The sequence below is a fragment of the Ahaetulla prasina genome, chromosome 3, assembly GCF_028640845.1.
Source record: "Ahaetulla prasina isolate Xishuangbanna chromosome 3, ASM2864084v1, whole genome shotgun sequence".
In the NCBI taxonomy this organism is placed as follows: Eukaryota; Metazoa; Chordata; class Lepidosauria; order Squamata; family Colubridae; genus Ahaetulla; species Ahaetulla prasina.
Genome location: NC_080541.1, coordinates 45,036,493 through 45,324,850, shown reverse-complemented (window position 1 = coordinate 45,324,850; position 288,358 = coordinate 45,036,493). Strand labels below are relative to the sequence as shown.

The window sequence follows — 288,358 nt, the reverse complement described above, 5'->3', positions numbered from 1 at the left end:
AACTTCATTTGGAAAACTGGTGAGGGGTAGGGTTTTAAGGAACCCGAAATAGCTGGTAGTCTGTCCAGACAACACGGCAACATGGCTTGGACCTTATGTTGACCCACTGGTACAGGTGTTCATGTAACACATTGTTAATTATCATTGGTTGATTGATTGAATGATTGATTGATTGATTGATTGATTGATTATATGCTATCAAGTCAGAAAGGATTCTTAGGAACTGCAATGGTTTAGAGAGAATAATTTTCTCTAAATAATTCTCCTGGTCATGGGGTTGAACACAGGTGTCAAACTTGCCCTGTCACGTTGCCATCACATGATGTATTGCAATGTTTTTTTCCCTTCATGCAGCTGAGGTGGGCATGGCCTGCACTTGACACATCCAGCCCATGGGCCACCAGTTTGACACCCCTGGGGTAGAGTTTGGTTATTAACAGCATTACCATATTTTCATAACTGAAACATATTCTTGGAATAATCCCAGCATCCCATATCCCCAGTTGCAAAGGAACATATAAACAACTTGCTGAGTAATGGGGGAAAAATTTAATTCACTCTTTCCCTGCCTTTCATAGTCATGCACATATATTTGATTTCACAAATCTGAAGACAGACAGAATTGAAATTGTTATTTCTGCTCGACTTCAGTGTCTAAAACTAGAGCAAGGTAAGTAGTCTGCATATTAATTGGGGATCAGGCTAAATTAACAAATGTTGGTCTCTAATTCTCACTTGCACAGAAGAGGTATGACAAATTTTGCTGTTTTGACATGAGACTCATCACTTCAGGCCTTTTCACTCTGACCTTGATCCCCTACTGTTCCCTTGGCTTTTTTTCCTGAGCTGGCCCCGGAGGCTGCTCTTGATACAGGTACTGGGAAACATTTGAAGCATTTCTCTGCTCACAGGTGGGGTATGTGCAAAACACATTTCCCTACTGTAAAAAGACTAGGAATGCTCAGCTAAATTAAATCTGGCATGGAAATAAAGCACTATCTACAAAAGACTAATGTCTTTCTATCTTCTATCTCATAAACATACACACATCCATATATACATATATGCATTTACATATACATGTATATTATATAGTCTTTCTAGCTACCTATGTAGCTATCTTTATCTCTGTCTGTCTCTCTGTATCCATCCTTCCATCCATCCCTTTCCACTGAGTTATAGTATTGTTTATTACAGGAATTCTGAATATTTTCCACACTTTTTCCATTTGCATTTCTCTCTCTTCCTCCCTCCCTCTCTCCACCCACCCCCTCTCTCCAGCAATTCAGTTCAGCAACTAAAAAGAGATATTTGACAGCCTCTCTGTGTGTGACTGCATATGCACATACAGGCATATACCTATATAACCTGACTTGCCAAAATAATCTGAGGTCAAACGCAAAACTGGATCAGTGTTAAAGCATCTGCAAAACACCGAGGACTGTATTTCATGCCTCCCTTCCTCTTCCCAGGTAAGAAATGCTTTTCCCAGCTGAGAGAAGAGAAAGCTGAACAATTCAAAGGGAGGAAAAAAAATATCCTCCATGAATGAAAAGGTAGAATACAAATGAAAGTAATATGACTTCTGGAAAAAAAAAATAGGAATAAATTAAAGAGAAACAAGCGACTCCATGCAAATAAGACTTGCTCTTATAATTTATTGATGAGGATATTTCTGTTTTCTAATTGTAAATTAGAGAGACAATATCCAACAGGATCTGATTTTCATGTTTTTCAGTGAAACAGTGCTTCTAGTTTTGAAACACTCACTAGTTTGGAATTTCAAAACAGAATTAGAATATTAGGAACTATCTCAATACATCTGAAACCCCTGAAGGGCATATCTGAACATCTGCAGACTACACGTCATTTAATGCTAGCTAGTGCAGCCTATTGACTTGCCTTTGGAATTGGTAGTGAAGGTTCTGAAGTGTTGAAGGTTGACCATAATCTGAATTTAGTGGTGAGAAAAATTTACAGGCAATAATGATGTCAGACATAGTATCCAGGTTCCATTGCAGAGATTTTGCCAAGCGCCAGTATCAAATATGACAGCTTTTAGCCACAAACATTAGGTAATCACTCATTTAAAAAAAAAATCAATGATCCAGACTGTTGAGTTCACAAGACTGGGCTCACTGTTACTCTTGTTTTAATTACATACATAGACACTCAAAAAGAAAAATGCCCTGATGATGTGGCATCATGGTGGAATTCTGATGGAAGTCCTGGTAATCCAGCTAATATCAAAGAAATGCAAGAGGGATTTCAATTTAGCATTGCTGGTTCAAGGGCTTGCTGGGGCTAAAGATGCCCCCTGCTGGTGCCAGTCTGACATATAGCCCTAGTGCCTCTTGCCCCTCTTTCTGCCAACACTAAAGGTACTTTGCTCACAATTTCCTATTGTTTGCTCTCACTTTTGGAATAAGTGGGAGTCCTGCTTTATTTCTCAATGTATTTTTCTAACTGTTGAAGGCCTAACTGCTATAACTTTCCGCTTTGTTTTCCACCTCTTTTAAATAAAGGCTAGAACCAATGTGCCCTTCTTTTCTATTTCTAGTAAACTGTCCTGTATGAGACATCAATGATTGGAGGGGAGGAAGGGACATTATTTTTAAATTAAGTTAATTCAAAATGAAATGCTTGATGCAAAAAGCTAGTGCGAATGTTATAAAAGAGCATTAATAACATAAGTATCTCTGAAATGGCTCCCACTGAAATTTCAAGTCCTGATGGGTGTTTAAAGGAAAATAATAAACCTACTTAGAAAATTTAGCTGGTTAATCAAATAAGTTTTGCTGCGCACTTTCCCTACTGAACTAAAAGGATTTACATTTAAGTAGGCCTACATAGAACAGTTCTTTTGGTTAATTAATAGACTGATTGGCTTCATTTACATGTGAATAAAATAGTTTTGAAGAAGAAAAGGCATGCTGTGTTTTATACAATGAAAAAAGTGGAGCACAGCAGGAAACATCTTAAGAAAAAAAATATGACCACCTATATGATAAAGAAGGAGAAACCTTTAAGATGGTGTCTGTCCCATCCTGGTTTTGATAGGAAAAGAACTGTAGCTCAATGCAAGGATATAAGTCCTTGGTATCTGTAGCTGAAAAGATCGGATAATAAGGGATGGGAAGACCTTTTGTCAGAGTCTCTAAAAAGCCCCTGTCAATCAGAATAGACAACATGGAGCTAAGATGGATAAATACTCTAAATATAGCCAGGAATCATATGCACTTTGGGGTGGAATGTAAAAATGAAGGGAGTGTGTAAGGAGGTTGCATATATGGTGCACTTACTACATTTACCTGAAAAGAAAAAAATACTAAACGTAAGATCATTCTTTCTTCCCCCTCCTCCTTCCCTCCATTCTCCAAAAGGAAGATTAGGAAGGGGGGAGGAATCCTCACCCTCCACCATGCTCTCAGTAGATCAAAGACAATGCTCCTATTTTAAAGGGGAATTATCAGGTGGGGGAAGGCTTGTCTTCCAGATAAATATTGGCAGAATTGGGAAAGGATGAGTCTTCAATGGGTAGGGTGATGTGAAAAGTGGATGGGGCTATGTCTCATGCACATAGGCTAGCTGTGATTTTCTTTCACCCTGCCCCCATTGATGGAAATGTTTAGAAGATTTTCTTTCCATTTTAGCAATGCAGTTTTTTGTGCATTTCCAGCAGAAATAATAGAAACCCGTGCTTCTGATTTACAGGAATTGTGCATTAGAATTCCACAGGAGTGCTGGAAAGTAAATGGAGACAACACTCTGTCTGTGTGTATGAGTGTGTGTGTCTGTGCGCGCACACACACACACACACACACACACACACACACACACACTCTTATGCGCATGTGGGATACGTTGATTTTCACAAATATATCCTATATAATACAGCTACTGTTTCCTGAAAATATGTTCTTGAGTGATATGGAATCATCTAGAACCACATGGGTTACTATGCCCAGGGAATGGAAATAATAAGCTGGTTTCCACTGAATAAATTACTTTCTACTACCACAAAACTACTATTGGATACAATGCAACATTTTACAAATCTATTGCCTGGGAAGCTGAAGAATCCAGTAAAGGATTTTTAAATGTCTGATTTAACCAACCGCTATCACCAGAAAATTCCTCCACCAAGATGCATAAGAAAGAAAGACAGAAGGAAGAAAGAGCAAATAAAGAGGACCCATATCTAAATTTCAGCATTTTGAACATGTTCGGTACAATCTACTTATGAATTTGTGCACATCTTCATTTCAATATTACTTGATTAATGACATCTTCCATGAATAAGAAATTGGTAATTTATGACACTAGAGAATTGTGAAGGGTATTGTAATATATGAAAAATCTTTCTTCCTTCATTCTACAAAAGTCCTACTGTGCATCCCTATGGAACAAGTGTAGCCATTCCTTCCAGCATCAAGAATCTGTTCTTTGAGTTGATGAGGCCACTAATAGAAAATGGTACTTAGAGCATGAGAAAATGCGGTAGAATCTGACCTTATAAAATGGCATATTAATACAAGTAAAAAAAGGAATGATCTTACTAATTTAGAATAATATATGAATGTTATTCAAATATAACATTCTGCAAAACCTAACCTTGACATTTCCCTTTTCTCTGTTAGCAAACCTGGGGAAAGTTGCCCATTATCTAAGATAATATTAGCTCTAAATGATATGTCAAAGAGATTCTCATTCTAGTACTGTGCATTAAATTCACACCAGGATACACTCCATTTGAATACATTGCAATCTGTTCTCTTACTACAACATTTGAAAATGAATAGCAAATCAGGTAGAGTACAATTCATTGATAAGGCAACATGTTTTTGCTAAAGGAAAGTCCCAGTTAAATAAACACATATTCAAATCACAAACCAAAGCCATATGCTGATATAAAGAGTGACATTTATCAACATTAACTGAGAAGGTTAAATGTTGTGATTAACTGTCACAGTTATTCCATGGTATGTATGAGAAAAAAAGTCAGTGGGAGTTGGGAAGACAAGGGAAACAGGTTGAAAGCTTTCAAATGCGGAGATTAACAGTGAAAATATGAAGATTTACTGAATTAATGTCCATTCTGCATAGCAAACCAAACAGGGTTTCAAAAGAACAAGTTTGCAATATTTTTAACAAATACCCATGAAAGCAACTAATCTTTTAACGGAATGTCATTACAGGTGCCACAATGGCATGTATAACAGATTTGGGTTGTATTTTGAATGGTTTTATTAATTCCTTTGGAGCATAATTTGCAAAAGAATTATTCATCCTCCCAATGCATGAATTCCAGAAACAATTCACAGCACATCTGAAAAATATTTTCAAAGAGTACACTAAGGGGGAAGACTACAACAAAATTGTTCCTCCAGACTACATTTGAAAGCTTGTCAGCATGCAGCATTAAGGGCTTTAATCCCAGGCTCTAAATAATTTAGATAACATTTGATTACTTCTTTGCTAAAATGTCAACTTCTGTAAAATCTGAGGAACACGGTCTTGAGAGGACAAGAAAGAAAGGGGGGAGAGAGAGAGAAGAAATGGGAGGGGGGGGATATCCAGAAAGCATTTTTGCCCACTGCAATCACTGAAAGAAATGCTTTTTAAATGGTATGCATCTTGAGCTTCCAATGGGAACTATGAAAATCCTGCAGGAGCGTCACTGGGGTTATTCTTGTCTTCATCTGCAAGACCTGATGAGTAGGACTTCTACAGTTCAGAAAATTTTAACCTGAATACCCAAAGGAATCATATGGAACAACGGGAAGACTCTTTACAATCTTGTTTCTTTTTATACTTGATTTATATAGTTGTCCATATTGTGTAATATAACCCTGGGCAGGTAACAAACAGCCATAAAACATTAAAAAACAAAACAATCACAGGGGCTTCCAATGTCCCCCCCCAAAAAAACAACAACCCATCATCACCTCCTACATATCAATAAACCACTTGACCAGGCTCCAAAAATAAATAAACACAAGTTCTCTCTATATACTTTGGGGGGTTACTGTTGATGTTAATATCTGTGGGGGAGGGAGAGAAAGAGAGAAACAGAATAATAACCAAGAGTTCAGTATTTGCAATAATAAACAAATACATTACTTCATGGACAGTTTATGCCTTTGCACTTTTAACATGAGCTGTACATTTTGAAACTAATTCTCGATAAATACATAAGCCAAACCAACTAGCCAACAATAAAAAGCTTGATTCTAATCAAATGAAACAGGCAGTGGTATTCTATGCATGTTTATTTGGATGTAAATTACTCTGAGCTTAGTGTAACTCACACCTAAGCATATCTAAGAATGCAGCCATTCAACCCCATATATATATACATACATACTGCATTTTGTTAAATGGAGTTTACACTCAAGTAAATACATGATAACTGATTTACTCACTTCTTTTGAACAAAATTCAGTAAAAATTTGTTTGTAGGGAACTGCATTTAAAAAAAGAAAAGCAATACTGCATTTGTAGTCTTTTAAAGGGGAAAGACAGTTTCTCAGGAGTGTACATACAAAAATATCAACAGATTGTTTCACATACACAGCACCAGTAATACAAAGCCATAATAGACCAATATATTCCTAACTCTTTGGGAAAATCAGTAGCTCTTTTACCCTAAATTAGAGCTGAAATCAAGAAAACCACACACAGAAAAAACTAATTATTTAGCTCTAAAGCTTCACTCAAATCATTTGCTTATAATTTCATCATATTTCTCCCAACACAATCTTTTTCACCCTTCAACCTAGGGTTGGTCATGGAAGGTAGGAAGTACACTAGTTAAAACTTTGTCAAGAAACTTCCGTTTCTTCCAGTTGATATATTCAACAACCTTCCATTCCACTTGGAAAGGAAAAAATCCTCAGATAATTTCAGGAGTCAGATCTCATCCATCAACTCAAAAGCTCACAGCTCCAAGTCTGAATTTCCTTCTACTCCCAGGACAGTGGGCGCCCTGCAGCCTCTCTTAAGTTGAGAGTCAGAAGCCAGTATGTGCTTCCAATACCCATTTCAGTTTCCCCGCCAGGCTCAGCATTGGAACAAAAGCTGTCCTTACTTTCAAGAAAGTTTCCATCATCTTCAGAGCCAAGGAAAGGAGAGAAGGCCTGAGACAGGGGGAGCAGAGTCCAGTGGTCCTGTGGTCTGATTTGGAAGTTTTGGAGGGATAAATAGGGGGAGGGCAATGGGAAACTTGGGCCCAAAGTGCCAATGGCTGAGCTTGCTTTCAAGAAGGCTTGTTCAGGGTTCTCCCTCTTTCTCTGTATGAATATGTGCCCCCCCTTCTTTTCTTTTCTTTTCTCATTTCCAAAGGGGGCCTCTGGTCAGTGCTGATTAATAAGCATCCCCCCCCCACCTTGTGAGATGCTGAATAATAGAAGATGGCCAGTGACCCAGCAAAGCCTTAAACCCCATGCTACTTTATTGTGGCAAGCTGAGAAATAGGGCTTTAGGACAGAGACCCCAAGCACTGACCCACAGGCATCCTGCAGATTGCCTATTCATTCCTTCAGCTTCCCAGTCGCCCATTGTTTGCCAAACAACAACAGAGATTTCACACAGAATAGGAAAAGCCCCCTTTCACATCCCAGCCTGCAAAAGGAACTTTGGCCACAGCAATCCTTAATGTGGTTCCTTCCCCCACTCCTTTTCCACTTTTCTTAATGGCTGTTAGCCTGGATTTTCTAGAAATGCATTCAAATTTAGAAAATCCCCATCCACTGACATCTCTCAGACTTTCTGAATTAAACCAAAGCGCACCCGCATTGTTGTGCCTTTCCAGATCAAAACTGTGTTGCTGCATCTGCTGATACCCTCACAAAAGAGTTTTGAAGGCCAGGATCTACACTGACAGATAGTGGAGGACACACAATATCTTAGTTCTTCTCTCCAACCAGACCATTTCCTAAAACCAGCAGTAGTTCTGATGAGCAAGTGCTGTTTAAAAAAATGCTAAAAATGTTTCACTTTATACTTCTTCTGCTTTAGCTAAACTTGACTTTTTCCCTTTCCTACAAAAGGATAGGATAGGATAGGATAGGATAGGATAGGATAGGATAGGATAGGATAGGATAGGATAGGACAGCAATATTGCTACATATCGAGCTACTATCATTTACTTTAAGTTGCACTAATTTCAACATTATTTAATGAAAAATAAATCAGAGCTCGGACTTTGTAATATTCATTTATTCTATGGATCTGAACTTCAGTGCCTATGATGGTGCTGGCCTTTATATTAAGCCTGAGAATTAGGCCTTTGTATTAAGCCTGAGAAGGACAGTGTTAAGCTCCAGTGTTTAATCAGAGAAGAAACACATTTTCATTAAGACGGGATGAAGATTTACAGCTAACTTGATGCTGTGAGTCTAAAACAGCAAAATTATCCTTTTTCAGTTGTGGGACCTCCTAATGGGTTGGGCTACTACTCCTAGCCATTATAGACAATGTTCTGGGATGTGTAGTACAGTACATCAGAACTAGAGGAAGATGCTTCCCATAATTATTCAGAAACTAGGAATGAATCCAAGAGAAGTCAGTAAGCTAGATTTGCCAGAAGCCGTGCACCATTGCTGGTTTTTCCAACCTAGCATTCTTGGAATGTATTAGTCTACAAGTCTCATCTTTTACATTAAGAGCACTGAGATCAAATTAACATGGAAGCCACCAATTAGGTAATCAGTATCTTCTGTTAATTTAAACACCTGTACTATAGGCATTGGCTGGCCTTCTTCTTCACATTAGACAATGGTGATCATATTTAATTCTGTTCATTCTGATGCCTACCTGAGTAACCTGGGGCTCATCTGAACACAGACAGAATTGATGATGTAAGACAGGGTAGGGTATACAATATAATTTGAATATACATTTTTCCCCCCATGAAAATTTCTTCTGCTGAGCACTTCTTCCTTTTCCCAGAACAGCTTTTAAAATTTCCCCTTCAATTATTTATATGAATCCTTTTGGCACATATCTGAAGTCTGTGACACACAGCCGAAAATGTGGCATGGGAAAGAGGACCCTGTGATTCAGATGATGATCAGGAAGGGAATGGGGAGCGTGGAGCCACTTGAGAATGCAAAAAAGAATCCTGTGAAAATAAAATGCCAGCAGTAGAAACAGTGTTGAGCTCAATGGGGATGCAGCCTCAAGCACAAACTAAGCATTGTAAAGGCCAGAAGATTGGCAGAAATGTTCATGGCAATCATAATTTTCTTGATGAAGTTAAGCATTGGTTTTCTTAGAAAACCCTGGGTTTTGGCCCCTACAGGCTACCATAATATTATTACTGCTACTATTGCTCCTTGTCATTGGATTAGAAGGAGGCAGTCTCAAATGAATTTATTTTAGGAATGATTCTTAGACATTGTTTTACTGTCCCTATCATAAAGGCATCTTCCAAGCAAATGCAGTACCTCAATGATACTTTTATGTTTCAGTTACAGGGAACAAAGTTGCTTTGAATATCATCACAGTCAGGTTTCAGACCACAAAGTTGCTTTGGCGGCAACCAGATACAGACTGGACGATAGCTAGCTTCTGGCAAAATTTGTGAGCAGAGTTAGATGGAACCAAGGGATAAAAGAATGGAGTTCAAGCCTCCTTTCTACCATGACATTCCTGTCTAGCCTGGCAATCGGATCGAAGCGGAATGGCAGGAGATCCAGCACAAAGCCAAGAACTCTCTCCGAAGATATGAGGAGCGCTACATTGTCTTCAAATGAAACAAGGGAGGGGAGCGGGAGGGGAAGAAGCCCAGTACTTGTCGTTCCCCTCCTCACTTGATATGCTAATGTCCCTTGTGACGACACAACAAAGAACACCTTGGGCTCCTAAAGCCCTAAAAAGCCCTTTCCCACCCTCTCTTACTCACTTCTTTCTGACCATCGAAAATGCAGCCTTGGCTAATCGTTGCAATAGGCTGGGCTACATTTTCAAAACTGCCTGAGCGATCAGGCTGGATCAGAGTTTCAAAAACGAGTGAGAACTGCAGCAGGTCAAGCCTATTGCTTGGTCCATCCGAAAAATGAGCTGGCAAGCGTTCTTGCCGGAATTATGAGGTTATGAGACAGTTGGCAGGGGCAGTTGGCAGACCTCTTGCCTAAGGATTGGTTAGACTTCTATTATTCCCTTTAGCAGTCCCAGTGCTATTCCAGTTTACGAAAACAGACCCAGGTCAGGGATCTTGAGAATCCACTAAAAATTGGATCGCAGTTAATTTTCCTAGCCTCGCTTACACAGTCAGGTGTCATGGCTAACACCTGTGGAAGTGGATGAATAGAATGGGAGAGACACAGTAGACAACTGTGCTACTGGGCTCAAAACCATGATGTTAAAAGGGCTTCAAGCTGTAGAATTTTAACATTACATGGCAACCTTGCCCTGTCTTAAAGCAAGACTGCTGGCATTATTCCGCCTCTCGAGGCCTGCTTCTACCATTTGGAGGGAGAAAGGCAACGAATGGCATTGGCTAGCGCTGGGTGTATTATTGACAATTGTCAGGGAGTGGAAGAAGGGCAACCTCATCCGTTCCTGCCTCAGGAAGCTGTGGTTGAGCCGTACTTAGAAGGATCGGCAGGAAGTGCAAATATTCCGGAAAAGTCATTTCTCCACTGAAACAAGAATATTTCAATACGCCAGTGAAGTTCAGTTGAATTATAGATTGGATTCCACCTCTCAAAATCTACTGTTCGGTATCTGAGACAGCCATCAGTATGTCCGAACAATATGTCCACTGGGGATAATGGGAGATGTAGTCCAGCGTATCTGAGGGCTCTGATATGCGGGGATGTGGGGGGAGGCGCTAGTTCAGATGGCAGAGAAATGCGGGCGCCTCGCTTGCTTCGTATCTCCAGGGGAAAACCATCTTCAAGATTCCCCGCAATGCTCTTGCCCCCAGTCAGGTGTTGGGCAGTAGTGAATTGAGATTTCTATTTCCTCCGGCCACTTCTTTGTCCCAGCGCAATTCCAAGGCGGAGGTCAAGGATCTTAAGGCGACTTGTCCTTTCTTAGCCCAAGACGCCGTTCTCTTTCGGGAGTAAAAGAGGCGCCTTAGAGTGCTATTCCATCTTGGTGGGGCTCTCGGCCTTGTAAGGATTTCGGGTCATTTCAAATTTTTTTCCCAAAGGTAACGTGAGAAAGGCTAGAACTGGACAATACGTGCCGGAGGGAGGAGGCAAGAACGATGCGGATTAGATACCTTTATTTCCTTTGGGGTAATCCTGACTGCAGCTATGTCGGTCTCTTTAATCTCCTTCAGAGTCGGATTAGAACCCACTTAAACCAATCCCGTTGGAATCGGGAAGCTGATGGGGGCACCAAAGAAGCCCAAAGGGGAAATTTAAGGTAATCGAGACTTTTGAATCGTCCCTGTTCCGGGGGGACCTCTGTGCTTCCCTTACGTCTGCAAAGAGCCCGCGGCGCTCCTAAATCCTCGGGAAAGACGCTGCAGTCTCGGCTGAAGACACCTCTTAGAAATTAGGCGTACGTGGGGGAGGCGTAGGGGAGGCGTAGGGAAGGAGTTTGAGCATGAAAACAAGGGGCTCTAAGCGCGGCTAGTCCCCCTTCTCGCCGTTCCCCAGGCAGGCACTACCCGTCGCTCCGATTTAGGAGGCTTGGCGGCCACAGGAGCTGAGGCGTTTTAGCATCTCGCTGCCTTCCCTGACAAGCGCTCCCAGCCCCAGAGACCGCAACCTCGCACTAAGCAAGACGGGCGGGCAAGATTAGGGCGACGGGCGGGGGGAAGGGGGGGGGAGACGCAACCCAGCTCGCCATCCCTCATCTGGCCCGGAGGAAGAGCCGCGCAATTCTGAAGGGCGGGCGGGAGACAAGCTGTGCAGCCAGGCGTTGGTAACTTTGGCTTTCTCTGGGTCGCGGGGGTTCGTGTGCGTGTGCAAGAAGGGGGAAGGCGGTGGGCGGGCGCGCGCGGGCGCTCCTGTGCCTCCTTGCAACCTCGTTCCTTCAATCGCCGTTTTCCAGATACCTGCCTGAAACGCTCTTTTCCCTAAACTCCTGCGATTTGTGATGAATAGCAAAGATAAACGCGAAGAACTGTATAGCTGCACGCTTTTCTAATGCAGTCTACAATATATATTTTTTAAAGTCATTGACTTTTCATTTGTGTTCTTCCTTGAATACAGTAAAACATGTTTGGAAGTTGTTGTTGTTGTTTTTAAAGAAGAAAACGCAAAGCAAAACTGGACTTCCTCGGTTAAAATATAACAAGCCGGTACAGGTTGGTTTGTGACCCGGTGGATTCTAATCAATATAATTCCTTAAACTCCCGCATCTGGTTCAACCTTGTTCGCAAACACAAACGGCCTAAACCTCGATTCTTGAAAGTTTGCAATCCCTTGAGAGCGACGCTGTTGCTTTTCGGACACAAGCAGGAGGATAATCGCGGATTTTTCTCTGGGATGACCTTTGTGGGACTCGGTGGGGCCAGCGGAGGAGACGGAACTGAGCGCGCGCAGAAGGGGCAGGAGGGCTGCCGGTGCGCCTCCTCCTCCTCCTCCTCCTCCCAGAGAATAATTTTTCCAACGCGGAAACTTGACGTGATACTTAAAGGGGGAGGGGCAGGGAGTTCAGCCTGCCAAATAAATAAATAAATATCCTTTTAAAAATCAAGACGTTGCCCCTCCCGCATTAAGGACAGGTCACAACCATGCAAATAGTTGGGAGGCAGACAAAGCAGGGGGAGCGAGAAAGAGAAGGTGAGAGAGAGAAGGGCGGGGGAGGGGAAGAGGGGGGGAGGGAGAGAGAAAGAGAAAGAAAGAGAGAGAGATGCTCTTTTGTGCTGCGGCCGTGGGCTTGCAAAGAGGTACCCAGATGCCTACGGAAAGGGACGGAATGTTTCGCTCTGATTAGGATGCAGGCGGCGACCTGCCCCCTATTGGAAGAGAAGAGCAATGAGGGACGCCGAGCCGAAGCACAGGAGTGGAGGAAGGGAATGAGCAAGCGGGAGGCGGCGGCGGCGGCGGCGGCAGAAGTGCAGCTCCTGCTACAGCGCTCCCGGGAGCAGGCGACCAGGCTCGCACCGCCGTTTTTCGGCTGGATGTCAAGCAGCAAATCCCAGGGAGGGTTCTCCGTCAGCGCCAGCAGCCCGGCCAGAGCAAATCTTCAGCGCCGCCTGTAAGTACCACAGCTGTCGCCTCCCAACTTGCTAGCGCTGGCTTCCACGCGGGGAAGGGAAGGGAAGGGAAGGGAAGGGAAGGGAAGGGAAGGAAGGAAGGAAGGAAGGAAGGAAGGAAGGAAGGAAGGAAGGAAGGAAGGAAGGAAGGAAGGAAGGAAGGAAGGAAGGAAGGAGCCACCTGGTGCTCTGAGCTTAGCCGGAGGGGCGGATACAAGAAGAGCAAGAGCGTCCCAAACAGAGATCGCCCGGATGGGAAGGTCAAGGTGTCTTGAAGGTTCCGGATCTAGAGAACTGGCGGAGCAGGAGAGGGCGGGACGAAGCGAGTAGCGGTCTCTGGGCGGTTTCGAGCGAGACTTTTCTTGGGCCGGGGGTGCAACGAGGCGGCCGGAGAGGCGATCCGGGCGAGGGGCAGCGGGAGGAGCGCGGCTTAAAGGAATGCAGCCCGGCGGGTTGCGGGGAGGATGCCGGAGACTGCCTGAGTGCTGGGATTCTCTCCCTCGCCTCTCCCGACTCTGTCGCGATTGATCCGGGTTGAAGGGGTTCCTCGCTGCTGTACGCGGTTCCGGACCGGTCTCTCCATCCCGGGGGATCCGATCCATGGGGGCAAAGGCCAGCCAAAAGCCGTTCAGCTGGGAAAGGGCGACGGGGAGCATTCCGACGGGCTTCTCTTTGTTGTGGTGCTGAAGCTATGCGGGGCGGCGGCGCTTTGGTGCCTGCCAGACCGGGGGAAAATGGCGAGGGTCTTTGTGCCGAGGCCGGCGTCTTCCGGGAGACAGGAGGCAGGGAAGGCCGCCTCAAACCCAGGGACCCTTTGAGAAGAGCCTCCTCCGCCTCTTGCCCGGCCTGGTGGAGACCGAGGCGCCCTCACCCCTCTTCCGAGTTGGAGGGCTCCGCAGCGGCCAGTCCGCCTTCCCCGATGAGCTACTTCGGGTCTTTAAGGGGGAGGAAGGCAAATGGCAAGGGGGCTCTCGGTCTTGTTGGGCTCCGAGTTGCCCCACCGCCACCAACGCATCGCCGCCTTCTTCCCAAACGGAACCTCGCAGACCCAGGAAAGGATGGAAGACCTTTGTCCCTGCAATGGAAACCTCCTTTTCTGATAGGGAAAGAAGAGAAGAAAGGCAGGGAAAGGAAAGACCGGGCAAGAGAAAGAAAGAAAGAAAGATTGTCCTTTAAAAACAACCGGGCGCCGATTTGATTCTATTCCTTGTGGGAAGGAAGAGATTTGATCAAGCGCTCTCTGATTAAATGTACCACTGTGTATTTTTAACCTCCAAACGAGACCCAAAGGTTCGCACAAGCAACGTGATTCCGAAGACAAAAGGCAAAAGAGGATGTTACTGATACCGCCTGCAATTGCTGGTCTAAAGATGTTGCGCAATAAGAGACATTCCAGCTGGGTAGAAATAATGGCTATCAGTTAAATTATTCCTCTGCATGCATAAAGTTTTCAAAATCATGGCGGAAATTAATGTTTTGCTCGCCGTTTAAAAAGCATTTGTTGTATAATTCAAAACAGTATTTGAAGGGCTTCAAATTGAATAATGCAGTAATAGTTTTCTTTTAAGCAACTAATTTTTCGTCCAATACACCATGCCACATTTATTTCTCTTTATATTCATGTTGAAAAGGTGACTATCAAATGTGAAATAGAAACATTATGTTCAACTGCAACTCCATTATTTTGTGGACACATTTCATTACATACTCTTTTCTGAAAACTACTTTGTGATTTACAGTGTGTTTTGCATAACAACACATATATTCTAACTTTCTTATAATGTTCACATATATTCTAAAAGGTGTGTGTATCTCTATGAGAACTTCCCAAGATAAATATAGATTTTAATGTGAAATTACTTCTACATTTTTACAAACCATTAAACCAAATAATCAAAATGGTGAAAAGGACACCAGTTCTCTTCATTCAACTATCTTGGGAATCAAAACCATGGACAGCGAACGGATATTAAACTTGGATTATCTCTCTAGAATAATAATATCACTATTATTGTTGCAGATTCTGTCATTCCACACCACAGGAGAATCCATGCACGCTTGGTGGGGGCTGCCTGTTTGGAAACTGAATTTTACAAGGACAGGCACAAATAGTCCATATAGAGCTATCATATGTCAAAGCATGCATACCCTTTGCAATTGCCCCCTATAAACTAGCCTAGTATGCTAGGTTTACAGGACATTAGTAGTTATAATACCACACACATTTTGTCACCTGTCAAAGAAAAATGTGAGCGTGTGTGCATGTGTGCGTGTTCAGAAAGACAAAAGAAAAGCTACAGTTCAGTTCTTCCATTAGCTGAGTGACACCAGTATAAATTAAATAGATGCTATCAGTGTCCCACTTCCCAAATGGAAAAAATGAAATGCCAGGCTGACAGACAAAGATAATACACAGCCGATCTCAGTAAGGCATGCAGGCCAGGCATATCACTCGCCTCTCTGTACTGGCGATCTATTCTTCTCTTGACAAGGGATGCCAGGATCTAGGGTTCCCTAGTGGTTGGAGCTGAATTATGACACTATTGTTTAGTTTGAAGGGACCAAGCTGATGAGTCATCTGTTTCGGAGCCAAGCAAAGCAACATCCTGACTTTAGAGCAACATTTGCCCCTTTGGATATCGCTCTTTGAATCTTGCTTCTCCCTTCCTGAAGAACCTTGATGTCATTGCCAAGCTTTTCGAATCCATCAGCAACACATCCCAAAGTTTTAATTCCCAGCTATTTCTTACGGGTATTAGGAGGACATAAGGGCCTCTTTCTATGGAGGCAGCAGAGAAGACCTGCCATTCTGATCTCTTCACAGTAGGGAACAGGGGAATTTGCTCCAGTTGGCACTTCTAAAAGCATGCATGGAAGGCTAAGAGATGCAGGAACTCTACCAGAGAGACTTTGCTTCTTGTTTGCTTGATGAAGCCAATGGTTTAATGTTTCTTTCTGACTTTTCTGGACTAAATTCAGCTGAAGACACTGCTGATACTGCAAATGTTAACCTGAAACCTTGTTGGTACTAAAGTACATCACCCGTCTTTTGGGGACACTTACAGACAACCATTGCTAATGAACAACCTTAGGGTTTGGGGCTGTCATACTGACACCAACTCATATCAGAAACATTTGATATCCTGATACTTCAGTGTTTTGTGCTTACAATTTACCACAACTGATGCAGATGTGAAGATAAGGTTTTCAGTAATACCTTGCTTTGTGGTTCCTACTTGTGGCTCCTACTCCTCAGAGCAAATGTAACGCATTACCTCTACATTCTGTCTCCCTTGTCACCTGTTTGTCCCACCAGTTTGGAAAGATGCAGCCCTTGGAGAAAGAAGGCTGGTAATTCTTTCACAGTAATGCAGCATCTACAGCAGTTGCATTAATTGTTGTACAAACTCTTCTGTCTCTCTGCTGCCCTCCATTGTGATGAGAAAGGACTCTGAATTTTATATAATGCAAGCTTAGCTGTGAATCTGTGATCAACCCTGCCTCCTCTTCCACCTCCCTGCCTTCTTTTCTTCCTCCCCCCCCCTTCCGCACCAGGAGTATTTAAAGCAAATCTGTTCTCATTTCATGGAAGGGGTGGGGGCAAGATGCTGGAGCAGCAGCCGCCTTCTGTTGCTGGTAAATGAGGCCACTCGATGGCAAGGGGAGGGGATATTGTGCTGGGCTTGCAGAAAGCCTTCTTCAGGTAGAGGCCAGATGAAGAAATCCAGCTACTTGGCTCGGCAAGGTATGGCCATCAGTACCAGTCTCACTGATGAGATCGGTCAAAGCTAGGCTGATAATGCTGGATTTTTGGGGGAAATCAGTCATCAGAAGCTCTGACCTTGAAAAATCTGGAATCTCTGATGAGCGTATTTTACATGAAGGCTTTTTCATGGCTTTGAGGCACGACAGTCCCCCATGGAAGGGGGCAGATCTACTGCTCCAACTGGGGCTTAGACCTGCTTCCGGGCGGGTGAGAGCGGCTTTCAAGGACACCGGGAGGCGAGCAGGACTTTGGAGCAAACATCTGCCTGCCCGATGACGTCAGCAGCCCCGTATAATCCTCTTGTACTGGAGGCAGATGCCTTATTTGTTTGGCTGGAGAGCCATTAATCCTAATGCTGAAGCAGCAAACGAGGGTGAACACACAGCAAGTCGGACAGCTCCGGACCTTTTCTCCTTCCTCCCACAGCCCAACCTCCGACCCAGGAGAAAGATAGACGGCTACCTCCAAAATTCAGAGAGATGTTTGACTTGCTCGAGGTCTGGAGGTGATCCTGGATTTTCCTCCCCCTTTTCTTGGGGGTCGGGGGTGCTTGTATCTGGGAGAGTGAAAGGAGTGGGGGGTGGGGGCTTCATATTCTCCTTTGCCTGCTTGCCTGCCTTTGAATGCATAGCTTTTGTTTCCAATGGTCTTTTGCACGGCCTCTGCACCTCTCTGAAAACTGAGAGGCTGCTTCAGTTTGGGCTCAGAAAGAACCCAACAAGCCTTGTGGTGACTGTGATGTAACTCCTGGGCCAGTTTTGGATTTTAATCCATGTGGAAAAGGGCACCCTTGATAAGAGAAAAGTGCAGCTTCTTCTTCTCAGATGGGACAGCCGGGGAAACTAAGATCCCCCACCTTTTGTGTTAGGTTTTCCTCTCCAGTTTATTTCAAATTCTCTTCTCTCTTCCCCTCTACACTCCCATCCCTCTTCATCCCGGTTCTGCTGCCTTTGTCACCTGCAGCCATTGAGCACTTTCATGCTGGTCCAGGCAGCAGGCGCCTTTTCTCTCATAATCTCTTTTGCTTTTCTTTCATAGGAGACCGAGGTATCATCCAGAAGACCTGCGGTGTATGAATTCACCCTCTGCTTCCTCTGGATAGCTCAAGCTCTGGTGTGCTGCTATTGCTGGGGTCTTTGGACAACTGGGTTCTTCGGGCATTTGTTGTTGTGGATTGGAACAGAGTGCCAGTGCAGTGGAGAAGCAGAAGCCAGACGCCACTGTCCAGTCGCTGCAGGAGTCAAGTCACTGATGACCAGATTCCAGTCCTGGTAAAGCAGTCCACCTGCCACAGGATCCACTCAGGATTTGATTCTGATTTAATTACTGCCAAGTTTAACGTGTGGTGGTGTTTCTGTTCTTACCCCGTTCTTCTTCCATTTCCTCCTCCTCCACCACCCCTCCTCCTCCTCCTCCTCCCACAAAGACACTGTCACCAAACTAAATGGGCTGTTCGAACCTCTTGGGAATGGGCAGCTGCTATTGCATTAATGTTTTTCGCTTTACCAAGCAAGTCAACATGCATTCTGCCTCTTTCATTTGTGCAGACTTCCCAGTCTGAGAAATATAAGCATGTGAATATCGCAGGCTCTTCCTATACACAGAAGAGTTGGAGATGCTTAAATGTCTTTCCCTGCAGTATCCAAATGGCTGAGGACAGCTCTGAAGAGGAAGGGAGGGGGGTAGAGCATGTCGGCAAAACAAATCCGGAGTCTTCAAGAGCAATCAGGGCAAAGCCTTATCATTCTGTAGTCTTAAGGAATGAGAGAGGGAGGAAAGAGAGAGAGAAAGACTGCCACATTAGAGCAGCTTAAGGAAGCGGCTTTAAATAGGCTCTTGCCCAGTGGATTTGACAGATGGGCTAGCAAGCAGCCTCAGCTTCAAATTGGGCCTGGGAGATAAAGGGCAGGGGGTGGATTTTCTCTTTAAAAGGTTGCTTGCTATTTTGGTTTGTGGAAGGAGCAAGTGAGCAAGAGAGAACAGTACAGTCTCCGTCTCTCCGTGTTCACAGCGGACCTTGATTTAATGTCATACAATTAAGGCACGCGGTGAATGCCAAGAGCGAGGCTTGAAGACATCCTGAACAGCTGGTTGAATAATCTGCCAAAGAAGAAGATTTGAACCAAATGCACATCCTTCTATAAATGTCCAAAAAAAAAAATGTAATTCCAACAGCTGAGCATAGATGCAGTCATGAAGTGATACCAGATGCTGATGTTCATCTAACCTAGTAGCCTTATCAATAAAGGCCATACAGGACATCATACAAGAACAGGTAGGTTTCATTTGATATTTACAGTTTGTTAACTAAACTGTGTAAAGACAATGGAAGGGAAATAAATACATTAAATAACGTGGTGGCATCCTTATGTTTATTGTTTATACATTCATCTCCTGCAATCTAGCCCAAACAACTGGCCCAGAAATAGAAAAGATATTGTGTCAATTATATATTGTTTTCTTAACATAACTAAGGATTGCATGAAGTTAAAATATTGTGATTGCATTAATAAAACTAGCATAAAATCTGTAGGGTGATCATAGTGCAAGTAGAGGTGGGAAGGCTGGGTGAGTCCTTAAATTATCCTTCATTATACAAGGATGTCTTTGTTAGCCTAGGCCTAAAATTGCACAAGAACAAAGGGGAGGGAGCAGAAACTATCTCTGATTGGAATCAGCCAAAACCCTGAGTGCTGTCCATGGTGCTGAAGCCAATGTTCCCAGTGAGGCCTCCTAGAGAAAATAATATGAAATAAAGTTGCATTATATTTATATACACCTGGATGTAGAAAATATTTTCATATGTAGCATTTTTAAAGAAAAGCATGGGCTGTGAATCCTGATCTATTAATGGTATATTTTTCCCTACATTTTTATTGGTATGCGAGTGAGATGGGTGTATTATTCCTAATACTGCTATATCTTGAATATTTTCAAGAACTATATTTTTCTAGAAAAATACAATTGTTAAAGGCACACTATGAAAAATGTGTGACTAGTGAAAGATTTAAAAGAATATATGTAAACATAATATCATAAAATTACTTAAATATACACAATCAGGGAAGGGCATTTCATAAAATAAAATTTACTTATAAACCTAGTTATGAACAGACCTATGAACGTTAGCAATCATGCCTACCTAAATGTTGGTAAATATAAACATAATTGATTTGGCTATAATCCTTGAAAAGCAGCTGCTTTATATCATGTGGCCTGTTACCTATCATTTAGTCTGTAAACTTAAATATTTTTAATAAACAGATTTTTCACCACTCAGCAAAGCAATACAGATGAGGGCTTACTGACTGCTTACCATCTTGTTAGAAACCTATACATATATGATTAAATGGATAGTTTCTAACAAGATGGTAAACAGTTACCTAGTTCTGTTTTTCTGTTGAGATTGGGACAGCTGCCGCTTTCAACCTTGTCATAAAGTTGGGCCTAACTGATACACATTGCAACAAATAACGATGCAACTCTCATTTGGTAATGGCAAGCCAGGTACCCTAGGAATTGATTTTCTTTAATCTGGATTTAAATGCAGATAAACAGATTATCATCTGGATACCTGAACTGAAACACCATTAGATACTAATTCAGTGAGAGCAACTCAGGGATGCTTGATGTCGAACAAGAGGAAAATGCTACGGAAGAAAAATCCATTCCAACAAGGCATCTTTTGCATTCCCGTGAAACTCTTTACAGCTAACTGTGCTGTAAACTGTGTTGTAGCCAAGCAGTTAATTCTCAACTCATTTTCTTGGGAGAAAGCCCAAATACCATTAAAGGCCCTTATGCCCTAGTCTTTTAAAGATTTGTGATGGGCTTCTGCTTTATCCATAGTTCATTTACTCCAAGGTAGATCAGTCTCATATAAAATGTAATTGGAGTTCAGAGGCCCATGGATCATAGTGACAACAATGCCTTTACCACTAATAAAAAGAATGTTCTCTGTTTTTCAACAGCTGAGTAATTTGAATTAGCACATCCACCTTGCTCATTAGAAGAACAGATCTCTACTCAGACATTGAAATGTTATCATACATGTGCAGGACCATTCTTTATTTGTCTTCCAGTGATTTCTCGTAAAATAAGACAAAGCTTTCCTGATCTACGATAACCTGGCGGAGGAAAATAAAATTCACTGTACTTTTTAAATCTTCCCATCATATTGGATGTTTCTTTCAAGGTTTTGCTTGATTTCAGGCCCTTGAACTACAGATTTTAATATGTATTCTTCCCCCTTCTGCTCTCCATACATCCTTTTTTTCTGAATCACAGTTTAAAATGGTGCAAAATGCATGCATGCACGGACGAGGGATAAATTGCCAAGAGATGATGGCAACATAGAAATTAGATACTGGGGATGATGCCATCTGCAGGGATGCATCAGTTATAATAGAAAGTTAATACAAAACACAACATAATACCAGACAAAACCTAATAATTGTCAAAATCGTGAAAATATTTCAGATATTTTTGATTTACTAATTTATAGGACGTGTGACAAAATATCATGTGAATTCATTGCAATTGAACACCTAGTAGGAGCCTACTGATGGACATTTGAGCCAAGTTCTTTGGCATACTATATAATAAAATGAATTGAAAATTCTTTGTGAAGCAAAAAGTAAGGAAATTTCAGGCAATGCCACTTTACATATATTTATATTCCACAATTTTTCTGAGAACTCAAAGTGGAAAACATCGGCATCTTTTCTGATTTTATTCCCAGAAGAATAACTCTGTGAGGCAGCCTGACTAAGAAGGAATAAAATGTCCCATTTTCATAGTTGCCCAATAAGCTTCCAGATGAACTTGAGTCTCCCCATCCAAATTCAACACCTTAACCGCTGTGTCATGCTGGCTGTTTAATCCCAATCTTCAACAAGGAAAAAGATTGTAATTTCTTCTTAACGATTTCCTCACTGATAATGAAACCTGCTTAAGTAACTTCATCTGGACACCAGACCTAGAACAGTATTTTTAAAAGCTGGAGAAAAAAAAACCAGACTCCTCATCTCTGTATTTTGCTGCTCAATTAGAAGACCTTCCCTTTGCAGGGTTGTTTTCAACATTCAGCATCTATTCTCTATGGGTCCCAACATAGGATGAAACGGTATTTTCACACACACACACACACACACACACAACCCCCCTCCTCCTCCTCCGCTGCAGCATAATTTTTTCTCTCATCTCAATCAAGGCTTCCCACTGAGAAGCAAGTAGGGAGATTTGCCTGCAAGGCCTTAGTAGCATTGCCACAAGCATTGAGATGATGACTTTCATAATGAAAGGGGAAAAAAAGAAAAGCCTTTTGGAATTGCTGAGGAGACAATCTCGCCCTTCAACTTCAACTGCTAAACTAAGCCCTTCCGTTTGGGAGAAGAAAAAGTGGGGAGCGAGCGATTCTTTTTTTTTTCTTTCTCGTTTGTTTTGCTTTCTACTTTCCGTTCCAATTCCGTAGAAGTCGGTTCAAGAAGAGCGCAAACGACCTACGAGGAGATGGCGCACTCTGCTGCCTAGAAAGAGCAATATTTCCCCCGCCCCCCAACGTCACGTAAATTTGGTATCTGGATGGCAACGAGGACCGCCGTGCAAGGCAAGCAGCAAAATAAAGAAGCAGAGGATTCCGCATAATGGTGGGCTGCTTGAATCCGCAGAATCCGCCGGGATGCGGTGTTTGGCTGCCTCGTTCTGACTTTGCCTGCCGGAGTGAGATTGTGACGTCACAAAATGTTGCCGCATTCTAGAATGCCGGGGCCGCAGTGGTGCAGGCAAGAACTAAAACGGGAAAGGCAGTTCTGTGCGCAACTCAGCTGAGACAGCAGTGTGGCAATTAATAAGGAACTGCGTGGAATACATGCATACGTATACACATAATTTATTATTTGCCTTACTAAGCCCGAGCAGAAGAAAAGGTTGGGGTTTTTTTTTAGCAAGTTCCCTGCTCAAAGCAGTTAGTGAATTGTTTTTCCATGGAATTTTTCTTTTCAAATTTCTATCAGCGCATAGCAATATTGATGTCTACCAACAAATGATGTAATAGGGTTGAGAGGAGAGGATAAATAAAGGTCAAGCTACTTCAAAAACATGCTGTAAGGGATTGATTTAAAGAGGTAGCCAAATAGAAATAGGAAAAGAATGGGATTTCCCCCCTCCTTACATAATATTCTGATATAATTTATGTACGATAGTTCAATTAAATGAAGAATGATTACATTTAGGGGGAAATGACAATTGTGTTCTATAGCTTATATTCAAAAATTAGATGGAAGTTCCATTGTTTTCAATTTATGAATGGATCATGGGATCAGTGTTTTTCAAACTTGGCAACTTTTAACAGGTGTAGACTTCAATTCCCAGAGTTCCCCAGCCTCTTGTACTAAAGATAGTATATCCTCCATGAACATATCTGAATTCCTTTCAAAGCCATCTGTGGTAGGAAACATTAGTGAATTCCACCAATGAAATCAGAAGTTTAAGAAGGGAATATATAATTCTGTGCACAAAGATATATATTTATAGTTATATTGTATCCTTTTGCTTTACTGATCTGCAGCAACAAATAGAAACTAATAAGACTAGAGCATAATCACAATGCTCATTATGAATGGTCACTGCTACATTTTGTGCTGTTTCTAATATGTGTGTTTAGGTGTGTAAGCATGTGAATGAGGAACTATTGTCAATTTTTTTAGCAGTGTGGCATGGATTGATATTTGTTGCACTTGATCAATAATCTTTAATCTAATTCATTTTGTGCAGTTCCTCCATTCAAACCCCCATGAACTGAAATCTTTGCAGTGTTAACATCTGCTTACTTCAAACATCTGGATGTTGGGTTTTATGGACATTTCATAGTTTCCTTCTATAGTACTTCTTGGGGCTTTCCATTTTTGAATAATAGATTCTGTCCTGTGCTATATCATGAACTGCATCAAGCAAAAAAAAAATCATAAAAAATAGCAATCTTGAGTTTTTCAGTAGCTATAGGAGAAAGCAACTTTCAAGAAAAACCTTCCTAAAGATATTTGGCCTCACAGCATTACAGCTCATAATGGGAAATCATTCCAGTATTGTCATTGAAGTAAACAAGTCAATTATGCTATTGCTCTACATTGATCTTAGAATTAAAGTTCTTGTTCTACTAGGCATCCATTTTATTTTATCTTTTTCTCTGAAGTAACCTGATATAGTCACAGCCATGTTTGTTGAAAAGGAAGATCTATAGAGCTCATTCTTAAAGTTCATAATATTGCACTCTTCGTTACAAATTTCTTTATCATGGCCTATGGCTTCCGCAGCATTTAATATTTACTATAGTGGGTCTCAATCAGAATTATGAAAAAATAAGTCAAATACTGCCACTTGCTGGTTCCTACATTGTGCTAAGTCAGATATAATTTGCTTGAATTAAGTTGAGCATGATTCATGAACTAAGCACCATTTTTTTGTTTGTTTATTTGCTTGATCTAACTGTCCATCTTATTTTTAAGTTACAAACTATGGTTCTAATTTGGATTAAAAATAATCTTCTTTTTCAGAATATGTTGTTACTGAAATGTTAGACTTTGCAGGCTCTTTGTTGAGTTTGGACTTGACAGGTTTTTTGCAAAGATGTCCTTCCCATACACCTCTCAGGTATAACACTGATTATTTTAGGCTCTGACCTTCCTTAGTTAGGAGGAAATATGTGACCTATTTGAGTTTTGTTTCCCATTAGCCATTAACACATCACTAGCTCGTAATGTGGAATATTTTTGTCACTAAGAAACATTGATCTTTAAAAATGAAAGAGAATCTTTTAGAAGCAATGGAGGCTGGATCCATACAGGCATCTGATATTATCAGAGGTTTTTTTAAAAACTTCGTCACCAAATTTGGGGACAGAGAAATTAGACAAGAATTAGGGGGAAAAGAATCTTTCCATCAAGTTATCAAGTATAGCATTATTATTTAGCGATAATAATAGCGCTTCTACTGCAAAATCAGATAAGAAGAATTTCTTTATGAAATGTGAAAAATTAGAGATGGTATGATCATCACTACCTTCACATTCATCCATAGTCCAGTTCATAACTAAATAATTACAAGAATATTCTACTTCATCCGTGACCATTCTTTACAATTCTAAAGCACATTCTCATTTATAAAATTAGATAGGAAGCAAAATAAATAGAAGAATAATTTTGCTTTCTCTGGTATGGCTTCTGCTTGCAAAAAAAAAAATAATGTACTGAAAGAAAAACTTGAAAACAATAGTTTCTCACATGCTTTTGGACAACTACATAGAATGCATTAAAGGATTCTACTGTTATCATTTTAGATTTAGAACACTCCCATAAGTCATTTATGCATCTGTTATGACATTTGGTCCATTAATTCACAGAACTTGCATTACTTTTTTCTAACTGCCATAGATCAAAATCAGAGCTGTTCACTGTGTCAGGAGGAAAGGGTGAGAGACTGAGTAAGTGAGTGAAGACCAGTTTTTGCTCACAGAGAATTTTATTTGAAAAATAAAGTTCAAAGCTGTACAACAAATTATTATTATTATTATTATTATTATTATTATTATTATTATTATTATTATTATTCTCTATTTTAAGTGCTATCTCTGGACATTGAGCTAAAGTAATTTTCTGTCATTTTAAAATATGTAATGCCTCTGAGACAAAAGGATTTGAGATAGTCTTATTTTACCATTTCTTCAACTCCTGCCAATTAAGTCATTTTTTAATGCTGCTTAATGTTGTGTTGTTTTGAATATTTTAAGGAAATAAGTACTTTTAACACAACATAAACGGTCAAAATGTGTGGGGATATGTATGTACATAAGGTAATGTAACGTAACGTAACATAGCATTTGTAACATAAATCAGCACTAAACAACCCAAATGCGTATACCTCAGATCTAAACTTCAGGGCATTTTTTTCAAATATTCATTCCCCAAGTTGATATCTTGAGTATTCATTAATGGTTCAGGTTTTGGCAGTCTTGGGCAGTGGTGAAATTCAATTTTTTTTACTACCGGTTCTGTGGGCATGGCTTGATGGGCATGGTGTGGCTTGGTGGATGTGGCTTGGTGGGCGTGGCTTGGTGGGCGTGGCAGGGGAAGGATACTGCAAAATCTCCATTCCCACCCCACTCCTGGGGGAAGGATATCACAAAATCTCCATTCCCACCCTACTCTGGAGCCAGCCAGAGGTGGTATTTGCCAGTTCTCCGAACTACTCAAAATTTCCACTACTGGTTTTCCAGAACCTGTCAGAATCTGCTGGATTTCACCCCTTGTCTTAGGACAACCTTTGATTGGCAGGAACACAGGATAAATCCCAGAGGTGAGGGTAACACAAGTATGGAAGAGGTGTTTAGCTTTTCTAACTCTCTCTGCCTTGGGCCCAGGAAAATATTCAGAGACTTTCCATTCCAATACTCAGATTGATTTTTTTTAAAAAAAGGCTATAGAAATGCTCTCATCTGTAAAAGAACTATTGGGGACTATAGGCAGCCTAGAGGCTGAAGGTTGCCCTCTCCAAGATAATATATGTAATAATTGTATTCATCATCATTTCTTCTGGTGGGCAGAACAGTTTCCCCTATTTAAAAGAGAAAAACAGATTTTTTCCCCCTTGCACTGCTATTTAAGATTAATTTTATTGTGTTTATGACAAAGTTAAAGCTTTTTAATATGGCATGAATATCTTTTAGGGAATTGTGCTCCACTCATATATTTTCTGAAAGCAATTTACCATTTGTAACATAAGGTGAGTGGGATGACGAACAGATGATGCCAGAGAGACTTGGGTGGTGAAGAACCTTTGGAATAGATCTAGCAGAGATTCAGTGAAAATTCCCAAGAAGGGAATACAACACTTGTCTTGCTACCAGAACAGAAGAGTGACTGCTGGCTCTGACATTCAAATGGAAATAAGATAAAAGAACATCATGAATGCCAATTTATAACAACGAAACAATTGCAAAAAGTGGCAATAGGTGTGTGTGGGTGTGCAGATGCACATGCGCACCTTTGAGTCAATATTGACTTCTGGATTAGCCCCTGCAGTTTTCTTGGCAAGATTTCACAAGTGGGTTACCGTTGTCTGCTTCCTAGGGCTGAAAAAGAGGGTCTGGCTCAAAAGTCCTTCAACTGGCTTTGTGACTAGGTGGAAGTAGAATTCACAGCCTTCCCGTTTCTAGCTGGATGCCTTAACCGCTACAACAAACAGACATTCTAATACTGAGATAATTGAAGGCAACAATAAAAATGGGAGGAGGAACGTAACTCATTTTCCCAATGATTTTTTTCCCCAGTGAAATGTTTATGTAATCTAAGTGCATAACTTTTTTCATTAAAGCAAAACAGAAGGTTAGCAAAGAAACTTTTCTTCCTTGCTATGAGTGTCTTTCCTGCCTTGGAACTATTAAATGTGTTCTAGAAATTAAATCCAAAACATTATTTACAGAATTGTTTTATTTTTCAGCTAGATGATTTGTAATCCCAAGAAGCATTCTAACCATACTCTGCAAAAATTTCCCCTGCTTATAAGAAGAATTCAAAACTATGTAGTTGAAATAAGTTGCAACTTCTGAAAAAGCTTATACTTAATGTCCCCTTTGAAAATGTGCTTGTATTAAGCACTTTATGTTCAGCAGAAAGTGGTTGAGTTTCCTGCATGAAAGAGAAAACCTCATGCTTAATACTGGTTGAAATCAATTTCCTTTGATGCTAGGAAGATGAATAGGTAGAATGATTGTGAGATGTCTTATACATTTTATGGGCCAAGTTGATACATATAAAGAAGGCAGGAATAAGAAAACACTTACAAGAGGATTCTGTACCAGTTTAAAGCAGTTCTGAACCATTCTGTTGCCACATCAGCAATACTGCAGAGGTGAGCTATTTTATTTCAGCTGTAGTGCAATTGATACCACCGCAAGGGACATTTTGCTTTTCCTTTTAAAATTTGAGTAAGATGAAATGGAGGCATTTTCCTATTGAATTCCTAGCTTACTTTTTTTCCTCTGAGTTGCTGAGATTTAGTAATGAAAGAGACATCTTATAAACTGTACACTTCTTTGCAGTCAAAACGAACAGTGCAGCATTTGACATTTTTTTTATCAATAGCCAATGCTCTGCAAGAGGGACACGGTGGCTCAGTGGCTAAGACCCTGAGCTTGTCAATCGAAAGGTCAGGAGTTCAGCGGTTCGAATCCCTAGTGCCACGTAATGGGGTAAGTTCCCATTACTTGTCCCAGGTTCTGCAAACCTAGCAGTTCCAAAGCATGTAAAAAGTGCAAATAGAAAAATAGGGACCACCTTTGGTGGGAAGGTAACAGCGTTCCGTGCGCCTTTGATGTTTAGTCATGCCGGCCACATGACCATGGAGACGTCTTCAGACAGTGCTGGCTCTTCGGCTTTGAAACAGAGATGAGCACCACCCCCGAAAACAATTGTAATGTGGAATTACCCAAAGGGAAATATTTCTAAAAAATAAAAGAACAACAGCAGTGGTACCCTCCTGTAATTTTTTTCTAAACAATTGACTTGGATTGCATCCTTAAATGACATAATTTAGGAACAGTGCTAATATCTTTTTATATGCTCAGTAGTCCATCATTTATTAAACGAACATAGCATTTTTTTTCCTCAGCAAGAACTGGGTCATCTGAAGTATGAATTGTAGGGGTTTTTTTCCTCTCCACAAAAATGTCCCAGTCAGATGAAAAAGCTATTCTTCTACTAATACTTCAAGTCTAGGCATGTTCTCTAATCAACCGGAAGTTTCAGAACTCAACACTGGTTATATTTAAGTTGTGGGATCATGAATTATGTAATGTAACTTCTGGACTGAATATACTTGTTCAACTATTTAGTTTCTGAAATAACATCTACATTGCTAAATAGGATAAGAATAGGTGGTACTTTCAGTATCAAACATATGTAGTGTAGCAAAGAGATAATCTCAATCAATTTTGTCAGCTCAATGGACAACGCTATGAAACTGAGGGTTTGGTTCTAGGGTACCTGGAACAATAGCCTAGAGCTATCATGAATTATTGTGAAATATACTGTAAGTGCAGAGTAATAATGAAGCAATCACTATAGTGGTCTGGGAGCAATGAGCAAAAATAAAATATTTTAGGCGTTCATCGATACTGAATTAGAGGAGTTTTCGGTTTAGCTGAATCTCAAATCTCCTAGATAGACTGCCAAAATGGATGAAAAGCCACATCAGTCCTGAATGAATACAATGGTTTTCCACAAACTGTGTGTATGGGGAGTTTTTAGTAAACAAAAAATAATGATTCTTCTTTCTAGGACAAAATGGATCTTGCTAGAAATTGAATCCCACCATTCTTTGAAGATGGAATCTATGCCCCTTCTGTCTCTACCATTTCTCTCTGGCTGCATGGCTAACTATAAATGCCATGGAGTAAGTTCTATCAAGAGCAATTTGACTACATTTAGGAACATGAGAATGATATGGTAATATTTGTCTCATCATTGGTTCTTTTAGTTCAGTATTATCTGTACTAACAGATAATCTCCAGGGATTTATTCAAAAGCCTTTCCTATCTCTCTTTGGACATGACTGATATTAAGAGAAGGATTTTTACAAGAAGACAGGCACTATTGTATTCAAGACATATAAATCTGAGCTCCAACCCTTAAATAAAAATGCTCCAAGAATCTATTGTCTTAAAATTCAGTGATAATGATAAAATGTATGATGTGCAATCAGTATTTCTTATGTTCACACGTTTATTTACGGACATTACATGTGCACACACAATCATTACTTTTAGAATGTGTCCTTGATTCATAGCATATTTTGAGATTCGTATACAATATCTACCATAGAGAGGAGGAAAAGGAAGAAATCTGTATAACAAAATGTATGAATGAAATATAAGCACCATGAAAGGAAAAGATTACTTCAGTGTTGCTTTCTAGTTGAATTTAATTTGAGCGTGTTTGTTTGTTTGTTTGTTTATTTATTTATTTATTTATTTATTTATTTTGTCACAGCAATATATGTAGGTATCATACAAAAAGATTATATAGTATATAAACACATATATGAGTAAATATAAGGAGGTATAAGCATATATATAGGAAGAAGAAAAGAAAAAAAACAATAGGACAGGAACGGTAGGCACGTTTGTGCGCTTATGCACGCCCCTTATGGTCCTCTTAGGAATGGGGTGAGGTCAATAGTAGAAAGTTTTTGGATAAAACTTTTAGGATTATGGGAAGAGACCACAGAGTCAGGTAAAGTATTCCAAGCACTGATGATTCTGTTACAGAAGTCATATTTTCTGCAGTCTAGATTAAAGCGGTTGACATTAAGTTTAAATCTATTAGTTGCTCTAGTATTATTGCAATTAAAACTGAAGTAGTCTTTAACAGGAAGGACATTACAATAGATGATTCTGTGAGTTAAGCTGTGCTACTTCATTTGTCAGTCCAATACAAGTTTGCATGGGGAATGCAAAATGAATTCAGAATGGAAGAAAGAAGGAAAACTGAGTATTTATTACTTTTAATCAAAATTATAATTTAAAATAACTGAATGCTTATCTCATGAAATAAACAAGGAAATGGTGGCTTCTCAGATGCAATATTTACAGATTAATAGAGTTGGAAGGGACCTTGTGGGACATCTAGCCAACCTCCCATCCAAGCAGGAGACCCTACATCATTTCTGACAAATGGCAGTCCAATCTCTTCTTGAAAGCCTCCAGTGATGAAGCTCCCACAACTTCCAAAAGCAAGCTCTTCCATTGGTTGATTGTTCTCACTGTCAGAAAATTTCTCCTTAGTTCTAGGTTGAATCTCTCCTTGATCAGTTTCTATCCATTATTCTGTGTCTGGCCTTCAGGTGCCTTGGAAAATAGCTTGACCCCTTCCCTTCTGTGGCAGCCTCTCAAATATTGGAACACTGCTATCATGTCTCCACTGGTCCTTCTCTTCACTAGACCTAGCCATGCCCAGTTCCTGTAACCGTTCTTCTTATGTCTCCAGGCCCCTAATCATCCTGGTTGCTCTTCTCTGCACTGTTCTCTTCTCTGCACTTTTTCTAAAGTCTCAACATCTTTTTTATAGTGTGCAATGTTAAGGTAACATTGTTTTTTATTTAACGTTGTCAAAATCTGTTTGATGCTTTGGGAAAGGAGCTGTGGAAGACTAATGAACATCACCACTAATGTTAAAGCATGGGTAAAATGCTCCCGGATCGGACCACATCGTGCAATCCAGTAGTGATTGTGGCTGGTAGTTCGGTGATCCGGTAGCAATGGCAGAGCAAAGCTCCGCCCACCCGCCTGGGGAATCATTATGTCCTGGTTTTAACCAGAAAGTAATATGTTTTTTACCTTCTGTGCATGCACAGAAGGTTTTGTTGATGCGCAGAAGGTCTGCGCATGCATGTGATGTGCACACACACATGAGCAAAGTGAGCACGAACGTGTGGCATGTGCACTTCCAAACTGGTAAGTAGATTTCATCCCTGTGTTAAAGTGAATATCTCAACAAATATCTAAAACAGTGAGTGCTAGAAATAAAACATTTAGAGGTGGATGCTTTCAATTTGGATTTTTTTCCCTGAAGTGGATTATAATCATTCAAAGTAGATGACAAACAGAGGCTGATAATCCAAGAACAATCGTAAATAAATTACTGTATTTTTTGGAGTATAAGATGCACTCCCCCCCACCAAAAAAAGTGGGTTGAAATGTCTGTGCGTCTTATAGAGCAAATGTTGCCGAAGCCCCGCCCACCCACCAGCCCCCACCTTTCAGCCGTTTTCGGCCTCTGCACGTCACATTTTCAGCCTCCGCATGCCCCGTTTTAGACCCATTCCAGGCTGCAGGGATCCCCACAGCATATTGCCACCAATCGCCGCCTACTTGCTTTGCATTTTTGGTCTCTGCATGCCTCATTTTTGGCCTCTGTGTGTCATGTTTTTGGCTTGATCCCCACAGCCTGGAATGGACCAAAAATGTGATGTGCAAAACATGGGCGTGTGGAGGCCGAAAACATGATACGTGGAGGTGGCGATCAACGGCAATGTGCTGTGGTGGTCCCAGAGGCCTGGAACTGCTGATTGGTGGTATTCAGTGAAGTTGATCAAACCGCCAATCAGATGCTCATGCTGAATCAGGCTGCGATAACATGCTGAAGCTGACCAGGCTGTTTGCTGCAAGGATGCTAGGCTGATGAATACCAATGGATGCTGGTAGGCAGAGGCAGAATTTTTTCCCCTTGTTTTTCTATCCAAAAACTAATGTGCATCTTATATTCTGGAGCCTCTTATACTCTGAAAAATACGATAATCACCTATGTGGCATGTTAAAAACTACCTGAGACGTAGGGGAGAATAGGATTCTCAATCAAGGTACAGGCATCTTCCATAGAGCTGGTCCTTGACTTCACACTGATTCATTTAGCAACTCTTTGAAGCAATGAAAAAAAGTGACTTATGACTTGTTCTCTTTTGCAACTTTTGCAGCAGCTCCAATAGTCACGTGATTCAAATGTGGCATATATTTATGACAGCTGCAGCATACTGGGGTCATGTGATTGCCATTTGTGATCTTTCCAGTCAGCTTACAACAAGCAAAGTCAATGATGGAAACTAGATTAATTGATTAATTAATCACCACATAGTTTACTAACAACTGCATTGATTTGCTGAACAATCATGGCAAAAAAAGGTTCTAAAATCAGGAATAACTTGTTTAACAGCCACTTTGTTTGGCAATAGAAATTCTGGTTCCAATTAAGATAATAAATCAAGGACTCCCTCTATTTAGCTACAACACCAATGGTAACCTCAATTTTATCTTATTTTCATCAGGGAGCCCTCTGTTATTTTGTAAACTGCTAAATTAATCCCCAGCTTTATGCTCTAAGAACTTCTCATGAATAAACATAAAAATATTTAGCTTGGGCTCTAATGTACATTCATCAGCCTGGTTGACCAGCCTCAGAAGCTATTCTAGAAGAAGCTAACACTGGGGAAAGTATTCAAATCCTACAAGGGGAGATGTGAAAAATGCCTTCCATACAGGGGTGAAATGCTCCCGGTTTGGACCGAATCGTCCTATCTGGTAGCGATGGTGGCGGGTGGTTCAGAGAATTGGTAGCAAAAATCCCTGCCCCCCCCCCGCCCCATTTTTTTGGCCGAAGAAAATGCTTTTAAAAGTTAAAAAAAAAAAAAACCTCTGATGATCGTGCAGCTCAGCTGGGATCGTCAGAACCCTTTAAAAGCTTTTTTCCTCTGGGGATCCCAGCTGAGTTGCCTGATTATCACAGGCTTTTAAACACATTTTTTTACAATGTCTTCAGCCAAAGAGGTTGTAAAAAAATCCTTTTAAGAGGTTTTGGCAATCAGGCAACTTCAGCTGGGATCGTCAGAACCCTTTAAAAGCTTTCTTTCCTCTGGCGATCCCAGCTGAGTTGCCTGATCATCACAGACTTTTAAAATCATTTTTTTACGACCTCTTACAACAGCTCCCACCCATGCCCACGCAATCGCCTGGTCCCCACTTACCTACTTGCTGCTTCTTTCGGTCTCGCTAAGCCTTGCTTTGGCTGCTGCAATCAATTGCATCAGCTAACAACTGAATCTGCCTGCCTGCAATCCATCTCATCAGTGAGCAACTTAATCTGCCTGCCTTCAATTGGGTAAGTAACTGGGGTGGGGGAGCTTTAAAAAATAGTTAATTGGGGGTTTTTTAAGAAGTTTTTTTTTAGACAGCAATTTAAAGTTAAAGAAGTTTTAAATTTAGCTGCTTTTATCTAAAAAATATAAATTAAATAAAATAATAAAATATTTGTGCAGCTTTCTGAGATTTGATGTGTTTCTGTAGTGTTTCACTCTAACTACACAAACACACAAAATCTCACAAAGCTGTATGTGGCATTTTGTGTGTGTATGTGTGAGTCAGTTGTGTTGTGTTGTGTGTGTGTAAAGTGTGAAAGTTGGGTTTTGGTACCTCTTATTGTTTTGTGTACTTTGTTTATTATTTTTATTATTTATTATTATTGGCCACGCCCACCCAGTCACCTGACCACCAAGCCACGCCCACCAATTAAGCCACACCCACAGAACCGGTAGGGAAAAATTTTAGATTTCACCCCTGCTTCCATAACCATTTTTTAAATAGCTATTTCACAATATATGGCGAAAGCTATTTATAATTCTTGATGTCACAAAGGTCACCAGATATTAAGCATTTTGTTACATTTTACATAGTTACCAAAGGGATACAGTGACTCAATAATTCTTATCAAAGAAAAAAGCTAGCCCTAGTTGATGATTATGGGGTATAATCACAAGTAAACAAAGAAGGAGATCTATTACACAAAAATGCATGCAACATTTGCATATTATATGCATTGACGATGTGGGAAAAACCTGGCCTTTACAGTGTGGAGTTCTGCTACGAATTTTCATACTCATTTGCAGAAAGTTGGATTTTTGTTCTAACCAATGGTTTCTTTTGAATGAAAATTAAAATAAAAAAGGAATTTGTGGGATCTGCTGTGACAAATGCTTTTCTTCACTGTTTATTGATCACTTACATATAGCCCCTTCCTCACAACACTCAATCAATTCTCTCATCTTCAGTTTTAGGTAGAAATATTGTCTCTCTAATATATGGTTCAGACCTCAGTGGAAAGAGTTTTTCATTTTGGAGGTGGGGGCTTCTGTAAATATTCTCCCCCAAGCTGGCTGATAGCATTCTCTTTTTAAAAAGAGGATGTTGTTTAGATTGCATAAGTATCCGCATTCATCTTTGAATTAATAGCAACAAGTATACATTTGGGATTGTTAAAAGCAGTTTGGTAAATGAAAGATCACTCATTTAGACAAAATGTATAATTAGTATTATTATATGCTTTATGTGGACTTCTTCATCACTATTAGTATAGTAAATTAGCAAAAATAATAATAATAATTCCATTTCAACTAGAAAAATTTGTTGAATTAGAGACCCAGAAGACACATCTGGTATATGTAAGTTTTGAGATGTGGAGGAGGGGAGACAAAATATTGCATAGGAGTTTCTACATTTAAAAAACAAAAATTGTTAAGCCACTGTAATTTCTATTCAAATTACAGATTAACAGAGTTGGAAGATACCTTGTAGGTCATCTAGTCTAATACCACCATTGCCGCCACCCAAACAGGAGACCCTACACCATTTCTAACAAATGGCAGACCAATCTCTTTTTGAAAGTCTCAAGTGATGAGACTTACCACTTCTTTATTCTTACCACTTCTTTACAAAGGATTTATTTAAATCAAGGATAAACATATATAAAAGACTGCACTGATAGTTCTGTCCCACCCACCCCACCCCGCCCCCGAGAACTCAAAAGAGCATTTTCCTTCTTCCATCTACTCCTCAAATTGATTGATTTTACATTGGAAATTCCTTCCAGCAGGACACAGTATGGCTTCCAAAGCTGACAGTTGCTGTGAGTTGTATCTAACCTTTAATGGTGTCCCAGGGACTACAAGAAAGGCCAAGGGAATGGAAGCAAAGTGAAAAATGAATGTGAATGTGTGTGCGCGCACATGTACACACACACACAACCATCACAATTTGTTTTTCATCATTGTGTAAAGCTTGAATCATAAAATACATAATAAATATCATGTTTTCCTGCTGTGAAACTTTATAACCTCACCATTTGCCATCCAATTTGATCAGCCTCAGAGCCAAAACTTAACAAGTGCGCTTGTTGGCGGTAAAGTGAAATATTTTGTTAGCTGAAAACTGAGTAGGAATTGTTTTAATAATGGATCAAGATAACATAGGCAATTTTATTCATATATACTGTTGCACCTAAAAACATAAGGAAACATTACAATATAAAAATACTGTATGTGATAATTCCCTTTGGATTTATTCTGTTTTATGACTCAAGAAGCAAGCATTACTGTACAGTCCAAATGTAATATTATGGTTTGGTGATCAAAATGCTGTCTAATGTACCAATTCCTTGACAGAAGTCATGAGACGATTATGGCCAGCATTGTACATTTATTTCAAGACTAGTTTTGGTACTGGTTTGCTTCAAAATATTGAATTCTAAATGATGGTATGCTAACAGTTGGTATCAAAACAGAAGATCAACTCTGACAACTCTACTTATAGCAGCACTGTAACAGGTGGATACAGTTAATATGATCATTCTCTTGCATTTAATAAATTACTCCTTCTGTTTTTTCCGAACATGAGAGTTGGCAGCAAGTTTAAAAAATGTCAACCTTGTGAAATAGTCCAGATGAGAAACAAATGCAGAAGTACTAGATCTACTTTATTGCAAGTTACATGAACAGAATATTGCAAGTCTAAAAGTACATCTATTCCCCCTTCCTCACTTTTATAGTTCAAGAAAGTAGGAAAATTCCTTTCTGAGATTTTGCCACATGGTCTGCCTCTCATCCAACCACTTGACCTGAGTGGTTAACGGGTATATTATTATTACAGTTTACAATCCAAACTACTAATTCTATAGAGGAATTATTGAGTCTGTCATCTGCACCTCTATAACTGTCTGGTTTGGTTCTGCAACCCAACAAGACAAATACAAACTTCAGAGGATAATTAGAACTGCAGAAAAAACAATTGCTACCAACCTGCCTTCCATTGAGGACCTGTATACTGCATGAGTCAAAAAGAGGGCTGTGAAAATATTTACAGACCCCTTGCATCCTGGACATAAACTGTTTCAACTCCTACCCTCAAAATGATGCTATAGAGCACTGCACACCAGAACAACTAGACACAAGAACATTTTTTCCCGAAGGCCATCATTCTGCTAAACAAATAATTCCCTCAACACTGTCAAACTATTTACTAAGTCTGCACTACTATTAACCTTCTCATCGTTTCTATCACCCATCTTCTTGCACTTATGACTATATGACTGTAACCTTGTTGCTTGCATCCTTACGATTTATATTGACTGTGTTTCCTAATATGATTTGATTGCTTATTTGTACCCTATGACTATCATTGAGTGTTGTATCTTATGATGTATCTTTTATGTACCCCGAGAGCATATGCACCAAGACAAATTCCTTGTGTGTGCAATCACACTTGGCCAATAAAGAATTCTGTTCTGTTCTGTTCTGTTCTATCTGAGAATTTTGACTCTGAAAGCTGAAATACCTGGGACTTGGCCATCTGAGGACCTGCCAGTCTCCCTATGAAACTGCTTAAATATCTAGATCAGCAGGCAAGGTCCCATTGAAGATGCCCTCGCTTGTCATATTCTGCTGGTCAGACCATCTCTGCTTTTGCTCCTGCTTTTAGGAAAGGAATCACAATCATGTTTTTAAATTAGGTCTTTTCAGTTTGAGCTAGGTTTAATAGCAATTGAAACTACTTTTATGAGGACTTTGTTCTTTTTTAAAATTGTTAGGCCTTTTGAATGCCCAGTAGGCAGAAGGGCAGGATAGCAGCTATAACATGAAATTGGAAACAGTACATTTTGTTCTTGGACAAGAAGAGAATGCTCATCAGCTTTTCAGTGGGTTGCAAAAACTGACTTGAAAAACTAATGGAATAGCTTGCTTTAAAAATTTAAAAAGATGAACTAAATAGCGTGTAAATGAATAAATGATAGGCAATCTAAATCTCAAATGCTCTCTCCTTCAAAGAAGGCTAACCTTGGAAAAACATAAAGCTGCCTTGAAAACTTCCCATTTATAGCAAAAAAATTAGAAGCATGAGAAACATTGGAGAAAAATTAGAAGCATGAGAAAAATGCCAGAGGACAGCTGTAAATTTCTGCGTCATGCCACCACGCAAGAAATCTTCAAATGAACTTGCTTTGTCAGGAAAGGATTTTTGGATGATTTGCACTTTTTTTTTTTTTTTTGGGTCAAAACAAATAATGTGTAGCTTATTTATAAAGGCCGGCTCTGGTTTGCTACTCTGGCTGAATGCTGCCATCTAGTGATCAAATTTTAAAAACAAATTTAAACTGCTAAATTTAAACCATGATTATAACCTTTACTACTTGGCTAATTCAAAGCAAGTTATTAATGGAAAACAAAACAAAGACAAGTTGTTTGATTGAACCTAATTCAATTTGATGAAGCTGTATGCTTGATGGTCCTTTTAATTCAGAGAGGTTCTACCGCCAACCTCTAATTTCATTAGATTACATTCTAATGAACCGCAGAAGTCAAAATTACAAAAGAAAAGGGTGAGTGATTAATACCTCTTCCACTTCAATATTACTGTTATGAAGGAATCAGGGCTTCCAGAGCTATAAAGTATTTCACTTAGCAGAACTGTAGAACTATAATGATAGTTTGTATAGGTTGCTGATATAATAATATTGTAAAATAAACACTGTAAGTCCTATACATTCTTGCCAGCCATTTATTTATTTGAACCACTTTTCTATCAATGGTAAAAGGTCATCCATTTTTCTCTTCACATGCACACAATACTTAATAGGATCTGAAGAGTACTGAGCCTAAACCACAGAGGGTAGTCTCAGTCTCTAAGGCTAATATTGCATATCATTCTAAGCCATGGTATGTTTAACCATAACTACTTCAGAAATGGAATAAGTTTATATAATATGCTGTGCTATAAAGTTGCTTTGTAAATAACAAAATTTAGATTTATACAGTCTACTGAGCAAAGGCAGACTAATTCTCCTGCATTTTTCCCTCCGCCAATCCTCATTAAATTTGATGGGGAAATTTGCTTTCTTTTTTTTAATAAAGGTAGTCCTTGACTTATGACCACAATTGAGCCCAAAATTTCTGATGCTAAGTGAGACATTTCTTAAGTGGATTTTGCCCCATTTTAAGACCTTTCTTGCCACAGTTGTTAAGTGAATCACTGCAGTTGTGAAGTTAGTAACATGATTGTTCAGTAAATCTGCCTCTGCCTCCCAGCAATTTACCTCCTTGCAGCAAGCAGCAAAGAGCAAACAGCCTGGTCAGCTTCAGCATAGCCTGATTTAGCACAAGCAGCTGATTGGCGGTTGGATCGGCCTCCTGGAATACCGCCTATCAGCTGTTCCCAACTTCAGGAAGCCACCACCTGGGTGCCACCACCCATTGCTGCTGTTGCCACACATTGCTGCTGCCATCTATCGCCACCTTCACGTGCCACATTTTTGGCCTCCGTGCATCCCGTTTTTAACCTGTTACAGGTGGTGGGGATAGGCGGCAGCAACAGCGATCTCCACTGCCTGGAATGAGCAAAAAATGGGATGCACAGAAGCTGAAAATGGGGTGCGTGGAGGCGGTGGTAGGCAGCAGCAGCAATGGATGGCGATGGCGGCAACAGGTGATTGCGATCCCCACAGTCTAGAACAGCTGATAGGTGGTATTCTGGGAGGTTGATCCAACTGCCAATCAGCTGCTCATGATAAATCAGGCTGCGCTGAAGCTAACCAGGCTGTTTGATGTTTGCTGCAAGGAGGTAAATTGCTGGGAGACAGAGGTAGATTTTTTTCCCCTTGTTTTCCTCCCCAAAAGCTAGGTGCGTCTTATACTTCGGGGTGTCTTATAGTCTGAAAAATACAGTACATTTTCTTGGGCTTTCCAAACTTCTTTTAAAACACAAGGCATTTCTTCAAAAAAATATTCCCAATGCACTTTTCCCTAGTAAAGGAAGCTTTAAGATAATACAAGTATTTATAACAGAAAACAACACCAGTAATATTTATTTATTTATTTATTATATTTGTATACCGCCCATCTCCCGAAGGACTCAGGGCGGTTCACAGCCAATAAAACAACAGAAAATATATAATACATATAAAACAGCAAAAAGAATAGAAAATTAATTCAATTGATGGCCTAAAACTTTTAAATACAAATTTAAAACCCTGTTTAAAACCCCTGATTTAAAACCCAATTTAAAACTACGTTCATGCTAGTCCTCCATTAGTCCTCCATATCATCCTCCATTAGTCCCAGCAATCACATAAGGCCCCAAACACCACCAGCAGAACTTAAAAAGAAATTCTCAAGTACTCTGAGGGAAAAAGGAAGGAAAAGAAAACTGTTGAGAAATTGAAAGACATACAATGTTTGAATCGGGATGAATTTATACAAGATTCCAACTTTAACAAATTTTCTAATTCTTTGTTTCTTGGGATTGAAATGTGCTGCTGTCTTTGTAACTATTTCTAGTGTCCCTGGGGTAATTTCCATGTTTTTTTAGAGCACAAAAATAGGCAAAGGTGACAACCATCCTTCTGTTCATTAGGATGGTACTCAACACTCAGACTACCAGAATTAAACATCTCATGTTCTAGAAATGTGAGATCGAGCTAAGACACATTTATTCCTCCTTCACTGAGAGAAAAGAAAGAGCAGGCAGCAACTGGGCCCTTAGCCTTGCTCACCAAAGGATTGACATAGGATCACCATTCCCATAAATCAGGGCTGGAACTTTTTTGGCTTGGCTTCCCTGCTTCATGTATGGAAAGTAAGGCCAGCAGCAATGCTCTGTTAGCTTTGCAGGAAGTTATAACAATGAAACACCCATAACCATTTTACTGTACATAGGTCTCAAACAATTGGAAGTAATTATCTATGAGTGACTAATATTGGGTTGTTTTTCTTGCCATGTCAGGCTACTAAGCAATCAAAAATTCTGCAAATAACTCCTGTTCCAGCATCTAAACTCCTGAAATATGAGATAGTGTTTTTGTAGTCAGTAAAATATAATAAAAGTTCACAAAACATGCTAAAAGGAACAAAAGTTTCATTTTGTTTCCTTCATGCTCCATGTATTATTATTTTACTTATTTATATCCTGCCTTTATTATTTGTATAAATAATAAATAATAAAGGCAGCAAACATACTAAATACTCTCTCCTCATATTTTCCCCACAACTATAATCCTGTGAGGTGGGTTGGGCTGAGAGAGAGTGATTGGACCAAAGTCATTCAACTTGTTTTCATGCCCAAGGCAGAACTAGAACTTACAGTCTCCTGGTTTTCAGCCGGTGCCTTAACCACTAGACCAAATTGGCTCTGTATTTGTAAATATATGTGTGCTTTCCCTTCTTTTACTGTACTGTATATCTTTTTCCTGTTCTTGTCCTTGTAACATGTTCCTCTTTCCCTGCTTCATGTAGATGTCACATTGCATATATACATATATGATCATGCAGGAACCTTGTCTGTACATTTTTATTATTTTCCTAAGCTGGGCAGCATACAAATAAGACAGCCAATCTTGAGTCATCATCTCAGAATAATAGGAAGAACTTCATATAAGCCTTAAATTATTTAAGGATCAATATAGCTAAATAAACTCTTTTTTTGTCATGGTTTGCATGATTAGCAGTTTCTGTTTCTACTAATCATTACTCCTTCTCAGAGCAAACACAAATAGCAATTACGGAGATAATTGGAGCCAAAATAGGCCGTAGAAAAAGATGCAGCAAATCCCAATATTTCCAGGAAGTGAAGGTTTGCAGAAAGATGAAAACGTATTTAAGGATGATCCTTCTCCCTGAAAATCAACCCAACAGAGACCACTCATACCTTGTAATCATAGAGTATATTACATTGGAAAAAATTCAACATACAGAATAAAAGATTAGAAAGGAATTGAGGGTGAAGATCAGTGTTTTAATCAAAAAAGCAAGGAAGGATTATGATTTTACTCTGCTTACTCTTAAGGGCCATAATTGTGGCCAACAATTCTGTCATTAAGTGAAGCTGTTGCTAAGTGACCAATCATGTGACTGTGATTGTGCCTTCCTGCTGTAAAGAGACAACACCAAAGGTGGTATTCAGCAGTTTCTGACCAGTTTTGGAGAACCGGTAGCATAAATTTTGAGTTGTTGGGAGAACCGGTAAAAACCACCTCTGACTGGCCCTGCCCCCATCTATTCTCTGCCTCCGGAGTCCCAGCTGATCGGGAGGTAATGGGGATTTTTCAGTAACCTTCCCCTGGAGTGAGGTGGGAATGGAGATGTTACAGTATCCTTCCCCTGCCATGCCCATCAAGCCACGCCCACCACACCATGCTACAGCCACCAAGCCACGCCCCACAGAAATTTTAGTGCAAATTTTTGAATCCCACCACTGGCACAACAATACTGTTTCACACCTTTTTTTTGTCTCCTGACCATTCCCCATCCTTTGGAATACTCAAGTGCCTGATTAGTGTTTTGGACACATCGAAAGCCATAGATCATGCACAGCCTTGAGCTGGGAGTTATGGGTGCCTATTCAAAGAGCTTCTAGTATTCTCTTGAAATCTCTTTCTCTCCAATCATCCATTCTGTGAGCAAGTGATTTCGGTAGGCAAGCTTTCCTTTGCCTGACTCTTTCTTACTGCTGTATTGCTTTTGATGTGTAAAAGAGCAAACAGCTTATTCTCCTGAAGTTTCTTTCTCTTCAATCTCTCCATTTCATGTGATGGTGGGAGACGGATACCTGTCCTGAATCTCTGTGAAGGGAGAAAACTAAGATTAAATCACCATAAAACAGAGTTACTATTTATCATTGATTGGCTTACTCCTAGTTCCAAGTTTTATTCCAAGTAGGGAATACAATACTCCCAAAAGAAAAGATCTGTGATTGGGGGGCGGTCAGGAAGTATGACTGGGGAAGAGGGTTTGCCCAGTTTTGGCTGAAGTGCCAGATGCAGATCTTTTTGAAATAGGAGCCTATGATAAAAATTACTGATAACCTTGTCATTTTGCAGATAGATTACTGCAGTGTCCTCTAGCTGTCAACTTTGGAAGGTAATTTTGGAATGTCAGCTAGTCTAAAATGCACCAACCTGCTTTCTAACAGGAGAAAGAAGATTTAGCAATGTTAGACCGAATGTTAAATTTCCTGGTTTACTTGTCTCTGCAGTTTTTAGAAGTGGTTGAGAATTTACTTTTTCTTGCTCAATGAAACCTTGGTGGTTTCGTTGACCTTATATGTCAGTGCTTGATGCCCCCCAAGCCCAAAGACAACACAGTGAAATCCAGTTGAGTTCAAACCTTTATTTGCTTACATCTGAGTCATGCCAGCTACATGACCACGGAGACGTCTTCAGACAGCGCTGGCTCTTCGGCTTTGAAACAGAGATGAGCACTGCCCCCTAGAGTCGGCAACGACTAGCACGTATGTGCGAGGGGAACCTTTACCTTTTCCTTTTAACGAACAGAATCTTGCTGCACTAAGCAATAACCTTCTAACCTAAGGGATATATCCTGAGAGATTCAAGGGTCTAATTACCTTGAATCTCTTCCTCCCTTCTCCATCCAGCTTGGGATGTCTCTTTGGAATGTACTTGTTCCTCTCTGGGAAACCAAGATGCTGCCAAGATGCTGTCAACCATTGCCTTCTCCAGATGCACATTCCATCACATTGCCTGCCTTACAGAAATCCTTCCGTCAAAGATATTCACATGGCCCCAACCCTGTTGACCTTCAGGAAAGCAGTGAAGACTAGGCTTTTACCCCAAGCACTGATATCAAGATGTCGATGGAGCCAGCATTTGTTTGTTTTGCTTCCCAGCATTGCTTCTGTGACAAATGGGCAGCCATATCAGTTTGCTTAATTATTCTAATTTTGCTGAATCTATCTTTCTTTAAAAATAATAATAATAATGGTGCTCAGAATTAGATATTTGAGATGTGGGCTCTTCAAAGTAGAATATAGCGATGAGTATTACTTCCTTCATTTTTGAAATGATACTTGTATTGATACAATCTAAAACTGCATCTGTCTCTCTTGCTGCCACATTACATTGCTAACTCATGCTCATTTTATGATTAACCATAATTCCAACAAATGTCATTCTGTTATTTTCAGATCATTACTCTAATCTCTCAAGATCACTTTAAAGGTTCTTAGGATTTTAGTTTTAAGTCATGTGAAAATTAGCTAAGTATTCTCTGTAACTCTTCATCCAAGCATTAATGAAGTTCAAAATGGAATGAAATATTCATGCAGATTTGTGAAAAATCAGAATAGAACATTAGAGACAGTTCAGAATACAAATAGATCTCAATGGTAGAAATACAAAAATATGTGCCTAGGAAGCTGCTGCCAATCAATATTAACTACAACTATACAACCTCTTTTAGACCAAAAATTTCAACAATTTAGTGGGATCAGGATGAAAGTTAAAGACAGCTGAAACGAAATTATAAACAGTTAAACTTATTTTTATGATATACACAGGATTTCACAATTTGGAGGGCATCAGCTTTTTAAAATTTGGCACTGCATGGTCTATCACATTCTTAACTAATCTTCACTTAGATAGTAGGCCAAGGAAACCTTCAAGCAGAGTTCTGGATGCTCAAACTAACATAGAGTCGTTTAAATGTTTCAAATGATTGGCCAAGAATTAAAGGTAATTTATAATAAGCATAATTAACTAACTGGCTTTTACTAGAGCTTTGCTAAATATTTAAACGGTATACATGTTTCTTGAAAAATCTTAAACCACACCGCGAACAGTTGCCAAATTGCAAATATTTAATCAATGTCCCTACACCTAGGTCTAAATCCACCTTGATTTCTCTCATTCTTTTTCAGATAGCAGTCAGTTGAGAAATATTTTTTCCATAAGTTTGTATGCAATACACCTGTATGCCTGCTACAAAAACATTTGTTTTTATTGTATAATAAATGTGATAATAGCCATTTCCCATTCTCTTGGCAAGGTTTCACTTTCCTATAAATTCCTTAATAAAATTTCAAGACTAGAAGTCTTGCAGTCTTATATATTTCTATTCCCAACTATTCCAATATTAGTGTCTTCCAGATCCTCAAACATCTTATGGTTTTTGGGATTTCATCCAGTCTTAGTCAGCCTTCTTGTATGGAGTATTTTGATTTTTTTATTTCTCAATTGTAGTTACTGGGAATAGTGCTAGCACATAGAGTTACTGGAGTTGGCTGCTTTAATTCCTTGAAATAGCCTAGCCTTTATTTCTTATTCCATTCAAGTATGCCATTTTCATCTGTGATCATACTGTTAACAGGTGCTGTATATTTTCTTGCCAATTCTTTCCTAAGTGGAAATTTCTTTGAAGTCGTCTTTTTCTCTTGCTCATTCTAACTCTGTAGCATTTTGGTTCCAGTATATTATCTCATCTTGCTCGCTTTTTTAATTCAAAGCCTTGAAGTATGTGTCAGTGCCTTACCGAAGGTTAAAAAAGGCTAAATGCAATCCCAGGGGCCGCGGTGTGGCTCAGGCTGTAAGAAGCCTGTTATTAAAACACAGCTGCCTGCAATTACTGCAGGTTCTAGTCCCACCAGGTCCAAGGTTGACTCAGCCTTCCATCCTTTATAAGGGAGGTAAAATGAGGACCCAGATTGTTGGGGGGGGGCAATAAATTGACTTTGTAAATATACAAATAGAATGAGACTATTGCCTTACACACTGTAAGCCGCCCATATATATATACTCCTGGTGTAAATAATCCTGGATTGTGTACTTTGAATTTATAGTGGAAGAAAAGCCTGAGTTTTCAGCAGTACCAACAAAGCTCTGACTATGTACTGGTATCAATGAAATGGATGTATTTTCAGGAAGAATTCTTTATTACACAGTATTTATTATACTTTGTTTTGATCACAAGAAAATGAAGAAAATATATATAGTTTCATGCTAATTAAAAATATTACCAGGATTACAGCATGGTATCTCTACTGAAAAGGCTCTCCATCTACTTATTGTATGTAGTGACTCAAATAACCCAATATTTTGATAGTCACTGATGATCCAAAGAATTTCTGTTGATTTGTAATATTAGTAACTATTTCTACGGTTTTATTTCAGAAGCAAATCACCTGACAAAGAAAAGACAGTTTTCAACTTGCTTTTTAAAGTTCAAAATGATCTCAGGACAAGAAGACAAAAAAATAAATAAATAAATTTTCTAAATTTACATAAAACAAGACTTTCACAGATGGGCAGCACATGGTTCCCATAAGTCCAGTGTGAAAATTACTCCATCACTTGTCATTGTACAAAGTCTTTTCACATTTCTGGCAACACATTATCTTAAACATAACAGGAATTGAGACAAGCAAAGCAGATGGTCTCACCTCCCTTCAAAAGGGGAGGGGGGAGAGTTGCAGAGATGCATTTCTTACAGTCTTCGTAGGACTTCAGAGTAGCTGTTTCAGGATTGAGATCATTTGCCTTGATCCTGATGTAGCTGTGTATCATAAAACAAGAATAATAATTGACACCTAAAATATAAAGGTAAAGGTCAGAGGTGGGTTTCAGCAGGTTCTGACTAGTTCTGGAGAACCGGTAGTGGAAATTTTGAGTAGTTCAGAAAACCGATAGTAAAAATTCTGACTGGCCCCACCCCCATCTATTCTCTGCCTCCCAAGACCCAAATGGGGATTTTGCAACAACCTTCCCCTGGATTGGAGAGGGAATGGAGATTTTACAGTATCTTTCCCCTGGAGTGGGGTGGGAATGGAGATTTTATAGCATACTTCCCCTGGATTGGGTTGGGAATGGAGATTTTACAGTATCCTTCCCCTGCCATGCCCAAGCCACACCGACCAAGCCACGCCACGCCCACCAAGCCACACCCACTGAACCGGTAGTAAAAAAAATTGAAACCCACCACTGGTAAAGGTGCTTTGAAAGAAAAAATAATTCATTTTTAGGCTACCTTTTATAGTTATTCTTTGTCTGTAAAGTCACTTCAATTATTTGCCAGTGAGAGACATGAAAAGCATGGAACTGAGCTGAGTAGGGCCAACGTAGGATGGGGTGGAAAAAATTAAAGTCCAATCACATATGAAGTATCTACCATTTGCAGTATCTAAATCAAAAGCATCCTGATGGACTTAGGAGCAAAATGGGTTTTCTAGGGCAATGTCAAACACATAGGGCTCTTTTCAGGAGTATCTTCAGGAAGGAATCTAAAAGTCAAGATGATTTCCATGACACCACAAGCTAAACCTCTTTTCATTCATAGAAGGGACTTAGATATCTGAGCAATAGGATCTACTCAAATGTACACTGAGGAGAACTGGGAAAATCAGAAGTATCTCAGTACGGGGGTGGGTGGGTAGTAGTATAAAAACTGAAGGTGATAGAAGCAGAACATAGGATTTTAAAAAACATGAATATGTCTTTTGGAAAAATGTATATATACAGTTTGTGTGGAATTCCTGTTTTCATCCAGTAGCTCATTCTGGCTTTGAGAAGTTGATTTCCCACCATAGTGGTTCTTAATCTTGACAAATATGTGTGTAGTTCAGCTCCCAGAATTCTCCAGCCAATAGGAAGTCTGCCCATCTCAAAGCTGCCACTCTCCTAGGAGATGCCCCACAGGAGGATCCCTCCAGTTTCAAGCCAGTTTACTTTGAACAAAACCCATTGCCAAACCTTTCACCAGCAGGGAGGCTCTGGGTCATCCCTCCCCCCTTTCCCTACAGGTTGATCACAGCTAATTAATTTCAATTATGATCAGAGCAGAACAGCTATTTGTGTTATATCGCTACACAAGTACAAGAATAAGCAACGAATCCCTCTGTCCTAAGATGCTTGCTTAGGGATAGCACCCTCCTTAAAAGCACAGTATATATTCAAGCGATTTAACTCTCCCTATTTTCTCAGATGTTCATAGCCACACTTATTGGTGCAAAAAAGCTTATGCAGTATAGCCATTTGTCTCACAGTCCTCTATTTCCCTAATTCTGATCTATCTGAATCATGCCTGCTCTTCTTCTCCTAGACTACAATCATGCCTTGAAAGGCACTTACTGGGCTCTTCCCACTGGTTATATTTCCTTGCCTCGAGTCTTATCCATATTGGCACCTTCCAAGCATCTCCTTCCCTTTATAGCTGCAGGGAAGCATGTCAGCAGGGCAGAAGGCCCCATGCTTTAAAAGTAGCCTTTCTGCCTATCTTGTATTAAAGCTTTGGTACTTATTCCTTTTACAGTAGTTCCTTAACTTTCTCCTTACTCTATGGCAGGCATGTCCAAAGTCCAGCCCGGGGGCCAATTGTGGCCCATGTTCAAATTTTGAGCGGCCCACAGCCTCTTTTCCCCGCTGGCTCAAACTCATCTCAGCCGGCTGGCATTTTTCCCTTCACTGCACAGTGGTTCCTACAGCTGTCCCTTGCTGCCTCCGCTCCACAGCCACCCCGCTCTGCAGAGCATCTCAGCCATATTTTTCACCAGAAGATGGCAGTAGACCTGAGTCAGCACTCTCGCCGCGTGACCCTTGTAAGCTTGTGTGCCCATTTCTAAAATGGCAACTGTAACTAAAAAAAGGAAAATTGACAGCTTCCAGGACAAGTGGAAATTGGAGTATTTTTTCACTGAAATATGAAACAACTGTGTTTGACTAATTTGCCAAGAAACTGTGGCTGTTTTCAAGGAATTCAATATCAAGAGACACTACCAGACAAAACATCCTAGTTCATTTGCATTTAATGTTAATGGTTCAAAGACTGTCAGGCTGAATGGTCAGCCCCCACACATTTTCATTTCACCAAATCTGGCCCTCTTTGCAAACAGTTTGCACACCCTGCTCTATGGTATTTCCTTTTCTTCCTCCTCTGCCTTTTAGCTTCTGTCCTCTTCTTTCTCTCTTTGTGTGTCCAACTGTATGTCTGACTCTAAAGCTTTTACTCCTTTTTGAAGGTTTTTCCTCAGGCTTGACTCCAAAGGGGTCTGTGAGGGAGGGAGGAGGGAGGAGGATAGAACAGAATCTCCACATTCTCAAAGTCAGTTAGATTCAGCTATTGAGTAAAGAAGTCGGAGCAGGGGTGCTATTCAGGAGGTTCTAACAGGTTCTGGAGAACCGATAGCAGAAATTTTGAGTAATTTGGAGAACCAGCAAATATCACCTCTGGCTGGCCCCAGAGTGGGGTGGGAATGGAGATTTTGCAATATCCTTCCCCCAGAGTGGGGAGGGAATGGGGATTTTGCAATATCCTTCTCTGCCACGCCCACCAAGCCACTCCCATAGAACCGGTAGTAAAAAAAAATTGAATTCCACCACTGAGCCAGAGTCTTGCATCCAAAATTATTTCTTTAAACAGGACGCTAAAAAATTGACATACAAGATTTAGAATTTTCTTTGAGAAAAATTCTCAAAGAGCCAGTCAAATTTGAGCCAGTATTTTAGGCAGCACATCCTCAGACATCTTTTAAGTTATTATTGACACTCCATCCTAAGTAAAGAAACCCAATGGAACACACTAAAGTGGGCCTTGGAAATTTTGATTAAGCAATTCAAAGGGACCCATATATTGGTTTTTATACACTTCTATTTTATAGGCCAGGATGTTCTAATCATTTGTCCTCTGTAATTTAACAGTTTAGGACATGCTTATTGTCATGGCAGCTTGCAAACTCTAAAAGGTATTTATGAGATTTGAACTTTTGCAGACACAGTTTTTAGCTATTCTTCCCGAGGAATAGCAGTGTAGGAAGAGAGCCAAAATATTTAAAGCATTTGACCTGATTAATATTGATACTGTCTTCAGTACTGTCCATGAATGATGACATATAACAGGAAGTATTTGGATAAATTTGGATAAATTTTCTATGCTCATAATATTCTGTTCAAATTAAGATCTCTAATTAAAACTAAATAGTAAGCCAACATACTATTGTCTGTATTTTACCAATTAGAAGGCACATGTGGTATTTCAACAATCACTAAGAATGCATAGCATTAATTATATCTGTTAAGACTTCATTTTCCAGTAATAGAAAATGAAAGCTTATGTATTAACAAAAAAACTAAATAAAGATAGTAATTGCACAACGAACAGAGTATCCTTCTATTAGTAATTACGTAGCCTTAGTATATTTTGCAGTCCTGAATATTGTCTGATCCAAAATGAACTGTGACAATAAAACAAAAAAATACTCTCCTTTGTTGGACTAACACAATGTGAAAGACAATAGCCAATAGCAATCAGAAGACTAGTCAAAGTCTGACATCTTGTGGCAAAAATAGTGATACTGCAGTTTTTATATAGCCACATCCATAATCCCAAATTCTGGGTATATATGTATGTGTGAATGAGTATGAGAAAGAGCTACATAGATTTTTTTAAAAATCATTGTAAAGCAACCAACAGATTTGCACTAAATATTATTAATAATGAAAAGGAAGTTTCCTAAATTAAAACAGTCTTGACCTGTTTAATAAAAACAATCTCTTCTACCTGTTAGATTTCTATTACACATCAAAAAATCAGATGACTATTAGATTTGGTCTGATTGTTTTTCCTTACAGGAATCTGAGTGCAAGCCATAAATCTCAGAGAGGGGGGAAATCAAGTCTTGCAGTAATCTCTCTAAATTATCAGACTCTGTGACATTATCTGGGATAACTGCAAGCACTAGCAAGCCTTCATTCCTGTTGGCAGTACAGTACTATATTAATATCAATTGACTACATCATAAAAGTGTAGCTAGACTCTCAGGAGCTAAAAGGTTATCTAGGAAAAAAATTGCTTAATATGAAACATGGATATATTTCAGAGAAGGCAATCATACATACTTAACTTCAAGTAATTCTCATTTAAATTGTAGCAAAATTTATTTTTTCAATCTTGCTATAAAATATAATAAAATGAGGGGAGGCAGCAACTGTCCAATTAAATATAGTTGAGTTTAGGCTGCACATCCTTATTCAAAGGTGAGTGACAAATGCTTCTAATTGCTTCAATTCACATAATAATTTAGTCTCCTTACCCCTATGGAAAAAAGTATATTTATTTTCTTTATTTACTATATTTATAGCCTACCACAATTCGATCACTGTCAGAAGCTTGCATACTGCATCAACAGCTTACAATATGCAAAAAGTTGGATTGTCATGAATTTTTGAGGTTGATACATCTTTTCCTATTTCAGGGATAATGTTGTTCATAGTCTGTGCTGCTATTTCGTTCTCTGAAACTAATTTAGATGTAGTGTCCCTATTTATAAAATGGAAATTTTGATACAGTAATATATATACAATGACTCAACCCTATTAAAGGGAACACTGTTGCAATGCTTGCTTGTGTTTACTCAGAAGTAAGTCCCATTAAATTGAATAATGGTCTCATTTAAATTTTATTTTTATTTTTTTTAATTATGTACTTCATTTATAGAACCAACCATCTCATGACCAAATGATTATCATTAACAAATATTAAAAACATTTTTAAAAAACTATAAAAACAGTTAAACCGGAATAATAGACAGGGGGATGTTAATAATAATGGAACTGGCTCACTAGTTCACCCATTCCTAGGGGATCTGCTGGCATAACCATGTCTTGAATGACATGATTGAAGGAATATAAGGTTGCAAGCTATGCTATTACTCCAACTGCAAACACACTCTGCTTTCTAAAAATTTATTGCCTTTTTTGGGGAAGATATTTTCTTTCCTGTTGGAATACATGTTAGAACGTCTTTTGTACTACAACCACTACAGAATTATTCAGCCAGTAGATGGCAGTTTGCATCTGTGGTTATAATCTATGATTCCTTTAGGTTCTGAGGAGAACTTTCTGTGACAGTTAAAACCTTTAAGCAGCAAGGCCCATAGTGGCTGTACACTTTATTTTGATCTGTATGGCTATGTAACCATCCTTTGCTACCAAGCTGTATGGCTATATATCCTCTGCTGCCATTTCTATATAATAAAACATAATTTTCTAATACTTTCACTCCTCATACTTCTCCTCTCTTCCTTCCTGATCAATATTTTTCCCCCAATACTGGTGTTTGGCTAAGTAATTTTTTTCCCATTGATGAATTTAAAGGTAGGATGGGCTGCAATAGATGGGGAGATTTTTACCTGGCAGGAAAGAGTTACAGTTTTTCTACTCTACTTGTTACTACCATTTAATAATCATCTGGATTTTTCCAGAACAGGTCATAGAGAAAAATAAAACTCCTTAAGGTCAGAGTCAACTCTTGGTGACTGCATAGACATGTCCATACACATTTTAGTGGAAACAGCATGGTAAGTGCTTTAACATTATCTTCTGATTTTCTTTTTTTAATTTTCCATTTTGAATACAGCTGTGTGATTTCTTGGTGCTTCTAAACTAACTGTTTCTGCTATTAGTCAAGGTCACCTCGAATCAGAATTTATAACCAAATAAAATATATATATTTACAAGCCTTTAATCCCTTTATTTGGGGTGGAGTCAGGGTGACTGAATGGAGCTGAGCATTTACTGGCCAGATGCCCTTCCTGACGCCTACACAAAGTTCTCAGAAGATATTTTCTCTTTGCACCTCGATAGAGAAACATCTGTCACTGCCTAGGATTGAAATCTCAACCTTCCTAATGGGAGGTGAGTGTCTTCCCTTCTAGGCCACCACACCACTCAAATATATAATATAAATATAAATATAGGGTTTGTTCTGACACAATTAATATAAGAAGTGGTGGGAACACCACCTCTGTGGCTCAGACTGGTAAGACAGTCTGTTATTAACACAGCTGCTTGCAATTACTGCAGGTTCTAGTCCCACTAGGCCCAAGGTTGACTCAGCCTTCCATCTTTATAAGGTAGGTAAGGTAGGTAAAATGAGGACCCAGATTGTTGGGGGCAATAAGATGACTTTGTATATAAATATACAAATAGGATGAAGACTATTGCTAACATAGTGTAAGCCGCCCTGAGTCTTTGGAGAAGGGCGGGATATAAATGCAAATTTTAAAAAAAGTGATTCTCTCAAAACCCAGATTAGATTGAGAAATAGACACCAATATTTATGAGCTTCATTGAGATTTGTGTAACGTAAGTCATAATGTCCCTTTATTTTGTTGCCAAGAGCAAGAATTAGAATGTCATACCTGCAATTTTTATTCTATTTATGCATTTATTTTCGTACATAATGAATGTATGTTTCTCCCGATACCATTGGTACTGATACCATTGGCACTATGTGGATAACAAAAATAACAATGTTTGTCAATCAAAAAGGTATGGAGATGATTTGCTATGCATTCATCAGCCTCTGATTGTCCCTGAAAATAATTGTGCAATCACATCACAATTAGAAGAAGTAGCATAATATTTTTTTCCTGATTCTCCCTTTTTTTTTTCATTTAACACTTTGTTCATTGGTTAATTTTACTTGTGTACATGCACTAATGCTATTGGACATTTATCATGTGCGTTCTGCTTCATGTTTGACTGAAAAACCCATATAAAATAGGTTACATACAGCTACCATATGACATTTTGCTGCTAAATTTCTCTTGAACAATTCGGAAGGGCTCCAGGGTTAGTGTTAGGGCTAGAGTTAATCTAGGAACTCCTTCAGTCCAAAGTGATTGATCATGAATGTGCATGCCTACCCTAGTTCAGAGTTTATTAAACATGCTAACAAGTGTCACTTATCCCCTGGACAAGCTAACATTTCCAGATAATAATGAATAATAGCAGCACTGCCAGCTCCAAGTCAGAATTTTTTAGGATCTGTGGAAATTGTGGAATCTTCTCAAACAATTATATAAAACCAAAATATTATAGAAGTCAATTCTTTTCTCATTGTATATACCTTGTACCTTATTATAGCAATCAAATCACATTATCCATTAACAGCACCTAGGAGCAGGGATTAACAATATTTTATATTTTATAGCCAACCAATTATATTCTCATAATCTTTGTTAATTTCTTTCTCATCTGCTTTCTGTTTATGTCCAACTTTTGCTAACTTTTTTAGAGTTGATGAGCTCAGATTTCCCTGGGGTTAAGCCTCGGGAATTATATTTGCTTGTCCAGGACTTATGTGTGAGGGGAGGGAGGACAGCTGGTGTCATTGGTTGCTTGCGGTCATTTTTACCTTCTTTAGAAATTTTAATATAATTACCTTTATTTTTTCCCCTTTTCCTAATCAGATTGACATTAGCTGTCATGTATTAAACTCAGCTGCTTCAGCACACTGCACTTGATTGACAGGTTCTCTGCCGTACATGTGTCACAATGGAATATTAATCCTCCCCAAAACCTGTGCTTCCAGATCAGAGGGCTATTATAAGCATTTCCCTCACCACAGCCACCAATATTCTCCTTAATAGCATTAGGCATGAGTGCAAGCTCAATTAATTATGTACTTGTCCAACCTCATGCAGTAATCACAGCAGAGAGGTTAAATTTGGCACTCAAAATTTTCCTGAATTCTGTAACCAGGAATACAAGTGAGAAACAGCATGATTTACTTTCTGTAACATTTATAGGGGGGAAAAAACAGACAAACAAAAACCTAAGCCCTCAACAGACAATGAAGGATTTTAGCGCAGACTTTTCCCTGACATTGTCAGTTTCATTTTGTATATACCATATTGATCTAAAAACAGATGATACCATAAAAAGGAGCCAGTATAAAACTCTAACTTGGATTCTGGTCATCACATCATTATTTAGTAAATGCTTAGATCAGGGCTGTCAAACTTGCAGCCCACGGGCTAGATGTGTCAAGCGCTGGCCACACCCATGCCCGGTTTAGTGAAGGGGAAAAACATCCCGATACGTCATGTGATGACACCATGACAACAAGAGTTGGACACCCCTGGCTTAGATAAACAATATTGACAAAATGGTAGATGCCAAACATGTGTTTCAGTGGCTGAATACTTCCTAGCTCAACACAACAGTCAACAGCTACAAGAATGGTAGACTAGAATAGGTATGAAGCATCCCTGCTCACCTTGATATCTAGGCATAGTACAATAATATCCCAAGACAAGGTTAGACCTTCTATAATTATACCTTTCAACTAATTACATACCTTGCTTCAGTCAAGTTTGGGCTATGTTAATCTTGTGTGATAGTCCAGACAAGAAATACAATCAGGTATACTAGCTCTATCTTTATTGTAAGGTGACATTAGCAGAACGTTGCAACTCTGGAAATATTTTCCCCCTCTTTTCCTTTTACTCTCTGAAAAACTAGAGGGGATCCTTTTTGAAATCTTCCCATGCCCTCCCTGTTTCTGTGGGCTGAGATGTCTTTGACAGGCTGGCCTATCCAGTCTGCAGCTCTCCTAAGGTCACAAGGTCATTACCATTGCAGGCTGGAGCCAATAAATAATTGAATAAACTGAGTAAAATAGTTCCTTAAGGAGCAATGGGAATGGTATCGCTGATGGAAGTGTTGTCACTTTCTCACTAATACTTTTTAGCACCTTATGTTATTATCCAATCATCATTAAGCTGACATATGAGTAAATAAGACTACCTTTTATAACTAAAAATGGCTGGATGGTGGGGGGGAGTGAAGAAGAGAGAAAAATTCAGCAACTGGTACAATAATCCAGTTATAATCTATTTCAGCTTTATCAGAAACAGAAAGCCAATGCATATCATGGCAGTATAAGGAGAGAAGCTGATTGCAGAGATTGTATCTTAGCAGTGATACAGTACTTAAATTACTTATTTCCTATTGCTAGACAATGTAATGTTGCTTCCCCAAAATTTTCAAATTTCCTTTCAAGGAGGGAAGGGGAGGGAAGGGAAGGGAAGGGAAGGGAAGGGAGGGAGAGAGGGAGGAAGGAAGGCTACTCTCCTCCTAAGAAGGGGTAGTGTATTAATTCTGGCTTTCTAAGCCTCTGAACTCATAGGACTGATATAGAGTAAATTTTAGAACAGGGATCTCCAACCTTGGCAACTTTAAGACTTGTGGATTTCAATTCCCAGAAATCCTCAGCCAGCAAAGCTACTGTATTTTGGAGCATAGCTGGCTGAGGAATTCTGGGAATTGAAGTCCACAAGTCTTAAAGTTGCCAAGGTTGGAGACCCCTGTTCTAGAAGATCCCAACTGTTTGCTTCCAGATATCATCTAAGTTTTATACACCCTGGTCCATTTCCCTTTCAAGTTGCAGTTGTTTACTAGAACCTTCTGCCGCTATATATCTTCCAGGTGGATGCCTGTACTTCTTTTAAATCTAATAGTGATTTACTGTTACTCTTACTGGTAAACACAAAAGAAAACCATAAAATACAATGAAATAAATTCTAGCCTTGCAACATAAGGTATGTAACTAGAGAAAATACCACCCCACATTCTATGGAGAGAGATTAATTGCATAAGCAGCAAATAAAATGATTTTACTTGAAAAGAAAACAACAAAGAAAATGGAAAAATGTCTTTAAGTACTGTTAGACACATGCAATGACAAAGGAGATTAAAAGAAATAGTCTTCTTCAAAACTTAGTCTCTGAAAACCTAGAAGACTATAAAGGGCACTGTGATATTATTAAAAGACATAATATAATGCATCTGCTACTATAACAGAGACATTTCTGATATTTAAAAAGTGCCAACTTGCATAAAAACATTCGATTTACTGACCATGTCCAGAGAACGTAAATAGCAGAGACAATAGAGAAGACAATAAATATACTTAACTGCACTTATCATAGAAATAAAAATTAATCTTCTGAAATTTAGCTAGCTAAACATTTCTATACATTTATTCTTCTTGAGGTAATTATTGCCTGAAACAGATTTTTCTGTATCTCATTTATTCCTGGATCCCTGCTTTAGATTATCCCTGAAGATTACAGTCAGATCATTCTGAAGCCATTTTTCCAACTTTGGTTATCCACTTCTCTTCTTTTAGAAAACACTAATTTATCCTATCTATAGCAGAAAGGCAAGAGGTGAGTAACCAGTGGTGGGATTCAAATCATTTAACAACCGGTTCTCTGCCCTAATGACCAGCTGGGTGTGCGTGGCCATGGTGGGTGTGGCCAGGGAATGTGAAAGGCAGCACTTGGTCTCCTGCACCCCCCTGGGAGCTAAAATGAGCACCCTTGCCCAGTTTTGGGCCTAGTAGGCCTTCCTGCAGCCTTCTTGGAGCAAAAACGGACAGAGGGGGTGCCGCGCCACACACACTCTGTGCCCCATTTTGGGCCTAGTAGGCCTGCCTGCAGCCTCCTGGGAGCAAAAACAGGCAGAGAGAGGTCTGTGCTGCACCCCTCCCCCTGCACCCCATTTTTATTATTATTATTTTTATTATTATTTATTAAATTTTTATACCGCCCTTCTCCCGAAGGACTCAGGGCGGTGTACAGCCAAAGATAAAACACATTACATATACAATTAAAACCAACAATTAAAACCTAGCAAATTACAAAAGGCTGATAATTAAAAGTTTAAATTTAAAATTATAAAAAATTTAAAAAACCCAATAAAAAACCCCAATTTAAGATTAAAACTATTAAAACCATTATGCCAGTCCCGCTTGAATAAATAAATATGTTTTTAGCTCACGACGGAAGGTCCGAAGATCAGGCACTTGACGTAGGCCAGGGGGAAGTTCGTTCCAGAACGTCGATGCTCCAACAGAGAAGGCCCTACTCCTGGGGGCCGCCAGCCGACACCGTTTGGCAGACGGCACCCTGAGGAGACCTTCTCTGTGAGAGCGTACGGGTCGGTGGGAGGCATAGGGTAACAGCAGGCAGTCTCGTAAGTACCCAGGTCCTAAGCCATTTTATTTATTTTATTTATTTATTTGATTTATTTGATTTTTATACCGGCCTTCTCCCGAAGGACTCAGGGCGGTGTACAGGCAAATAAAAACAGACAAGACAATATACAGTATAAAATGCAAAATTAAAAAACTTATTATAATTAGCCTAAAAATTTAAAATGTATAGAAAACTAAAACCCCATTTAAAATTAGTAATAAAAATTATAAAATCAATAGAATTTAAAATTTAAGCCAGCCCCGCGCGAATGAAAAGATGTGTCTTCAGTTCGCGGCGAAAGGTCCGAAGGTCAGGTATTTGACGTAAACCCGGGGGAAGTTCGTTCCAGAGTGTGGGAGCCCCCACAGAGAAGGACCTTTCCCTGGGGGCCGCCAGCCGACATTGCTTGGCGGATGGCACCCTGAGAAGTCCCTCTCTGTGAGAGCGTACGGGTCGGTGGGAGGCATGTGGTAACAGCAGGCGGTCCCGTAAGTACCCAGGCCCTAAGCCATGGAGCGCTTTAAATGTCATAACCAAAACCTTAAAGTGCACCCGAAAGGCCACAGGTAGCCAGTGCAGTCTGCGCAGGAGCGGTGTTACATGGGAGCTACGCGAAGCTCCCTCTATCACCCGCGCAGCTGCATTCTGGACTAACTGAAGCCTTCGAGTGCACCTCAAGGGGAGCCCCATGTAGAGAGCATTACAATAATCCAAGCGAGAGGTAACGAGTGCGTGAGTGACTGTGCACAAGGCATCCCGATCAAGGAAGGGGCGCAACTGCCGAACCAGGCGGACCTGGGGGAAGGCCCCCCTGGAGACGGCCATCAAATGGTCTTCAAATGACAGCCGCTCATCCAGGAGGACACCTAAGTTGCGCACCCTATCCTTTGGGGCCAATAACTCGCCTCCAACAGTCAGCTGCAGCTGCAGCTGACTGAATCGAGATGCCGGCATCCACAGCCACTCCGTCTTGGAGGGATTGAGCTTGAGCCTGTTTCTCCCCATCCAGACCCGTACGGCTTCCAAACACCGGGACAGCACTTCAACAACTTCATTGGGGTGACCTGGGGTGGAGAAGTACAGCTGAGTATCATCAGCGTACTGATGGTACTTCACCCCGAAGCCACTGATGATCTCACCCAACGGCTTCATGTAGATGTTGAACAGAAGGGGCTAGAGAATCGACCCCTGCGGCACCCCACAAGTGAGGCCCCTCGCGGCCGACCTCTGCCCCCCTGTCAACACCATCTGCGACCGGTCGGAGAGATAGGAGGAGAACCACCGATGAACAGTGCCTCCCACTCCCAATCCCCCCAGCCGGCGCAGCAAGATACCATGGTCGATGGTATCAAAAGCCGCTGAGAGGTCTAATAGGACCAGGGCAGAGGAATAACCCCTGTCCCTGGCCCTCCAGAGATCATCTACCAATGCAACCAAAGCTGTCTCCATGCTGTAACCGGGTCGGAAGCCGGACTGGAACGGGTCTAGATAGACGGATTCATCCAGGTATTGGGGTAGCTGTCGCGCCACAGCACTCTCTACAACCTTCGCAACAAAGCGAAGGTTGGAGACTGGCCGATAATTTCCCAAAATAGCCGGGTCCAAAGAGGGCTTCTTAAGGAGGGGTCTCACCACCGCCTCTTTCAAGGCGGCAGGGAAAACCCCTTCCAACAAAGAAGCATTTATAATCCTCTGGAGCCAGCCTCGTGTCACCTCCTGAGTGGCCAGCACCAGCCAGGAAGGACACGGATCCAGTAAACATGTAGTGGCGTGGAGCCTCCCCAACAACCTGTCCACGTCCTCGGGAGCCACAGGGTCAAATTCATCCCAAACAGACTCTCCCAGGTAAGTGCCTCCCTGCACTTACCTGGGAGCCAAAATAGGGTGCAGGGAGGGGAGAGGAGGGGCCAGCCAGCAATTTAACAACTTCTTCACCCGAAACGGCCAGAACTGGCTGAATCCCACCACTGTGAGTAACTCTTTCTATGTATATGAGACACAGCATGAATTGATCCATTTCAATTGAACTCAGATGTGTGATCATGGATTGTGAATGTCTTCTTTTTTGCATGGCATGTGGCCAAAATTCTAGAATATTGAGAAGGCAGATTGGCTTCACAGCAACTGCTCATCAAATTGTTTAGAAACTTCTCCCTAATCCCCTCATACCTTCACTTGGCCCAAGGCTTATTGCAACAGCAGTTGAAAGGGCATTTGTCCAATCTCTTCTAAAAACCCCAACAACCATTATACCTCAGTATTATCAAGCATAAACTAGCCATTAATTCTGCAACCAAGTTGTTGTATCAGCGTAGACAATCTAAGGCCCTATGGCTGACATGATTGCAGAATATCTTATTTAGATTACTAAATAAATAAAAATATTTCTAGCTGTCCAAAATTAAAAGATCTGCTCATTTGAGATGGGAAACACAATCGAGTAGGTGTTAAAATTGGTGTACTATAAGATTTTTGGGTTAAGGTTAGGATTAAAAAGGTTTCCCCTGTCCAAACATGTCCAACACTATGGGGCAGTGCTCATCTCTGTTTCTTAGCTGAGGGAGCCAGCATTGTTCGAAGACACTTCCATGATAATGTGTCCAGCATTAGTGTATGCTGAGGCACATGGAATGCTGTTGCTTCCCATTGAAGTGGTACCTATTTATCTACTCACATTGTCATGCTTTCGAACAGTTAGAACAACAGTGTTCTGCACAGAACAGTGCAGAAGCTTGGGCAAGTAACAGGAGCCTGGGTCTCAAAGCCAGGCTGTTCAGCTTTCCAGCTGACAAGCTCAGCATCTTCATCCACTGAGCCATCGCGCTCCCAAGTTAGATTAAGGTTAAATAATGTTTTAAAAAATAAGCACATCCCTTGACACTATGTTTGTCAAGTTTCTCATGCAAAAAAATGCAAAAAATGTTGTTGACCCCACCCACTTTATATCACAATCCTACAACTGCAGCCTTTACTCTTCCCCCAAAATGTTTTATGATACGGCCATCATCAATAAACCCATTCTTTATTTAGACCACATGGTTGTTGCCAAGACTTCCACTTTATTTCTCCTGCTTCCTATAATGCCATAAAGCTTTCAAGGTCAATGTTTTGCTTTGGTTCTGCATTTCTTACTACAGTGCCAAGATTTTATAGATTAAATGAGAATAGATTCCTTTGCTTTTGACTTGTTCTTACTACGTATTACTCAGTTCTTCACTAATTTAAGTTTCCTGAACCTCCTTTTACTCCTAGTGTTGTAGAAAACTTACGTCTTAAAGTGAGGAGACAAGACCACGAAGGATTTGAGAAACAAGAATTAATTTATTATTTGCGCAAATAGGACACAGACCCCCACTCGGGTGGAAAACAAAGGTCTGAGCATCGAGCATGGCTTAAACATAATATTTTATACTTTTTGGTTACAGACATTGCCATAAGAAAAAAGAAGAAATTATCCTAATTGGTTGAAATAAACAAAAGCCCATATATGGTCTACTCTTATCATACACCTTCTGGATACACGTGTTACTCTCGATGCCCCCTCCTCTTTGCCACATAGTTACAAAAACAGTTTGTAGAAATATTTCTGCACTTTCCCGAAAGCTTGCACCACCATATACCTGCCCAATGGTATACTTCTGCTTTCTAAGTGACACGTTGACTTTTATACAAGTTGGTAATATCTGATCTTGTTATAATCCTAACAAATAAACATAAAGCACTTGTATTATAAAGCATTGGGGTCTTGCTTCACTAGGATTGTTCTGCAAAAAGAGTGCACACGTTTTGTGATTCAATGACTATCCATGGCTTAAGTATCAAAAAAAAAAAAAGAGAGAGAGAATTATTTCAATTACATTTTGCTTAATTTTATTACAGACCACAAAGAGATTGCCAAGATCTGTGATATAACAATTCAAATGAAGAAATCACAGTTGATACAGTGACTATGCAATATTTCATGTAATAATTTTCCTTTTCTGGCATATTAAATACTTACATTTTGGAGGCTTCTGTGGACCCCCCTCCCTCTCAAGTTTTTACTGGCTTCAGGAATACTTTGACTCAGTGTTGTTCCCTTTTTCCCCAGGAAAAGTTTGCTTTGCATTTTATTTTGTTTTGTTTGAGGGATATCTTCCCCACCAGCAGGAGCTCAGCAATCTGAAGTCTCCAAGTGGGTTACTGTGATTAAAGGATGCTTGGAACCTGGGTCTCCAGGCCTACTGCAACACTTGAACTCCTTAATCACACGTTTGCATTTTAGCTATAGTCCAACATTATATTAAATACAATATCTTTATGTCCATTTAAGCAAATTATTTTTAATAGCTGCAGCCTATCCAATATCTTGAAGGTGTGTGGTTGGTTTTGTAATGTAATTCTGATTATGTTGTAAATATATCTCAGATATATATTCAGAACTCTCTTTGTGTGACTGTGCTCACACTTATATTCTTGCCAGGTTTAAAAGACAATTTCATCTAACCGTGCTATACATCATTAAGCTTGGGGGGGAAAAAAGTTTGCCCATTACTGCTGTTTTAACATCTTACCCCATCTTGTCTCATTAGCAGGAACTGATTGAGCATGAAGGTGTTCCCTGGCTGTCACTAGATAAAGTAGGTGTTCTTGGCTTTCATCTGTTCTGAGTTCTCCTTGTCTCATTATCTTTGCAAGGTCAGTTTCTTTGACACCGGGATTGCTTGCTTAGCACTCCATTCTGGCAATTATTTGTCTGGCAAGTTAAGTGGATTCTAGGTCTATCTCAGCTGTGAAAACATCTATATGTATAGGCCAAAATACATTTGACTAGCACTCCAGTCCTGACTAAATGGTGTAGCTCTGTATTGCTTGACATGCATTTGCTATTTTGAACATTGCAAATGATAGATTGGTGACTATCCCTGTTATTTGTGGAAAAATATCTATCATTTCTGCTAATAATATATAAAATACATACCCTAACTGTTGGGGAGAAAACGCTTAAGTTTCAGCCCTGTAAATGAATACTTACAGTCTGTATTAGGCATATGCATCAGATTTCCATTCTGCCATGGCATAACGAATGGGTCAGAATCTATTGCTGCCTAACTCTCCTTCTGCAAAGGTTTCTTTTCCATCTAATGTATTGTGCAGTGGATTGCAATTCAGCAGCTATAGAAGAAGAAATAGTTTTTATTAATGTATGAATACATGCTAAAGAAAGGAGAGAGAAAAGTATTAGTTAAATCAGGGTTCCCCAAACTTGGCAGCTTTAAGATTTGTGGACTTCTTACAACATTGGAAGATGGGATACTGTTTATTACAGAAGATTGGACCTTAAACTTAATGGACTTAGATGAAAAGGTAGAATTATTTATTTATTTTATTTATTTATTATTCGAATTTATATACCGCCCTATCTCCCAAAGGACTCAGGGCGGTTTACAGGCATATAAAACATCAATATCAATATACAAATTAAAATAATCCTTAAAAAACTTATTCTAGCGCCCGAATTATTAAAAATAGAAATATAAATATCAAATATAAATATTAAAATCAATTTAAAACCCCTCTAAATTTAAAAATCTAAGCCAGTCCTGCACAGATGAATAAATGTGTCTTGAGCTCGCGACGGAAGGTTCGAAGGTCAGGAAGTTGACGAAGTCCTGGGGGGAGTTCGTTCCAGAGGGTGGGAGCCCCCACAGAGAAGGCCCTTCCCCTGGGCGTCGCCAACCGACACTGCCTAGCTGACGGCACCCTGAGGAGTCCCTCTCTGTGAGAGCGTACGGGTCGGTGAGAGGTATCTGGTCGCAGTAGGCGGTCCCGTAGATAACCCGGCTATGCAATATTTCATGTAATAATTTTCCTTTTCTGGCATATTAAATACTTACATAAATATCAAATCATATCTAATTTAGTGTACTTCTGTGTTTCTTATTTAGTGTACAAAGTGCTTCTGATTTGTCTAGTTGTATCCAGGAGGAAAGAGTCTATCTTGGGATTCTGTGAAGTAAACAGTATGTAGCCCTTAAGGTCAAACAAGTACAAAGTCTCTGGAATAAATGATTAATAGTGATATACAGCATGTCAGAGTTGGTTCTTGAGATTTGCTAAAATACAGATAAATTGGAATCTGACAAAAACAAATGGTGTTTAATAACCCTTAAAAACGTGGTCTCTGAGGCATTTTGCAGCCCACCAGTTTCCCCTTGTCCAACTACTTTCATCTTAATTTATAGGAGGCGAAGATTAGTAAAACTAATGTTAGTGCTTTAAATAATAAGATCACTTATAAAATCACTCCCTTTACCACATATCAAATGCATCTTCTTCCTTCTTCCTTTTCTTCCACTAAAACTTTCTGGTTATATTATTCAGCAGTCACAATTTATCATCAGCTTAGAACGTATTCTATTGAAAGAAGAATAGTGCCATTCCTACTTAGAAGGAAAGTGCAATGTAATCTAAAAAGATATTGGATAAGATTGATAAAAAGTAAGTCCAAGAAATGGTCTCTGAAACATGGCCTGGAAATTGCATGAAAGTTGATATAAACCTACAGGCTCAAAATAAAAATCAGATTAGGACAGCCAGCAAGATAACTTAAGGATGCAAAGTACACGTAGCCACTAACTTTCTTTTGCAACTCTGAAGTCTCTTAGAGATATACGGAGTGGGGGGGGGACAATTTACCCTCAGTTGATTATTTATTTATTTAAATTTATTGGCTGCCCAACTCCAGTGGAAAATTTAGGAATAAAATGGGTATCTTAGACACTAATAATGTTTTACAGAGGTTTTGAGTCAGGAAAGGGTTCACCTTTAAATGTTAATTTAACCTATATGGATAGTCTAAACCAGTGGCCCCAGAGGTGGGTTTCAGCAGGTTCTGACCAGTTCTGGAGAACCGGTAGTGGAAATTTTGAGTAGTTCGGGAAACCGGTAGTAAAAATTCTGACTGGCCCTGCCCCCATCTATTCTCTGTCACCCAAGTCCCAGCTGATTGGGAGGAAATGGGGATTTTGCAGTAACCTTTCCCTGGAGTGGGGTGGGAATGGAGATTTTACAGTATCCTTCCCCTGCCACGCCCACCAAGCCACACCCACCAAGTCATGCCACACCCACCACAGAACTGGTAGTAAAAAAAATTGAAACCCACCACTGAGTGGCCCCCAAACTTTTGAGCATCAGGGACCAGTTCTGTGGACAGATGTTTTTCTGCAGAGTGGAGGGGATGTGGTTTCATGTGCTACCTGCATCCCGTTGATGGGGCTTTCCTTGTTGGCAGGGCCCTGTTTCTGGCAGGTTGCAGATCAGTGCTGGTCCACAGACCAGAGGTTGGGGGCCCCTGATCTAAGCAGTTGCATAACAATACGTAACAGCAATTTTCAGATGATGGGAATTAATGTGTGCTTCTATTAAATGCCACAGGTGCCTCTCCCATATTATCCCACCCCCCAAAAAAGCAGCTAAGCCATTATACAGAATTGGAGGGAGAGAGGGAGGGAGGAAAAAAGGAAGGAAGGAAGGAAGGAAGGAAGGAAGGAAGGAAGGAAGGAAGGAAGGAAGGAAGGAAGGATGGATGGATTAGTGTATTTGTGCAAGTGGAAAATGGGATTATTGTAAAGTCCTGTGTTCTGTGTGATTGTCTTGCTTATGATGAAAGAGAAAAGTTTATCAGACAATGCTTCTTCTAACAGTAAATTCAAATCTGAACCATTAAAAAAGTAAAATGGGAATTAAGCATCAAGCATTTGTTTTATTTTCTTTAATACAGATAAAGAATTTACTAATTGAAAGCAAAACAATACATATAAAAGCAGTAATTCACAGCTTTAGATATCAGCTCCAAATTAAAATAAGCACCATTTGCAGTCAGCAATGTTCATATGCCACATGTATGTATGTACAGCTGGTACAAAATTAAATCTGATCACTGTTTGCGTGGTATGCATACTGCATATAAAGTAGTTTGTCATTGCCCCAAAAAAGAATAAATCCTTAGAAAACTATGGATACAGAAATACAACCTGGGAAAAAAATAGAAAGATTAATGGTGTGCAATGAGGAAGAAAATAAAAATGACAGAACAGATACGAGCAACATCTCATTAGATGTTGAATTTTGTACATTTGAAATAAATTTTATCTTGTATGCCTTGTTTCTGATAACCTGTCTCTGAGTTATACATAAAACAATGGTTTCAAAGTTCTTGCTTACTATTTGGTAGACACAATTTTTGCATCTGTTTGTGCAAAATTAACTGTTGACTCCCACAGATTTTGTACTCTTTACAAATGGTGCCTTCTGCTTAATCATGCAATAAAGCAAACAGCACAGGAAGACTTTACGAGCCTTCTGGAAGTTGAGTCATGGCAACTGGACCTTTTTTCTTGTTGGTTCAGAATATTTTAGTTGCTTATCCAAGTAGCTTCTTCAATCTGATCAAGTTGCTTAGGAGGGCCCCATATAAATCATCCAGAGAAGTTTCGTTTCTCACCTAACCGGGATAGGATCATTAGATGAGTAGGCAAAGAGTTGTTGGGAAGTAAATTTTCCAACACCTAAATCCTTTATCCTTGGTGGATCCTTAAATGTGGCCTCTCTGGTGAACATGCGATGTGGTCTTAATCTTCCTGGGACTGATGAAAGAGCAACATAAAAAATGATAGATTTTGCCCTCCTCTTACTTTGGAATAAGAATCTGTTGGCATTTTCTAATGTGTGAAGAGACCTGTCTCCCCACTTGTATGCATGATTGTTGTGGTCGTCTTGCTGCTGTATATTTTAATTTTTGTGTTTGTATTTTTTTTTATTTGTTACATTATTTTGCCACCCAGAATCATTTGTGGAGATGAGTAGCTGTATAAATTGATTAAATAATAAATGTTCTGATTAATCCATACTAATACAGAGGGCTACATAAGAACATAATCTCTTTTATTGGAAACAACTCTCTCATTCTGGGTCCAAGTTTCCATTGTTCTTTGCACTAAGGCCTTTGATTCTGATGGAAGTCTCTGGTCCCCAAAACTTGGCCTGACCTGCAACAGGCAATGCTTGCACCTCTGCCTCTGCGTTTCTGCTGCTAATGCTTCATATATCAAGATGCGTCCTAGGGCTTTTTGGCTAATTATTCCCAGTTACTCTCAGAAAATTTATACTATAATACAACAACAATAACACTTTCTTTCTTTCTTTCTTTCTTTCTTTCTTTCTTTCTTTCTTTCTTTCTCTCTCTCTCTCTCTCTCTCTCTCTCTCTCTCTCTCTCTCTCTCTCTCTCTCTCTCTTTCTCTCTGGCAAAAGACATAGTGTTCCAGAGTAATAATAAGCTTAATGTTGGGCCAAAATGTCTGAGAAAGGACACCTTTCTATTGCACAGGAACTGTGGTGGCGCTGTGATTACAATGCAGTATTAGGAGTTCAATCCTGACTGGCTCAAGGTTGACTCAGACTTCCACTCTTCTGAAGTCAGTAAAATGAGTACTCAGCTTATTGGGGACAATATGCTGACTCTGTAAACTATTTAGAGAGTGCTGTAAAGCACTGTGAAGTGGTATCTAAGTCTAAGTGCTATTGCTAATGCGTTCTCTGAGTAGTTGAATTTTTCTTTCGGATTTCTCCTGTTGGCGTTTTTGACTTTCCAGACAAGATAACTGGCATTGTTTTCTGGTAGCCATCTTCCTCCCTGGTTACCTACTTTTCCTTATATGAAAAAGACAAATAGGATAATAGGATTTAATCAAAAGATAAGACATCAAGGAAGTTTCAGTCCATTGAAAAGATAATTATATAATTACCTATAACTTTAGCTGTCTTATGAACAAATAAGGCAAGAACACCATGTTTAAAGTGTAAGAATTTCTAAAAATATTTTCTTTGGAAAGAATTTTCAGAAGCACAAGACCTGGTAAGAAAGAAATGTTGGGGAAATTCTCTTCATAGCATTATGGCAAACTATTAATCCCACAAGAAGGAATGGCTGAGTAATAGAATAGGAAGTACAATGCTGCCCTGTGGTTTTAATTGCTAGCTGAGTCTAAATGGTACTAGCTGCATTCTCTCATCATCAAAGCTAATCCTGCCTTTCCATGATACTACTTGAAGTTCTGTATAAAATTTGTTATGAAAAGTTATACTGTTCAGTATGCCTTCCTAGTACAATGAGGGCAAGAGTTGCTCCGTCATCAACAGTACTGCCTAAGAAATACAAACCTATAATTATCAAGTCAGGCTAGGTCCCAGCTGGAGAAATGAGCATCATAGCAGAATATAGTTTAGGGGCCATCATTTGGGGAGGGTCAAAGCAATTGAAGCCTTGGTAAAAAAATCTGCAGGGCTGAATAATGAGCAAGCATCCAGGTTTTGGTTTTGTTTCATTTTTTGTAGATGTGGTGAAATTGATGGGACTTTATTTTCAGCTAATTTCAATGTTTACCCTATAGCCATGATGGCAAACCTATGACACGTGTGCCACGGGTGGCACGCAGAGCCCTCTCTGCACGCACGTGAGCCATTGCCCAGCTCAGCTCCACCCTGCATGCGCGTGCACCTCCCGCCGGCCAGCTAATTTTGGGGTCTCTGCTATGCATGCGCAGGGGTGGGGGGCGCATGCAGGAGATGTGCGCGCATGCCTGGGAAGGTGGGGGATTGTACACATATGCGGGGGGGTCACACATGCATTCATGGGGAGGGCGGGGGAGCAGGGGAGTCATGCATGCATGGGCAGGGGCGGGGCATGGGGAGTCGTATGAGCATTGCACTATGGGTGCCTGCACGCATGCATGCTGTCACACACGCATGCTTTCAGCACATAACAACAAAAAGGTTAGCCATCACTGCCCTATAGCTTTTGCATACAAATAGTCTTCAACTTAACCATAATTGAGCCTGGAAGTCATGCTGATTGTTAAGCAGGTCACCAGGTGGCTGCACCGAATCTTACAAACTTTTTATAGTGGTTGTTAAGTGAGCGTGGTGATTGTAAATTGAACGCCACATTGATTAAGCGAATCCATTTTCTGCAATAGACATTTTTTTTCAAAAAACTGGAAGTAAATACTAGTTTCCAGCAAAAAAAATATTGTAAATCACAGCCATGTCACTCCAAGAAACAGCTGTAAAACCAGGTTGGTTGCTCAGCACCCAAAATACAATCATATGATTGTGTCAGGTGGCTGTTGGAACTTCAAATCCAAGTCATAAGTATCTCTGAGATAGTGTGTTGTAACTTCGAACCACTATGTCACTATGCAGCCAGTCATAAATCAAGGACTATCTGTAATTTCCCACATTACAAAAAACGGGAAATCATGCTGCTTCAACCTTTGTACCTTTGAAATTCAGCATCTGCCTTGAATGATGGACTGGATTTATTCTGTTACTGTTAACATGAAATATTATGCATTTAAACAACAGCCTTTTCCAAGAAGGAAAGTGTTGGAGAAAAAGTTTGCTTTGAAATTGAAGAAACAGAATGATAAATCGGCATGAGAAATCTGAGCAATTTCTATGTAAGATGTCATTTTCAGAATTTATTTCAGAAGGGTGTCCAAGCAGACGGGCTTCCAGATGGATATAATGACCTCTTCATTTTTTCTGCCTTTAATTTCTAAGATCTGAGTACACCTTATGGTCTGCTGTGTAAATAAGAATTAAGTATCCGTGCATGAAAAATGTCCCTTTATTTTCGGAGAGTTTTTCACTTTGCCTCCCCTTGTTTTCAGATATTTGTGGAATATCTTCTTTTTTCCCAAACAATTCTATCTATACAGAGAAATGAATTTGAAAAAAAAATAGATATATTCAGATGCATACACAATATAGCAGTAGATATGTTGTCTAATCGTGGTAATTGTACACTGAAATATTTATCTCACTGACACTAATGGAAACATTCCTAGGTTCATAGGCGTTTTCATGTTTATACGGTTTTGACTTTTCCCTGATCTGTGAAATTGTGCAAGAGTTTGCGACTCTAATGCCCAGAGGTTTTTACTACAGATATTGTATTGTACTGAGTTGTTCCTGGTAATATGATGGGATCCTTGATAAAAGTCCACTCTTGTAGGGGTCCAAAGAATTCTAATACATTTGTCTGTGTGTATGAATATGCATGCACTATTTCCCTAACTCATCAGTACAATTGGTCCTCAAATTACAAACGTTCATTTAGGGACTGAAGTTACAATAGCACTGAAAAAAGTTACTTATGACCATTTTCACACTTATGACTGTGTCCAGCATCCCAATGGTCACGTGATCAAAATCCAGACACTTGGCAACTGACTCATATTTATGACGGTTGCAGTATCCCGAGTCATGTGATTCCTTTTTGCCATCTTCTGACAAGCAAAGTCAATGGGGAAACCAGGTTCACTTAAACAACCGTGTTACTAACTTGACAAATGCAGTGATTCAATTAAGAACTGTGGCAAGGAAGTTCATAAAATGGGGCAAAATTCAACAAATGTCTCACTTGGCAAAATAAATTTTGGACTCAGTTGTGTACATATCTTAATTATGTTTATCTTATTTTACCAAAAATTAGTACATTCCTTGTACCAGTATGCATGCAGTTAGATGAATGTCATTAAAGTTGCCCCTATCACAAATGTGTCCTGATTTTTCTCCAACTGTCTTTTTTATTGTAAAAATATTAATCTATAGCAGGTTTTCCAACCTACTGCTCTCTGGATATGTTGGACTTCAATCCCCAATTCCAAAATAGTGTATTAACTCAGAATTGTAGAAAGTGAAATACCACACGTTCAGAGGATCAACACTTGAAAAAATTTGCTCTAGATGTTTTATTTTTTTTTATCAAGTCTAAACACAGATATACATTTCAAATAGCATACATTTATTTTCAATTTAATTCTAGGTAAGGATTTCAATTAAGCTTCTGAGTATGTGTGACTAGCCAGATGCTCCACACTTTACCAGTAGTCAAGTGTGGAATTTTTTCCCCAAAATTAATTTAGTTTCATTTGCTGAAATTCTTACTGTATAGTATTATGAACTATACAATAAGATAATTTGTAGGAAAGAAAATTAAACGTCTATTACCGTGATGGCGAAACTATCACAGGTGTGCCAGAGGTGGCATGCAGAGCCCTCTCTGTGGGCTCACATGCTATCACCAGCTGGTCTTCTGGTTTGCGGACAGCTGGACTTCACAGGTGCCAGAGTTGTGCAGACATGCGCAGGTGCACACAGGCGTGGACATGCGCAAATGCATGCATGCATGAACATGGACATTGCATGTGTGGACATGCATGTTGCATGCATGGATCAGTGTGGGCGCATGCATGCGCAGATATGCATGGGTACGGACATGCGCGGTCATGCATGCACTAATATCTGCGGGCTCTTGCATAAGTGGACATGCACACATGCACAAAAGAGATCTGAGGACCAGCTGAGGCAGCAGGTGGGGCATCCCAACACCGGAAGTGCAGCAAGAGGTAAGATCTTTTTCTTTCGTGACCTTCTGTTTCGTCATTTGTGGGGAAACAGAAGCTAATGAAAGAAACACCACGGACATCTGACCTGGGGCAATGGCGCACATGCCAGCAGAGAGGGCTCTGGCATCACGGTCATAAGGTTTCCTGCCTGAGAAGGGGTTTGACTTGAAGACCTCCAAGGACCCTTCCAACTCTCTTATTCTGTTACTGCAACCAACCATTGCATCAGGACACAGACAACACAGAAAAAAGAAGTTTACAACCCTCCAGCCCAAATGTTCATCACAATTTCTTCTTATTTGTTGTGTTCTCTGAATTTTCTGTTTTAAAATATAATTTAAAAAAAGATATATTCTGTCTTTATGTCTTTCATTATGACTGAACCGGATTGAACCCATGATTGAAAGCATGGGAAGCTGGAGAGTTTGCAGACAAACTGCAGAAGCAGTCACCAGATAAAAAGTTGAACATCTATGTAACACTCCACACACATCTTTGCCTACATGCAACACATAAACTATTCGCCAATACTCTCTTATTCTAACAAAAACAATTTTTTTTTTCCACCTAAGATGGCGCCGACGAAGGCTGCCTCGGTGAAATGCTCTCTAATTGTTTCTCTTTTATGTACACTGAGAGCATATGCACCAAGACAAATTCCTTGTGTGTCCAATCACACTTGGCCAATAAAATTCTATTCTATTCTATTCTATTCTATTAAAATGGATTTCTTTTTTGTGAAATTGAATGAAGAAGACTTGAAAGTCCAGAAAAAAACAAGGAAAACACTACTGATGTCAACCAAATATGATGATATGTGTTAGGATGGAACTTTCTAATTTTTACTATGCTGGCTAGACATTATGTGAGTCAAGAAAGCATACTTGGAAAGAATGAAGTTGGGGAAGTTTGCTGTAAAATTAAGGCTCCCCCAACCCCGATTCTCCCTTACTTATGTCCTTCAGAGAAAAATATTCTCTTGCTTTCCAAGTATGTGCTATAAACTGCAAAATCTAATTCTGGAAAAAGGAATGAGACAGCGTTCACCACAGTTCATTGCCGTAAGTGGAAGTACATACATTTAAATCAAAAGTTAGTTGATTCAGACAAGGTTTAAGATTTTCAATAAATTATTTTTTACAATGACAATAAAAGTTACATAGGACCCAGAGCCTAACTAGATAGAAACATTTTACATTTCCTGAATTGCTGATAACATTTCTTGAAATGTAAAGCTGGTAATCAGATGTCTGGCAATATATATATATTTGATATAGTAAAATATTCTAATACATGTTTAGTAAAATAATCAGAGATTCTATACATTTATTTGCATTATTTAATAAGTCACCAGGAGGTGACATGAGAAAAAAAATACCTAATTTTATTTCCTAAAAATAGTAACATTTCCAATAAAATTCTATTTATATTTTGAAGATACTGAACAGTGATTCTGAGACAATTCTGTTTCTTTTATCACATTTTAAATTGAATGTTGTCAGCAAATTATTAAATATGTAAAATGATTTTATAGAGTTTACAACAATTCTAACTTGAAAGCCTAAGGATCTCTCTGATATTTCATGGAAGCATGGATCTCACTTGAGATTATTGTATATTTTATTCCCAAAGTCAAAGGTAGGTTCTGATCCCATGGTAAATAAAAAGCACCAGACACAAGTACACATACACACACATATGGGTTTGGAGGAGGATTGGAGGAGTTTAAAAGGCATGATTTCTAAAGAAAACCTCAAAGGATAATATATCACAATAAATAGCTTGTTCACCAGTCATGGAATGCTGATTGCCTAGGTTTGGGACATTATAACATTTATTGCTAGTGCTTCTTCAATAGGACTTTTTAAAAATGTAATTATTTTTAAATGTATATGTTTACAACATTAAAGTATACCATGATACTATTCCTGATTACACAGTTCATCCTCATTCGGATATGTCCCTGGGCTGATTGCTGGGACTAAACATGTCAACAATAACTCTCTGACCCTCTCTCTTATACTTGAGATTCATTTATGACATTTGCATCTTCTGGACCCATGGAAATGAATCTCTATTAGCATTACAAGGTAAGCGTCCACCTAGCACAAAGCATCAAATCTATCATCTACTGTTTTGACCCATTTGACAGAGATGTCAACTGACAGACTTAAACCATTCAGGAAACTGAACTACCAATCTTACAAGATCAATAGACTAATTAGTATAATTACATCAGTTCCCAGGGAAGAACTATTAAAAGAACAAACCACTGCAACAAAATAATATAACACCAATAGTTGTACATAAAGTTTACACCACTCTAAGACATTATTAATAATCTACACAGATACTGGGCAAGAACATTGTATTTTTTCAGGCATAGGGTATTGGATCCATATTTGCATACAAGCAGCCACGCAATATGAAATAGACTCTCACAAGAAACAAGAAATAACAGGACAATGAGGCCAACATAGGAAACAAGCCCCCATAACAAACCCAGATGTGTACTTTGCCCCAACTTGTATATTAGCAGCACCATCCCAATGAACACAAGCTTAAAGGTATCTTTTCATGGTCTTCCACTGAAGTGATACATGCCATCATTTGCTGGCAACTTATTTATTTTTTTAATTTATTAAATTTGGTTGTTGCCCATCTTGCTGCAAGGCAACTCTGGACAGCTTATAACATCAAAATAAACCTATAAATATATATATTAATATATTGCAAATAGTAACAGGTGCCTTAGGTACAATGACCTGTACCTGCATAACTGACCTTTTCCTCTTCCTTTATCCTGCCTACTTCTCCCCAACTTAAACCCTATCTCAGTCTAGCCATTCTATGCATATAGAATTAAGTGAACTGCAATTGACAAACGCTTGTGCCTTTTAATAAAATAACCGAGTTGGAAGGAACCTTGGAGGTCTTCTAGTCCAACCTCCTGGTCAAGCAGGAGATCCTATATCATTTCAGACAAATGGATGTCCAGTGTCTTCTTAAAAGCCTTCAGTGATGGAGCAGTCACAACTTCTGAAAGCAAGCTATTCCACTGGTTGATTGTTCTGACTCTCAGGAAAATTCTCCTTAGTTCTAGGTTGCTTCTCTCTCTTCAGTTTCTATCCATTGCTTATTGTCTTGTCTTCTGGTGCTTTAGAAAATAGGTAGACCCACTACATGATACAATTTGATAGAATAAAACGGAATTTGTTAATTGGAAAAGGTGCTCTGTAGATGCCTTCTGATTTCTTTTTCATTCCTAACTAGAAAACATTCCAGAGATATGATCTTCAACTTCCGGAATTCTCAAGTTTCATAGCCATAGCTGAGAATGTTGGGCATTGACATCTGTTGCAGAAGGCTCTTTTTAGGAAAATCAGGAGGTACAGCTTTGATGGATATAGTATTGTGGTGAGGTGCCATCCAACTGTCCTTGAAACTGCAGAAAATCATATTCAACTGGCATGAGAGTTGGTGTTCCTACTGCCAGTCTCTAACTAAGCCTCTGTTCTTCTATTGATAATAACTGCCAGCCAGTTGACTTCCATCCAAAGTAATAGGTGACAAAACCTAATAGGTTGTAGGCAACTTTTAGTTAACCTTGGTCACTGTTGAAATAAATGGCATTTGTATAAATCAGGACAACTTAACTTTTCTTAATTGCTTCTGTATACATAAAAAAAATACAAAACTCAGAAATAAAAATAAACAAAAGAAACAAGAACATATTTTAAAAGGTATTTTTTAAAAAACTCAGGTTTTTTTATCACGGTATTCATCTTTGATCATAAGGAATTAATACTGGCAGGTCTTTCTATTACAATAATGAATAGCCAATTCATAAGTAAAATAAGAATAATCCACAATTAAAAATTAGATGGATACTGTCTTCATATTATAAACATTTAAATTTAAAAATAAAATAAACATAAAATAAAAAGTATTATTTTTAATTGCTCATTTTAAAAATGTACATTTGGAAATACTGGAAAAATATTTCAATATTGTTAGCAATTCAAGAGTTTCAGATGCTGCCTTCACAAACCAAATCGTGAAGACAAATGATGTCACAGTTGCATATTGTGCTTTCTTACAATGATAAACAACTGATATTTTGTTTACATTTACATTTACATTTACATTTATAAGACTGTCTCTTACATTTACATTTACATTTATAAGATATGATATAAGACTGTCTCAACAATGTCTCATTCTTAGGCTGTAGATGAGATGTAGGCAAGATTGTAGGGCAATGGCAGGAAAAAAGTTACCAGTCTATGTTTGGGCACAATTTGGTGCAAGTGAGAAAAGTCTCTATGAGTTAAGAAATACAACATTCTCCATAGTCAGAATAATGTGTTTTAAAATGTGAAACAAAATGAAACTTAGTTAAGAAACAAACAAACAAAAAAACCAGTAAATGAACTTTATTAGAAACATCTTAGAATATACTGCCTTCTTTAAATGAAACTATTCTCTCATTTTTCCAGGAGATGGAGCTGTGGATTTTAAATTGTAGGCTGGAATTTATAAGAAGAGACACTAGGCACATCCTACACCCAAGTTTCTTTCTCACAGACATTTTAAAAAGAAAAATGCTACTGCATAATTTTAATGTCAGCTGAAAGGTGTCCATTTCTGCACTTAACAGTAGGGATGGTAGACTAAAAATAAGCAGATAATCTCTAAATATTTTAAAACAAAAGCATGTTATTTCCATTGTGTATTATCTTCGGGATGTTTGTGAGTCTGTGTGTGAATGAACTTGTGTGGAGAGAGAGAGAGAGAGAGAGAGAGAGTGGGGGGGGGGAAAGAGCGAGCATAGTTCAGTATATAAATGGAGAACGTTCACTCAGTACCTTCCTTTATGTTTACCAACACATGGCCAATGTATACCTTTCTCTGTAAATAGAAATAGAATAGAATAGAATAGAGCAGAATTGAATTGAATTGAATTGAATTTTTTATTGGCCATAAAAGGAATACAATACAAGGAATTTGTCTTGGTGCATATGCTCTCATTGTACATAAAATATACCTTAATCAAGATACAACACTTACACTTAATGATAGTCACAGGCTACAATTATATATTACAGAGAAGATGATGATAAATACAGAAGAGGAAAAGCTGTAGGAGAAAGTCCAAAAAAGGGAAAACATTTTGTGAGGCATCCCATTTATAAGCCCTTGTCAAACGTAGCCATCTGGGAACTTCACCTATTGTGAATTTCTACCTGAACTAGTGTATTTTGGTATATGAGTGATCTGCAGAATGCCCTTAAACTTGATCCTTGTATTGTCGTTGCTTTAAAGGAGGGGCAGAAGTTGTACATAAATACGTCTGATAATAGTTTGAAGATGAAAATATTTCGTCCTGTCTGTCGGTTCTGATTTTCCTGATCTCTGTCAGGTTGCCTCTATCGCTTTGTTCCGGTCATCCCGGGCACACAAAGGGAGCCATGAGACTTTTTCTCGGATCTGGAAGCCATCCGGAATCACACAGCTTCCGAAAGGAACATCAACCCAGTAAACTTTTCAGCGGATCTTGTTTCTGGATGACTTTATAGGCTTGCTTGTCTTTCTGGGCGTGGATTTGTGCTCGATGGGGGCGGGAAATGCGAATTAGCTTAAAGCCAGGGAGTCATTTTTGACTGCTGAAATGCTTTTACAAAAAAATCGTGTCCAGAATTTTAGTTTTCTATCTACTTGAGAATTGCTCTGCCGTCGAATCTCTTTCCCATGTTGACACCGTGATTTTGAAGCTTGAATAAGGGAAGGTTGGTTTTAACGGGCCGGGATCAGATCTTCAGGATCACATAGATGTAATCCATTTAGAGAGGCAAATAAAAAGGGAGTCCCTTAGCCACACAACTTTTGGGCTCTCCCTTTCCTGTGGTGACTTTCCTTGTGGGTCCTTTTGCAACTTCTCTTCTGCGTCCCCAAGACGCCGATGAGCAAAGGCCATTGGCTATGTATTTTATTTGAAACGTACATCAAAGTGACCGAAAGCAATCCGGACAAGGCAAAATGGGGGAAAGGGACAGCGGGAGAAAAGCGCGCCAGAACATTTATCTGGCGCTGTCAGTCATTTTCTCAGTGTCATACTCTGAATTCTCCGTGCTCTGCTGGGAAGATCTTTGATCCCTATTCTTGTATCCTCTTTCTCAGGACGGGGAAGAATGCTGATGATTTCTATCACCTTCCTCGTCAGCTTTCGCCCCAAGTAGCATTTGGCTACAGGCTCTACTGAAGACAGACAAAGTTGATAGGGATGGGTCCCAAAGGGCTCCAAAGTTGATGGGGAGAGCCCTAACGGATCCCAAAGTTGATGGGTGGGTGGGTTCATTGAAGGTTTCTCTTTCCTCCCTGCTGCTTTTCTGTCTCTGTGTAAACAGACAAAAGGACCGCTGTTTCTGGCCCCAATCCAATTCTAGACCTTATTGTAGTTTAAGCTGCCCAGAAATCAATTACTCTCGTGTCAATGCACTTGTTTCTTTGGCTTCTGTGAAAGGTGGATCCAGATCCTAAGGCAGTTGATTCAGATATGCAAAATTAATTCTTCCCAAGAAAATGGATAAAAGAGCTCAGTATTAATCCCAACTGACTTTGGGTCAGGTCAAAATGTGTCAGCTTTTGATCCCCAAGGTATTGTAGTTAGTATAATCTGCAGGAAGAAGGAGATTAAGTTGCGTCTGATTGAAAACTGAAATTAAATCTCAGTGTTTTACTTAAAGCCCAACTAAGTAAACTCACAGATTTAGATATCAAACACTCTAACCTTAAGTGTACTTGGAAATAAGACTGAAGATCTGGCTAGTTTTAGATATGCTAATTATCTTCAGATATCAGTTGTACTTCTGCAAGCAAATGTGATTAAACTAGGAATGCCACATTTCATTTAAGCTGTTGAAAAAGGAATGGAGATTCAGATAATTGCCAGATGAAATAAATTTCTCTTAGATTTGGCCTTTTCTCTTCTTTTTCTAGCATTTATTTTGTTAGTTGTGGATATGTCAAAGAAATTATGAATGTTTTTCAAATTATGTAGAGATCTTTGAATAGATCCTGTTGCTCTGAAGTACTTTAATCTTTATAAAATATGCTATGCTATTGTATTATGGCTACTCATATATTCATGGGAGATTGTATAGATGAGAAGGAGGAGTTCTAGACTATTGGTAATATGTGGTAATGTTTTAGTTTTATGTTATCATTAGATAAACTCAACTATCTGATACTATTGTGAAACTGTGAAGAGAACATTGTGATCTTAGTCTAAACCTGCAGCAGTTGAAACAATTTATTGAACTGTTATGAGGTGTTTCTAGATTATCACTTAACCTGCAGTAAATCTGGAGATCATAAGTTCTAGTCGCCCTTTAGGCATGAGGGCAAGTGGGAGACCTTGGGCCAGTCACCCTCTCTCTCAGCCCTATAAGGAAGAAAATGGCAAGCCACTATCTGATAATCTTACTAGCCCAAGCACCAGAAGTTAAGAAACTTCTTAACCAGAAGTTAAGAAAACTAGCCCAAGCACCAGAAGTTAAGATTGGCTCTAAGGTAACAAAATAAATAATATGTCTTGATTTCAAAAAATAAATTTCCTTCCTTCCTTCCTTCCTTCCTTCCTTCCTTCCTTCCTTCCTTCCTTCCTTCCTTCCTTCCTTCCTTCCTTCCTTCCTCCCCCTCCCTTCCCTCTCCCTCTCTTGCTAAGAATTACAGTAATTCAGGGTATGAACTTTTCATTGGAATAACCTACAGGTCTCTGATACACATATTGATATCAGAGATCAGATATCAGTACCAGTTGAGATTCCTGTCTTTCACTAATCAGATACTCTTTTAGTGACACACCATATAGGGGCCTGTTTATATTGAATTAGAGCCTAAATGCTGCCTGTAAATCTGTAAAGGTCAACCTTCCCCACACATCTCACGCCCAACCTCAGTGGCTTCCTTTTAGCCATGCCTAACGTCAGGGCAGACCAGAGAGTCTGGGGAGTGTCTAGGGAGATACTTTGCAAGTCTTGAGTTGAATTTCCTGCTTTTGTAAAGCTACATAATTCTCCCAGCCTCGCCTGCCCGCCACAGTTGCAAATTGAAGTACCGCCCCGCAGTCTAGGAAAGTTCACCGGCAGTTTACATTTCTTCGATGTAATGATCAAGTTGCTTGATTTGTTAGAGGCTTCCCTTGTTCGCCCTAAAGACTCAGTGGCTCTCAGTCGAGGTAATGAAAAAGTAGGCATTTGATTTCGGCAATGACGCGGGGCTGAGTTACATTAAGTCAGGTAACGAGACGTTGGGCAGATGTGTTTTCATTGCACCATAAGTGAAACGCAGTTTTAAAAGCCTGACAACTTCCCAGAAGCAATCAGCAAAAGTTTACGACTGCATAAACCACAAAGACCCTTCCTCGGGTATTTTTTATAAGCCCCGCATTTAAACCATCTATAAATTCTACCGACTTCCAAACTAAACTTGGTGGCGACTATTAAACAGTTTCATATATGATTGAATTGAGGACCATATAATGTTCCTGGGGAATGGGTTGAGCAGAGAAGTTTCCGAAAACTTGAAGGTTTGATGGGAGGCAGGACGAGCGGGTATTGCCAAACGGAGAGGCGGTTGTCGGGGTTGGGAAGGCAGAGTCGGACAGATAATTGAGGGAATGGAAGGTAGGAAGAGGGAATTCCGTGTGTTTGAGGAGGAAGTCCCTTAAGGGAAGGACCAATGGGGAGAAATCTGGGAGATATCTTCTCCCGCAAATCTCATTATTTAAGAGGTGTCCTTGCCTTCTCCATTTGAACAGATCCACCTGTCCAAACGGTGAACCAGCGTCAATCACTCATTTCCTTGTACTATTTCCTACACGGAAATTCATGAACCTCCCTTCCCTTTTCAGAGGTGGTTCCCCAGCAAAGTGCTCCTCTACCAAAATCAAGTCGCAAAAGCAACCACGATCCTTGTATGCGTGTTGGGGTGGTGTAGGGTGCAGGGAACAAAACCTCAGTTTTAGGATCCTAGTGAAAAGGGAGTGGTTTTCTAAGAAACCCCAATGGACGGAGACAGCCGAATAGGATTCGGGGCCATTGCGGGGCCATGGAAGTGCGGTTTACGCTACAAGAGAAGCAGAAAGCTTTTTGATAAGTTTATCCTGTTCCTTATTCAAGGTAAGGCTTCAATAGCGACTCTCATGTTCACGGGGTCTGAACTAGAGGAAAAGCTCTGTCCTCAGTTGCTGCAAGCGAGGGAGGTTTTATTGGTGCTTGGCTTCTTCTCCTCTTCCAGGTGAAAAATCCAGACAGAGTCGGCTGTCGCCTGCTCCTGTTCTTTGCTAAAACAAGACACCCAACTTTCTCATGCTGCCATTCAAAAGCGAGGTTCTGTGGCAAACCTCATTTGTGAATCTATTACAGAGATTAATAGATTATTTCTTCTTTTTCAACTAATTCTCAGTGGGGAAATTTAACCATATGGTAAGGGGAGAATTAGAATTTCATCACATTAGAGCAAAATGTAATGAAAAGAGTCCAACACCTGGGGCCAACTGAGAAAGACACAGTTAAAGGTTTTTTTTTTTTAATGAAACCAGAGAAACTGAACATCATAACCTTTGGTTATTTTATCACATAAGATCTGATAAAAGCATTAGAAATATTTTTCGGTGATGTCATAAAATGTGTGAGAAAAGAGCAAATCTTGCCACTGTCCTCCTTTAAAGAAAGAGCATAAAATAAAAACAAAAGTGGTTTGTGTTCCATGGAGGGGATCAGATGGGTACACGCTAAATATAAGAGTTGGCTCCAAGACTTTATTGTTCCACACCAGCCACTCAGAAAGAGTGCAGCGTCACAGAAGATAATAAAGATATAAATCTTAAAATAAAGTAAACATTTCATTTCGCACACAGGGTTCCAAAGAACATTTAGATGCAACTTTTTCCTAAAATGAAAGAAACCCCACCCTTTAAAAATAAGAGCTAGGTAGAAAGTCACCCTAATAATACACCTATAACTTCGGAGCTAGGTGACAGAATTGGTTCCACAGCCCTTAAAGCCTGAGGTTTGAAGGGTGAGAGAGTGTCTACTAAATTAGGATTTAAGAATAAATTTGGCTGCCCTCCAAGTTCTCGTTGGTTAGAAAGCGATTTGAAAGTTGTGGGCGGGAGGAGCTGGAGGGGATCCACTCCCCCATTAATTAAAAGCTTAACTATTAATTGTCCGCTCCGTATAGAAAAGAGAGAGAGAGAGTGCGATGATTTTGGGAGAGGGTGAAAAAAGTGTGTGTGGGGGGGGAAGAATTTTGAGGAAAAGATGGAAACGTCTTGCCCAAGAGGGAGCGAGAGAAACGCGCTTGAAGTGAACCTCAGCGAGATCAGTGGGTTGAGTTCAAGGTGAAGTCGGATGACAAGCAAGCAGGTCCTCCTCCTTTGCCAGAGAGCGGAGCGGGGCGTGAAGAAGGTTGGCGCGGCCGAACGTCAGTCTGGCGACGGCACAAAGTTCGCTGAAGTCCACTGGCAGCCAGTCTTCGTGGGTAGGTGGGCGGAGGGGGAAGTGTGCAGCAAGCTCTTCCCCCCACCCCCCGACCCCCCTCTTTTTTTCCCCTTCCTCCCTTTACCCCGCTATCGCCGCCCCGTAATTTGCTGAAGGAGGGAAAGAACATCCTCCTTCGCCCCGCACACGGGCTTTTAAGTGTGCTCATTGAGGAGTGAAAGTCGCCACACCTGTCAGGCTGTAAAGGCAGTTGTTGGCTTCCTAATAGGACCCAACGCCTTGCAAACATATGCGTTAAGCTGTGCCCACAGATGGCAGGGAGAATAATGGAGCAGGAGCCTTTTATAAAGCGCGAGCTGCCGCCTGTCTTCTTCTTCTACTCCTCCTCCTCCTCCTCCTCCTGCTCCAGACCGGTGTGAAATGCAAACTCTCCAGACTCAGGGCCAAGCCTAGCGCCTGGGCTCGTTTGTTACCGTTTTAATCCTATTAATTAAAACGTTAACCTGATTGGGTAGAAAGCTCTGTCCCAACAGGCGAGGCTTCTTCATAATAACCTTCTCCGCGAGATAATGAGGTAAAAGACTTCCCCCGTCTGTGGTGGCGGCAGTTAGCAGCAGCAGCGGTGGCGGCGGCAGCAACAGCAACAGCGGGAGTACTAGCAGTCGCCGCCGCCTTTAGCGAGCAAGAGAAGCGAGCGCTCCGGCTCTCTTTCTTCTTTCCCCCCCTTCTCTCTCACTTGATGGGTCCGGGAAATCTCCCGAAGGTGAATCCGAGCAAGAGAAAAGGTGCCGAGAGCCCGCCGGCAGCTCACAATGCCTTAGCCCCGCGCGGGCTGGTGGTGGGAGAGAAGCGCTGAGAGCAAGCGAGGCGGCGAGCGAGACAGACGCTCACCGAGGGGAAGAGAAAGAACGCGCGCCAAAGCGGCCTGCCTCCGAGACACTGGAAGAGCGGGGAGAAGAAGGTGACAGGGGCAGCAGAACGAGGAGCCGCGCTCCCGGGGAGAGGATCTCGACCCAGGCAAGCCCCCGACCCGGGGCGTTAAAGGACCAGAGCGGGGGAGGGGGCGCAGGAGAGGGAGGAGTTGGAGGAGGGGAACCCGCCGGTCGGGACTATGGAGAGGGCGCTAAACCTCCCTTCAGACGAAGACTTATTCCACAAGAGCTTCAGCGCCTCGGCCAAGAGAATGGAGTCTGCCTTCCGTTCACCCCCGGGGCTCGACCTGGCCGCCCACCAGCAACAGCCGCGCGACTCGCGGCAAGCGCCGTCCCCGCTGAGCTGCTACGAGCCGGCTGACTCCGAGGTGCTGCTGAGGGAAAGCGCGGCCGGGGCGCTGGTGGCCGGGGACCCGCTGGGCGGCTCGGTCTGCGTCAAGTATGGGCAGAGCACGACCAGCCGCAGCTCGGTAGCCGAGAGCAGCGGCGGCGAGCAAAGCCCGGACGACGACAGCGACGGGCGCTGCGAGTTGCTCCTGCGGGGCCCCGGCGGAGGTAGCGGCTCCGGAGTCGTCGTCAGCTCTGGGGGCGCCCTACTCAAGGCGCCGGAGGGCGGCGCCTGCTCCAATAGCCACCACGGCGGCGGCGGCGGCAAGAAGTCCAAGGAGCAGAAGGCGCTGCGGCTCAACATCAACGCCCGCGAGCGGAGGCGCATGCACGACCTGAACGACGCGCTGGACGAGCTGAGGGCCGTCATCCCTTATGCCCACAGCCCCTCGGTGCGGAAGCTCTCCAAGATCGCCACGCTTCTCCTGGCCAAGAACTATATCCTGATGCAAGCGCAGGCCCTCGATGAGATGCGCCGCCTCGTCGCTTATCTCAACCAGGGCCAGGCGATTTCGGCGGCCTCGCTGCCCTCTTCAGCGGCGGCCGCGGCGGCCGCAGCGGCTGCTTTGCACCCGGCTCTCGGGGCCTATGAGCAAGCGGCGGCAGGCTATCCTTTTAGTGCCGGCCTGCCGCCCGCCGCCTCTTGCCCGGAAAAATGTGCCATTTTCAACAGCGTCTCGTCCAGTCTCTGCAAACAGTGCACGGAGAAGCCTTAAAAGAGAGACGAACTTCTGTCCGATCCCTTCGTCGTCCGTTAAAGTACTTCCTTGGCCGGACTTTGCTGCAGCCGCCTTTAGGGGGGATGGTCATGGGGTTCATGTGGGGAGTTAAGCGCAACCGAGACCTCAGCGAAGTTTAACACCCACGGTCGCTTTTTTTTTTTGCTCGAGGAGGTGTATGGGGGGCGGGAGGGTGAAATGTGATCACGGAGAACTCGGAGATTGGGAGAAAATCTGTATGCCACATGTTTCTTTAAGACTTCCAACTTTGGGGAACTTTTGCTATCGGCAACCAAGGTTTGGAAGATTGCTCGGTTGGGCTTCAGCAAGGGAAACAGGTGGCAGAAAGCGAACTGGATTGTAAACTCAGACAAATCAAGAAGGGCACTTAAAAGGGTTTTTTTTTAATGTTACTTTATTTCATTGCTTCTGAGCCAGAGAACATGCAAACTTGAAATGTAGACTTCCTGAAATTAGATATGTGCAAAAATTGCTCTGAAATTCCTTGTTTTTATTTGTTCTGAACTTTTGAGCCTGTGAAAATGAGCAGAGTTTTGGCAGAGTGTTTACTTAAGATGTAAAAACTGTTCACATGGCTGAAGTGTTGCAAGTTGATTATTATTTTTGAAGATGTGCACCTTGTTTCTTTTCACTTTGCAATGCTATCTGTACCAGAACACATATTTATTTCAGTGATCTTTTCATGACAATATTCACCCTGTGTTCAAAGTTACGTGTGCTTTTGACTTTTCAAATGCTTCTTAAAAATCTCATTAACTTAAACTTTGTGCCAAGTGTTTAAAACATTTGATTTGCCAAGGATGTTTGAACCAGAAATCTTGATGTATCCAAACTGCTGAGGTTTATGAAAGGTCATCTGGATTTTTAAGTTGCATCATCCCTGTATTTATAAATTGAGCTTTAATAAATTGCTTCAGTCCAAAAATGAGGGGAGAAGTGTTTTCTTAATTGCTGAATGAACTGGACTGTGGTGACTAAACAAACTTTTTGCAACATGCAAAAAATGGTTTAATTACTTACTATCACCATAAGGCACCAGGCAATAGTTCTTGCCAAGGATATGCCAAAGAAAGCTTTTCCATGTGGCTGTGTTTGATTTTTCAGAATAAAACTAGGTGTTTGTTTTTTTAATGTAGAAGTTATTTTAGGTGAAAGTAGACATTTCAGTGTTTATAAGAAGGGTTACATATATTTTACCTTCAGAATGATAGAAATTGGAAAAGTAAAGGAGTGTTTACCTCAAAAATATATCTGAATATTAATACTATAGATTTGTTTTCTCATACAGTTCAAACCTATTGACACTGAAGTGCATGAATTTTAAACTGATTAATTCAGTTAAATGAAACCCAATGTTCCTCTTAATATATCCACATTTATTTGTAGGTGCTCCACTGATTCTAGTATCCCCCCCCCCCCTTTGGTTAAGCATGTTTGGCATTGTAGGATGAAAAATAACTGTGTCAACCAAACAGACTGATCAGTAACTAGGGTTTTATTTAAGCAATTTTGTTTCCAACTGTAAAAATTCCGATGAACTGGATGAAACGTTTAATTTAGACCTGGGCCTAAATCTAACTCTCTCTCTGTTTACATTTATAATATGATTTGTGGCTAGGACAAATAGTGGGATTTGAACAGTTGTTGGACAGAACTGGTTCATAAATACAGATCTTAATAAGAACAGTCTCCGAAAACCTTTATCATCTTTGCTTCAGCTCTGGAATCTTTGAAACTTGTTATTTCCAGCTACTTCCTATAATCCAAATTTGATCTGTCAGTTTTGGATAGGCAAAACGAATGCTGTGAAAGCTCCTTGGCAGGTCATGGACCTATAAAGAGTGATCTACATGAAAATAGGTCAGTAAGAGGACGGCAGTGATGTATGGTCCGTTGTATGTACATATCTATGTCAGAAAAATAGTTTTTATTAAAATATTTTGAACAAATCTTCATCCCACTTTCATTTGTAAGAGGAGTGGTGGAAAAAGGACAAGCCCCCCGCAATTCTTCGCCTGTTTGCTTTGTTCAGATAACCGCAAAAAAGGCCACAGACTCGTTAAGAAGAGCAAAGCGCCAAGCTACCTTTACTCTGCAACCTGTACTTAGAAGGTGAGGAAAGGCTGCGTGCTGGTGAGCCTTCACCCTGGCTTCCTGGACGAGAAAAGGTTGTGCTCTAACAAGGACTGCTGGAGGGAAACCTCCGTTTTGTCTATAGGACTGTGCTCCGGAAAAGTTCTGGACTCTCACGCTAAGGTGGACATACTTAGCAAAACTTTAGAAAGTACCGCAGGCCTGTGGCTTTCCGTGACCTATCGAATCCCAGGATCCGATCAGATCCACCTTTCCCCAGGGAAGCGTGCCAGCCCATTCGACTAGGAGGATGAACGTTTCTCACGTGCCCACGCGCCTGCGGTCCCAAGATGTTCTGGGGGAGCGGGCTCGTCTGCCACCGTCAGTGTCTACCTCGCCTGGGTCAGCATTCATACCTCCCTCCAGCCTTCTTCCTGCGAATGCCCTCAAAGGCTCCAGGGGATGGAGGGGGAGGAAGGAATACCAGATAAAGATTTTCTGCTCCACTTCTCATTTTAAAAAAAGATTAATTAATCAGAACCTGTAACTTTTCAGGAATAATAACTGTATAGTGGAGTGAAGGTAGCCAGACAAGGGTGAGCAACTCACCCTTAGGCGTCAGGAGAAACCGTCTCTCAATATTTACCAGACAAAGCCTGGGTGCGTCTGATTATGATTATTAAAACAATTTCCATGACGATGTCTAATATTATGTTAATTTGAAAACAACTGTGTATGAAAACTGTCGACTATAATACCTAAATTCATTTAATGAAACACGTCGTTAAGGCAATTAGACCTCCTGGATGTGATTAAGGGACATAATTACGACACTGTTCTGCGCCGTAATTGGGTGTCTTTAATCAAGGGGTAAAGTGATCAGCAGAACAGCCATTAGTTTGTATTGTTCTGGTCCTGCTGTCCATCATCCTGATTAGGAATCAAACGCAGCCGAAAGCCTGCTTGTACCTTCCACCACCAGACATACCCACACATGACAGACGTAGGCAGATTTAAAATCTTCTGGATTCCCCCCTGCAGGAAAAGCCTGCCGTCAAAGTCGAGCAGACCCCTCGATTCTAACTGGGGGGGAAATGTCGCGAAAGGCTAAAGAAAGGGCAAAACTGGGAAGAGGGGAGCGGGCAGGAAACATTTAGCAAATAGCATCTTGTTCAAGCCAAAAGATTCCGTAAAAGCTGCTTTTGCAGTTTCTCCTTACAGCTCTTTTTGGTACAGCTATTCTCTTTCGGAAGTTGCCTCACTTCAGAACCAAGGTTTGGGGGTTAGAAACGGGTGGTGTTATCAGTTTTAGGAAGCAACTTTCTTCTCTCACAATATGCGGGAACAAAAGTAACCGTAGCTGTACCGGACCACGAGCTTTCCTTAGATTACGGCTCCGCTGAGTTTAGATTGTGAGGACCAGAAGAGTCTCTTAAGGCTTGAGCCTTTCTTTTTTTTCCGGGATGCTGTGAAGAGAGCCGTAATTTTTGGGATAGGCCACATTTGTATTTTCCCTTCATTTCCCCTTTTTCTCGGTCCTTTCGGTTCAGGTCCGTTTTTTTGCAGCAGCAGGAAGCAAAAGTTCGAGAACTACTGGAACAAGAGGAGCGGGTTTTTCATCAGCTCAGCGAGGGTTCCTCGTTCCTTTGCTCCTTTCTTTTCCTCTCTCTTTTCCGCTAAGTACTCAATGGACTTGTCTGCTAGTTGTTTTTGCGACGGCGGAGCTCAGGGTGGTGACAATTATCAGCTGAGATAAGAAATATACCACCAACCACTTTAGTCCGATCGAAAGTTTCAGATGTGCTGGAAACTGGGTTGTTCCTTTTCAACTTTCACTTCCTCTTGAAAATTAGCGGGGAGAGGTTAAAACCTGCCTGCTTGGGTGTGGGAGGGGAGGGAAACCGGGAAGAAGAAAGTTTCTTATCTCTTTCCCAAAGCCTTGTTCCAGGCTCTTTCCCTTTTGCCTTTCCAGTAATTACTGGCGCTTTAACTCCCTATGTAGAATGTGAGACAGTGATAGCGACTTGGGTGTTTTAAATCCACCGCTCCTATTACAAAGCCTAACCATCAAGGACCCACCCGCAATCCCTGAGCTGGGCTCCAGACGTGAGAGGAGCAGCTGATCGTTCCCCCCCCCTCGCCCGCCGCCATGCGTGCCACCCCTTCCCCCTCCTCTGCCTTATTTGACGGATCACTTCATCAGAAATGAAGATTCCCCTTCAAGAGCCTCGGTTTTACTGAAGCCAACCCGCCAAACTAGGGACGCCCATCCCGTCCCGACATACCCCCCCTTCCTTTTTCACCTTGGCTGCCAAGGCGAGCTCGCTCCCTTTCTTGTCTGCTCTCCCCCCGTCTCTCCCTCGCCCCAGTTCTAATCCCGCGGTTGTCCCAGCGTGAGTGACATTGACTTTCCCAATGTAATGACTTATGAAAGATATAATCATGTGTTAAATTGAATCCTCCGTTTAACTGTTAATGGTGTGCTCTGGGCACATTTACGTATTAGATGCTATGGTAACTAATTACCAGTAGAAAAAGGATAATACACTTTGCAGACTTTGACAAATAATTATGAGTGTTCACATCCCTGCTAGCAGTCAGTTGCGGCGGATCTGCTGGAATGAGTAAGTGAATAAATGAAAGGATGGGTAAGTGAACTTGTGTGCACGGAAGGGATGAGATAATGACTAGCGGTCAAGTGATTTTTCTTATTAAAAATCTTTAATGAAAAAGTGATTTAGGATTGGGCGGGGAGGGGAGGGGAGGGGAAACAAGAGAAGAGAACGTGTAGAAACTGCCTCTAAATGTAATTAAAAGGAAGCAGTAAAAGCCAAAACGTATTTATTTTAATTTTAAAAAATTGTTAAAAGGAATTAGGCACGTGCTCAAAAGTTTGCAGAATTAGCAGAGTTGGATCTATGAAAGGAAAAGCGAAATGTGTAGGAGATGTAATACCCGAAGACCCAAGATTCTTAAAAAGAGTTCTTTTGCAATTGGGCCATTTTTATGGACATTACTTTACTTTAAATGACCTTCTAACCAAACAGCCGAGACAACTCGGCGACTTTTCTGTAAATAATTCAGTGTCTAGAGTTAAATGTCTTGTACGGTTGAACATAAGAGAGAACTGTTGGAGGCTATGCGGTGATTAAAAAAAATTTTTTTTAAAAATTTTCATTTCATGCTTTTCATGTTTCCGAGTTGGCCGCGTCCTCAGGATTTTGCAGGGAAGAGGAACCCGCCGGTTCTGCGTGTTCTCTTTGGGACGCAATTAGAGACGGGCGCCCTCGCCCTCCGTCTCCCGCGCCGCCGGCGCTGCTAATCGGCCAAAGAATCGAAGAGTCCCTTCGGTCTCGCCCCCCCTCCTTCCTTCCTTCCCTCCCTCCCTCCTCCAATGAGGCCGCCGTAAAGCGTCTCTTTCCCGCCCCTTGGAACGCAACTGGAGCCGCCCTTTCGGTCCTGCACTCGGGAGGTTCTTATTGTATCCGGGCGCCGTGACCCCGCCCCTTCTCCAGGGTTAAGCGAAGGACTCCAGCCAAGGAAGCCCGCTCAGAGGAGCCGAGGCGCTCCGTTTCGCCAAACTTCTTTCTTGCAAGCTTCGCTTCAACTTTGCTTCCCAAAGCCAAGAGATCGCCGAGACCTCCGAGGCTGTTTCTTTCTTTTCCTCTTCAAAGCGATCAAGCAAGGTGTCCTCTTTCTTTCGGGATGAGTGTAGGGAAGCCCCCCCCCCTCCCGGTCCCGATAGGTTTACCGCGGAGAAACGCCTCTCCCCGCAGGCGCCTGCATGTAGGTGGAGGGGAGGAGTACGGCTGGTTTCGAGAGAAGGAGCTCCTAAAGCCAACGGAACCGAGGCAGCCTCTTGGGCTCCCAGTCCTCCTCGCCCGGTTCGAAGGGATTGGCGGCCGCCTCTTAATTCTGTCAGGCTATGTTTGAAAACTTCCTTCTCCAAAGCTTCTCGCATCTTTTCGCCAGCGCTTCTGAACCCCGAGTCAAAAGCCGCCGCCTTCCCACTGCGTCGTATCCTAAGGATTCATGAGTTCCCGGGTTGGGGCCAAAATGGGTCGCGTTGAATTTAACTGTTAGTGCCTGTTTCCTGATCAAACGGAACTGTGGCAGATTGGTAGCGTTTACTAATGAATTTGAAAGCATTTCCTGGAGGGGGGGAACCCCCACCCGCCTCCCTTGCAGTCTGCTGGTAAGAGAAAGCGTTCCCTATTGGGCTGAGCTTTCATTTAGGAACGCCTTGACTCGAAAGGGGTTAACATCTCCCATCAGAAAGAGTTGACAACTGCCCTTGCCTGTTAAGCAGGACACAAGAGATTCATATATATATGAACACACACATATATATATATATATAAATGTGATATGAATGTGATGAATGTGATATATATCCTTTAAAGTTGTGGTGTGTTAGGAGCATTTTTATTCCTGTATTTTAAAATTCTCTCTCTCTCTCTCTCTCACACACACACACATACACACACACACATACACACGGAGGGGGGAGGCATAGGAACTTGGAAGGGTGAATAATTTGAAATGGTATTGGGAGAAAATAATGTAACTAAAAGGTAAGAGTGCTTTATGTAACTAATGAACATTTTTTTTTAAAAAAAGCTTTCTTTTTACATTCTGATCATTTACTTGGGAATGAGATTCCTTGAGACTAACTTAATTTTTGGAAAAAAAATAACAATGCCTGTAAACTAGCAAAAAAATTAAGATTTAAAAAAAATAAAATTTGTATTTGAAGAATTTAACAAGAAGGCATTACTGTTTGCATTGCTTTCCGCAAACATATCCTATTTTTAATGCCTTTCATTCACCCACTTTTCACTGATATGTTTATACATGCTCATTAAGTGACAGCATTTTGGCAGGCAACATTAGTTTTTCTACATTACTGTTTAAAAATGTCCTGCATCTAAAAATGACTGATCTATGGCCTTATCACTGCAGTCTAGCTTGGCATGAAGATCATAGGATTACTTGAAAGTCAAATCTTAAATAATTGGAATATGTGTATGAACTGCACTTTGAGATGTCCTATCACATAATACCAGAGGTTCCCAATCTTTTTCGCCCGCGGCTCCCCCGGAAATCCGACCTGCAACTGCGCATGAATCACTGCATAATACAATTTACTTATAGCCTGATTTATTAGTCAAAAGAACAGAGTAAATTATAAGCAATAATTTTCATCTGAATCAGTTCATCTATGAGGACCTGAAATCCTAAGAAACATTTTTGTAGGATATTATAAAAAACAGCCAGCCGACTTATAGTTCTACTTATTTATATAAATCACTTTGAGAAATTGGTTTGAACATGGGTAATGTTGAGTAAGTGCTAGAGTAGTCACAAGGCAAGAAATAACAGAAATATTGACTTCCTGCCTCCTCCAGATTAATACAATATATTCAAACAGCTGATAAGGGCAACTGGTGAACACATTCTTCAATGATAGTCATTTATTTACAAATCCATAACAGATAGCCTGCATTTTTACAAAGCATTTCAACAAGGCAAGTATATCTTATTTATAAAACAAACACACAAACTTGCCCATGAAATTTATTCTATTTCTAGCAATAGTTCTTTAATTTACAGGGATTTTAAATTATAATTCAACTTTATTATTATTATAATATACAAATTATACAGGTACAAATAGATCACGATTTAGAACACTGCATTAATATCTAAACATAATAGATTTCATTACTCTTGGTAATAAACTGATATAATTTAAAAAATTTAAAAATGGGTACCTAATTATGACATTTTCATTGTTTTAAATCTTATCTTTTCCCAAATTAATGAGTACCTTACCAGAAGTTTACGAAGAAAAAATACAAAAGCTTTGTACCCTATGATACATTTGATAAATAATCTGTTAAACCTCATAATTGCAGGGAAAATCTTTAACCAGGGTGTTTCCTATTCCCAATATGAATATTATATACCATGTGATTTTAGCAGACATTGAGATATTTGAAATATGTAGGCATATGATTATCTTGAAATGAAAGTTAAATGATCTTTACCTCCAGACATTTATTCAGACATGTATTGTTTTAGAGAAATATCAGTTTTTCCTATTATTAGATGTTACTAATGAGGATTTCTACCATATATGATTTAAGAGCAAATAAAACAGTTATTAAGAATTCACCACCAGTTGACTTTTTAATACAATATTAATGTTTGAGGTTAATAAAATAGTCAACGTTCGCTGGCTTTCAAAATATTGGTCGATGTGCCAATTGTTATAAAGTTATACAGTAGGTTTTTCCTTTGTCAACTAGCACACATCAGTTATAATAATATGGCTGCATGACTTCAAAGTGCTATGAAGAACAGTTTATTAGATTTGTACCTTTTCTTCATGGACCTTTAGCTGATACGTTTAGTATTCCTCTTCCAAAATTATTCCTGCAAAAATTATCCCTTGATGTAATTTAGGCTGAGACAGTGCCTGGCCCAAAGACACCAGGCCTAGAAGAAGCTGTTAATCAGCTGACCATGACTATATTTATAATTCCTGATGGGCCACTTCTATTTCAGTCATTGACTTTGTAATCCAAGGACTCCAGAGTGAGTTAGCTTGGGGATATCTTCATCAATATGTTTGTTGGTATTGTAAGTTATTATTGCTTAGTTGGAACTACAAGTTGTTGATTAATTTTGAAATTTCTTAAATATACTAACAGTATATCAGAAAGTCTTAAATAACAAGCACAATAGTTGTCCGATATGTAATCACTGGGAAACGCCATACAAGAGGCAATGTAGGCGATCTATCTGGTAGATTTTTAATCCCATATACTATTTTAATCCCATATACTATTCCCTAGCAATAGGTTTTTAAATACATTTTTTACAAGCAAGTATTTCCAAGTGGGTTTAGAATGATCAGTTAGTATTTTTATATGGGCACCTACCATAAATCCACACGCAAATTTAAAAGACATAAAATTGGAAAAGCAGAATAAAGCAAACAGGATAAAATGTGTCAAAAAGTACATAAAGACAAAATGTCAAGTTTTTTTAACTCAGCAACAAGTTGAACATCTATTTCAATGTTTCACTTGAATTTGAAGTGATAAGAGGAATAGAATAAGGAGTTATTTGCATATGGATGACATAGCCTAAAAGTTGTGTATTTCTTTCCGCAATTGAACACAGATATTCTATATATAGAACCATTTTTTCACCAGTAATGTCTGATTCTTGGAGACTATCTGGACAGGCCTTGTAGTTTTCTAAGGTTTTTCAAAAGTAATTTGCAATTGCCTCTTTCCTAGGACTGAAAAAGAGCAACTGGCCCAAGCTTACACAGCTGGCTTTGTACTTAAGGTTGGAAATAACTCATGATCTCAGTTTCTAGTTTGATGCTGTAACCACTACACCAAACTGTCTTGGTCTTGGTCTCTCTCTCTCCCTCCCTCCCTCCCTCCATATGTATGTATGTGTATATATATATATATATATATAAACATGCAAAGCCCTAAAAGAAAAATAACAAGAGCTACAGAATAGTCTTCCAGAATCATATTCTCGGAAGAAATGTACCATTGTATTGAATTCTTATTTTAGCCTATGCAGAATAACATGGCTGATAGGATTAAAAAATAGAGAGTTAATAAGTCAGTCTTCCTTCTTTCTCTTCATAACTAATCATTGTGACCAGAACGGTTATACACTTATCTGTTAAAGATTATAGCTAGAATGGGATCTTAATGGGAGGATCAAACTGGAATTTTCATTGTGCTCACCAAGCAGGTTTTTTTCACCATGCATTTTGTTTTAGAATTTCTGATATTTTTCTGAAATTGTGTACATTATTATTGTTATAGACAGCTAGTAAGAAGCAGCAGGTAATTAATTGGAATTAAGAAAAAATAAATAAAAAACCCTATTAGATTTGTAAATATATTTTAGGAAAAATATTTAATTGTATTATTTGGCATGATACAATTAAAAAAACCTGACCACCAGTTTAAAAACTAGAACAGGTATAAGTCAAGCACTCATTGCATAAAAGATAAAAGGTCCTATATTAAAGCAAAAATAGTAAATTAACAAAACAATTGCATTATTTGACCATTACAAATATATGATCCACTCATGCCAATCCATAAAGAATATCCCCACTGCCCCTGGTTTGGGTAAAAAAAAGGTAAAATGACAGGGCACAATCTAGCTCATGTAAAACCTAATAGGCCAGCTGTACAGCAATTCAAAATTAATGTAATTAATTCTCCTATTAAAACCTAACATATATGAATCTCACTGTTTTTTGAATTTTAAAAGGTTGCTTAACTTTCTGGAAACAATCCTGGAAACTTTTAAAAGAAAATAGGTCTACTGAAACTGATCAAATTTATTTCCTTTCCATTGCCAAACGAAATAGAACTTATTGGAAATGAATTGAATTTATTCCTTAGCAGATGACTGCTTCTTTTAATATTACCAATTAGTCTGGAACCACTAGTTAATCCTATTTCATTAAGGACAACAATTTCCAAGATTGGAACAAATATATTGTACTGTACAGTACATAAAACGTCTATAATTCTTCTGTTTTGGACTATTCCATTGTTATGATTCTTCATTTGATTTATGATTCTTTATTTGATTTCATTTTTTTGTGGAATGCTGACCAGTCCTCTTAAGAAACTAGAAAAGTCTTTTCTCATTACTAAACTGAAGTACTTTCTATCTGTGCTTGAGGTGGCATAAAACAATGCTGGCATAACATTTGCTCTCCTCACTGCCCTTCCAAGAGATCGTCAAACAATCTTGTAATGGTTTCTGAGTGTATGTTTGTCGGAGGGAAACTGATTTGTCTGAAGACATCCTAGTTCTGAATGAAAAAGTATACATAAATCAGGGCACTGCAGCAAAAGGAGCAGGCCTGGGCTTTCAGGTCACGGCCTTTTTTCTCTACGCTGGCTTCTAAATTTCTAGATCTCTTCCAGGTTTTAAAAATATGAAATAAAGAAATGTATGAAGAATGCCAGAGAGAAGGCAAGCAGGTCCTATGAGTGTGCAACTTGCCAGGTTCCACAAAGCAAAGTTTTTAAGCTCTGTTTGGCAGAGCCCTAGGATTCTGTGTGTACTTGCTAAGTCCCATTTTAGATTTAAGGCCAAAAACGTTCCCTTGAAAGAAGCCATTTTTCTGTTCTTGGAGCTTTCCTCTTCAGTCTCCCTCTTGACCAGAATTTAGTTTTAACTAATAGGTTGTATCTTTTAAATATTTGAATCCTGCTATAAATCAGAGTGAATGAAACTAACTGGTTGCTGAGCTACTAGGTTTCTTATTTCCATTTATGGATAGAAGAGGAAACAGGTGTTTGAAAATTACAAATATAAAGAAATTGCAAATAAACAGGTAAGCAAGCTAACACCAAATTCAATCTCACTCATTATTCTCTGGACACTACAATCAGGAAAAGCAGGATTGTAGCAAACTAAATAAAGGTCCATTTCAGAATACTGTTAGAACAGATGGTGGGGGGAGGAAACATGCCCCCTTTTCTTCTGTTTATAAAATAGTTGGGATCTGCTCTCCTAGTTTCCTTTTAGGAAGCCTGGAGAGAAGTCGATATCCAGAACATAAAAGTATGTTGATGAGCATGAAAGAAGTCAAGAAAGCCAAGTACTAATGGTGAGAACAATCAACCAAGGCAGATGTAGGCCAACAATCAGTGGGAAGAGAAGTTGGCTAACAACCAATGGGATGAGAGTGCACCAACTCTTCTCAACATACCCAAAGCACACCTATGATATACAATAGTTCAGCTGGCCACACTCCCTGATTCACATTATTTTATTTTATTCAAAATATTAAAATGCAAACTCCAAAAAAAGAGGAAAAAACAAAAAACAAAAAGTTAAACAAGACTACCTCAAAAAAGTGCATAAAAGAAAAAAAAAGACATAAAATAAATTGTTTTCCCTAGTTGATACTGATATAGTTCAAAAATAATAACTGTTCCTGCCTTGCAAAGAAGGCACACGATTTATAAATTTCTACAACGTTGTTTACCTAACCCACTTAGCTTGACTATAAGAAAACATAGTTAACAGGTAAAACCAATATTTATTTATTTATTTATTTATTTATTCAAATTTGTATACCGCCCTATCTCCCGAAGGACTCAGGGCGGTTCACAGGCACATAAAACATTTATATACAATTAAAATAACTATTAAAAAACTTATTCTAATGCCAAATATTAAAAATAGAAATATAAATCTTAAAACCAAATTTAAACCCTTGTAAATTTAAAAATCTATAAATTTAAAATCTAAATTTAAAATCTAAAATCTAAGCCAGTCCTGCACAGGTGAATAAATGCGTCTTAAGCTCGCGACGGAAGGTTCGGAGGTCCGGAAGTTGACGGAGTCCTGGGGGGAGTTCGTTCCAGAGGGTGGGGGCCCCACAGAGAAGGCCCTTCCCTGGGCGCCGCCAGACGACACTGTCTAGCTGACGGCACCCTGAGGAGTCCCTCTGTGAGAGCGCACAGGTCGGTGAGAGGTATTCGGTAGCAGTAGGCGGTCCCAGATAACCCGCCCTATGCCATGGAGCGCTTTAAAGGTGGTTACCAACACCTTGAAGCGCACCCGAAGGCCACAGGTAGCCAGTGCAGTCTGCGAGGATAGGTGTCATACGGGAGCCACGAGGGCTCCTCTATAACCCGCGCAGCCGCATTCTGAACTAACTGCAGCCTCCGGATGCCCTTCAAGGGAGCCCCATGTAGAGAGCATTGCAGTAATCCAGGCGAGACGTCACGAGGGCGTGAGTGACCGTGCATAGGGCATCCCGGTTCAGAAAGGCGCAACTGGCGCACCAGGCGAACCTGGTAAAAGCTCTCCTGGAGACGGCCGTCAAATGATCTTCCAAAGACAGCCGCTCATCCAGGAGGACGCCCAAGTTGCGCACCCTCTCCATCGGGGCCAATGACTGCTTCAACAGTCAGCCGAGGACTCAGCTGACTGTACCGGGATGCCGCATCCACAGCCACTCTGTCTTGGAGGGATTGAGCTTGAGCCTGTTTCTCCCCATCCAGACCAGACGGCCTCCAAGCACCGGGACAACACTTCGATAGCTTCGCTGGGGTGGCCCGTGTGAAAAGTACAGCTGGGTGTCATCAGCGACAGCTGGTACCTCACACGAAGCCACTGATGATCTCACCCAGCGGCTTCATATAGATGTTGAACAAAAGGCGAGAGGATCGACCCCGCGGCACCCCACAAGTGAGGCGCCGCGGGCCGACCTCTGCCCCCGTTAACACCGTCTGCGATCGATCGGAGAGATAGGAGGAGAACCACCGATAAATGGTGCCTCCCACTCCCAATCCCCCCAATCGGCGCAGCAGGATACCATGGTCGTTGGTATCAAAAGTCGCTGAGAGGTCTAACAGGAGCAGGGCAGAGGAACATCCTCATCCCTGGCCCTCCAGAGATCATCCACCAACGCGACCAAAGCCGTCTCAGTGCTGTAACCGGGCCGGAAACCGGACTGGAACGGGTCTAGATAGACAGTTTCATCCAGGTGTAGGGGAAACTGATATGCCACCATACTCTCTACAACCTTCGCTTCGCGGCAAAGGAGACCGGACGATAATTACCTAAAACAGCCGGGTCCAGGGAAGGCTTCTTGGGGAGGGGTCTCACCACCGCCTCCTTCAAGGCGGCCGGAAGACTCCTCCACCAAAGAAGCACTTGTAATTGCCTGAGCCAGCCTCGTGTCACCTCCTGAGTGGCCAGCACCAACCAGGAGGGGCACGGGTCCAGTAAACACATGGTGGCATTCAACCTACCCAACAACCTGTCCATGTCCTCGGGAGCCACAGGGTCAAACTCATCCCATAAAATGTCACCAAGACCGCCCTCAGCCGTCTCACCCGCGTCACTACAATTCTGGTCCAGACCATCCCGGTTGAACGATTTTATCGATAGATAACCGTTAAACTCCTCAGCACGCCCCTGCAACGGGTCATCCCGCCCCTGATGTAAAGGGAGCGAGTCACCAAACAGGGCGGCTGGGCGGTTATCTGCCGATGCAATGAGGGAGGAGGCGAGCTACGCCGCTTCCTCAATGCCACTAGGTAAGTCCTAGTATAGGACTTCACTAGTGTCCGATCAGCCTCGAACGGCTAGACCTCCAGGAACTCTCTAGGCGCCTTCTCTGGCGCTCATCCTCGCAGCTCCTCGGAGAACCAAGGAGCCGGTTGGGACCCGCGCCGGGTCAGAGGTCGCAAAGGCACGACTCGGTCTAAGGCCCCGCCGCGGCCTGTTCCCAGGCCGCAACAAGTTCCTCAGCCGAGCCGTGAGCCAGACCCTCAGGGAATGGCCCAAGCTCCGTCCGAACCCTCCGGGTCCATCAGGCGCCTGGGACGGAACCAACGCATCGGCTCCGTCTCCCTGCGGTGGGAGTAGCGGTCAGAAAGTCCAGGCGAAGAAGAGTGATCTGACCATGACAAAGGTTCAATGACTATTTCCTTCAAGTCCAGATCTCTCAACCACTGACCAGAGACAAAATCAAGTCCAGAGTGCCACCCCAATGTGAGTAGGGCCATCAACTACTTGGGTCAGGTCCAAGGCCGTCATGGAAGCCATGAACTCCCGAGCTGCTGTCGATGACAAGCCGGAAGATGGCAGTTAAAGTCCCCATGACTAAAAGTCTGGGGGTCTCAACTGCCACCCCGGCCAGCACCTCCAGGAGCTCGGGCAGGGCGACTGTCACGTAGCAAGGAGCCAGGTACGCGATCAGTAATCCCACCTGACACCTATGACCCCATCTCACAAAGAGGGATTCGCACCCAGCAATCTGAGGAACAGTGGTCTCCCTCGGCTCTAGGCTCTCTAATCACAACCGCCACCCCTCCACCCCTGCCCTGGGCCCTCGGCTGATGGAATGCACGGAAACCTGGCGGGCACATCCCAACAAGGGGGACACCCCCTTCCGTGCCCAGCCAGGTTTCCGTAACGCCTATAAGATCCGCAGCGCCCCCCTGAATAAGATCATGTATTAGGGGGGCCTTATTGACTACGGACCGTGCGTTGCATAACATCAGCCGAAGGCCCAGGCTCTGAGGGTCTCGACCATCCGGGGAACGGGAAAAGGACGGGGGATCGGGGCGCGCGATCGCCTGCAAACATCGACCGCGTCCCCCAAAACGATATGGTCCCCCTTCCGCCATATCTGCCCCTCCCACTTACCGTGCTAATCAGACCACCCTCACCAGCAGGAACGCAATCTCCCCCCCTAACCTCCGAACCCATTAAAAAACCGTCGCGAGCACGCGCAAGGACTGGCTCCCCACCCGACGGGCTACCCCCAACACCCGCCCTGCCCCTCCCACCCCTTAAAAAAGCCCTATCTAAAAACCCCCAAAGGCTCTTTTTTTTCGCATGCCACCTCTGTGGGTCCCAAGACCCGTCATTGGGGCCGGCCCTTGATAATGCGGCGGGCCATTCCTGAGGCGGGGCACTGCAGGCGCAAGAGTTCCAAAGCAGAATATCGCATAAATGTTCAAAAGCATAAGCAGGAGAAAGAAGACAGCGAGAGGTAGTAGTATAATGTCTGGGGTGGCAGGATGTAATGCCAAATCCTAATGGATACCCATCTGCCAGAATATCTTCGGATGGTGGCTGGCTTAACGCTGACACAAGATAGTACAATAAGCAGATGTAGTCTGATGGTAGAAAGTTATTACTACTCTGCACCAAGCTCAGTCCTAAAATCCATAATCTAATAGAGGTGGTATTCCTCTCTCCGTCGATGGCGTCTCAGCTATTTCCGAGGTAGATGGTTCCACAGTAGATGTTTCAAGATAAAGTCCCATTGCAACAGTCGGTCTCCAATCATCCTCCCGGGAAGTTCCAAAGATGGCCGAACCCAGAAAACTCCGGCCGGCCATACAAAGTGCAAGATGACAAATGCAGGTGACAATGTTACAGATGGCAATGTAACTTCCTAATCCGGGAAGAAGCAGGCCTAGCTGGGCCCAACCAGGCCAAACTAGGTCGGGACACCTCAGCAGGGGCCACCAGGGGATCCTTCACAGCCCTTCGCCCCATGGCCATCCACCAAATCCAAAACAGGACCAGGGGAACCAAGGAGAGCTGGTAAGCCCCAAATTATCCGAAATAGCCCGAGAACGCTGGATGTCAGGAGAGAAACCCAGCCGCGCTTCCCAGCAACTAAATACAAGCCGCGCCTCGTCCGTTGTCCAATGGCCGCCATTCGCCGCCGCCATCCTCGGTCTCATTCCCGACAGCCGGAGTCCAGAGAGGCCCACAGGCCTCTCCCGCTGCCCGAAAGATGGTATACCTGGCCGGGGGGCGAAAGCCGCTCGGCAAGCCATCTGGGTCCCGGCGTCCTTTCCTCCATTACCCAGTTGTTACTTTCTTCGGCTCCTGCCCGGCCAGGTGGTAAAATGGCCGCCGTTCGTAGCTCGCCCTTCCGCAGCCCTGGTCTCGCAGTCACAGGCCCAGGAGGTCCCAAGACCTCCCCCACGGCTGTCCAGAAGATGATACGGCTAACCGGGGGGCGCAAGCTGTTCGGCAGGCCGCCTGGGCGCCGCCATCCCCCTCCTCACATAATCCTCGTTGTCTCCGAACTTCGGCTAGGCTGCCATCTTGCGCATGCGCAGAGCCTTATCTAATAGTTAAATTCAACTTCAAAACCTTCTGTTAACAATCCATTTATTGTATTTCACTTGCAGAAAGTCGGCGATGGCTTCTGGTCTACCAAAATTCACCACAGATATTGTCTCTGATTTGTCTGGGATCAAATATCCTCAACTGATTCTTAATAATAAGGCTTTCCCTTAAGATATTAATTGGGATGTTTTCTAGCAGTTTTTATTCCCCAAAGTCAGAAGTCTCTGTTGTGTGTATCTCCATAGTATGTATTGTACAAAACAGTCTCCTGTAAATTGTAACATAACACCTCTTAACATTTCTTTTCTGACTGGGTATAATAAATCTGTTCCCCAATCTCCCTTAAAAAGTCGAGCTCATCACCGACCAATTTTGAGTCTTTATTATCCATACCTTTCTTGGAGTCCTCTAACCAACTTTCCTAAGTCCACCTCATCTTTCAGATCTGCCAGCATCAAATTACATTCTAATCCATCTAATTGTAAATCTCGTTTTAGCACTGTTATTTGCATTGGGCTACCAATTTCTAAAACCATTGTTATTTTATCAAGCTTTTTAGCCAAATTTTCAAGTTGAACTTGTAAGTTGAAAAGTATTCTTTCTGCCCAATTTATCCAATAAACTTTGTCTTGATATACTGCTTGCATTTTGACAATTTTGATGTAGTCCAAAATATTTAGCAGTTAAAATTTTACAGCTGAAACTTTTATAGCTAGTCATAAACAGCTCCTATCAAAGACAGGAAAAGCACCATAAGTTTTTAAAACAGCAGGAAGCTGGAAAGAAATAGATAAGAGACTCTGCCCTCTGACTCCTCCCACTGAGAATTGCTACCTTCTAGCTCCTCTTCTCAGGTAGTTCCATAGTCACCCAATGGTCATCTTGCTCATTCCTAGTAGCTCCTGTTCAAAGCGTGCTGCCAAAGAGCCAGCTTTGGCAACAAAACCAGCTGTCTGATTTTGGCAAAAAATAAAAATAACAAACCCTCTGCTGAGGATGCCATTTTAGGGAGATTCCAGCTGACCACAGTTCCAAAATAATGTAGTATATTGTTATACGATTATAATAAAGCATTATAAATTTTACAAACATTGGAGCTATGATAGAAGAACGTCACCTTAAAAGGGAAAATACTAGTTTTATTCCAGTGTATCTAAGTCTCACTTAGTTCCTGGGCATAGAGTAAGGGCAATTTCACAATGATATTATCAGGAATGGTTGTGTTGTGGTTAAGGGTGAGCGGGCCAGGCTTTAAAACTAGGAAGAAGAGTCCTCTTAATCATTTTCATTAATATTTTGTATTGTTTTACCCTGTCAATTCTAGAAGAATGATGCTAGTTGACCATGAGTAGCTTTGCTGAGGAAAACCCAAACCAGAGAATTATTTTACGGAAGTGTGGGGAGATGGGCTGCAAGAATTTGCACCAACTTATTAGTTCCAGTTGAAAAGAAAAACAACTGCTCCTCTCAAACATGACTTTGTTATAAACATTGCAGAAAAATCTGTTTGAAGATCCATCAAGTCTATAGTGTAGTGCAGGGTTTGGACATAGCCTCTTGGTTGCCTTTTTTTTTCTATATCCAGGGAAAGTTTGAGCATCAAGTAGCAGCCAACTGTACCCTTTCATAGATCTCAGTTGTACATTTACAAGTGTTGTCTGCTCTTGGTTCCCAGAGAGACACATCAGCTATAGAGCAGTGATTATTCTGGCGTGTGTGTTGCTGTCCTATTTAACAAAGCGCCATTACATTTTTATCATTCAACACACGATATTTACAATTTCAAAATATAAAATCATAACTTGAATCAAAATGCAAGCCATGTTTTAAACAAATAATCTGCATTTAATTCGCCCCACAGTTGATATCAAAAGGTTGCCAAAGGAGAATCCTTACAACTGTAGGGTATGTTTCACAGTTGACATTTCTGCAAGCATGTCTGTACAACATTGGAATAATGTTACTTTCGCTTATCATTCTGTTAAAAATATAACTAGATTTTGAGCTTCAACTGACTATGCAATGCATTTGTCCACAGAGTGTGCGCCATCACCTCCTAGAATAAATCTGACAGATTAATTTAAAAAAAGTTTATTTCTTCCCACATATGAGTACCAATAGCACAGGCAGGTAGTTTATCTAATTAGTCAATGCTTCATAAATTATGTTATATTACAGATAACCTATTAGAGCTGTATAAAATTTTGGACAAAATATTTCTATGAAATTGATTTGTAAGGCCACGCATCCCTGTTTTTAGGAAAGAAAATCTGTACATGTATAGGGACAGTTTGGTGTAGTGGTTAGAACAGAGGTCTCCAACTTTGGAACTTGAAGACTTGTGGATTCCAACTCTCAGAATTCCTCAGCCAGAATTGTGGGAGTTGAAGTCCACAAGTCTTCAAGTTCCCAAGGTTGGGTTAGGGCCTCAGGCTAGAAATCAGGAGATTGGGAGTTCTAACCCCAGCCTGGGCACAAAGTCAGCTGGATGACCTTCAGTCAGTCACTGCCTCTCAGCCCTCAGACTAAGACAATGGCAAATTATTTCTGAAAAAACTTTGCTAAGTAAACGGCAGGGACTTGTCCAGGGAGTCTCTCAGAATTTGGCAGGATTGAAGAGAAGGAAAAAAAATAGCATGATATGTGTAGAACCAATTCTGGTTATGGAACTGGTTGTCAAAGTGTTGAAGCATCATAAAGTGCATCAGTGAGAACTGTATTCCTTCTTTCCGTGATGAGCAGAATCTCTTCATCTCTGCAAAATGAAGTGCCTGGTTGAAATGAAGACAAATACCTTTCCTGTATTGGCCATATTTTTCAAGCTATCTTGCTTTATTGCAATATCCATATAAGGAGAGTCTTTTGAGCATTCCTAGTCTTCTTCATACCAAGGTAGTTATAGAGGATATATAAAAAGGATGGGGAAGGGGTTTGTCAGAGTTTATATTTTTAGCAAGTTTCCCAGCTTTTGCCAAATGATATCACCTAGTGAGAGACTCCCCAGTAGAAGGAAACTGTTGGCTACAAAACAGAAGTACCTTGGCACGGAAAAACATTTAGCTTTTTTGACATTTTGTTTTCTGTGTGAATGTAGGAATGAAAGATTAAATCCTTGTTATCATGCCACAGGTGGCAATAGAAGCAATACTTAATATTGTAATTTTTCCAGAATCAACAGGAAAAGTGACCCTTATTTATGTTTACTCTGAATTACGTGTCACCAGGATGAGTAGATTTTACCTTCCGAAAAAGATATTTAGGATTTTAGTTTTAGTATCAAATTCTCTTTAGAAGACCAATGGATGCATGGAGGAATCAGAATTACTTATGAGACCTTAGATCCCAGAACTCGTATCATAAAAATAATTTACATGGATTATATCTACCTCTCATTCTTTTTTTGCCCAAAAAAGCACAGTCTATGATAATATTTAAAACACTTGATAACAATGAAATTACGGTAAACTTGTAAAGACACCCATAAATCCAAATGCTACATTACATTTAATAAAAGACTGATTTGAGTAAGATAGTTATATAAGCAATAGAGGTTCTGTACTAAGACCGAATCTTATAACGAAACATAATGTCAGAATCTGGCAGTAAAATACCAAAGCCTATTCTATCCTTGCCAACTCCAAGTTGTTTGTCTTCCATTATATCCATATCAAAATAAACCAATGCTAAAATCATAAAGAGTTTAATTTCATTCATTGCAAAGAATCTGCCAGGACATATGCTGCTTCCAGAGCCAAACGGCATTAGGAAATATTTCAGCTTTTTTCCCTGTTTGAAGAAGGTTGTTTTCTTCTTGCCATTCTCCACATAGCGGTCAAATTTATATGTCTGGAAGAAAAATGAAAATTAAATGGTTACCCAGATGCTACATGGCCATAAGAACAGGAAAACGTCTTTGTTTTTGTTCCTAATACTTCTGGAAGGCAAGTAAGACCACACTTGTGCCTTAAGCCTTAAAATGTGGTCCTCTTGTCTCAAATTGGGCCCAACAGCTCTATATCCTATTTTATGGACAAGTTTTCTATGCTTTACACCTTTGGATCCCTTTCCTTTTGAGTTTCATTTCCTTTTGGGTTTCATTTAAAACAAATTGGATTATCTTCTATTCATCTGCTTACTGATTTTGAATTCCATGTGGATATACGTACCAGCGATGATACAGAAACATGAAGATCGTATATTAAGACAAAATACAAGAAACATAATAAAAGAAGCACTATATATTGGCATTTGCTTCTTCTAACTAAAATAAGGGGAGGTAAAATTAGTCACTTCCCTCAGGTTAGTGTGACTTCCTTTCTTCGCTTTTTCTTGTTCAGGGCTGCATGCCATCTCCCTTTTTCTAAATCTGAGCAATATATTTCTTAATCACCACCTTATCATTTTTGTCTGCTCCATTTTCTAGTTTCAGTTTCAATTCCCTGCTTGTTAAATTTGACATAATCCTCAGAAACCAGGCCCTGCTGAAGGTACTGCTCAAGGTGTGACCTTGGTATTTTGGGGAGAACCTGCAACAGCAAAGTAAACATGACAAGTACTGCTCTGTAGAAATGAGAACAACAAGAACATTGCTAATTACCACCACTACAACAAACCACAACAATAATGATCATTCTAAATAATTCCTTAAATGATTAAGAATTATTCCAGAACCAGGAATTCCTTGCTGGAAGGCCTTCTAACTTGTGAAGGCGAGTCTAAATGCATTAACATGCACTACTGAAGTAACCTTGCAATATGTTCATACAGAAAATCTGGGATGATTGGAATCAAAACTAGAAGGGCACATTGTCCTTGTTTATAGTTTTAGTAATTGATAAAGGGCCCATCTGTTTAAAGTATGTTGCAACCAGGAAATCATTAAAGAATACAGACTAGGGACTTCAGAGTGAATGCATTAAAGCACAACTTACAGATGGTCCTTCATACACACTTATGTGCACTCTCACCTCATCCCTACTGAAAGCCCATCTTTTAAATTCTGTACACTAGCAAATTCAACTGTGATTCAGCCAGGAAACCATGTTATGCAAATAAGAGAGCCAAGAATTTGGCTTTCATCTTTTTGTGGGCTGAAGGAGGAGGCAATTGGGAGATTTGTTTTAGATTGTGCGAAGCCTGAATCAGGCTTCCCACTGTAGTTTTTGTAAGCTTTCTATCTCAAATTGGCAGAAACTTGCACTATCATTTTTTTCCAACTCTGATTGGAAGCAGTTCCTTGGGAAGTAAAAATTCATGTCTACATTAAGTGGAACTGCTGAGCTGGAGCTGCCCTTGAAAATGATACAAAAACTTAAGCTAGTACAGAATGTGGCTACCACAATTACATCATGCACAGCCAGTAACAACTGTACCATGGATGTTTCTGAAGGGTATGTACTCATTGCTCATCTAAATTCAAGAGTTACTACATTCAGCTTTTATAATTATAATGGGTTACTAAAGCTCTTTAAGAGTCAAGTCCTCATTACCTTCAGACCATGTTATCCAGATAGGACCTGCCCATCTATTCTGTATGGTCATGGGTCCCCACCCGCCAGGGGACTGGGCTTCTTCATGGTAGCTCCTTGGTTTTGGAATAGAGAAGGTGGCTCCCTTCCCCATTTTTTTCAAAAATAATCAAGTCTACTTTTCTAGTTGGTGTTCAGTACAGAAGATGCAATATACAGTAGTTGTAAGTAACCAAGTAAGGGAGGAAATATGAAATTGAGGGTCACATGATTAATTTATTTTGCTGATCTTAAGTTTACATATTTTGTTAATGGTTGTTTATCTTTTTACTTTAATGTGACTTGCCTAGTTAGTGGTGTCTCCTCTTTAAACAACTGAGACACACTTTTGTATCTACAAGTGATTCTTTCACTGTGTCACTGCAACCATTGCAGAAACAGACTGACACCAGCTGTGGTATTGTGTGATACCAGTTCAAAATCTTTTGTTTTTCCAAACAGATTTTGTATGTTCCATTGTATTTCTCACCTTCTTTGTTGTCCTCATGAGAAATTGATTTTTTTACATGAATTGGATTCTTCCAAGTCACACTTGGGTTCTTTGATATTTGAGCAGGTGCTTAAACAATATGGATAAGACTACAAGTTATAAAAACTTGGCTGCGCACCAAATATTGAAGGAGTCAAGATAACCTAACTTGTAATTAAGGTTGTTATAATGATATCGCATGTGTATTTCATAAATTTTGCCTTCTATTGAAGGTTATGTCCAGATGAGGTAGTAACAACTACCCATCATTGGTAGGTCTCAGATATAGATGTCCTGTTAACCAAGTTTATCTTTTGAGTTCTTTCTTTTGTATATCAGCCTCCCAAAGTTAGGCAGATGACTAAATGCTACTCAAATTGTGATATTCTTATCCAACTTGCTAACTTGACTTTAAAGTACTAGATATAAGCCGTATTGTCACCTGTTTTTAATAGTACTAAAGACGCTTAATATTTTTAGCTATATTTTTATCAGATGTCTTGGTTTTGTGTTGTTATTTTAATAACTGTTGCTACATGACTGTTGCCTTGAGAAATTCATAATTGAAATGTGGGTTATAAATTTATACATTATACCTCCCTTCCCCACACATTAAAGCTAGGAACACATATACTGAGTAAGACCATTTGGTACAAGTAAGAGTATACGAGTTACAGAGAGTTGAATTACATGAATAATTTGCATGCTTTCTGCCCAACACAAACAAACAGTACAATTACAGCTTTGCATTACAAATATTTAAAATATGAAAGACAACACAAAGTGGTCTGCAAAGTACTACTACTGGAATCCTACACTAGGATAAACTGTTTTGACGTGGGCCAATTTATCATCATATTAATTCATTTATTTATACTATTTTTTTAAAATCCTGCTTTTACTATTTTTATAAATAAGGTGGTGAACCTAATAATACCTTTTCCTGCTGCTATTTTCTACAACAATCCTAGATTTCAGAGGCCCGGGTGATCTTAGAACATGTGGTTTAATTTTTAAACATTTTGATTTTTTAAACATAATCCAGTCTAATAATTTTTAATCTGATTCATGCATGCTTATATGCTTAATGGTGTTAGCATTATAGATACTTTTATCTATGTTTATACACTGTAAGCCGCCCTGAGTCTTCGGAGAAGGGCGGGGTATAAATGTAAACAAAAACAAAAAAATGTAAACTGCCAATTTTAAAAATACATGTAAATATGATTTGGTGATACCAAGCATAGAAAAGCGTATTTTATTTTTAGCATCATTTTCTGAAAAGGTAACTATAATTATTTTTTTATTACAATAGGCTGACTACAGAATGAACCATCTCTGGCTGGAAGTGTCCCTTCTGTCAGGAAGTGATTTTTGATTCAGCATAACTTCTCTGCTGGCAGAATGAAAAAGGTAGCAATTTTCATCAATTGTTTTATATATATATGTGTGTGTGTGTGTTTTGGGGTTTTTGCTCCTAGAACATTGCTCCTAGAAGCACGAAGCTGTAAACACCAGCCTGAAGATGATGAATGAGACTTTGTTGAAATGTCGAAACGTTGCCAAGACACTTCCAATTTTACGTGGGAGAAAACCCGAATAACCATATATGTGTGTGTGTGTGTGCTTGTGTGTGTGCGTGTGTGTGTGTGTGTTTTCGTAGATTTTCATGGGTATAAGTATGTAGGTCTTGGTATATTCAGATCTTTTCCCGTGTAAAGTTGAGAGAATCTGCAAGCACCCACTCCATCTACCAATCAAGATGCAACTACACAGCCAACTAACCCACTCACAGCAACCCTCCCCACCTCGACCAATCTGCAAACACCCACTCCATCTACCAATCAAGATGCAACCACACAGCCAACCAACCCGCTCACAGCAACACTCCTCACCTCCCCACCAGTATTTATAGAGAGACGGCAGCTCCGACCACGTTTTGCTCACACAAGATCGAAGCCGAAAGCACCAGCCTGAAGATGATGAGTGAGACCTTGTTGAAATGTCACCAAGATACTCTCAACTTTACACGAGAAAAGACCTGAATATACCAAGACCTACCTACCTACCTACCTACCTACCTACACACACACACACACACACACACACACACACACACACACACACACACGTTATGGTCAGTAAGGCATCCTGATCAGAATGTAAAGATCAGATAGGACTAGATGGAAGCAGGTGCTTCTTCAAATAACCTAATTCCAAAATAATTAGGCTCATAAATATCAAGGACCATATCCTGAAAATGTATCAGCAGCTTATTGTCAGTCAATGAAAGCATCCCTTATGTCTCCTTAGTCTATAAGGGAACTGGGTAGGGCTGGTGATTTGAGAAGAATAAGATGATTTGGACATTTCTCAAGACTTCTCCTTTGTCAGAGTGAAAATATAACCTTAATGACCCTTTCCAAAAGAATGCTTCTATCCCTCCTAGTCTTCATAAAATCTGTGAAGATTTGCTCTTTCACCAAGCTTTAAGGGTAGAGAGCTATGGCTGTCCCTCTAATGAGTAAACATTTTAAATTTTTTTTGGAAGGGCGGATTCCTACCGTATATGGTTGTTTTATAATATATTAGCTTGCTTTTTAATTTTTAATTATTGGAGATTTATTTAACCCAAATTATGGATTTGGGGAGTTAAATACTGCTCAGAATCACTTTACTGCAATACTGCAACGTATCGTGTTATCCCTGGACTCCATGGAATGCAGGAAAAAGCAGATTTTTTGTAAAACCTTGTGACTTGCATTTCTGTCTCTACAGCATCTCCAAGCCAGCCGCAAAATATTTGAGTAAAAACTGAGGGAACAGCCCTCCCATTTGCATGCAGGTGATGAACTTCTGGAGCTACATTAAGCTGAACTAGACAGGATTAATTTGCAGTCTTTGATATTCATTAACTTTAGCCTCAGAAAAGAGAAAATACATGGAGATGACACAATTACCCTCAAAGCTTCATTGCAGAGCAACAGCTTTACAATCCTGAGTTCACAACGCCACACTAATTGACCACGAAAAGACCAATCCCTATAAAGAAAGGTGAAAAACCATACGTCTTTAGAAGACACTGCTATTATAGGGGCTTTAGAGAATCAATGATGCTTTGGGGGCACTTAACTAAATAGCCCACATTATTTGCTCTTTAAGCTACCTTTCATTATTCTGCCTTCTTTGGGCATCCAATGATCCACTTCCAAACAAAGCCCACATTTAGCTTCAAGTTTATGGTAGTCACTGAACAATTGTCAGTTCATCTCAAAGGGGTCAGTTTCATTGCCATTATTTCTCCCTTTAGACCTTAAATCCTTTGACCTGCAGCAGGCATCTTGAAAAGAACTGAAAGCAGGAAGATTTGTTCCACAGGGTTTTTTTCCTATGCTCTTAAAAAATAAGCTGTATTATAAAGAGCCTGGTAGCAGAAATATGCCTGTGATCATGTGTGCAATAGCAGTCAACTCTTACTTGAGGATCTTCGTAGATTTCAGGGTCCATGTGCAGAATTGGAGGAAAAATTGCTAACAAATCTCCTTTTCTCAAACAGGCTTCACGGTTCTCTTCAAAGTTGAAAATAAAATTTTCTTTGACTTTACGGATATTCATTGATGAGGAACACATTCGCAAGCTCTCATTTATGGCACTTTCTGCATTTAAATAAAGAGAAAAACAGAACAAAACAAGATCTTAAAAACCATTAAAAATACTGAAGATGACTGGAACTTACAAGTTCCTATAACAGCCACTGAATTAATTTATTAGATGTGGCTATAAAAAAAAGGTGGAGGAAAAAATAGGAGGGGGGAGGGGGCAGAGGAGAACCAAAAACGGGACACAAATGCATTCCTGTAGGACTAATGAAGTATAATATAATTATTAACTGATAAGACTTGATGTATTCAGTTAAGCTGAAGACAATGTAGTAGATTTTGGGTGGAAAACCATTATTTGTACATGTCACTAAAATGGCACCCTTGGAGAGAGGAATATTTTTATGCATTTGTATACATTGCAAAGGTTGCAATACCAACTTCAGGATTCAGAGCTGTCCCCCAAAGGCCTTGTGCTGGGCTTCAATCATGCATTACAATATGAAGCACTCAAATAACTATACAGTGAACTGTGAAGTTAGGATGCTGGGAATTGCGGAACCCTTAGCAATATCATCATCACATCATAATTTCTACTGTTGGCTGAGCAAATTCAAATTATGCGTGGCACTTTGACAAGTTAATGGGGGAAAACCCATATCCTGTGTAATGCTTTGACACAAATCCCAAACCTTTTCCAGACGCCCACCATAACCTGGAAAGCTTGGGAAGGCAAATGTCCTTGCCATCCCAGTAGCCTTCACCTTTTGCTCCTAGCATGACAGATTTTATGGCTAATTTCCGGCAATTTATCCTGGCAGTTTGAGGAGAAATTCCTTTGGGAATAATATGCATAATTTGCATAAATCATTCTGATAGCATGCATACCAGCATGTACCTCCTGTCTGCGGCTGCATCTCTCACTTAGTAATCAAAACTGACTATTTCTCCACCAGCATGGCTGGGTCCTGTAGGAGACAGCATGACTCCTTTAAGCTAGCAGTGTGAAAACAAGCCTTAGCAATGCAAAAACCAGAGCACCCGTAGAATATAAGATCAAGCATAGATAGTTGCTTATATGCATTTTGGAATATCCACATTAAAATCCCCTCTTTGCCAGATCAGCTTTGGTGAGTCTCTAGAACCTAAAGGTTAATTTACAAGAAAGTGTAGCAACCTTAGCCTAGAAGCATTTGAAAGAGACAGTGACAAATGTTTTTCTTTCTTTAAAAAAAAAATTAAAAACAGTGCATGGCAAATAAAGCTGATTTGGATGCTTTTCTGCAAGAGTTTTTTTTTTCCTTAAGCGTGTATTTGTCTAAAGAAATGAGGCTGCGGTCAGTTCTGTGTGGCCAACACCGTGATTCAATGTGACGTACAGTGAGGCTGTGCATATTTTTTTTGGACTGCCTTCGTTACTATAATCAGGGAGAATCAAGTCGGCTTGTTGATGACGAAGCCAGAAAAAAACCTCTGATTCCAGAATATGGCCTCTATTGCGGATAGCCACAAGGCACAATAGATGTCAAATGGCTGCATTCTGGCAAGAAAAAACTTCCCCCAATGCAAAAGAAAGATCCAGGCTCCATTTCTTGGCTTTATGCAGCCTAGGCATAATGAAGCTGATTAGAGCATAGTAGGCTGCAGTATGGAAATGGTAACTGACATATGTAGGGCCACTAGACACCAAAGCAACCAAATCCTGGTCGGGGGCCGGTGAGGGGAAGGGAGTAAAGCACAAAACACACAGCAACGACAAGCGAAATCATCAGGCAAAGTGTCGCTGCTGCTGAAATAGCAGGTTTCCACTTGAGTAGCACAAGCCACAAAGTCATATCGGATTGGCTGACATTTTGAAAGGAAGCATGGCAGTCTGTTGACCACGGTGGTATCCCAAATGACAATCGGGCAAACTTCTCTTATAGAGAATTTAATCACAGTAATGGAGCTCAGAGCACGGCTTAGCGGTCAGATCATAAATGACAAATCTGTTTTACCTTCCAGTACCAGCTATGTGGGGAAAAAGGAGCCGCGGCTTTTGCTCTGAGCGATCTTGCTGATAATCCTTAGATGACAAAGGTAATGAGTCACATTATGATCAGCAAAGGAGGAGGGAGTTTGTGTGGGTTTGTGGCAGCCGACCATGAAAATAAACAAACAAAAAATGACACTCTTTCCTGGTCCCTCCTCCCCTCCTCAATAATCCTTATATGCTGGATTTAGACACTGAATGACAACTAGATGATAAAACAGCGGCCTGTACAGTACTTGCGGTTGTCATACTTCAGTAGGCATAAGCCAGCACTCCTGTAAGACCAGCTGGATAGCCTGGGAGGCCTCCCATTTTGCACCATGAGGTACCGTAAATGATCCAGCTCTAGAGAACAACATCTGTTTCTGTGCTAGTGCTGAACAAACAAGGCAATTTAAAGCAAAGCAAGAGATAACCAAGCAGCAAATGAACATGACCCTCATGTTTTCCCACTTCCTACACACATGAGATGCTGAAACTTCAACACATGAAGAGAGATTGTCAGTAAAGTTGACATATTTTCTAAGGAGGGAAAGAGAGAAAGGGAGGGAGGAAGAGGGGGCCTTCAGACTTCCCAGAGTATTATTTTTAGAGTCTTCCCACTCTCCTTTTCTCTTATATTCTCTGCTTCCAATTCATCCACAATCTTTTTTTAAAAGTCAAAGCCATTTCAATATACTTATAAATATTCAGTCTTTAAACCTAATTTGCTATACTTAGTTCACATGCCTTCAAGCATTTGTCTTCCAATTTCCACTGAATAAATGCGTACTAATGAGAAATGGAGCAAGCTGCTGAGGCAAAGCTGGCCGACTTGCGCCTGGCCCGCCACCAGCTTGTGATAGGCAGGCAAATTGAGTTAAAATGAAAAGTCTTGTCAGCTGAAATACAACACGGAGCCAAACAGCAAGCTGTCAATCATCCAGCCAAAACAAGGGACTGCAGGTAATAAAAGGTCATTGTGAATCATTAGTACATTTGGCTTTGGTAAGCAAGTTAATTTTAATTAAACATGATCTTGATCTGTTACTGTTTAATAAGAAAACCGCTGCAAATAATGGTTTTTTAAATTTTATATTAAGCAGGTAATAGGAACCCTGTAAGTGTCAAGGGTATAGGAAAGAAAAATAGTTGTTCAATATGCAAATATTTTGGATACATCTACTCTTTTCAGAGCACTATGTTTATATAAAAGAATTATGAAACACATCATACCTATAGTTTGCAGAATGACTGAACAGAATTAAATTAATCACAGGATACAAAGATAAAATATCTACTTTCTCCCACTTCATTCAGTTTTAAAACAGTGATGTTTAATGGTAGCATGCTTACTGTATCTTGCAAGGTAGTCTGTATCCTCGCACTGTTTAATTTTAGTTTTTCTATCTGCTAGTAAACAATGTCCCATACAATGTTATCTTTAGTGTAAATTACTGATATTCAGGACAGTTTAGCCACTCAGAATAAAATATTGTCTTGGGCATGATCTTCACCCCGCAGGCAACAACAACAACAACAACAACAACAACAACAAAAGTCTCTCAATGCTTTCTTCTGTGCCAGAGACAGAGAATCTGGGTCCTTTTGAAAAACAAAGCAGATGTCCAGGACAAAAAAAGCCAGAAGTTTATGACCAGGTAAGGTAAGGAAAGAGAGAAAGTTAAGAATTGCCTGATTATAGCTGGCAATTCAAGGAAGGAGGGTTTTCTAGATAACAAATTGGCACAGAGGTAGTTCCAAGAATTACTGACTAAAAAGAAAAAGAAAATGTTAGTTAAGACAGTGCCCTGTTTAATTTTTTAAAATTTATTTTTAAGACCACTTTATTGCATCTGGAACTTATTATCTTTCCACAAGTTCAATCCTTGTATGTTTTATGCAGAGTGGCATAAAACTATTTCAGTTGCTTCTCCATTAGTAGAATGGATCACTTTGGAATTTTGTTCATAACTTGTCACTGTCCTACATATTTTCCTATTAGATGTTTCCAATGCTGCTTGATTTTGAATACCTCTGTAATTGTATTTTCTTTGTTAATGAAGAGTTGTGTGACTAATTAAAGTTAAAAAGGAATTTGTACAGTTTCTTTTCCTATTTCCCTTTTAAATAAAAGTTGTTTTTTTTTTGTTTGACCTTTCTTTCTGCCAAAGAGAAAATGGTGCAGAGGCAGGAAGTGGCTCGAAATTTCCTTCCTAAGGAAAGGAGGAAGATTTAGGATGTAAATACCCAGTATATATACTATGTGTATGCATTATATGTATCAATGAATTTGCTTACTATATTACATTTAAGATACTGGAGGAGAGATGGATGGAATCTGTTGCATATGAAGATCTATGATAAACAGTTCTGTATGATATCTCTGGGAAAGTGTGCACAAGTATATTCTTTACCTAGCAGATAATGCTTCTTTCAACTTAGTCCAACTTAGTTAAGAAGGGCAACTTATATTTCATTGATATATAGGGCTATTAGATATATGAGCAGGCAAAAGGAGGACATGGATAATTGGAAAGGGGGACAAATGGGAGAGGGGGAAAGGAGAACACACTGTTTTACTTGGCATCTGCAAGAAAAAATACAATAAAACAGTGCAAAAGGAAATGTACTTAGACCTACATGTATGTATAAAAAATTACTTTCTCCAGCAACAGAAAAACTGTCTTTTTTCGATCGAATTTTTCCCAGCATATCTTTATTTTCAAGAACATATGCTACCAATGCACTTCTCAAATTTCATCAAAGAAATGTATGACTAGTATGACTAGTATTGTGATCTATGGATTTATAGATTTGAAGGGAGGGATTGAAGCTACGGTAATTGCTGGAATCAGGAAATAAATAATGTAAAACTAGGCTGTCAAGTTTGTATAGGAATATTAAGGAAAGAAAGAAGCAAACAACAAGGTCACAATACAAGAAAGTCTGAATGATTATTATTGTGAAAACAGTCAATTTTTTTTAAAAAAAATCAAGATATCAGTATTCAAAAGAGATACAAATGGTGCTGGTGCTGCCCTGTCGCAGTGCCTGGAGGCTGTGGAAGCTGGATGGGGGACAGCAGGTTTTGGTTGAACCCTGGCAAGACCACATGGCTTTGGGTGCATGGAACTTCAAGATACAGGATTTAAACTTAGTTCTGGATGGGGTTGCACTACCCCTGACAGATCTTGTCTGCAACTTGGAGTGTCTTCTGCACTCTGGATTTGAAGAGCAGGTTGCAGTCACACCAAGGACACCCTTTGCACAGTTGGGACTTTTCCTGGATCAGGAGTTTCTGAGCTCAGTCATTCAAGTTTTGGTCGCGCACATCTGGACTACTACAATGAACTCTACATGGGGCTAATCTTGGAGAATATTCAGAAACTTCAGCTGGCACAAAGTGCAATGGTGTGGGCAATTCTTTGGGCCCCCAAACTGACCCATTTTATGTCATTGCTCCACAAGCTGTACTGGTTGCTGGTTTGCTTCCAGGTGCTGGTTATTACCTTTAAACTCCTGCATAGCATGGCATGGCATGGCTCTGAAGACTAAACAAGAAATAATGGATGGAAACTGATCAAGAAGAGATTCAACCTAGAAATTTCTGACAGTGAGAACAATAGACCAATGGAACAGCTTGCCAGAAATTGTGGCTGCTTCCTCACTGGAAGCTTTCAATAAGAGACTAGACAGCCATCTTTCAGAAATGGTATAGGGTCTCCTGCTTAAGCAGGGAATTGGACTAGATAATCTGCAAGGTTCCTTCGAACTCTGTATTCTATTCTATTCTATTCTATTCTATTCTATTCTATTCTATTCTATTCTACTCTACTCTACTCTACTCTACTCTACTCTACTCTACTCTACTCTACTCTACTCTACTCTACTCTATTCTTTAAGGAACCATCCCATTCTAATGGGACTGGCCCACCCCACCCGCTTTGGCAGAGGAAACATGCTGCAGACCCCATCAGTCAAGGAATATAAGTTGTGTAGAGTCATTTTAACAAGTTGGGTAGCAAATAAATTAGAAAGAAAGAAAGAAAGAAAGAAAGAAGGAAGGAAGGAAGGAAGGAAGGAAAGAAAGGAAAGAAAGAGAGAGAGAGAGAGAGAGAAAGAAAGAAAGAAAGAAAGAAAGAAAGATTATTTGACAATTATTTGACTTTAAAGCTGTACCTGCCACACACAGGATATAAGGACAAGAAGGGGAACGTATCCTCCTTTGTCTGGTAATCTTTGAAACATGTAATTAATTTAGAACAAAATGTATTGTCTAAGATTATTAACAAAAGTGAGAATACTTTCACATCTCTCAACTGAGGTTCTTCTTTCACCATGTAAGATCTCTGATGATACAATAATTTATTTAAAGCAAGGAGCATCAGGGAAGTAGAGAGTATTTTGCATACACAAGTTTTCAATTTCAGTCTTTGAAACAGAAGAGTTGAAAAAGTAGTTGAAAATGAATAGGTAGAATATTTTGGGATTTCCAAATACAAATTGATAAATTATTGGCGCATAACAACCCAGATATAATTGTAGTTGAAAGGAAGAAAGTGTGAATAATAGATGGAGTATTATCAGCAAAATAGAAGGGAAAGAAAGGCAAAAGATCACAAAGTAATAAGATCTGAAAATTCAAACAAAAAGATTATGACATAAACCAGCCACGGTGGTCCCAGTGGTTATCAGCACATTCGGTGCCATACAAGAAACCGCACTCAGAAAATCTGCACATTGACAAAATTTCCATCTGTTAATTAAAAAAAGGCCACACTGCCTGGGTCTGCTCATATACTATGCCTATACATTACAACATCCTAGATATTTGAGAGGAATTTGATGCATAGGAAGGGCACTACTAGCTAAAGAACTGGCAGCTGTGATTTCATATTGTAGTGATCAGCTAATAATAATTCATTAAATTGATATGCCATACAACTCCCATTGACTATGGAAAGTTTATAAATTGTTTAAAACATTTTAAAACGTGAAACAACAGAAAAAACATAAAACAAGGAAACAAAGATGGCAGAGAAAACTATCTGATTAGGAACAAAGAAAAGGAGGAAAGGGATTGACAATCATCAATAATATTGGAAGTCCAAATCTGATCAGATTCTACCAGTATACTCACCTATCACTTGCCGTATAGTAATATTTAGAAATCTAAAGAATTCCAATCCCCATTGTAACTTAGATTCACTTCTTATTGAGGATTCCTTATCTGTGCATTTTTTGTGTGGTTTGGGTTTACATATAATGATTTCTGCTGTTGGTAAATCACATTGAATAATAATATCTTCCAGGAAAGCATTGCCCATCTTTTCTAAAGCAATCATTAACTACAAACAAGCCCAAAATTTCCTGAATCTAGTCTTTCACTACCATATTACATCCCCATCATATAAGATATACAGTCACCATATCTTTCCAAATCACCCTAAACTCCTTTTATTTTTTTCTTTCACACCAAAATATCTTTGTATAAAACAGTGGTTCTCAACCTTTGTTTGGCAATGCCCCAGCTAAGCATCTCTTAAATTCTGATGCCCCCCCACCATGACATATAATTCTTACTATTCAAAAAGTGAATAGTAGCAGAGGAAGTAGCTTCATGCAGAGGAAGCCTAAAAGGCCATTAACTTGCTTTAAAAAAGGTTCCAAAGAACATGGCATCCATGAAAGAGAAAAATAAAAGAACGAAAGACAGTAGAAGTACTGAGGAACTTAAAAAATAATAGTATGAAGGGATATGAAAAAACAGCAAATCAAGTTTCAAAACATATAATAGAGAACTGAATTATTTTAAATATAAAATAATTTTAATGAAAGCTTTTTCTGTAATACTTTGATCATATTAATTGCTATACATATTAATTAATTACTATACGTATTACCTAACAAATTCAAAATACAATTTGAGCTCACCACGGGCCGTGGTGGCTCAGGCTGTAAGAAGCCTGTTATTAAAACACAGCTGCCTGCAATTACAGGTTCAAGTCCCACCAGGTCCAAGGTTGACTCAGCCTTCCATCCTTTATAAGGTAGGTAAAATGAGGACCCACATTGTTGGGGGAGCAATAAGTTGACTTTGTAAATATACAAATAGAATGAGACTATTGCCTTACACACTGTAAGCCGCCCTGAGTCTTCGGAGAAGGGCGGTATATAAATGTAAACAAACAAACAAAAAAAAACACCTCAAGATCATATTTACAACACAATCCTATGTATGTTCACTCAGAAGTAAGTACCATTGTCTTCAATGGGGCTTACTCCCGGGAAAATGTTGTAGGATTGCAGCTTTAGTCTATTTAAGTTAATGAGATCCTTGTGCTGCAGAGAGATTTTAAATTAGGCTCCAATTTCATCATGGATAGCGGGTATGAAGCCAAGTTTTAAATATTCTTGTGAATACTGACGAGCTTTTTTCTTGCTTCCACTACTCATCTTTTGCATAGGGTTTGTGATTAAAAGAAATAAATGTGAGAAAAACTTAAGAAATGTTGCAAATTATTAGAAGAAATAACTATTAAAAGAAGATGGCGCAGAAAGAGGGAAATTTAAAAAACATTCTTAGCTTAATTTATGAATAATAAGATTGTCATGAATGAAAGGGGGATTGTAACCTATGATACCCCCCTTTCCTCGCCCACTCGGTTTGAACCTGCAGCTTAGTGGGGAAATGCTTTGGTAGTTCAGGTGGAGGTGAATCACACAGGCCTGGCAATACCTATGCATGCGTGGCCCAGCCCCAGATTGCTCTCAGAAGAAAAGTCTTGTAAAACACGGCCTGGGAAACACAGACTAAAAATAAGTGTAAATCTAACAATTTATTATTTAAACTTGGGTCCTGGTTCTGTATCCTCACTGCTGGGCTTCCTCCAGCAGCCATCCACTCTGCCTCCCCACAGAGCAGCTCTCCCTGCAACTACCCAGCAGCAAAGCCCACAGGAAAGAGAGAGAGAGAGAGACTCTGCCAGTCCCATGTTCCTCAGTGGGAACACATCTGATTGGTTGCTCCCTTCTCCCCCCAGCTGGGATATCCTTTTCAAAGCAGGCCCTAGGAAATTCACTGTAACAAAGACAACTATAGGTAAATGAAACACAGCTGTTTCATCACAAATATATAAGAACAATTAGCGGACTTTCAAAAATTCAGTTAATAGCTCATTTTCGAATTGCCCCCATTAAAAATCAAATTGCCCACCTGAGGGGCATGGGCCCCACATTGAGAATCACTGGTATAAAGGTTTTTCCTCACTTTTTTTTTCATTCTAATGCCTTCTTAATCTTACCTTTGTTCTCTTTATTCAGTCCAACCATAGCTTGCTCCTCTTCATATTCCATCCTGTTTGGTTACTTATATTCCATTTAAATCAAATCATTTCCAACAGACATTTCCCTTTGCTTCCCTTTGCTTCCCTTCTCTAGCAGATAGTACCAGTACTTCACCAAAGCAGGTGCTAGGCTCTACTGCTTATCATATTTATTAGTCTATGTGGACCCCCAAATTCTGGTGATTAGATGTCTATCTGTCCATCTCTCTAAACTCCATCTATCCACTCCACATACAATGTATATTAGAAGATGTTCACACACATGTGATATTCATAAAATCAAGTTGCCTGACCTACATTTGTTACCTTGTCAGGTCAAAAAGAATGAATAGTCTGAATAGTCTTTGAATGCCACCTTGGTGGACAGATTCAAAAAGTAATTAGAATCGAGGGAAATCAATAGGCGAGTCCATGACAAAAATTTATATTATATTGTATTAAAATTATTTAATATTGTGTTAAATATTGTATTAAAATTATTTTCCAAGAGCTTTCTTCTTCTGTCACACTAAAAATTACTATTCAATGACATCCTTTTAGAACTATAAATAAGCAAGTTAAGAATAAGGAAATGAAAGCTGTCCTATTTTATTGTGCCTTTAGCCTGACCTGACTATTGGCAGGTTACAAATTTTGCTACATAAATAAATCTTAATTAATGATGAGGCTAGTAAAAATGCATGGAATAGCATAACATTTCTGATGTACCATTATACTGTATTTTCTAGCTATCCCTCCTCCCAACATCCCAAGTTTTTCTTTACATAGAAAAGGTTTTAAATGCGTCTTCTAATGAGGAAGTTGGTATGTGTAATACCATACTATAAGTAATAGTAAAGAGTGTCTTTTTCATGTAATTAGAATAGCTGACTATGTATAATATGATGAAGTTTAGACCAAGTATATTTATAGTGGTGTTTAAAAGTTTGTGAAGTCTCAACTTTTCAATATTTTTGTATAAATACATCTAAAATAGAGCAGGTAATCACCTTCAAATTCCTGGGAGTGGTCATTCAGGCCAAGAAAAGCACATGGAAAATATGCAGCTGCCTTGGGCCAAAGATCAGTGAGCACCATTCTTAAATTTTTCTGTGCAGAGGGAGAATATTATGTCCCTGTTGAAATTAAGCTTTTTCTGGCCAAGTCACTAGTACAGCTTCTTTACAGGACCTTGCTCAGACTGTCAGCTTTATGTTTTACATCATTAGAAATAGTTCAATACAAATTCATTAGATAAATTCTCCAGATGCCATGTTGTGTCTCAAATGCACTTCTGCACCTGCAGAAAGGATTGACAAAAGTCGAAGCAAGATTCTGTATAGTGTCCTTAAATCTCTGGCTAAAACTTAACTTCTTTCCGCAAAGTCTTGCTCCATTAATCCTCCAAGACAAATTGTCAGGCAATTTGCACAAATTCTCTTCATCATGGATCAAGGCTTTTGAGTCCAACTTTGCCAAACTAGGCTTCTCCCCAGCTTTAATAGTCAAGATGGACTATGATCTAGCAAGACAAACCTTGCGACAAAGAATGGAGGACATCAAGAGGCAGGCGGACTTAGGAAAAGCTCCGCTGTTTCTGGCTCCAGATGCCATTAGTTGTGTGTTGCTCCTGCCAGCTATCTTAGTCAGTTGGACTCAGCAAACCATGGGAAAACATTTGCACTCGTACAGTGCCATGCTCTTCCATCGGCAGTGCTGTACGGAAAGTATAAAAGTATACCACTCACTGAAAGCCTCTGTCCCTGAGGCCCAAGATGTTGGAGACTTGTAGATCACATGCTCCTTAGATGTTCCTTTTATACGATTAGGAAAAAATATATTCTGCCAATAACTGAAGTGCGCTCGGAGGCTTCAGTTAGTCCAGAATGCAGCTGCGCGGGTTATAGAGGGAGCTACGCGTAGCTCCCATGTAACACCGCTCCTGCGCAGACTGCACTGGCTGCCTGTGGCCTTCCGGGTGCACTTTAAGGTGTTGGTTATGACCTTTAAATCACTCCATGGCTTAGGACCTGGGTACTTATGGGACCGCCTGCTGTTACCACACGCCTCCCACCGACCCGTATGCTCCCATAGAGAGGGACTTCTCAGGGTGCCGTCCGCCAAACAATGTCGGCTGGCGGCCCCCAGGGGAAGGGCCTTCTCTGTGGGGGCTCCCACACTCTGGAATGAGCTTCCCCCGGGTTTACGCCAAATACCCGACCTTCGGACATTTCGTCGCGAACTCAAGACTCATCTTTTTATCCGCGCAGGGCTGGCTTAAATTGGGATTTTAATGTTTAAATTTATTAATTTTAAACGGGGTTTTTTAGTATGGTAAATTTTAATCATTGGGCTAATTTAAATAAGTTTTTTAAATCGTATTTTAAACTTGTATATTGTATTGTCGGTTTTATTATGCCTGTACACCGCCCTGAGTCCTTCGGGAGAAGGGCGTTATAAAAATCAAATCAAATCAAATAAAATAATAAATAAACTGCTAGGTATCCTGGCTGTTCTGACACTACTTATCTTCAGTGGTTGCTTAAGGATGAACAGTCCACAACTACAGTGCAAGTGGCTAGATTCTGTGCAGCAGCACTGGGGATTCGTCACAAACATGTGTCTGCTCCACCATAGCAATGTCATTTTGTGAAACCTTTTGCACTGCTTAGTCATTTCCCTTTAAGTGTTGAATCTACAACCGGCCACACTCAGAAAGCTCAAACTGCCCAAGGAGCTGCTTATACAGTTCTACAAAGGAATTATTGAGTCTATCATCTGCATCTCAGTAACTGTCTGGTTTGGTTCTGCAACCCAACAAGACAAACACAGACTTCAGAGGATAATTAGAACTGCAGAAAAAACAATTGCTACCAACCTGCCTTCCATTGAGGACCTGTATACTGCACCAGTCAAAAAGAGGGTTGTGAAAATATTTACAGACCCCTCACATCCTGGACATAAACTGTTTCAACTCCTACCCTCAAAACGATGCTATAGAGCACTGCACACCAGAAAAACTAGACACAAGAACAGTTTTTTCCTGAAGGCCATCACTCTGCTAAACAAATAATTCCCTCAACACTGTCAAACTATTTACTAGGTCTGCACTACTATTAATCTTCTCATTGTTCCTATCACCCATCTTCTCCCACTTATGACTGTATGACTGTGACCTTGTTGCTGGTATCCTTAAGATTTATATTGACTGTTTCCCTATGACTATCATTAAGTGTTGTACCTTATGATTCTTGATGAATGTATCTTTTCTTTTATGTACTCTGAGAGCATATGCACCAAGACAAATTCCTTGTGTCTTCAATCACACTTGGCCAATAAAGAATTCTATTCTATTCTATTATTCTATTCTATTTTACAGTTAAGGGATTGCAACTATCGTATAGTCAGACCATGTATAATTGACACTGGATTTTATTATAGATTTTAGTTGTTATTTATTATTTTATACTAGAATTTTTATGTGTATATATACTGAGTGCTTTTATTTGTTCTGGTCTAAGACTGTAATAATAAATTGTTGTTGTTATAATATAAGTAATAGTAAAGAGTGTCTTTTTCATGTAATTATAATATCTGACTATGTATAATACGATGAGGTTTAGACCAAGTATATTTATAATGTGTTTAAAAGTTTATGATGTCTCAACTTTTCAATATTTCTGTATAAATACATCTAAAACTCGATCAAATGATTAAAAAACAATATGCCTGTTCATGTATTTACCGAAGAAAATTATCCAAAACTACATAAGGAAAACAAGTATTATATTAAGTCATATTTATACAGAAATATGGGTTCGCAAACTTTCAAACACCGTTGTAAACTGAAGTTAATTTCTCTGCCTGTGAATCCTTAGATATCCTGATTGATAACTAGTAGCATCATGTTGGTGTTGACTCTTAGCAACCACACAGATTTTCTCCACCATACTTCTATTAGTTTAGCTTTTTTCACAATTCATAAAATGCTTTTTCAAAAAAATAATAATATTTTTTTTAAAAAAGCAATAAGGTAAAGAAATAACTTTTTTAAAAGAGTAATTTTGCATGTGGATTTTAAAGTAGTGCAAATTCAAGCAAGATATGTAGGATAGATTGTTGCGGATATGACAATTGATTATCATTTCTAAGCCAAATGTTCACTCCTATTATGAAAAGCTATGACTGCTGCTACTGCTTCTACTATCGATACACTACACATAAATACATTCCACTAAACCTATTTTTCCTTGAAAATTGCTTAAAAGTGGGAAATTTGCCAACTACACCACATTCTACATATATCTCTTCTTTGAAAATATTTTTTGATTTTAAATATTTATATCTTACTGCAAAGCTAACAAGCTGCCAATGTGTAGAAAAATTAGACTATATCCTGTTTTATGTTTTAAAGGATGCTGTAGAGGCTAAAGATATTTAGAGAAGAAATCGATTGTTCCAAATATTTCCTTTCAATTCATGAGAAGGCCTTGCTCTGCCATCTTGTGAGCAATGCCCTTGAAATGTATTCTCCACTTCAGCAAATGTTTAGACTCAGACTTAATATGTGTACACATTGTGTAAATAACTGCAAAGCTTTGATTCAACCTTTTCCATACTTTGCTTAGTTAATTACCTGGGTTTTTATGTTTACATGCAGTTAGTGTATCTCTAGCTATAAAGTACATAATTTATAATTGATGTAAATGATTGTTATTATGTCAATTAAGCAGCTGGGTTCTCCACCTTCCCACTAAACAGAATGAGTGATAAACAGAGTTTTACATGGAGATGCCTACTTTTCTTCAGAAAGGATAAAATAAATTACCTAGGTAGACTAGGTTGTCCAATTGTTCTCTGCTGAGGTAGATGCTGTATCTAGGCCTCCTTTCTTGACCTGTTGACTTCAGCAAATGGTCAATTTCGTCACGCACCACTGTTAGGGTTACTGGCTGGCGACCGCCCAACGCCTGTGGCACTTTCGCCCGATTGACCCGATGGACTATCTTTTGGCTGCCTACTCCTACAAACTGCGCATCGACCAGGAAAAGAGTTGGGGCATGCGGACGATTAAGCAGATGCCCACTACCAGGGGCGATCGAGGACCCCACTCGGGGGCGCCCATACTGTTAATTGACTCTCTGACTCTGGCCCAGTCACGTCTAAGGAGGTGGCTCGGGCGTCATACCGGGACATTATTTTGAGAACTGTACTTGGTTGGGTACAAGAGGGTGGCCCTTCTGCGGCGTTTTAAAAGAGTTTGTAAAGAAACGTGGGGAACTTTCGGCTCAAGGGGGGTGCCTGCTATGGGGGGATCGAGTGGTGATCCCAGAGAAATTGAGGAAAAGGGTGTTGGATCTCCTCCACGAGGGTCACCCAGTGTTGTGACCCAGGTTCCTGGACCCGGACTCCTGGACTCGGATGATTCAGAAAGTGAGGGAGAAGACCTGGCCAGCCCTGCTTCTCTTGAGCCCTTTCCCTCCCTGGCACCCACTCAAAGGGAGGAGGAGGGGCCGGCACAGCCTGATTCCATGGAGCCTCCTGCTGATTTGGCAACGCCCCAAGAACAGTTTTGGAGTGATGCAAGATTACGTAGACGTGATCGCCGTGCGCAGCAGCGGAAGAGTTGGGACAAAGCCAAGTCATAATTGTCATGCAGTGACATCTGCAGAGACTATAAATAGGAGGCGGGACTTCCTGGTTTTTTGTCTTGGACAAAGTAATGAGTTGGCGCGAGCTAATGAATTGGCGCGAGCTAACTGTTTCAATGGAGGGAAGAATATATTCGTGAGTAATTCTGGCCTTATCTATAATTTCCTCGTTATCTCCAGAAACTTGGCAGGCCCGTGGGTAGACGTGGCCAGGACATGTATCTATGTAAATAAAAGGAAAAAAGGAAGGCCTCTGACGGACTCTTTGCTGGGAGTATTTGGGGAAGGGAAACAGAACACCCAGGGATCGTAAGGATGAAGGGTCTAGCGAGAAGCTATGTGTGGTGGCCCTTAATGGACTCGGAAATTGCTGAAAGGGTAGGGAAATGCCAGGCCTGCCAAGAGTCCAGACCGCTACCCCCAACGGCCCCGGTTCGGGAATGGGAGAGACCCCAAGGGCCCTGGTCTAGAATCCACATTGATTTTGCCGGCCCCTTCCACGGCCAAACCTTCGTGGTAGTAGTCGACGCCTACTCCAAATGGCTGGAAATCATTCTCATGAGATCCATGACAGCCGAGGCCGTGATCTCAGTCCTACGGCACCTATTTGTAACCCATGGGTTGCCCGACACGTTAGTTTCCGATAACGGCCCGCAATTCACGGCAACCCAGTTTGAGGAGTACTTGGCAGAAGAGGGCATCCGACATGCCCTCTCGGCGCCTTTCCACCCCGCGACGAATGGCCTTGCAGAGCGTTTCGTCCGGAGCGCGAAAGAGGCATTGTCCAGACTCAAGCCAGGCGACTGGCAAACAAAAATCGATGTTTTCCTGGCCGTCCAACACAGAACCCCCTGTGTCACAACCTGCAGAAGCCCAGCAGAATTATTAATGGGCCGAAAGCTCAGGTGCCCACTAGACCGTTTAAATCCAAACTATACACCGGAGGGTTACAAGAGGGGACTCGAAAAAACAAGAGGGATGGAAAGAGGCGACCGAGTGTGGGCACACAACTATGGTGAAGGCCCAATCTGGGTAGCAGGACAAATCCTGAACATAACAGGTCCAAAATCATACTTGGTGGAGTTAAAGGACGGCCGAGTATGGAGGCGCCACATAGACCAAATACGAAAACGCATAGCCGAACAATCCGAATTAGACGAAACAGGCCCTGACTATACAATGTTTGAATCCACAGCTGACTCAAACCCGGGAAAATCGCAGGACTTATCTGAGTTCCCGGAGGTCCAGCGACGCCAACAGGTTCCATTAGAAAACAGCAGGGACGACTCTGCAAATAATCCAGGGCCGGATGGCCTAGAGGAGGAGCTGAGAGGAGCAAACAGCCCCTCCGGTCAGCTCGACCCACTCCCAGGGAATGAACTGCGCAGGTCCGAAAGAGTCAGGAGACGCCCAGTCTATTTGCGTGATTACGTTGAAAAATAATATGTAAATATGGGTAAAGTGTTTTCTGGGAGGGAAGGAGTGTAATGTATCTTTAAATGTTTTGGCGGGAAACAAGCACGTTGCTGATTGGTTGAAGCCGCCGGTTAAACTGTATATAAGGAGAGGTTTTTCCCCAGCCCGGTTGCTGGGTTCACCATATATTAAAGAGCTGTTGTCACTACCCTGGTCTCCAGCCTCGTTACTTCCCGAACTTAACACTAGGCTTCTCCCCAGCTTTAATAGTCAAGATGGACTATGATCTAGCAAGACAAACCTTGCGACAAAGAATGGAGGACATCAAGAGGCAGGCGGACTTAGGAAAAGCTCCGCTGTTTCTGGCTCCAGATGCCATTAGATGTGTGTTGCTCCTGCCAGCTATCTTAGTCAGTTGGACTCAGCAAACCATGGGAAAACATTTGCACTCGTACAGTGCCATGCTCTTCCATCGGCAGTGCTGTACGGAAAGTATAAAAGTATACCACTCACTGAAAGCCTCTGTCCCTGAGGCCCAAGATGTTGGAGACTTGTAGATCACATGCTCCTTAGATGTTCCTTTTATACGATTAGGAAAAAATATATTCTGCCAATAACTGAAGTGCGCTCGGAGGCTTCAGTTAGTCCAGAATGCAGCTGCGCGGGTTATAGAGGGAGCTACGCGTAGCTCCCATGTAACACCGCTCCTGCGCAGACTGCACTGGCTGCCTGTGGCCTTCCGGGTGCACTTTAAGGTGTTGGTTATGACCTTTAAATCGCTCCATGGCTTAGGACCTGGGTACTTACGGGACCGCCTGCTGTTACCACACGCCTCCCACCGACCCGTATGCTCCCATAGAGAGGGACTTCTCAGGGTGCCGTCCGCCAAACAATGTCGGCTGGCGGCCCCCAGGGGAAGGGCCTTCCCTGTGGGGGCTCCCACACTCTGGAACGAGCTTCCCCCGGGTTTACGCCAAATACCCGACCTTCGGACATTTCGTCGCGAACTCAAGACTCATCTTTTTATCCGCGCGGGGCTGGCTTAAATTGGGATTTTAATGTTTAAATTTATTAATTTTAAACGGGGTTTTTTAGTATGGTAAATTTTAATCATTGGGCTAATTTAAATAAGTTTTTTAAATCGTATTTTAAACTTGTATATTGTATTGTCGGTTTTATTATGCCTGTACACCGCCCTGAGTCCTTCGGGAGAAGGGCGTTATAAAAATCAAATAAAATAAAATAAAATAATAAATAAACTGCTAGGTATCCTGGCTGTTCTGACACTACTTATCTTCAGTGGTTGCTTAAGGATGAACAGTCCACAACTACAGTGCAGGTGGCTAGATTCTGTGCAGCAGCACTGGGGATTCGTCACAAACATGTGTCTGCTCCACCATAGCAATGTCATTTTGTGAAACCTTTTGCACTGCTTAGTCATTTCCCTTTAAGTGTTGAATCTACAACCGGCCACACTCAGAAAGCTCAAACTGCCCAAGGAGCTGCTTATACAGTTCTACAAAGGAATTATTGAGTCTATCATCTGCATCTCAGTAACTGTCTGGTTTGGTTCTGCAACCCAACAAGACAAACACAGACTTCAGAGGATAATTAGAACTGCAGAAAAAACAATTGCTACCAACCTGCCTTCCATTGAGGACCTGTATACTGCACCAGTCAAAAAGAGGGTTGTGAAAATATTTACAGACCCCTCACATCCTGGACATAAACTGTTTCAACTCCTACCCTCAAAACGATGCTATAGAGCACTGCACACCAGAAAAACTAGACACAAGAACAGTTTTTTCCTGAAGGCCATCACTCTGCTAAACAAATAATTCCCTCAACACTGTCAAACTATTTACTAAGTCTGCACTACTATTAATCTTCTCATTGTTCCTATCACCCATCTTCTCCCACTTAAGACTGTATGACTGTGACCTTGTTGCTGGTATCCTTAAGATTTATATTGACTGTTTCCCTATGACTATCATTAAGTGTTGTACCTTATGATTCTTGATGAATGTATCTTTTCTTTTATGTACTCTGAGAGCATATGCACCAAGACAAATTCCTTGTGTCTTCAATCACACTTGGCCAATAAAGAATTCTATTCTATTATTCTATTCTATTTTACAGTTTAGGGATTGCAATTATCGTATAGTCAGACCATGTATAATTGACACTGGATTTTATTATAGATTTTAGTTGTTATTTATTATTTTATACTAGAATTTTTATGTGTATATATACTGAGTGCTTTTATTTGTTCTGGTCTAAGACTGTAATAATAAATTGTTGTTGTTATAATATAAGTAATAGTAAAGAGTGTCTTTTTCATGTAATTATAATATCTGACTATGTATAATACGATGAGGTTTAGACCAAGTATATTTATAATGTGTTTAAAAGTTTATGATGTCTCAACTTTTCAATATTTCTGTATAAATACATCTAAAACTCGATCAAATGATTAAAAAACAATATGCCTGTTCATGTATTTACTGAAGAAAATTATCCAAAACTACATAAGGAAAACAAGTATTATATTAAGTCATATTTATACAGAAATATGGGTTCGCAAACTTTCAAACACCGTTGTAAACTGAAGTTAATTTCTCTGCCTGTGAATCCTTAGATATCCTGATTGATAACTAGCACCATCATGTTGGTGTTGACTCTTAGCAACCACATAGATTTTCTCCACCATACTTCTATTAGTTTAGCTTTTTTCACAATTCATAAAATGCTTTTTCAAAAAAATAATAATATTTTTTTTTAAAAAAGCAATAAGGTAAAGAAATAACTTTTTTAAAAGAGTAATTTTGCATGTGGATTTTAAAGTAGTGCAAATTCAAGCAAGATATGTAGGATAGATTGTTGCGGATATGACAATTGATTATCATTTCTAAGCCAAATGTTCACTCCTATTATGAAAAGCTATGACTGCTGCTACTGCTTCTACTATCGATACACTACACATAAATACATTCCACTAAACCTATTTTTCCTTGAAAATTGCTTAAAAAGTGGGAAATTTGCCAACTACACCACATTCTACATATATCTCTTCTTTGAAAATATTTTTTTTGATTTTAAAATATTTATATCTTACTGCAAAGCTAACAAGCTGCCAATGTGTAGAAAAATTAGACTATATCCTGTTTTATGTTTTAAAGGATGCTGTAGAGGCTAAAGATATTTAGAGAAGAAATCGATTGTTCCAAATATTTCCTTTCAATTCATGAGAAGGCCTTGCTCTGCCATCTTGTGAGCAATGCCCTTGAAATGTATTCTCCACTTCAGCAAATGTTTAGACTCAGACTTAATATGTGTACACATTGTGTAAATAACTGCAAAGCTTTGATTCAACCTTTTCCATACTTTGCTTAGTTAATTACCTGGGTTTTTATGTTTACATGCAGTTAGTGTATCTCTAGCTATAAAGTACATAATTTATAATTGATGTAAATGATTGTTATTATGTCAATTAAGCAGCTGGGTTCTCCACCTTCCCACTAAACAGAATGAGTGATAAACAGAGTTTTACATGGAGATGCCTACTTTTCTTCAGAAAGGATAAAATAAATTACCTAGGTAGACTAGGTTGTCCAATTGTTCTCTGCTGAGGTAGATGCTGTATCTAGGCCTCCTTTCTTGACCTGTTGACTTCAGCAAATGGTCAATTTCGTCACGCACCACTGCAAAAGCTTCTGGGTGCCTCAACAGATAATATATCGTCCAGAATACAACAGGAATTGTGTTTGCCACCGAGGCCCACAGAAAGGCGAAATGATGTGCTGGGAGAAAATAAGTGAAAAGGAAGATTAATAGCGTTTATTACACTGATTAGATTTGCAGTGTGCTAATTAAAAGATGTTAGGACACAGACCCAGCCAAGGATCAGTGAATGCTAATGAGGACCAATAGGCTTCTGAAAGTCTAATTTTCTGCTTAATGAGAATAGTTTGAAATGTAATTTCAGGGTGGGGGTGGGGGTGAAAAAAAGGGAGGAAATCCAGCTCAGTTATAATCTCTCATTATCACCATTAAGTATCTTGTTTTACCACCTCAGACAAAAAAAGAGAGAGAAAGAAAGAATCAATTATCAGACAGGATTGTTTCAGAGTAAAACATTTTATCATTACCCAATTAGAGAAAAAACATAAAAATTTCAAGGTCGCAATTTTGCCATTTTATTTCAAAGGACTCTAGTAAATTATCTGATATCGACCCAAGCAATCATTCAAAAGTTTGCTACCTGCTTTGTCATAATCGCTAAGCACTGTATAGTTTTCCAATAGATCTTTTCTGTCTTGGACCACTTCAGAAACATCTAACCATTTCTCCATCTTTTTTGGATTTAAATAGTTTATGAATTCTCTCCGGATCTTCTTGGTTGCTCCCAGCAATGCAATTGGTATGTTTAGAGCCAAATAGGAAAAATTGGCATCAAACTTGAGAAATTTTTCTCCAATTTCATCGGTAACATTATAGCTATCATTATGAGGATCCCTTCCAAAAAATGTTTTAAAGCTGGCTTCAAATATTATAGAGAAGCAGAACTTGTGCATTTTTTCCATCTCCCAATCTACCATTTGTGAGAACTTTTTCTTAAATATAATTTGGAGGTTCCTCATCACATTATCGGAGAGTGTGTCCAATGATTTGCCAAGAAGGTATTGATAATTCCTGTGTACAGGTTCATTTAGGTCAGGGCATTTCCCATTTATAATCGGCGGATGGTCAAATGCTTGGCTTGATAACTGATCTGCAATTTCTGAAAATTCCAGATACTTGCTGTTCTTGGTCACAACAGGATATTGGAGGGGGTTTATTATAAATGTAATATATTTGCCTGAAAGGAAAAAAAAAGAAATTGATCAAAGCCCACATGATAATTTATGCCAACATTCTGCAACCTGTTGCCTTACAATAGTACTTCTCTATCTCAGCAACTTTAAGATGCTTGGACTTCAGCTCCCAGAATTCTCCAGCTAGACCTGGTTGGCTGGTGAATTTTAGGAATTGAAGTCCATTGAGAAATAATGCCTTAGAGGAATCATGTTCAATAGCTCCCATCATCTCCAACATAGACATATTATGGTGATAGTGATCTAGAAAACAATGTTTTCTATAGGAGTCTCGTTCAGTCATAATCATTTTCTGGTGCTTCTCTCCAAATTATAGTAAAATGTGGCAGTCACAGAATGAATACTATCCTCACAGCACCAGAAGTGTGATCTTTCAAAAATACTTCTGGTGCTGTGAGGATGGTATTCATTCTGTGACTGCCACATTTTACTATAGTTTTGAGGGAAGCACCAGAAAATGATTTTGACTAAACCAGACTCTTCTAGAAAATAGAGTGTGTGTGTGTGTGTGTGTGTGTGTGTGTAAAGATAAAGATAAAGGTTCCCCTCGCACATAGTGCTTGTAGTTCCTGACTCTAGGGGCTGGTGCTCATCTCCGTTTCTACGCTGAAGAGCCAGCGCTGTCTGATTACGATTCTGTAGTCATTTGGCTGGCATGACTAAATACCGAAGGTGCATGGAACACTGTTAGCTTCCCACCAAAGGTGGTCCCTCTTTTTCTACTTGCATTTTTACATGCTTTCGAACTGCTAGGTTGGCAGAAGCTGCAGCAAGTAACGTGAGCTCACTCCGTTACGTGGGGCTAGGGATTTGAACCGTCAAACTGCTGATCTTTCTGATCAACAAGCTAAGCATTTTAGCCACTTAACCACCGTGTATGTAATATATGTGTATATAAATATAGCATACATTTTATATGTACATTGCAAAAAAGGAAATTACAATAAGCTACTATATTGGGTTTTGAGATATGAAAAAAATAGCAAAATAATCCATGATAGCATTGACAATATGCTATGCAGTCAAAGGTTGCAATACGATTCCTCAAATTTCTTTCCTTTCCCCAATCACAAGAAATTCGTCATAACAGAATTAATACTTTGCTTTGAATGGATAAGTAGCATTATACTTTATTGCACCAATCTTTTTATATTTCTGGCCTTTTATTATATTTCTATTAATATTTGTGGATCACATAATATTTGTGATCCCAATAACAATGGGTACGAACATGCTATAAATTTTTGCATCCTGGTTCCAGTAACAAATTATTCATTTTTATTAGGTTGTCTCTTGAGGTAACAGTAAACAAAATTTAACAATATAGTCTGTGAATGTTTCTAAAATGTTTCCTATGCTTTATTCACTAATATCTAAAACATAATTTAAGTATTTCCACAATAAATCCATAGTTGAGAAAGTCCAAATTTTTGGTATGTTATTCATCAACAAGTCCACCTTTTAAAATCTTATTTCATATCTCATAGATTTAACAAAAATAGCGCACTTATTGAACAAATCTGAAGCTTTATAAGTCACAATTTTTTCACTTCTAAATACCAAAACTTGCTAAACTTCTTCTGAATTGGCCAATAAACACAAGAAAGAATATTTTGTGGAAGATTGCAGGATACAAATTTAACATTCTTTAAAGCACTGTTTCTGATTTGTTAAAACAAAACATTTTCATTTTTTCCCAGGTACCTTTCAGATTTTTCATATCTATTTTGAGCAGAATATAGAAGTTAAATAAAACTTTGGAAACCTCTGAAATTCATTTGAACAAAACAGTAATTTTAAAACTATAAACCATTTATAGAGTACCCAAAACACTGTAAAAAAGCAAAAATAAATTATTTTTCCTTAAAAAGTATAAAATAATAGGAAAAGCTATTTAGAGTCTAGAAGAGACATTCCCCAAATACTATAACAGTACAAAGATTCCTCCCCCAACACTAGCTATGAAATTCACCTTCAATTGAAAAGATGTAAATATAAACAAAGTGCTACAACCTTCTTCTTGTGATCCCAACTGAATACAATTGTCAACAGCTTTGAGACCTGATAGTGTGTTTATCTCAGAATTCACGGATAAACAACATAAACAAAAACAGATAAATAAAAGCTTCTGACTTGCTTTGCTGCTAGACAAAAGCCACATTATACTCTATAAAGAAAGCTCTTAGCTTTCTTTTCTAAAAATCCAGCTTGCCTTTACTTTGGATTGTAAATATCATGAGACAATCATAGATCTAAGAAGTTTAGCAAAAATATTAGTTTAGTGAAAGAAGAAATCTGAACAATACATGGTTTTAACTTCTAATTCATTGCATCTGTATCCAAAATGCTCATTTAGGAATTTTCACATAAACAACACCAAGGAGTGATCTTGCTCAGTGCCATAGGGAATTCCAGTAGAGAGAAGACGTTCCCTGAGGATGGACTCCAAAACGAGTTGGAAAGCTTGGAAGACTAAACCTCTGGTCCTGGTGACCAACCCAGATTGTGTTGTGACCCAGGCCCAAGTAGGTAGTAGGAAACTCAGTCAGTGAAAAAACAAACTTTATTCAAACAGCTGAGAATTACTTCATTCCCAGTGTAGTTCAACTAAATTAAAACAAATTCCTCCCAACACAAATTCCTCAGTCCTATCGCAAACCTTGGTCCAATTAGGCGAACTGCCAAAGGCCTTTCTTGGCAAATGTTCAGAAGTCACAAAAATAAATGGAAGATGTAGACGAAGCAGATGATGAAGCTACCAACATTGTTTTCTGGCAAAACCCAAATGTCGTTGCTGGTTTGTTTTAAGCCTTATGGGAGGGGCCAATCATCTGTTGGCCCTACTCCTGAGTTGTCCTTTTTGCTTGAGCTGCTCTTGCCTTCTGGCAGCTCTTCTCATGCGTTCATTAGGAACAGGCTCCTCCTGTTCCTCTGCCTCACTACTATCAGTATCTGGAGGCTCTGGAGTCTGCACCTCACTCCCTGATGGCCCTGGCCTCACCTCAGCCTCATCGCTGTTCGACTCTGTTGCCAGCTCCGCAGGCTGCTGGCGGACCACAACAGATTGGATCATACAACGTATATTTGCCGTCATTCATTATAGGGAATACTCAGAAATTATAGGTTATTTTTATATAACAGACTTGAATATAGGTGATTTCATTATGAAACTCATGCATTTTCAAATGGTTGCTTTTCTCTTGGGAGACAGCAACAGTCATTTTCAAGTCTGCCATATCTTATTAAGAGAATCTAGCTACATTGGATATTTTAAAGCTTCTATATAGTTTCTAATTACTGAAACTCTTAGTTTTATAGCTCTTTAAATAATGAGGCAGAAAATTAGAAGCAATTCAAAATTAGACACTTTCCCAATGTCTGGAATATCTGACAGGTCAGGAGTTAAAATCACTCCTTGCAATTCCTCTGAGATAGGAAGAATTTTTAATTACAGATTTTCTTCTTTTTTAAAAATGATGATTGGATTGTGGAGGTGATTGCTTTCTCTGGCATTTTGCTTTGGGCCCCATGATTGATTCACAAACAGATGTCACTTAAAAAGAAGAAATAAAGTCCAATTATGAAAAAGGTTATAAAGGAGTCCAAAATTCAGAAATAATTTCCAAAAATCAGTGGGACCAGGAACTGTAGATCCTGCAGTCACCTATTTGTTTATTAAATGTCATACCATCCATCTCTTTAAAAACTGCAAGCTCTAAATTCTATTCAATAATATTCAATATTAATAACTCTTTAGGTTGTGTTTTAGGGACTGCAATAGAACAATTTTGTGAATGTTTCCTTAGGAGACAATCTCAGAGGACAGTCAATAAATCTCTGTCAATAAATGTGTATAGAATTATCAAATGCATTATTGGAATTATTATTGTTATAAATCACATTTATTTTGCGAAATATATGGGCACAGAAATTGGTGGGTGCCATTCATTACTGCTATTAATTCTATTTTATGAGTACAGATTTGGAGCTATTACATAGATTTTTTTTTAAAAAAATTAAAATCTAAAAATTACAGGCTTGAATCTTTCATTGCATAAAAATAAATTCTCCTCCACACATTTTTCCATATTCATCTTTTTAAAGCCCACAAACATAAGTTATTTTCCAGTTATATAAAAAATAAGAGTTGTTTATTTCTTATTTCCAGAATATAAGAGAATAACAGAATAATAGGCTTCTAATCCAGCCCTCTGCTCAAGCAGGAAACCCTGAACCATTTCAGTCAAATGATTGTCCAATCACTTCTTAAAAACCTCCAGTGTTGCAGCACTCACAACTTCTGGAGACAAGTTGTTCCACTGAGTAATTGCTCTAATTGTCAGGAAATTTCTCCTTAGTTCTAGATTAGTTCTCTCCTTGATTAGTTTCCAACTGTTACTTCTGCTCCTGCCTTCATGTACTTTGACCCCATTAGATATTTGAACACTGATATCGTATCACCCCTAGTTCTTCTTTTCACTAAACTACATGTCCCAATTCTTGCAACCATTCTTCATATGTTTTAGCCTCCAGTCCAACTAATAATCTTTGTTGTTCTTTTCTGCACTTTTTCTACAGTCTCAATATCTTTTTTATATCATGGTGACCAAAACTGGATGCAATATTCCAAGTGTGGTCTTACCAAAGCATTATAAAATGGTATTAACACTTTGCATGATTTTGATTCTATCGCTCTGTTAATATAGCCTAAGACGGTGTTGGCTTTTTTTGGCAGCTGCATCACACTACTGGCTCATGTTTAAGCACTAGGACTCCAAGATTTCTCTCACAGGTACTACTATTGAGACAGGTACTACCTATTCCATGAGTCTTCAAATTACGGCCCACCGGCCGCATGGGGCCCGCCAAAGCCATTAATCTGGGCTGTGCAGGACAAGATTGCTCTGCCCACATCTCCCCGCCCACCCTTCAGCATAGTGCAGGACTTGCCTTCGGGAGCCCTGCGGGCTGGAACTGAAAGGTAAGCCCAACAATTTTGGCCTGCATAATGCTGCTGGAGGAGGGGGTGGGGCAGTGTGAAATGTTCCTGGTTTGGACCGGATTGCCCGATCTGGTAGTGATGGCTACCAGATGGTGGGTGGTTCAGAGAATCGGTAGCAAAATCCCTGCACCCCCCCATGCCCAGCTGAGCCATGCGATCATCAGAGGGTTTTTTTTTTTACTTTTAAAAGCATTTTTTCTTCAGCTGAAAAAAATGCTTTTAAAAGTAAAAAAAAATATGATAATCGCCCGGCTCAGCTGGGTGCTAGCCAAAAATGGGGGGGGGGAGTATGTTTTTTTTGGTTTAGCTAGCAAGGAAGCCTGCTGGGAGGAAAAATGGGGTATGGGGGGTTGTTTTTGAGAGGGAGAGAGAAAGAAAGGAGGGAGGGAGGCAAGGAAGGAAGGAAGGAAGGAAGGAAGGAAGGAAGGAGGAGAGGAAGGAAGGAGTACAAACCTGGCACTAGATGCAGCTTCAGAGGATAATCTAGGGCTGGAAGGGACCTGAAGGTCATCTAGTCCAACCCTGCTCCAGCAGGACATTGTTAGTGAGTTTCTGTCTTTTGATTCCCCAGTCATATGGTTACATAGCCACGCCCACCCAGTCGCATGACCCTCACCAAGCCACACCCACAGAACCGGTATTAAAAAAATTAGATTTTTTTCAACCTGGTGGGGTGAAAGAGGCCAAAAAAACAGGTGAAAATGACTGGTTTTTGGCCAAAAAAAAATGCCGATTTTGCCTTGTTTTAACCTGCAGAATGCTTCTGGAGGTGGGTGTGTGTGTGTGGAAGACGCCAAAAAATGGGTGAAAACGGCCCATTTGTGGCCAAAAACTAGCAGTTTTTTCCTGTTTTTGGCCTGCAGAATGTTTCTGGAGATGTGTGAAAAACAGGGTGCACAGATGCCCCAGGAACAGAGTGAAATTCAAAATTTTCCCTACCTGTTCTGTGGGTGTGGCTTGGTGGGTGTGATTGGGTCGGTGGGCATGGGCAACTCAATGTTACTCCCACCCAGTCACATGACACCCACACCTACACCCACCCGGTGTTTTCTGTCGGAAATGGGTCATGTGACTGTGTGGGTGTGGCCAACTCGATTGGTCTCACTCTTAGGAAATTTCTACTTAGTCCAACTCACAATAAAATAGCACAGTTCCAATATTTAGAGAGAGAGAGAGAAAGAAAGAGGGGGAGAGAGAGACAGAAAGAGAGAGAGGGAGGGAGAGAGAGAAAGAAAAAGAGAAAGAGAGAGAGAAAGAAAGGGAGAGAGAGAGAGAAAGAGAGGGAGAGAGAGAAAGAGAGGGGCAGAGAGACAGAGAGAGAAAGAGAGAGGGGGAGAAGGAAAGAGAAAGAAGGAAAGAGAGGGAGAGAGAAAAAAGAGAGAGGGGGGGTGAGAGAGAAAGAGAGAGAGAGGGAGGGAGAGAAAGAAAGAGAAAGAGAAAGGGAGAAAGAAAGAGAGAGAAAAAGAGAAGGGGAGAGAGAGAGGGATAGAGAGAAGGAAAGAGAGGTGGGGAGAGAGACAGAAAGAGAAAGGGAGAGAGAGAAAAAGAGAGAGAGATAGATTTCTCAAGCTCCTTGGGGCTGAGAAGAATTGCTGCAAAACTGAGTTTCCTGAAGTGGACCACTAGACTCCTAAACAACGGAAAAAACAATCTAGTAAAAAGAAAAGGCAACCAAAGGAGCATTGTGAAAACAAAAGCAAATAAAACACCCTCAGGAGCAAAACAAATTAAAGTTTAATTTGTGTGCAGTGTTCAATGGACTGTTAAATTGGCCACGCCTACCTAGTCACATGACCTAGCCACGTCCACCTAGTCACGTGATCACCTAGCCACGCTCACCCAGCTGATCCGGGGCCCCAACAGTCTGAGGGATCATTAATTGGCCCCCTGTTTAAAAAGTTTGAGGACCCCTGACCTATTTTATACCTGTGCATTTGTTTTTTCTTGTCTAAATGTTAGAACTTTACTTTTCTCACCACTGACATTCTGGGGGGGGGGGGCGTGTCTATATTTTAGAGATTTTGCTAATTCCCATGACTTCTAGGTAACATAATTGCATAGGGTTCTACAGTCTAAACTTTTGCCTCTGACCTAAAACAGCAGTTTCAGCTTGGTCACCACCTGATATTCTTGATGCACAGCTAGTATCGCTGCATTGTGTTTTCTGGATATTAGTTTGACATGGCATTAGAAAGTTTAATTCTAACCCTATATTGGCCCAAAAAAGATCAGCTATCTTGTGGTGAATGTTTACATTTGTATAAACTTAAGGATGCCTAACTACATCAGAAGTTCAAGGGTAACACCAGGAAATATAGTAATGTAGCCTGCAAAGATATAAGCAATCTCATATCTATTCATAAAAACATGCATACTTTAAAGATCTAACAAATGGTACAGAAAGCTCCAATTTGGAAATGCCTTCTATTCATTCACAATGACATCTCAGAGAAACTTAATTTTTCTTTTTGGGAAGACTTAAAGTCAAAGGTTTTGGCCAAATTATGGTCACCACGATCTTAATACTGGCTCATCTCTCATTTTCTAACTGAACACAGTTGAGATCCCCATCCCTTTCCAAACAAATATTAGACACACCTATTAGTTATGATGTGTGTGTGTGTGTGTGTGTGTGTGTGTGTGTGTGTGTGTGTGAGAGAGAGAGAGAGAGAGAGAGAGAGAGAGAGAGAGAGAGAGAGAGAGAGGAGAGGAGAACTATTAGAACTTGCTTGTAATACTTTTTTTTAAATTTGCATTTATATCCCGCCCTTCTCCGAAGACTCAGGACGGCTTACACTGTGTTAAGCAATAGTCTTCATCCATTTGTATATTATATACAAAGTCAACTTTTATTGCCCCCAACAATCTGGGTCCTCATTTTACCTACCTTACAAAGGATGGAAGGCCGAGTCAACCTTGGGCCTGGTGGGACTTGAACTTGCAGTAATTGCAAGCAACTGTGTTAATAACAGACAGACTTAGTCTGCTGAGCCACCAGAGGCCCCTTGTACTATCTACTTGATAAACAAAGTGGAATCCATTATCACTGTCCGATATTAAATAGAACCAGAGGCTTCTTGAGATGGGCGAGAGAGAATGTGGTCAGAGTGATGCCAGCAGCACCACAATACAAGTTTCTCCCCTTTTCTACATGCATTGCTGTATCACACATATGTCTCAAAGACGCAGAGCTTGTAGCATGATGCTGCATTTTATCATTCAGGTGAAAGGGGTAAATTCCTATGGACAACACTGAGTGATATCCACGTTAGAGAAACTGAATATGTTTTCATTGTCCAAGGTAGCAATGTTTCATCCTTGAAAAGTCAAATAAATCGATAAATTTATGCCTCACTGGAGATTTCTCTCCTGGATGCATGAAAAGTCACTGAAACTATAAAAATAATTTTAGTGCAGTGTTTGGTGTGAAATTTTTGAAACAACTGTTCCCAGTTTTATAGATTAAGGCTGAAAACTCATTACGGTTGTAATTTGACTTTTATGTATTTAGGAATAAGATTTCTATGGAACTTGAGATGATTTACTTTTGAAAATATAATGGATTTATAATGTTACACCACTGTGGAAAATTTTCTAATTGTTGATAGAAATCTTTCAGATAAAAGTTCACAAAGCACCTCTTAGTTTTGAACAGTTTGTAAACAAAGGTAAAAAATAATTACTGTCTTCATAGTATAGGCACAAACTGTTCAGAGATTTCACTATTTTTTTTCCTCTGGCTACAGTCCAATCTATCACAAAGAAATCATCCTGGGAGTCACATTTTATTATAAGCACCAGTGACCAAAAGACTGGAAATACTACACTCTGCTCTGATATGATTTAACAAGAAGATTTTGAATGCTATTAACCTGAAGATGTCAGCTAGCTTTCCAACTCTGAGCATTCAGGGTAAACAATTTAAGATTTCTTTAAAAATTAATTAATATTAATTTAAACCATCTGTCCACCATCTGCTATTTTCAGATGAAAAATATGAGCTGTTTTCTTTGTGATCTTGACTCCAACATTTTGCAAAACAATCCCCAATTCTTATATATTTAATTACTAATATAAAATTAATCAACTTTTAAGTATCGGGACAAAGTTCATCCATTGTCTGAACACAGTTGTTTGAAACACCGTCCTAATACATGCCCATGATCTATGGTCCCTTAGGAATCATCTGGATTTATTTCCAAATAAATTTGTTTATGACCTGTACAATTATATACTCTTATTCTGTGTAAGCCCACTGAAGTGTAACGCTGCATGCAATACACTTCTGACAAAGTGTCATGAAATCAACACCTCTATTTGTCCAATTAATTTCACGTCATGCCAAAAAGCAACACCCCATTTGTAAAATCACTTCTCAAGCAACAAAAGATTGGAAGGCGGGGGTGGGGGGGGGGAAGCAGAAAACAAAATATCCATAGAATTCAAATCCAGTACAAATTGAATGAAATAGCATTGACTTACAAAAGCAAGTCATAGTAAGTAATAGGATATTTATTAATAAAGTATACTTCAATATAATATATTAAATATTACCAATATTCATATCAATGAATATCATGAATATCATTATAATATAATGTATTCAATATATTGCCTCAACATCTGAAGCAGTAAAAGAGGAAGAGGAGGAGGAAGAGGAAGAGGAAGAGGAAGAGAAGAAGAAGAAGAAGAAGAAGAGGAGGAGGAGGAGGAGGAGGAGGAGGAGGAGGAAGAAGGAAGTTCAATATAATTAACTACTGCTAAATTTTTACTTTATATGTTGAGATGTGACTGAAGAGGGGGATTAATCCTACAAGACTTTGTAAACACTGTGATTTTTTTTCTGCACAAGTCCAGATATCTCACATATTCTTACTTGGGAGTTACTTCCTGGGATCATAGTAGAGATACAGAATCTCTTGTTTATAAAGTAGAGTGTTGTTCAGTAAAGGTTTTAATCAGAGTTACAACCATATACTTGTGTTTGCTGTCCCTCTATCATCCCCTTTATTACAGCTCAACATCTATAAATTCAGGACAAAGGGATGCAGCTCAAGAACTGTGCATTTAAACAATAGCATAGACTTTTGTCCCTGTACATTGTGAGGATTGTGGCTTTCCTGTTTAAGGCTAGACATCAGCTGATTAAAAACATTTTTTCATTTATTATTCATTTGACATTCATTAGTTTTTGATCTAACTGGAAATCCTCTATCCTTGTCTCATCTGATCAAGGGTACAACCCCCAATGAGAAACAGAGCACAGGGGTTTTTTTTATGTTAATATTCAGCAAGAAACTTTCCATAGTCTATTGATAACTTCATTGAGCAATAAAAGTAGTCCTTGACTTACGATCAAAACTGGAACTGGGATATTTCTGTCACTAAGTGATGCAGTCATTAAATAAGTCATCATGTGATTGGGTGATTTTACAATCTTTTTTGAAACCGTTGTTAAATGAATCACAAGGTTATTAAGCAAAACTGGCTTTTTCCATTGACCTTTCTTGTTGAAAGCCAACTGACAAAGTTGTTAATGGTGATCAAATGACTCTGGGGGTGCTGAACCATTGTAAATATATCCCAGTTGCCAAGGGCCCAAACTGCAATTATGTGACCATAAGGAAACTGCAACGTAAGTGTGAGGACTGATTTTAAAACACCTTTTTTAATGTTGTTGTAACTTTGAATAGTTCTAAACAAATGGTTGTACACTGTGTAAAGCCTGTATTATTAAAGTATACATCATAATATAGGTACATGTATATATGAAATATGAGCACCTGTTACTGAAACTGTTATGTAATATTTAACATGTTCATGGTACTGCTCCCAAGAATATCCAACATACTTCAGGCCTGCTCACTAAAAACATGTCACCTTATCACACCTTAGAGCAGGGGTATCAAACTCACGTCGTCACAGCGGCATCACGTGACATATCAGGACTTTGCCCCCCTTCACTAAACCAGGCATGGTATGGCAAAGCGTGTGACGCATCTGGCCTGTGGGCCAGGAGTTTGACAGCCCTCCTTAAAGGCATGCCTTCTTGTATATATTCCTGACCAAATTTATGTAACTTATCTAGTTAACTCATCTTCTTGGGTTTGTTTGAGAATCACAAAGCAGAGAATTTTGTTAATTTAACAATATTGCACATATACTATGAACATTCTAATTTTTGTTTACATAGGAATGCTTTGGATGTCTATTCGCTTCACAATGAATCTTTGTAAAAAGCAGAAATAATATAAAAATCATGAAGAAAATGTGAAAAACTTAGAGTCTGATGATCTCTGATCATTCAAGAAATGTATAGTATAAAACAGTTTATTTAATAAAACAAACTATACTAAATACATTGCTACACCGATACTTCATATAAACTATTGAAATATACTATGAAAGCATGGGATATACAATCCCAAAATGCTGTTATCTGTATGATAGTGAAATACATTACAAGTTGTCATTTAACAGACTTATTTATAATCAAGTTGGCCCAATATCAAATTTAATGGAATAAATTCTCTGGGACTGAAAAAAGTGCCTTTCATTCAAATGTTACTTCTTTACTGGCTGATAAAGTATATCTCCATTGAATATTTCTTTCCTTAGAACAGAATATACAATTTGCAATAGCTGTTGACAGCAGTGGTGAAATCCAATTTTTTTTTACTACTGGTTCTGTGGGCATGGCAGGGGAAAGATACTGCAAAATCCCCATTCCTTCCCCACTCCTGGGGGAAGGATATTGCAAAATCTCCATTCCCACCCCATTATGGGGCCAGCCAGAGGTGGTATTTGCTGGCTCTGCGAACTACAATTTTCTGCTGCCAGTTCTCTGAACTGCTCAAAATTTCTGCTACCAATTGTCCTGAACCTGTCAGAACCTGCTAGATTTCACCCCTATGTGACAGTATATTTTAGCTGGGTAGATATGAAAGATTAGATGTTCTGAAAAATTGTTCTGTTAAGTGGAATTAAGAGATTGAAGGCCACTTTCAAAGGCCTTGTGACGTCAGAGCAGATTATATAGGGATATGGACTGGGAGTGAGAGGCACCGTTTATCGGTGGTTCTCCTCCTATCTCTCCGACTGGTCGCAGACGGTGTTGACGGGGGGGGCAGAGGTCGACTCTGCGGCGCCTCACTTGTGGGGTGCCGCAGGGGTCGATTCTCTCGCCCCTTCTGTTCAACATCTATATGAAGCCGCTGGGTGAGATCATCAGTGGCTTCGGTGTGAGGTACCAGCTGTACGCTGATGACACCCAGCTGTACTTTTCCACACCGGGCCACCCCAATGAAGCTATCGAAGTGCTGTCCCGGTGTTTGGAAGCCGTACGGGTCTGGATGGGGAGAAACAGGCTCAAGCTCAATCCCTCCAAGACGGAGTGGCTGTGGATGCCGGCATCCCGGTACAGTCAGCTGAGTCCACGGCTGACTGTTGGGAGCGAGTCATTGGCCCCGATGGAGAGGGTGCGCAACTTGGGCGTTCTCCTGGATGAACGGCTGTCTTTTGAAGACCACCTGACGGCCGTCTCCAGGAGAGCTTTCCACCAGGTTCGCCTGGTGCGCCAGTTGCGCCCCTTTCTAGACCGGGATGCCTTATGCACAGTCACTCACGCCCTCGTGACGTCTCGTCTGGATTACTGCAATGCTGTCTACATGGGGCTCCCCTTGAGGGGCATCCGGAGGCTTCAGTTAGTCCAGAACGCGGCTGTGTGGGTGATAGAGGGAGCCCCTCGTGGCTCCCGCGTGACACCTATCCTGCGCAGACTGCACTGGCTACCTGTGGCCTTCTGGGTGCGCTTCAAGGTTCTGGTGAACGTCTTCAAAGCGCTCCATGGCATAGGGCCGGGCTATTTACGGGACCGCCTACTGCTACCGAATACCTCCCACCGACCCGTGCGCTCTCACAGAGAGGGACTCCTCAGGGTGCCGTCGGCGCGACAGTGTCGTCTGGCGACGCCCAGGGGAAGGGCCTTCTCTGTGGGGCTCCGCCTCTGAACGAACTCCCCCCGGGACTCCGTCAACTTCCGGACCTCCGAACCTTTCGTCGCGGCTTAAAACGCATTTATTCATCTGCGCAGGACTGGGTTAGTTTTTTAAATTTATGGGTTTTAATTGGGGGTTTTAAATGGGGTTTTAAATTGTATCTAAATTTTTAGGCCGTTATTGAATCAGTTTTTTTATATAGTTTTTAATTTGTATTCTATGTATTGTATTTTTTATTGGCTGTGAACCGCCCTGAGTCCTTCGGGAGAAGGGCGGTATACAAATATAATAAATAAATAAATAAAAATATATTTTCTGAGGTTTTCGCGGGTGTTTGTATGTAGATCTTTGGTTATTCGGGTTTTCTCCCGCGTAAAATTGGAAGTGTCTTGGCGGCGTTTCGACGAAGTCTCATTCGTCATCTTTAGGCTTCAGCTTCGTGCTTCTGGGAGCAATGTGTGATTGCAGCTGTTTCTTCCTTTTTAACTGCTAGTGGGGGTTTGAACTGATTGGGTGGGAGCTTGGCTGTGCTCTGATGCTCTGATATTTGTTTTCTGAGGTTTTTGCGGGTGTTTGTATGTAGGTCTTTGGTTATTCGGGTTTTCTCCCGCGTAAAATTTGAAGTGTCTTGGCGACGATCATACATTTCTCCTAGAAATAGGAAGCTGTAAGCACCTAGCCTGATGATGACGAATGGGATTTCGTCGAAACGTCGCCAAGACACTTCAAATTTTACGCGGGAGAAAACCCGAATAACCAAAGACATATATATATATATATATATATATATATATATATATATATATATATATATATATATATATATATATATATATATATATATATATATATTTACAGATAGTTCTTTTTTTAAAAAAAGAATTTGTACAAATATATACAGGTTCCGTATAACAATTATTTTCTACACCAACAATTATTTTTTATTTTAAATTTCCAGCAATAGCTTCCTGTTAGCTCAGATTCACTTTGAATTCTTCAAGGGGTGGAGGGGGCTGTGGGGAGAAACAACTGCAATTAATAATAGTGAGTGAGTGTGTGTGTGTGTGTAAGAGAACAAAAGCGTGAACGCAAGCAACATGTAGAAACAGGTTTTGTCGGGCATAAAAGGGAGAGATTGCTGATTCCATTTATGTAACACTGGTTTTTCTTATTAGGAAGATTTTGCTGAAAAGTTGACAATGATGTACAGCAGTGACTCACTGGAATGACGTTTAGGGAAAATGATTCTGCTGCACCACCACACAAAACCAATTAGAGAACTATTTTCCACGACAGGTCAGGAATTTCCATTGTTTCTTGTGGAGAATAATTTCTTTATTAAGGTGACATCCATGTCCATTATTGCTTTTCGGAATGACAATCATTTGCTTATCATACAGGAAACTACAATCAGTGAAATCACGTCACCAGTCTGAGGCAATGCCAGAAACTCAGAGCATCAGTCTGTGTTTTCCAAATGAACTAATCTGAGAATTAATAAGGAGAACATTATATATTGGCACTATTTTTGACAAGACTTTTAGTGGCACATCAAGAGGAAAAGATAAAGCTAGCGCAGAAATGCTCTAGATAGTTTGGCATTTCTGAATCCCTCTTATTTTGCCAGTTCTGAGAGACTCCCTGAAATATTGGTACCTGAAGTAACGAGGGCCTGCAATTCTTACGGTATCTCCATGACCTTCCAATAATTAATAAAAAAATACGGGAAATGTAAATGAACAAAACCCATAAACTATAATGTGTCTTTTTTTTTCTCTCTTTTATAAGTCAGAATACAATATGTTGAAGCAAAGATGTGTGATCTTTTTTGGCCTTCCCTTGCACTATATCTTCCTGCTCTGTTTGCAGGCTGTTGATGGCACTTTGTGATAGATTTTGAGGGAGAAGCCAAACAAAAAGACCCAACAACTTGAAAAAACAGGCCAGACAATTTTTGGTAGTCATCAGAATTGTTCACCCTTACTTCCCCCTAATTCCCCACCCCATTCACAGAACGTCAGAAATTTCTGCATTATCCACTCTGGTGACTACAGATGAGGTGTATCTTGCAATCCATCATAGGCTGTCCATTCTGGCTCAGATATTAAAAATTTGGATTTTTTTTCTTGTACAAACTTATATATTATTTGAAATCATTAGGTAGTATATTGTGGGGAAATATCCAACTAGGCTGGAGGGAAGTGTTAAGAGAGGGCTCAGCTTAGAAGCCTTGAATTGTAGGAAGCTGCACAGGAATGACCTCCTTCAGAATCCCTGAAGCCTCCTCTGACTATTCCAAAGGTGACAAGCTTTGCCATCTACCAAGTTCTCCAATCTTGCCAACATCATAAAGTAAGTCAATAAAGTAATATTCCAAACGGGAAAAATGAACAGTTTACAAATGTTAAAACAATAAAAATTATAAGTAAAACATAAAAAGAAGAAAATGCAATTACAAAAATACACCAAAACAATATTCTTATTGGCTTGGTTGAAACAATCACATTAATCATGTCAGTTAAGGCCTCTACCTGATTCCCTTCCAGATATGTTAGGACTATAAGTCCCCAAATCCCCAGCTAATTTGGAATTCTTGTGTTAGAGTTCCAAGATATTTGGAACAAAAACTTGAGATTTTATTACACAAATATTATGGTTCCCTACAATCTAATCCTCTACAAAAGTGATAGTGTTTGAACATTTCAGTTTAGAGGAAAGGGAAGGGAAGACATAGTAAAAGTATTAAAAGTGAGTCATGGTATGGAAAATGTAGGGGGGGAAAGGTTTTTATATTTTTCTCACAATGTTACTGCAGAATTGTATTTGTTAAACATAAATATGGGAGATTGACGATGAAATAAAATACCTATATTACTTTAATTATTCTTACTTATTAAATGCAAACTGCCCAGAGTCATCTAGACTAGGCAGTCTTTAAATTGAATGATGGATGGATGGAAGGATACATATATACAGGCATACATACAATCTATATTCCTTTATATTATTATTTAACCTTCCAAAATAACTCTAAGAAGTAAATAAAACAAAAATCTTGCTCACCAGCCATGTATACGGTAAAAATATCTCCATGTTTTTTATACAAACTTAATAAAAAACCAGTAGCATTTTTTCTAAAGTTTAGGGCCTCTCCCAAGAAAGGAATCCAACCATTTATTAAGGGAGGTTCTCCAGGGTGCCTGAAAAATAAAAAGAAAGCACTGTTAGTTGATACATAGCTTATATGATCAAAGTACATTATAGTGGCACAGTGGTTAGAGTGCAATACTGCAGGCTACTTCAGCTGACTGCTAGCTGCAGTTCAGCAGTTCGAACCTCACCAGGCTCAAGGTTGACTCAGCCTTCCATCCTTCCGAGCTGGATAAAATGAGAACCCAGATTGTTGGGGACAAAATGCTGACTCTGTAAACCGCTTAGAGAGGGATGTAAAAGTACATGAAGCGGTATATAAGTCTAAATACTATTGCTATTTGAAAATTTGAAAGCTTAGCAGTCACACCCTGAGATTTTTTTTTTTTATTCCTTAGGTGCCAAAGTTTCTACATCCATACATTTTGTCACTTATCTTCACTATATTACAAATCAATAAAATCGGTTTAAATGTTCAATTAAGGAACTGATTCATGGTAAAATGTATCTATAATCAGGTCACTATCCAAGTATCCGAACTAAAGCAATATATTTATAGTCAAATAGTCAGATTTAGTATTTTTAAAGTCTAAAACATCTTTCCACTTCAAATTATAAATAAAAAATCCAATTAAAAAAAAAACTAACTAAAAAACCCAAATGCGGGCATGTGCATCTACATGAATAATATGTTCTTAAAGACAATTACATTTCAAATCTCTGTATTTAATATTTCTGTCCAAAGGTAACCTTGTATACACGAAAGTAATTTAGGAAGGACATAGCAAATATAACTGAAGTATTCTTCTTCTCCAGAACATTTTTCAAAGCTCTGTATTGCACTAAGTTTTCAATTACACATTATTCTGCAACACCACTGATCCAATAAAATATGCATTTTTATATTCCAATCATTTATAACTAATATAGTAGTTAAAAACAAGATATCAATCAATTTCATAAGCTAGAATATATTTTATTTTCATGGTCAGTTTTCCAATGACTTGCTGAAATAAATACTTTTCTGAATGCCGTAATCCAATCCAACGAGACCGACTGATTAACTGAAATATACATGGATTTCTATGCCATTTACACTAGAAACTCTAGCTGCCTTGCATTTGAAATCCATTAACCCTATAAGAGCAAATCAAAGCCCAAAATATCATGCAAAGCAATCTGTCTATGGAGATTCTCAGTCATCCAGGTCATGGTTCTCCCAAAGGTGCTTTTTCAAGAGGCAACTGGACTTTCTGTTTTTTCTTTGAAGATGTCTCGCTTCTCATCCAAGAAACTTCTTCAAAGCTGAAGAAGCTTCTTGGATGAAAAGCAAAAATGCCTTCAAAGAAAAAACAGAAAGTCCTGTTGCCTCTTGAAAATGAATCTTTGAAGACACTGCAAAACAATCATTATTTTCTGAGCAGTTTTCTCTGATTAAATAACAATTTCCATACCCAAAACTTTATTTTATCAAGATTTATCAAGTTCAAATTCTAAGTCATCTTTCCAGAAATCTTCAAGAGAAGCTGTTGCTTAGGCATCCATTCTAATCATGCTGATGAAATGGTGAAATGCTTGTGAAATGCCAAGGCTAGTTCCACAGGTTTATATTTGTATTACAAAATCCCATTTAAGCATAGTATGCAAGAGACAAAGCTTTCATCATGGTGTACTTTTTACTGTTTGCCTTCCCCATCAACACTAATGAAGTATTCAATGCTTACTTAAAGAGTGTTAAATATCATTGATATGAGTCCTTAGATCAAGGGTGTTCAAACTTGGCAACTTTAAGACTTGTGGACTTCAACTCCCAAAATTCTGTGAGTTGAAGTCCACGAGTCTTAAAGTTGCCAGGTTTGGACACCCCTGCCTTAGATGTTGCCTGAAATACATGAACATCAATTACAAATAGTTGAGACTTTCATGAAGGAAGCCTTGAGCTATCTGAAAGCAAGTTCATATTTAAGATCACTTTTAAAAATCTGCTCTATAAAATTCATTTTCTCTTGCTTGTCTTCAATATATTTATTCTCATGTTAAAAAGAAAATGAGAGGAATGGCAGGAAATATTAGGAGCCAAAATTTGTTTTCACCTTTTAAAAACTTATTAGGGATTTGAAATGATAGAATATACCATATATAGTCAGAAGGAATAGTACCACATTAACCAATAGGGCATCCAATGCTAATCAAACCTCTATCTGAATTAATTCTATAAAACTATTTTACTTCCTAATTACATGGTCTTAATTGACTAGCACAAACATTTTTGAATGTTTAGTCCCATAATGCTTTTGCATATATTATGTATTTTGCCCATTAATTTTTTAAACCCTAGTTATGTAAAAATGAATTCTAAAATGAATTTTAAAAATTATTCCCTTATACCAAATTAAGCAGTACATCATAGAACTGAAAGTGTTTGAAACAAAAACATAATTTTATGAAGCTTTGCCTTTTTAAGTGTATTTTCCTACCAAACAATGATAATGCTACCATGACTTATTCCATTTTAATCTTGTATAGAAGAGAATCAATAAGTGCATTTTTAAATTGATGCCAACCTTTGTCATTCTTATTTCTCAATACTTAAATTCACCTAGACTAATATGAAACCTAGTAACTTTCTGAAGTTACTACTATGTTTCTTTATCAATGTTATTTAAAATAACAGAAGAGACATCAACATCAACTTCTCAGTAATTTATTTTGTTTAAATCAACACACAATTGGATTACATTTGGATGTTAAAAAACTTAAACATACCATTTTTAAAAATAGAATATGAGTATTTTTCTTGTATACTTTAAGACCAAATTCTTATTTTTCCCAAAGTGTGCTAACCTTCATAGAGGATTGTAAAAAATATGTTATGAATAGTCATCTTTGTTTTGTGCCCTAGTTTATTTGAAAAGTATGCTGGTATCATTGATAAAATAAATATATTTACAGTATGTCCACATTTTATTTCTAATAACTAGTTAAAGACTAAAGTTCCTTCCACGGTTTCATTTATTTTTTTGTATTTAGAAAACTTCTAATAAAGCACTTAGTCATGTTTTGATTATTTAATACTCTTCTAGTTACATTCCACAAAGTAACAGGTTACATTCCACAAAGTACAGGTTCTACGTGACTATTGGCTGGGTAAAATTCTAATTTTAAAAAGTCATAACTTAAAATCTCAGTCTCAATGTAAGATTTTTATTTAGTCAAGTAATTATGTGGAAACCATTAAGTGATAATTTCTGGTTCTTCCAGATATTTCCAAGTTCATATGACAAAGCAAGTCCATCATTTCCAAAATACTTGGGTACATTTACATTTATACTTGCTTCAGTCTAAATATTAAGGACCTAATTCTAGCCCACAGCTAAAACAACTTCTTTAAACAAAATGTTTAAGTTACTTAGAATATTCATAACAAAGAAATAAGAGGGAGAAACATGCTGTTTCTATGCCTTTTTACTGTACACTGTACTATGCACCAGTAATTTCAACTGAAATTACATAGAATTGAATTGAACATCTGATAGTAGAAGGTCACCAACGGTAGAAGGTCACCAGCAGTTGTTTCCTGAGAAATCTCAGGTACTATAATTTCTGCTGGGCCCTTTTGACCAGTGCTACAATGTTAGGTCCCAAGTTAGGTCCTCTTTTATGATAACACCCAGAAACTTAAAACTAGCCACTTGCTCCACTTGGTCTCCATTGATAAGCAAGGGCTGGATGTCTGATCTATTCCTTCTAAGGTTCACTATAAGCTCCTTGGTCTTACTGGTATTAAGGACCAAGTTATTGTCATCTCAATAGGCAGACTCATCCCCCCCTAGAGATGAGTCCCACCATTGTTGCATCGTCTGCAAATTTAGTAATAGTATTACTAGCATTAGTGGGAATGCAGTCATGCACATAAAGAATATAGAGTAAGGGACTCAATACGCAACCCTCTGGTGTACCAATGTTAAGAATAAGGGCTGAAGAGATATGATTACCTAATCTAACCCTCTGAGAGCAGTCAGACAGGAAATCCTTAATCCAAAAGCAGATTGAATAAGAAAGTCCAAGATCCATAAGTTTAGACACTAGTCTATGTGGAAGTATTATGTGGAAGTATTTAGCATTATTATGCTAAAACCTACAAAAAGCATCCTGACATAGCTCTGCCTCCCCCCCGTGCTGTTCCAAATGAGTCAGAGTAGTGTGAAGAGGTTTACCTCATTTACCTTATGAGATTATAATTTTAACAGAGCTGTAAAAATGAAATCTATAACTGTTACTATCTATAACTAATACAATGTTGGGAACCTTTTCGACACCGAGTGCTGAAATGGGAGCATGCACGTGCCGGAAACTGGAAGAGCAGCCGCCCAGAGCGCATGCACGTGCCGGGTGCCTGTTCTTCGGGTTTCCGGCATAGGCATGCGCACTGGCCAGCTGGTCTTCGTGCATGCACGTACTGGAAACCCGAAGAGCAGCTGCCCGGTGCACGCATGTGTGCAAGCACTCTGGGCGGCTACTCTTCCGGTTTCTGCCATGAACGCATAGTGCTGAAAAGGTTCACCAACACTGTATTAGGATTTCTAATCGTTATAGATTTCATTTTTACAGCTCTGTTAAAATTATAATCTAATGAAGTAAATCTTTTCACATTGCTCTGACTCATTTGGAACAGCGGAGGGGAGGCTATGTGAGGATGCTTTTTGTAGATTTTAGCTCTGCAGTTAATACAATATTTCCACATAGATAGTGTCTAAACTTATGCATCTTGGACTTTCTTATTCAATCTGCCTTTGGATGGTGAACCTATGGCAGGCGTGCCAGAAGTGGCACACAGAGCCATCTCTCCGGGCATGCAAGTCGTTGCCAATTGCTCTTCCGGATTCCAGCACGCTGCCAATCTAGTCTCCACATGCGCAGGAGCACCAGAAACTGGAACAGCAGCTTCCAGGGGCGCATGCGCATGCAGGGCAGCTGGTCTTCCAGTTATCAGCACGCACATGTGCACGGTCCACCTGGTTTTCTGGTTTCTGGAGCGTGCACAAAGACCAGCTAGCCAGTGTGCATTGGGCAGCTGCTCTTCTGGTTTCTAGTACATGTAGGAGCACTGGTCAGTTGGTTTTCACATGTGCATGCGTGACAGAAACTGGAAGAGCAGCTGCCTGGTGCGCACTGGTCAGTTGGTTTTCGTGCATGCTTGCTAGAAACTGGAAGGCCAAGTGGCCGGTGCGCATGCCCTTGCCAGAAACCGTAAGAGCAGCTCCCCAGCACACAAATGCGCACCGGGTGACTGCTCTTCTGGTTTTCGGCGCTCCACGCGTGTGAAGTCCAACTTTGTGGGCGCTCCAGAACCCAGAAGCGCAACGGGAGATGCCTTGCGTGCCGGAAACTGGAAGAGCAGCCGCCCAGAGCGCATGCACGTGCCGGGTGCCTGTTCTTCGGGTTTCCGGCATAGGCATGCGCACTGGCCAGCTGGTCTTCGTGCATGCACGTACTGGAAACCCGAAGAGCAGCTGCCCGGTGCACGCATGTGTGCAAGCACTCTGGGCGGCTACTCTTCCGGTTTCTGCCATGAACGCATAGCGCTGAAAAGGTTCACCAACACTGTATTAGGATTTCTAATTGTTATAGATTTCATTTTTACAGCTCTGTTAAAATTATAATCTAATGAAGTAAATCTTTTCACACTGCTCTGACTCATTTGGAACAGCGGAGGGGAGGCTATGTGAGGATGCTTTTTGTAGATTTTAGCTCTGCAGTTAATACAATATTTCCACATAGATAGTGTCTAAACTTATGCATCTTGGACTTTCTTATTCAATCTGCCTTTGGATGGTGAACCTATGGCAGGCGTGCCAGAAGTGGCACACAGAGCCATCTCTCCGGGCATGCAAGTCGTTGCCAATTGCTCTTCCGGATTCCAGCACGCTGCCAATCTAGTCTCCACATGCGCAGGAGCACCAGAAACTGGAACAGCAGCTTCCAGGGGCGCATGCGCATGCAGGGCAGCTGGTCTTCCAGTTATCAGCACGCACATGTGCACGGTCCACCTGGTTTTCTGGTTTCTGGAGCGCACGCGTGCACAAAGACCAGCTAGCCAGTGTGCATTGGGCAGCTGCTCTTCTGGTTTCTAGTACATGTAGGAGCACTGGTCAGTTGGTTTTCACATGTGCATGCGTGACAGAAACTGGAAGAGCAGCTGCCTGGTGCGCACTGGTCAGTTGGTTTTCGTGCATGCTTGCTAGAAACTGGAAGGCCAAGTGGCCGGTGCGCATGCCCTTGCCAGAAACCGTAAGAGCAGCTCCCCAGCACACAAATGCGCACCGGGTGACTGCTCTTCTGGTTTTCGGCGCTCCACGCATGTGAAGTCCAACTTTGTGGGCGCTCCAGAACCCAGAAGCGCAACGGGAGATGCCTTGCGTGCCGGGAAAGATGGCTCTACATACCACTTCCAGCACACGTGCCATAGGGTTGCCATCACGGTCATAATACATTATCAAGTTTTCAAATGGAAGGGATGCCTGCCTCTGTGGCATCCCATGCTTAACCTCCTCCAACTGATTTCATAAATACCAACAGAAGCAAAACAAATGGCTCTGATGCTAGAGTCCCTCAGGAAAAACATTTATGCAGTACAATTCATTTTGCACTAATCACAAGAGACTGACTAGTTTAATCAAAGATCAAGGCTTTATTTCTATCAAAGCCTTGCTGCTATCAAACAACAACAAAAAATTATGTAAGAAAATTACCCTATAACTCAGAAGGTTTTCAAGTATCAAAAGAAATTCTGCTATATTATTATTTTTAAGGTGGCACTATTAACATTAACATTAACAATATCTATAATTAGTGAAAAGTTGTTTAGCATTCATAAAGATTAGTATACAATTATAGGTGGTTATTAATATAGCATGAGTAAAAACACTGTAGAACATTTTAGTAATGCATTTTCATCTTCTCTTCTATTTTGTTCTTTCAACCAGTAATCACAAGCTAAACACTTATACTTTACACTGAATGCTGAAAATTGAAGGTTATTGTACTAGTATCTGTTTAAATAATATAATCTGTTATTTTATATTGCCCTCATTACCTTTTTTCCTAGAAACCATATTACAAATAGCTTTGCCTTGCTGTGTGATGTTTAGTATATAATGGAACAATTTCTGCTTAAATTCTATTTTTTCCATTACTGAATATTCTCCAATTTTCATATCACAACTTTATTTTACCAGCAAAGATTCTCTTTCCCCCCCTGTCAATATGTATTTTAGTACACTGTGTATTTTTCACTTATGACTTATGGAACTAAATTCATCCGAAATATTTGTGCTTTTAGTTCGTTTACTTTTTAGAATTTTCTGAATAATTTGGTATACTTCTTTCCAGCGGCATGGTGGCCTAGTGGTGCAGACGCTCACCCCCACTCAGAAGGTTGAGAGTTCAATGGTAGGTAGTGGCAGATGTTTCTCTCCTAGGCTGGAAAGAAAAAATATCTGCTGAGAACTGTGTGTGGTGTCAGGAAGGGCTTCTAGCCAGTAAATGCTCAGTTTCATCCAGTCGCTGTAAGGGACTACAGGCTCATAAAAAGAAAGCTTTATGGTATATTTATTTCCTGTACTTTTGTTTTACATAAACACAATATATGATAAAACATCTCTTCTTTGTTGTGGTATTCCCAACATTTATTCTTATATGATTTGTCTCTCTTGATAATTATTGACAGAGTTATACGACACCTGTAAGATATTGTACATCAATTTTCCCTAAATCGTAACTTGCAGTAAATTTTATTGAATTTTTCAGAAAAATTGTTACGTTCCCATTGTTATGCTTTATCATAAAGCTTCTGATTTGTTCCAACTGTGTGTCGTATTTCAATAACAATTTTTACATGCAGTCCATGCAAATAGGTGATCTTGCCTTTGCATAAATGTTTCAAATTGTCATCATTTTCAAGATCACTTCTTTCTTCTTGAAGTTACATAAGATAACTAGCATAGCATAGCATAGCATAGCATAGCATAGCATAGCATAGCATAGCATAGCATAGCATAGCATAGCATAGCATAGCATAACATAACATAACATAACATAACATAACATAACATAATGATATTTAAACTACATGTGAAATAACCCCAGCATTCAAGAACTACTTGAGTGTAATATAGGAAAACAAATGAAAGTAGTTCACTTATACTTATTCTATCTCTGAGACTTTCTGGAGAAGCCACATTTTAATGAACTTCCTAAAAACTAGCAAGTTGAGAAACAATATACATTTTGGAGAAATGCTGTTTAAGAAGGAAGGTTTAGATTGAGAAGACATGTTCTCCTGGCCCATGAAGATAACGTAATGTTAGGATAGAAGCCACTGGGAAAAGGTCCGGGTCTCAATCATTGTTTTTAAAGGACAATCAGAAAATTAATAAATAATGAGAAAACCTCAGGGCTCCCAAGGAACTTTTGGATGGTCTTCATGAACAGTTCCATAGAGAATGCATTTGTGTCAATAAGAGTTTAGCAAAGGACAAAAAAGTGCCAAATTCATCCCCATTTAATGTTTGATGAAATAGCCAAACAGATGAATTCTCTTAAAATATAGTATATTGTCAATGCACAACACCTGTAACTGCTTTTCACAAACATAAACCTTCTGTTTTAGAATATCTGTTTACAACCAGAAACAGACACATAGTAATCTCTTGTTTGGGATAAACATTAATCCAAATCTGTCTACAACACACACACACACACACACACACACACACATGCATCCACACACATCCAGAGATACATACAAAGAATTCATTACTTATGATAATCTCTATTGCAGCCTATTTATTCTTAACCTTTATCCTCTAGTCTCTTGTCCTAAATCTAGCAAATCCACTATCAGCATGTGATGACTAGCATCTTAGCATAATTTTGAATTCTATAGAATACTTCAAAAAGCCCTCCAGTGAAGACACCACTCTGCAATATATCAGCAATTCTCCTGAATAAATTAGAAAAGCCTGAAAGGATGACAGCTATTTATAGATCAGTCTTTCTTATTATAAAGCATCACAGTCAAACACATATTAAGAGCAACAAATAGACAACAACATACCTACAGTATTGGAATTCCAATTCAAAGATCATCTTATTAAATCTATCAAATTTTCATCTTATCAAACTTAAAACTGATAATATGAGTAATGTTGCTTTCTCTTAAAATAAATAAGTGAATAAAAAGTAGAGAGAGGCATTTGGACTGGTACTGAGGTATATCTGACGCTAATATGACTTTTAACATGATACATATTCCCAATGTATGACCGAACACTAGTTAGATCCTATTCTAGGACCTACCTAGTGGCAATGAGGGAGGCGAGGCGTTCCTATGCTTCCACCCTCATTGCGTCGGCAGATAACCGCCCGGCCGCCCTGTTTCGGGTGACCCGCTCCCTCCTTCATCAGGAGGTGCGGGATGACCCGTTGCAGGGCCGTGCCGAGGAGTTTAGTGGTTATCTATACGACAAAATCGTTCAGCTCCGGGACGGCTTGGACCGAAATTGGGATGATCCAGGTGGGAGGGCGGAGTCGCGTCTTGTGGAGGTTATTTGGGATGAGTTTGACCCTGTGACTCTCGAGGACGTGGACAGGTTGCTGGGGAGGCTGCATACTACGACATGTTTACTGGACCCGTGCCCTTCCTGGCTGGTGCTGGCCTCCCGGGAAGTGACACGAGGCTGGCTCCAGGGGATTACCAACGCTTCTTTGTTGGAGGGAGTTTTCCCTGCCGCCTTGAAGGAGGCAGTGGTGAGACCCCTCCTTAAGAAGCCTTCCCTGGACCCAGCTATTTTAGGTAATTACCGTCCGGTCTCCAACCTTCGCTTCACTGCGAAGGTTGTAGAGAGTGCTGTGGCACGGCAGCTACCCCAGTCCTTGGTTCTCCGAGGAGCTGAGGGGATGAAACGCCGGAGAAGACGCCTAGAGAGTTCCTGGAGGTCCAGCCGCTCAGAGGTTGATCGGACACTAGTTAGATCCTATACTAGGACCTACCTAGTGGCAATGAGGAGGCGAGGCGTTCCTATGCTTCCACCCTCATTGCGCCGGCAGATAACCGCCCGGCCGCCCTGTTTCAGGTGACCCGCTCCTCCTTCACCAGGGGAGCGGGATGACCCGCTGCAGGGCCGTGCTGAGGAGTTTAACGGTTATCTATACGATAAAATCGTTCAGCTGAAGGACGGTCTGGACCAAGATTGCAGCGATTCGGACGAGACGTCTGAGGGCGGTCTTGATGATGTTGTATGGGATGAGTTTGACCCTGTGACTCCCGAGGACATGGACAGGTTGCTGGGTAGATTGAATGCCACCACATGTTTACTGGACCCGTGCCCCTCCTGGCTGGTGCTGGCCACTCAGGAGGTGACACGAGGCTGGCTCCAGGGATTACCAACGCTTCTTTGTTGGAGGGAGTTTTCCTGCCGCCTTGAAAGAGGCGGTGGTGAGGCCCTCCTCAAGAAGCCTTCCTGACCCGCTGTTTTAGGTAATTATCGCCCAGTCTCCAACCTTCGCTTCACTGCGAAGGTTGTAGAGAGTATGGTGGCATATCAGTTCCCCTTCACCTGGAGGAAACTGTCTATCTGGACCTGCTCCAGTCCGGCTTCCGCCCGGTTACAGCACTGAGACGGCTTTGGTCGCAGGATGATCTCTGGAGGGCCAGAGACAGGGGTTATTCCTCTGCCCTGGTCCTATTAGACCTCTCAGCGGCTTTTGATACCATCGACCATGGTATCCTGCTGCGCCGGTTGGGGATTGGGAGTGGAGGCACCGCTTATCGGTGGTTCTCCTCCTATCTCTCCGACCGTCGCAGACGGTGTTGACGGGCAGAGGTCACCGCGAGACACCTCACTTGTGGGTGCCGCAGGGCCGATTCTCTCGCCTTCTGTTCAACATCTATATGAAGCCGCTGGGTGAGATCATCAGTGGCTTCGTGTGAGGTACCAGCTGTACGCTGATGACACCCAGCTGTACTTTTCCACACCGGCCACCCCAATGAAGCCGTCAAGTGCTGTCCCGGTGTTTGAGGCCGACGGGTCTGGATGGGGAGGAACAGGCTCAAGCTCAATCCTCCAAGACGGAGTGGCTGTGGATGCCGGCATCCCGGTACAGCCAGCTGAGTCCGCGGCTGAATGTCGGGAGCGAGTCATTGGCCCCGATGGAGAGGGTGCGCAATTTGGGCGTTCTCCTGGATGAACGGCTGTCTTTGAAGACCATTTGACGGCCGCTCCAGGAGAGCTTTCCACCAGGTTCGCTTGGTGCGCCAATTGCGCCTTTCTAGACCGGGATGCCTTGTGCACAGTCACCACGCCCTTGTGACGCCTCGCCTGACTACTGCAATGCTCTCTACATGGGGCTCCCTTGAGGGGCATCCGAGGCTACAGTTAGTCCAGAATGCAGCGGCGCTGGTGATTGAGGGAGCCCTCGTGGCTCCCGAGTGACACCTATCCTGCGCCGGCTGCACTGGCTACCTGTGGCCTTCCGGTGCGCTTCAAGGTGTTGGTGAATGTCTTTAAAGCGCCCATGGCATAGGGCCGATACTTACGGGACCGCCTGCTGCTACCGAATACCTCTCACCGACCAGGCGCCTCACAGAGAGGGGCTCTCAGGGTGCCATCGGCGCGACAGTGTCGCCTGGCGACACCCAGGAAGGGCCTTCTGTGGGGCTCCCGCCTCTGGAACGAACTCCCCCCAGGACTTCGTCAACTTCCGGACCTCCGAACCTTTCGCCGCGAGCTTAAAACCTATTTATTCATCTGCGCTGGACTGGGGTAGTGTTTTAATGGGTTTTAATGGGTTTTAATGGGTTTTTAGTTCCAAATTTTAATTCTGGCCAATTTTAATAAGTTTTTTTAATTGTATTTTTTAATCTGTATTTATAGTATTGTATTTTTATTTGGCTGTGAACCGCCCTGAGTCCTTCGGGAGAAGGGCGGTATACAAATGTAAATAATAATAATAATAATAATACTGAAACTCAGACTTTAATAAGTGTCCCGAAGAGATTAGAAAAAATCGCAGGGCAGAAGGTTTGCTTTATATATGAACAAAAGGCAACAATATCTAATCAGAAAGTCTTTAAATTTCTGAATGGTCATATCACCCACAAATGTTGAACTTCCCATATGAATACCATATAAATATTGTTTTTGTTCATGCCCACACCCTAATCAACTTTTGCTGATCTCAAAAACCAAAACAGAGTTGGACATGGATATGAGATCTTCTGGAAATACTAGGAAGGTTGCAGGTCAGTTTAGGATGTCAGAAAAATACCTCAGGAAAAGGCAAGGGCAACTCATTTTTATAGCATTCCCAAAATAATTTGTACACCAAGCTAGATTCTAGGGTTTTCAACTTCTTGTTGTTTGCTTATTGAAGTGAATCACGCAGTAAATGCAAATGTCTTTGCAGCTGAAGATAACAGAGTTTGGTATTTAGTTTAGATCTTGAATTAAGAAAAGCAACAATTGTCATTTCAAATATTTGTATGGGAAATGATACTATTGCCCTCATTACAATACAGTTTTCCTCCAATAAAATCCTAGGAGTAAGAAACATGGGCATTTGTCATTTTTTTGACAATAAGATGGAAATAAAGAAATAATATTACCGTATTTAGATATTAGCTTTCTGTCTTTTGATTGCTAATATTGCCTGTTTTTGAAGAAAGTTTTAATTATTGGTTTATTGTACGCCATTCACAGTGAAATTTATGAGAGGGCAACCATATAAATTTGGTCAATCAATCAATTTAACTTCATCTTTGGGAATTAGAAGTATTTGTAACTAGGGTACATCTTCTAAAATATCTTGGATATTAATATCTCTACTAAACCTTCTTTGGATCAGTTATTATCTGTTCATGGTATTCTTCAGCATATGAGGCATCAAAATAGACGTGCCTCAAATGCAAAATTATCCAGGAATACTGAATCCCAAACAGTAGCTCCAGTAACTGCTAGAGCTGATCTGACAGTCAATGCAATCAGATAATTGTGAGGACTTGGAGCCATCATACTTTTTAGAAAGACCAATCTAAGGGGAAATATAAAAGGTGAATCCTAATCATACACTTACAATTCCATGTTAGGTAAACAGTCTGGACAGTGTCTGGTTGGAGAAGATGGCAGGATGAGGACAACAGAAAATTTAATAGATCCTCAGTATTCAATATTTGGAAGGGTGGATTAAATAAAGAAGCAGTCTCTAATTAAATAAAGAAGCAGTCTCTAACATGGGAAATCAGTAAAACCACAGACACAAAAGATATTAATAATTAGATGTTAAATCACAGAAATTTTGAATAAATTGGCTGAAATAGCACAATCTTTAAACTGTGAAATTCTGTGAAAAGAAGTCTATGCTTACGTACTATAAGAAAAAGAATTCATGGCCATAAACATACATGGCTGTGTACCCAATTTCACTAACTGGAATCTTATGAAAGACATTGATCTCTCTATCCTGTTAACCTTTACTGCTCTACAATATCCAATTTCCCAAAGAAGCTTTCATAGGAGCTAATAAGTGGAAACCTTTATTTTTATGAATTTGTGTAAGTCAACAAATCTGGAACACTCTGAACACAAAATGAAAATATATCGTCTCAAGAACAAAAGCTAATTTTCTATTAAAGAGGAAGTCAAAAGACCTTAAAGAGCAGCTGAAAATTCCCTCAACACTATCAAACTATTTACTAAATCTGCACTATTATTAATCTTCTCATCGTTCCTATCACCCATCTCCTTCCACCTATGACTGTAATTTTGTTGCTTGTATCCTTATGATTTATACTGATATTGATTGTTTCCTGATTGCTTATTTGTAGTCTATGACTATCATTAAATGTTGTAAGTGTTGTACCTTGATGAAGGTATCTTTTATGTACACTGAGAGCACCAAGACAAATTCCTTGTGTGTCCAATCACGTTTGGCCAATAAAAAATTCTATCTCTTCTATTCTAAAAGTGAACCTACATCATACCAGTAACAACAGATGCAAAAAGCCAGAAAAAGCCATCTTATAGTTCTGCTTAATTGTTTCAATGACACCTAATAGGATACTAGGTTAGCCTTAAGCCTGAGGCAGGTGCTAAATAACCAGCTCTGGTACCATCATCTATTTTTTCCCAAACAGTGTCAAGTGAATGGAACATCTGTTGTAGACATTGCAATTTTATTCAAACACATGATCATGGAAATAATTCAATGCCAACTAGAATGACTGGGTAGTGTGCAGGTATGCTCCCAGGGCTGCCTCTGGCTTGCTAGAAACTATGTTAAGAAGAGGACTAAAGTCCTAATTGGGGTGGGGGGGTTTCCCCTCATTCATTTTTAGACTGGTTTGCAGTTACATCCAATTTCACTCAGAGCAATGTAGGCCATTGAAGTTTTTGGTTTAGCTTGATCATCAGGGACAGTTTAAATGCTAATGTTGTGCAGCTTGAGATTTAAGTGATTATGCCTGGATGAAACTAAATTTGAAAACAGGTGGCATGTTTGTTCTAATGCCTATTTGATCACATACTTGTTTGTTAATACACACTACATTGAATTTTATGAACTGCAGAACAGAGTTTAATTGAATTGACTGTTTCCACTGGACTAAAGAAACAAATGAAGCTGTAATACTATATAATATTCAGAAAGCATTTGAATCCTTTTAGATCTAAAATTCTAATTTAAATTGAAGACAAAAAGAATGCAAATGAAGTACAGGTAGTCCTCAACTTACGACCTCAACTGAGCCCAAAATCTCTGTTGCTAAGAAAGTTGTTAAGTTGCCGCATTTTACCTTGCTTGCCATAGTTGTTAAAGGAATCACTGCTGTTGTTCAGTTAGTAACATGGTTGTTAAGTGAATCTGGTTCCCCACTGACTTATCAGGAGGTCACAAAAGGTGATCCCATGACCCTGGAATACTGCAACCATCATAAATACATGCCAGTTGCCAAGCATCTGAATTTTGATCATAGAAACACAGGAATGCTGCAACAGTTATAAGTAACTTTTTTCAGGGCTGCTGTAACTCTGAACGATCACTAAAGGAATAGTTGTAAGTTGAGGACCACCTGTAACACATTTCCCCATCACAAGCACATTTTTCTATACCCTAGATCAGGGGTGTCCAAACTTGGTCCCTTTAAGACTTGTGGACTTCAACTCCCAGAGTTCCTCAGCCAGCTTTGCTGGCTGAGGGACTCTGGGAGTTGAAGTCCACAAGTCTTAAAGGGACCAAGTTTGGACACCCCTGATCTAGATAGTAGAGTTCTTTAGTCCTAAATCTCAATATCTTTTTTTCTCAAAAAAAAAAAAAAAAAGCATATATCGATGGCAGCTTTTCAAGATCAGACTAGGAAACCAATGCAATATAGGTCCATACTACTATTATTGGCCTGACTGAAGACCTGGTTCTGCCAGCGAGCCTGGGGAACGCAGAATAGGATGGAGCCCATTAAATGGCTCGTATGATGTATTGTCACCGGGGTGGAGAGTGGGGGGTTATTTTATTATATTATTTTATTAATTTATTACATGTGTTGTGTCTTGTCCGCTCTCACCGCAGCCGGGGTCTGCTTATCTGCTCCCGAACACGGAGGAATATATGCCTCCCGGCCCCAGTCCTGGCTCCATGCCCAGACAAGCTGCAGAGGAGGGGGCACCTCCCGGTCCCAGCCCTGGCTCCATGCCCAAGCAGGCTGCAGAGGAGGGAGCATCCCCCGGCCCCAGCCCTGGCTCCATGCCCAGGCAAACGGAGCAGCTAGACCCCTCCTCCTCCTCCACAGCATGTGAGCCTGAGGAAAGTTTACTTCCAACAGCTGATTGGAGTGACCCTTGCATCAGAAGATTGGATACGCGGAGGCAACAGAAGGAAGGGAGGGGCAGGCCTTAATGAGTGCTGAGTCATGGAGCCACACCCCATGGCCTATATAAAGGATCTGCTTTCTGGCAGTCTCTGAGTCAGGCAAAGTCGAACTTATCTTGCTGAAGTCACTTACTGGTCTCCTGCCTGCTCTGAGGACTTTGCTAGGACTTTGGGCAGAGCTGCAGAGGCAAGCCTGATTCGGATTTCCCTGACCCGGCCGTCAGCGGAGGAGTGGGACACGACAACATGATTCTCTCTTTTATTAGTTTTATTGTTTTTTATATGATGTTTTTATATTGTTGTAAGCCACCTTGAGTCACCATGTGCAAATAAGGGGCAATATAAATCTAAATAACTAAATGAATACATACATATATACATACATACATACATACATAAATGTAAAACTATAATAACAGAGTCTTATAAGTCTGTGTTTTTTCTCTTCCTCACTTTAACTTCATGTGAAGTACGGAGGAGCTTATCTTATTTATGGCATTATTTTCTTATTCCAAGATCAAGCCTTTTTTTATCTGACTATTGCATTGGCAGCAGACTCTTCCTCCTGTTTCTTAAGGCCACTCCCTCGGTCTTCTATATTTGGGTATCCCTCACTCTCATGCAGACGTTGCAAAACACTTTCTGATAGGGGTGAAATGCTCCCAGTTTGGACCGGATCACGTGATCCGGTAGTGATAGGGATGGGTAGTTCGAAGAACCGGTAGCAAAAATCCCTGGCACCCCCCACCTATGCCCACCCAATCACCCGTTCCCCACTTGCCTACTTGGCAGCTTCCTGCTTCTTTCGGTCTCGCTCACTATTCTGGCCTTGCTTCGGCTGCTGCAATCAATTGCATCAGCTAGCAACTGAATCTGCCTGCCTAAAATCTATCTCATCGGTGAGCAACTCAATCTGCCTGCCTTTTCCCTTGAATTAGGTAAGTAAGGGGGGGAGGCTTTAAAAAAATAGTTAACTGGGGGGTTTTTAGGACTTTTTTTTTAGCAATTTTTTTTTTTTAGCAATTTAAAGTTAAGGAAGTTTTAAAATTAAGGAAGTTTTAAAGTTAAGGAAGTTTTAAATTTAGCTGCTTTTATCTAAAAATATAAATAAAATAAAATATTTGTACAGCTTTCTGAGATTTGGTGTGTTTCTGTAGTGTTTCACTCTAACTACACAAACACACAAAATCTCACAAAGCTGTATGTGGCATTTTATGTGTGTGTGTGAGTCAGTTGTGTTGTGTTGTGTTGTGTATGTGTGAAGTGTGAAAGTTGGTTTTGGGGCTTTTTGTGGCTGTATTTTGGGTGAGGTGCAGCTGCTTTTACATTGTGTATGAGTCAGTTGTGTTGTGTTGTATGTGTGTAAAGTGTGAAAGTTGGTTTTTGGTGCTTCTTATTGTTTTGTTTACTTTGTTTATTATTTTTATTATTTAATGTTATTGGCCATGCCCACCCGGTCATCTGACCACCAAGCCACGCCCACCAATTAAGCCACGCCCACAGAACCAGTAGGGAAAATTTTTAGATTTGACCTCTGCTTTCTGATATACTTTTTTGTCATTTAGGGTATTGCGTAAACTCAGCAAATTTGGTTAGTTTATCTCTCAGTATATTATGGAAATTCAAAAAGTTGATAAATTCAGTAACCAAGTGAATTGTGTTGCTGAGCACAGACATACATAGTGCATAGGATACTTACCTGATTGAAATTCCAAGGAGAGAGATATCTGTATGTGGTGTTGTATTTCGTGCTTAACTTGCTTTTACTTTAAAGAAAAAACATAGTGACAAACCATCATTGGCAACACCTCCTTGTGCATGATGTATCAGAACTGCAAAGCAAGAATCTCAAAGGGTCTCAAAAGTCTCCTTAAGGACTCATGAATAAGCTCAAGAATATTCAAAATAATTTGCAGCATTAGACAACACTGTAAAATTATGTTTTAATACACTTAAGACTGTCCAAAATCATATTTGTATTTAAAACAGTTGATGTTCTCAATATTTTTTCTTAACATATCAAGGATGATAGAAGCTTCTTTTTGCTGTCAAAGTGATCAAAGAGATTGAGGGGGAAAAAATCTATAAACAGATGCTACCCAGTGACAAACTTTAAAGAACAAGATTGTGGGGCCAGATGTTTGAATGACCTTCGGACTACAGAACATGTTGGCATGGTGTTGATTTAGATAGCTGTTGGCAGCACTTTTGATCCAGCAGCTGAAGAAAATATCTAAATTATGGAAATCCTCCCCCTCCCCCTTTGCTTTCCCGGTCCAGTACAAAACCTAAAACTACTGCTAGCCAGTGGGACTGATGACTGTCAAGGAACTTGAATTCACCACACCACTCTGCCAGTAGTTATCACATCAAAAAGGAGTTAGCTGAATGAGCAGGAACCACTTAAGGCAGTGCCATTTACATTTTCCCCATAACTTTTAGCAGCTGTTTCTTGAGAGAATACAGATACAAAATAAGAACAAAAAAAATATACACTTTTTCAGAACTGAACCCTGTGCAAAAGAAAGGATGTGATCTAATGGCAATGTACAATGATGTAAACTAGTACAAAATGGCACAGGAAAACAACAATATCCTTTGCTTGATTATTTGGGTTCACTGGATCAAATCAAAGCGAAGCCATTCAAGGTTCCCCGATAAACAATTGAGACTGAATTAAATAATTTCCAAAGATTCAGCCTCTCCAAAAACAATTTTGATATCCAATCCAAAGCAGTACTAGAAGGCATATGGAAAACGGTATTTTGATAAGGTATACGTGAGTCTTTTTATAACAAATAATGTGATTGAAGAAGAACTCTTCTTACACTTCTGGACATTCTGCCATGTTACCTGGAGAAATATACCCTGCTTATTCTGAGTTGCCTCTGCTGTCCAGCACTTGTCAAAACCACTCTCTGTCAAGCATCTCACAAAGTGTTGCAAAATGACAGTTCAGGATTTCTGAATAGATGGAGCCCCAGGAAAAAAAACTGAACAGATAGAAGATTTATGACTCTAAACTACATCAAAGCGACTCCTGCCAACATCATGTCAAAAAACAAAACAAAAAAAAACCACCCAGAAAAGAAAAGGAGGAGGGTGCAGGGGGAAACGAACTGTTCATTTCAGACAGTTTTAAAAAATATTATATAAAACACTTTTTTTTCTAAGTATGAACTAAAGTGTAAAGAAAAAAAAATTAGCTGCACATACAGTATGATATCCAATATGTGACAAAAATACATTTATAATATTCTAGGAATAACAAAGTTCTACTAGTAAATACTGTCTGGCAGTTAAAATCACTGACATCCAAAGGGAGTATATGAAGTATCTATCAGTTTAAAATAGGATAAACCATCTGGCTCTAAAAAAAAAGAACAGGAAATACTTTAGCCTGCATGTTAGTTTGGAGTCTCAGAAGTCCTTCCATAGATTTATTGCTAGTGAATCAATTTCCCATGATAGACTTTAATGCTTTACCTCAAGAAAGGAACTGAGCAATCTTATCATTCAGGCTAGAATATTATATATCTTTTTAAAATTGGAACTTCAGTGCATTACTTTTGTTTCTTTTTAATTATTTCTTTATTATACAGGTAGTCCTTGACTTACAAAGGTTCATTTAATGATCATTCAAAGTTACAACAGTACTGAAAAAAAGTGACCAAAACCATTTTTCAGAGTTACAACCTTTGCAGCATCCCCATGGTCATGTGATCAAAATTCAGATGCTTGGGAACTGGTTCATATTTATGACTATTGCTGTGTCCCAAGATCATGTCCCAAGTTCACACACACACCCGTTTGTGATCTTCCAACAAGCAAAGTCAATGGGGAAGCCAGGTTCACTTAACAACCGGGTTACTAACTTATCAACTGCAGTAATTCACTTAACAACTGAGAAAAATCGTAAAATGGGACAAAACTCACTTAACAAACGTCTTACTTATAACAACAGAAATTTTGGCCTCAATTGTGGTCGTAAGTTGAGGTCTATCTGTACTAAGCCACTTAGTGTCGTGTCCCACTCCTCCGCTGACAGCCGGGTCAGGGAAATCCGAATCAGGCTTGCCTCTGCAGCTCTGCCCAAAGTCCTAGCAAAGTCCTCAGAGCAGGCAGGAGACCAAAAAGTGACTTCAGCAAGATAAGTTCGACTTTGCCTGACTCAGAGACTGCCAGAAAGCAGATCCTTTATATAGGCCATGGGGTGTGGCTCCATGACTCAGCACTCATTAAGCCTGCCCCTCCCTTCCTTCTGTTGCCTCCGCCTATCCAGTCTTCTGATGCGAGGGTCACTCCAATCAGCAGCTGTTGGAAATAAACTTTCCTCAGGCTCACATGCTGTGGAGGAGGGGGAGGGGTCTAGCTGCTCCGTTTGCCTGGGCATGGAGCCAGGGCTGGGGCCGGGAGATGCCCCCTCCTCAGCCTGTCTGGGCATGGAGCCAGGGCTGGGGCCGGGAGGACATTCTTCAGCGTTCGGAAGCAGATAAGCAGACCCCGGCTGCGGTGAGAGTGGGCAAGACACAACACTTAGCTTGACACTGATCTGTTTCATTTCAGAAGGATTGGTTTTAGTTTGTTCACATTTTAGAATACTGTGTTAAGGCAAAGATGGGCACAACAGTTCACAACCATCTTTTTGGGGGCAACAGAACTTTTTATTTACACTTCATTAAATTCAGTGGCAAAACATTCAGATACAGGATTTTCTGATAAATGCTGAAGGACAATAACACAAAATAAGTACACAATAATGTAGCCAAGGGCTTTCTTAGGCCAGCATTTTGTTTAGTACAGTGACTAACCAGATGCCTCACAGAGAGGCAACAACATATAACCCTCTCTCCCCACTTTTCCCCTGCAGCTGATAGAGACATGACTTCCAACCCTGAGATAAGATATAATTTTTTAAAGATAAAAAACCTCTGATATATCTGTTCTCTATTAATTTATCTAAGCTCCTTTATAGCCATCTAAATTAGTGGCCATCAATACTTTTGCAGCAATGAATTCCACTGTGATAAACAGAAAGGACAGCTGTAATAGGATTGGAAAAGTACAAAAACGTCCTAATCTGATATTCTGGAGAGAAGCTAAGCTTCTGGAAGTTACAGGTTCTCTGTGCGATAGATTTACAGTGGTTGTAAATGAACCAGGAATCTCTGAATGTTCTCCACCTAATTAAAATCAGAATCAGAATAGAGCTCGAAGGAACCTTGGAAGTCTTCTAGTCCAGCCCCCTGCTCAAGCAGGAGATCCTATACCACTTCAGACAAATGACAGTCCAGTCTCTTCTTAAAACCTCCAGTGACGAAGCACCCACAACTTCTGAAGGCAATGCTGTTGTCGTCACTGTTAGGAAGTTTCTCCTTAATTCCAGGTTGCTTGTCTCCTTGATTAGTTTCCATCCGTTGTTTCTTGTCCTGCCCTCTGGTGCACTGGAAAATAAATTGACCTGCCATCCACTCACTCAAATGGACCTATTTAGACAAGCACAAACATATTGTAGTAATCTGGAACATCATAAAGAAAGAAACAGATCTATACAACATCTTCCAACAAAATGGCTATCCATGTAACTTCATCAAAAAGTGCCTTATCATTCAACCCAACATAGCACAACCAACCTAAGCTGTAAAACGAATAACACTCCATACATCAAAAACATCTCGGAAGCCACTAAGAGACTATTAAAACCACATGAGATAAGAGTAGCATACAAATCAACCTCCTAAACATCCTAAGTAGATCAAAAGTAGACTCCTCTCCTGCAAGAGCTGCATTGGCTGCCAGATTTGCTTCCGGGTGCAATTCAAGGTGCTGGTTGTCACCTTTAAAGCCCTTCATGGCTTGGGACCAGGTTATCCGAGGGACCATCTCTTGCCGGTCACATCTACCCAACACATCTGAGCGGGGAGGCAGGGAATGCTGCGGGTCCCATCCCCAACAGAGATACACCTGGTGGGGCCCAGAAAAAGGGCCTTCTCTGTGGTGGCTCCCTCTCTCTGGAACATCATTCCCCCAGAGATTAGAACAGCCCCCACTCTAATACTCTTCTGGAAAGCGCTAAAGATCTGGTTCTGCCAGCGGGCCTGGGGAACTCAGAGCGGGATGAAGCCCCTTAAAAGGGCTTATGTGATCTGCTGTCGCTGGAGGTGGCATGATGAAAACTCTTAATTTCACAGCACATGGACAAACTTAACCATAGTTTCAACTGGGAAACTGACCATCCTAGACCAAGCCAAGAAATGCTACAGTACTCCTGGAAGCCTGGCATTCTGACAAATTGGCCATCAACAGGCACACAGACATAAACAGCATCTATGTATCATTTAAAAGAATCAATCAACAAGCCAAAAAGGGGAGAAAAAGAGCAAAACACCTCCCTACCAGCAATCAACACTCAGATGAGGAGAGATTAACAACAGACCAGCAATCAAGAAGTAAACAAAATCCAATCAAGAAACTAACAAGCTAACAGTTAATTGCCCAACCAAACAATCACCAAAACCACTCCCACCAACACTTGACAGGCAAGTCACTGTATATAAACAGAGAGCAAATCCCATCCTTACTAGCACTGGTGATGTTACCTAGTTTGAGTAATGAAACCTCTGCAAGAAAGCAACCAAGGTCAGAGAGCCCCAAGGACTCCTCACATATTAGTTGATTCTCATTCATTTCACTATGCCATAAACTATGGCTTACAAACAATTATAGTTGGGCCCAGTAGTGGGTTTCAAATCCCGTCACTACTGGTTTGCTCGTGGATGCGCGCTGCCGATCCAGAGTGAACTGGTAGCAACCCACCACTGGCCGGACCCTAATTAAACAAAAAAATGTATTGCTTAGCAACTTTGTGAACCAAGCTAGTTTTTTTTTCTATTCCTAAACTATATTTAAAAGATTGATGAGTTATGCTTTTTCTTCTCTCTCTATTCCATTTGCCTACCAATGAGAATTTTGATTATTGCAGTCTGGAGTGGAAGCAATTAATTCAAGGAATGAAAGTCTTACTTATGAGCCGCGGTGGTGCAGTGGTTAGAGTGTAGTACTACAGGCTACTTCTGCTGATTACCGGCTGCCAGCAGTTTGGCAGATCGAATCTCACCAGGCTCAAGGTTGACTCATCCTTCCATCCTTCCGAGGTGGGTAAAATGAGGAGATTGTTGGGGGCAATATGCTGACTCTGTAAACCGCTTAGAGAGGGCTGTAAAGCACTGTGAAATGATATATAAGTCTAAGTGCTATTGCTATTAGAAGGAAGGTAAGAGTTACAACGTAAGAATTCCAGTGAGTATACTATTTTCAAATGACACACTTATATATAAACAATTTTAGGGTGGTAACACTTTTTCCTACTTCCTCCCACTTTTTCTATGCAGAAAGCTGGATATTCCCCTCTTTTATGAAGGAGAGACAGTTCCATCTGTTCACTTTCTTGATAGATAATACCACTTTTACCAGTATGAGAAATAACTCTTGTAATCATTATGCATGTATTGAGCAGAAACTAACATAATTTTTCCTAAATTAAAGATTGAAATATGGTTAGAGAAAAATGTTTTAAAAATTCAGAATAAAATATGATTTCAAACTTGCTTATAACTCTGATTTCAAATTCTGGTTCTAATGGAAGAATGAGCTTATCCCTAAAAAGGAAAAAGAAAACTTTGAGAACGGTGACAACTTCTGGCAAGTGCATAGTAAGACTAACCATAAAGGTTACTCTCATCAAGGAGAGAAGCATCTTAGAACTAAGGAGAAATTTCCTGAGAGTTAGAACAATTAATCAGTGGAACAACTTGCCTCCAGAAGCTGTAAATGCTCCAACACTGGAACTTTTTAAGAAGAGATTAGATAAATAACCATTTGTCTGAAGTGATGTAGGGTTTCCTGCCTAAGCAGGGGGTTGGACTGGAAGACCTCAAATGTCCCTTCCAACTTCGTTAAATTAAAGAGCTAAACTAATCCTACTCACTTTTTGCTAGTCTCTAATGGAAAAATATGGTGGAGAGTTCACTGGAAATCTCTAGGAAGTATCACCCAACTGATTATTCATCCACAGAGAAAATTAGTGGCTATAGGCAAAGCCATTAGATAGCCGTAGTATCAAACTTGTGTCATCATGGTGGCATCACGTGACGTATCCGGACTTTCCCCCCCCCTTCACTAAACCGGGCATGGGTGTGGCCAGCACTGTATCTGTATCTGAAATATGCTCTTTTATGCTTCAAATATGCTTTTTTCAAAATTCAGGACAAAGCTGTTTAAAGTATGTCTTTGTTTGACCACCAGCAAAAGCTCAGTACCACTAAGAATTTTATTTATTTATTTAGCGCCCTGTAACTGTCCCCAATTTTGGGTGCCAGTTCTTTCTAGTCAAGTCATAGACTTTAGTAATCTTGTTTATTACTTCTGATCTCCCTTCTATGACTATTCTAGCATTTTCTACCCCATTTCCAACCAATAATCCCCCCCTTTTTAAAATCACATTGTTGCTTTGTTTGTGTGAAGAAATATACTTGCATTGCGCTCAAGAAAATTATCTTCTGCACAAAGCATAATACGTGGCTTCATGAATGCAATGAAGTGATCTGCTGGGTCTTTTGTTAATTATTTGGTATGCATGCTTGAAAAACATTATGGAAACTTAAGAACCAATGGCACAGACATATGGTAACAGTCAGCTGAAAAGTGGATATCTTAATCCTTGACTCGCAAGGTTTTATTGCATTTAAAGCATGGTGTAGTTTACATGGTGCCTTCTTTAGAAAAACAACAACAACCCAAAACAAAACAAAAACAAAAAGCTTTTCAGTGCCCTGTTTAATGTGTAATATACAGAGACATTACTAACTATTAATATTGAAGCAAGGCTGAAAGAATCAGTGTTTTACTGTACATAGACTTCAATATATCTTACTTCCTACTTATGAAAAGATGTTTATTACCTGTAACTGTCCAGAGGTGTGTGCTTCACAGCAGCAGAGATTGGTAATAAGCTTCCTTTTCTCATTTACATTGATAGGAAGCATTAGTGAAGATATATGCATTTCATTTCATGGTTCAGAAAGAACAAAGTATATGTATATGTGATAACGGTGGGTGGTTAATGAAATGGTCTGACAAACATAAGCTAATACATAATCATACCAGAATGTGGACAGGAACACCTGTTCTCACTTCCCAGTCTTATGTCTCTTTAAAAAAGTTAGTGTTTGCAAGAAGTGAAAACTGCTACTATTTAGACATCAATATGCTCCAAGGAAATTTTACTGGTTGGATTTTTTTTTTTTTTGCAAACACTAAAGAAATGAAAGAAGGGGGATTTTAATGATATCAAATCTCTTTTGCTTGTGTCCTAAGAGTAATGAAAACTTCACACATGCATGAAGCTCTAGTAATTATTTTAAACTGCCTTCTGTTGTCCCCCTGAGGAACACGGTGGTATTTGTTTGATGCAGTTTAATTAGTGTCAGGGTAATTAATGCTATGCTATCTACATGAGATCAAAACCCTTCCTTTGTAACGTTCTAGTAACTAAGAACCAAGGCAGGGCATAGATTACAAAATAGGAAAACTAGAGTACGAGAGATTCAAAAGAGCCAGTTGGTATCAAATGTTAAATATCTATAAAAGGTGCCCAGTGCCAAGTACTTTGTTGTTGTACAAGTACCATTCAGGTCCAAGGGGTTTCTTCTGGTCATCCACTCACACCACATTAAAAAAAAATAGGTGTGATTGTTGTCATTGAAACACATTCAGATTATCAAGATTTACTGCTTTCAATAAATGATAAATTATTTTCTGTTGCTATAATCAAATTAATCAACACTTCAATGTACCCTCATAGATCATAAAAGCTTCTGGTATTTAAATGTTATATTTTTTTCCCAAGCTAAGTCCTCAAAGCTATACAGAGCATGAGATACTACAATATAAAATCAACTTTTATTGTGATTTCATCTTACTATCTGTATGTCATGGTTGACTTGTATACACACCAACCTCTACCCATATGCTAGCACAATGAATAAAAATATCTATGCTCAGTCCAAAACTGCACGCCCAAGCAAAATATGATCTTCATAAATTCTCTAAAGCTTTCCTTCCCCTCTTGGTCATCACCAACTGCAATATAAATCTCACACCATATAAACTCAGGCTGATTACAGACCAAAAGAAATAGCTACAGCTATCTTGACTGGATAAATTATATCCTAAAGGTTGTTTCAGATTTTCTAATAAAGCTCTAGTTGGGGGAGGGGGAGAAAGAGTGAGGGCAAATGCAAAGGGAGGGCTGGAAAATGCTCAAGAATTTCACTCTCTTTTGTAACCATGAAATTACAAGCTTGACATAATGCCTTTGTGATTGCTTTGACGTCAAAAGAAGGGGGGAAGGTGTGGCATGTTTAAAGGAGAAAACCACTGATGTGGTACAAAATAAGATTATCCATGAGACATAATATACCATCATTAAAACAATGATCATGGATTCCTACAATATTAAATTGATTTTGCAAGTATATAAAAAGGATGGTTTCTACTGGTATTATGGAAATGTACTAGGATGCAGATTGATTTAGATGTTTGAATATGCACAAATGCCCACAAAACAATGATGCAATGATGGAAAGATCATATTTTCTCACCAACACAAGGATAAAGTTTAAATTTACTAGAAAATCCACTGAAGTTCCCATTGCAACATCCTTATTATGAAAAGCCACTGAAGTATGTCTCAGACAATAGAATATCTCCATTTCTCTGAGGCATTCATTACTTAGTGCTTGCTGAGATCAGCTGAGTAGCAAAATATGCTTTTTCACATCTTTAGTTCTGCTATCTGCAGCCCAGTTGCTTATCAATTAAAGTGATAAATATAAGTGACTTTGATAACACAAGCAACACATTATGGAGCAAAGTAATCCCTGAAAACCCTGGCAGAAGAACTATATGCAAAGTTCAACAACTGTGAAAGAACTATTAAAGAGGACACACAAACAAGTGACCTTGAATGACAAGCGCACTTCATTCCAGCAATAAACAGCGGCAGTGCTGATAAGTGCTCATTGGCGCATAGAGTAATTACCTATCTGTCAGCATTGCTGGTGTATGCGAAATAGTATAAATGAAACATACATAATGTACAGCAATAATATCAGGGCATGCAGAACCTAATGTATTATCATCATTCTCAGGGCCCAGGTTTATGTGGCTGCCACTATAGTACTGAGTAAATGCCTTCAAGCCATGATAATTTCATTCTAATCTCCGTTCCATATTATAATTTTTATAGCTAAAAGATACTGAGGAGCAATACGTTTCAATCAAGGCCTAAATAGAACACAACCTGTAACCAGCTATTTTATATATCTGTATCGTCTTTTTTTCTTCAGAAAAATTAGTCCCTTTATGAAGAGAGGAAAATAAACTGTAAATATATGGATAACACAGAGGCTCATCAATGTCATCAGGTCCAGAGACAAGCTCTACAGATCAGGCGTGACCAATGCTATTTCTGTTTTCTGGGACATTTAACTCTAACCATAGAAATATGGTCAAGCAAAGTTCCTTTACAACAATTCCCCTGTATCTAGGGGAAAGACAGTAGCTTACTGGTAGCAGTGCACATGTTTTGTGTACCAAAGAATCTCTATTTAATTCACAACATCTCCAGCTGAAATGATCTGATAGCAAGGACAGAAAATTATCTCCCCAAGGTTCTAGAGATTTATTTCATCTAGAAATGTCTTTCTGGCTGAGGAAATCAACAACTTAATATACAGCTGGATATGAAATTGTCCACCAAATATGTAGAAAGGGAAATCTGAAAGATGTTTTCACTTGATTTATCTAGCATATGAAAGAATTCTCCAAAAAAAACCCCCGTATAAGCAAGGCTTCCTACTAGGCGAGATAAAATTCCCAATGTGGGACTTGCTAACATGGCTTGTTTTCTTCAGCTTTAACTAAAACATGGGAAGTATGGAAGGCTGCAGGTCCCTGGAGATCTTAACTATTTTGTATTTTTTTAAAAAAAATCAAAGTCCATTACATTCTACCCATGAGAATTTCTGTGTTATTTCACTTCCTACAAAAGAAATACTGAAGCAAAAGCCTCCATCAAATTGCATGAGAACCGGTAGAAAAAAAGAGTAAGATTTCTCTGCCCAGCAATGACATGATTTAAATATGTATCCTTTCTGAGCTACGTTGTTTGGAAATTGCTTAATTTGAATGATGCTAATCATTGGACTAGCAAATGCTAGCCCAGCACTGAGCTAGGCTAGCATCTGCATCTATATCTGTTTTTCCCCGAAGGCCATCACTGTGCTAAACAAATAATTCCCTCAACACTGTCAAACTATTTACTAAATCTGCACTACTATTAATTTTCTCATTGTTCCCATCACCAATCTCTTTCCATTTATGACTGTATGATTGTATGACTGTAACTTTGTTGCTGGTAATCCTTATGATTTATTTTGATATATTGACCATCATTTGTGTTGTAAATGTTGTACCTTGATGAAGGTATCTTTTCTTTTATGCACCAAGACAAATTCCTTGTGTGTCCAATCACACTTGGCCAATAAAAAAATTCTATTCTATTCTATTCTATTCTATTCTATTCTATTCTATTCTATTCTATTCTATTCTATTCTATTCTATTCTATTCTATTCTACTATTCTATTCTATTCTATCTACATCATCTATATCTATACCTATATCTAGCCTAGCACTGAGCCAGGCTCAACCTTATGCAAGGTTTAAGCCTGGCTGGATGTCCCATCTTGATACATTTGTTTGCATTCTTAGTAAATTTCCATTCACAAAGGGAAAGGTGTTGGGTGTTGGGTGACTTATGTAAGAAAATAGCCAACTAAGACTCTTTTCTCCTTTTCTGACCTTTACAGCTCAATAGTAATGTTTCACTTTGAGCCGTCTAGCCACAGGGAGAAAGATCTTTCTACCTAAAAATATGAAGGAATCCATGCCAGCACAACACTACAGTTTAAGGTACACTGAACAGAAGATAAGAGAGATAAGGAAGCAATGAAGTGAGAAAGCAGTGAAGAACAAAATACAAATATATAACAAGTTTATATCAGACTGTAGCCCAACTAGATTTGTTTTTACTAATTTAAACTTTTCTGTTTCAAGAGATCTTCATTCGTAGTTACTTATTCTGCTACATCTTAATGAACTTAGAATCAGTTCAGTAAATTATGGAGAGCAAATGAAGAAGGTGATGACATATTGCCTGATTCTATGCCAATCCATTGAAGTGATATTGATTGGCAGCTATTCTTATACTTAATGGGCAACAGTACACATATGCAGTAAATAGAAGCTTAAAGAGTGACAAAGTTGTGGTGAAGTTTTTCTCTCAAACTGTCTTGAGTAGCTGAATAGTAATATTGGTTGAGATTAATTCGACAAAGTATTTTATAACCATGGTAGATAAACAAAGAACGGGTCCTTGAGTGGCTCAGACTGCTAAGACAGTCTGTTATTAACAGCAGCTGCTTGCAATTACTGCCGGTTCAAGCCCCACTAGGCCCAAGGTTGACTCAGCCTTCCATCCTTTATAAGGTAGGTAAAACGAGGACCCAGATTGTTGGGTGCAATAAGTTGACTTTGTATATAATATACAAATGGATGAAGACTATTGCTTGACATAGTGTAAGCCGCCCTGAGTCTTCGGACAAGGGCGGGATATAAATGCAAATAAAAAAAAAATAGCAGTCCTGACATTGTTATATAAAATAATAAAATATAAATAATAAATAATAAAATAAAAAGTGGGAGGGGCAGATATGGCAGAGGCAGGGGGCCGTATCGTTCTTTGGGAGCACGTGTTCGATGTTTAAAGGTGATCACGTGCTCCGGCCCCCCAGTCCTCACTCGTTCCCCGGATGGTCAAGATCCCCAGAGCTTGGGTCTTCGGCTGATGCTCTGCAATGCCCGGTCCGTGGTCAACAAGGCTCCCCTGATTTGTGACCTTATTCAGAGGGAGTCCGCGGACTTTATGGGCATTACGGAGACCTGGTTGGGCACAGAAGGGGGTGTACCCCTGGTTGAATTGTGCCCTCCGGGTTTCCGTGCATTCCATCAGCCGAGGGCCCAAGGTAGGGGTGGGGAGGTGGCGGTTGTGATTAGAGAAAGTCTGGAGCCGAGGGAGTCCACTGTTCCTCAGATAGCTGGCTGTGAATCCCTCCTTGTGAAGTGGGGCCATCGGAATCAGATGGGGCTGTTGATCACGTACCTGGCTCCTTGCTGCGTGACTACAGCCCTACCTGAACTACTAGAGGTGCTTGCTGGCATGGCAGTTGAGATTCCCAGATTTTTGGTCTTGGGGGATTTCAACTTGCCATCGGTCGGCCTGTCATCAACGGTGGTTCAGGAGTTCCAGGCCTCCATGACGGCCTTGGACCTGACTCAAGTAACTGATGGCCCTACACACATTGGGGGAGGTGCGCTAGACTTGATTTTTATCTCTGGTCAGTGGGTAAATGATCTGGATTTAGGAGATATAGTGAAAGAACCGGTGTCATGGTCAGATCATTTCCTTCTTCGCCTAGACTTTCGGACCGCCGCTCACCACCGCAGGGAGACGGAGCCAATGCGTTGGTTCCGTCCCAGGCGCCTGATGGACCCGGAGAGGTTCCTGATGGAGCTTGGGCCGTTTCCTGAGGATCTTACCCACGGCACGACTGAAGAACTGGTTGCGGCTTGGGAACGGGCCGCGGCTGGGGCTTTGGACCGTGTCGTGCCTTTGCGGCCTCTGACCCGGCGTAGATCTCAATTGGCTCCCTGGTTCTCCGAGGAGCTAAGAGAGATGAAACGCCGGAGAAGACGCCTAGAGAGTATCTGGAGGTCCAGCTGTTCCGAGGCTGATCGGACACTAGTGAGGTCTTTTACTAAGACCTACCTAGTGGCAATGAGGGAGGCGAAACGTTCTTACGTTTCCACCCTCATTGCATCAGCAGATAACTGCCCTGCTGCCCTGTTTCGGGTGACCCGTTCCCTCCTTCAACAGGAGGGACGGGATGACCCCCTACGGGGACGAGCTGAGGAGTTTAACGGTTATCTATACGATAAAATCGTTCAGCTTCGTGATAGCTTGGACCAAGATTGCGATGATCCAACCGAGATGGCGGAGACACGTCTTGTTGAGGTTATTTGGGATGAGTTTGATTCTGTGGCTCTCGAGGACGTGGACAGGTTGCTGGGGAGGTTGCACGCAACTACATGTTTACTGGACCCGTGTCCTTCCTGGCTAATGCTGGCTGCTCAGGAAGTGACACGAGGCTGGCTCCAGGGGATTATAAATGCTTCTTTGGCTGAAGGGGTTTTCCCCGCCGCCTTGAAAGAGGTGAGACCTCTCCTGAAGAAGCCTTCCCTGGACCCAGCTATTTTGGGAAATTACCGTCCAGTCTCCAACCTTCGCTTTGTGGCGAAGGTTGTAGAGAGTGTGGTTGCGTGGCAGCTCCCCCGGCACCTGGAGGAAGCTGTCTATCTAGACCCGTTCCAGTCTGGCTTCCGACCCGGTTACAGCACGGAGATGGCTTTGGTCGCGTTGGTGGATGACCTCTGGAGGGCCAGGGACAGGGGTTGTTCCTTTGCCTTGGTCCTATTAGATCTCTCAGCGGCTTTTGATACCATCGACCATGGTATCCTGCTGCGCTGGTTGGAGGGATTGGGAGTGGGAGGCACCGTTTATCGGTGGTTCTCCTCCTATCTCTTCGACCGGTCGCAGACGGTGTTGACAGGGGGGCAGAGGTCGTCCTCGAGGCACCTCACTTGTGGGGTACCTCAGGGGTCGATTCTCTCACCTACCCTGTTCAACATCTATATGAAGCCGCTGGGTGAGGTCATCAGTGGTTTCGGGGTGAGTTATCATCTGTACGCTGATGATACTCAGCTGTACTTTTCCATCCCAGACCACCCCAACGAAGTGGTCGAAGTGCTGTCCCGGTGCCTGGAAGCTGTACGGGTCTGGATGGGGAGAAACAGACTCAAGCTCAATCCCTCCAAGACGGAGTGGCTGTGGATGCCGGCACCCGGGTACAGTCAGCTGCACCCGCGTGGCTCCCACGTAACACCACTGCTCCGTAGTCTGCACTGGCTTCCTGTGGTCTTTCGGGTGCGCTTCAACATTTTGGTTACCACCTTTAAAGCGCTCCATGGCTTAGGACCCAGGTACTTACGAGACCGCCTGCTGTACCCTTTGCCTCCCACCGACCCGTACGCTCTCACAGAGAGGGTCTCCTCAGGGTGCCGTCCGCCAAACAGTGTTGGCTGGCGGCCCCCAGGAGTAGGGCCTTCTCTGTGGGAGCATCGACGCTCTGGAATGAACTCCCCCCTGGCCTACGTCAAGTGCCTGATCTTCGGACCTTCCGTCGTGAGCTAAAAACATATTTATTTATTCAAGCAGGACTGGCACAATAGTTTGATTTTAAATTGGGGTTTTATTAATGTTTTAAATTTTTAAATTTAATTTTAACTATCAGCCGTTTTTGTAATTTTGCTACATTTTAATTCGTTTTAACTGTATATATCTTGTATTTTATTTCTGGCTGTATTTTATTTCTGGCCTGAGTCCTTCGGGAGAAGGGCGGTATAAAAATTTAATAAAATAAATAAAAATAAATAAAATAAATAAATAAAAATAATTTAATAAATATAAAAGTAGAAGACAAAACAGATAGCTAGTTATAGCTTTAGGATATTCTTGAATTCATTACGGAACAAGACTGTAATGTAATAGAGATATCTAAATACAGCACAAAAAAATGTTGAATCAATCTGGTCTAAATTTGCAGTTACCAGATCCATTGGATGAATAATTTCCTTAATCCTCCAGAGAGCACAGCCTTTGGTTACATTGTCTGATGATGATGAAATTGAATACAACATATCTGGAGGAAAAGATTTATTATATTAACATGTATTTTGTAACAATATATGTTTAGGGACACAAAAACCTAATAATGATCACATTTAAAGAATAGTTGATTCCACAATAAATGTTCAAGAGGAAATATACCATATTCCTAACAAACAGGAAGCAGCAGGTGAAGCTAAGCAAGATCACATCAAATACCTGTACAATTAGCACAGGGGCCCCCCAAGGCTGTGTGCTCTCCCCACTTCTCTTCTCTCTGTATACCAATGACTGCATCTCCAATGATCCATCAGTTAAGCTACTGAAGTTCGCAGATGACACAACAGTGATTGGTCTCATTCGAGACAATGACGAATCCGCATATAGACGAGAGGTCAAACGACTAGCCTTGTGGTGCAACCAAAACAATCTGGAACTGAACACACTCAAAACCGTAGAAATGGTGGTAGACTTTAGGAAAAACCCTTCCATACTTCCACCTCTCACAATACTTGACAACACAGTATCAACAGTAGAAACCTTCAAATTTCTGGGTTCTATCATATCGCAAGATCTCAAATGGACAGCTAACATCAAAACATCATTAAAAAGGACAACAAAGAATGTTCTTTCTGCGCCAACTCAGTAAGCTCAAACTGCCCAAGGAGCTGCTGATCCAATTCTACAGAGGAATTATTGAGTCTGTCATTTGCACCTCTATAACTGTCTGGTTCGGTTCTGCAACCCAACAAGAAAAACACAGACTTCAGAGGATAATTAGAACTGCAGAAGAAATAATTGCTACCAACCTGCCTTCCATTGAGGACCTGTATACTGCACGAATCAAGAAGAGGGCCGTGAAAATATTTGCAGATCCCTCGCATCCTGGACATAAACTGTTTCAACTCCTACCCTCAAAACGACGCTATAGAGCACTGCACACCAGAACAACTAGACACAAGAACAGTTTTTTCCCGAAGGCCATCACTCTGCTAAACAAATAATTCCCTCAACACTGTCAGACTATTTACTGAATCTGCACTACTATTAATCGTTTCATAGTTCCCATCGCCAATCTCTTTCCACTTATGACTGTATGACTATAACTTGTTGCTGGCAATCCTTATGATTTATATTGATATATTGACCATCAATTGTGTTGTAAATGTTGTACCTTGATGAACGTATCTTTTCTTTTATGTACACTGAGAGCATATGCACCAAGACAAATTCCTTGTGTGTCCAATCACACTTGGCCAATAAAAAAAAATTAAAAAAAATATAAATTTCTCTGAAGAAAATGACAATCCAGTTATTAGAAGACAAGCTATTTTCTATATGAGAATATCAATTTCATTGTGTGAAATGTTATAGTTGTTACAACTAATATTCTATTAGTGATTAGAAGATACCAACTACTGAATATGTTGGTGCATAGTAGCGACCATGTCCTTATAAATTTGGCATATTTTTCTTCCATTTATCAATTCCCTAATAACTAGTAGAGCAAATTAACTCCAATATCATTTTCCTCTGTTCCTACTCATTTATTCAAGTTTTGAACAGAAAAAACCCCCCAAACAATTTGATTCTTTTTTCCCAGAAAAATAAATTATTGGATTTATTTTTGTAAACTTTTCACAGCAATGATAGAGCTTTTAATTTTGTCAAGAATTGCTGTTCCATGCCTAGATCAATGAATTATATCCTAAAGACAGTTATTTAATGAAGTATCTCCACATCCTAACCTGACTCCTGGCTGCAAGAAGCTTATAAAAATTTAGCAAAGTTTTTCTAAATCCACCAACAATCTTGATAAGCATTTCCTTCAAGAAGTGTTTAACAAGACAGAATTTGATATTTGGTAAAGCAAAAAGTCCGCCACTGATATGAACTTCCTGTGTATAAAATATGAGCTCCGTTCATTGGAAGTCTTTCTTAATTGGGAGGAAAAGTTATACTAACAAGATTGTGTAATCTTGTTAGATTACACAATTTAACATAGCAAAGCCAGAACAAAGGGGGAAATATATAACAATTGGGAAAGGAAAATATAGGGGTGAAGTCAGCAGAAATGATCATGTTTTTCTACCTTGTTGTAAGGTTCCACACATCTATATTGCAGCTAGTAATATTCTGTACACACAATAATTTTTAAATAATCTGTATAAATGTTTGCAATTTATGAGTTTTTTTCCCTTAAAGAAAGGGCTCCTAAAAACAGTGGCTAGTTAACTTTCCTGGAAAAATCATGCAGTTCGGAGTCAATTTAGATTTAGTATATTATACTATACAGTAGAACCTCTGGTCATAACCATAATTCGTTCCATAACTTTGGTCGCAAACCAATTTGGTCGTGACCCAAACCTAATTTTGGAAATTTGGTGCTTACAAAAAAAAATGGTGCAGGAGAAATTGGCTGTGGAAAAAAAAATTGTGAATTTTTGGGTCAGAACCCAATTTGGTCGTGGTCAGAAGCGTTCGTGACCAGAGGTTCTACTGTATTGAATACCAGTTATTTGGTTTTGCAAGAGAACAGTTTATTCTAGTATTTTATCTATTAAGATTTCCAAGTGTTTTGTACTTCATAGATCCAACTGTAGCAATGCTTTCTGTTTGAGTTCTTGACCCTCCCTCCTGCTTTGTTCTTGGTCATAAAGTTATTACTATATATTCTGGTTTATACCAGGCTGCTTTCAGAATATTCAACCCTGGGAAATTTATACAGGTGAATTGAGTCGAATTTCAGAGGTTTCACAATGTAAGGTTAACTTTAACGAATGCTTCAGAACATTCCATTTGACAGAAGAGAACAGTCTGTAAAACTGTACAAGATTCAAGAGGGAACATCAGTATTTCCTGGTACATAGAATTTCTTCTTCTTCTACAGGTAGTCTTTATTTATGACCACAACTGAGACTGGAACATCTATCACTAAGTGATGTGATCATTGAGTCTGCCTGATTTTATGACCTATGCCATAGTCATTAAGCAAATCACTGTAGTTATTAAGTGAATCTAACTTCCCCATTGATTTTGTTTGTCAATAGCCCCCTAAGAAGATCAGAAATGGCGATCACATGACCCAGGGATATGCAACTGTCATAAATAAATGTCAGTTGCAAGCTGGTTTGATCACCTTTTTCAGCACCATCTGAACCTGTTTACCATTGAACTGAAGTTAAACAAATGGTTGTATTGTAAGTCTACTCTACTCATATCCTTATTACTTACTAAAAACATTCAAATGACTTTGAATGTTTTTAGTAAGTAATAAGGATATGAGTAGAGTATGAAACTGTGATTTCAATGAGACATATTATGAGGCAAAAGGCTCCATGGTAGCAGTAATTCAAGGATTAATTGTGCTGATCCTTCTCCAATTTAATTCTTTGTATAAAAGAAAATTACTGAGACTAACCACTTTAGCCTTAAAGTTCATCATTAAGTTTTTATTTATTTGCAATTTATTAGCATACAAAATCATATTGCTAAATCACACATCTTGGGCTTTTTTATCATCTAGATTTTGGGGACTTTATGTAAGGTGACCAGACGTCCCGCTTTTGGCGGGACAGTCCCGCTTTTGAATAATTTGTCCCACATCCCGCGGCATTTCAAAAAAGTCCCGATTTTTTTTAAAAAATTTTTTTTAAAAAAATCCCACCTTCAGACGCAGACTCCATTCACTCCCATTCTGAAAATGGGAGGTGGCAACGCAAGAGGAGGAGAAGGAGGCGGAGGCGGGGAAGTGGGTGTTACAGACGTCAAGCAGCGTCTCTCCTCCACCCGCCTCCTCCTCCTCTTGCGTTGCCGCCTCCCATTTTCAGAATGGGAGTGAATGGAGTCTGCGTCTGAAGGTGGGAGGAGAGACGCCGCTTGACTTTGCCTGCCGGAGGCTGCCAGGAAGAGCCGAGAAGGTGCCTGGAAGAGCCGAGAGCCGAGCCTGCCTGGAAGAGCCGAGAAGCAGTGCAGCAGCCGCTCCTCCTCCTTCAGCCAGGTGGCGAGACCCAGCGCGCATGTGCAGCCCCCCCCCCCCCCATCAATGGTGTCCCGCTTTGCCATCGCTGAAATCTGGTCACTTTAACTTTATGCTTCAAAACACAGCATTGTGTTTAGATGGCAGCAGAGAGCCATTTCTTACAGCTGTTGCAATGAACATTTTCCTCAGTCTAATACCACTAGACATGATAGGGAATTCTGGGAGACAAAGTCCACTCAAAATTAGAAATCCAAATTAAGGAAGTAAACTTTGTTTTCATGGAATCCCAACGTGTGTCAGCTACAGAATGCATATCTCACGAAGACTGCCCTAGTGTCTAACCTGCAATTTTTCTTGGTACTAGAAAAACATGCTTTCATTCATCATAATTTTTAAATGTGTACATATTTTGAAATTCAGTAATTGATAGTTTATATTACATTTTGTTTGACTGCATATTATCATGAAATTATACACAAAATGAATGTTGGCATAAAACTGTTTTAAATAAAATTGAAATATGTAACAGTTTCATTAGCTAAATATAACAAAACACTTAACAGCTTTTTCCAACATGATGTAAGTCCTCTGGATGTTTGATCTACAACTCACAGGATTAGATTTGGCCAATTCTTATTAACGATTGGCCTTATGCCAACTATCACCTATCCAAAAAGATAGAGATAATGTTTTCTAAAAACAAAGTGCAGACTATCAAAGGCACATGAAATCATAGAGATGAGACTTTGGTTTATAGCCCAAAACTGTTAGGAGATCAATTCTGGTAGACAACCGTTTTCCAGGAAATGGCTGGTTTTTCCTGTTGTTAATTTTCTCCTTCAGTAGATGGAGGAAAAAATCAAGATGATCTGCCATGCATGACTTGCCTCAAACTAGCAGGAAAACTTAGTTGGGGAAATAGCAGAAACACTGAGGAAAACTATCTAAAACTGGAGATTTTCCCTCAAGATTTTAAGGGAAACTAAAGCTAAATATAATCATTCTGTGAGGTTGACATCAAAAAGGGCTTTTTGGAAAATTTAAAATTAAAAAAAAAGAAATTAACAAAAATCATTGCATCAGTTAATCAAAGAAGATGACTGAAGAAACTGCAGAGTTGTCTTCTCCATCTACGATAAAACAACAAATAGGTCTTCTTTCATAACAACAAAACTGTATTCCACCAGAAATTGTGAGGAGTTGGATGTGTTGTAATAGAGGTTAAACAGCCCTGTGCCTGTGATACTTTAGCTCTTTGAGCTTCTTTTATTGCAGATATTTCATTACTCAAACTAGGTAACATTATCAGTGCACTGATGATGTTACCTAGTATGGGTAATGAAATGTCTGCAATAAGACAACCGAACTCAAAGAGCATCAAGGACCAGGGGTGAAATGCTCCAGGTTCAGAACGGATCAGCTGATCCAGTAGAGATGGCAGCGGGTGGTTCAGAGAACTGGTAGCAAAAATCCCTGCCCCCACCCCTCACACATGCCCAGCTGAGCTGTGTGATTGTCAGAGCCTTTTCTTTTACTTTTAAAAGTAACATCTTCGGCTGAATAGGTTGTAAAAAAAATGCATTTAAAAAGTAAAAAAAAAAGGCTCCGATGATCACAGCTGAGCTGCGTGATCGTCAGAGGTTATTTTTTTACTTTTAAAAGCATTTTTTCTACAACCTCTTCGGCCAAACAGGTTGTAAAATTCTTCTAAAAGTAAAAAAAAGACTGTGCGCCACAGCTGATCACCCCCCCACACACACGCTGTTCTATTTACCCCATGCCTCCTTTTGGTGCGCACTGCACATGCGCGCACCTCACATTTGGTGCATGATGCGCACTGCACATGCAGTGCACATGCGCAGCCAGCAAACCAGTAGTAAACCGGTTCAGATTTCACCACTGTCAAGGACCCATCATTTCAATCCTAAACTACAAATATCCTTTATCGATACTTTATCTCTGAACAGGATTTGGGCTTCAGGATTTAAACAATCCCTTCCAACTCAGTGATTCCTCGATTCTGTATCTACAAAGGTAACTTATACATCTACATGAAAGTAATTTTGTTTCTCCATTTACTCGTATTTGATTAATTAGAATAACTTCTAAACCAATTGAATTTTTTCTTTATTAATATTCATTTGTATTGGAGAATCTGTACTCTTTATGTCCTGAGTCAGCATAGGATTTTAAGGAATTATAAAAGCCCTTCCAGAGAACAGATTTGCCAAATGTTAAAAAGATGTTAATATAGTTTCTGTTTTACAGGCAATTTTAAAAAGGCACACACTCGATAATGACAACTTCAGAATGCTCAAGTCTTCAATCCAAGTCTAATCCCCATTGGTGACCATCATTCTGCCTCTTCATTACTTCAGTCTTGTTTTTATGCAATTAGCTCACCTCTTAATGAGCTTCTCCCTAGTGTAGAGACAAATGCACATACTTTATCAGTTGGCAAAAGAGATAGAGAAATGGGAACAGGACTGAGTTTCTGATACTTTTTGCATTTGCTAAAAGAAAAATCCAACATATCCTAAGGCTCAAAATGATTTTCAAGGGTCATTTTAAAAACTCCAAGGTATCCTTGTCTCATGGACATGAATCCATCAGATTAACAAAATCATATTACAGACATAAAAATAAAAGTTTTATTTTTAAACCACCTAATACAAATTTTGCACATTTTCATGAAGAAGAATTTTATACATTATATATTTTTTTTCCTAACCATCTTACAGTAAGCTTTGTGGGTGAACTTGAGCAAACCATATGGAAACCAAAAATATGCTTGTGCTGGCAATAAACTTATCTTTTGAGGTCAAGGGCATTCTAAAGATTAGCTGCAAGCAAGATCAGAGATGCCAAACAACTGTATTGTGTCAAAGCAGAAAACAAATTGATATGTAAACATGCTCTCTATAACCACTCTACAATAGTTTCACAATGTTAAAAAACTATATCAATATCCAACCAAGCAAATTGAATAATCTGAAATATATAAAGCCTGAACTATATCAATATTGACCTGAATATTGGAATATTGGGAAATCCCTAGTGTTGGTTTGATTTTTTTAAAAACCAAATGACTGAACAAATATGCACACAAAGAATAAAATAAAAAGACAAAAATGTGAAATTATTGATAAATTAGGTCTATCATTAGGCCTAGGAATCAGGGGCCACTTTTCCCCAGTTATCAGAACAAAAAATAAGTAAAATGGGAATCAAAGCACAAACATTGTCCAAACCTTTTGTCCCTGATTCACCACACTAAGAGGCAAACCTTTTAAACAAATCTCAGAGGGCCAAGGATTTTGAGCCACTCTGCAAAGCTTTCAAATGAACTACCAGGCCTTTTCTCTTTGTCTTCAGGGTCTTGTGCATCTGCCAATCTGTAGTTTGCCTCTGGCTAGAAGAACATGATTTGAAGGGATATGAAGAAAACTGTACAGATCAACTTCTTTGTCTGTTTGCTTATTTGTTTGTTTAATATCAGAATCCTGTTAGCCCAATAGCAAAAGTACCTTAAAAGTTAGCCACCAGGACCTTGTCCTAATATAATATTTGTAATATTCAAATATTCAAATCTAAAAAGCTAATGACATGAAGTGACAGTGACAAATGAATTAACTATCATTCTGATTTCTCTAACGAGATTCCTGCTAAATATTGTCAGCAGTCCCAGCTAGCATATCAACAGTCTCAATGCATCTAGAAGGCAATAGGTTGAGTTACAATTCAGAATTAAGTACAGGAAGGTGTGTTTCATTCTAAGCAACAGAATGGTTAGAGAAAATGATATGGAAGTGTTGCAGATATACTCTGTTATGATCTAGAGCAGGGGTAGTCAACCTTTTTATACCTACCGCCTACTTTTGTATCTCTGTTAGTAGTAAAATTTTCTAACCGCCCACCGGTTCTACAGTAATGCACCGTGTACCATCGTCTGTGCATGCCTCTTGCACATCCTGGATTGGGTTGTGGTGGGGGGGCGCCGGCTACCAGCTCTGCTTCTCTGTTACAACTGGGTGGTGTGGGGGGAGATGCACGAGCTACTGTGGGATGAGGCTCTTTTGTTTGCGGTTGCACTATAGCGCCATTTAGTTTCACTTATGTAACATGAACTAAACTTATGTGCGAGTGATACAAATAGTATATTTTCAGAAATTTAAATTGTCACAGGGAATTTTATGAAAACCTAATGAAAATGTTTTTAAATAATGCTATGAAATTTTTTTTAAAAGTCGATTAAATTAAAAAAAAGGAAAGTGCTTCAGTATCGGACAAAACCCCTACCGCCTACCATGAAAGCTAGAACGCCCACTAGTGGGCGGTAGGGACCAGTTGATTACCACTGAACTAGAGCACGATTTCTCATTTGTTTTTTGCTGACACTAAAATTTCTAGAATAGAACAGAACAGAACAGAACAGAATTTTTTATTGGCCAAGTGTGATTGGACGCACAATTGGTGCATATGCCGTCAGTGTACATAAAAGAAAAGATATGTTCATCAAGATACGTTCTATGTAGGTTTCATAGATTCATAGGGCTGGTAGGAACTTTGGAGGTCTTCTAGTATAACTCTTGTCTAGGGCAAGAGTACTTATTCCCAGACAAATGGTTGTCCAATCTTTTCTTGAAAACCACCAGTGATAAAGCACCCACAACTTTGGGAAGCAAACTGTTCATTGACTAATTGTTCTCACTGTGAAGAAATTTCTCCTTAGTTCCAGTTAGTTAATTTCAATAACTGATAGTGGACTTCTGAGAGTTAGCAGAATTTTTGCTGATTCAGAAATCATAACATGAATGCAGTCTGTGCACTCTTCAAGATGATAAAATTAGCAGTATAAAAGAAAATATCTAATAATTTATATGCCATCAGTGATTTTTTAATATTCAAGAAAGATTAGCAGAAGTACCAACCCCCCACCACATAATATAATCAAAAACCAACAAAATCCTATTTAAAGGATTTCTGATATGATCACCCTTTACACAAGTAGCTCCACACCTGAAATGTGCTAATACATTAGTGAAAAAAATGATAACCTGACCCCACATTTATGCAACACTTGTTACAGCTATGTCAATGAAATATCTGCCAAATGAATTGAAACCATGTGAGATAAATGCCAAAAATGATTGCTTGTCTGATTCTAATCATTCCAACTGATAATTGTAAACTATTTTGAAAATGTTTGGTATTATTCCTATTTATTTCTGGCAGATTCATTTCTTGGTTATTTTTCTTATATCCCTCTTTTGCATATACTTTGCACCATAAGTCTCAAAATGGCATTGATTTACTAGGACGAATTAACAATATATTCCATTTACTTGCTTAACTCCTTTGATTGAAAACGTACAACAGACTACTGTATAAAACATAACATTTTATAACTTCTGCATATGACTTTATTATCTATCTTCAAGCTGGTAAGCTTATTTTTAAACCAGGAGTACTTATTTACTATAGGAGAAGAGAAACCTATGGTCTCCCAGCTGTCACTGAACTGTCAACTGAACAGCTACAAATGGTGAGGATTCCGAAGAGTTGGAGTTCAGCAAAATTTCCCTAATCCTCCTTCCCTAACACAAATTGCATATTATCATATTTAACTATTGCAATTGTATTGTTCATCCTAGGCCTTGCCAGGAAAATTGGAACACAGCGAGGAAAAGCCTTCTGTAGCTTGAAAATGGTAATAACCTGGACAAATGGTTTCCAAAAATCTGGAGCTTAAATATTCTCTCTGAAAAAAATGTTTCATGTAGAAAATTAATCCTGCAACAATGCATTTCTACCTAGATAATTACTAAGTCCATTCTATGACACGGTGACATTAAGTGGTAAGTGATGTAAGAAGTATGCATTGGAAAGGTTAAACATCAAGCAGGGGCAAATGCAAACAGGCAATTTTCAGTTTTACCTCTTTAAATCAACAAGAGAGAGTTGTAGCTGACACATACAGCTTCTGCTTGCCCTTTATCATGTATGTGTTTCACCTCAAAAACTGTCAGCGACTTGTCAGAATCAATCAGAAAATCTTATGCTGTTCTGCAGTGATGTACAAGGTTAGACAGCAGAACACCAAATTTCTGGTAGTATATGTCAAGAACCATATGAAAACAGATGTCCTCATTATTCCAATGCTTGGGCACAAAGGGACATTGACCCTACCTTTCTGACCCATATTTGGCAGCAATAAGAGTTGTATAAATAAATTAAGAAAAAATGATGCATTCATCAAAACAAAAGAAGGTCAATGTCATTATTTCACTTACAAAGAAATTACGTTCATCTTTCCACAGTGATCTTATCAGAAATCACAGTTTGCTATTATGTCTCTAAATATCCTTGAAAAAATTAGTAATTATACTTTGGGAGCAAAAAAAAAAAAATCAACATGGAAAATATCATCCTGGTGGATCTAAGAAGAAAAGTGAATGCTTTCTTTCTCTTACATTGTTTAAGAATAAATTCTTGGAACATTTGCTTTGAGAAATAGGGGAAAAGACTTTTTCTTCAAGCTGCTAGTGAAGAGCAAATTGGTTTTCCTATAAAGACTTTTCTATAATTGGCTTATCTATAAAGGGATGCAGTGGCTCAGTAGCTTAGACGCTGAGCTTGTTGATCGAAAGGTCAATTCAGTGATTCAAGTCCCTAGTGCTACGTAACAAGGTGAGCTCCTGTTACTTATCCCAGCTTCTGCCAAACTAGCAGTTCGAAAGCACGTAAAAAATGTAAGTAGAAAAATAGGGACCACCTTTGGTGGGAAGGTATTAGCCTTTGGCATTTAGTCATGCTGGCCACCTTTGGCATTTAGTCATGCTGGCCACATGACCACGGAAACGTCTTCGGACAGCGCTGGCTCTACAGCTTTGAAACGGAGATAAGCACTGCCCCTTAGAGCTGGGAATGACTAACACATATGTGCGAGGGGAACCTTTACCTTTATAAAGATTCAGCTATGCCTTCCCATCCTATTCTTTAGTTGAATGGATAAACTATCCACATAATTTTGATGAATGTGGTATATGCTGCAGATATCTCTGGGAAATGGATCAGATAAATAGTAATGACAGGATGTCATGTCCAAAAGCATAGCCTTTTTGGCCAGCAAATTTAGTTTATGATAAATGAAAATGGAAAAGTGTATCCAGGTGTTTGGGAACTACACATAGAAAGCCAAAGGAGGAGTGGCCCTTGTGGAGTGGTCCTGGACAATATTATATGTAGGAAATATGCCAGCACACACTGTTATACAATATGCCAAGTAGCCCATTTGACTGAATTCAGTCTCAACATAGGCCATTTCAACAAAGATATTCTACTTTGACTAGAAATAACATACAATCCAAAAGTATAAAAGTATAAAAATCAAGCAGGATTGAGCAAACAGGTACATACAAAATGCAACTACCCAAACTAAACATTAAAGAAGTATATTGATTGTCTGGAAAACTGAACACCTCAGAATTAAATTGCAATTCTGAAAGCTCATATAAAATATCTGCAACTGTGTACATCAGGAAATAGATTTCCCCCCAAGTTCTGATATGCCTGCTAGAGAAAAAAAAAAGGGGGGGGAGGACTTGCAGCTATTGGAGCTTTAGAAAAACAACCACAATAATTAGTTCTACTTTTAATATCTTTTATGCTATATTTAAAATATAAACATTCCAATATCCTCAACTAGAGTCTTAAACAAGCTAATCCATTATCTAATTTTGCTGCTTACTCCACTCCCAGCCATGGAAAATCTCTAAATAATTTTAGATCAGTCACCCTACCTCAGTGATGGTTAACCTTTTTGGTGCCAAGTGCCCAAAGTGCATGCGCGCGAATGCACGTGCACATGCCCGAACCCCCAAAATGCAATGCAAGCATCCCCTGTGCATGTGCCCTGGCCCCATGCATGCGTGTGTGTCCCCCGTGCATGCACCCTGGGCTCCCCACATCCCATTTTGGCTTTCAGGTTGGTGCAGGAGGCTTTCCAGGCCCAAAATGGGGCACGGGGCGCATCTATCTAACCAGCCACTTTCAACCATCTTAAAATCTGTATATAAAATTCTAAAGAAAAGCACAAGGAAGAAATAATGGTGCAAAATTACAGCCTGATGATTTTCACAGTAAGTCCCTTTGTATATCCAAACAGGAAATAGTTTTTGTTTTTATTCTGCTTTATGGACAAAGATATCCACAATCCTCCTTCAAATGATGTCAAAAAGTGATCATGAATATAAAAGATATATGAATGGATCTGATGTATGAATGACTTAGAGGTTATATGGCAACAGTCAGTGCCACATAAAATGCTTCATTTATTTTCAGCAAAGTAATATTCCACTGGCACCTGGGGTCTAGGCAGACACTTCCCTTGGCACTCATTAGTATCCCATTCTTCACTTAAGGTTCTTTTTTAATCCTTTTAATTAAAAATAAATAAATAGGAGGTTGAATACTGCAACTACTACTGATAGTTTCCTCTTACCACCACTCCACACAAAAGGTAAAACAGTAAAATAAGAATTAGTAAGCTGGCATGTTTATGCCAATCAGGAAGTGAACAGAAAGCAGAAATAGACAAAACAGTAGTCAATTTCCCTCCTATTCTTTTCTGCTGGATTACTGGCAGAAAGCTGCAAAGCCCCAGAGCTTTGCAAACTTTCCAGCATGTCCTTTCAGAACCTGAAGTTCAAGCGTTGGAAGAACTGGTAAAGCAAGAGTTACCAACAGAAGGTTAATGGAGAACCTCTAATGCCATCACTCCGAAACATGCCAACTTTTCAAGCACAACTATATCACTGCTGAGCTGGAAGTAAATTAGTTTTTTTCTATAAAACAGCTGAAGCCATCAGAATACAGAAGTCCAGTTCTGCTTTTAAAGTAGCTTACTGTTCTTGTGGAGAAGACCATTCTGTTTGCCTTCCTGTTCTACATAATTGATTCAATCCAAGAGACAAGCAAAGCTGACCAGCAGTAGCAGTGCCAGAACTACCATATCTACCACTGAAACAGTAGATTGCCCTTCAGGTTTCTTACGATGATAAGATCAGACTCAGTATCCTAATAGGGCCCTGTCTATGTCACTCTCTTTTTTTCCACTTGCTATGCTCATTGGTACCATCACTAAAGTGATTAGACTAATTCTGTCTAGAAATAACAGATTCTGGCAATGATTAAATGGTACATCCTCATATTTACATCATTAAGCTCTTACCAAAGGCAAAACAATTACACTTCTGTAAAACATCAAAACATGTCTTTGAGCAAAATCAATAATTCAACAGCCAGGCATTATGAAGTTAATAGTCTATCAAGACACTAATAGTGTTGACTCCTGAAGAGAAGTCGAGAATTTTAAAAGACAAAACAATGTTTATCAGATGGGACAGATTGCTGCTTGTCTGACCAACTTAGTTGTGTGACAGAGCTATGAGCTGCCTTTGGGTTCACAAGTCCTTCAAAACCAAAGATTCATGCTAATAGAAAGCTTTTTCAGTGGAAAGCTCCCAACAATCTGAGTTAAAGTTTTATTTATTGGCTTTGACCATCTACTTCTGTTATCAGCCATAAGGGCCCACACACTTCATCAACTCTCAACAATAGCCGCAAGCTTGGACAATCTGTCTTGTGTCTTCATTGGGGTAAAACTTCAATAGAGCAGCATCATTTAAAAAGCAACCCACGCATAAAATGGAAACTCATTAAAACAGACTTTTTCAAAAGGGGATACCCTCAGCTCCAATTGAATTGAACTGTTTTTATTTCAAAGATGAAAGGTCCATTACCCAGCTATACATTCATGTGATCTTAGCTTAAGTGCTTTTTATTTGACTTAAAACCTTGGTTCCTTCCCATGTCTTTCTGAGGCTCTGAAAACATAATAGGAATTCAGTCTTTACTGCAGACAGTAAGACCTTTTATGTTTTTCCTTTCAATGACATCTCTTTTATCTGGGTGACTGGAGAATGACGAGGGCTGCTTTCACATGTATTTGTACAGAATTTTTAAAGCCTTCTTTCACATTAAACAATTGTCCTCTAAGTAACAGAAGAGGCTGAACATAATACAGGTGTAGTCATTTGCATTATAGATGGAAGAGTGCATAACGAGTAAACGTCAAGCTATTCTAAAGGGTTATATGCAAACTGACTTGCAACTTACTCACCTTGAACTTATTATGAGGGTAATAATATAAAAAACCACACTGACTAATCTAAACTGCATGGAAACTACTTTTTAGCACACAGCATGCAAGCTATCGAGAACAATCAAGGTTAATATTATTCTAAATGTATGTTGATGATTGAACACTAAATGAAATGAACTATATTCTCAGTTTCTTATATTTATTGAATGTCAAGAAAAATTTGTTTAATATTGTGCAACTACACATAAATATTCCCTGACTCAGATACCAAACATTTTGAAAGTAGAGAAAAAAATTATACAAACATTCAGTATAGCATGTCTTTAAGGGGTTATAAATGCATAAATATAGGCATTCAAGACCTCAATGGAATAGCAGCAGAGTGGTTTATCACATTTATAGAAACAAGTCAGTAATACTGTTTTTAAGTAATTTAGAAACACAAAATGATAAATATATTATTATTGGATTATACTATAGTGCAAGTAATTACAATATTTATCAACCTAAATCTCACTTGCATATTATTACTCAATTAACAACTTAAAATGAAACTGTCACCAAATACCTATGAAAGGCAAAACATTATGCAATAAATCTCACTTTGGCCAATTGCCAGGGCAAAAACATCCATCTTTTATTATTATCAGATTTTTATCTGTCTTTTACGTGCACACACACGCACACTCACACACACACCAGCAACATCCAAGTATCACCAAAGGGTAAGATAGGATCTGAAAAACAAGTCTATTAGGAAGAAGAAGATCCACACTATCAACATGTCTGACTTGTCAGCCATTAGATAACCTGCCAGTATAATGAGCTGGTCAAAGGAGAACATGTAAGCTGCCAGAGTGAAGATCCAGAACCTCCTCACAACGTATATAGGTTTCCACCCCAGTCCAACAGCCAGAGACCAAATTCTAGCTGGAAAGAAGGCAGGTGGAGTTTGGTGAATGTCAAAGCCACTGTACAAAATCCAGAGCAACCATGAGCACATAATTAAGATGGCACCCAAAGATAAGATGCTGAGAGAATACCAGAAGCAGCAGCGGACATGGAAAGAAGATCAAGCAGAGGAAGTGCCATGGGAAGACAAGTGGTATATCCTGCATGGGATATACCACTGACATAGCTGACACTTAGCAATTAGCACTTAATAATTAGCAATATCAATAGCACTTCGACTTATATATAGCTTCACAGTGCTTTACAGCCCTCTCTATGTGGTTTACATAGTCAACATATTGCCCCCAACAATCTGGGTTCTCATTTTACTGACCTCTGAAGGATGGAAGGCTGAGAGAACCTTATACTAGTCAGGACTGATCTCCTGACAGTTGGCAGAGTTAGTCTGAAATACTGCATTCTAACCATTGCACCACAACTCCTACAGCATCTGGAAAGAGCTGGACTAAAAGACAGAGGCAGGAACAGCATACATGAATGGTACAACTGAGTAGGTGCCCTTGTACAAAAATATCTGCACAATGTATGTGCTAGATCCTCTCAATTCAGATGGGATTTCATAGAAGTTGTGGAAAGTAACAGGGCTAAGATCCTGATTCAGATGGATAAGCAGGTATTAGCCAATCAACCAGACATCACTGTATTAGACATGGATTAGAAAACAGAAGTGGTGATAAATATAGTGATGCCAATGACAGCAACATCAGGAAGAAAAAGTTAGAGAACCTGGACAAGTACCAGGGTATAAAGAAGTGGATGTGAAAAATAAAGGCCAAAGTGAGGAAGAAACATTTGAGACTGTGATTCCTAAGCTGAGAAAATAGCTCAAATATATCCAAGGAACAACATTAGAACATTTCATTCAGAAGAGTGTGGTGCTAGGAACAGCTACTGTCTTAGTACTGTAGTAGTACTAAGTACTGTCTACTAAGATACTGTGATACCAGAGGATACTGTCCTCTGGTAGAGGATCAGAGATTGAGGAAGGCACATATGTTCATAGGCACAAAAAGGAATTTAATGTATATACATACCCACGTACATTGTCATATACCTTAATATTATTGCCTTTCCACTCATTATAAATTTACTAAGTGAGTGATGGCTAATCTTTTTGCCATCACGTGCCAGGAAGGGGGGAAGGGTGGTGTCACGCATGTGCGTGCCCACACCCATAATTCTATGTGCCCACCCCTGCACATGCGACTCTTCCCCTCCCCCCACACGCGATGGCCCGGGAGGCCCGTTTTTCTCTCGTACGTGTCTCCTGAGCCTCTCTATGAGTCTGGGAGGGTGGAAAATGGCCTTCCCCATTTCCCTGGAGGCCCTCCGGAGGCCAGAAACAGCCCATTTACCAACTTCCGGTTGGACAGGAAGTGACTTTTTTGCTGTCTCCAGCCTCCAGCCTCCTAGAGAGGTTCAGGGGGGGGGCTGGGGACAGCAAAAAATGTCACTCACGCATGTGCACCAGAGCTGAGCTCGTGTGCCCATTGATATGGCTACGCATGCCACCTGTGGCACACGTACCATAGGTTCGCCATCACGGTACTAAGTCCATATGCCCACTAGTTATGTTCAAAAGGTTAGGAAATCTTCCAAAACAGTTTCAACGGGTACTCTGGAGTAAAGGAAGAAGCATTACAGAAACAAAAATCTTTCTAAGGAAACTCCGTCATATTATGCTTAAGACAATCTACAATATAAAGGAAAGGCTCTTTTCCAATTTGGTAAAAGTTCAGGAAATGCCCCTCCATGACTGAAACTCAGTTAACACACAGCTCTAGAAGAGAGATAAATTAAATTCAACAAGCTTCTTGGCAGAATCTTCTTTTCATACCTCTTTTGTTTCAAAGTGAAGAGATAAGGGCACGGATATCTCTGCAGGAATTCCTGTGTCTATGACTACTTCAGCTTCAACTGCAATAATACATGAGCACACAACAGATACACATTTAAGGTAAACCTCTCCAAATTCGATTGCAGAAAACATGACTTCAGCAACAGAGCGGTCAATGCCTGGAATGCACTACCTGACTCTGAGGTTACTTCCCCAATCCCCATAATTTTAACCTTATATTGTCTACTGTTGACTTCACCCCATTCCTAAGAGGTCTATAAGGGGTGTGCATAAGCGCACCAACGTGCCTACCATCCCTGTCCTAATGTCCCCATTTAGTCATATCCATTTCATGTATTCATAATCATGTTTATACTTATATCTGTATTCTTATATATGTTTGACAAAATACATACATACATACATACATACATACATACCTCATGACTAGCCTAGAAGGCTCTTAATTTCTTTTTGGTTTATCTTTATCCTAATTTTTCACCATGAAGCCAATGTTCTAAAGTCTACATTTGACAAATAGTTATGTTGGAAGTTGAAAAAAATATCTATCAGCATTCCAGAAAAAAACCCAACTCCAAGTAAAATCTCCAAAGCAAGCATCTTTCAATGTTCTATTTACTAGGATAGATAAACTGGCACATCTGGGAAAACCCGAATCTGAGAGGTCCGGGTTTTCCCTCAGTAAATCAAAAACCCCAAAACCATCCCCTGACTCCGCAGTCGATCACATGCACCAATCGCCAACCGTCCCATCTCGAGACAGCACTCTGACCACTCCTCCAGATGCAGGATGGGCCTGACCTTGACTGACAGGAAGAATACTATTATGTCTAAAGACAACCACTCTACTAAATCCCCCCCTCCTACTTTTCCACACATGAGAAAGTGGTAGCACGGAAGCTTCCAGCTTAATATGGCTTCTAAAGCTGACAGTATGTATTTTATAATTGCTTCTTTCTTCCAATTAAGAATGGTAACTCTGGGGCAGTTTTTCAACTTCACTCTTGCCCAAGGAGTTGGGGGATGACATGTGATTGTGCATTCTGGGCTTTCTATTCCACTAGTGCTATCTCATGTTAGGGATGACAAAAGTCCACAATTGGCCTTGAGTGGCATGCTTAGGATTACACCAATAATAAGCTAGACTCGTTATGAATAAAGATAACTGAAAGGAGGCAAATGAATAAAGAAACTGAATAAAGTTTTATGTAACTGAAATTCAACTCTTATTCAGTTTAATTAATACTGTCAAAATGAGTACAACTCATAATTTCTGTCCCTTCTGCTGCTTTAAGAAAGAGTCTAGTGACAATGCTTGCAAGTTTCAGGGCCATCCTTAAGGTTTCTGGAGTTTATATGAAAGCCATAGGACTTCAAGAGCTGAACCTCTGTCAGTGAACACAAGAAATAATTTTGGAGTGTTTTTTTTCTATTCATAATATTCTGTAGGAAAAAAACCTAAACTTGTTGTAGAAAGCATATCTAGAGAAGAGAAGAGAAGAGAAGAGAAGAGAAGAGAAGAGAAGAGAAGAGAAGAGAAGAGAAGAGAAGAGAAGATAATTTTTTATTGGCCAAGTGTGATTGGACACACAAGAAATTTGTCTTGGTGCATATGCTCTCAGTGTACATAAAAGAAAAGATACGTTCATCAAGGATTCTAAGGTACAACACTTAATGATAGTCATAGGGTACAAGTAAGCAATCAGGAAACAATCAATATAAATCGTAAGGATACAAGCAACAAAGTTACAGTCATAAGTGGAAGGAGATGAGTGATGGGAATGATGAGAAGATTAATAGTAGTGCAGATTTAGTAATAGTTTGACAGTGTTGAGGGAATTATTTGTTTAGCAAAGTGATGGCATTCAGGAAGAAACCATTCTTGTAAAAGAACAAGAATGTTTACCGTTCTTCTTTTACTTCTTTAAATGCTGCTTGCAATTTTCAAATGCATTCCATCTACTGTTTATCAACCACTTGAAAAGTTTTTAAGCAGAAGGCTAGGATGAGGTGGTGAATCTGGCATCTGTACTGAAGTATTCTTTGGAAAAACAAGTTTTCTGCTGCGAAATGACACGACATAGTGCAAGTTATATACACAGTTACTCCTGTTAATTGGTAGCTGTGCTACTGAAAAAGTGTGCTTGGAGACTATTTACAGTATAGTAAAAACATTTACTAGCAGTAGCTTAACCAAATTTAAGAACATCAGACAGATAGGGTGCTTTTTTAATTGTCTCATTTAGTTTTGAAACATAAGGCCCTGTTCACTTCATTTAAGTTTCACAATGAATGGAAACCTGATCAATCTGTCTTGTGTCTTCTTAGGGTGAGACTGCAATTGAGTGGAAACAACAGATGAACAAAGCCCACATTCAAATCTCTAGCTCATTAAAATATGTTAAAAACAGGGTTAAATCTCAATTGTAAGTGAACAGTACTTGGCTTTTTTCAACAACATACATTTGATTAATAAACCATTCATTCATTAGCTCTCAGCCAATGGAATAAATAGCCACGCTGTTTAAACCTTTAACAAGCTTGAAGAAATGCTTTGGAAGGTGTGTATGTGTATGTGTGTAACGTGCAAACTGTTATGAAGAATGACACCACTGGTAATCAACACATTTTTTCCCCTTCTCAGATATCAAGCAACAGATTAAGGCTGATTTTATTCTCCTAAACTAAAAGAATAAAAATATTTTCTTCGTTATTATCTCACTTTTCCTTGATGTGTTTAAGAGTGCAAATATTTCTGCCTTCAATGTCTGTCTCTGCCCCCAATAAAAAAAGTTGGTCTGAGTCAGCCCTTTATGGTGGTCCAGACAGGAAGCACCAACCAATGAGTACTAACACTACCTTTATTGTAAGGTTATAGTACTTAATCTTGCAGGTCTTAAAGTATCTATCCTCTACCTTGCTTTAACTCTCCCCAAAATGCGGAAGATCCCCTTCTAAGATGCTTTCTTGACCCCTATCCTTCCTATTGACTCAAATTTTGTTTATCAGACAGCTGTCTAGATCAGGGGTCTCCAACCTTGGTAACTTTATGACTTGTGGACTTCCTTAGCCAGCTTTGCTGGCTGAGGAATTCTGGGAGTTGAAGTCCACAAATCTTAAAGTTGCCAAGATTGGAGAGCCCTGGTCTAGACAGCAGCTCTTCCTCCTATCTCCCAAGGTAATTTCCCCAAACTATTTACACTTGGTCTAAAACATGGGTGTCAAACTCAAGGGCCATGGGCCAGATCTGGCCTGCGGGGTGCTTAGATCTGGCCTGTGGGGCTGCCATGGAAGCAGCAAAGGACCGGCCTCTGGTGCCTCCGCCAACAAAAATGGAGTTCGAGAGGGCTGGCAGAGAGTTGCAGGAGCCATTGCAAGTGAAAACAGAGCTCAGGAGCCCGATTTCACTGGCAGAGAACTCACTGGCAGAGTGAGAACTCACTGGCAGAGAACTCAGGCCACCACAGACAAACCCGACACAAGTGTGGTGGAGCTGGTCACAGACCCTGCCCACACATACCCGGCCCTCCAGAGGTCAAACACAACTCTGATGCAGCCTTCAATGAAATCGAGTTTGACACCCCAATCTAAAATCTTTTAAGTACACGTCCATGGCTGGGACTGAACTTGAATCTGGTCTTCCAAGTCCTAGTCAAATTTAATACTGGGAGATAAGAGGATACATGCCCTTGACTATGTTCTGTGCATACAATATATCTTTGTAACACAAAAGTAAATAAATATTTATGAATTGCACAAAATAGGACTATTCCAATCCTTCTTCAGTTCAGGAAACTACCAGTCTTAATATTGACCAATATTTTTGTTAACAACCTTTAGCTGTGTATCATTTGTAAGAAAAGAGGTTTTGGGGCACTGACTACAGTTGCTAAACAGCACAGAAGGGAAAATTTTCTCTCTCAAGATTTACCTTTCTTTAGGCTGGTATCCAATGGGTGATTATGTCATCCCCTTTAGATGAGCCCCTCTTTTTTTGAGACCCCCTTTTGTCCTGCTCTTTCTGCTTATTAACTAAAGGAAGGGGGCAAGTATCACTTCCCAAGGATTTTGGGACAGGTCAAGATACTCATTAAATTAGGTTGAAAGATCTGTTAACTTGCCACAGTTAAATCAATGACCTAAGTAGGATTGCCATATCTGTTTTGCAAACTTTTACTAATAAAATAAGTGTAAGAATAATTTTAAAAATATCCTATCTGGGCTATAAAAATTTGGATATAATACTCTTTCCTGCCATTTAATGAATGTCCAAATTTTGGCCTCCTAGATCTAATAATCCTAACATAATAACCAATATTTTTAATTATAAGAATTATATAACATCTCATATATAATTTGGTTACATTAAAAATGGTCCTAGATTAGAGGAAAGATCTATTCTTTTCATGTGTTCCGTGAAATAGATATAGAATTTAAATGATTACTTTAAACTAGCCGATTATCAAAATGAAACATAAACCACAGGATTCATCCGTTTCATTGAAAAGTGGGAAAATGACATGGCCCTACAAAAAAACCAGCAAAGCTGGCTGGGGTATTCTGGGAGTTGAAGTCCTCCAGGTTTAAAGTTGCCAAGGTTGGAGACCCTTGAACTAAAACACCAACAACTGAGACTAAAAGATTATCAGGGAAATCGCATCCCTGTAGAAGGCTACGGCATGTTCCAGGTCAAGTATGGCCAGCACAACAAAAATCTTCCCCTCACTGTAGTCAGCGGACATCTTCCAAATCTTTTAGGTTTAGACTGGTTCCGAGCTTTGGGACTGAAGGTCATCGGAATCACCCGAAGCAGCCTGATACACAAATTCCAGGACGTGTTCGACGACCGTCTTGGCAAGTATGTGGGGACCCCATCTCGTTCAATCTGGACCCTAATGTAGCTTGATTGTAGTATTAGATTGATGGCAAGGAGAGTGCCTTTCACACTAAAGCTAAAAATAGATCAGGAGCTAGACAAGCTCATACAACAAGGGATCTTAATTCTGGTGGACCATGCAAAATGGGAAACACCGATAGTCACCCCAATTAAATCAAATGGATCAGTGCACATATGTGCTGATTATAAAGCACCATTAAACAAGGCCCTTCAAAAGAGTGCTTATCTGGTCCCCATTGTGCAGCACCTTTTACACTCTCTGGGCCCTGGCAAGGTTTTTGCTAAACTCGATCTTGCACAGGTGTACCAGCAGCTGCCGGTAGATGGCGCTACTGCGGAAGCACAGACTATTGTAACCCATAGAGATGCCTTCAAGTACACCAGACTGCAGTTCGGGGTTAGCGTAGCCCCCGGTCTATTTCAAAGTGTAACGGATTGTCTGCTGCAAGGACTTCCAGGGGTAGTCCCCTATTTCGACGACGTCCTAGTCTCCGCAGCAGACGAAGAACAACTGGGGGACTGGTTCGAGGGGTACCTGGCAGAAATGGGAATCCGACATGCCCTATCAGCGACATTTCACCTGGCCAGTAATGGGTAGGCAGAGAGATTTGTGAGAACGGCCAAAGAGGCATTGGCTAGACTAGGGCCTGGGGATTGGCAGGCCAGAATTGACACCTTCTTAGCTGCCCAACATGGCACACCATGTACACCCACAGGGAAAAGCCCAGCTGAACTGTTAATGGGATGAAGGCTCCGCTGTGTTCTAGATCGGCTACATCCAAATTATTCCCCGGACAAGTAGAGGGAATCCGAAAAAACAATGAGAAGTTTCTCCATTGGGGCACCAGTGTTCACAAGAAACTATGCAAACAGTCCTCTATGGATAGTGGGGCAAATCACTGAAGTAACTGGTCCAAAATCTTATATAGTACAAATGGGTAATGAAAGGGTCTGGCACAGACATATAGATCAACTTAGAAAATGTGTTGAAACCGAGCCAGTCCCTGACTCACAAAACCTTTCCCCACAGCTAACTCAAACCCAAAGTGGCTGGAGGACTTATCTGCTGAGTTTGGTATCCAGCGCTGTCCTCTCGAGAAGCCAGCCCCAACCAAAGAAAACAACACCCATAGTAAAATCCAGCAGGTTCCATTGGCTGGGCTGGGAGAAACGAAAAGTCTCTCCAACCAGCTCAAACCTCCGCCTCAGACTGAATTGTGCAGGTCAACTAGAATCAGGGAACGCCCTAGTCACCTGTGTGATTATATATGTAAATAATTGTCTAAGTGTCTTCTGGGAAGGGAGGGGTGTTATGTATTTGGAGGGAAAATTGAGTGGAAAAAAGCTGAAAGATCATTGGCTGACACCCTGACCAAGAAACTATATAAAGAGAGCTGCACCACTATATATTTTGCTGTATTCTCACTGTACAATAAAGAGCTGTTGTTCACATAGACCTGGCTCCTCTCTTCAATCCCCCAATTTAACACTACCCTTTTTAATAAATATAATTTTAACAGATTTACTTCACTTTGGAGTGTAAGATGAACTGCCCCCCAATCATCTTCTGCACCCAAACCTTTCTGGTTTTTCTAATGTAATCTTCACCTCAAAAATTAAATGCAAGTGTATTAGTTACGTTGCTTATAAAAAGAGAACAATGTCAATATTTTGCGGCATTCTATAAAAGAAATTAATCAAATTTCAGAACTGAGATAGCAGAGGTGCCCTCCCTCAAGCTTCACTGTTTCATGAACAGGGTTGCAGATGCCATGCAACATGGTCAGAATTTGGCAGGGAGCCCTGCCTGCAAAATAGTCTTCTTTGAAAAAAGCAAGGTGAAGGAGAAAGGACCAGTGGCCAGCATGTTGGCAAACAAGAGAGATCAAAACACCAACCCTGGGAGCCTAAAAATCCATCTCAAGGCACACAGCTTCTATGGGCCAAGATCCCATTCTAGCAGTATTAAAATGTACAGATTTCCATCCATACGGAAAAACCATATGGGATTCTTTCTCTTACAAGAGGAAAAGCAGCTGGGGATGAATTTGGCAGAGAAAGGAGTCTTTGGGGAAAAGGTGAAGCCACATCTTTCTCTTATTCTCCTCCTCTGCTACCCCCCCCCCATTCTGATCAAACAGCATTGAAAAAGACGGCACAAAACAGATGCTGCCAAGATGCGTGGAAGAGAAAACAAGGGGAGAAAGAGTGCCTGAAAGAATATAGTTAAACTCTTCATGACCTGGTCTCTATTGACCCAAAAATCCAATATGCATTAAGATGGCTAAAATTTACTGGAAATAAAATTCCAGTGGAATATTGGGGAAAACTTTCTAAAACAGGGGCTGTAGAATCAATTCCCCCCAAAGGTGGTGGAATTTCCTTTGGTGCATGTGTTCAAGCAGAGGCTTAATGGCCATCTGTCATAGACGCTTTAATTTGGAAACCTGCACAGAACTGAGGGTTAGATTTGATGACCCTGATGCCTCCTCAACTCTATTATTCAACCTTTTTGTCACAGTCAAGGGAAATAAACTTACACCAACACTGTAAATTAAGATGGTGATCTGTACTGCTGACCTAGAGGAATCTGAGACACAAATATATTGTAGAAGTGACTTTTATTTTGATCAGATAAATAATTTGGGAGGCTTCCGCTGGCTGACAAAACCCCACTCATTTCTTGGGTAGAATGGACTCTATCATGCAAATGGATAGAGTGACTTTGTTATAGTATGAAAACAAATAAAAGTGAGCTTAATATCAAAGAATGAGAATGTGGTTTATTTATGACATACACTTCTAAGTCCTATGCACAGTAAAGAAAGGACAGGAAAAAGTAATCTAAGCATGAATATTTTCTGGAACAAAATGGCCAGAACTGCCAGATAAGCAATGCCTGTCTCAGAAAAGAACAAACTTCAGGCAATGGGTCCCACTGTCAAAGCCCATATGAGGTCTTGGGGACGAGAAACAGTATCTACTAAACCGATACCCTGTGCAGGTTACAAAGTTCTTATGAATTCAGTGGTCCACCACATTCAGCATGGATTGATAATCCAGAGGGGTTTTTTTCCCCTTTCTGGAGACAAATGTTATATTTTCTGCTCCAAAGAAATATAGTATCATTCTATAGAACAAGAATTACAGGAAGAAGCTTCTCATCTGGTAGAAAGAAATATCAAATCCCATCATGACTCAAGAAGGAAGTTCACTTTAACTGATGCTGGCAGTCTTGATGTTTACAATTCATCTGAAAAAACAGTGTTGGGAAAACAAAGAGTGTGGCCTGATCCTACTTAAGAAGACTTCTCAGACTTTATAACACCTCAACCTAGTGCTCCAAGTGAACTTGTAGCTATCTCACTGATTAGAAGAAAAGAAAAGAAAATCTCACTCACCAGGAGCAAAGATGTGACAGAGTAATCTTTTAAGGAGTCCTTGGACAGAACCAATGGCTAGAGCCATTTTGATGGATGCTGCATATATGTATCATTCTGAAGGGCTTTTAAAAATGATATTCCTAAAATGGAAAACGAGAACCAATTTAATTGAGTGGTTGAGATGCTGGACAAGCACTGGGGAAACCTTGGTTCTAGATCTGCCCTAGTCACAAAAGCCAGCTACATGACTTTGGGGCAGGCAATCTTTCTCAACCTTAAGAATAAGACAATGGAAAACTTATTGAAAGGTGAGCTTGATAACTGCAGGAACTTGTCTATATAGTTGCCAACAGCCAAGAGTGACTTCCCCCAAAACACCAGGCAGAATATGTGAGGTGACATCCCCTGCAATTTGTTAAATATATTAATAACTAGATTGAATTAATTTGTGGATGTGGCTAAAAAGCTGGAAGACAGACTTATGGAAATGTATGGGGGGAAAAGTTATCACCAAACCTAGCAAACTATTACTTTGCCAATTACTATTTGATATAAAATTCCATGCTGATTTAGTTATTAGTTTTTATTATTTAGTTGACAACAGCAAATACAGCTGTGCCAGATACACGTAGAAATCATCGCCAACAATTCAATAACGACATGAAATAAAACTATAAGAGTTAGTTCCCTTGTTAATTATGTTTGCATATTAATTATGTTTGCAAATCATAAATAAGATAACAATTCCTGCAATATAAACCACATAGCTTTTTCATATAAAAAGACAGATCGTATTTATAGTAGATTATAAGAAGCATTTGTAAAATTATTTTAAATGCCATGTTGCAAGTTAACTTTTTATTACTTTCTACCTTTTTTTATTACTCACAGCAAGAGTACTTTAAATTTTATTGCTGTATTTATTATGATTAGGTTTCAGCTTTTTATTGTAGCCAACCAGGCCAGGCTGCCTTTTCTTTCTGATGCCCTTCAACATGTCACACATTTATATACCTGCTTCTCATTTACCAGCCATACCATCACACCAAAAGTTTATACCATAGTTTTCCTCAGTGTGTAGATTAGCCTAGACCGGTCAAACTCCCGACCCGTGGCCTGGATGCATCATGCTCTGGCCACGCCCATACCCAGTTTAGCGAAGGGGAAAAATGTCGAGATACATCACGTGATGACGCAGGTTTGACATCCCTGGGCTAGACAGATATGAATAGGGCTTCTAAAGAACATCGGGAGGGGAGAATACCATACTTATCTAAAAGTGATTTTGTATGCCTGATTTATCAATGTATGAATTTCTTTTAATGGGTACTTTAAAATAAATTGACTTAAATGAACCCAGTATTTCTGAATAAGTTATTGTTGCATTGGTTGTACTCATCTCTTACGGCTTTGAGGCCATGTGTACTGTTAGAGGCAGCTAACTACAATTTAATTAATAAAACTAAATAGATTCCAGTGTTTTGCTCTTCAAAGCTCTGTTTTAAGCATGGTCTGTTGAACAAGCCATAGCAGCCTGCTTGACACATAACCAGGGAGATGCATTTTTCATGCTAAGGGCCACACATGGCCTTTGGGTAGCGTGCCATGCCGTGTGTGTGTGTGTGTGTGTGTGTGTGTGTGTGTGTGTTTGTTTGCCAAACTAAGCAAAAGCAAGATAAAGAAGTGGATGAAGTCAAAACAAAAACTAAATGTGATTTAACACAAATTTTGAATATTTCTCAGGTATTTTTCCTGTAATATGTTTAAAGCTACAAACTACAACTATAAGTTGGTGTCTATTTTGAGGGTTGAATTTAAAGTTTTGGGGGACCTCATGAAGTTATGGTTGCATTTAAGACTGAGTTTTTCAAATTTGGCAACTTCAGTATTTGTTTCAATATTCAAAGTTCAATATTTGGAAATTCTGGAAGTTAAAATCTACAACTTCTAGAAGTCTTAAAGCTGCCAAATTCGAGAAACACTGATATAATATTTTGAGGGAGGTCTTTGTGGAGTCCTTTATCACATAAATAATATCTCAACAATTATTTGTTTTTTGAATTGGATTTTCATTCAACAAGATAAAAGGTCTGATAGTAAAGAAGTAACAATATAAACCTATTGGAAGAAAGTCCAGGGGATACAAGACAGCTTACTATCTGGAAATTGAATATAATGATTGAAGGATATGCTATCATTTGGGGTTAGGACTATACATTAATTACATTTTATCCTTTTTAAAGTTAATTTAAAAATTATGTTGCTTCCAGTTAAAATTGTTGATCAACATAGTTTAATCTTTTAATTATTGCCATGTGAATTTGAACTGAAAATTTGGCTGATTGTATAAAAACTTGTTAAATATAAACACATATGCTTTTGTAGATTTTTAGAGAGATTTGTTAATTGCCTAATGAAAGATGTCTTCCAGATACTGCAGTCTTAAATTAGTTCAAGATATTCAATTTTATATTAAACAATATTCATATGTGTGCAATGAAATGACAAAGTGAACTGAAAAAGCTTAAAATGCTAATGGTTGAAGTGTGACTGAGTGCTAAACTAAAATCTATAACATTTATTTCAAGATAAAAGGTGATCTTTTAAGGAGATTATGTATATAAAAAGTCATATTTAATAGAGCAATTAACATCACAATATGTTTTGTTTCACTCATTCAACGCCTATCATAAATAAATGGTGAAATCTTTAAATTGTGCATGAAACTAGAATGAATGCTTTTTAATAAGCAACACAAATGTCATCTTTCTATGGTACCACCAAAATAAATAAAATAAACCCTCTTTGCTGACATTTAAAATCCACACAAATATATCTAGCAATTATCCTTCTTATGAACAATTCTAGGCTTCATTTAGCGAAACCAATCAGCTTTAATTGATTAATAAGTGGCAACACAGTAGTAATGTCAACCATTTTTGCAAAAGCAAATTGCTAGCAATGCCAAGCAGATCTTTGTCTTTATTTTTTTTGCTTTAAACAAGACCTTCGTCTGGCATGATCTTTTCTTTTTCCCCAGTAGGGAGCACAAGCCCTCTAGCTTCCCTGAATGTTTCCTGCTAAGGCTGTACCTTGGCCAGAATACAGCTGCTCTGAACCAGCCTTTGTATTGACAATGGGGTCATCCCACCATCTTCTTTTCAGATCAATATGATTGGTACAAACAATAGTTTGATTTTGATTGCTCTAGAGCACGCTTGGGTAGAATCTCTGAATGCAAGAGAATTGCTCCAAAACAATGGCCCATTTCACCATCCAAAGCATCCCTTTTTCAGACAGCTGCCTCTGCCACACTCCCCCTGACAAACGTCCAGAAAAACAGATGGTTACAGCATTCATGGGCAGTTTAGTGAAAACCCCAGAGTCAGCTATTCAAGATATCTTATCATCATGCTCATAAAAAGAACTATTTCCTAAAGCTAAAATCTAACAATGCCTTTAAAAATTGTTCCTTGATATCAGAGATATCAGAGAATATATGTAGACTTTTTTTTTACGCAAAGAATACAATTGACATATTTTGAGCCCTAAAATGCTGTTGTTGTTTTTTTATCAACTTAATGATATGATGGCATTGTGAAAATTATGGCGTGTGCCTAAAGCATACAACTACCAAACTCAACTACCAAATAGGCCTAAGGATGTCTCAAGGATCCTATCTCACTGTTTTTAACCTTTAAAATAACAGATAAAAATATCTGATGTGATATTTCACTGTACAGATTTTCATTTATTTATTTATTTATTTTATTTGATTTTTATACCGCCCTTCTCCCGAAGGACTCAGGGCGGTGTACAGGCATAATAAAAAAACGACAATACAATATACAGATTTAAAATACGATTTAAAAAACTTATTTAAATTAGCCCAGTGATTAAAATTTACAATACTAAAACCCCGTTTAAAATTAATAAATTTAAGATTAAAATCCCGATTTAAGCCAGCCCCGCGCGGATAAAAAGGTGAGTCTTGAGTTCGCGACGAAATGTCCGAAGGTCAGATATTTGGCGTAAACCCGGGGGAAGCTCGTTCCAGAGTGTGGGAGCCCCCACAGAGAAGGCCCTTCCCCTGGGGGCCGCCAGCCGACATTGTTTGGCGGACGGCACCCTGAGAAGTCCCTCTCTGTGGGAGCGTACGGGTCGGTGGGAGGCGTATGGTAACAGCAGGCAGTCCCTTTAACAGACTGGAGGAGCGTAAGTTCTTAGGAAAAAGTACTTTGGCTCAGTAGATGCATGTCTTCCAAACATGAATTCCACCATCCCAACACTTCGGAGATTCTTTTGAAATGACAGCAACTGCCTCTTCACTGAACCCACAGATGTAGGCCCTTCTTTGCCCTAATTTCTCTCAGACAGGCAAAAACTAAATAAGAATAGAGTAGAGTAGAGTAGAGTAGAATAGAGTAGAGAGGAATAGAATAGAACAGAATAGAATAGAATAATCTTCTAGTCCAGCCCGCTGTGGCAGGAGATCCTATACCAAACTTGCAGCCTCTGGGCTGCATGTGTCACATACTGGCCACACCCATGCCCTGTTTAGCGAAGGAGAAAAAAGTCAAGATACGTGACATGGTGATGCAGTGATGACACAAGTTTGACACTCTTGCCCTTTGATAGTGATGGCTAATCTTTTACGTCACCATATGCCAGCCTACATGCTGGAAATGCCACGTGAAATCATCTCACCTGGACCGTGCGGCCCCGCTGGTCTTCACGTGTGCGGGAGCACAGATATCAGGAGGAGTGGCAGTCCGGCATGGACAAGCGCCCAACAAACAGCTGGCCATTGCGCATGCACGTGCCATAAACCCAAAAGTTCGGGTGCCATCTTGCGCATGTGCAATGGAATGCCGCTCTTCCAGGTTTCACCACTTCCACGCATGTGATGGCCAGCTGACCAGCCTGCATGTGTGCACAGGAACACGGAAGAGGAGCCAGTGAGGCCTTGCATTTCTCACAGGATGGTTCTGTGTGCCGCTTCCAGCACGCGTTCCATAGGTTTGCTAACACGGCCCTGTACCATTTCAGACAAATGGCTGTCCAGTCTCTTCTTAAAAACCTCAAAGTTCTGATGGCCACACGCATACACACATGCTGGTATGACTGCATTTTTAGCTCTTGGCACCTGGTTCACATTTATGGCTGCTTGTAGCATTCCATGGTCATGTGACTGTAATAATTATAATTTTTTTGCCAGTTTCTGGCGTTTACTTCCAGTTTCTTGGGAAAAACTCCATTGGGTATAATAGAATAACAATGGTAGCATTTGTTTAACAAGCATGGTGTCCACTTAATGATGACACCAGAAGTTTGTAAAATTGGGCATGGTCACATGGTGACTCACTTAATGACTTATGACTATAATTCTGGGCTCAATTTCAGTCACAAGTTGAGGACTATCTGTACTGAAAACAGAGGCAGCACTATTTTATACATTTCGGAGGCTTTAAGACTCTAATGAATTAAATCTTACATTAAAAACTACAACCTTAAAAACATTGAACTATTATTGGGAGAATCATGGTTGAATTCCACAAAATTTGGATAGAGTCTCCAGATCAAATGGGTCTGTTTCTTGGGATTGGGAACAATTGCTGAGAACAGCTGAACAATCCCAGGAAAGACACAACTGTTTCAAGAAATTATGCTATGTGCTTCCAGATACTACTTTTCCCTTCAAATGTGAGATGCTGCACAGCCCCAATGAACAGTGCAAAATATATTAATGTAAGACTCATTGAGTTCATTGCATTTAACTCTAAGTAGAGATGTATTATATTCTTAACAACCCTGACACAAAACATTACTTTGAAATAATGCCTAGTGACATCAGGTTCAGGATCTGACCTTTTCTGGCCTTGTAAGACATTCAGGAGTGATGGATAATTTGTTGAAACTGAACCCAGAAGACCTATGTTCAAGTCCCCATTCCACCATACATCTTACTAGGTAATTTCGGCCTAGTCATTTTACCAATTTTCTTCATATAACTCCTTTGGTAGGAATAAAATCTGCTAGTGAGTCTACTTTCCCAAATGTGTACGCCTTGACTTCTCAGAGGAAAAAGATAACTGCTCCAAAGTGAATCTGCCAATCCTGCAAGATTTGAGAGAGGTCTCTTCAAGGTGGTGTCACTCCTGAGGAGCAGTGTGTCCTCCTATAGAAGAATGTCTTCTTATTTATTGAATTTCTGAAAGAGGAAAGTATTTAGAGAATATTTGGAGGATAATTAGGTTTCATTTTAGGATCTGCTTCTGTTGGTTTGTGCCATTGTTATTTATGATATATTACTTACTCAAGAAGTTTTTAACTCTTACTCTCTATTTTATACTGATTAAAGCCGCTTTGGGATAGAATGCAATAGGAATACAATAGTTTTATTGAGAGCACTCAAACCATAAGCATCCCTCATCCTTTCAACATTTTGAATGTTTTCTTTTATTATATTTTGCTTTTTATCTCCTTTACTTCATCCTATCTTGTATGCCTGAATGTCACACACCGCTCTTCCTATGGTTTGTAGTTCTGTCATACAACTAGCATGTAAAGTCATACCCAAGCCAACTACTCAGATGTCAATACATAGGACAGGTATAAGTGCCAATTAATATTGTTAGTTAAAAATCATTTAAAAATTCTATTTATCTTCATTGTTTATATCAAAGGCATTATTTTTTTAAAAAAAATATTCATTTTATTTAAATACAGTTCTAACACTATCAAAATAAGACTCTTGGAAGCTTACAATTTTACATAAAAATCTATGAAAATAGTTCTGATTTCACAGCAGTTTCAGGCTTTGTAAGCTGTACCACTTTTGAATGCTTTAACAAGAAAACAAGTAGTCCTCAATTTACAACCACAATTGGGATTGGAATTTCTTTCTTGTAAGTTATTGTGATTGTAAGTCGAGTCAGACTGAATGTTACAATTCTTACAGTGGTAATTATGCAAATCACTGCAGTCATTAAGTCAATCACACAGTCACTAATGCAATGAAATCATTAAGTGAATCCAATTTCCCCAATAGGGAAAAAATTGGCAAAAATGTAACAGATAATGATCACATGATTGTAGGATGCTGCAACCGGTCATAAATGCAAGCCAGTTACATTGTCTTCACTGAATTGTCTTCACTGTGATTCATACTATTTGTCTAGGCACCCGTGACTTTCTCTCTACTACTAAAACCACAACACAATAGCAAGCTAATATTCAGAAATAATTGTGCCTTTATACATAATTCCAGTGAATACTGCTCTTCCTCATAGTCCATCAAGCAGAACCAGGTTAGCAGGAATATAATGATGGAATATCATCCAACAAGAGTTAGTTATCACATGTCCTTTCGTGTATTTGTGTGCATGTGTACATGTGTGCACATGAGTGTATAAGTCAGATAAGACAGAATGAGGAGAGGATTTGTATGGCTATGGAGAGGGATGTTAGCACTGTCCAAATCTAGCATATGGAAATCCATCATACATAATTCAACATTACATGTTGCATTTAGGGACAAAAAAGATACCCATCTTATCTTATTGGAGTAAACCTAGAAATAAGAAAACTGCATAGGTCAGGGGTTTACAACCTTGGCCACTTTAAGCCTGGCGGACTTCAACTCCCAGAATTCCCCAGCCAGCTTTGCTGGGAGCTGAAGTCCACCAGGCTTAAAGTGGTCAAGGTTGGAGACTCCTGGCATAGGTAGCCCTATATCTCAGCTTTCAGTCTCCTAGTGAAGTTTTATTATATTGATTCAGCTTTGATACCTACAGTACAATATGTATGGTTCACACAATAGCATCTAATATTTTGTTACTGTTTCATCTACCTTGTTTATATTTTCTGACACTTATATCTTAGTCTCCACAGATCCACACTCAGCTTTGGTCTTTCAGATATGTAGGTATTTCAGTGCCACATAAAATGATGACCTGCAGTTCCTTTCAGAAATTGCTTTCAGAATTAAGTCTCTTTCCTGGCCCCTTTCTGCTATTTGGAAAGTTTGAAAACAAATTATTTATTCATTGGTGGAATACCTAAGTGTGAATAATTTCATTTGTGTGAATGCCTTTTGCAGACTTTCCAGACCCTACAGTTTCATATTTACAGATTAGTGTGACATGACATACCTCTGCTCCTCTGTCTACTCTCTAGCTAGATTTACACAATCTGTTAATTCTTTTTTTATTGTCTCCATTATCTTAAAGCAGGGTGAATAATATATGTTTAAAAGAGTAAAATATGAATCATACTAAATACAGAAGTATTAATATGGTATGTTACTTCTGCAAGTATTAACACATCATGCTATTCTCTTCCAGAGTAAAGTTATGTAGAGTGCAAAATAGACTCAGCCCCCCCCAAAAAAGTTAACATGTATGTTCTATAAAATTCTCTTTTCTCTCTCTTTTACAGAATCTCATCAATTCTATTCAGCACAACCTTCTTACTCTTTCTCTTGTTCCTGACCATTTGGAAGAAACATGGGTGATGTGCAAACGATAATTATGTAACTTGTATTAGGTGCACCTTAACACGAATGACATACCGCCCTGAGTCCCTTGGGAGATAGGGCGGTATATAAATATGATTAAATAAATAAATAAATAAATAAAATATAGTATAGGGTAACATTTTGTTATGATGTCTTCATACATGTAATACCCACTTTTCCCCATCTCAATGCAGACAATCATAGTCTGCGGCAATTTATCTCATATATTTGTTTTGCAATTCAGTCTTCACTGAATTCTATGAACAATCTGAGTATTTCTTCCATACCTTTCGGTCCCTCACTGTCAGCCCCTATTAATTAGACATGTATTTTTATTCTGTTTCTTGTTTTATTCCATCCCCTTTGAATTCAATTTACTTTTATGTTTCTCCTAACATTCCCAACTCTCACTTTCATATAATAAAGTGGGCAGAAGCATTTTACATATCTTTTTTTTTTTGGTCCTTTTGACAGTCATTCCTTGAAGCCACTACTGTACAACCACCACCACTATTATTTTCATATTTTAGAATGTCTCAATTTTTCCATTTGTAGTGATTGGTTTACCAAAGTACACAACTTCATTAATTTGTTCCAGCTCTTTGCCATGTAAATTACAATTGTTCATTCAATTTTGCTTGTTAAGCACAATTATCTTGATCTTTAAGACTTTAATTTTCAGTTCCATATTCCTTGTTTCATTGTACAATCTATCCAACATTCTCTGCAAATCATTCATATTCTCATCCGTAGAAGAGCATCATCTGCATTAAGAATACATCAACATATCTCCAACCTCACAGGCAGTCCTTATATATTTATCCATAAAGTTGATAAATAACTAAGGTGTCAAAACCCTGTAGTAACAAATCATACCGGAGGCCTGATTAGTTAGATTTATTACAAAACAAGCTAAGGTGACACCACTAGAATTGCAACAGTACATCTTCTTTCAAGCATAACTTTATAGTTATGTCACTGTCCGTTCCAGACCATGGAATCAGCTCAGCAGGAAGGCTAAAACTATTTTTATTGAGATTGGCTACGGCGCAGATATTCATGGCGCCCCATGACGATAGCGCGGCTCCCTGGGGAGCCGCGGCTCACAGTTTGGGAATCACTGAGTTAGAGAATGCATTCTCCCACAGGAACATTGCACATGTCTTACTCCCTATTCCATGTGGGAACATTCAACAAACATTTCATTCATTCTTCCACATACTTTATTTCTATCACATACTGCTCTTGCTGCATTCAGAAGACATCTTTCCATTTCATCTTCATGCAGAATATTCCAAAATTCAGAGCTATGCAGTTGATCATATGTTTCCTCTAAATCAAGAAACTTCATTAATTTCTCACATTTTTTTTTTATTATTCATTCTCCATGGACAAATGTACTATTATGAGAAAGGGCATTTGAAGAGGCAATTTTTGTTTTGAAAAACAAATATTTTCTTTGGTGCCTTCAAGTTAGTTTTTGACTCCCGAGGACTTCCTGCACTAATCCCCGCAATTTTATTGGCAAGGTTTTTCAAAAGTGGATTGCCTTCCTAGGCCTGAGAGTGAGTGACATGCTCAAGATGATCTTGCTGGCTTTCAGCCTAAAGTATGGCTAGAATTCCGTCTCCTGGTTTCTAGTCTGCTACCTTAACCACTACAGGACTAGGGACAGAGATGAGTCTTTAGAACGCAAGTAAAACATTTTGTTTTCCCAAAAGACCACCAGATTGCACTGACCATTCTAAACTAAACCAAACAAACTTCATTGTGGTTTAGAGCAATATACAAATTCAGCCACCAAACCTGTATCTTCTCAAAGGTCATAACACTAAAATTAGTAAATTCAATATCAGTGTCAATTTGAATTTAAATACTTTCTTATATATTGAAAAGAAATTACTCCTAGAACCATTCCCTTGAACCATTCAAAATCTACGATTATTTTAGTAATTAAAAGTTATTAGAGAAAATTGCCAGTGAAAATGCCATTATAAAATCTTGCAGAACTCATGAGTAATTCATTTCTCACATTTATTCCTATGCCCCAGACTTACCATTGTTAACCAGAAGAAAGTTTGATTTACGTAATGATAAAGTAACTCTGTTTAGAAGTAAAAAAATGTGATCATCAATATAAATAATCCAAGATTTTTTTAAAGTCAGAACTGTCTTTTTTTGATCTTGCATGTATTTAAGGAAAAAGGAAGTGAGGGAAATTAAAAAGAATGTTTCTTTTAATCTTCACCATTTTATCCTACTGAGTTAATCACATGTGACAATGATTCCAGCCTATTTCAGAACCTGTTAAGAATTCTGTCCAGCTGAAATACATTGTTTCAACTATTGCAGGAGGCAGGTATGTATTAGAGAGACACCAACTTCCTTCATGTCAAAATAAACTTTCAGCTGTATATATATATATGGAAGTGTGTTATAGAGAGAATTGTGATCTTGGAGCCCTACACTGTTTCTCCTCTTCAGTTTAACATTTTTTTTATTTTTTTACAAAATATGGATCTTTGGAATACAAAGATCAACTATAAGAGTAGTTCATCAAAAAGAGAATGGTTGTCCCATACAGAATCCAATAAACCTTATGCAGAAGTAGCAGTTCAAATAGTCACACACACACACACCATGGGTTTTACAATCTAAACGTAGACATTTAATTCCCACAGTCATATTCTCAAATTGGCCTAAAAGTGACAGTAAGCTCTTTGAAGAGGATGACAATGTCCTTTTCAATTATAACTGCTGATGTGACCAGAGAGAATGTTGACTTCTTAAGCCTGAGGACAAAATAGGCTAAGAAATTCTGGACTAGTATATGCCCTCTGCTGTTTATCTGAGAAACAACGGCCACTGTAATTTTTCAGGATAGATACAGCAAAAAAATAAATAAATCCATAGCCAATAGAAGGATGGCAAGCTACATTTAATGACTGGAAGGATAAACCAGCGCTTGACACTAAATATCAAGGATGGATTAAAAAAACAAAAATGCAAGAGGCTTGGAGGCATGAGGAACCTCCCTCTAACACACCTCGCAGAAGAAACCAATGTGGTGGTGCTTTTTCACACAGCCTGTGTTCCATTGTCATACTAAGCCATAATGTAGTTGCATGAAGGTAAAGGTTCCTCTCGCACATGTGCTAGTCATTCCCGACTCTAGGGGGCAGTGCTCATCTCCGTTTCAAAGCCAGCGCTGTCTGAAGAAGTCTCCATGGTCATGTGGCCGGCATGACTCAATGCCAAAGGCGCACGGAACGCTGTTACCTTCCCACCAAATGTGGTCCCGATTTTTCTACTTGCATTTTTTATGTGCTTTCGAACTGCTAGTTTGGCAGAAGCTGGGACAAGTAACGGGAGTTCACCCCATTACATGGCACTAGGGATTCGAACCGGTGAACTGCCGACCTTTTGATCGGCAAGCTCAGTGTCTTAGCCACTGAGCCACCGCATCCCTGTAGTTGCATAGTTTGGCTTTAACATGTTATATAAACCAGGCCAACGTTTAATTTATTACTATTTATTAGATTTATACCCATTTCTCATTTAAGACCTGAAAACAGTAAAACAGCTATCCCTTCTTATTTTTGCCCAACCTGAGAAGCAATTGGGCTGAGTGGGACTGTTCTGGAGGCACCAGCAAGCTTCCATGGCTAAGAATGGATTTGAACCTCAGTCTTTCTGCTTCTAGTCCCACACCTGCACCATTCCACTGGCTCCAACCAGATTAACTAGTGAATTTAGATACCACTATCTTCATTTCCACTTTTTACATCCACTGTCCAGTTGACATTCAGACTTCTTTGGGCAGCCACTTTAATGGGATGATGCAGACATAATAAATATGAGTAACTGTCTTATAATAAATCAAGCTGTCAGCTCTCCAGGATTTCAGAGATGAGATATTACATGCGTGATTAAATGTGTGATCTTTTGTACTCATCATATCTGTTCACCAAAAAGCTGCAGCCCCACTGATTGGAAAAAGCATTAAGACAATCTAAAAATGGCTATTTCCCTGCTACCACCAAGACTGTGTTCCCATTCTGTAGGAAGCATCCAGTGACTGAATTGCTAATGTTACATAACTTGGCTGTTTTCATCATGTTCATGGGGAAAATAAGAGATTTGGAATTTCCCCTTTAGCCTCAGGCAATTCAATTTCTCTGAACAAACTCTATGGCTTGTTCATACTGTTGGATGACTACCCTATGTATTTCACATCCTCCTCATTTGCACTGCAGCAAAACTCTTGGGAAATCCTAAAACACTCTATGCTTCTGCCCAGAATGTTAATGCACAATGTCCTTTTGTTTGCAGAAGCTGGTTACACACACACACACACACACACACAAACACACACACACACAAAATACTTTTCAAGAGAATAGAAAAGAAGTTTATGTTCAAGGTATTTGTTAATGCATCGACCAGGAAAAGGTGCATAGGACAATTTTAGATTTTTCTTGGTAAAAAGTTTGATGCAAACAATGTTCCCTAAAAAAAGTTTAGGAAAGTTTGGTATAAACTTTTAGGTGCTCCTTTTTAGGGAATTTTTTCTACAAAATAAAAGTCCATGGAACATTTGTTTTATGTTACATTTTCCCCTGACTTATGTGCTGAGCAAGAGAATCTGTAATAGACTAAGGCAAAGGTAAAGTTCCCCTCGCACATATGTGCTAGTCTAGGGGGCAGTGCTTTCAAACCAAAGAGCCAGTGCTGACTGAAGACATCTCCGTGATCACATGGCTGACATGACTAAACGCCAAAGGCGCACGGAAAGCTGTTAACTTCCCACCAAAGATGGCCCCTATTTTTCTACTTGTATTTTTTATGTGCTTTTGAATTGCTAGTTTGGCAGAAGCTGGGACAAGTAACGGGAACTCACCCCATTACACGGCACTAGGGATTTGAACCGGTGAACTGCCGACCTTTCGATCGACAAGCTCAGCATCTTAGCCACTGAGCCACCATGTTCCAATTGTAATAGACTAGAAATGGTAGTAATTTCTCTCCCACAGCAAGAGAATGCAAACTCTTCACTGTACCATAGTAGTTAAGATACCATAGTATCTCAATTTTCCTTTTGATTTTTGCAGTATGTTTTTATACTCTATCCCACTAAGTCCAACCCAGAGAATACTTTCCCGTCTTCTCTTCCATTCTCTTTTCTCAAATCCAGAAGCAATGTCAGAATTTGGAATTCTATATAGAAAACATGCATATAATGAGATGATTTATTTTCTAAAGTTCTCACATCACTTTCAGAATCACAAAGATCCCATATAGCATGTAATAATGAGTAATATATTTGAATATAACTGTTTTTACTAGCCTTTAGAAACATTCATTTTCCAGACAATAATTTTAAATAACAGCCACTAATAGGAGACGTGCTAATGTCTCTGGATCCCTAATGACGTGATAACCTGAATTTTCAGCTAAAATGAGGCATCTTCCAGGATAGGATGATGGGATGGGGTGGGATGGGATGGGATAGGATGGGATAAATTAGGACAGGACAGGACAGGACAGGACAGGACAGGCTAGGATAGGATAGGATAGGATAGGATAGGACAAGGATAGAGAGAGAAAAAGAGAAATGAAGGGAGGAAGCCCTTTTGTTATTATTATGAATTAAGAAAACTTAGATCATATAAGAATCCAAACAGAAAAGCATCTTCTTAAATGCCTCTCTTTGCTAATACTTGTTAGCAAATATTGTTGCAAACACAACAATATTTAACAACAGATATTTGGGGCTTTGTTCTACAATAGTGATTAATAAATGGGTACCAGCTCAAGGAAATCCATTCTTAAAGCCCCTTCTTTGGAGATTTTTTTTCTGTTACTGGGCATACATTTTTACCCCAAACCAGTTTTAGCAAAATTAGTCACAAGAAACTCTTTGTTATGCAGCAGAATCAGGTAAGTAAAGATTACGAGAGAATTTGGTCAGGGAAAATTTAGAAGTGCACAGCATGCAATTGAGAAGAAGAATCCTATTAACTGGGTGTCTGCTTCACAAAGAAAAGGGACCCTAAAAAACAGAAGAGCAAAGATTTTTGCATAGATAAAGATTGATGGCTACAAAGTGGGAAATTCTAGGGATCTGATTTACTGGTCAATTTGGAGGAAGCTAGGCAGATCCTCAGCCCTATATATACAAGTATAGACTCTGTGTGTGTGTGTGTGTGTGTGTGTGTGTGTGTGTGTGTGTGTGCACACGCGCGCGCACACACACACACACACACGCAACCTGTAGCACTTGCGTAGCAACCATTCATTCAGTGACCATATGAACTTAGTATTAATTTTGATTTTAGAAGGAAATGGCCTATTGTATCTTGCCCAAAAGAATAAAACAATTTTGTGTTGATCCCAATTATTTCAGCAAGAAGTCGTCTTCAGTCTAACTGCTCACCAAGGAAGAAGTAAATTAAACATATAGCTGGGATTTTAAAAGCAAATCAAAAAGAAAGGGAGAAATGTTAATAAATCTGTCCTTTAATCATTCATGAACAAAGGATTCACATTTCTAGGTAGCTGAGGTCATAACCAAAAATATCCTAAAAAATCCTAAAAATATAATCACTTTGAAAATTATACCAACAAATAGAGGTATTCACAACATAATTAGAATAGAATTAGACTCCTTCCTTAGTGATCCCATGGATGTTCCTTTGATTTGTTGGTATAATAGTCCATCAAACTGAAAGTGATAGTGAAGCAGAAGCTGATGAGGTCCATGATTCTGGGTATTTTGATTTTAGTGTATTTGGCTATGTTGGAGTGTTATGTACTACTACTGCCATTCTTTTGCTACTTCTGGATCTATGAATGTAAAGAATGCTGTAACATCAAATGAAATTATAAAAAAAATTATTTATTTATTTAATTTTGTCGTAACAATATACACAAGCATCACACAAAAAGATTATATAATATATAAACATATATATGAGGAGAAAACAAGGTAGTATAAGCATATATATATATATAGGGGAAGAAACAATAGGACAGGAACGGTAGGCACGTTTGTGCGCTTATGCACGCCCCTTAAAGTCCTCTTAGGAATGGGGTGAGGTCAACAGTAGATAATTTTTGGTTAAAGCTTTTGGAGTTATGAGAAGTGACCACAGAGTCAGGTAATGCATTCCAAGCACAAATAACTCTGTTACAGAAGTCATATTTTCTGCAATCCAAATTGGAGCGGTTGACATTAAGTTTAAATCTATTGGTAGCCCTTGTATTATTGAAGTTGAAGCTGAAGTAGTCTTGAACAGGAAGGACATTACAATAGATGATTCTATGAGTTAAACCCAGGTCCTGTCGAAGGCGACGGAGTTCCACGTTTTCTAAACCTAGGATTTCAAGTCTGGTGGGATAAGGTATTTTGTTGGTTATGGAGGAGTGGAGAACTCTTTTTGTAAAATATTTCTGGACACGTTCAATTGTATTGATGCAAAAATGTGGTATGGGTTCCAGACAGGCGAGCTGTAATCAAGAATTGGCCTAGCAAATGTTTTATATGCTCTGGTCAGTAGTGTAGTATTTTTGGAAAAGAAGCTATGTAAGATTAGGTTAACAACTCTTAGAGCCTTTTTTGCTATGTAGTTGCAGTGGGCTTTGGCATTTAAGTCATTGGATATGAAAATTCCAAGGTCTTTGACAGGGTGGGGGTCATCTGTAAGGTAATGTGCATCAAGCATGTACTTGATGTTTGGGTTCTTTTTTCCAATATGTAAGACTGAGCATTTGCTGGTTGAGATTTGGAGTTGCCAAATTTTAAACTAAGCGGTTAGATGATCAAAGTCTTTTTGAATGGTAGATGTATTATCAGTGGTGTTAAACAGTTTGACATCGTCAGCAAAGAGAACACAGTTACTTGAGATATAGTCACAAAGATCATTTATGTATAGTATAAAGAGTGTTGGTCCAAGAATGCTACCTTGAGGAACGCCACTCTTGACAGGAACAGGATTTGATAGAGCATTGCCAAATTATTCTCTTCTATTTTTAGGTCTTTGCTTTTCTTGAGGCACTGTCATGGGGAATAGATAAAATAATTGCACCCTTTTGCAAGATAACCAAGCTTTTTTTAAAGTTAGTCCAAGATATAAACATATATACATATGCATATACACATATATCATCCATAAATTTGATGACCTGCAACGTCAAAGTCATCATATATTACATGCCTAGAGAAATTCATAGGTAGGGATGATTAAAACAATGGTTGAAATTTTCTGAAATTCAGACTGTCTAGATCTGATAGAAGAACATGGCATTTATTTTATTTATGTATTTATTTATGTATTTATTTATTTATTTATCGACTCATTTGATTATTTTTACAAAAAACTCAGGGTGGGGAACATATCCATCATAACTTCCACATCCTATTTTCCCCACAACAACAACCCTGTGAAGTGGTTTGGGCTGAAAGAGAATGACGGATCCAAGACCACCCAGCTGGCTTTCATGGTTAAGATGGGACTTGACCTCACTGTCTTTTGGGTTAAATTTGAAGAATTATTGAACAAGAAAATCACAAGTGAGGTGTATGTGTATAAATATGTGTGTTTGTGTGTGTATTTTGAAGTATATCTAATATTATTTATTTATATCTCACCTTTATTATTTTTGTAAATAATTCAAGGTAGCAAATATACCTAATACTCCTTCTCCTATTTTCTTCATAACTGAGGGTAACCTGAGAGATATAAATACAACTGATAAAGATACAACTGAGAGTAACCTGCTCAAAGTTATCCAGCTCACTTTCATGCCCAAGACTGGACTAGAACTCATGGTATATTGATTTTAAAAAACATTGTTCCTTAATTTTCTGTGGAATTTTTCAGTCCCACCGTTAGCTTTCAAAACAATACAACTGTCGTTTGAAGATGGAGTTTCAGTCTTCTGAATCCAAAAGTTATGCCATGACACATAACTTCTGATTAGTACCAGATCTGATTCTTGATGTGTAGCAATTACAGAGTTTCCACACACAAACGTCTTCTCTCTAATGAAAGACATCAGGTAGTGTATGCTTTCCCATTTCCAAGCAACAGGGTAGGAATTATAGGCCTTCCTGGCTTCAATCCAGTCCTGAGATAGGTTGCTGGAAGAAATAGCTAGAACACATTGAACCAAGTCAAGAACTGGGTAAGCAGTTCTTGCATGTGAATGCATGTGAACTAAAACACCCAGCAGAGAGGCAGAAGAGAATCCTGTGTTTATTTAAACTAAAGTACCCTCATGTAACCAAGCCAAAAGTGAAGTGAAATTGCCCTAAACTGCCACCTAGTGAGTTCTCCAAGAAAGAGTCAGAATAAGAAAACAGCTCAAAATAGAATAGAATAGAATAGAATAGAATAGAATAGAATAGAATAGAATAGAATAGAATAGAATAGAATAGAATAGAATAGAATAGAATTCTTTATTTGCCAAGTATGATTGGACACACGAGGAATTTGTCTTTGGTGCATATGCTCTCAATGTAGTTAAAAGGGGAAAAACATTCATCAAGAATCATAAGATACAACACTTAGTGATAGTCATAGGTTTCAATAAGCAATCAAATCATACTAGGAAACAAACAGAATAATATAAATCGTAAAAATATAAGCAACATGGTTATAGTCATGAGTGGGATGAGATAGGTAATCATATCAAAGTGAAGTCTTTAATACAGAATTCACTGGTAGAGTCCTGCTGCCAGAAAAGATACCTTCTAATGCCAGTTCAGTACAATGCCCAAGTCACAACCAAGGAAGTCTAGAGTCTAGATCAGTGGTTCCTAATGTGGGGCCATTTGATTTTTAATGAGAGCAATTTGAACCTTGTTTAAACCAAGTTAATGGCCTTTTAGGCTTCTTCCGCATGAGTAGAGTTCACTTGAATTATATTTCACGGGGGGAGGGGGGAGAGGCATCAGGATTTTAGAGATGTTTAGGTAGGGCATGGCCAAAAAAGAGTTGGGAACCACTGGTCTACAGAAAATCTTCAATAGAACAAAGCTTTGTCTATTCACTCCTGGTCCAAAAGTTCATGAGATAATAAGAATGTCCTGTTAAGACTAGCAGAAGTGAACATCCAGCTTATTTCTGTTTGCTAATTAACAAGGTACATTTAAGTTGTAACAGAAGGCAAATGGTGATAACTGCTGGATTTATATTTTCATCATGGAGTGGGTGAACCGTTAGGTCTGCACTGGACCACAAAGTACATAAATACAATTTAGTCTAAGTTATATAAACCAAGTCTAATTAATATAATTAAATATATGGGTCAATATGTCAAGTACTGTAAATGAAAAAGTGGAGAGGAGGGAGAAAGAGAGAGGGAGGGACAGAGAGGGGGCATAGAGAGAGGGAGGGGGAGAGGGGAGAGAGAGACAGAGAGAGAGAGTAAATGTTGGTAATAGTACTGTATATATCCAGGTTGTAATAATCCAGATGACCACTAGATAGCAGCAAGGAGAATAATTTTCTGTATTTCTTTATTGCCTCTACTGTAATGTAGATTTTAGTGTTATAGAACTGGTATCCCTGATACAAACATAGCCATTAAGTGTCTGGCTGGCTTCCCAACAATTAAGGGATAATATGAAATGTATATTATATGTATATTATATGTACTAGAACAATATGTTTTTTTATTTACTTTCATATGAAAACATTTGCTGCAGGATCATTGTTGCACAATAATTGTGTTTGAACATGTTTGTACAACACAATGAATCACAAACTAGCCAAATATGTTTTAATCCAGCATGTTATATAAATTCAACCCACATGTTCAGTGTACTCTACAAATTTAAGAAACTGGGTTGAGGAAAAAGACAACCAAATTAACAATAAGTGCACTGTACAAGCTGCACATATGTTAGTGCTTTGGACTACAATTCCCTCAGTGTCTGGTCATGCTCATGCTCATTTTTGTTTCTGGGTACTGAATTCTAAGCCATCAGATCTAGTCTACATGCAGTCTGGGTTTCAAATCAAACCATCTTTGCCCATTACTTTTTCTGTATACAATCTGATGACAACTTGTAGAGCAGGAAGCTTGCTCATTGCTTTCTAATGTTCTGATTGGCCATAATAATTGTCCAGTTTGGATTATTAATCTAATGTTTACCAGACACCCGTGTAACAAATAAGGCTCACTCTTGAGCGGTAATTTTGTGCCAAGTTAAAAGCTTGGTCTTTGAATTCAATAAATTTTCAATAATCTGTTTCCCGTGTGTGTGTACCTGTACAGAAGGTAACTGGCTTCATTCGATTATAAATCCATAAATGAATATTATTAGGGCCAATCGAGGCGTCATAAACTAGTAAACGCGTTTTTAACTTCTCGGTAAACTGTCATCAGATTGCAGCACAATAGTAATGAGCTGTTCTATCTATACCCTGTCTTCATTTATATCGGACGGCACTTTAGAAAAACTTTCTTCTTCCGTTTTCCCTTCGTGATTCCGTAAAAAAAAGTCCGCTACAAGATAGGACAAGCTCCTATATATCCCCCGAGCTGCTTCTATACGATGTTCACTACCGAACCAAAAAGTTCGATTGCAGCTTCTTGAGGAAAGTGGGAGTCGCCTCCCCTCTCCTAGAGACGCCTTACTCTCCCGATTAGCGAAAGCCAAAAGCTACGAGACCGCAGGAGAGCGAGTCTCCCCTTACCTTTTCCTCCTGCCGAAAGTACACAACGCCCCGAAAGCCAGAGCGGTAGCGAGCACCAGACCGTACACGCCAAAAGGCAGCCACTCCATGAGGCCCATGCTGGGGAGAGCCTCTTTCCTCTCCAGCTACCGAAAGAAGAGCTCGTTCCTGCGCTCGGTTAAGTTTCTGCGGGGCAGCCGCTCCTTCCCTTCGTCCTCACAGTCGCTTAATCTCTAGCGGCGTTCCGGGAAGTTTGGAGCTCGATGCCAGACAGCTAAACTCGAGTGAGCAATCTCGCTCCCACTGGAGCTCAGGAGTCCCCGGCCCCTCCTCTTGGGATCGGCCGAAAAAGTTTACAGGAAAAGGGAAAGGGTGAGGCCTTCTCCCCCACCCTTCCCCGCCCCTTTCCTTTCCGCGCGAAATGAAAGAACGGATTGTTCTTTTAAGGAAAGGTGACAGGTCGGAAAGTACAGCCGATCAGTCTCCCAAAGCTGGAAGAAAGCTTCCCACGGGAAAAGTCACAAGATCCGAGGAACCTTAATCCATCTTGAGGCGCTCGAAATGTTAGACATTTTATTGGTTATTTTGAGCTTTGCTAGGGATAGGCTCTGTATTTCAGTGTACAACAATTTGGCCTGACAGAGTTCCAGTATCCCAGAGGAATTTCCCAGAGTCTTTTGAAAGATGAGGGCGGCTGAGAGTGTCCTGTTGATTCACTCCTCTGGAAACCAAGTTTCTCACGTTCTGTTTCAATCAATCAATTAATCAATCAGAATAGAGCTGGAAAGGACCTTGGAGGTCTTCTAGTCCACCCCTCTGCTCAAGCAGACTGCACACTGGTCTATGTAGGGTACTGCACCTCATCCAGAACTAGAGCTGGGAGAACCTTTGCTCCTGAAGGTCCAAATACCTATAGCCACTCTAGGTTGAATCAGAGTCTGGTTTTGCCCCATCGAAACCCAAATAGTTTCCAGACACTGGGATAAGATGTCCGCAGCATCACTCAAGGGGCCTGTAATAGAGATATAAAGTTGGGTGCCATCCACACTTTATATTAATGATATCTCACCCCAAACACTGGATATCTCATTCAGTGGCGTCATATAGATGATAAACAGGAGAGGAGAGAAAACCACATTCTGAAGCACCTCACAAAGTAGGGGGCTGCAGCCTGGATCTCTCCCCACCTATCAACTTCCTGGGGGAAGGAGGAAAACCAGCACAACACAATACAATTCACCCCCAGCTTCTGGATCTGGCCTAGAAAGATACTCTAACTGATGGTATTGAATGCTGCGGAGAGGTCAAGAATAGCTAGGGTGGAGGCACTACCTCTATCCTGCTCCTATTGGAGGTCATCTGTGAGCACAATCAATGCCCTCTCAGTCCCAAACCCTGGCTTAAATCCCTACTGAAAAAGGCCTGAATAATCTGCTTCATCCAAGGCTCTCTGCAATTGCCACACAACCACTCACTCCACAATCTTTCCTAAAAAGGGAAGATTGGAAACTGGGCAAAAATTGTCTAGTTTGTTTAGATTAAGCAATGATCCTTTGAGGAAAGGGTGCACAACCACTTCCCTATGAGCTGATGGAACAATTTCCTCTTTCAAGGAGGAGTTATCTATTGCCTAGGCCAATTGATTCCTTCATCCCCCCCCACAGTTATAATAAGCTAGGAAAGGCATAGATCTAATATACCAGTGGCCAAAGCAGCTGCTGAGAGGGCCTTGTCAACTTCCTCCAGTTCCAGAGGCTCAGAATCTTCCCAGGTCATTGTGCAAGACAACCCTACCAGCTCCACCAATTCTACTTTAAAACTGGTGTCCAATGTAGAGTGAATATGGGTGACTTTGTCCAATAGATATGCAGCATATTCCTCCCAGCAACCCTTAAGGTGAGCTTCAGTATTACACCCTCTGAGGAGGGACCGAGTCAGCCCAAATAGGGCCACTGGGCGATTATTGGCAGATGCAATAAGGGCAGAGAAATAGTTACGTTTTCCCACCCTTACTGCCAGGAAGTAGGCCCTAATACCGGTAGTAGCTTAGCTTGTGTCTGCTCATCCTCACTTCCTGTTTTTTTGGCAAGTGATGCTCTAGGTGTCATAAAATTAAGTTCGAGCCACTCAAAGTAGAGTTTTCCAATAGTTCTTTTATTCTTTTGTTATCCATACAAAAAGGAAAGCAAGTGGAACTACATTTAATTAGTTCCTTTATATTTGTACATATAATTGTCTAATTTCAAAGTTATCTTACTATAATAAGCTATGCCTAACAAAATTATTCAGGTTATTTATTTTATTTATTTATTTGTCAAGTACGTATTAGATAATATATATATACGTATTGAATTGAATACATGAAATGAATACAATTAAAGGGAATATTAGGACAGGGATGGTAGGCACACTGGTGCTCTTATGCACGCCCCTTAAGTTACTATGCCCAACAAGACTATTCAAGTTGTTGTAAGTACTGTTGCCCAACCAGGCTACACATTCAAACAGTACTCACATGCGCTCTCAACATAGGTGATCAGGCTGTGTTAAAGTGGACTGGGAAGCATACTCAAGGTATCCCCTGCTCCAACAAGAGTTGTCTCACACTTCAGGGGTCTGCGTTCATTCAGGTCTTTTCTTTATATCCAGCTTGTTTAGTCTGAATCCATGTCTATGATACTGTTCTGACCCAGCTCCCCAAACATGACAAACCCTCTGGCATGAACTCAAAAGATTCCTTTATTAGAAATACCAGCAGTCCTGGCAAAAGGTTTATTTCTCAGACTAACAAGTCCTGCTGGCTGGAAGATGAATAGTTGTCTGCCACACCTATTCCTCTCCGCCCCCTGCCTTTTACCCCCAGAGCTAGGGTGGGGCCTCGTTAGCCGCGGTGGCACATCCTTCCCCAGGATCGGCCCGTGACTTTCCACTGCTCTCCCCTTCTCTGCCTTCTGCGCAGTCGCGTGTCTGGCACTGGACCCAGCTGTTCCTCTTCTTCTTCATCAACCACTTCCAGACCTGGGAGCTGTTGTTCTTCATCTGAGGGCTGACAGATGGCCCAGGCTCAGGTTCTGCCTCTGTCTCTCTCTCTCTCTGCCAGCTCTATTCCCTCTTCCCACACGGAGCTCCCAGGTTGCCCTGATGATGGCCCTGACTCCCACGTCTCCTCCTCCTCCTCTGATTCGGCTGCTGGAGGTGCCGGCGGCTGACAGACCACAATAGGTACATCTTGCCCTGGTCTTGCCAGGAACTTCACATTCTTACTCCCTATTCCATGACTCAATGAAAAATGTACTGCATGCACTGCATTCCTTATACCCACTAATGTTCATCCTGGTAGCATCAGCGATAATTCACTCATACACCCATCCAGAATCTTTTGTTATCAGTGATACACGCATTCCAGCAATGTGAGTTTCCCCATGGGTTCAGAAAAAGGCTAGATATTATTGTACTATATGGCTCACTATAGTCATGATTTATTCTAATATACAGTATTATACACTAGTTGATAACTCGGCATTGCCCAGGTATTTATTTATCCCAATCCTGTATTAGACAAGAAGAGCAACTTCACCCTGAGCCCTGATTTCAGCAAGAATTAAATTAAAAATGTTTTCCATATGCCCCCAGAAGCATCAAGTAAAATGATACCACCCTGTTGTTTTGCTAGCTGATCCATGATCATTTGGTATGCTTTTGTCTGTGATATATGCACTAAGCTGTTCAACATTGTAGTTCTTTTCTCGTATGTAATCTGCATGAAGTACATCGTGTAAGTCTTGTAGTGGTGCAGGCAGATCAAGTTGCAGTAATGTTTTATTGATCATGGTCATACATTTGTCCTCAAGAATAATCAAAGCCTTGTTGAAAATGTCCTGACCAAAGGTAATTTCTAATGTTGGATTTTCCCCCTTACCAGAGGGGGATTACTGTGGATTACTGTGAAGCTGTTACCATGACAACTCTACTGTGCTGTACAGTACGATAGAAGCCATTTTAAGGCACAACAGGCTGTACCTTAACAGAACACACACACCGAGGGATGCTAAGGGTGTCTTGCCCCCACAGTATTTTTTTCCCAGAGAGTAAGTCATCTGTGTACCAAGTTTAGTTGACATGGCTTGAAAAATTGCCAGAATTATGCTGGAACACACACACACACACAGCCATTTACATACATACATACATACATACATACATACATACATACATACATACATACCACAGTCTGTGTTGATTTGAGGAGCCATGACATCTGCTGGTGTTGGTCCACTGTGCTTCATTAAGTCTAGGGTCAATGCAGCCATCTACCAGGAGATTTTGGAGCACTTCATGCTTCCTTCCGCAGACGAGCTTTATGGGGATGCTGACTTCATTTACCAGCAGGACTTGGTACCTGCCCACACTGCCAAAAGTACCAAAACCTGGTTCAGTTCCCATGGGATTACTGTGCTTGATTGGCCAGCAAACTCACCTGACCTGAACCCCATAGAGAATCTATAGGGCGTTGCCAAGAGAAAGATGAGAGACATGAGACCGAATAATGCAGAAGAGCTGAAGGCCGCTATTGAAGCAACCTGGTCTTCCATAACACCTCAGCAGTGCCACAGGCTGATAGCATCCATGCCATGCCGCATTGAGGCAGTAATTGATGCAAAAGGGGCCCAAACCAAGTACTGAGTACATATGCATGCTTATACTTTTCAGAGGTCTGATATTGTTCTACGTACAATCCTTGTTTTATTGATTTCATGTAATATTCTAAATTTCTGAGTTTGTGAATTTGGGGTTTTCATGAGCTGTCAGCCATAATCATCAAAATTATGACAAATCAAGGCGTGAACTATCTCGCTTTGCATGTAATGTGTCTACCTCATATATTAGTTTCACCTTTTAAGTTGCATTACTGAAATAAATGAACTTTTGCACAATATTCTAATTTTTCACTTGTGTGTGTGTGTGTGTATGCATATATCAATCATATTTGTAATTTGTAATTCAACTGTATATCCTAGGATATAACATATAATATGATAGGCATCTCTTAGCCTGTTTAAATTCTCTCAATTTCATCATTCTCATTCACTTTTTTGATGATGGTATAATATGAGGTTAAATTACTGGAAAGAAAGATATTGTTTAACAATCAAGACTGCAGTAAGATCAGATAATCCACTTGTAAAATTATAAACTAGAAATGCTAACCTTTGTCTAAGAAGTCATATTATGGTATTAGTAGCTGCAGTTTAATTATTATTACTTATTTTTAACAACTTTTCCAAAAGAATAAAAAATGCAAAAAAAGAACTCTATGAAAACCTATAAAAACAAAGCAAGCAAGCAAAGAAAAAAAGAACAGAAAAAGGAGAAACTATTGATATATTATATATTAATAAAATGTCAATCAAATATATAAATCTACCAGGGTGGGGGAAATTGATTGCATAACATTAACAAATATCATAAAATCTATGCCACAGAAAATCATATTGAGTTGTTTTCTATTAGTTGATAAGCTTCATTAACACAATGTACTGGTAAATATTAGAGTTTGTAATTAATATAGTTTATATTCAGTATCAAGGACTTTGCATTCCTAAAAATATTTCTACATCTGGGGAATTAGAAATTGTTCAGAGAACATTGCCATAGATATTGACAGATGGATTAAAATTTCATTGAGTTGGTGGGATAAAATTAAATTAACATGAATACTGCTCAAAGGTAATCCATATATTAAGCGGTATGTTAATGCCAAATAATTGTTTCTTTAGATAGATAACTTATTCAAGAAATTTATATAGAAAATATAATGAACTAGAAGTTCATTAGCTAAACCGAGATTATATACATATTACAGTACAGAAAAATATGTAAAGATTTTTAGAAGAGATTTTCTTAACTTTGGCATTTTTAGGATGTGTGGATTTCAATTGCTAAAATTCCCCAGCCACCATTCTGGGATTTGAAATTTATGCATTTTAAAGTTGCCAATGTTAAGAAACACTGTCTTAGTCCATCAAATTTATCATTCTGCCATTAATCATAGACTTTTCCAGGAAATCCACAATCATGACTTGGAGTGACAACTTTTTTCTCCCACTAGTTAAGTTGTAATAGCCAGTAGCATTCCATTTCTCAAGATCCAAGTTTCATAAACCATCAGAAATCATAAGCTCAGAAAGATATAGCCTCTCTCTTAACCCAAGATGTCTATACACTACATATCTCCTCCGTGAAGGGGAAAGTGCAGTTGTCACAGTAAGATAGCCATTTATTCATTGTTTGCATAACCCTAACCTTCAGTTAGTCATCCTTTATAACTAAAAGCTGAAACAGGAAAAGACTTACTGTATTTTTTGGAGTATAAGACGCCACATAGTTTTTGGGGAGGAAAATAAGATAAAAGCTGATTGGCAGGTGGATCGGCCTCCTGGAATACTCCCAGTCAGCTGTTCCCAGAGGTGAATTTTAGCAACAGGTTCATTAGTTGTGAACTCTGTGCTTTGCTTTTTTTTCAGCTTCTGAAGCTCTGTTTCAGAGGCTTTTTTTTTCCAGCCTCTGAAATTTCTGAAACTCCGTTTCCTCTGAAAGCTCCAAAACAGAGCTTCAGAAAAAAAGCCTCTGAAACTTCATTTCAGAGGCTTTTTTTCTGAAGCTCTGTTTGGAGGCTTTTTTTCTGAAGCTTCTTTCAGAGGCTTTTTTCAGTCTCTGAAATCTCTGTTTAATAGGCTGGGCAGGGCTACATTCGGAGTATAAGATGCACCCAGATTTTCACCCTCTTTTTTGAGAGAAAAGGGTGCATCTTATACTCTGAAAAATATGGTAAACCGAACTAAAATCTGGATGGTTTACCCATTTGGATGGAGTAATAACCAGAAATGGAGATGCAGACAGAAATATCAAGTGTCACACTGGAAAAACAACAGCTATTTTTCAGAGGATGAAAAAACTGGTTCTCGAGGTTTATATCACTAAAACTTAAATTCCGTTTGTTTGCCTCTGTAATGATCCCAATAGCCATTTATTCCAGCGAGACTTGGAAGATGTCAGCAAGTATTAGCAAGAGACTTGACATTTTCTAACAAAGATGCTTTCAACAGATCCTAAAGATTTGCTATTTTGACCATATTACTAACGAAGAAGCTGTCCAAAAGAGTTTCTCCTGAAAACTGCACAACATTGTTACACACAGAAGACTCCAAGTTGCAAGTCATAACCTCCACATGGAAAACAATTGAATCCCAAGATGGCATTGAGATAAAGGCCCCCCCCCACTGCCCCGCTGCCAAACGACCAAAGAGGATGCCCTCTAAATACATGGTGGTGAAGAACATTCATGGAAGACTTAAAGACTCTAAATATCACACAGGAATATGCTGAAGTACTTGCTGGAGATCTTTTGCTGACCAATATTGCATGGGAGACTTTAATGCTAATGCTAAAATAAATCTGGATGATATAAGACCGATTTTTTTTTAGGATGGATTGCAATGTGAAGGAATGAGCCTGGCTTATAGAATCTGTCTTCTTCCTTGAGGAACTTATAATATTATATGCACTTTCATTTAAAAAAAATCATTATATTTTGTGAAATAAGACCGAAGCCTCTTACAGAAAGGCTGATAGAATAACTTCTCCTGTATTTCATTTGTTTACATTGCTGCTGACAATTTCATAAAGAAAAAAGAAACAAATACAGGATCAAAAGTGTTCAGTACCAAAACAGGAAAAGATTTAACCCTCACTAAAATCTGGATGAAGTAACACCAACATTTTGATAGCTCACCTGAATCTTAAGAAGTAAGCCAACTGCATCTCTTTAGAAAGTGTGTTTCACACCCAAAAAACACAGCAGAAAAGATCTACTAGAGCATAGCAGCCTATGGTTTGATGGGCAGCAAACAAAATTCTATTAAGTTCAGAAGTTCCTTTAATTCAAGTCTAAGAACATTCGGAATGGTATTTTGTTGCAGTAAGCCCTAATGTAATTTATTTAATTTGTACATTATGGAACTTAACCACTATGTTTTGAAAACCATAATTTATGGTTGAAAATATTGGAGAACCTAGGTATTTGTAGTTTATTCAACAGTTAAACAATGGCTAAGACTGATATGGAAATCCAATTTAGGGATATTTGTACCTGTGTGTATGTATTTATTTTCTTACTTTCTTCCAGTCCTTGAGCAGAAACTAGCATTCAATTCTCAAACCTTCACTCAGGGAATTTACTAAGTCTATGGAGAGATTTAAAAAGTTTTACTTCAAGCTTTGATCTAAGTCAGTGTCGGCAAACCTATGGCACGCGTGCCGGAAGCGGCACACGAAACCATCCCGCGAAGAATGCCCAGCTTCGCTGGTTCCTATTCTGTGTTCTTGTGATCACACATGCGCTGGTCAGCTGGCCGTTGAGCATGCGGGAGTGGCGGAACCCAGAAGAATGGCGTTCCATCATGCATGCGCAGGCTGGCACCCGAACTTCCGGGTTGATGGCCAGCTGTTCATTGGGCACACATCCATGCTAGTATCCGGATGTTTGGGTGCTGGCTCGTGCATGTGCGATGGACCATCACTGTTCCAGGTATTGGCGCTCCCACGCGCGCAAAGGCCTTCCATAATGATTTTGTGTGCCACTTCCAGCATGCAGGCCAGCATGCAGTGACGTCAAAGGTTGACCATCCCTGATCTAGGTGCTCTGAAAAAGCACCTCATGGACATGGTTTGGAGCAATGCTAACAGTACTAGATCCTTGTGGATTCTTGTAGCACCTCTTTATCTTTAAAGAAAGCTTTTCTGCACATTAGCAGAAGCTCTTTTGATAAAGCAAGCTTGCTTTTCCAGCAGGAACACACAAGCAGAAGATGGTTACTATTTAAGTGTGAAAAACAAGTTTCTCATAGCTCTACATTTTTAACCTTATTGCTATGGGGTGAAAAACTTCAATGTTGTCAAGGTATGTTATACAGAAGGATAGGATTCGGGTTGTTAACCGAAATATAATAAACAATGGCCAAATGCGGCTTTTCAGTTCAACTGTAGGTATTTTCCATTGTGTTATCAGTGTTTAATTTCTAGGATTTTAGATTTGGGGGAAGTCAAGCTTCACTCACAATTCTATCCTGCCTGGAGCAACATCTAAATGTCTAGCACTGATATTTAATTTTAGTATATGGACAAAAAGCTGCCATAAACTACCATATGTGCTTCAATTTGGCAAGGTGGAAACTGCATTTCTAAAAATATAAACTATTTGTAATATGAAACATTTTTGTACATTTGCATTACATTCTTAACCAGGCCAATTAAAGACCTAATGGCTGCATTCGCACAACATAGTAAAATTGCTTAGTTTTAACCCTCATTACATTTCTTTGGGTGGTTTAGCATGTTGTGCAAATAGCTTCAGATAGCTTAAATCATAAATGTTATGTTTGGGTATTGATGAGGCAGGAGACCAGGTTAGTGACAACAGCTCTTTAATATAGTGTGACCCCAGCAAAACTCTGGAGAAAAACCTCTCCTTATATACACTTCAGCCTGAGGCTGCATCCAATCAGAAACGAGATATTTCCCGCCTAAAACTCCCGCCAAAACTTACAGTAATACATTACACTCCTTCCCTCCCAGAAGGCACTTTGCCAATATTTGCATATTACTTCTCTACGTAGTCCTGCAGGTACGTGGGGCGTCTCCTGACTCTCCCGGACCTGCGCAGTTCACTTTCTGGAGTTGAGTCGAGCTTGCCGGAGGGACTTTTCGTTCCTCTGAGCTCCTCCTCCCGGCCATCCGGCCCTGGATTATTCGCCGGCTCGGACCTGCTGTCCTCTAGAGGGACCGGGGGGTGTCGCTGGACCTCGCCTGACTCAGATAAGTCTCTGTTTGGTCTTTGCTTACGCTTTCTGTTTGTTCTTGGCTCCAGTCAGCTGTGGGGTTAATTAAATCATAGTCAGGGCTGTTCTCGCCTAATTCTGCCTTATCGCTCAATCTGTTTCTTAATTGATCTATGTGGCGCCCAGATTCTGCCATCGTCTAGTTCCACTAGATAAGATTTGGGGCCCGTTTGTCTATGACTATCCCCTCTTCCAGTTAGGGCCGCTGTAATTATGTGCCCACACCGAGTCTCCTATGTTTAACTCTCGGATTCTATCTGGTTTTGTTTTGAACCCGTCCTGTACGTAGTTCGGTGTAGCCGGTCTAGCGGGCACCGTAGCTTCCGCCCCATTAATAGCTCGGCTGGGCTGCGGCGGTGGCCACACAGGGGTCCTGTGTTGGACGGTTAGGAATGCGTCGATTTGTGCCTGCCAATCGCCGGGCCGCTTCGTGATAGCGCTTCTTCGCACTCCGGACAAAGCGTTCAGCAAGGCCGTTCGACGCAGGGTGGAACGGCGCTGAGAGGCATGTCGGATGCCCTCTTCAGCCAGGTACCCTTCAAATAATGCTGCGGTGAACTGTGGGCGTTATCGGACACGAGGGTGTCCGTAGCCCGTGCGTGGCGAAAAGGTGTTTTAGTGCTGAGATGACAGCTCCAGCGGTTGTGGATTTCATTAGGATGATCTCCAGCCATTTGGAGAATGCATCCACCACAATTAGAAATGTTTGGCCGTGGAAGGGCGGCAAAATCAATGTGTATGCGGGACCAAGGGCCTTGGGGTTTCTCCCACTCCAAAACTGGGGCCGTGGGTGGTAGTGGTCTGGATTCCTGACATACTTGGCATCGGCCAACCCTGTCACTGATTTCCCTGTCCATTAGGGGCCACCAGACATAGCTCCTAGCCAAACCCTTCATCCTCACAATTCCTGGGTGGCCCTCATGCAGGAGGTCCAGAACTTTTTCTCAGCTTCTCTGGAACTACCACCCTATCCCCCAGAGCAGGCACCCCTTGCACAGACAATTCTTTTTCTTTACAAATTCCTTGAAACGTTCGGCGCAGCGGGCCATCCCTTTGAACCCAACTGATTACAGTCCTTAAAACAACGTCCGGTAGGAGGCCGAGCCACTTCCTGCGATGTGACTGGCCCCGAGTCCAAAGAGTCAATTAGTAGAACGGGGTGCCCGGGTGGGGTCCTCGATTTCCCTGGCAATGGGCATCTGCTCAATGCGTCCGCATGCCCCAGCTCCTTTCGAGGCCGATGCTGCAGCTTGTAGGAGTATGCGGTCAAAAAAATAGTCCATCTGGTCAGTCTAGGTGAGAGTGCTACTGGCGTTGGGCGGTCGCCAGCCAGTAACCCCAATAGCGGTCTGTGATCAGTAACAATTTCGAAATCTCGCCCAAAAACGTATTCGTGAAATTTTTCACCCTGACACTATTGCGAGAGCCTCCTATCTAGCTGGCTGTAATTTCTTTCAGCCGGGACATCGCTCGTGAATAGAACGCTATAGGGGCTTCAGTGCCGTTTGGGAGTCTGTGGCTAAGTACAGCTCCTACTCCATAGGGGACGATCACAAACCAATACTAACGGCAGTCTGTTGTTGTATTGTATTAACAGGCTATCGCTTGATAGCAAACTTTTTACTGCCTCAAATGCCCTATTCTCTGACTTCCCCCACGACCAAACAGTGTTTTTTCCAAGCAATTTATGCAGCGGTTCAGCAACGGTTGCCTTGTCTTTTAAAAACACGCGTAAAGTTTACCAGACCCAGGAAAGCCTGGAGTTCTGTCTTGTTTTTGGGTGCTGGGGCTCTCTTTATCGCCTTGACTTTGCTCTCAGTGGGTGAATCCTTTTGTCTATTCTATAGCCCAAAATTCAACAGATTCGACCCCTATCTGACACTTGCTTGCTTTGACTTTTAATCCTGCCGACCTAAAATGGCCAAAACTTTCCTTAATCGCTTCCCCAGTTCTCTTAAATCTTCCCTGATACCAACACATCATCGAAATAGGGTACGACTCGGTAACCCTTGTAGGAGCCGCTCCATCAAATTTTGAATAGCCGGGCCACACTCACCCGAACTGTAACCGGGTGCACTTAAAGGCACCCCGGTGCGTTACAATGGTCTGGGCCTCAGCTGTGCTAGCATCTACGGGTAGCTGTTGGTACGCTTGTGCCAAGTCTAATTTGGCGAAAACTTGCCCGTGTCCTAGTGAGTGCAATAAGTGTTGCACTACTGGAACTGGGTAGGCGCTTTTGCAATGCTTTGTTCAAGGTAGCCTTGTAATCAGCGCAAATTATGGACCCGTCTGGTTTTATAGGGTGACGATTGGCGTCTCCCTTTTGGCATGGTCAACTGGCACTAGTATCCCCTGGCTGACTAATTTATCTAACTCTTTGTCGATTTTAGGTTTGAGTGCAAAAGGAACCCTCCTTGCCTTTAACCTAATGGGAGCTATTTGGGGGTCTAAATTGAAGGAGATAGGGGTCCCCTTGTACTTGCCTAAACGGTCCTCGAATACGTCTGCGAATTCCTCCATTAGGGCGTTTTGCAGGTTGCATCCGCCCGTGGACGCCAGTCACCCCATTCCCAACGCCTGAACCAGTCTAGCCCCAGCAAGCTTGGCAAGGTTCCTCGACTAACGTGATGGGCAGGGTCTTTTCGTATGTCGCGTGCTTGACCTCGACGGTCGTTGTCCCTCGAACAGGGATGCGGTTGCCCTGGTAATCCTGCACCCGGAGCCGTTGTTTCTGTAGCTTGCGCTTTGCGATGTGCGGCAAGGCTTTCACAAAAGTGTCCCAGGACATGATTGTGATAGCTGATCCTGTGTCTACTTCCAGTCGGCACGGTACGCCTTCAATTGTCGGGTTTGTGAAGATCTTTTCTTCGATGCGGGTAGCTGCGTGGTCTATGGTAACAGTCATTCGGTTTGACTTCGCTCTTTCTTTCCTGGCCAATCGCGGGTCGCCTCGCCGATCTCGCGCTCTGATTGGCCGATTTGAATTTTCGGCGGAATGTGGGGTTTGCATCTCTGACTCAGAGCCGCTCTGATTGGCCGATTTGAATTTTCGGCGGAAGGTTGGGGTGCTCGGCAGACTTGAGCCAGGTGCCCTTCCTTTCACACCGCCGCAAATGGCGCCCTGAACTTACATCTTTGGCGCTGATGTCGCCCCCCGCAACTTCCGCATTCCTCCGGGTCTTCCCTTGTCGATTTTCCGGTGTAGTGGACTTCTTCCTCCTCTTCGCTGGTTGACTCACGATAGGTTTCTTCGTGGTGGACTGTGCTCGGCTTTGCGCCCGCCATCGGCGTGAGTCGCTTTTGTAAGGTGTCTGCTGCATGGTTGGACATCTCATGGGCTCTGGCTTCGTCCAGAGCGTTTGCCAATGTCAGGTTGCTCTTGGCTAGCAACCGTCTCCTCAAACGGATGTCTCTGACCCCCCGTATAAGTTGTTCCAGCAGCTCTTCGTCCAGATCGCGGTACTCGCAATGCTTGGAGGCTTGTCTCAGGGCTGCCATGTAGTCGCTGATAGACTCGCCTTCTTGTTGCCTGCGCTCCCAAACTCGTGCCGTCGAGCGTATTTGGACGGGGCTGGGGCGTAGTGATTCTTCAGGAGTGTCTGAAGGGTCTGCCACGAGACGGAGTGTAGCGGTGTTGGCTCCGCTAGGGCTTCTGCGACGGCGATGACTGCTGACCCACAGTGGCTTATGAAGTAAGCCCGTTTGCGGTTGTCGGAGACTCCCTGTAGCTCGTTTGCCTCCAGGAAACTTTCGAAACGGGTCATATATATTCCCCATGTCTCCTGGGCAGGGTCAAACGGAGTGGGTGGCGTGTAGCCGGTCATCGCTGCATTCGCCGTCACCTTGCTGGGTTTGATTCTCGTAGTGAGTTCAGCTCTGTTCTGGTGCTCTGCCTCAAGATCCCACCTTCGTCGCCAATGTTATGTTTGGGTATTGATGAGGCAGGAGACCAGGTTAGTGACAACAGCTCTTTAATATAGTGTGACCCCAGCAAAACTCTGGAGAAAAACCTCTCCTTATATACACTTTAGCCTGAGGCTGCATCCAATCAGAAACGAGATATTTCCCGCCTAAAACTCCCGCCAAAACTTACAGTAATACATTACAATAAACCCATTTAAATAGGTTGTGTGGATGCAATTAATGTTTCATACATGTGCAGGTAGTCCCCGATTTAGGACCATTACTGGGCCTAGAATTTTGGTTGTAAGTTGTGGTCAACGACTAACAATCCCAACTCTCCCTGCTGTAGTCATTAACAAATCAGGCAGATGTGCCAGCAGTGGGGAAGGCATTGGGAGGCCCAGCACCTTCCAGCATGTGGAAAGCTGTCACAGACTGGAAGGCCTCAGCTAGCTAGATCCAGAAGCATGTGAGCCTTCTGTCTCCCTCTCCCATCCAGTACACTCAAGAAACCTGGCCTTCTTCCTCTTGCCCCACCGCTCCCAGAAGGCCTTAGTAGACAAGCCCAGCAGCACATGGTTGTCCTGTCTCTTCCCCTGCACTCCTGAAAAGCCTGGCTTGCTCCTTTCCCACTACCACTGGCCTTCTCCCTCCCCACAACTATTCCTGAGAAGTCTGGGCTTTTCTCTTCCCTACCATGCTCAGGTGCACTTCCCTTTACCTGCAATTGGTGACAGGCACTCTCATCAATGCAGACTTTAGCTAGAAAGCTTAGCAAAGGCAACCTTTCTCAAGGTTAAAGAACCAATCCTTTCCACCTGAGTGAAGGCGGGCTGGCAGGGGCTTCCTAGTCTATGGTGGGGTGGTTGGGTTGCAGCACTCCTGTGGTTGTAAGGGTGGGTGCACTGCCAGGCACCCAAATTTTGATCACATAAACAAGGAGGTGCTGCAATGGTCAGAACTTTGGGCAGGGGTGTGAATCCCTTCATTCAGTGCCATCACAATTTCATACAGTTGCTAAGCAAACAGTCATAAATAGAGTACTAACTGTGTAAAATTAAAACTGCCTTAGGAATGAAAGCCAGCTGGGCTAGTCATTTTATTTCAGCCCAACTCACTTCACAGGATTGTTGGGTGGAAAACAGGAAGAGGAAGGGATATTATGTATTTAAAACATCTAAAATAAGAAGCAGGATTTAGAAATGATATCCAGTTCTTACTTAAAGGTTCAAGTTGAGTAATCTCTGAGAACCTCCTGTTCCAGAATAGCATTTAGAATCAGAATAGAGCTGGAAGGGACCTTGGAGGTCTTCTAGTCAGCCCCTGCTCAAGCAGGAGATCCTATACCATTTCAGGCAAGCAACTGTCCAGTCCCTTCTTAAAAACCTCCAGTAATGAAGCATTTGAAGGCAAGCTGTTGCACTGGTTAATTGTTCTCACCATTAGGAAGTTTCTCTTTAATTCCAGGTTGCTCCTTCCCTTGATTAGTTTCCATCCACTGTTTCTTGTCTTGCCTTCTGGTGCTTTAGAAAATAAGTCAATCCCCTCTTCTTTGTGGCAGCCCCTCAAAAATTGGAATACTTATCATGTCCCCCCTAGTTCTACTTTTCTCTAGACTAGCCAAACCCAAATCCTGCAACCATTTCTTCTTTTTTTTAATTAACCCTTTAGGAATAATGTGTTCTCAAGTTTGCCTATGTGACCTGCAGCCTATTGCCTTTTTAAAAATGTTATAATCAACTAAATCACAGTAATTACAATGTTTCCCTAAATTATTACTTGCCAATCTAAAAGAAATATCTTTATTCTAACATTGGCTGCTAGAATTACTTTTTCCAGAAATAAGCAACATGTGGCCTATAAGATTATCCCACCCCCAGAGGTAAATTTTAACAAAATCAATCAATAAAGAACAAAATATTTTTTTAAAAAAAATAAATGTACTAGTAATTCAGTACTTGCATATATTCTGCAAATAATTTGTTTGTTCTTGTGCTTACTTTCCATAGTATTCACAGATATCAGAACTAAAAGGAACATTACTTTTGCATTTTGCAAATTAAGAGGCCTCCAACATTCTATCTTTATGAGTTCTGCTATAATGATTATGAAATTATTCCACACCTCTTTTGGCAGCTACCTGCATTTTACAAGGGAAACCCATCTCATCACACTTGGAGATCTTGGGCCTCCCAGTCTCTTGCCAAAGATAAATTTGATGAAGAGATTATCCCCAAGTTTGATAATGACTTCTTTGTTTCAGTTCAGTTTCTTCTCCCCCCTTTTACTAAATGTATTTAATACACATATTTGACACCTCTCTTCTATGCAATGCCTACCCATGTATTAGTACTGCAACTACAGCATGTGGAAGCTGCTGGAAGTTTTTAGCTCATTACAATGTTTGTGGTTTGCTGAATATTTTAACAAGCCACCAACAGTCCCCAGGGAAATAAATGAGATAAAGGGAAAGAAAGCATAACCCATTATCACTTGATGCAAAAATGAATAAAATGTTAACAGCACTGGAAGAATAACTTGATACAAAAAAATCAGCTATAAACATTAGGGGTATTTTCTGGAAAAAAAAACTTTTGGACAGTTTGCATCCAAGTATAATATTTGCATTTCCTGTTGCTATTATTAATTTTACTTACATTCTGTTCACCTATATTAAGTAATCACCTATATGTGACCAGTTATTTACTTCAAAAAACACTTTATTCTGCACAAACCATTTATGCCATAGAAGGAATATTGCTGCGTCCTTAAATTCCTTTATAAAGGAGCGAAATCTATGAGTTTCAGTTAAATTTTGGAATAGATACATATAGAACTTTGTGGTCAATGATATAAAATGACTTTCAAACTGGATGCAAAACTCATTTCCTAATTTATATTTTAAAACTAATTTAAAAAAAACATTATTTATGAGAGACTGACTGTTCCTGTTAGAGGAAAGGGAAGAAGTTGTTTGGCAGATAACACATTTTAATATGAACAGATCATTGAAGGAATCTCCTCTACTTCCTCATTGTCTAACTTCAGAATAGTATAATTTACTTGATTAAAATAACCATAGCATTGTAGCAGAGAAGGCAATTTGAAGTTGCCTCTTGTGTGGTACAGCTCCCATTCTTTTCACTAGAATTTATTTAGGAGATTATATCCAAAACCATACAGATCCCCAGATGGTAACATAACAATGAAGAACTGGGATTAATCAAGCATAATATATGGAATTACAAATTGGTAGACTTCTGCCCCAAATTCTTGTGGAAAGAAAATTGTTGCCTATTCCTAAATCTGCCTAAAAGGATAGGAAAAATATATACAAAATAGATTTTACCAACCTGGTACTTTTCAGAAGTCTTAGAAATGGAACATCTAAAATTTCCAGCCAGAAAGTTGAGAACACTTTACCTGTAAACCTTTCTTAATACTAAAAGTAAGTCTAATTTTATTTTGTGCATGAATGCAACAATCTGAACACATAGCATAATCATAGGCAGTTTAGTTTTTTTCTTTACTTCTTCATTTGAGCCTCACCACTTCCTGACATTTTGTGCCTATTTTTAATTGCAACATGTAAATTGTTTGTGACTTTGAATTACAACCATCCAAAAACTCTGCATTCTGGCTGTTCTCCTAAAACTACTTGTGCTGCCAAAACCTCATCAACAGCCTTGGAAACCTGCCAAATGAAGAGTTTTTAGGTTAGTAACATTAGATTTCAGAACTAAAGAAGTTGCCTCCTAAAAGTGATCAATGCTGGTTTGAAATATTCAGATGAAATTTTTCATGGTGGGAATCAGTAAATTACAATAGATATCTGTATCCTCCTAGGGTGACTGAATACATAATGTTTCTCCCTTTATGCTGTTTTGAAAGTTTATCACAAATTTTGCAAAAAAGTGATTTGTGTTTTGAGACACTCATTCATTCTGAGGAACTCTGTTTTTTTATCAACTGCTAGAAATGATCTGGAGCCAGTTGTGCCTGAAATGAAACAAAAAACCTCAAGAGCAGATGGCCTAGCAAGTTCAGCAAAAGTGCTGTCTAAATATGTAATGTATTCTTTGCTAATGAATAACCTCAAGGACCAGTCTCTCTGCTTTATCACCAACCTTTGAATTTGCCCCATTCCCTTATTCTCATAGGCTGCAAATGAGAATGAACAAGAGCCAAAATGATGTGGAAGTCACATCATATTTTTAGATTTTTCTTACTTGCCTTTTGCAAATACGCAATAGATTGAACTCTTATTTATTTTAAGAGTTCAATCTATTGTGTATTTGCAAAAGGCAAGTGATTTATATGAAAGAATATAAAGAGATATGTCCGTATAAACATTTTTCATGTTTATAATAGGGTATCTAAATTAAAGGCATCATCTGTAGATTTCCTCTTTTTGCGATATAATAAATTCATTAAAATCTACAGATAGAATGGTAAAAATTAATATAATTAAAGAAAATATAAAAAGTAAGTAAAAATAAAAAATCAACGGGATAGAAAAAAGAAAATGAAGATACATTATATAAAATATGACTCTTCCCTCTCTTTCTCCAGTGTATAAACAATTTGGATAACTTAACACCTTTTCTAGTAGTGATAAGGGATGAGTGATTAGTGATTGATTAGTGATAAGGGATGAGATATGGGAAGAAGGTTTTTTTTAAAAAAAAAATAACCTTCTTCCAGTATCTCATCCCTTATCACTAATCAAACTGCAAAAACAATAGATCAACAAAAATCTATTAAAGCTGTCAGAAATATACACATACAGTACATACACACACACACACACACATACAAAATACATACAAATACATATACATATAAACACACACACACACACACACACACACACACATATAATTTTGTAATCCAGACTTATTTTCTCTAAAAGATAAATCACAAGAATCTCTCCCCACTTACAAACAAACCTTGTCATAGAATCCTGCTCAAAAAGGAATCCCATTAAAATCTACCAGAAACCATAACATATATATCTTAACCCTTTAGATTCACTTTAGAAATAATCTTTTCCTTTTTAAGAAGCTTAATCTTTAGTCCCATCTAGTGTCCTACAAGTTGAGTTCTTAGCTTCTCTTTGTTTCCTTGCTGGAGCAGCTTGAGTAATTGTTGTTTGTCTCTTCTCAGAGTGAGGTTCCATGGTTCCATGCATTGCTTTTATAAATCTAAAGTAGGAGGGCTTTCCAAGTCACTCTTCTGATTTATTATTTGTCTGCCCTCTTTAATTACTAAAACAACTGTTTCATTTCATCGATGTTAACATTGTTTTACATACCATGTTTCCCTGAAAATAAGGCAGGGTTCTTATTTTCTATTGACTCCCAAAATAAGTGCTTGGCCTTATTTTCGGGGAGCTCTTATTATTTTTGAGGTGGAGGAGGCGATGAGCATGGTCATCTCATGGCTGCTGCTGACACAGCCGGTCATCAACTGTTTGTCCCTGAGGTCATGCACACGCTTCCTGCCATGTTTCCCAGGACTCTGCACCATGCCGTCAGCTCAGCCACGTCACTGCGACTGGATTTCCTGTTGCCTGTCGCCTCTCTGTTCTTTGCTAATTGCTTTTGTAGCAGCCATTACCATGACAAAAGGGGCGTGGTAGCTAGGGTTGGGGGAGCAGCCGTTAGGTAAGGGTATGTGGGGTGTATGGAGCATGTTCCCCATCCCTTCTCCCCCTCCATCCTTGCCTCTTCACCTTGTGTTGTTTGCATGGCAAGTAACCAGAAAAATGGCAGGTACTGGCTGTGCGTTTAAATATTTCCGGGGAGGGCTTATTTTCTGGGGAGGGCTAATTTTAGCACATGCGCTAAAAAGCCTGATTGGGCTTATTATCCAGGGAGGTCTTATTTTCGGGAAAACAGGGTATCATTCTTATATTTTAACATTTTAAAATCTGTTTTCAGGTCCACAGCATCTTTTTTTCATATAGCTTGTATACTCCAGCATTTTTAAAACTCCAAATCTACATATATAAATTGGTTTAAGGGGCTTTTATGTAACTCTATAGTAAGTTATAGTTGCATATGTGCTCACTTTGGAATTTGTTGTTGTTACTCACAAAGTTGTGTTCGACCCATCTCAACCCCGTGGACAACATTCCTCCAGGCCTTCCTGTCCTCTACCATCCTTTAGAGTCAATTTAAGGTCACGCCAACTGCTTTGGTGACTCCATCCAGCCACCTTGTTCTCTGTCGTCCCCTTCTTCTTTTGCCTTCAATCATTCCCAGTATTAGGCTCTTCTCCAGTGAGTCCTTCCTTCTCATTAGGTGGCCAAAGAATTTGAGTTTCATCTTCAACATCTGGCCTTCTAAAGAGCAGTCAGGGTTGATCTCCTTTAGGACCAGTGGTGGGTTTCTATAGGTTCGGCCCAGTTCCTGCGAACCCGTAGTGGCAGTGGCAGGAGGCTCCACCCACCCACCTGCCCTTACATCATCATGGATGGTCTGTGCATGCGCAGAAGGTTCTGTGCATGCACAGAAGTGCTGCGCATGTGCATGGTCACAGTTGAGAACCAGTAGCAAAGGTAAGTGGAACCCACTACTGTCTAGGACTGACTGGTTTGATCGCCTTGCAGTCCAAGGGACTCACAGGAGTTTCCTCCAGCACCATAGTTCAAAGGCCTCAATTCTTTGGCACTCAGCCTTACTTATGATCCAACTTTCACAGCCATACATTGCAACTGGGAAAACCATAGCCTTGACTATACACACTTTTGTTGGCAGGGTAATGTCTCTGCTTTTTAGTATGCTGTCTAGATTCACTGTGGAATACATATATTGATATCCACAAACTGATATATAATGTGTATATAAAACTTAATTATTTCCTATAAATGTGCAAGAATCCCTTTTTATTCTGTACAGGGCTTTCCTTTTTTACTGTACTCTGCACATTTCTTAAGTGCTAAGCATATCATTCCTGTGCACCAAATTATAGAATAACAGAGTTAGAAGGGACCTTGGAGGTCTTCTAGTCCAACTCCCTGCTCAGTCAAGAAACCCTACACCACTTCAGACAAATGGTTATCCAACATCTTCTTAAAAACTTCCAGTGTTGGAGCATTCACAACCTCTGGAGGTAAGTTGTTCCACTGATTAATTGTTCTAACTGTCAGGAAATTTCTCCTTAGTTCTAAGTTGCTTCTCTCCTTGATTAGTTTCCATCCATTGCTTCTTGTCCTACCCTCAGGTGCTTTGGAGAAATTGTTTCTTTCATTGTAGAGATACAGAAGACAGGAAGGGTCATTTGTTGTCCTACTTTCCACCTTTGTTCTGCTGCTATTATGTACATAAATGGGTGAAAGGTGGAATAATCAAAAGCCACTCCCCTTTGGACTGTGCATGCTAATTATCCACAATAGCAGCTCTGGAAATTCTGTGCCTTTTGAGACAAACATGATGTATAGATAGATAGACAGACAGACAGATTATTGTTCATATCTCCTTTCTCTGTATTTTTCTGTCTTTTGTCTCATTTTTCCCAATTATGTTTTTTATTATTACTGATGTTTGATAAATAAACATCAAGCTACATGTTTGAGAGCCAAACCCAACTTTTTTTTTTTGCTCTGATGTTTGTTCTGATCTGGATACTGGGATTAATTGGAATAAATTGGAAATTACCTCCAGTAATTTTTGCCAAACCCAATATCAAGAACAAAAACCACCGGTCTTGCTCTGATTTAAAATGTAGGTATTTTTAAACAATATGTAATCCTGCAAAATGTAAGGATTGTATTCCAGTGTTAATGCTTTGATACTCTGTCAATCACATGTTTGAATTAAAACAATATACTATTTGACCAGATGGCCAAGAGAAATAAATCTGTATTGCAACAAGGGAAACAAAGACTTTTTATCTCAGAATTCTCGTTTCTCATTAAATAATAAGTTGCTTTTGACAGATGTGCTGTAGTTGTATTCATTTTTAATCTCAAACATATGGTGGCACAGTCTAATGATAATTCAGGTATCCTTTCAGTCGACTATTTAAGACTGGTGAGCCCAATATCCATGAAAATTGGTATAATGGGGAAGGGGAGGGGTTTTTTATAAATGAGATTGGAAAATAATTTTGAAAAATCCAAACCCCTAGTTACTCCAATCCATAAATTAAGCAAGGTGGCTACCAAATTGCTAAAGGGCATGGAAAATCTAAAGGATACCACTATTTGTCTAAAATATGCAAGGAAAGTAACAGTTTTTCGGCAGTGCTGCACAATTGGATTACACGGCTTCAAGAACTAGAGTGGCTAATAAATTAATTATAAAATTATTATATAAAAATAATCACTAGTGGATGTGAAGTGGATCTAGACCCACATCTGTAACAACCTGCTTGCTTCAAATAGTGACTTGTGGAAGGATAACTATGCAGGAAAGAGTCCTGTGCTTTTAATAATTTTGCTCAAGATCTTGGAGAGACAGGGGGTATGTATCTGAAAGTGGAAAGAGAGACAGGCAGGCAGGCAGACAGACAGATTCTGACTGCAATTAGGAAGCAAACCATTTGCTTACCCTAATCTTAGAATAAGAGGATCTGAGGAATATTCTGCCCCACACAGCCAAGGTCTGCAATGGAATGAGAATGAATTTGCCCACATTTTTTCAACTTAAGTAAAGTTGAGGTAAGGTAAAGGTAAAGTTTCCCCTCGCACATATGTGCTAGTCGTACCCGACTCTAGGGGGTGGTGCTGATCTCCATTTCAAAGCTGAAGAGCCAATGCTGTCCAAAGACGTCTCTGTAATCATGGGGCCGGCATGACTAAATGCCAAAGGAGCACGGAACAACTTTCCACCTGTTACTTGCATTTTTTTACGTGCTTTCGAACTGCTAGGTTGGCGGAAGCTGGAACAAGTAACGGGAGCTCACCCCGTTATGTGGCACTAGGAATTTGAACCGCTGAACTGCCAACCTTTCGATCGACAAGCTCAGCATCTTAGCCACTGAGCCGCTGCATCCCTTACAGATGTGTGGTAACCATTCTTTTTTCTGATTTCATACATGTCAGATTTGCATGGAATATAAAAAGAAAACTTTTAGTCAAAGCCTTTCAAGTGGGAAGCCTAATTCATAAAATCAGTGAGTTATAAAGCTAGGCAAAAAAAAAAAAGATATTGCTGAGAAAAACGCTTTAGGACACAACAGGAATGGAACGAGCCTACCCTTGCTCCCATGCCTCATCACGGCATTCACAGCAGTGCAATTGCATGAGTCCCAACAATTTTAAATCAAAAATTTTCCTGTTTGTTTACTGCATCCAAGAGAGCAGTTTTCTCAGTTGTTTGTTAAATGAAACAGCTGTCTACCAAACAGCTGTTACCCCCCCCCCACATTAGCAGCTTGTGCAATAAAGGGTTGGAAGAGCTATTTAAATGGAGACAAAGTTAGCAAGCTGGAATTATTAAAGGCAGAAGGTGAAAGTTGTTCGTTTGTTTTTTTGGTTTATTGAAAATGTTATGTCATAGAATGATTTCAGATATCTGCCGTCAGTGGGATCAGAGTTAGCCAGCGTGACTTTTCCCTCCCTCTCTCAACCTGGGTAATCATGTCAAGCCACCCCAAGAATTTCATAAAAGTTTGTATGTATATTGGCCTTGCATTCCCGTGTCACTGTTCTGGCTTATCAAATAATTACACGTGCACCTGACCAGTATAGCCAATGCCTACTGTTTCTGTCTGTTCATTTTATTTAACTAATATTAAAATCAGTACTAAACCCTCTTTAACTATTAAACCTCCTGCATTTTTTTCCTTTCAGCTGTAATTCAACTGATGAAAGAGAAATCTTTTTAGTGGAGGAAAGGATGCCAGGAAAATTTCCATGGGTAAAGTATACTATTCTTGCACTGGGTTTTTTTTCTTTTTTAATGAAATGGGATCTGCTCGAGACTATACATGAATAAGTTCTTGTACCTCTGGATGCATGACTTTTAATCTGTTTCCTTTTTGCACATAGAATACATGAGGCACAATATCCCTATGATCTCATTCACAGGGTGCAAATCTCCCCAGCCTATGGATAAATTAAACTAAGTAGTCCATTTCCAGCATACTAACAGCTTACGCAAGGGTACCAGAGGTTAAAGAGACAATTGTCAATAAAATTTATTACAAAATAAATAAAAGTTATGCTCACTGAACTTGGATTTCCTGGCTTTCTCTCTGATTTAAGGCATATTTGTATATGTTGGTGTATGAAGGAGCAGTTTATGAAATATGGCGTAATTTATGTAAATAACATAACATAACATAACATCAGAGTTGGAAGGGACCTTGGAGGCCTTCTAGTCCAACCCCCTGCCCAGGCAGGAAACCCTACACCATCTCAGTCAGATGGTTATCCAACATTTTCTTAAAAATTTCCAGTGTTGGAGCATTCACAACTTCTGAAGGCAAGTCGTTCCACTTATTAATTGTTCTAACTGTCAGGAAATTTCTCCTTAGTTCTAAGTTGCTTCTTTCTTTGATCAGTTTCCACCCATTGCTTCTTGTTCTACCCTCAGGTGCTTTGGAGAACAGCCCGACTCCCTCTTCTTTGTGGCAGCCCCTGAGATATTGGAACACAGCTATCATGTCTCCCCTAGTCCTTCTTTTTGTTAAACTAGACATACCCAGTTCCTGCAACCGTTCTTCATATGTTTTATCCTCCAGTCCCCTAATCATCTTTGTTGCTCTTCTCTGCACTCTTTCTAGAGTCTCAACATCTTTTTTACATCGTGGCGACCAAAACTGGATGCAATATTCCAAGTGTGGCCTTACCAAGGCATTATAAAGTGGCACTAACACTTCACGTGATCTTGATTCTATCCCTCTGTTTATGCAGCCCAGAACTGTGTTGGCTTTTTTAACAGCTGCTGCACACTGCTGGCTCATATCTAAATGGTTATCCACTAGGACTCCAAGATCCCTCTCACAAATATAAGTGGCCAGAAAGTCTATTGATGGGATACTCATTTTACAGAAAATGAATGGTAGTATTATTCATTAACGTAATATCAGATTTCCGAAAACAAGAAAGAAATGTAGTGATTCTTCCAAGCATTCTTTATTGTTCCAGACCTATTGACAAAATCTTGCCAAACTGAAGCAAATTACTATCTACATGAAACATTTACTCTGGGAACTATTGAGGGGCTGGTCTTCATCCTCTGTCTTTCACACTAATTATTTGAACTGAGTTGCCTCTTACTTCTCTGGAATGCACTCCCTCCCTCCTGGGAAACCAGAGTATATGTCATCAAAATTAATATTAAATTATTTGATTCTGGTCATTTTTTGAACATGTAGTTATGTCATATGCACAAATTGGTTGGTGGGGTGCGGGGGCAGGACAGTCAAGGACCAGTTTCATTGGGAATTGGTAATCCTAACTGGGCCAAACTTTTGTTTGTATATTTATGGTTTTGTTTTGCCTTATTTTGGTTAAGTTTTTAAAGTATGATTATTTTTCCTTTTAATAACTTTGGCCCCATGTGCTCCTTTATTCCTACCTTCAAAAAGCTTAATGAAAACAGCAAACTGGAATGGGCTCAATTGTGCAGGGCCACAACTGATATCATATGCACCATGATTTCATCATACACCTATTGCAAACTATGTAATTTACATCATCAAATTACAGAATGGATATATGCATATAACATTTCAAATAGTGGAACCAATTAGTATATCCTCACTCTTAAGTCAAAGGAATTTTCAAGTGGTTTGCTGATGAGTGAAAATGAAGATACTATTTCTGTTTACATAAAGGAGAAATGTGGACTGGGGACACAACAAAATATTTCTCGGCTTGTGTTTAAATTTCAAAAAATTAGGACAATTTTTTCTGGAACTTTTGGATTTTACTCTTTTTTCCATAGTTAAAAAAGTGGGGGTCGGGGAGTAAAGCTAGTTCGTAAATAACTTTCTTTGCTTTTGCTGCCGCAGTTATATAGTGGGTTCACATTCAGTTGTTCTTATTTTCCTGTTTTGCTTGTGTTACAAGAATAAGGCTGCCTAACCACGAATATGAATGCTGTTTAGCTACAGAAGCAGCTCTTTTGTAATGGAAAATTTCCTAAAATCCTTACCTCTCAGGGGATTTTCCAGGCACATCAAGTGAAAATTCTGCAACGGAACATCTGTTTAGTTTTGTTAACTGTATAGTATCTTCACAGCCATATAAATTTGAAATATATACTTTTGTACTTTCTAGCCATTAATTACAGAGTATATTACAGTTTCATTTTTACTCTGCATTAAACATCTGGTGCTAACAGAAGCAACAAGAAAAAATGCACGATTATATTGTCAGACTTAATAATTTAGAAATATTAATCAGCTATCATAATCATCAGTAATATTTCACATGCAAAATAGCTCTTGATATTCATTTTCCCCCAATGTTCCCCCAATAAAATTATTCAATGAACAACTTTTAAATCATATCAGCACTTTTTTATCAGTCTTCATGAATTTTTACCAGATGTATTTTTATAAGCACATATGTTGTGCATTATCCAAAGGACTGGCCCCATTTAAATGCATGTTGGCATTTCATTTTTAGCAGGGCACACAAAAACAAGCAACAATTTCTTAGTGGCTTGCATTATTTCCTTCTGATCATCCTAATCAATCTGCAGGGCTACACTGGATTCTGGTTTCCACTGGATATTACATTAGTTTCCTCTTATGATGGACCCAGTAAGTCTGTAATACTTTACACTCAATGTATCTGAGATGGACTCTTACACTTTTTAGAGTTTTTAAAAAATTGTGGATGGCAGAACAACTTAATGTAAATGGTCATTAAAAAAAGAATTCTAAAAAGTGGTTCTGCCTGAGAATTCTAGTCTTCATTAATACATCTCATTGGTATGATGGCATGGTTATACTTCATCATATAGTTCATAGATTGATAGCTTGAAAATGAAGAGAGACTCAGTTCAAACCAGTGGAAATAGGGAGTGTAACTCTTACTAACCCTGCAGATAAGTCCAGAGCAGATAAACTTGCTGAAATATGTGCGAGATGCATTTTAGGATCTCCTGGTACCAATATAATTTCTACTAACATGCAAAGAGGGACTTCCAAAAATCAATTGTTCTTGAAATCATTGCAGAATTAGAAAGTGTTAAACTTCCTTCTCTATCCCTTATGGTCCTGAAGCTTCTCAGGTTTCTCAGCTGCTGCTATTAGCATAAAAATTATGTGAAAGTTAATTGCATTCATGAAATTAAAGCACATCAGATTTTGCCCTCAGCAAGCTGGCAACAGATGAATAATCTTGATGAATAATTATATGAGTTTACAACAGTACACTCAGTAAGAATGACCAACAGCATGGAAAGGATGAGTAAAGTTAGTATCAATTTGCTATCAAAGATAGCCAATCGACTGGAATTCTGAATAGGGTCTAAAAGCAGAAACCTGAACTGAAATTGGAATTCTAGTGATATCTAAGGTGTTGAATCAATTATAAGGAGCACATATATTATTCTTGAGTAGTTTTTACTTATTCTTAATGATGTTCTATTAATAAATATATGTCACTATTTTAATTACCTTTTGATGGATTTTAAAGTCTATTCAGATCATCATATTGCATTATCAACTGTATTAAAAGGAAAGTCCTAGATTAGGGCCATGCAAAGTCACAGGAAGAAGAGTTTTGCAACATGTGAGAATGTTTATAGAGATCCTTTTACAATTTGGAAATAAGTATGTGCAGTTGAAGCATCTGGTCTATCCTATTGTTCTCTCTGCAAATTAATGTTAATTTAGTGAATATGATAGAATCTTGAACTTCACTAAATCAACCGGAGGTGAAATGTAAGTAAATTATGTCCCCAGAGCCACATTCAGCCCCTACAAAATGCATCTGGCCACATTATGGTATTGGGATGTTGGCTGTAATGTCTGTGATTGCTCTGTAGTGCTTTATGAGCTGTTCAAATGTTTGTATTTAAGATACGTCCAAGATATGTCCAAAGGAAATGTTTTGGAAAAGCAGTTTATCCAATGGAAATTATATGCCATAAAAATATATCAACATTGAAAAAAATCCCAAACCCAATTTACATATGTGATGTTTCCCATTTCTTTGTCAAACTTCACTTAGTTAGATAAAGTCCATTCCAGCCAAAAACTGTCCATCCTTATCTAGGTGATTCTATGTTTAGTTTAGTTTAGTTTAGTTTTATTAGATTTTTATATCGCCCTTCTCCCGAAGGACTCAGGGCGGTTCACAGCCACAATAAAATAATAACAATATACAGGTAAAAAAGAAATTTAAAAAACTTATTATGTAATTGGCCAATTCTAAAACAATGTACAGTTAAAACCCTTAAAATTTATATCAAAAATTAAAATTCAAACCCTTAAATATCAAAATATAAAATTCCTAAGCCAGTCCCGCGCGAGTAAACAAATACATCTTCAGCTCGCGGTGAAAAGTCCGAAGGTCAGGTAGTTGTCGCAAGCTAGAAGGAAGTTCGTTCCAGAGGGTAGGGGCCCCCACAGAGAAGGACCTTCCCCTGGGGGCCGCCAGCCGACATTGCTTGGCGGACAGCACCCTGAGAAGTCCCTTTCTGTGTGAGCGTACTGGTCGGAGGGAGGCGTGTGGTGGCAGGAGGCGGTCCCGTAAGTACCCTGGACCTAAGCCATGGAGCGCTTTAAACCTTAAAGTGCTTTTTCACTATGTATGCCATAGTGGGGGGAAAAACACACAGAATTGATTATAGTTGTCTTTTATTGGGATATAATTTCAATAGCATAAGCCAACAAATGTTATCCCACTTTTGAATAATAAGTGAATAATAATAATAAAGCTGTAGAGAGCAAGGGTGATTGATGAAACTTGATGGGAATGTTCAAGAACTGTTACATAAATGAAGAGGTCTTAAACATTATTTTCATTCTGGGAAGCAAGATAGTATTTGGAATTGACCTAGGAAGCCTCCTTTCTGATTTTACAGGGTATATGAAGGAGGACAAATAAAACATAATTAGGCGTGCAAAAGTTTTATGCCCCTCCTTAATAAACTTTAATATCAGTCTTCTTCTGGAGTTGATTTTCTAATGTGGTCTACCTTGAAAGGATGATAGAGGTTATAGTAACAACATAGTTCTATCTCTGACAATTCTGTTTGTGCATCGTAATATAGCTACTTACCACAATTCACTACTTACAACCATCAACATTCAATAGGTAGAAACCTACTGGATTCTGAACTTTGTAAATATCAATGTGGTCTACTGCCGTGATGGCAAACCTATCGCATGCGTGCCAGAAGTGGCTCACAGAGCCATCTCTCCAGGCACATGAGCCATCATTGCTTTCCAGGTTTCTGGCATGTCAGCCAGCTGGTCTTCACACACACGGGAGCGCCAGAGCGCCAGAAGCAGCCACCTGGAGCTCATGCACATGCTGGGAATATGATCTTCCGGTTTCTGGTGTGCACATGCGCACCGGCCAGCTAATCTTCGCATGCGCATGCGTGCCAGAAACCGGAAGGCCAGATGGCTGGCACGCATGCATGTGTTGGAAACCAGAAGATCATCTTCCCGGCGTGCGCATCCATGTTGGGCGGCTACTCTTCTGGTTTCTGGCATGTACGCGCACACACACACTCACACTCCCATTTTGGCACTCAGTGCTGAAAAGCTTTGCCAACACTACATTAGGCTATCTTTGAAGAAGACTATTTGAAAATGACAGCCAGTGTAGAATGTAGTGGTGTGGGCTGTTCTGGGTATTTCTAGAATTGCACATGTAATATCTCTGCTGCATGAGCTGCATTGGGTGTGTTTTGCTTCCAGATCCAATTTGGGCTATTGGTTCTGACCTTTAAAGCCCTTCATAACATGAGCCCAGGTTACCCAGGGTATTGCTTCATCCCAATTTGACCCCTCTTACTTGGTCAAGGAGAAACGACATGTTATAGACCAGGGGTCTCTAACCTTGGCAACTTTAAGTCTTGTGGACTTCAAGTCCCAGAATACCTCAGCCGGCAAAGCCAGCTGAGGAATTCTGGGACTTGAAGTCCACAGTTCTTAAAGTTGCTAAGGTTGAAGACCCCTGTTAAAATCCCTGTTGGCTAAAGCTTTCCAACTGCCATGGTCTAATAGTGTAAGCCGCCCTGAGTCTTTGGAGAAGGGCGGGATATAAATGCAAATAAAATAAATAAATAAATAAATAAAATAAAAATGGTCTAAGAGAAGCGTCTTCTCTGCTGTTTTCCCTGCCTTATGGAACATCTTACCCTCTAAGTGAGGCTTGCTCTACTCTTCTGGCCTTCTAAAGAGCATTAAAACCTGACTCTGTCAACTGACAGAGGCATCAAAGAATGATACACAGCCTTGGGGGTGGTTGGTGGCTTGATGACACTCTTTCTGTCTTTTTAATCTTTGCAAGTATTTTATTAGATTTATGATTTTTTTAAAATTGTAAACCACTCAGAGTCACTTAGCGAGATGGGTGGTGCCCATATTTGATAAATAAATATATCTTGCCTGGTTCTGATTTAACCAGAAAAAAGTAAGCTATAAAGATGTCCTAATTGACCACACAGAACTACCCACTTTATTGGAATACAGCCTCTGCTTTTCTACGTTTGAAATAACCCAAAGCAATTCATTCCATTCTGCAGAATAAAGCTACCTTAAAATATCTCTGATTATGCTGTTACATTCTGCTGTGCATTCAACATCTGGTATCAACAGCCTAAACAACAAAAAAGCATGATTATGCTGTCAGACTTAATAATTCAGAAATATTAACCAGCTCTCATACTATCGATGGTTTTTCATGTGTAATTGGCCCTTGATGTGTATTTTGTACTTAGGAGACTCTCTGCATACCAGCAAAAGAGAACAAGCATTCGATCTTTCATGTAACTAACAGGGATCATTTCAGCTAAATGAAACCACTTCATCAGCAAATGTTGTTTATTTTTTAATTCTTGGGGGAAAAGAAAAAAAAAGTTCTTAACCAGCCAAGCATCAGTTAGAAAATAGCAGAGGACAGAATATAATAAGGAAACCACTATGGGCATAATTCTACATTAGCAAATCTACTTAGTTTTAGGTGAATTTGAAACCTATGTATAAGGTGACCAACTGAGTATTCTTGCCTAGCTGTAAATTTCAAGGTTTTGCCTTACTTGTAATGAAAACATTTATGTCTTCTCTTTGACTGTTTAGCTAAATTGCCACATATTTATCAAAGAGAATCCTGAACTGTTGTTCATTGAATTAATAGCAATTTAATGATTATGTGATTACAGATAAAAGGCAAGATTCTATCTATGAAGTGTATGTATGAATTGTTGCATGAATAAGATTTTTTTTTTTAAAAAAACCAGTCTATTATGCTCTTGCTGTTTGGGTATATATAATACACTAATTTGTAGATTATTAAGCACAAATGAACGGGTTTACACTTGTGCTATGTTGATTAAGTTCTACAATATACCTGCCATCAGAATATTTGTTACCTCACAAAAAGGAACCTATAACCTTGACTTAGTCCCCAAACAAAATTAAAATTATCTTTTGATTTAATTTTTAAAAAAATATAAACTATTCAGCCTTAAGGTGATGCACAGCAAAACTAGAAATGAACTAATGAAAAATAATAAACATATAACAGTACAGAAGCTTACAATTATATATCATTATATTTTAATTGATATATACGATAATTTTTTAAACTGTTTTCTATCTTTTTAAAATTTTAATTCACCCAGAGACATTCTGGAGTTGTGTAGCCTCTAAATTAAAGTGATCAGTCAAAACAGTCATACAATTCTGATATTAATATCACCCACCAATAAAGACTCAAAGGTCTTTGGAACACTACTTTCTTTAAGCTTCCAGAAAAGCTTGATAGTGGAGGCTGCGTATCAGTGGTGGGTTTCAAATTTTTTTACTACCGATTCTTTGGTTGTGGCTTGGTGGGCATGGCAGGGGAAGGATACTGTAAAATTTCCATTTCCACCCCACTCTGGGGGAAGGTTACTGCAAAATCCCCATTTCCTCCTGGTCAGCTGGGACTTGGGAGGCAGAGAATAGATGGGGGCAGGGCCAGTCAGAATTTTTACTCCTGGTTCTCCGAACTACTCAAAATTTCTCCAGAACTGGTCAGAACCTGCTGAAACCCACCTCTGCTGCGTATTTCTTGGAAGTCAAAAATCAACCTACAAAAGCACAATCGTAAAAGACAGACTAGGAATGGAAGTCAAAATAGGCAAGAAAATGATAAGACAACACCTGTCGACCCTAGATAAGTTCAATCACAAGGACCAGATGGATCCCAAGAAGCTTGCAGATGTGATTTCAGAACCATATGTTTCAAATATCCTGGAGCTTTGGAGAACTACCAGAGGACTGAGAAATAGCTTCTAAAAGAAAAAGAAAAAATGGATCCAGGAAACTACAGACAAATCAGCCTGACATCAATTTACAACACATCTGTAAACACCTAGAAGCTAACAAAGTTACTAGTAGAAACCGGCATGAGTTTGTCAAAAACAGATCATGCCAAACAAATCTTATTGCATACTTGAACACTGGGCCCTATTCAACAAAATGCAATTCATTGGTGAGAAACATAAGGTTTTACACTTAGACAAGATAAACCAAATGCACAGATATAGAACAGGGGTCCTCAAATTTTTTGAACAGGGGGCCAATTCATGGTCCCACAGACTGTTGGAGGGGTGGTCCCACTGGGTGGGCATGGCTAGGGTCATGTTACTGGATGGGCATGGTAGGTCATGTGGCTAGGTGGGCGTGGCCAATTTAGCAGTCCATTAAACAATGCACACTTTATTTTTATTTTAAACTTTAATTTGTTTTGCTCCTGTGGGTGTTTTATTTGCTTTTGTTTGCATGTTGCTCTTTTGGGTGACTTTTCTTTTTACTAGATCATAGTTTAGGTTGTTTAGGAGTATAGTGGTCCACTTCAGGAAACTGAAAGAATGCAGAGAAGAGCAACAAAGAGGATTAGGGGACTGGAGGCTAAAACATATGATGAACAGTTTGTATGTCTAGTCTAACGAAGAGAAGATCTAAGGATGATGTGATATCAGTCTTCCAAAGATGAGGACAATCTAATATCCAAAGCACCTGAGGGCAAAATAAGAAGTAATGGACAGAAACTTATCAATTAGATTACAGTTATATAGCTTTCAGAGAATCAGAATAGTTAAAAAATGCTGAAACTATAGATTCCCCATTAATGTTTTAAAAAGTATTAACATTTCCTAAGTTGTTATCCATACAACAGAAAATTAAATACTTGTTGCTCAACTTTCAGCCAAAGTATTATTTCTGTCTCTGACTCATGGATAGGTTTGTAGCTGACTGTAGCCAGATGGATTTGTAACTAGATAGACAAGGGAATAGAAGGGGAATTCATCAAATTTGCAGACAACACTAAGCTTGCAGGAATATCCAACTTCCCAGAAGACAGACTCAACATCCAAAAGGATTTTGACAGACTTGAACATGGGGGCCTTTCTAACAAAATGAAATTTAATGTAGATAAAAGTAAGGTTTACACTTAGGCAAGAAAAACCAACTGTATAGGAATAGATGAGGTGAAACTTAGCTCAACATCAGTAACTGTGAGAGGGATCTTGGAGTCCTAGTAGACAATCACTTAAATATGAGAGTGTGTGGCAACAGCCAAAAAGCCAATGCAATCCTAGGCTGCATTAACAGAGGGATAGAATCAAGATCACTTGAACTTCTACTACTACTTTACAAAGCCTTAGTAAGACCACACTGGGAATACTGCATCCAGGTCTGATCACCACAATATAAAAAAGATGTTGAGATTTTGGAAAGTGTGTAGAAAACAGCAATAAGAATGATTAGGGGGCTGGAGGCTAAAACACACAAAGAATGGTTGCAGGAATTGGATATGTCTAGTCTAGTGAAAAGAAGGACGGGGGAGACATGATGGCAGTGTTCCAATATTTGATAACGGGGTCAAACTATTTTCCAAAGCATCAAAAGGCAAAACAAGAAACAATGGATGGAAACTAACCAAGGGGAGAAGCAACCTGGAATTGAGGAAAAACTTCCTAACAGTGAGAACAATTAACCAGTGGAATAACTTGGCTCCAGGAATTGTGTTGCTCCAACATTGGAGTTTTTAGGAAGAGATTGGACAGCCACTTGTCTGAAATGGTATAGTGTCTTCTGTTTGAGAAGGGAGTTGGACTTGAAGACCTCGGAAGACCCTTCCAACTCTATTATTCTATGTTCTATGTCCTTATGTCATTTTTGCTGACAAAGTAAATATCTCTTAAAGGTATGAAACTGGTTGAGAAATTTTATCTGATTATACAGTATATTCAGCCCAGGAACCAGGCATTCTTCATGCCTGTTCACTGACTAAAGACAAATATCTGGTAATATTTTTGTGACCACATTTGGAAAGGATAACATTAAGTATTCCATTCTGTTGCATGGTTTATTAGATAGTTCCAGTTTTTATTTTGGCAGAAACTGTGGGGAAAAGAAAAGCACATAATTATCTTCCTTCTTCTTTCTTGCAATTGCTTGCCACAAAATGGAAAAATAGTTTTTGCATTTGAGGATATTGCGCCATATTAGTCCTCACATCTGGGCTTTAGCAGGTGGGGGAGGTACGTTTAACCTCCTCCATTTCTGTACTATTATCTTGCAATCATTTTCCATGTCGGCACAGATGTAGCTGTAAAAACTTGGTTCAAATTAGAGCTGTGAGAGCTGGGGAAAACCCACCTGGAAACACACAGTTTGGGCGTATGTGTATCTATTATATATATGTATATGTATATGCCCACCCAGAGTTTTCCACTGCAAGTTACTTTTCAGCAAGAAAGATGCCTAAATACATGCAGAAGGATTCCTTTTCTTTTTTCTTTTTTAAAAGGAAAAACATAAATAATTTTTAATATAAAGAAGGACTAGGGGAGACATGATAGCAATGTTCCAATATTTAAGGGGCTCCTACAAAGACAAGGGGATCAAACTATTTTCCAAAGCATCAAAAGGCAAGACAAGAAATAATAGTTGGAAACTAACCAAAGGGAGAAGCAACCTAGAACTAAAGAGAAATTTCTTAATGACAAGAGCAACCAACCAATGGAATAGCTTGCCTTCAGAAATTGTGTGTGCTCCATCAATGGAGGCTTTCAAAAAAAGACTGAACAGCCATTTGTCTGAAATGGTATAGGATCTCCTACTTGAGCAGGTGGTTGGATTAACTCCTTTCCAAGGCCCCTTCCATTCTACGTTCTACAAAAAAGAAAAGATTACTGAAACTCATTAATATTTATGAAAGGGAGCATGTAAAATATAAGTCTGCATCCTTTCTGTTTTGTTTTTTGTTTTTAATTATTTCCCCTATTTGAGAATAGTAAAATAGAACTCTAAATTGGTACCTGTTGAACACTGCCTGGGTGACCTATATTGATACTCTGCTATGCCATCTTCCATCTTCATGCAAAGAAATATATCGGTGAACATCATCCAATGACCTCCTGTTACGTATGGTACATGGAATATAGTATCAACCTGAATTTTGGCATCACAACAACAAAACTGATTTTGTTTATTTTGGTGATAAGATTAGCTCAACAACTGAAGGCCAGAAGAAAGCAGCAAGGCATTCCAGAAATAATGTCTGAGGCATAGAACCACAAAGCATAACACAATAAAGTTATGATGGTATTCTTTAGAAGGAATTTGAAATTTCACGTAACTTTTTCATTTTTAGTACATATCAGCTGTTTATATTTATGGGATATTATTATATAAACTCCAACCAGTGTCAGTCATAATTACAAGACTAAGATGGCTAAGAAGCTAGTAGACAGCTTTTGTGACTTATATCCAAGCCTTTTGCAAAGAACTTTGTACTGAAGTGGTGACATGCTTTTGATGAGATACTTTTATCACCTGAAAGGGATGTTTTGCCAGTTATTGAGCCATATGGATGATCTCATCTGATTGGTCACCATAGCTCCCTAGAGATGCACAGAATCAATCAGTAAAAGAAGTATAGCAGGATGACCTGTAGAAATGGGTGCTTTAAAGGTACTTCCAAGTTTTTGTCAAAGTGAAACATCCCTTGCAATATTTGCACAGTCCTAATTCTGAACAGTCCTGGAGATCAACCCTGACTGCTCTTTAGAAGGCCAGGTCCTGAAGATCAAATTCAAATACTCTGGTCACCTAATGAGAAGGAAGGACTCACTGGAGAAGAGCCTAATGCTGGGAAAGATTGAGGGAAAAAGAAGAAGGGGACGACAGAGAACAAGGCTGGATTGCAACAGTAGGTGTGCGCTTAAATGGACCCCAGAGGATGGTAGAGGACAGGAAAACCTGGAGGAACATTGTCCATGGGGTCGCGAGGGGTTGGACATGACTTTGCAACTAACAACAACAATTCTGAACAGAGAACATTGAGATATGCTATCCCTTTAAGTAATGCTCCAGTCATTTGTATGGTGATTAACATTCAATCAACTAAGGAAGAGAATTCTAAGGTACAGTCTGATCCCAAGAAAGAAATACAATAAAATCATCTGAAATGTACGTTGAGACAACACAATTGCATCTACTGTGTCACAACTTTTTAAAATGCTGCTTATGAAAAGATTGTTAACTTGATTGGTATTATGAATTCCTGATATTGGTTGGCATTTTAACACAATTCTGTCTGCAGTCAAAGATTCTTATGTGGCCATTTGTAATATCACAGTCAATCCCTCCCCAATTTAAACTGTTTTGCAAACAAACTTTTGCCCCATGAATAATTGATGAGAGAAAACAGCTTGTGGTCTATGTGCTCAGAACTAATTTTGTTCTATGTGGTTAGTGAGACTGAAGATGTGACCCAAGCCCAGTACCATTTAAATACTTAGTACTTTGTTACCTTGACTGGTGTAAAGTTGGTTCCCAAGGTAAAAACTAAGTGGTCTGCTGGCATATGGTGTAACCTCCATTTGAGTGCTAAAAGCTGGAGACTGTTTTTGTGAAACAGATGTTGTTGAGTGCAGCAATGCACAACTGACTCTATCTAACAGCTGGGAATCCTCGGTGACCCATATAGCTGGAAATAAACATGGCCCTATGTTTGGCAGAAGTATAAAGAGGCAAATTTTCATTTGTTAAAAAGGCTTCACAAAATGAAGAGTAAATGTTTCCCGCTGTAACCTGATTTTTATTCACTAGAGTTAGCTCTCCGGCAGTTTTCGGCAATGGCTTTAGATTATTAGAGCCCCCCTTTGCCAGATGAAGGCTGCAGTTGCATTGACATATAGTGCAGATGGAAAATAAACATCTGCCTCAATCAAGAGAGGAAACCAGCAGACAAGGCTGACGGATATTCTCTGGCAAGGCTCTGTTTTTCAGGAAAGCACATAAATGCTACAGGACCACAACCACTGGCATCGTCTGGTGCTGTCCTTATGTGGTTACTGACCATGAAGAGAGATGATTAGTATGCACTCTCTAAGGAGGAGTGGTACAGATGCTCGGAGTGATATGCTTCCAACTCACTAGGATGGGGTTTGCTATAGCCATGTATTCTAAGCTGCAGAGCAGCTTGGATTTATTTTTTGCAGTGTTTCAATGACATTTACCACCCATAAATCCTGTCTATCTGGGGGAGAGGAGAGTGGAAGGGGTTTCCGGATCACCAGCAAAAGAATATAGCTGGATAGCAGTAGTAATATACAGAACAAGGGAGGGAGAAAAAGGAAAGAAAGATAGAGAAAGAGGAAGGGAAAGACAGAAAGCACAGATTATTCCAATATTTTATTATTATTTGGGTCCTTTCAGGAAATCAAATGGATTAAACAATCCATTTGTTTCATGGACGGTGGACAAAAACAAACAAAGAAGAAAACTGATAGACACCAAGGTAATCAAAGCCCTTTAGTACTAAAAAGCGTCTTTTAAAAAAAGATTGAAATAAATCCAGATCATGTACATCTCTCCATAGTGACTTAAACCAAAAAATCACCATAAGTTTTTCTAGGATTTTGCACAAAACATGATTAAATAAGTAATAGGAACCAAGCTCTTCTGGCTCTACCAAGGATTTTCTTCTTATAAAAAACCAGCTATAATTGCTTCCAAAAGAAAACCTTCTTCCTATATTTCTTCTCTTATTTGTTCCTTTTCCCAACAGTTACCCATGCCACCCAACACTGATATTTCACTTATGCCTGCCTTGTCTCTCATTCTCTTTTTTCCTCTTCCTTTCTATATATTCAATCAATATATCAAAATATTTACAATTGGATCATTATCAATGAACTCACTTCAATAATTTGAACAATTTCTTTCTCATGATTTTCATGTTATGTTTCACAAGTGAAACATCAGTGGATAACTGCCACCTGTGAATTAAAATTTGGAATATTCCCTGAGCAAGTGAAACTGCACTGCACAATTTAAAACAAACTCAATTTCACTGAGGGCCGCATCAGGATTCTGTTTGACTTCGGGGGGGGGGCAGGGTGTGTGTGGCTAGGGTGGGCATGGCCAGCTTGACATCACTTGTGTTAGGGGTGCCTGTGTCGTTAGGGGTGTCTATGGTGGCCCAAGCGCTCTGCCAGCGAAAACAGGCTCCTGAGCTCCATTTTTGCCTGTGACGGCCTCCTGCAACCCTCTGCCAGCAAAAACTGGCCCTCATGCATGTGGTCCTCACGAGCTCTGTTTTTGGCTGCGACAGTCTCCTGAAACCCTCTGCCAGCAGGTGGCCCTTCCAAGCTCTATTTTCACTGGCAGAGGCACTGTGGGATGGTCCTTTGCTGTTTCCAGGATGGTCCCATGGGCCAGATCTCAGCACCCCATGGGCTGGATCTGGCCCCCAGGCCTTGAGTTTGACACCCCTGATTTAAAAGATCTGAACTTTTAAGAACAGGCTATATCAGTGTCTCACTATACATCTGATATATGAGTTTCCAAGATGTTGTTTGCTTGGCTAAGCAATTTTTCCATTAAATTACTTTTTTATTGTTTCAACCATTTTATTGAATTAGAGTAGCATTGCATTCAACTTGTAATAACAAGATTTCAGAGAATGAGATAAGTTTAATGTAAACTCTATAAGCAGTTCCTGAGAAAGCCAATATTTACAAGTCACATGAAAATTATCCGCAAAATACATTAGATTCTAGTTAACATAATATTTTTTTGTTTTAAAAGGAAGTAATATATTTCTTCTCACACTACAGCTTATTAATAATATTTATTGAATAATGTCTACTATGCTTGTTTAGAAAAGCAGTATGTCAAAACATTATAACATAATTAGATTGTAAAATTGTAATAAATCTTCCCAATTAAGTGACCGTGCCTTTTCTGAATTCCAAATTCTTATATATAATCTTTTCTGAGCAAAGTGAAAATAATATAGACAAATAAATAAATTTACACACACACACACACACACTCATGCATATATTTACTTAGTTGAAAATGCAATAATCAATATAGACTATGGAAAATAGTCTATGAGTACTTATCTACTCATCATTAATAATAATAATAATAATAATAATATTTTTATTTATAGACCGCCCTTCTCCCAAAGGACTCAGGGCGGTGTACAGCCACAAATAAAATACAGAAAGAAAACAACAATACAAAACTAAAAACAACCCTTAAAAAACCTATTTAATCATTAACTCTACTTTGAATTTTAGAAGATATAAATATAACTTCATGTAAATTTATAAATAAAATTGCCTCCATATGTAGGAAAACCAGCATTCTATAGCCGAAATTCAAGAAAAATATTTATATTCATAATTGTAATTATGAACATAAATATTGATTTCACTTTCCTCCTGCATATATACCAAAACAGCCATCTTGTTTTGAAAAACAGTCTGAAGATACATATGTAATTCCACTTCTCTCTCTGAACTGCCATGTTAGTCTTACAAAGTTCTCACTGCCATTAAAAGTGCTTCATCTGCCTGTTGACTTGTTTTGACAATAATTCTGCTTCAGAGAACAGTTTTCACCAAGGAGCTTAGACCAAGATACTCCAACCTAGTGTATTTTATTGTCCTAGTAAAAGGACAAGATAGTACATTGCCACGTCCCATATTCCAGACACCCCATAAAGTCAGTGCCACATATTTTTTGGGGGGTGAGGAGGGTAGTTGATTACACAAAACTAGGGAGTAGGATAAGCTCCTAAAGGAGTTTGCCAAAAAAGATCAGGCCAGTTTAAATCAAAATGAATTTCATGGTTTATATGACTCTGGCCTCTTGCAGAAGGAAATGACTGCTGCTCTGGCTCCCAATAACTGCCATCTGATCACTGTGCTTACTAGTAGAACAATCTTGTTGCAATACTGTACTACTGCTTTAGCCAAGTCTAGCTGATGTCTTCTATCCAACCTCCTATATTTTCGATGTTCATTAAAACAATATTTTTTTTTCTCAGCAACATCTTGCAGTCCCACTTTTTTCATTGGTTATTTTATTTTTCGAAGGAGGTGGCACAGCATAGTTCAGCCTCATTGATTTTATACCATTTGTGTTAGCCTTTTCTACCCACATATAAACACAACCATTGTCTAAAGACTTCAACCCCAAGGAACGGGCTAAATTTCACAGGTTATGCTGCCCATTGCAAAGGTCTGTGTAGTAAATTCCTTCTTGTCTAGAATTGTCTAAGGTACTTTTGGGGATCCCCACTTTATTGTCTAAATGCAACAGAGATCGGCTAAGATCTTTTCGCATTCTCCATTTTCAGCTGCACACGGGGCTATGCTTTCATATTCTGAATGGAAAAATAGGAGGATAAAAATATTCTTCCCTATCTGACAAAACTTGCAAAAATCTGAACTGAATAATAGATGACGATGATGATAGCAATAACAATAACAGAAGCTTTAGAGAGTCACACAAACAATTTTTTTAAAAACTGATTTGCAAGCTGCTCTGGGAGGCTTTTTGGCTAAAGAACGGGGTTAAAATGCTTCATATAAACAAATGTCATAACATTTTTTGCCACAAGGCATTTGTTATTTAAATTTAAAATCAATTTTTACTAGAAATTGACAGAAAATACACATTTTTCCTTTCAGTGTTAATATGCACATTTTAGTAATTGAAAATTTCCACTAGGAAATAGAAAAGTTTATTTCACCACTTTCCCCATGAATTAGGCAATGAAAGTTATGCATGGATGTTGCCCAAGAGGCAATTTCAATGCAAAGCAATGCAAAATGCATAACCTAAAGTAGAAAAGCATTGTCCTCCAACTGGGCCGTAGCTCAAAGGGTTTAGAGTGCATTGAATACTGTTTATTTCTAAAAATGCTCCACAGGAGAGGTTTAAAAAACAAACCAACAAACCCAAACTGTATTTGTTCCTCAGCCAGACAACATTTTACCTGGAATGCAAAACTTTTTCCACTATTGTAAAATATAAGACTTCGGTTATCACAATGTCCTTATTTGAACAAAGGTTAAAATGACGATGTTTTGTTTGTGATATTTAAGTCAACGAAAATTTTTTGTAACTGATACAGGGGCTATTTATTAGGAGGATATTGGATATTTAGGAAGCTCTGTGGTATTGGCAATATCTAATCAGAGATCTTCAGTGCATAGTATCATCTACCAACTAGAGGAGGGGGATGTCTGTTGAGTATCATAGTTTATACTCCACTGGGAATAAAACTATTTCTATTTAAAGCCTTTCTCTACTGCTCTTCTGAAAACCACTACCAAGTTTTGAAATAATAAAGCAATATTAAAATAGTATTCTTCATTTCCAGGTTTATCCTCCATCCCATCTGATTTTCTTTAGTCTAATTTAAAAACAAGCTACTTCTGAGGCACAACGATCATACCTAAGCTCTGAGTTAAATGAGCCATTGCATTTGTATAATATTCTATGTATACTGTATTATACAAGTACAATTGCCCATTTATTAGCCTGCTTGAGTTCTGTGGTCCAGATAGATGCCAACAATACATGTGGAAAACTGAATAAGATATGTCATTAGCTATGGAGAATAATACGCAGGCATGTTTTGTTAGATGCAGGCTATTTACGGGACTGCCTGCTGCGACCGAATACCTCTCACCGACCCGTGCGCTCTCACAGAGAGGGACTCCTCAGGATGCCGTCAGCTAGGCAGTGCCATCTGGCGACACCCAGGGGAAGGGCCTTCTCTGTGGGGGCTCCCACCCTCTGGAACGAACTCCCCCCAGGACTTCGTCAACTTCCGGACCTCCGAACCTTCCGTCGCGAGCTTAAAACACATCTATTCATCTGCGCAGGACTGGATTAGATTTTAAATTTTATATAGGTTTTAATGGGTTTTATTATTTATATTGTTTTTTAAAAAATTGGGCCATGTAGAATAAGCTTTTTAACTGTTATTTTATTTTGTATTTATATGTACCTTTTTTATTTGCCTGTGAACCGTCCTGAGTCCCTAGGGAGATAGGGCGGTATACAAATATGATAAATAATTAAATAAAATAAATAAATAAATGTGTGTGCATCTGCACACGTGTACATGGCTTCCAGGAGAAAGTGAGGCTTTAGTTTCTTTGTAAAAGGCAAAGAGAGAGGTTACTGAAACTGTATTTTTTTTAGAGCAATATGTGGAACCAACAAAGCTGGGAAACTATTTTCCATATGAGTCTCTGGAGTCTGCAACTCTGGCAGGCAATGGCTTAGTACATTAGTATCTCCTGAAATTCTTCCAACTATTGGGAATTGCTTCATTATTATTTAACAATATTTGGCTTAAATAGGCATATCCCTCGGCTGTGCAAAACCATGTTTTATGAAATAGCATGCTTTCTGACTATTGAATGTGTATGTGTGTGTGTGTATGCATGTATGTATATATTTAAGTGCGTGTGTGTTTTATGAACACAAACACATGCACTCTTTCTATCTGAGCCTTACACCGTAAGAAATAAAATAAAAGATGAAGTTAAACTATGAACTCAAATTAAATAGAACTAATGATGAGGAATAGATGACACTCTGCCATTTTTCACAGCCCTGCTCATGAGAGAGAACATACATTTATAATAATAAAAGTTGTCTATTTGGAACAAGGCCAGCCCAGGACATATTGCTGCCTGGGATGCCCAGGATAAAAAGACCAAAACACCTCCCCATCAGCAATCAACACCCAGATGAGCATAGATTAACATCAAGACTAACATCAGACCAACAATCAAGAAGTAAACAATACCCCAGTCAAGAAACTGTCAAACAAGCTAACAATAAACAGTCAAACCAAAGACCCTGTAAGACTACCCCCACCAACATTGACAGGGCAAGTCACTAGAACATAAATTGACAGCAAATTGTTCTCCTTTTGGAGGAGAATTGGTAATGAATATCTGCAAGAAAACAAAATCACTCAGATATCACCATAGGCCCCTCTTACATTTTTCAATACATGCAATTCAATGCAAATAAGGAAAACAAGTGAACCTTAGATTTGTCAATATTTGATTGAATTACTTTATTGAATTTTTATCTTTCAACTTATATTATTTTTATTTGGTTTCCTAGTACGATTTGATAGCTTATTAGTAACCTTGACTATCACTAAGTGTTGTATCTTTTTATTCTCGATGAATGTACTTTATTCTCCTTATGTACTCTGAGAGCATATACAGAAATTCCTTGTGTGTCCAGAAGGCCAACACTTGGCCAATAAAGAATTATATTATGAATCAAAAGGAGTATTTCTGTTCATCAGTAAATCAGGTGGCTTTGAAGCACTTTGTAGCCTTTTGAAATGCATTGTGGATTCAATATATTGTGATTTACACAATCTGAAGAGTAGCCAGAGTATTTTCTGCAATTTCTGAAGTTGTTACCAGTGATATATAAAGTTGTGGTTTTATTTGTGATAGCTCTTTGATATTGCCTTGAGTATCTCCCCAATGAGATGCACTGCCTTATAAAACTCTTTTGGGATAGCATAGCTAACTGCTCTGTGGCTTCATATATTTTCTCAGCTCTCAACTACTTTTCCATTGCCAATTACATGCTATCAACTTGCTCTTTTTTATATATTCGAATATTATACTTCCAAGCTGATTCTGTTATTGCACTTGGGAATTTATATTAGCTCCCATCATTCTCAATGTCAGTTCAAGAGCATACAGACCAGGACTCATTTTTAAGTCAAACCTTGTGTTTAAATTCTGCATGTCAAGGACATTAAAGTCTCTTGATATCAATGAATGGGTTCTCAACTAACACTGGTCTAAATGTTTACCAGAAGGATATAAGATGTTGAAAGACGTTTCCTTTATGTCAGTCTCTATTTCATCAGCTTGCTTAATTCTATAGCATTATATTTGGGCTAAGGTAATTTCAATATATGGATGATACCCTTCATTATATTCCCACTGTTTATCATCTAAGTGGATGGTCTATCTTAGCAGTTGGAGACTATAGGGGTCTGGATAGGGAGCAGCAGTGTTGAACTTAACCTAGCAAGGCCAAATAGTTCTGGGTTTTAGGAATCCCTGGTTATGGGGACCTTTCCTCTCTTATTCTGGTGTTATGTAGTGTGGCCCAGGAAAAGTGCTTTTTCTGTAAAGTGCCAGCCCTCTGGAACCTGGAAATCAGATTCACCCTTAATCTGCTTTCGTTTTAAAAGGCCTTAAAGATCACACCTAGAGGTATGGGAACCCCAGAGTATGGTCATTGTCAGGCCTGGAAACCATACTAGACTTTAGGGTTCCAGTTGCTGCCACATTTTTCCCCTGAGGGGAAGAAGGGGGGTTGAGGGGTATGGTAACATTTTTCAAGCGGTCAAGGTCGGATGGTGTTCACATCTGCAGGAAGCGTGGCGAGAAGATATTCAAATGAACTGGGAAAACGTGGGACCATGTGACCAGCAAAGGGGTCAGGGGGGTGGGACTCTTGGGGTTTGTATAACTGGGAAAAGAATCCAGAAGTTCAGTTTTGGAATTTCACTCATCGTGTGCCAGTTTCCTCATGCTAGTAAAGAACTCTGAAAGACAATAGCTTCTGAGGTTTTTTTTATGCAGAAGAGGTTTTTCTGGAACCTTGGCAGTCATATTAATTATTGTGATAAGTTGGTTTTTTCTCAGCTATTCATTTTGTTATTTATGATATGATTGTTATATTGTTTTTATTGTTTCTAAGCAATAATCACTGCCAAGAATCATGTATTCTAAGATAGGTAACCATATAAATATCAATGTAAGGAATAATATTCCACTATATTATCTTTTTTCTATTCTTCTGGTAGCTACTTGCTGCCAGAAAAGCATGATTTGAGTCCTTCGCTGAATAGTAGGCCACTTTTACCAGATGCAAAGCTTGCCAGCTAGCTCTTCCAGGATTCTTAGCATGCCATATTATGGAGTGAATAGACATTAAGGCATAAGAGCAAATCAACAGTCATTCTTCTAAATGACAATTCCAGGAGAGGACGGGCTTTGCCAAAGTGCCATGTCTGGATAGGCACTACAGCAAAATTAATAAATGGTCGCCGTTCCCAAGAAGTAACAGGTTTAATATAAGCTACATCCATCTCTCTGGTATCTAGAAAGTCCAAAGATCAGAGGCAATTATGTCACATCCTATCAGGGCAAGATATTTTTCTGTATGATAATCATTTTTTTTTATTTTCTGAAAAGCAAATAGAAAAGTAAGATCTGACTTTAAAACAATTTTTTATATCTATAACTTGTGTCAGTGGCTGTGCTGACCTTTTCTATTTCCTCTGCTTTAAAAGGGGCAAAGGGGGAACATTTCCAAAAAAAAATTATTGTGGTGAAAGCTAGTTGAAGCTTGGCAGGGTAAATTTATTCTAAAAGGCCATCTATAATTCCTGCAGTTTTATTCCGATTTCACTAAAAAATGGAACAGCTGCAAGCATTTCAATTCTTCCCCATTTGGGGGATTATTTATTTTTTTAACGGAATTTTGAAATATCTTGAATTAAATTGGTTTTTCCTCAATTTAACATAACATAACATCAGAGTTGGAAGGGACCTTGGAGGCCTTCTAGTCCAAACCCCTGCCCAGACAGGAAACCCTACACCATCTCAGTCAGATGGTTATCCAACATTTTCTTAAAAATTTCCAGTGTTGGAGCATTCACAACTTCTGAAGGCAAGTCGTTCCACTTATTAATTGTTCTAACTGTCAGGAAATTTCTCCTTAGTTCTAAGTTGCTTCTTTCTTTGATCAGTTTCCACCCATTGCTTCTTGTTCTACCCTCAGGTGCTTTGGAGAACAGCCCGACTCCCTCTTCTTTGTGGCAGCCCCTGAGATATTGGAACACAGCTATCATGTCTCCCCTAGTCCTTCTTTTTGTTAAACTAGACATACCCAGTTCCTGCAACCGTTCTTCATATGTTTTATCCTCCAGTCCCTAATAATCTTTGTTGCTCTTCTGTGCACTCTTTCTAGAGTCTCAACATCTTTTTTACATCGTGGCGACCAAAACTGGATGCAATATTCCAAGTGTGGCCTTACCAAGGCATTATAAAGTGGTACTAACACTTCACGTGATCTTGATTCTATCCCTCTGTTTATGCAGCCCAGAACTGTGTTGGCTTTTTTAACAGCTGCTGCACACTGCTGGCTCATATCTAAATGGTTATCCACTAGGACTCCAAGATCCCTCTCACAGGTACTACTATTGAGCAAGGTACCACATATACGGTACTGGTGCATTTTGTTTTTTTGGCTTAAATGTAGAACCTTACTTTTTTCACTGTTGAATTTCATTTTGTTAGATAGCGCCCAATGTTCAAGTCTGTCAAGATCTTTCTGTAACTTGAGCCTATCTTCTGGAGTGTTGGCTATTCCTGCCAGCTTCCTGCCATTTACAAGCCCAAATTTCCAATCTAATTGAATCAAGGCTGACTTGTGTACTATATCTTATGAAAGATAAGTAATAATCAGCCTATAGTCAAATAAGTCCAAGAAGCATTTCAAAATGGGTCCTTTAACCAATTTTTTGTTATCTTTCCTGGTTTGGGTCATACATTCATTAAAAAAAAGGAAACAAACAAGTCTGGAACTTATTTATTCTTTCCTAATCTTTGTGTAAAGCTTAGGAAAGGTTTTACACTAAAACTTTCACTTTAATGAGAAGTTGTGCTTGATAAAATGTCCACATATCAGTGTATATTTTCCTGTCCCATTTTTTATTTAATAAGGCCCTGGTCTCCAAATGAGTAAACTGCATTCTTTTATGAGATTAAACATGCTGGAATGTATCACAGTTTTGTTTTCTAATTAAAAGACACTATTGGGACATGCAGAACAGCAAGGGGCCTCGGCCGATTGGAGGGAAGAGTGATTTCTCCATTGAAAATAAATGCCCCAGCTGCTCTACAGGCAACAAAATGGCAAGAAGAGGGATAGGAAAGAAGCGTTCTCACAGATGGGACCACACCACATGGTCAGTGGAAGTAGCCCATTTTACTTCACAATAACTAACTCAATTATTTTGCATCAATATTTGAAGCCCTTGTGCTACCATGCCTTAGAAATAGTATCTGAGAAGCCAGTCTACTAATACCATAAGGGTAATATTACAGAGTATTATATTACACGGCATTGCATATACTGCTAGAATCTATCCATGAAAAATATTGTCAGCAATTTGGAATGAGAGGTTATTCTTTCTTTTCCTATTTTGTGCCATCTAGAATTAAACATTGTTACAGGCAATTGATCCTGAATCAGTATATCTATGCAAATCGGATACAGCAGTCTGAAGATTCTTTTCATTTGATCCTTTCTTTCCCTTTAACTCTGCATAGTGGAAAATAGTGATTATTTCTTACCAAAACCCAAGATTAGATACTTATGGGATAGTATTTCCATTAGAAAATAATAGGTACAAAACACAGTTGGAGTCTTCTCAAACTATGAAACCAAGGGCAAAACTATTGAATATAATGAAGCTGTGTTCACAGAATAAGATCAAGAATTGCTGTTTTCTTTTTTATGCCTGCTGACAACATTCTGTGGTATTATGAAAACTACTGTGGTTCTTTACATGCATGGCTTCAAATGTTCTAAATAAGGAAGGAAACAGGAAGTTGTAGTAGACTATGTTCCTTCCTCTCCTGCTTGCTTGAAATATTTAAAGTTAAGAATGTATGTTTTCATTTCCAAAGTTGGAGTTCTTCAGATATGTTGAATCTACAACTTCCAGAATTCTAGGAGTGATCACACACCAGTAATAATTCTGAACATTCTACTTCTGATCTATGTGGAAGGAACCAGTTTGGAGAAGGCTGCTCCCTCTAAGCAGAAACACATTAACATAAAATAAAAGAAACACCTGTCAAACCAACTAGCTCTGCTAGAGAATTTCTGCATTTCCTTTATGCTCTGGACTGCATCTTCTTTCCTTCCTTCTCTTCATTCTTACTACAAGCTCACTTCTCTGCATTCAATCCATATTCTGTGGTTGCTTCAACACCACCATGCCTTCCCTGATTGCACTTCCCAGAAACTTAAGTTGCATTGTTGTAGAAAACTTACGTCTTAAAGTGAGGAGACAAGACCACGAAGGATTTGAGAAACAAGAATTAATTTATTATTTATATTGTTTTTAAAAATTGGGCCATGTAGAATAAGCTTTTTAACTGTTATTTTATTTTGTATTTATATGTACCTTTTTATTTGCCTGTGAACCGTCCTGAGTCCCTAGGGAGATAGGGCGGTATACAAATATGATAAATAATTAAATAAAATAAATAAATAAATGTGTGTGCATCTGCACACGTGTACATGGCTTCAGGAGAAAGTGAGGCTTTAGTTTCTTTGTAAAGGCAAAGAGAGGTTACTGAAACTGTATTTTTTAGAGCAATATGGAACCAACAAAGCTGAAACTATTTTCCATATGAGTCTCTGAGTCTGCAACTCTGGCAGGCAATGGCTTAGTACATTAGTATCTCCTGAAATTCTTCCAACTATTGGGAATTGCTTCATTATTATTTGCGCAAATAGGACACAGACCCCCACTCGGGTGGAAAACAAAGGTCTGAGCCTCGAGCATGGCTTAAACATAATCTTTTATACTTTTTGGTTACAGACATTGCCATAAGAAAAAAAGAAGAAGTTATCCTAATTGGTTGAAATAAACAAAAGCCCATATATGGTCTACTCTTATCATACACCTTCTGGATACACGTGTTACTCTCGATGCCCCCTCCTCTTTGCCACATAGTCACAAGAACAGTTTGTAGAAATATTTCTGCACTTTCCCGAAAGCTTGCAAAACCATATACCTGCCTAATGGTTTACTTCTGCTTTCTAAGTGACACGTTGACTTTTATACAAGTTGGTAATATCTGATCTTGTTATAATCCTAACAAATAAACCTAAAGCACTTGTATTATAAAGCATTGGGGTCTTGCTTCATTCCCCCCTCTTGTGACTACACTATTATCGTTAGATTAACGTGTAGTCTCAAACTCATAATCCAGAGTACATTGCTCATATGTGTTAACCTGTTCATATTCCCATAATACCATAGCCTGGGCCGTGGATCTCTTTTCAACCAATAAAAGGCACTATCCAATACATTCCATCAGGGGCTAACCAGACAAGGAGGTGTTATGTTGCTTGGCGATATATGAGCTGAGGATGGAGACATTGGAGAGGGCCATAGCCTCCTATGTGGGCTGGTATCCCTTACCTGACTACCATTCGCCATTATTCCAGGTGGATAAACACCACAAAGATCCTACCTGGTGACAATCGGTAGTATGGTTTTGGGTATAGCAGACGGATCCCACTAAGTTCGAGGTTAGGGCCCAATTACCATCTTTTCCGAAGGTGGCCATTAGGTTACCTTGCTGTTCCATGTCTAACACTACAGAATAGTTCAATTCCTGTGCCTCCCAAGGCCATTTTCCTCCTATGATGGTTCCACCTCCCACTTCCATGGCTATCATTTACATGCCTTTACAAATATATGTGGTTTTCCTTTTAACAAAATTAATAACACTTTTATTCCCAAATAGGTTCACTCTTCAATATGTTTCTCATAACATGTTTGTTCACGATTTGCAATCCCTCCTTTGTTATCTATTTATCATCTACCTGTTTCACCCTTTCTTTCACCATTTGTTTTCCTTCCTTATCAGTGAATACAGGTTTCACATCAAATTCCAAAGCAGGGATTCAGATCATCAATTCCTCCCTAATGATGCTGCTGTCTTTGCAGCTTCATCCACTAATCTATTAGTTTAGAAGTTCCCTTCTTATGTGCCTCAATGTGCATTATAGCCAGCCATTCTGGGCCTTTACCGCCCCCCCCTTTTTTTTTCTTAAATAAAGTCATTATAAAATTCACTTGCTTTAGTTCTATCCAGATCCTCCAAAGGAGTGTAATATTCCATATGCATACTTTTAATCAGTATAAATATTACCCACTTCATTTGTTAACAACTTTCACTCTTATAATAAAGCAAACATTGCACCTATCTGTGCTGACCAATCAGATGGCAATTATTCTGCTTCCAGTACCTCAGTAGTGTCACCATTCACCACTGCATAACTGATCAGCCTCTTCCCCTTTTCCACCCGGGAAGGCTCATTAATGAATACATTGATACCACCCACTATAGGACTATCTTCCAAATCCTCTCAGACTTCTGCTTGTAAATTGATTGGTTCCACACAACTGTGTTCCACATTATCCATTCTTTTCTCTCCCTGACAGGAATTCTGCTGGATTGCAATTCCTATCAGTCGAGAGAACTAAATCCTCTTGTGATAACAGGATAACCTCATATTTCAAAAGCTCAGCATTGGCAAGCCACCTTTGGGCTTTCTGCATTAAAACTGTCTGCACTTGATGTGGACTTTTCACGACCAATGCCACCAAAGGTTGATTCTCTACTTTCCTCCACCAAAATAACAGTAGTAGCTACTGCTTGCATGCACAAGATCAACCTCTTACTACAGAATCCATCCATTTTAGACAAAACACTCCAGGTTTCTTTTTCCCAGCTCATATCTGGGCCAACACCCTCTTCATAACGCCATCTTCCACTGCTACAAACAAGTGAAAAGACTTCCTTCTTTAACACCTTTTCTTTCCAAACAACTTCCCATGACTCTTCTTTCAGCAATTCCTCATACAGGAAAGTAACCTCCCTTTTCCTTATTACTGTATTTACCTATCATCGATAAATACCCAACTTGAGGAGTGTCACATTTCTATCATAAGCCAGCTACACCATTGCCTCAAGCTTCAAGGAAATGCACAACTTGTTTTTACCAACACCAACACCAACACCAGCCAAGCCTCCTATAACTGACCCCATCCCATCATAACCCCTAGTGATTACAGAAAAGGAAGTGCAGGACCTATTTCACAGACAAAAGCCAGGAAAAGCTCCAGGCCCAGACAAGATAACTCCTTCTTGCTTAAAAGTCTTTGCTGACCAATGGCCCCTATCTTCATCTTCAATAAATCACTAGAGATGTGCTACGTTAGACCCCTTGAAATTTGCATACTGAGCAAATAGATCAACAGATGATGCTGTTAATATGGCTCTGCACTACATCCTACAACATCCCGAATCTTCAAGGAACTATGCAAGGGTCCTCTCTGTAGACCCCAGTTCAGCATTCAATACCATCATTCCAGACACTCCTCTAACCAAGCCAAACCAACTACAAGTACCTGAACAGATTTGTAAGTGGATCACAAGCTTCCTAGCTAGCCAAACCAAACATCCATTCCTACCTTCTACTACTTTCTTTTTCCATCCACATAAACAAAATAATCTCTCCTTAAGAGAACATCCATTAAGGTAGGATCTAACTTTTTTTTAAAAAAAAATTATTTTTGAGGAATAAGTCCAGTCATCTTTTTCCTTCATACCTCTGGGTTAAGATCCTCAAAATCCATCCCCTCCTCCGGGTAACACTAGGCTAAAATATCCAGACTATCGTAGAAATCTCCTCAACCCCTTATCATTCAAAACTCACAGACTTACAAACATAAAAGAGTATGGTAAAAAAGAACACCCCCCAAAATTAAAAGAAATCACCTACATGAGGTATTTTTGGGTCTCTGCTCTGAAATATATTTGTTCCAAACTTTAACATCAGGTCTCTGTTATCTAAAGTGATTTTAAACACCTCAAACATTTAAAAAATAAAATCAGAATCGCAATTCAGAGCAGGATTGAAAATATATCTGCTTAGCTGCCATATGCATGCAGCGTTGCAGGAACAAGCTACCCATTTGCCCTACCTCTCTCTCAGACAGGCTCGGCAAAGAAAAAATGTGTAAAAGAGAGAACAAACCGCACCCCCCCTCTTCTTACTTCTCTTTTCCAAGGCAAAAAAGAAGGGGGGTATACAGGGAGGAAGGATACTGCTCCTTTCGCCATTTAACATCACAAATAACTATTTCTAACTCATGGACATTATAATCCTGATTGTCACAGTCCCCTTTCAGCTTTTCTACCTGCTCTAAGCATGCAGATTTGCCATTTAACATATCAATTCGTTCCCAATCGAGACCTCAACACACCCCTTTTTGGGAAACAGTTCCTATATACAGAGCCCTAAACATCCAAGGATAAGTTTGCCCTGCTTGATTGTAGTTTTTGCCACAATCCCAGACCTCCCTGAGATCTGATCTTCCCTATCCTGACCATCAAGCACAGTTTGACACCAGTCCCGAATTTTATCTTTTAGTTGGGGTTTTCCCCGCATCCCCCTCCCCTCCTTTAACATCTATACCTGTAACACCATATACAGACATAGGAAGCTGAGGATGATATTAATCACAGTGTTGCAGTTCACAAGTACAACAATAATAACAACAGCATTCAGTAACACAATCTGTAGAGTGCAAGGTTGCACAGCTGCTTTTGGATCTTCAGATGGAGTAAAAGAGTCCACCAATCAGGTCAGAAAGACAAAAATTGTTTCTCCTGCAAAGAGAAAAATCCCAAACAAAACTCATGCATATCAACATGACCACATTTTTGAAAATATTCATTCTCAGTTGGTGTCCAGGAATCACTTGGCGCTTGTGGAGTTCTTTCACGGGGCAAGTTTCTCTTCCATCTGACAGAAATCTAAGGTGTTCAGGACTTGCTGTGACACTCACTCAAATACAATCCTTACATGAATACATAAAACAAGAAAGAAAACCTTACAATGAATTTCCACCCTTCTCCCATCTGGGGATTGAAAAAAGTCTTTTGATCCTTACATGTCCAATCATTACATGTCCATTTCTTCATTGGGAAGTTCTGCTCCACTTTGTTGTTGTGGTGACTTTCAGTGGAGGCTGATCCAAATCTAATTACTGGCTCAGATGGATGGAATGTCTCTTTTGGGGAAAGCATCTTGACCCATGTATTCGGCTTCCACAGGTTTGAGTCATCTGCAGGGCTAAAAGACATGAGAAGGGGTCCCCTCCTCCTCCCTTTCTGGGTGAGAAAAGGCATTGTTGGAGGATTAGGGAGGGGTGGGATGGATAGCTTGCAGATAGAACTTGAAAACATCAGCATTAAACAGATAAGAAACCTAACAATTCCTGTTTTCTGGGTAAGACCCTCCCCAGCTGTTACATTTTCCTTTGTATTTGCAAACAGTTGGTAATCCTAACCTAGGAGCTTGCGTGAGGGCCTCTTTGAGAACTGTGAAATTTTTCTCTTCCTGTTCCCCCCACAAGGGTTCCCTTTTTTTTTTCACAGCAATATACACAAGCATCAACATAAAACAACTACATATCATATAAGCATATATATGAGCAAAAGTATGCAGCAACTATATTAATTTGATATAATGAAAGGAAACAATAGGACAGGAATGGTAGGCACCTTTGTGCTCCCATGCATGCCCCTCGTAGTCCTCCTAGGAATGGGGTGAGGTCAACAGCAGACAGTCCCTGGTTAAAGCTTTTGGATTCTGGGAAGAGACCACAGAGTCAGGTAGTATGTTCCAAGTGTTAATAACTCTGTTGCAGAAGTCACTTCTGCCAGGCCTGCGAGAGGGGGCTTTGAAAATCCTACCCTTTGGCCCCTCCCTTTCTGGCTTCATCCTAACCCGCCTCTTTAGCTTTTTCAAAACCTACCCCTGCTTCTGCCAGCCTCCTTTTCCTTTTCCTTTTCCCTTTCCAGTGTCCTTCTTTCTTTCTTTCTTTCTTTCTTTCTTTTCTTTTCTTTTCTTTTCTTTTTCTACCTATGGCACACTGGTTCCTTCCTATACGTATTCCATATCCTCTGCCTTATAGAAGGTTCTCAGTTTCCATCTGCTCCACTTAATGCCATAGTCTTGGGACATGTACCCTGCCTTAAAGTTCATCAACATGCATTCTAATGGAGTAAGGGGTACACTTCCTCCCCCCATGATTTTCCCAGGGCACAAGACAAATGGGAGAGGGATTTTGAGAGGAAGGTATGGGGTCCTTTCCACTCAGGAAACACAAGGGAGTTGTTTGTTTTTTTTTCCTTTCTTTCCACTTCATACAAGCATGACTTCATTCACTCACACAACAGTCCTCCCACCTTTTCCCTTACTAATGGAGGGTGATCAGTCCTCCACAACCGTCCCTACTTATAGGGAGGGTTTCTCCTTATCCCCAATACTTGCCTGCAGGCTGATGTCCTCCTCTGGCCAGTTCCTAGGCTTTATTCTTGTCTCCACCTGTGGTTCTTGTGGAGGTTGCCGCAACCAGCCCTGCCTTGCACCAGCAAAAAGTCCCTTGGAACAAAGGTCCGGTGGCGCCAATTAAAGGGAGGTTTTTCCTGGCACAACAGGACAGGGGCAGTGGGCAAGGCCACCACTCAGAGGGTCTCAAAAACCCCTTGCCTCCTGGCTTTGGCTCGCCAGTAAATGTTGTAGAAAACTTACGTCTTAAAGTGAGGAGACAAGACCACGAAGGATTTGAGAAACAAGAATTAATTTATTATTTGCGCAAATAGGACACAGACCCCCACTCGGGTGGAAAACAAAGGTCTGAGCCTCGAGCATGGCTTAAACATAATCTTTTATACTTTTTGGTTACAGACATTGCCATAAGAAAAAAAGAAGTTATCCTAATTGGTTGAAATAAACAAAAGCCCATATATGGTCTACTCTTATCATACACCTTCTGGATACACGTGTTACTCTCGATGCCCCCTCCTCTTTGCCACATAGTCACAAGAACAGTTTGTAGAAATATTTCTGCACTTTCCCGAAAGCTTGCAAAACCATATACCTGCCTAATGGTTTACTTCTGCTTTCTAAGTGACACGTTGACTTTTATACAAGTTGGTAATATCTGATCTTGTTATAATCCTAACAAATAAACCTAAAGCACTTGTATTATAAAGCATTGGGGTCTTGCTTCAGCATGACATAAGGAAAGAGAGAAGGGGTGTAGCCCCACCTTCTTTCTTATCTCCCTCTAAGGCAGGGGTGTCAAACTCATGTTGTCATGGCAGCATCACATGATGTATCGGGACTTTTTTCCCCTTCGCTAAACCAGGCATGGGTGTGGCCAGTATGTGACACATCCGGCCCATGGGCCGGGAGTTTGACAACCCTGTTCTAAGATACTTAATCCAATAAGCTAACAGCAAGGCCCAACAGGTGAGCTGTGATTGACTGCTATCCGATCTCATATCAGTTATGATCTAGATTTTACACTAGCTGTAATAACTTGCATTTTTTGCTACGATTCTCCTAACTAGGCAGTTGAACCCATATAGTGTGATTCCCCTTTTTCTTCAGAATTGTTTACACAAGCCTCGTTGTTTGGCTGTCTGCCCGACATTCTTCATGATTGCTAAAAATGCCTGCATTCATGAATTCAGTTCTGGAATTTCCCACTTTTCCACTGAATATTGCACAATGAGCTGTTTTTGCTTTATCCTCCAGTTTGTTTCACATTAAAATGAAACAAAGAAACTTATTGACCTTTTTTCAGTATTCCTCTTTTTTATTTTTTTGTTGCCATAGCATGTTATTTTTTGTAAATAATGAAATGTATAAAGTGTATTTATCTTATTTACCATAAGATATTAAGGAAGACAAATGCCATTCTCTATAAGCAACCATAAAGAAGGCACTGTTCTAATTTACTTTCAAAATCACTTCAAAAGCGACATTTTGAACATTTGTTTTGTCATCTCTGTTATCTTATTTTTATTTATTTTCTTGAAACCAGGTGATTATTTTAGAAAGCTATTGTACTAATGGGAAATCAACCTTTTGGGCAAAAGAATTTAATTCAGAAATTGGTGGTCACCTATCTGAAAAAATAATAATGTTGATATTTAATATGCAGTTATTAAATCTTTGACCTCATCAGTCAAGAATGCATTGCTACTCATACACTAAATGCATATTCCTTTATTGCTAGTCGTAATGGAAATTAACTACAATATGTAAAATATATCCAATGTGTAACATATTGTAACATAATCTGTAATAGAAATTGGATTGCTAACCTCATTTGCTTGAAAATAATTTTCATTTACTTCAGTTGAATTCCCTCTAAATAAATGTCCTTCTAATAAATTCTCTATCATATCTTGACTAAATTGCTCAGCTTTTAAAAACAAGTTTTTAAAAGATAATTTTTAGCACATGTTGGTTCCAAACAATGTAAACTTGGCAAGTTTCCCATTATGGATGAAAGTATAAAGATGAATTTTTCTCACAGTTCTACTTGATACCCTTTCCATTCTTTCCCTCGTCCTTGTTGTGTCTTCATGATTGAATTATGAATAATGTATAATTAGAGTGGGAATCTCATGTTTGTCCTTTTTATTTTGTGTCTTCTAAGATATATTAAAACATTCCAGTGGGTGGCAAGCTGACTAAAATACAATAGTCTCATATCTAATGCTATATAATGAATAATTCCTGTGCATTAATTTTTATTACTCTAATACTTCTAAAGAAATTCACTAGGAAGATTATCCCCATCTCTGCATTTCTAAATTTACAACTCTTGGGGGAACAACTAAATATTTGTTTCAAGAGCTTAATTTCAAGTATCATTCTGACCACTTATCAAAATTGTGACCCAACAACTTTGTTCAGTCATTTTTACAATATTATTTAGTTGGTTCCTGTTATTGTTTACTCTGTGACATCCTCGCTGATGCACCTCAGGCTACAGGCATGAAGAAGCATCACTTAAAAAGTAATTTAGCAAATAAGGATGGTTTCCCATCGGTGCAAATAAAAGGAAAAGTTGTAGTAAATAGATAATGTAAGCAAGAGGTGCCTTGGGGGAACCCAAAGACTGTCTTCTTTCAAACCCACAATAAGGAGGTCCTGAGGCAGCAGGAGCTGACATTGTTTAGAAACGCTCCCTTATGGCGCTCTCATTAATTAACTGCTCTGTTTGTTGATTCTAGGTTGATTCAGTTTGTTCTCGGGAGAGCATTTTTGGAAATTCAGTAATGCCTTGATGCAGAATTTCATCTTCAGGCCCAACATTCTCATGATGTTGCTTTACTAGGGTCACAGAGACAATGAAGTGAAAAGGAGAATTTGTGGGGTAAAAAATGATAATCAAAATATTTTAAAATTCAGATGTAATTTTTGAAGAGTCTCCCCACAGAGCTTGAACATTACCTGAAGCGAAGTTTGACTGACAGGCAGGATGTAACAGAGAGCCAGACAAAAGGCATGCATAACCAATAGGAAAGTATTTGCTTCTAATGATTTGAGAAAGCATTTAATTAAGTTGTTTGCCAATTAATACTTCACTGTTAATGCTTCATAAATATTTTAAATGGATTGCACAAACTTTTACTTCTTATGGAAGCAATTATTACAGACTTCTAAGATCACATGAGATTTTAGATTCCTTTTTGCCATTGCTACAAACAAATTAACCAATTTTGCTACCTTCTTTTAGATATAAATCTGGAGTGTTCATAGTGTAACTGAAAGCTAAAACAGTGCATCACTGCATAAAATATTGTTCAGTTGTGCACTAATTCTAATAGTATTTTGCTAATATTTATATGTAGTCCTCATTTACTGACCATCATTCAGCTATCATTAGCTGGTTACAGTAGTGTTGAAAAAGGAGATAATAATAATAATAATAATAATAATAATAATAATAATAACAACAACAACAACAACAACAACAACAACAACAACAACAACAACAGAGTTGGAAGGGACCTTGGAGGCCTTCTATTCCAACCCCCTGCCCAGGCAGGAAACCATACACCATCTCAGAAAGATATATGACTGGTTTTAGAGTTGTGGCTATTGCAGCATCCCCATGGTCATGTATTTGTGATTTGAGCACTTGACAATTGGTACACATTCATGATGGTTACAACATTCTATAGTCACATGATTGTTCTTTGCAACCTTCACAGACAATTTCCAATAACCAAAGTCAATGGAGAAGCCAGAAGGAAGTTGCATGTCACAGACACATTGACATCATGCTTAATAACCACTGGTGACTGCAGCCAGAACTGATGCTATAAGTCAGTGCAGTCATGTAATGTTTCATTTTATGGCCACATTGTTTAACAATGGAGTTGCAAGTTATAATTGCAGTCAATAAGTGAGTGCTACCTCTAATATTTTATATTTGTTTCTATTTAGAGATGCTTTCTAGAATAGAATTTGCTGTCTCAGGGACCTGTAATACTTGGACAAGCTTCACTAGCAGGAAATTAAAAGAACAATACAAAAAATCAAGGGTTAACACATTTAGAAAATGTCTCACACCCATGACTGAAAAGGCTAATTCCACTATACTGCCTCCAACTTTGAAAAAATAAGAGTGATCTGAGAAAGGTATAACATTAGACAACAAAGATTTTGCCTCCTGAACACCATTAAGTGTATCTTATAGATTTTTGACTGCTAATCATGAAAATAACTTGTAATTTAACCTATCACATACTGTTTTATGTTTTTGCGATTCTTTCTTATATATATTTTAAATTTCTTGCAAATGTTTCACCTTATTTTTTGTACTGAGAATGACAGTTTGGTCACAGTTTCACCTACTAGAATGAAATCGCTTTATTGATTCATCAGTGTTCAGCCTCAAGGCTGTTACAAAATGGCACCCTTCAGTACCTGTTGGCTATGCTGCACACATGAAAGAAGCATATAAAAAACATGGAATTGTTATTGAAGCATATCCAGTACACCATGTACAACTGGAATATTAGGGGAGATCTACAAGTAATGGCTCTGTTGCTTGGTATTCTGGTTGGATGTACCAGCTATTGTTGTTACATATGCAAATTGCATAGCCATGCAAGAGAGTCACATTACATTAAAAAGAAATGGCCACTGGTTCCAGGACAGAACATCTAGGTGCAGTCAGTGACAAACATGGAGAAAGGTTTCACCAGGACACTGGTCCAGGCCACAATGGAAAAACGAGAATTCATCAATGCTGGCTGACTATTGTTGGAGCATGCAGCAAGATGCATTGGACACTGTGTACAAATGAAAATAAGCAGCAAAACACATTTAGCCCTGTTGAATTCATGCAACGTGTTGGAAATATTATTAATTAAATTATAGTTGTTAGACATTAACTTCACAATTCTCAAGATTCCTACATGATACAGTCATCCTGAAATTATAATTGTGTTCAATTTGAAGGCATATGTTATAATCACCAGAAGTTTTCAGGAAGCAAAACTTGTAGGAGGTAAATTGATAATTGTAATTACACTGCAATCTAATGTAATATTGATCATCATAACAAATGATGTTTAATTTAAATTTTGATAAGGAAATTGCTTATTACAGTGAAGAGTTTCATTAATATTTATTACATAGAAATTCATGACTTATTTCATAGTCTTCCTAATGCACATATTTCAATGGATAACAAGGAGACATATTTAAGAAAATGACCATCATTTTTTTTACCATTGAATCTGCAATATTGGTGCCTTTGGGTGCTTTATTCTCTGACCTGCTTTTGAGCTGGGAGAAACTACAGAGCGATCTGTTTTTCTTAACCCTGTCAATAAGATTTCTGTCAGCAGGCAGACAAGTAGGTTTGTTATGTTAAGCAATGCCTTTTGGAATCTGGGTTATTTCTTAGCATTGTCATTCTCTACCCCGCCGCAGTGATTTTGGTAGTAACAATTCCTGGGTCTATAAACTGCTAGGAGCCTTGGAAACTGGCAGCATACAAATACATATGACAAATAATGTAATCATGAATATTTTTGATGGCAACTGCATTGCACTGCACTTCACTTTCAGGGAGAGACAATTAAAATCCAAATTAAATGTACTATGAGGCAGCTTCTGTATTACCATGTGGCTGGTGCCAAAGTCCTGTGAAGAGGTATGAGAATCCATATGAGACAAATCATAAAATATATGTGATAATGTTATCATGGAAATTACCTGACAAGCTTTACCTTAGATTATCTGACATGCTTAAAATAATTGTGTGCTTTTATTGCCATGTGCATGCCAGCGTTTTAACATAATTGTGCTTTGCTGCAAATGCTATTGGATGGTGATGTAGATTTTTTACACAGATAGAAAAAAACCTGTTTCTATATAAATAAATACAGTATAATATAAATACAGCTCCATTTATATTGACCCCATAATCTGTCTGTGTACTTATTTTCTCCAACATAGATTATTTCTAACTTTTGGGTTGTTCATGGATAAAGAAATTTCTAGCGATCTAATTCCAGGGTAGCTGCGACATCTCCCTAATGAACTTAAATCTCACCATCCTCCCATTTTTTGATATTCAGTTGCAATTTATTTTCAACACACAGACCTTCAGGGCAGTTTTTTTTGCAGGATTTTTTTACCTATAAATTCCTTGCCGAAGACAATATCCTTAATTACACGCAACATTACACACACACACACACACACTTATTGTACATGCCACATGTTTTTCAGCTCACCTTACCTCACAATGGTATTAGTATCCGCTAATAAAACAAAAACATCCTACAAGGCTTATCACTGTAAAGATACAAGGCTATCTTTAACCACCTGGATTCTTGCAAATTTTCCTACATTTTATAATCAAAAACAGCATGAAAATTAAAAGTTTCTTTGATAAAGGAATCTCAGATAAAGGAATCTTGATAAAGGATCTCAGAACCACTGAACTATATCTTTCAAAGATCCTGGAGCACAGGGGAACTGCCAGAGGACTGGAAAAGAGCTGATGTAGTTCCCGTCTTCAAAAAAGGAAAAAAAACAGATCCAGGAAACTACAGACATATCAGCCTGACCTCAATACCGGGGAAGATTCTGGAAAAGATAATCAAGCAACGAATCACTGAACATCTAGAAGCAAACAAAGTAATAACCAAAAGCCAACATGGGTTTGTCAAAAACAGATCATGCCAGACTAATCTTATTGCATTCTTTGACAAAATGACAAAATTAGTAGACCAGAGGAATGCTGTCGATATAATTTACTTGGACTTCAGTAAAGCATTTGATAAAGTAGACCATAACCTACTACTAGATAAAGTAGAAAAATGTGGGTTAGACAGCACCACCACCAGATGGATTCGTAACTGGCTGACCAACCGCACTCAACGTGTAGTCCTCAATGGAACTACATCCACATGGAGGGAAGTATGCAGTGGAGTACCCCAAGGCTCTGTTTTAGGCCCAGTACTCTTCAACATCTTCATCAATGACTTGGACGAGGGATAGATGGGGAACTCATCAAATTTGCAGATGACACCAAGCTGGCAGGAATAGCCAACACTCCAGAAGATAGGCTCAAGTTACAGAAAGATCTTGACAGACTTGAACATTGGGCGCTATCTAACAAAATGAAATTCAACAGTGAAAAAAGTAAGGTTCTACATTTAGGCAAAAAAACCAAAATGCACAGGTACCATATATGTGGTACCTTGCTCAATAGTAGTACCTGTGAGAGGGATCTTGGAGTCCTAGTGGATAACCATTTAGATATGAGCCAGCAGTGCAGCAGCTGTTAAAAAGCCAACACAGTTCTGGGCTGCATAAACAGAGGGATAGAATCAAGATCACGTGAAGTGTTAGTACCACTTTATAATGCCTTGGTAAGACCACACTTGGAATATTGCATCCAGTTTTGGTCGCCACGATGTAAAAAAGATGTTGAGACTCTAGAAAGAGTGCAGAGAAGAGCAACAAAGATGATTAGGGGACTGGAGGCTAAAACATATGAAGAACGGTTGCAGGAACTGGGTATGTCTAGTTCAATAAAAAGAAGGACTAGGGGAGACATGATAGCAGTGTTCCAATATCTCAGAGGTTGCCACAAAGAAGAGGGAGTCGGCTGTTCTCCAAAGCACTTGAGGGTAGAACAAGAAGCAATGGGTGGAAACTGATCAAGGAAAGAAGCAACTTAGAACTAAGGAGAAATTTCCTGACAGTTAGAACAATTAATAAGTGGAATGACTTGCCTGCAGAAGTTGTGAATGCTCCAACACTGGAAATTTTTAAGAAAATCTTGGATAACCATCTGACTGAGATGGTGTAGGGTTTCCTGTCTGGGCAGGGGGTTGGACTAGAAGGCCTCCAAGGCCCCTTCCAACTCTGTTGTTATATTATATTATAAAGATACTTGCAAACTGGAAACAAGAAAAGCCCTGGGTAGAACATAAATATCTGAGAGAGAAAATATGCAGGTGGAATAAAAGCTGTGTTGTCAAAACTTAACTTCTATTTTGAAAGAAATTTCCAGGACAAATTCTCCTTCTTCAAATTATTTACAATATGGTAGTAGAGAATGAAGATATACATATATATCTTCATGAGTCAAAAGTGATATTCTTATTCTTTTATATGGTCCTTGACTTCTCTGTTCCATTCAATCCAAAGGGAAAACCTCATGAACATCTTCCACTGGGCTTTTTCAGATTGGAAAATGTGCTCAAATTGGTTAAGTGGAAAAAATGTCTCAGAAATATCATAATATCAGCAGTAGCTCAAACTGCCCAAGGACCTGCTGATACAGTTCTACAGAGGAATTATTGAATCTGTCATCTGCACCTCTATAACTGTCTGGTTTGATTCTGC

At 39.6% G+C, this 288,358-nt stretch overlaps 2 protein-coding genes across 2 annotated transcripts; one reads left to right on the top strand and one right to left on the bottom strand.

The window, feature by feature from the left end:
- The first annotated feature begins 82,366 nt into the window (after positions 1 to 82,366).
- Positions 82,367 to 83,388, top strand: BHLHE22 (basic helix-loop-helix family member e22). Its single transcript, XM_058179172.1, has one exon. The coding sequence runs from the start codon at positions 82,465 to 82,467 to the stop codon at positions 83,386 to 83,388; it is 924 nt and encodes a 307-aa protein (XP_058035155.1). The 5' UTR covers positions 82,367 to 82,464.
- A 16,804-nt stretch (positions 83,389 to 100,192) lies between these two features.
- LOC131193896 (cytochrome P450 7B1) lies at positions 100,193 to 225,827 on the bottom strand. Its single transcript, XM_058174297.1, has 6 exons — positions 225,498 to 225,827; positions 147,106 to 147,242; positions 130,431 to 131,027; positions 129,763 to 129,969; positions 109,642 to 109,820; positions 100,193 to 104,013 (listed from the first exon to the last, which is right to left on the bottom strand). Exons 1-6 carry the CDS (start codon positions 225,593 to 225,595, stop codon positions 103,726 to 103,728), a joined length of 1,506 nt encoding a protein of 501 aa, XP_058030280.1. The 5' UTR covers positions 225,596 to 225,827; the 3' UTR covers positions 100,193 to 103,725.
- Positions 225,828 to 288,358: the final 62,531 nt, after the last annotated feature.

Coding starts and splice junctions, on each gene's coding strand:
- BHLHE22 (XM_058179172.1), top strand. CDS start 82,465: ATGGAGAGGGCGCTAAACCTCCCTTCAGACGAAGACTTATTCCACAAG.
- LOC131193896 (XM_058174297.1), bottom strand. CDS start 225,595: ATGGGCCTCATGGAGTGGCTGCCTTTTGGCGTGTACGGTCTGGTGCTC. Junction 131,028..147,105: donor TTTTACCGTATACATGGCTG/GTGAGCAAGATT, acceptor TTTTCCTTTCAG/GCAAATATATTACATTTATA. Junction 129,970..130,430: donor TAGCGATTATGACAAAGCAG/GTAGCAAACTTT, acceptor ATTTTCTCCCAG/CACATCATTTCGCCTTTCTG.